General features: G+C 45.1%; 1 protein-coding gene across 2 annotated transcripts; it reads left to right on the top strand.

The window, feature by feature from the left end:
- Positions 1–78693: 78693 nt before the first annotated feature.
- On the top strand, positions 78694–238052 carry ZFHX3 (zinc finger homeobox 3). Of its 2 annotated transcripts, XM_045533186.1 has the most exons (9): positions 78694–81444; positions 86747–87243; positions 139077–139308; positions 194288–194395; positions 211575–211708; positions 211853–212053; positions 221589–221691; positions 223036–228483; positions 232077–238052. In XM_045533186.1, the coding sequence occupies exons 1-9, from the start codon at positions 78729–78731 to the stop codon at positions 233753–233755; spliced, it is 11118 nt and encodes a 3705-aa protein (XP_045389142.1). In that variant the 5' UTR covers positions 78694–78728; the 3' UTR covers positions 233756–238052. The 2 variants fall into 2 exon arrangements, with proteins under 2 accessions (XP_045389142.1, XP_045389143.1); XM_045533187.1 differs by lacking the exon at positions 211853–212053.
- Positions 238053–288358: the final 50306 nt, after the last annotated feature.

Raw genomic sequence — 288358 nt, 5'->3', positions numbered from 1 at the left:
TAAAAATGACTGTAATGTCTAGCATCTCTTATTTCCATGATCTACAATTGGAAGCCCCCTCCAAAAAAAAAAAAAATAGGACGGGGAAAGGAAAGAGGAAAATCTGTCTTTGTAGGCCCCAAAGGCTTTCCTCTAATAGGATGATGGGTTTTAGGTTAAAAAAAATATTATTGTTTTGTTCTTTTAGGTTTAGAAATAATAGGGAGAGAGGGAAAAGCAGTCATTAGGAAGTTCCCTGAGCTGCCTTCCAACTAAGACGGGTGAAAAATGAACCAGCATTGACACTTGGCTCCATGTGAAAGCTCCTGTAACCTCTCCCCCCTTCCGTGGCCCTGGCCTTTTGTTCCTGGAGAACGGAGCTAAGGTACTTTTTCTCCCAGACCAAAGGAAGCAGGCAAGGAGTCCCCTTGTGTGAGCATCGCCTTTAGATGGCCTTCTCATGGTTATTGTCAATGCAGACGCCCCCAAACAATTGCTCCAGGGAGACACAAAAGCAAAAACATTTGTCCTATTTTTTTAACCTCTTTGTTTTAGATTTTTTTTTCATCCATTCTTTAAATTTCACAGTTTCTATTTGTCTGCAGAGAGACAAACGGAACAGCATGAAGCACATTTTACCGTAGGCCTCACTGGCAATTGGAACAGCCTCAATAGAAATCCAAATTCTAAAACACTGGCTCACTCGGAGGATATGTGAAATTTCAGCTCAGGGCTCTGAAGTCAGATTAGCACAGATTTTTTTTTTTTTTTGAACAAAAATTCACTAAAATGAAAAGATAAGAAAATAGGCTTCTAAAAATATTTTGCAGAAAGCATGAGAAGGGTCATCTTTTGTCTATCTTCTTGTGTTGTGTGTCCCATGCTTAGAAGTGGTTGCTTGACAGGGGAGAGTTGCAAACTAAATGAAATTGTTCATTGGGAAAAAAAAATTCGATCCAGGTGGTTGTGCTTCTGATACATCATTTAATTGATTTAACTCACATGTGAAAGAGCTCTTGGTACATGCTATGGAGTTGATACTGTGTTGAGAATTTTTTTAAAAAACACAATGATTTATGTAAACAGGCAATATCCCATCTCCCTTTGCTTTTTCTCTCCTATTTCCTTTTTCCTTTCTTCTCCCTCCAACCTGCTTCCCCTCCAAGAATTTAGTGGTTAGCATCAGATGGAGTGTAAAGGGATGTGTCAGTCGGTGGGGATGGCCCATGAACAAAATAGGAGTCCACCTCTTTTTTTTCTTGGCCCCAAACAAAGCGCCTCTCTCTCCTGCAATGTATGGACCCAGATTGCGATGCTGTCCTTAAGCATCTGTCTGCCTTTTCATCAAAATTCTCAATTTCAAGGTTTAGAAACACAAATGTAAGGATCCCCTTGGGTATAAAAGTCTTGCATGGCAAATTCTCTTTGCCCTTTCAGAAATAATATTTTTGTTTAAAAACAAAAAAAAGAGAGAAGGAGAGGAGAGAGAATGAGTTCCGTACCTAACATGTAAAGCTGTTTTAAGGCAATATCTTTATTTTTGCTTTCTTAAAACTTGGGCTTTGTAAGTTAAAATGAATTTGGAAAAACTCTTTGGCATCTCAGCTTTAAACAAATGGTTACTCATTTGTGTCTTTCTTGTGTGTGTCATCAATAGATTTAGCTTCAGAGCAGGGGAGGGTGGGTCAGTAAACTAGATAATGTTCCGCCTATGATTTGGGGGCAAAAATTAATCTATGGAATCAGCACCGTAGTGATAGAGGTTTCGGCAGAGAAATGTGAATGAAAACATCTGTGTGTAGGCCCTGGCACACCAGCCTCCGGTGGTTACGAAGGTGAGTGTGCACTGTTCTGAGGAAAGCCTGTGTTCTGTCCCGTACCCAGGAGGGCCTGGCCACCCATCGGGTACCAGGCCCTTACATATAACTGCCTTAAAATGATGGGGTGAACTCAGGCCATAGGGTGAAAGCCAGCTCCAAATGTTTCCTTGTTTATTTCAGGAACTTTTTTTTTTTTGTCCTCTTCTGGACTTTTCTTTGCGAAAGCCTCCAGGTTATTTAAGCACTAGTTTTAAAATCAATGTGTATGTATAATTTAATAAAAATGGAAGAATCTGGAAGAGGACGCAAATCCCCTAAACCAAGTTGTGCTGTGAAAAGAGAGCCCAGGTTTCACTAGAAGTCAGAATGCTGACATCCACTGTATCTCAGCTCAGAGATCATATTTACCTTTGCTAAAGTGAAAGGATACAGCATTAGAGAGTAAGCGTGTGTGTGTGTGTGTGTGTGTGTGTGTGTGTGTGTGTGTGTGTGCATGGAGAGAGACAAGCAAGCTTGGCTGGGTGGGATTGTTGTAATTTACCAGCCAGCTAAGCGTTAGGGGGCAGGCCTCTGGCTTGGAGAGTGGGTAAGGGGAGGAGTAGGGAAGGGGTTAGCGTTCCCTGATTTATTTTTAAATATTTATCCTTTTGGCTGTTGCCAATTACGCTTTCCAGATGAGACGAGACTGGGTATGGAGCACTGCAAGGGAAGAATTGCCTTTTCTGAGAGAGGGTTTATTTGTCAACAGTGTTCAGGATGGAGCGATGAGAATGTCAGGCTGTCACTGTTGGGTAGGCCGTGGGTTTAACATCAGGCAGCTGCTCTCCAAAGAGCCGGGCCTCGCAGAGCTGGAGGATGGAATTTGCGACGTGTATTTCAGAGAAACTCTTGATTCCATATGTAAGTGCAAAAGTTGCACGTGCCCTTCTGAAGAGGTGATGTTTTTGTTAATGATGAAAATAAGTTTGAGTCGAGGTAACGCCCCAACTTTTGTGCAGTCCTTTATATTCATAATGTACAGAGGCTGTGAATTACCTCCCTGCCTGGGGGTTACCTGTTAAATTTTTGCCTGGAACAAAGGCAGGCTTGAGTAGGCCTCACTACCTGTGTAGCTGGTGCTAGATTAAGATAAAAGGGACCCAGGGTCACTCTCGGTTCTACTTGTCAGGCCTCTGAGGTGCGGGAGGCCGGTGGCAGTGTCTCCTGTTGGGGATACTGTCAGTAGCAGGGCTGACCCCCTCAGAGCCTTCTGCTGAGCCCCTCTTCATCCTTCCAGATTACTTTATAGCTCGTTCTTTGGGTTTTGTAGATTTTATTTTATTGAAGGTCTTTGTGGCCCCAGCAGCAGGTTCATGATGTCACCAGATGATGAGGTTGTCCCCTGTTAATGAAAGTTAAGACAAAACAGCAAAATTAGATTTCCTGAAAAATATACACGTTTTCTTGTTGTCTTTCATTCATCCGCCAACAGGCTGTGGGGTTGCTTCCAGGTAAGGAATCTTCATTTCCCTGAAGGGATTTCCAGGGGCATCTCTGCCTATCGAGGGCCACATTGCTTACGTTATTGCTAACACATCATCATCTTCATGTATTATTCATGGTCACTTTTTCAATTAAATTATTAATTGCTTTTTTTAAAGGTGTTCTAAACTTATGTGGCTAACATAAATAACTGTGTTTTGAAAACACCACCTGTTCTTGGTCCTGCAGTCAGACGAGCTGGGAACAGTTCTGCAGTGACCATCCCCTGGTTCACAGAGTCATCCTCCACTTTCCTTGTTGGCTCTCCCGCTCCCCGCACCCCGCCTCCCGAGCTCTCACGTGTGACTGAATTTGGCTTGTGCCCTCCTTTGTCCCTAATCGGACATGATTCCCTAGAGGCAGTCTTTTTTCCCAGAGCCCTAGCAGAATTTTTTTTATTCCCCTCCCAGAGTCTCTTTTCTGGACTAAAGTGCAGTGAGGGCTTGTCTGTACCCACCAGTTAGATATTTACATTAATTTGAACCCAAATTATATTGTGCAGAAATGCCTTCTGCATGAGGACATGAATGGATTTCAGCTGCTAAGCATCCCTTTTTCTCCCGGGTTAGTGTGTGCTTAATGCTAATACAATTCCATACATACTGCTCCTCGCCTCGTGAGCTTATTATATTTCTAACACTTGCATGGTTCATTATTGTGCAGTCAGAAAAGACTCTCCAGGCTGTAAGGCCAGCCTGGGTGGGTGGTTTTCGGCAAGGCTAAAAGCAGGTGCCTTTCTGTGCTGAGGGAAGCCGAGTAAATGCAGACTGAGGGTGGGATTCTGACAAGGGAAGGACAGAGGACTTCCGGTGAGATTTCTGTGGCCGCTGCCTTTGCATATCAGAATGGAAAAGGTGAACTTGGGGAGATATAAAAGTGCCCAGCAATTGCTTTGACTAGCTGGGGTGGCCGCATTAAGTCTGACCCTGGAGGTAGGATCTCCCTGTGAAGGGCATGATCTCTGCCGTCTCTGGAACGATGTGGCTTTATAAGGCAGTCTTTAGTTGGAGAGATTGCAGGTTTAATCCCAAACTGCGGCTCCTTTTCTTCTCACTTCTTTTCTTCCTCTCTTTCTAGTGATCTCTGTTTTCTCTTGTCTCAAAAACTGTCCTTAGAGTCTCACTGGAGAGCAGGGAATGTTTTCGTAAGTTTCTGCAACTGAAAAACAGAAGTGCTCTGTAAAGCAGTTAATAGGATGGGTGTGTGTGTTTCACATAAATTCCTGTCCACATTGGCTCATGTCCCCATGCTGGAGTGGCCTGGCTGTGACGTGGACGGGGCCCAGAGAGCGATGGCTCTGGTCTGGAGGCCCCAGGCTCCTTTTTGTGGCTGGAGGGCGCGTCCCTTTCTTCTCGCCTGCTTCTAGGCCGGCCCCTGACCTTTGATGAGCGAGGGGTCAGTGCCTCTGGGAGGGACGGGGCTTTGTTCCCGCGGGCCGGTTCCCGGGCGGCGCAGGCCGAGCGGCAAAGGCTCCTGTCCCCTGGCGGCCCGGCCTGGCCCAGGCCCGTGCCCGGAGCAAGCGCGGCCTCCCGCGGGCCTCGCGCCCCCGGGTGTCCCTGAGTGTCCCCGGTCCCCGCGGGCGGGCGATGCGCCGCCGAGCAGCCCGGCCTGCGCCCGGCACGACTGTAGATGTCAGGCTTTGCCCGGGGAGCCGAACGGCAGGGCTGTGAGTTTCAAATTAACCTTCCGCTTTGTTGCTGTGTAATGTGGATCCCCGAAGGCCCCCCGCCCCGCCCGCCCCCCTTCCCGGGCGGTGCACGCTGCAAACTGCAAGTTGAGCTTCATTTACATAAAGCGATTCGGGCGGGCGGCGGCGAGGAGGAGGAGGAGGAGGAGGAGGCGGCGGCGGCGGCGGCGGCGGCGGCGGCGGGCAGGCCGGCTGGGGACGCGAGCGCCGCGCCCGTGGGTGAATCCCCGCCGCGCCCCGGGGAGGACCTCCCTCCCGGGGACGGGCCAGCCGCCAGCCCAGCCGCCACCATGAGCCCCCCTCCCTTGCCTCCGGCCCCCCTGCTCCTACCCACAGCCACCCCGGAGTCCCTGGGGCAGCGGGAGGTGGGGAGAATGCCGCCCGGGGTGGGTAAGTTCGGGGCTCTGGTGCCGCTGGAATTTCCCATTGTGGCGCTCGGCGGCGCGGCCCCCGGACCTGCGAGTGCCGCCTCCCTCCGGAGGTGCGCGGCGGCTTTGTGTGCCAGGTGAGTGCAGCCTCCCTCCCCGCCGCGCCCGCCGGGCCCGAGCAGCCGGCCTGGAGCTGCAGGCAGGTGCTGCCAGTCCTGGCTGAACTTCCCATTCTCTTGGGGCCTGTGGGGGAAGGGCAGGCTGGATGCACTTGAACTACTAGACTCCAGTTGGAACCTACCTGGGGTGTGAGCGCCTAAATTCTGCTGGGCACACAGTGAAGTCTTTCCTCCTTTTCCTTCCCTTCCCTCTTTCATTCCCTCCCTCTCTCCAATCCGTAGTCTGCGTTTGGATCAGTTCCTGCCTGCTGAATACTTGTGGTACTGGTGTCATTTAGAAGTTTGGGTTTCTCCGCCTGAAAGTGCACCCTTTTCGGCCCCAAAGAAGTTGCTGGTCAGTTGGAAACAATGCGAAGAATGCTCTTATGGTGGAGTGATTAAAGGGAGAACCAGAGTTTTTCAGCTGGAGGGCACCTTTGGAGAGCATCTTGTTCACCCTCTAATTGTAGTTTATTCGCACTCTGAAAAACCCTGCGCTGCATTCATTTCTTTGGGGGTGTGTGAAGGGGAGAGCTAAGATTTTTATCCTGTTAAAGGAGGAGGAATCCCCAAGTTAGGTCAGTAGCAGAGAAAAAAAAAAAACCCAAAGTAATCATTGTAGGGCTTGGAGGGAAATGAACTTTCTGGAAAATGGTCCTTACTGCTTTGGACGTAACCTGTGCTATGATAGGAAAATGCCTCCAGGCCAGAGACCACAGCCCGTGCGTGGTGTGTTCTGAGAGGGAATCGCCTGACACAGTGTTGCACGGTGCGTTGAAGTGGTTTAAATAAATCCCGTGAGCAGGTGAATCCGCGTTGAAGTGGTTTAAATAAATCCCGTGAGCAGGTGAATCCGCGAGGGTCATCCCCGCCCCCACCCTCTGTTTGTGTCATTTAATAGGCCTTGAAGACTCAGTAAACGCCACTGACAGATAACACCGGAGAGGAGAAATGGCCCCACCTGGGCACACAGGGAAGGTCTTTCCTTCAGGCTGGGGCCTGCTTGGAGGAACGCATCAGAGCTCGACAAGGAAAACAAACTTAAGCCTTGAAGGTAGATAGTGAGAAAGTTACACGTCATCTTATTTCATTCCATGCTTTGCGATTTTTGGCGACAAGTCACTAAATAAATAGAGTATAATTTAAAGCTCACCCTAGCCGGGGAAACTTCTCGTTTCTTTGCCATCAGGCAGCAGGTGAGAGTTCGTAGAGTTGGCCCCTCGGGTCCCCTCATTCCTAAATTCAGGAGGTGTCAAACCTCCATGTTCTTTTAATGGCTGTGGTTTCTGGAGAGGTTTCAAGGGAAACCCTAAACATCACGAGTTCCAGTAGGCTGGGCTGCAGAGGGACGCCTGAGTGCTGTGGCGGGGACTGCCTTGGGTAGGAAAACACACACCTTCCAAGGTAACCTGACCCAGAAAGGCTGTGGCAGGGGACGTGGGTCTGTTCCTCGTTATCCGAGCGGTCGCTGGTGGAGGCCTGAGATTCTGAATCTATCCTCTTACCCAAACATGAAGAACAATTAGTGAACAGTGAGGTGTGAGGGAAGTCAGGAGACCTCGGTTCTTAATAATTTAAAGGTTTCAAGAATGGGATCTGTAGAGAGCGGTACCTGCCTGGATGTTTGCACACCTGTATTTGTGTTCATTTATTTCACAGAGACCCTGAAGGCACCATTTCAGAGGGTGTGTAGCTATGAAGGCCACGAGAAAAGTTTCCCCTCTGCCCTTCCTAAATTGCAGGACTAAGGAGATTGTCTGCATTGAGTTTCCAGCGTAGTTTTCAGAAAGCATGTAAAGTGCCTCTCAGAATGGGCCGGGGTCACACTTGGCTCTTTTATTTAATTACACAAAGTGTTATTTAACATCGTGGGGCAGATGCAGAAGCAAGCACTTTCACACTTTAAAAACAGTCCTTTTGGAATCACAAGGAATTAAGTGACTTGGAGACCTTCTGTCTTTATGACATGGGTCACTTCCCTTTCCCAACTCTTTTTTTTTTTTTTTAAATGGCTGCACTGTCTATTGGCTGGAAGCTACTATTTTCCATTTCTCCTGAAAACAGTTTTGATTGACAGGGAGGAGCTATTGAGAAACACTTGCAAACTATTTCAGAATAAAAAAAAAATCCATGCTGCTTCCCCAGCCACCTGAAATTAATTTTGGTTTCTTTCTTTCTGTCCTTTGTTTGCACAAATGAATGCTAAGGAAGGTGGAAAGGGCCCAAATAAAACGGTGCTCTCCGCAGGTCTCTGTTTGGCTCTCCCAACAGGACAGCGATGGGCCTGCCTTCTTGCTGCTGTAGGGTTGGATCTAACTGCTGTGTAAACTCGGTGCCAATTGGACTGCCCAGTGGCAAGGAGCTAAAGTAAGCGCAATTTCAGTTTTCATCATTATGACTTTAAATGATGACTACTAGACACTCCCAGGACTGGCCTGGCTCACCTTGGGTAACCCGAAGGTGGTTAGTTCATTAGAACAAATCCGTGATCGCAGACTGCTAGGAAAATATTATCCGTGGCTGGTGGTGATTTGGCTTAGTTCCTTTAGTTCTGGTCATAGGGCATATGTCCTTATTGTCACTGTATGCTGCTGTTCCTTTTTAGTATATATTTTAGAGGTTGGGGCTTTTTGGCTTCCAAAGTATCAGTGTGAAAACCTGGAAACCCTTGAGGGCCCAAAGCAGACCCATACCTAGGAAATTATTTTTATTGCAGAGTTGTAACAATTTCATCTTAAAAAGTAAATATTTAAGTGACTAAGCAACATTTTATAAAAGTGTAGAGAATTGCTCCAATGACTTGAAGGGAAAGAAGGCAGGCTATCTTTATGAAACCCACCTTTTAGGAGTAACTAGGTTGCTTCTTAACTGGAAAGGATTTAGCCTTAACTAGTAGGGAGGCAGCAATGATTCCGGCCTAAAGAAACTTGTGAAAGCTCAGCCTCACACTTGCCGGTGCTATAGGGATAATGCACCTGACCATGAACATTAGTAACCTCAAGAAGTACAGTAAGTATGTGCTGTGGTTTATACTTTCATTTGTTATTAAAATGGTTGCTTGCTGTTAGCCTGGCCTCTTTCTGCAGTGTTTGGGCCTGTTGGCCTATTCTGGTTCCCAAGGCTGGTGTAATTAACTAGGATGGGGGTGTTACTGTAAAAACACAACAGGAAGGCAGATTCCATTACAGTGAACTTCATAGGGGTATCCAAGTGCTCTGGTATGAGAATTTGGTTGTAATGGTTATTATTAGAAATCACAGCACAGCTCAGAATCACCATCCTCTGCCTGAGTTAAAAACTGCGGTCAGGGAAATGGGAACCCAGTTTTAATAGACTCCAGGCAAGGGAATTCCTTTGTGGGAGCTAGTCTCAGTTGAGCCTTAAAGGGTGCCTGTTCTGTCCCAAGCACAGTGTCCTGTGTCCTTAGGCCACTCAAATTGAGAAACAAATGCACAGAAGCTAAGGTTGCGTCAAACTGCCCCAAGGGAGAGACCCAGGCAGAACAGGCAGAAATCTTGGCTCTTTGGCAAGCCACTTGCAAAATGCAGATTAAGGAGAAGAAACTACAAAATCAACAACTGTCAGATTTCTTTTCTGTATGATTTCAAGTTGGCTGCCAGATTGATCTCCTTGAACATGTGTGAAGTGACAATCAGATGTTGGAAGGCTTTTGGGGGGGGGCTAATACGGTAAATGACTCCTACATGGACAGACACTGGGGAAGGGGGCAAAGCAGGGCTTAGCGCCGATTGACAGCAGCATTGTGCTAAAGCTTCAGAAGCAGGGAAACGACTGGAATGTTTTTTTCTGATTTTCATTCTTTGGGTCAGGAGACAGGAGAGTAGAGGACAAGGCAGTGGTCTGGCAGTGACAGGTGTGTTTCTAGAGAGTTCTTTGCCCAAAGAAGGTGCCCTGGCTTTTTTCTAACATTTAAAGGTGATTTTTTTTTCTTTGATGTTTCTGCAAGAGTAAGGGCACAAATAAAAATGGGGAGACATAGAAAGTTTTTGAGCTGCTAAATTTGGCTCTATTTCAGAGCAAGACTTTTGTTAGTCTTAACCCCAGACGAGGCCTCTTAGCAAAGTGCTGGGGCTTTATTTGCCTTTTGGGCGAGCCCTTCTCCCTGTCCACCAGGGTCACCACAGCAGTCCTGTCAACATGAGGATTAATGCGTAGGGGTTTTGATGTGCACCTTTCCAGAGGGCCTTAGCTGACCTTCTCCGTCCTGGGGAGGTCTTAGGTGGTTCAGCTGCTCCTTCGTTGAACTTTGGTGTTAACACATGTGCTGTCTCTAAGATTTTCCATCCTCTTCCCTCCCTAGAGGCAGGTCTAACGCTTCCAGGGAGGGGAGACATGTGCTACCTTCTGGCTGCTGCTGGTTTGGGACTGAAACCGCTGAAACCCTTTTGCAAAACCATTCACTCCTTGAGAAGATGGGCTGGGCTCCCCTCCGCTCCTGTTGTTTTTTGATTTCTGGGAAGAAGAGGGTCACCTCATGGCCTTAAAGGCTTTCTTAAATTTCTTAAATTGAATGTAATTTTAAGTGGGTCTTTTGGGGTACCAGTTAGGAATTTATGGGGTCTCTTCAGTCCTCTGTAGAGAGACTTGGGCTGGAGCTGGGAAAAACCACCTCACTGGAGTTTATGAACAGATGTTGGCATTTTCATCTGCTGGTTTCACGCACTGTTCCGAAAGCGATTTTGGCCACAAACTTTTGATCTGGAAGCGAGAGCCCTGCCACCATGCTTCTGGGGGCAGGAGTTTAGTGACTGCTCAGACCCCTACTCTTTGTGTATTGGGAGGGTGGGTGTTAATGAGTAGGGCTGGGTATTTTGGGGCCATTTGGTTGGTTAAGCATGATGGGAACTTGCATTCTGAGAGGGGGCAATCTGTAGGCTTTTCAGTGGGTAAGGAGGGTTGAATTACTTAGGGGTCTTTCAGGGAAGGAGGAGGCAAAAGAACAGTTTTGCTTGTTTCTTGGTGATTCCTGACTCCATACTGGAATGTGGCTGGAGAATTCTGAGTCTGTTGGTTGAGAGCTAGGTTTTGGATACACTGTCCCCTGTGCACATCTCTGTCATAGGCTCTGCATTTTAGTATTAAAATTCCAGTTCACAGGCGGTTGGCTGACTGTCTTCTCATTTGAATCTCCTTAGCAGAGAGGCAGGAGGCAGATTAGCTGAGTGCAGAAAAGACCAAGGGGCTTAATTTGATATTTGATTTCAACCCTGCAGCCCGTCCCCCCAAGTCATATAAGTGCCTGTTCACATACGGAAGTCTCCCTTCAGTGTCTAAAAAGCGCTTTTCAAAAGCATTTAAACTCCTATAAATCTATAAAAAGTACATACGCGTAGACATGAACTTATTTGCTGCTCACATGCCCAGTCTCTGGCCTATTTTGGACAGCTTTTATCCACCTGACATCTTTGTCCTCCTGGAAATATGCTAAGGAACACATGTGTGCCTTTTTTCTCCTTCTCAGCAACTTTTCTTTTTTCTTTTTTTAAACAATTTTTTTTAACTGCTCAAGAAACAATGCAAGCATCTTCCACTGTTTCCAACCCGGCTTCCTAAAATGCTCTTTGGCTCGGGGCCTTGGTTCTTAATGTACATTTGGCTGGTTGGGGGAGTGGTTTTTTGCTTTCCTTACAGCGGCCCTGTTATTTCTCTGTGGAGTATCTGCATCCTTGTTAAAGTGTCAAGTCAGCTTTTGGACACGTTAGAAGTAGCCCATGGATGTCAACGTGCGTGTTAAGAGGTTGATGTCACTTCTAAAGTGACTGCTTTTGAATGCCATCTCTGTTCTGCCAGATTTTCGAATGGTGTCACTTGATTCAATATGTATTGCTGAGGGACAGACATTGATGAAGACTTTCAATCTGTGTACCTGACTACATGAGTATGTGTTACCTGGGCCTACGTCACTTACTTTTTCATAAGATAGTACTTTACCCCCCCTTTAAAATGTAGTTGCAGGTAAAGAATGCCAGAAGTGAAAATAGTAGTGCCCTCCCCCTCCCCCAAATCCTTGCATGCCTTTTGGAAAGAGGAACTTGAAAGTGGTTTTTTCCTTCAACAGGTATGAAACAGAGGTATCTTTGGGGAACGAAGAGAACTTGTATGCCTTTTGGGAAAGGGCAGTCAATTTATTTTGCCCTTGTTGGGAAAAATGCAAGAATTGTCCAGACAGTGGAGACATTGGGTGACAGAAGAAACCCTGCTGCAGACTCCCACGTGTCTACCTGGAGGGAGGTGTGGTCTTCCTCATGGGTTGAAGCTATGGAATAATTACAAAATAAAACAGGGCAGGGCCCAGTTCAGGATCAGAGCGCCACTTGTGAATTATCCTTTGCAAAGGGGGCTCTGTTGTTCACACTTAGTTTCGGGGGAGAAGCACAGGTGAATCAAAAGGGCCCAGTCTTGGAAAGGCGGCCTCTGCTCTTGATGTATAGGCCTCACTCTGCCGAGGTCTTCAGGGTGAGGCCCAGCTGTCCTCCCGCCCAAGCTGTGTGACTTTGGACCCATCATTTAACCTCTCTGAGCCTCAGTTCTTTAATCTGTACAATGGGCATAACAGGTATCTTACATTTGTAGTAGGGATGAAATGAACTAGAAAACAGGGCATCCCAGGACTTAGCACATTGAGTAGCCTCTCCATAAATGTTTGTTCCCATTCATATCTCCTTTTTGTTTCTTTTGTTCCTGTTGACGGCCTCTGCTATCTTTCCTTTCCTGCCACCCTGGAAGAAATAAACTAAAAGGTCCAGCATTTCTTCTGCTCCTTTGTAATGGGCTAGAAATAAAGGCAATTCCTTTTGACATCCTGCAACCGTATTCTGGAGTGAAAGAGTCTAAGATAGATACAGTGTGTCCCATCCTCCCCACCCCTCCCTCCGTGTCACCCTCCCCCAAAGCTGGCAGGCAGCCCTGTAAGTGAGCAACCCACTCAATGACCCACCTAGAGGGGCCTTCCCGGGCTGGCTTGTATATGCTAATAGGCCTGACTTGTCCTAGCTTGTTTGTAGTGATTTGTGGAGGCATTTATATGCAAATACTATCAACTTGCAGAGTTAATTATTATGTGCCTCCCCCCCACCCCCCTGCACTGCCTCCCAGCCTGGCTGGGCCATTCTCATTCAGCATTGCTCTTCCAGTCTTTGCTTCCTCTGTCTGTTGCCCTGGGCCCTTCATGTACCTGTAGGCCTGGTCACAGCTCCTTCTCTGTTCCGTTGCCTGTCACTGGAACCTGGGCCTCGCTGTGTGGTCAGGTGTGGCGAACCGGACATGCCAGTGACCCTCTGTGAGAGGCATCCTGTTGCCTGCAGGGGAGCTGATTTATGTCATTCTGAGGTTCAAAGCCCGTTTCTACCTACTAGCTTGAAAATCAGAGCTGCCTGGACATAGCAGCCCTTGACACTCAGTCTGTAGTCTGGTGAGAAAGTGATTGTAGTTTTTTGGTTCTTGTTATCAGTGCTTGTTTCCCCACATTGTTTATGCCACTGAAACTTAGGACCAGTCCTGAGCCTGGAGAGAAGCCATATTGCAAAAGGATATCCCCACCAGCACCTGTCCCTGGAAATTGAGTACTAAAAGTGTGCTTGAGTGGACCTCAGATCTAGTCAATTCCTGGTTGTGTGTTGGCACTGCTGACATTTGGGGATGATTCTTTGTTGGGGAATGTTGGGCCATCTTGTACGTCATAGGATGTTTAGTGTCCCTGGCATCTCGCCAGTAGATGCCAGTAGCACCCTCTCCCCCTAAAAATGTCTGCAGGAACCACCCACTGTCTCCTGTTGGGAACCATTGGGGTAGAGGTTGCACGTATTTCTCCCGGATATCAAGATGGCAGGTTCCCAGCCCCTCCTCCAAGCTAAACACGCTCCCTGCAGTGTGGGAGTCTCCACGTGCCAGTTGAGCAGCCTCAGAGTTTGCTATATGACCTGAGATCAGATGTTGCTATTTGCTTAATTTTATGGTGGTCATTTTAGCATTTAAAACAGGACCTTTCTTTCTAGAGCGTGGTAGTGGGCTAGCATTTGAGGTGGTAACATTTTTGCCATCTATGCTGCTGTCCAACAGAAACAGAATGCAAGCGCCACGTGTAATCCTACATTTTCTAGTAGTTACTGTAATCAAAAGGAAGAAGAAACAGGTGGACTTACGTTTAAAATATTGGGCAACTCGCGATAGCGCCACAGCACGACCATTTCAGCGCTGGGGCCTGGCCACGCTCCCAGTGCGCGGGAGCCAGGTGGGCGGTGGCTGCCATATTGGACAGCTCAGCCCCAGGGTGACACTGGTCCTTTCCAGCTGTGAAGTCAGGTCATTTTCTACAGTTACCGAGGGAGAAAGTTTTTTCTTCTCTTTTTTTAAGAAAAGGAGTCGGGGGGGTGCTTTGTGTTTCTTCTCTGGAAGGTAGGGCCTTGGCTGCACAGCTGCAACCGTGGAGCAGGGGCCCAACAGCCAGCCCGTAATCTCTGGGGAAGCTCCCCCAGCCTCCATGGGGGAGAGCCCCTGGGCGGCACCCTGGGCCTAGCCTGGGAGGAGGGGGGTACTCTGAGGGCTCAGTGTGCTCTCTCACACCGCACAGACTAATGGTTTCGGGTTAATTTTGTGTACAAGGTCCCTTTTGTTGGACAACGGGGTGAAAGTCCACAGCTGTGACCGGAAATAGGGGACGGGCCTACTGGGATGACCTTGTTTTGGAAAGTCTAAATGGAATACTAATGGCAGAGATCTAAGACGGGTGATGTGTGTTTGTGTGTGTGTGTGTGTGTGTGTGTGTGTGTGTGCGCGCGCGCGTGTTTGACTGGGCTTAAAGATAAGATGAAGAGTATTTTAAAAGTTACTTTAGCACAACCTCCCAGATAACCGTATGCCTGGGGCCAGTTACAATTTATGGCAAGCAGGGTAGTCACGGCTGTGTGTTGGCCTCACTTTATCTTTTGAATCCAGGCTCTGTAGCTTAACTGGTGGTGCTCTGTTTGTTTATTTTATCTTTTCTTTGGGGGGGGCGGTGCGTAATGGGGGTTGATCAGGTTTTGCAGTGAAGCATGGCAGTATTTTATAATACACAAAAAGCTGCTCATATTTCTGCTATTGGCTGCTTTAGGGTATGTCACTTCTTACTGTTCCCAGTGATAATGGAGACTGGGGAGTTGCGTTCTAGAGTTTCCAGGAGGCTGGCGTGTGGGCCCAACTCCTGTCCAGCCCTGAGCCTGCCAGAGCTGTGAGCTAGGGAGGAGGTGTGGAGGCCTTAATATAGCTCCAAGCCCCAGGTTTCTTTCATCTCTGAGGTCAGCCTTTTCCTGTTGCCTCTTGACTTATTGAAACTGTCGCCGGCTGGCCAGCACACCCGGCACACTTTCCTGGTAAACAGAACAGCTCTGGTGGTGGGTTCCTAGCTTTTTCTGGACAACACATGAGCAGTGGTATCTTATGTCACCCAGTGGGATCTCTCATCCCTGCCCTGAGCTGTTCCCCATGAGCTGCCTTTCTTATCATTTAAAGAGATCAAAATTTTACAATCACTGTGGAATTTCATGGGTGTGTTTCAGTAGCCACTGGATGCTCCCCGCCTCCCGCCACCCCCCCCCCCCCGCCCAAAATTCCCAAGGAAGAACCAAGAACCTTGCAATGAAAAATACTCCCAAACATCATTCATTGGAAAAAGTATGTTCCTGAGTGTGGACTTTGCTTTTCATAATCAGGTTGTGGCATTTGGGTGTTGCTTAAATCTTGCATCGTTTCTTAATTGTATTTTGACAAGGTCTAGTTTTGGAGGGTCTTTCGCTGGGGCAGCAATAAGGATGAGATGGAAAGTTCTTTGATTTTTGGATTTTACCTACAAAAATAACTTCTTTGTCCATAGATTCCAATAGATTAAAATAGGAGGTTTGCAGGGTTTCTTTGTTGGGGAGGAAGGGTGGGAGATTGGTCTAGGTTCCTTCACACTCTTCACTTTACCTATTCCGTAAGCCCACTGCCATCTGCTTTACAAAATTTATTCTTTCATTTTAAATCCTCAAAGACAAAGGGACCTGGAAGCTCAGACCTGTCCTGCCACATTCCTGAGTAATTTGGTTTTGATTAACCCAAGGAGAAAAGTTGGTTTCTCCTAGCGACCGACCAGGGGATCAAAGCGCCAGGAGGGGCGTCCCCCTAATACACACAGTCCCCCTCCTCCCTCCCTCCCTCCCGCCACTCCCCTCCTCCTCCTTTTCCTCCTCCCTCTGTCCCCACCCCAACCCCCCCTTTAGAAGGCCTAAGCTGGAGTTATTTCCACTTTCTGACTCTCACAGAAGTGGAAGTGTATCATAGAGCTTTGGATGGATGGAGCAGGGAGAAATACACTCCCCCCCCAATTCCTTTCTTCCTAAACTCCTTTCCCCCCACAAAGCTGCAGAGCACATTCCTGTGCTAATCCTGCGGCTGGAGGAATGCAAATGGCTGTAATTGTGTGCCCCAGGATGGGCCTTCCGCATCTGTGCAGCTTTTCTTCTTTGAGGAGGTGGCTAAAAAATTCATTTACATAGAGAAATGAGACTGGCCTTGTGATCCCCGGTGGCAGAATAGGCACTTTCTAATAGAAAAGGGGCCACATCTGTGTTGTCTGTGCCTTCCTCCCCCTTCCCTTCCCGTTTGCAGGGTGCGTGTGTATTGGGGGGGGGGGCTGTCCGTACACCAGGCTCCTGCTGAGCATGTTTTATGGTAGGGCAGTTAGAAGAGAGAACTCTGATAGTAAGAAATCAGGCTGGAGTAGGAGACAGGCCTGGTGGGCAGTCCTCATATTAAACCCCAATAAACAACTTTATTATTATTATGTTTTTTAAAGCACACTTTGAATCTCAGAAGCAATTGATAAAGTTCTGAAAGAGGGGCACCACTCTACTGAGCTTGTGTAGCTTCCGGGTGTACATCTGACCCCACCTTTTCCCCTAATTTATACTTGCATTTTGGTGGTGGGCTATTTGGATACTAGGGTCATTCAGCCCAATTAGAAGTCACACTTAGGAGTCAGTACATTGTAGCTTTAGGGGGACAGTCAGGATCAACAAGAAAAATCTGTCTCAGTCATAGCCAGGAACCCTTATTCCTGTCTGCATCTCAAGTTGAAAGACAGGCGGAGCTTGAAGAACTGGGCCAACCGATAGAAATACAGTGGGAGCCACACAGGTCATTTAAAATTTTTCTATTAGCCACATTAAAAAAATTAAAGAGCAACAGGTAGAATGAATTTGAATATATTTTGTTTAGCCCAGTATATCTGAAATGTTGTCATTTTAACATGTAACATTCCCCCTCCTTTTTTTGTATCAAGTCTTTGAAATGCTGCCTGTATTTTAATACTTAAAGCACATCTTGATCCAGACTAGCCGCATTTCATAGGCTCAGTAGCCACACGCAGCTGGAGGCCACCTAATGGACGGTGCAGGTCTGTAATGAAAGGATGCTGCCCTGGGCTGTCCTGAGACATCTGATAGATCGGGCTGAGTCACCCATCACCCCTGTGACCAGCTGCTTCCATTTACAGGGGTACAGGCTGAGTTTGCTTGCAGCATCTTTGGTCACATATGCCTGGTGTCCCGACATACTATGGGATTGTTAGGAGGCAGAGATGGGACGCTGGTGTGCCGACGTTTTGTAAGCTGCTTCCTCGTGTGCAGGTGGGAGGGAGAGGTGTCCACCCAATTTTGGAAGCTTTTCCAGAGGCAGAATACCATCAGTGGCAGCCTAGAAGGTTTTGTTTTTTTAAGGCTCTTACTGCTTTTCTCTTGTTCACCCAGGAAGTGACTTCTTCTCAAAGCTACATGACTTAAACCTTGCTAACGTTACAGTTCTTGGTAAAACAGCAAGGAGAACCTTCCACTGGCTTCTAGCAGGAGTCACTGTAAAATTCTTCCTACAGAAGTGCGGTGGTTAAGGCCTGGTGTGTCTTCTCACCATTGATCTTAGCATTCCTTAGTCGATGGATGCGATGACAATTTTCCTTAGCCACCGTCGTTCCCAGGGCACCCAGCCAGCCTGCACGGATTTGAGGGTCTCCTCTGGGCCGCCAGTGGGATTTGTGCCCCTGGTAAGCTGAGAAGTGGGTGTAGACTTGGGTTTGTAGGGAGGGAGGTATCGAATTCCTTTAACAGACTGGCCTCCTGGGCAGGCAGGGAAAAAAAAACTCTGAAAGTGTGAGGTGGAAGGGGCCCCAGCGCCGGCCTCTGCTGGGGACAGAGCATCGCAGCTGTCTGACCCCGGGTGAAAAGTTCAAATCTGCATTTAAAAGGAGTGCCAGGACTCCCACCCCCCTCCTTTTTTCCCCAGTCAAGTTGAAACTGTTCTCGTTTTAGAGGATAGGATCAGGCCTTGTGCTGGGACCTGGAACAGCTCCTAGTTCACTTTGGTCTAGACGACGCTGGGGGCTCTTCTAAGATGCAGTTCTTGAATAACAATAGTTGTTGAGGACGAACCGTTGGAGGCGCCTGCAGGGAGGGGGAAGCTTCTTCCTCTGACACTTGGCATTTAACCCTTTTGCCTGCACCTGCTTGGCAAGGCCAGGCCTTTTCTTTTCTGGTCTTCCTCGCTGAGGCCATTGTGGGTTGTGTGGAGGCTCTGGCAGGGCTCCTGGTGGCTGGGGCAAGGTGGTGTCTTGCAGCGAGGTCCCCTCTCCACGGGATGGTGGCTTTCTGGCATGGGGGTGCTGCTCCCCTTTCTTGGGCTTGTGGTTTAGGATGCACTGCTGGCCTGAGCCTGGGGCATCCTGGGCAGGAATCGAGATGGGCCCTTGGGGTCAAGGAGGGCCCAGGCTTGGGTAGACGCTGGGGTGGGCTGGGAAAGACAGCCGGGCCTCCACTTTCCATGCTAAGTGACAGCATCCACCTTCCTCCTTCCCGGTCCCGCTCCAGCCGCCCTGCCCCGAGGGGGGTCTGGCTACAGCCCAGCCCGGAAACCCCTCCACTCAGGCTCTGATTTGTTTACTTGAGCATTAGGTGAATGTAAACAGTTCAACCTCTCCCATTTTATATCCTTAAAGGATCTGAGTGTGAATACAAATGGGTATTAGGCCCCTGCGGTTTCAATGACTTTCCTCCACCCCCTCCTACCCCCTCCCACTGGTAAGTAGCAGGTCTTTAACCTGCCCGGAGGCAGAAGAGAAAGTCCATTGCAAGCTTGAGGACTGGGGATGCCTCCCTTTTCTTTTCCTTCTTTTCTTTTTCTTTTTTCTTTTTTTCTTTTTTTCTTTTTTTTAAATGCAGAGCTTTAAAAAGTGTTGGAAGGCCCCCAATCTGTAGGACTAAAAGTTTAAGAGTGCAAAGCTTCTGCTCCGGGGAAGCCTAGTTATTTTGATCTCCTGTTTGGGAAGGAAGAGAGGTTTTCTAGGTTCCCATTACTTTGTCACATACACTTGTAAAGTCTGACTACTGGGTTAAAGTCATCCTTCAGCACTGGTCAGGTGGGCGGGTGCACCTTTGTTTCGTTCTTTCTGAATCTTTCTTTAAGAGTAATCAGGAACTTAGGCTTTGGGGCCCTTGTCCCTGTGAGAAGTGTGGTCACTAGGAAAGGGTCTGTTTGGCCACTTTAATACATTTTCTTGTTTCCCCTCCACTAGAATAGGACACCTTTTTTTTTTCATTAGGGGATCTCAGGAGCTCATAAAATCTTGAGGGCAACACCAGGCCACTTTCAAAAAGGTTCTAGAATGTGCATTCAGTTAGGGCACTGCATTCCTTGTGAAATCCCAGCACCCTCACACTCCCCCCCCCCACCATTCAGCCCTGCACCCCTGCCCTCCACGTCCGGCAAGGGGCCCCGTCTTTGCAGCCAGGGCCATCGTGACTGCAGAGGAAGAGGAGCATCCCTGCCCCGCACGCTTGCGTTCTGGTTCATGCATTCAAGGCCCAGGCAGTTCTGCGTGCTGTGGTGGCTCTCAGTCCAGTCACGCCATCACGGGGATATTTTAATTAGCAGTGCCTTAGTCATTAGTGAGTTATTGTTTTTGTCTGGAAACACTTAAGTACTGTTTACTCGATGTCTCAACGAAATGCAAAACAGCAATTAAGCAGAAATTTGTTGTATGAGGCAGGGACCAAAATGGATCGTCAAAAGCAGGTTGTGGTTGCTCCCAAACCAAGGAAAATCGCTTTTCCCTTCGGCCTCCAATAACTGGAATGCTCCAGATCCTCTATTTCTTCCCCGACCTGCCCCCTAGAGTTATTGGATAGAAATACTCGGGGACTTCTTTTCTTCCCCTGTCCTTCCTGCCTTGGCGAGAGCGGTTAGGTTCGGTGAAGTGTTAATGTTTGCTTTTCCCCTTGACTTTTTTGTCGGCTACCTGGGATATTTCAAAACCTTTTCAAATGAAGATTAATTATTTGTGAAAACTCTTGCATATCCTCATGTGATGATTGATAGAACTTGAGTATATTTTCTTTAAGCTTGTTGAGACCAAGTACCATCGTTAGTCTGATAGATCCTTGTGACCTCTTGGGAGCATTAGGATGCTGGGATAAATATCCCTTTTACTTAAAAAAAAAAATCTTTTTATGGATTGGTGAAAAACAGGCTAAGCCTAGGGATTCTGGCTGAGGGAGGGTGGAGAGGGAGTCGAAAAGCCACCCCCTCTCCCCCCCTCCAAAAAAAAAAAAACAAAAGAAAAAGGAGAGTGGAGGAGGGAGAGGCAGGTGTGTGGACTGCCTGCAACTTAGACAAGTATCATTTGACCCAAAGAAAGGAATTGCTTCTTGCTAAAAAACAAAACAAACAAACAAAAAACAGCTTTTGCTTTGGTAGGATTCTCCCTCTCCCCAGAATACAAGGTTTATGGAAAATGGAACCACAGGAGAGGCTAAGGGGAGCATCTAAGGAGGGGGCTAACTCTGAGTATTACCATATTGGCTTCCTCTGCAGGAAAGGCGTTGGTGTAAAACCCTTCACACCAAGTTCGTCATTGGAGACCCCAGTTTCTAACAGCTCTGGCTCTCGCCTCACGCTTGCTGTTTCTTCTTCTTCTTTTTTTTTTTTCTCTTTTCCCTTCAAACAATATCTTCTGACTTCCAGATTTCTGATAAATTGATAAGAGGCATTGCGTGAGTCAATAGAGCTGTAGACACTTTGCCAATATAACCCCGGCTCTATTGATCTGCCAGTAAATTAAAGTCTTACTTAGAGGCTGCCGATATTTCTAATCTCCTGCCTCACCAATTACATCCTCCCAGCTACCTGGAAAGAGAGGACTTGAGCCTCTGAACCTTTTTGTTGTGGTGGTGGGGTGGGCTGCTCCCCTTCCACGGGGTTGGGGGCACTTGGCTTTGCCTGTCTGGGTAGGCAAAAGGGGGAGCATGGAGGAAAATTGAGCCGGCTTAACTTCTTGCATGGGATCTGTTTTCATGCTACAAGGTTCATTAGTGTAAAAATTTCTGGAAAACAAATTCCATTGTGATGGTCACATCCATTTTATAGCAAGTCTGCGGGCCACTCTTACCCTTGGATGGGCTCCAAGTTTGGAGGTAGAGGAGGTTGAGAGGAGTTCTGGTCCTGGGACTTATCCTGGCATATTTTATGACTGTCTTTCTCTTAAAAAAAAAAAAAAGAAAAAAAATTGTGGACAGCCTTGCTCTTGCACTGGGAAAGAATGGGAGTTTGGATTAAAAGCCTGGTGGCTGGTGTTTATCACTTAAAAAAGCAAAATATGCTGAGGAGTTTGTGGAAAAGAAGATGACAGAAGAGGAATACCAGGAATTAGGAGGGATTGGCAGTGTGCATGCTGCTTTTTGGGGGGTTTGTTTTGTTTTTACTTTGCATTATTCTCATTGGAGCAGAGCATCGAGGGAGGAAGACTTAATTCTTTGTCCAGGGTAACTTCTGCCCATGGTGTCCCCTCTCTGGCCTCTCTGTCACCAGTTTGAAGTTGAGTGGTAACAAGAACTACCTAAAGGTGTCCGCACAGAAAGAGTGGGGCTCACGAGTTCCCTACCGGGATTCCCACTTTCCGCAACGGCTGTGTGAGCAAATCGTTTGTCCAATAAGCTGCTTTCAAGTCCCGTTTATGTGGTTGGCTTTGGGAAGAAATCTCCAGATAAATGCTGTGTTCTCTCTAATACTCCAGAGCGAAAAATCAATGGGAAGGATAATTCCTTCCCTTGTCCAACACACACTTCTCATGTGTTTCTACCTTTGGTGTCACTCAGAAAGTTTTTTTTTAAATGAAAAATCCAGTCCTGGAGTCATGGCCCTTTCCAGCATTCCAAGGAAGGAGGCACTCGGAGGTGCCTGTGTCCCCTGTAATATAAAGAGCAGCCTGGACCCTGTCACCCAGCGTGTTTCCAGTCGTCCCCTTCTTCTTCCTCTACTTACCTTTCCAGGGGGAGAGGTCGGTGGTGAGCATGGGTCAGGGGACACAGGAAGCTCACCAGTGGGGTCCGTCAGCTGGCTGTGTTGGGGAGGCGATGGAAGGGGCCTGGGGCCCAGGAGCAGGTGTGAGGCCTTGCAGAGCTGTGCCAAGGGTGGCCAAGATGGCCCTGTGGCCAAGGCGAGGAGGAGAACCTGCTTCAGGCTTGCTGAGGTCCCCTCTGCAGCTGGGCCTGAAGACAGCCTCTCCACTCCTTCAAGTTGGCTCCTCTGGGCTGAGTGAGTGAAGAAGATGTTAGACAAGGAGAAACCCCAGGAGGTTGGGATTGACTTTCCCCTTTGTTTGGATTGCATTGTATTGTAGGAGGTGTTTAAATCTTGTTCACACCTGTCGAGGCTGAAGCCTGGCTTTGAGAGCAGTTTGTAACAAGACTTCTGTTGTTGTTGCCGAAAAGGTTTCTCACTCACAACAGAGGAACTTTATTGTAGCAACTTGTTAATGTTCAATTAGGCAAATTCTGGGTGCCCTGGGGCGGTGGAAGGGCCTGCTTGACTTTTCCCAGGATGGCCCACCACCCCTGTTCCCAAGGAGGGTCCCGGGAGGAGCACAGCCTTGTCCACTGTCTGCTGTGGGGGACACAGCTGGGGTCCTCTCCTGAGGGGGACACTACTGGGATCTGGGCCAAGCTTGAGAATCCCTCTGAGGCCTTTGAAGTTAGCAGCGATGGAGTTCTGGTCTTGAGTTGGCACTCACTGGCTCTCCCCGCCCTCGGGTGTGGCGAGGCTGTGCCTGTGGGTTGGGAGGAGGGAGGGACCCACACCGAGCCCAGTGTGTGGCAGCTTCTGCATCATGTTGCCCCGGGGGCGTGGAACCCTGTTATCTTTTGGAATCTGAGCCTGCCTGGCCCCACCTGGGTATGTTCTCTGGCTTTGTTCCTGGTGTGACTCTTCTTGAATGAATGACTGTCCGGCACCTTGATGGATAGTGTTTTCCACCTTCTGCTGGACTGAGGTCTTGAGACCCTGGCAAGGGCAAAACAGGAAGCTCATTTCTGTAAATAGGAGGTCTGACTCCGACATGTGTATGTTTTCCCCCTCAAACATGGTTGGCTGACAGTTGGCTTTTCATGGTAGAAAAAAAAGAAGAGGGAAACTTGGGACTGGAGTTCTGCTTAAAAAAAAAATAATAATCAAAGAAAGCAAGAGGTTCTTGGGGGGGCCATGTCCCATCCCAGCGCCCCTGGACTCACTGTCAAGGTGCGTGTGGGATCGGGCAGCCCCGGAGGAGGCTGGAGGTGGGTGCTCACCTCCCCTGCACGGGGAGGCAGCTGCTGGCAAGGCCTGGCTGTAAAATATTGCCCCCTGTGGCAGCCTCGCTCCGCAGCGCTGAGCGATGGGGAGCACGAGGCGCCCGGCAGTGTATTAAACACTAGTTGAGCACAGGAGGGGCAGTATATCACCGGAGAGAGATAAGCAAAGTTCTCGGATAGTGGATCAATAAAGGTTAGTGACATCATATCTCAAAGTGAGGGAACCTGCTTTCTGCACAGCCATTTATCAGATCCCAGCCTGGAAGGGCATTAACTCCTTTCTGGCCAGATTTCTTCTTACAGAACACAAGACAAAATTCCCTTCTTGGTGCTGGGGTCTCGGGTGGGTGGGGAGGAGAGAAGGTGTCGCTCCCCGAACACTGTGTCTAAGGAGGACTTTTCAGGGGCCGCCGGTTCTGCAGATGCCTTCTGCAGTGAGCGTAGTAAGCCAGCCGTGGCCGGGGCATGTGTCATGTATTACTGGAAAGTTTCTTTAAAATTGGTGCAAAAATTCCCATAAAAAGGCATTGTTTCCCCTGAAGTCTTAACACTGTGCCTGGGTGTTACGGGTGTGCAGCTGTGGTGGTGTTGGATACCTGGGCCTGAGTTTCGTGTTTGGTGTTTGATAGTCAATCAGTTTTGAATGGACTGGAAAGTTAAACTTCGGGGTGATCCAGATATTGAGAAGTCTCCCAGTGGTCTGGGGTGGGCAAACTACGGCCTGTAGGGTCTTCCTGTGGCCTGCTAGCCAAGAATGGTTTTTACATTTTTAGATAGGTGTGGGGAAGTCAAAAGATGAATAATATTTCAGGATACGTGAAAATATGTGAAATTCATATTTGTGTTCATAAATATTTACTGGCAAACAGCCCTGCTTGTTCATTTGTATTTTGTCCATGGCTGTCTGTGTGCTACAGTGCTGCGTGATTGAGTAGCTTGCAAGCAGAGGATACGGCCTGGAATATTTACCTGGTTCTTTCCAGAAGAAGTTTGCTGACCCTGAATCAGGCTCAAATCCTGCTAATAAGCTGTGTGGCCTTTGGTAGGTCACTTAACTTCTTTAGCTCTGTTACATTGGTCTCTGCATTAAAATGTTATGCCCTGCCCATTCCGGGTTGTTGTGCAAGTCAGGTGGTTTTGAAAAACAGCTTGCATTTGCAAAGTGTTTACTATTAAATGAGCAGACCCTCGACTGTGTCAGCCCAGCTGAGACTGCCAGGATATGGGGATTTTCCTTATGGGAATGTCACATCTGGCATGATGGGTTGACCTTTGTGGAGGTTGTGTAACTCATCTCAGTCCTGTGTCACGCTGGGCGAAGTTTGAGTTTCTCTGTCTCTCTGAAAACTTGAAGGCGTGCATCTTCCCAGGGCGAACATCTTTCACTCTGCAAGGGAACATCAATTTTCTTCAGCGACTGCTGAGATTTTTATCCTTAAAGAGTTGGATCACTTTTCTTTCCTTCCCACCGGTGATTTATAGATGGGGAGAGCAGGCCTTTTCCTGTAGGTCTCTGACTGTTTATCTTTTTGCTTGAGCCCTGACACTGCGCTGGCTGGGGTATTCACGTTGGCTGGGGTGTCCGGGGGCCAGATGCCAGTTCCATGGGCCGGGGGGGGGTGGTGGAGGGAGGGGGGAGGCCAGAGATTCCACCCCAAAGCTGACGGGCCGATGTCCAAGTGGAAAGTGTATTTTCATTGAGGAAGTGTAGGCATTAGAGGACCCTGGATTACTGTGTGATTGTGCTGTCAATACTGCCGTATTGAGTTCGTGAGAGCCTGCACAATACGGGGAAACACTTAACTCACTACTGCTGCTTATTGAGAAGCCAATAGCAATTTACTTGCTGACACTTGACATCAAATCCATTCCCAGAGGTGGAGCTCCTGCAAACCACCATGGCGCTCCCCTCCTCTCCCCAGGCCCCCGCTCCTACCTCGGGGGTCCGCCCGAGTGCGTCCTGCGCTGGCCGGTGGCTGCCTCCTGGTCCGGAAGGACTTGGGTCGGTCGGGTGGTCGTGGGGGGACGTTCCTGTTTAACTTTCGTAGCCGACGAGACCCTTTCTTCTCCCAGTCGCTCTCATACTCACCTTCTTTCAACAAGTGCTCAGTGACCCTCTCTTTGTTCCTCCCTGGGGTGTGAGTTTCTGCGTGTGGGAACTTTCTACTCCTCCCTTCATAAAAAAGTCAGTTCCCTCAAATAGCTACATGAGGAAGTCGCACGTAGGGGAGCGCTGAGGAGGCGGGCGGGGCCCCAGGGGGGGTCAAGGCCGGAGGCGGCTGTGCTGGGGAGTGGAGAGCCTCCGTGGCACCCGCACGTGTCGTGCAGGGCCTCCCTGTGTCCACCTTTCAGGGGACGCGTGGCCACGCAGCTGCTGGCACCAGGAAGAGCCGAACCCTCGGGTCCTCCCATGGCTCCTTGCGGAGTGGGGTCTGGCTGCTTGATTCACAGAGTTTTCACATGGCCACGTTGTTTAGATGCCTCTGGACCCTGGATTCTTCTAGAATAATCTCACAAATCAGGGTTACTCGCTTCTGGGAGGAGGAACCTGATGAACACACGCTGGGTTTGGGGGAGCCCAGCCCAAGGCCACTATTGGCTCCTCTGGCCTCCCCGAATGCCCTCCCGGTTTAGTTTTATCCCAGTGTTCCCAGGCCTGGGCACCCTTTTAGTACGTCTCACATGGGCTTGTTTGTAGCCTCCTTGGGGGATTGGGTGGAGGGAGAATCAGGCTTGTGCTGCCAAAGTTGGGGGATCCCAAACCCATTCCCACGGATGGTGCCTGTTGCCCAGGGCTGGGGGAGGATTTGTTTGGGGGGCACAGTGCAGCTCTGCGGAGACTGGACATCAGTTCAGAAGAGTCTGCAAGTTCTTCCCAGCTGGGAGGACGGCTGGCCTCTTTCCTTTCTGCCCTCCCCTTTGCCCACCTTCCCTGCCTGCCTACTTCCTTCTCCTCTGCCAGAAGACGTCAGTTATTTCTTTGCCATTGAGAAAAGCAAAGCTGTTTGAAAATGAGATTAGGGGTCTCTGTGAGTTTTCCTTTTCTCCAGTGACCTTGACTGGACCCAGAACCCAGAGCAAATGCATGGGGCACCCTGCGCCTCTGCTATCGGTTTAGCACTGTGCCGGGTGATGGGTCCCAGAACGTGCGCTGTGTTCGGTTATGATGACTTACATGCTGTGTTTGCAGGACATCTTTCTCTGGGAAGACAGACACTCAGAGGAAGTGCTTCTGCCCAGTTTAAAGATGGGCAGGACCAGCAAGCCTGTCTGGAAATGGAAGTGACTCAGACCTCCTTTGCTCTTTGTTGCAGTCCACTGTAGGTGAGACACGGATACGGTGGCTTTCGACCAACATTGTGGCATGTGTTGTTGCTGTGTCCTTTCTCTTGGTTACTCCAGGCTCAGCAATTGGTGTGGGTGGTGGCAAGATGACATGAAGGATTTGAGGCTGTGCAACTGAGCTCTGATTCCAGCAGTCCTCAAGGTGCTTCCTTTTAACCCTTTGCTAAGCCCTGGTTTTCTTTTAAACAAAGAGACCAACTTGAAGGATGCCTTAAGCATCCTTCCAGCTCCTGAGTCTCTGATCTGCATAAGCAAAGCTGCTGTAGAGGGTCATGGTGGGGAGTCCAGGGGCAATTGGCTCTGCTGGTTTGGGGCAGCAGGACGTGCTGTCTCATGGAACAGTGACAGTGCCCCAACCCCTGGGGGAGGTTGATATGGTCCTGCTGTTCCCAGGCTGGTGGTCTGGGTGGACTGAATGGGGGGGGGCGGGGAAGGTCCACCTGGCGGCCATGCTGATTCCTGGCCAGCGTAGGGACGTGGAGTTCGGGCTCGGTCCAGGACGGGCTTCGGGCTTTAGATCATGTAGGCACAGGCTCATGTGCCTTCTAGAATTGAGTGTGGGGCTTTCTGCATTTATTTTGGTCCTACGGAGACTCTCCAAAGCCTGTGGCTGTTATTGTGGCACCTGTGGCTTACAGGCTGTGTTTTAGTAAAATCTGGAGAGTTCTGCTGTGCCTGTCTTATTTCACCTGAAGTTTCTGGGGTTCAGCCCTTTTTTCATCCTACCCTCACAGGCCTGCTCCAGGCACCAGGGCCCTCGCATCTGAACGACGTCCACAGGTGTCTGATGGCTGTTCATTGTACCCCCTCTGCCCCTCCAGGCAGCCTCTGTGCAGAGGTTGTAAAGTCATAGCCTGTAGGCAAAACCTAGCCTGTAGATGTGTTTTTTTTTTTTTTTTACCAGTGCATACTATATTTTGAAAATTGACACATTTCACATAAAAATCGGGATTGAAACCTTCTCTTGACAACAAGCAAGGGATTTGACAATTTTAGGTCTTCAGGGCAAAAGCCAGCTAGAACTGGACAGTGGCTGCCCCTCTTGGAAGGGACAAGGACCTTTTAGGTGGCCAGGACCCACATCATTCCCCATTATCCTTTCAGTTCTTACCTTGCCACTGCCTGTTACCTGGCCAGCGTTGCTCATGGATGTTACCTGCTTGGCCTGTAGGCAGGTGCTGTCTGTGATCGCCATGTGTACACCGACACTGGACTCAGACTCTGTTTCTGTGGTTCGCAATGGGGGACCATTTTGCTCCCCCTTCCCTGGGGGAAGTTGACAGCCTGGAGACATTTGCGGTAGTGACACCTTGGGGAGGGGGTACTGCAGGCACCCAGTGCGTGGAGGCCAGGGATGCTGCTAAACACCGTATGATGCATAGGACAGTCCCTCCAGCCTCCAACAAAGAAGTACCCAGCCCAAGTGTCAGTGGTGCTGTGGTCAAGAAACCCTGCTCTCTCTTCTTCCTCATTTTCTCCTGGTCTGGGACCCATACTGGCTCCTTTATGCCTGACACATGCAGCCTGCCTGACTCTCAGGCCTGCCCCGGGAGGCAGACTCCTGGTCTGGCTTGCTCGAGAAAGCTCCCAGGATGGGTGCTTTCGTCAGGCTGCCCTCGGCCTTTGGTTTGAGAGCCTCTGTGTGCCAGGCACTGTTCTAGGTGCCGGTGATACCATTGTGGGGGCAATAAAGGAAAAATCCTTGCCTTCGATGGCCTTACCTCCCTGGGTGTCCAGGGAGCAGCAAGGAGCCCGTGTGGCTGGAGCAGGTTGTGTAGGGCCTCCGTGGCCACCTAGAGTATTCTACTGTGCTCTGAGCTAGGTGTATACCCTGGGGGATTCATTGGCCCGGAGCAGCTCCACCTGAGTGGATCCGAGCAGGCCCCCTCTGGAGCTGTGCTGGAGCGAGGGTGGAAGCTTGGAGACCCAGGGGAGATGCCTGCTTTGGTGTGCCTTGACTCAGAGCTCTACCTCGTCTCTGCCTCTGTCTTCACACGGCCTCCTTCTTTGTGTGCATTTGTGTGTGTTCCCTCCTCTCCTGAGGGTACCAGTCATGGATTTCAGGCCCACCCTCATCAAGTATGAGCTCATCTTAATTTAATTATTAATATGCATTATTTCAAAGACTCTTACTTGCATGTAAGGCCACACTCTGAGGTTCTGGGTGGACTTGAGGTTTGGGGAGGAATGCAGTGTTCAGCCCACTACAAATGCCCATCTTCTGTGTATACACGGGCTGTCCCCAAAGTGCCCAGACACGTAACCATTCTTGTTATATTGACAATGGCTGGTTACTTTCAGGACAGCCCTCAGATGTTGAAGGCAGGTGTGGGACAGGAGGGAAATAGAGTGGAGGATGACCGCGTGATTTTTGTCTTGAGTGACTGGAAGGAGGGTATCCTCATGACCTCGGCTGGGCCTGCCGGCCTCTTCAGCAGCCCTGGTGTCCCAGAACCTCAGATCTGGTTTCCTCGACTGTCAGTCTTTGTCGCTCTAGGCCTTTGCAGTCTTCGCTTTTGTGGAGCCTACAGCGTCTGCTCAGTGTCACCACTTGGCCCACCGCGTTAGCCAGTCACCTATTTAACTATTTAATTCCGACTGGAAGGGAAAGGTGCCAAGTGCATTGGAGGAAGATGGGAAAGTAATTTAAGAGGCTTCATTTTTTCAAAGCCCTCCGACCGGTACCCTTTCAGCTAATCTGTGCAGTTGCTCTGTAAGGTATGCGGGGTGGAGACATGGCTCGTTGTCTAGATGGGAAATACTCAGAGGCCAAGCGCCTTAGGGGTTCACCGTGCAGTTGGCTTCAGTCTGAATTTGAGCCCACATGGGCAGGTGGGGCCCTGGCATGGAAGCGTGTTGTTGAGGCGAGATGGGACAGGGTGGATTGTAGGTGTCCAACTCAACATCGGAGGTCCAAACTGATCAGTTCCACTTGATTTCAGTTTCATCAACTTTATTGCTGAGTCAAGGTTGATATGACGGCCTGGCCGGGGCAGCCGGCTGCACCATGATACGTCCCGTGTGTCCTGCATCTTCCGTTTCTGTGTATTTCAGAAGCTGTCCCCATATGGTGAGGCCATTCTTGGCCCTTACGCTCTGTGTGGGGGATGTTTTTCTTTCAGAGTGTGAGACAGAGACCTTTTGTTTGGCTATTTCTAGTAAGAAATCAAAACGATATCTTTATTCTTTGATAGAACAATAGCAACATTGGCCCTCTTTGTGGTTTCCTTGGGCAGTCCTCTGTTGGATCCGATCTCAAATTGGGCCTTGATCGCTAAGAGAGAGTGTTCTGCCAATGTAAAGTTTTCGTACGTGGTTCATTAAATTTATTAAAAAGGAAATCTTTAAATTACCTCTCCTGGTGCCGCTGTAGAGGAATTGGGGAGGTCACTTGTCGGTGCCGCTTGTACTGGTGACAGTGGCCTTTCCCACATTCCTGGTACTTCCTTTCTCTCCCTCTCACATGCTCGGCTCTCAGAGCAAGAATGTGAAGGATCTATGTGAGATGCTGCAGGGTAACGTGGATTTCGTCTTTCAGCAGTGATAAGGCATTGTGATAGTCAATTCCCATGGAATGTGTCCTCGTGGCCTTTTCAGAAGGTTAAAGGGCTCAGCACAGGGCCCAGGCAGAGTTGGAACATACGTTTTTTTAAGAAGTGTTTGTGCCTGGCCAGGAATGTCAGACAGCTCTCTCATTTTTCTTACCAGTGGGCTAAACAAATAAACAGTCCCAGTTGTGGGTAGATGGAAGAAGGGACCTTGAAGAGGCTGTAGAGAAAGGGGGTGGGGTAGGGTGAGTCCCAAGTGTGCCTGATATGAGAGGGGGAGAGACCAGAGAAATCGGTCTAGGAACGAGCTCGAGTTTTGGACTGAGAAGCTGCTTCCTGCGAGTCATGATTACTCACACTTTACAGGTTCATGCGCTTTGGAGCAGGAAGATCTGTGCAAGGAAGAATGGTCATTTGAGGGTGCAAATGCAAACAGTGTGGAGCGGGGTCACCCCGTAGTCAGGGCAGGTTTAGACAGGCAAAGTGCTGTTCCCTCAATGCCACAGTGTGGCTAGGAGTGGGTGGGGGGGGTCCAGGCAGGGGCCTCTGGTGGGCTCGTTTGTTCAGACTCAGTGGAAGGTCTGTACTGGCCTGTAAACCAAGTAGTCCCTGTGCACACAGGCATGGACACACACATGCACATGCACGCACGCATGCACACATACACGCTGATGCTGTTGGAAGGTTTGAAGGCCCCTCCTGGGGCTTAGTGTGGTGCCCGAGGGCCATTTTCCTGAGTGTGTGTGGACTGAGCCAGACATTCACCGGCTGTTGGCAACTTCAGCAGCATTAGGCCACTTTCTGAAATGAACTGGCCACCCGGCCCTTGCCTTGTAGGGATGGCTTTGTAAAGTCACAAGTGGCTTTAATCCCAACTCTTTGACTTGAGGCAGGATAAAAAGGCACCAGATGTTTTGCTTTCTTACTCTTTCATCGACTGCAGCCCTAAGGACTCTTGGAACGATGCATGTAAGGAAATGTGACAACGAGTGTGTGACAGGATGGAGCGCTGGGCCTCTGTGGTGCGTGTTCTCAGAAGTCACCTTAAAGTCTTGTGGAACTGGGAACTTGAGCACCAACACTGGGGTGCAAGCAAAACTGGATAGCGAGTTCTTTTGGGGTTAGGTAGGAGGGAGGGTAACCTTCAAATGGGAAGAATTGTAGGTTTCAGGATAAAAATCACTACCGACTTCTAGCATTTAGAATACGCAGAGTCTGGCTTTAGTCTTTAAGGGAAAGAGAGAGTTCAGATTCTCAAGGTGACGCGAGTATGACAACACACAACCTAGTTCAGAATCTTCCCAAAATGTCACTTAAAGAAAATTCTTGCCATTTATTGTCCAGAGTTAATTTTTAAAATAAGATCAAAACCGTGAAAACATAGGTCTCTGCTCCCTCCCAGAGAAAATCAGAATTTTTCAGCTCTAATGAGGAAATCCTTCTCAGAAGAGAAGAGAGTGGAAGTGGGAATACAGGAGCATCTGAAGAGCTGGGGGAGAGGGCAGGCAGTGGGTGGGGCTCCGTGCAGGCAGCAGGGAGCCCGTTTGGGGCACTGCTTACCCCTAGTCCTAGCCCAAAGGACTGTCCCTAGCACACCGTAGCCACCTTGCTTTTCGAATGCACAGAGGGATAATTCCCTGCACAGCTTCTGACTGGGGGGGGGGGGGTGCTAAGCTAGAAAAGCTGTTTGCAGGGGAGTGTTGTCTAGGTTTCTGGAGTTGGAGAAGCCAGCTGATGGATTATGCTAATGACCAGCAAGGCACGGTTGGGGAAGAGGAGAAGCATTATTTAGCCATGAAGGCAGCCACGGCATTGGTGGGAAGCCCAGGCAAGTGCAGTAGAGAATGGTGTTGGCAAAGCTTTGAGGTTTGGCGGGGGGACCATTGGGATGGGGGCAGGCAGGAAAAAACTTGGAGCACTTTTACCCATTCCTGTCAAGTGTTTCTCCTCCTCTGGCCAACAGAGGATATTTTCTTGGACATCTTCCCATGCTCGCCTCCCTTAATGAAAACAAAAATAAGACCCTGCCCCACTTAATCCAAGTGTATAAGAAAATCCACATTGTATCTTGGGATCACATGCTAATTGCCAACCCAGCCTTTGATATCCCTTTGCCTTTTTTTATAAGTGCATTAAGGCATCAGTAGTAGTCCACTGACTCTCCTGGCATGTGCACCTGAACTTGGGCAAGGTCTCAGGTGAGCTTGTACTGTAGTGGGGAGATTCTGCTCAAGAACTGCCCTGTTCTCCCAGGCTGTGTGAGTCCACATCTATGGGAGGCACAGAGAACATTCTCAGTTCATGCAGAGGTTACAGAGTGGCTGTAAACGGACATTTGGACATTCGTGTAGAAGAGGAGAAAATTACCGCAGTCAATTCTGGTGTAAGGGCTTTAAATGAAGGCCATAAATGAGTTGTACGGTAAGATCTAAGGAAGACAGGTTCTGTTTCTGGGGCTGGTTTATTTTGGGGGGTGGTATCAAAAGAAGCAAGACATAAAGAGAAACCGGTCAGGTAGCCTAAAGACTTTGAATCAGGGCAAACCAGAAGCCTGTTTTGCTAGAATTAGCCTTCTCTTGGATTATCAATATTCAAAGTCATATCTTTCACAAGCAGGAGGCTGAATGAGAAGCGTTTGCGAAAGGTAGTTAATGTGTTTTTAAAAACCACTTCATCTTGTCTCAAGTAGCACCTTGTACATGTGCACTAAAATTGAACGTTTAAATCCTATTTAGTAATCCTAGTTACCCCAACCCTAAAAACCATAACACAATAATTCGTGTTAATTGTTAACATAATACTTCATGTTCATTGTTAACACAATACTTCGTGTTAATTGTTAACATAAAGAAAATGGGCTAGACTAGGAAAGTGTCAACAGACATGTAGGGCTGGGAGAATTGGGAGAATTAAGTAGCATAAGGGCATGGAAAGTTCAGTGGATGGATAGTGTGTGCCTTGTGATGATCACAGGAGAACTGGGATACGCTGGAATAGGAGTGAGATCCTGGAACGGGGGATCCTCCTTTGCATAATGAGTGAGAAGAATATTCTTTGCATAGAGACGGTAAACAAATGGCTCTGTCGCAGGACATCTGTCTGTCTGGCTGGCCTTTGTGTGGGCCATGCCTTGATTTCGTCAACATGGCCTGTACCTGCAAGGTATGTAAAATCCAGTCCTGGAAAGCTGGCTCCTCCCGAGGCGTTGGGCAATTGGGGCCGGCCGGCAGCCAGCTTCTGATGTGGTTGACTGCCTGGCTCGTAGCTCTCAGGTGCTGGAGAGATGGTGCGATCCAGTGGCCCCAGGCTACCACTGAGGTGGGCAGGATGCCACCGCCTTCCGAGCCGCCCTCTTCTCTGTCTTCGGGAGCCCAGTGTGCGTGGGCCGTGGCTTGCCAGTTCTTCAGGCTGGCCCACCTGTGCAATGTGTTGGGCGAGGCTGCCTCGACCTGGCTTCTGTCCGTTCGATAAAAGGAACTATGGATTCTGGGAGTCTTCCTTGTGGGTATTTCTAGCCCAGTATGTCCCGTAAGATAAAATCAAAATGTAGCACATATATGCTGTTTGTTTAACTACTATTTTTCTGTTGTTTCCTTAGTTTATTTGGGGTATTTATGAATCTCAAATGAGTAAGCTTGGATAACAGTTTTCTTCTGGCTGATGGGACGATACAGTGCTAATGCCATGTCCTGTTGCAAGGACCCCTGTGTTATGCAGCCCACCTGGGTGATCTTGGGTACTATCCCCTATTGAATATCCTTAACTTGATCCTGTGTGCAACATCTCTTTCGCCGTGTGAGGTAACATATTTGTAGATTACAAATATTAGGCTATGGCCACCTTGGGGGGTTATTATTCAGCCCACTGCAAGGGACCTGTGGAGGAATTGGTGCAGTTGGCAAAGAAGGAAGCCTCTATACGGACCTGGAGTTAGGTGGGTGGGGTTTTTGGGGGTGGGGGGTGCAAAGCTAAACCAAATATCATAGCCCTACCTGTTCCCACAAAGGATATTTCCTTAGGAATGGGGGAAGAGGCTCTGAGGTGAAATTTGGTAGAACTTCATCCTCCCAAAATCACATGACACTGGTTTGTTAAATTAAATTTCGGTGTAGCCCTAAGAGCAGTACTTGAGAGAGAAAGAGAAGAGAGTGGTTTATAAAGGGTTCCCATGTGAGTTTCTGTAAAGGAAGAATCCAGGCCTCTTGGGAGGAAGAGCAAAGGTTCAGTGGAAATTGACATAGCACTTCAAAGGTCACTGGAAGGACATGAAGGCAGCCTGTGATGATGGTGGCTCCGTCTCTGCCCTCCTTGCACAGTGTCTTGGCCTGGGCACCCTCCCTACCCGTGAGTGGCAGGTCAGTGGCTCCCCATTGCCAGGTGATAACGTCTAGTCGCTGGACCATGGCTTGTAGGCAGCCTGCAGGACCAGGAGTCCAGGGGAAGGCATGTTCATAGAATGGAGATGATGCTTCTAGAACCCTCATGGATGCATTTTCTACTGGAAGTGATGTTCTAAATGGCAGTTGATTCCTTGGCCGGTCTCTGGCAGGATAACTTTGAACCATAAGGAATTGCCATTTTGGGATTTATTTAGAGTTATTAAATAACATCATGGAGGAACATGTTAGGTTCTAGGTAAGGATCTTAAAGGCACAATTTTGGAATAAGTATAGATGGTTGGGTACCTAGATTATGTCATTCATGCCAGGGTCTTGAAACATAAGATAAAAAGTATTTCTATCAAATTCTTATTTTTTATATCGACTTGCCAAGATTAAGAAATAAGTCGTTTCAGCCAAGTTCCAAGGAGGACTTGCAGGATGAAGGCCAGTTGCTGCCACAGCACGTGGCCGCTGCTGGGCGTGGGCCGTGGGCTTGGGGTCCTGTCATAACAGAGGCTATGCAGAGAGGGTCTTGCAGCAGCCGTGGAGTTGCATGGGAGTTATGGGCTGTCCACATACTATTCATTGTGCCTATTCCACAAGGTGTTCTGGTGTTGGAAAACTTGAGATCAAGTTCTCAGTCAGCAGTGGCTTCAAAGCACTGTCGAGAAGACCACCTGTACAGGTGCCTCTATTTTTAAGTGGCTATGACATTGGACTGTAACACTTAACTTGAATGTGCTTTTGTGCTGAGTGAGCTAATGGCATGCCTTCTTCCAAAGATAGCATCTCAGTAGTGGTGGAAAAGCCTTCTTCCTCCTTGGGTGTGGAGGGCAGCTATCAGCTTCTGCTCCTTGATAGAAACTTAGGTGGTGCCCCAGAATTTGCATGAAGCATACAAGGATCACCAAAAAAAGGGCATCCCACCGAACTGAGTGGAGGGAAAGGCATCTTAATTCTACTTGCATTTATTATTCCAGAATTATTTGGGGGTGGGTGTTAGCTTAAATGTTAAAAATCCATCAGGGGACTTGTGATACTAGAACAGTGTTAGCCAGATAGTAGAGCTAGATTTGGGTGGCTCCTTACTTTGAGTAGAGCCTGTGTGCCGGACAGCCTGGCCACGGAGGGGCTGGTTTCCGGAGACAGACACAGCATATCGGGCAGAGTGGAGACTTCTGGCTGCCAGCTCTGTCCTTTTATGAGGTGTCTAGAGTCAGCTCCCCAGAGAGGAGGAGGCCGAGATGAAGTAACCTGGTTCTGCAGGTCAGCAGGGAGGTTCTGCCCTGGGGCTGTGTGCCCAGCCCTCTGATAATGCTGCATTTTCGCTTTAATGCATCTAAAATGTGGATTATACTATTAATTACTGCTGGACAAAAAGGGATTAGTGCAGCTGGCACACTCTCCCCTCTGCACTTTCACACTTCTCATTTGCTAGGGAGTGGCCAAAGGGCCGTAGGTTTCCCTGTCATCTGTCTTTTGTTTTAGCGGGAGAGGTAGGTGGCTGTTAAATGTCCTGTGCTTGTGAATACGGGTGAGCAGGGGACAGTGTGGAGGCTTGGACTCCACTGGGCTCACAGGCGATGGGGGCTGGGCAGGTCCCTTCCTCAGTGCTGGGCGTTCTGTGCCAGGCTCTCAGAGTGTCTAGCGGATGGCTAGTCCCCAGCAGGGAGAGTTGCTGTGTCCTGCAGCCACTTAGCCATCGGGGGTCTTGCTCTGTGGCAGGAGCTGAGTGCATCCTTCCTGTGAGGCGTGCATGCCTCTGGGGGGGTGTGAGTGGAAGCCCCCAGGTGCTGTGTACCTTTATGAGTTTCTTAAATGTTGAGGTAGCCACAAAAGGATGGCCGTTCCTTGTGCTGCTAGAGGGTGGAGGGGTTGGTAGCCAGCAACGAGCTAATGACCTTGTATTTTGAAACATTCTGAATTCCTAAGCTGTGGTGCTACCACCTTATTTTTGCATAAAACGTTATAGATTTTAAGTAATATATGATTATGTTTTCTGTTTTTCCCATATTCAGGCTAGCATACTCATTTTTCATCCATATGGAATGAATTTTTTTTAAATAGATGAAGCATTAAATAACCACATCTCACTAATAATGCTCCCAAGAGTGCATAACTTGGTAGTGTTTGCAATTACATACAGTGTAATCTGTTGTGTGTGCAGGCGTGTGGATTTCTGTTTACTGGCATCCTTCATTATATGGTAACATAATATACAGAATTTCCCAGTTGCAGAAATTAGAAAGTGGGGAAACAGATTTTTTTTCAACATAAATTGGAAAACTGATTTATGGAGTTGAGTTTTTTTCTTTTCTTTTTTTACTTGACAAAGTTTGTGGGAAGGAAGGGAGTTGATATGGCATAATACTGGCAATCACAAGTTAATTCAATTAATTTGGGATTGAAATTCATTTTCAGTGTTAGTGGAGAAGTTTGCAGCTACCAAGATACATGATAAAATGGGAAAGGCTAGGTGAGGTGGAGGAAACTGAGAGTTATACCATCTTCTCAGCTGTATGTTCATGAAGTTCAGGTTTCAGAATGGTAGCCTGGTTGAAACCTGATTAAACTTTTTTTTTTTTTAATGTACTTTCTTTTTCTTGATGCTCTTAATTCTTCTGAACTTGAAGATTACAGAAGAGAGATCATTTTGTTCCCCTCCAACCTTCTCTAGTCACAGATGAAATCATCCTGGGGACAAGTCTTACTCAATGAAACCATCTCTAAATTTCATCAAAGTATGAAATTTGGTTATATACTTAGATAGTGTGTCTGGGATGGATTTATTCCATTTATTGAGAGATGGCTTTGCTGCTTAAATTTTTAAAGAGGCAATATATGCACCTCATAGAATTTTCGGAAGGTACAGAAGAGACTTCCTTTTCCTTCCCCCACCCTGTGCTGCTGATCTGTCAATCTCTCAGTTCCCCAGAACAAGCTGTGGTTATATTCCTTCTAGAAGGGGTATCTGTGGATATGGCCATTACAGCATTATATGAGAAGTTTTTTTTACTGCTTTAAACACTAAGTAGGTTTTCTGTTTAAAAGGGTTTTAAAGGTTTTTTTTTCCTTTGCCAGAGTTTCTCCATCTTCTTTCAGAGATGTTTTCATCCTTCATAGGATACTAAATATTAAATATGTTAATGAAATCCAATTACTTGAAAATTTAAAACTATTCTCCTAAATCACACTTTACAGTTACAGAATCATTAGGAAGTGTTGAGAACTCTGTATATCTAAATATATGGGTTATTACCAAAGTTATACTCAGGGGCACATTCGTAGCTTTAACTCCTTTCATTATTAAATAAAAGAAAATGAAAATAAATGAATTAAGTGTGCAACTCAAACTCAAAATACTAAAACAAACCTAAAGACAGCTGGAGAAAAGAATTATAAAATACAAGTGATATTAATGAATCAGAAAAATGGATAACCATTGAACTGATAAATCTAAGAGCTGTGTATTTGGGGAAAAAAGATTAAAGAAACCACTATCATGTCTAATTGAGAAAAGAGAAAACCGAAATATGTAAAACTAAACCCTGAGTTGATACGCTAGAAAAAGAGTAACAAATAATATTCAAAATGGTTATTTTGTAATATAAAATGTAGTCACTTAAAATACAACCACTTTGAAAACCTCAGTGACGTGGCTGTTACAGGGAAGTGATTCAGAAGTCTGAAACTTTAAACCAGGAACCAGAGAAGAAACCAAACATTTAAAAAAAAAAAAAAAAAACTTCCAAAAAGGGATCTGCATACAAGAAGTTTAATGGATGAGTTATTTTAAACTTCGGGGGATGAAATAATTGCCTGCTAAATAAACAGTTTCAGAGCACAGAAAAAGAGATAAAGCATCACAATTGATTTTATAAAGCTGGCACAACTCTGGGAACCAACACCGTTACAAAGATTTGACAGACAGAATGCTCAGGCATGAGTATGGATGCAAAAATGCCAGATAAATCAGTTGCAGATTGAAGTGAGCAGTATTTTAGAAGAATTATAACCACATAAGGGTTATCCTGGAAGTGTAAGAAGGGCTTAATATCAGAATGTCTTCTCTTGAAATAATCATGTAAGTAGAGCAAGGAAGAAAAACATAACGCAACTGGCCCTTCCATCCATGGGCTAGATTCAAACAATTGCAAATAGAAAATATCTGGGGGAAAAAGTGGCATTCGTGCTGAACATGTACAGACTTTTTTCTTGTCCTTATTTTCTAAAAATACAGTTTAACAAATATTTGTATAGCGTTTACATTGTATTAGGTGTTATAAGTAATCTAGACATGATTTAAAGTATACAGGAGGTTGTGCATATCTTACATGCAAATATTACACCATTTTATATCAGTAACTTGAGCATCCACAGATTTGGGTATCTGTAGCAGGTCCTGGAACCAAACCCCGACAAATAGCAGGGGACAACTTTGTGTGTGTGTGTGTGTGTGTGTGTGTGTGTGTGTGTGTGTGAGTGAGATGCAGTTGATAATTTTCTACCCATATTCTTAGTTTGCTTATTAGAATTTTTAAAAAATCAAGCTGGAAAGATTGCGTTAACTTGATGAAGGAACCAGCAGCCAACAGCTTCCAACTTAATAGTGAGCCGTGAGAGGCAGCATTATGGAATTGGGACAAAACAAAGGCTGCCCGATATACTCCGTTTTTTTCCCTGCCTTATTGACTTGGCCAGGATGTACAAACCAAAGTCAAATAATGGTTAAAAAGAAACAATGAAAATTATTTGCAGATGTTACTGTCTTCCTGGAGCACCCAAGACATATTTAAATTGAATTAAGTAAGGAGTTGAGTTACAAAATAAAATTTAAAAAAATAGCTTTCCCATATATACTAGGGAAAACTGATTAGAACATAGATCACTCAATGGAATGGAATCAAATAGCAATGTGTCTGATAAAGGTAGCATTTCAGGTAAGTGAGAGGAATTAGACATTCCAGATGAGTTGGAAAGGTAAAAGTAAAACTGAAGTCACCAAAAAGCTAGAAGAAAATATATGTTAATATTGATATTAATCTGAATATGGGGCAGGGAGGCGTATTTGGCCTCACCCTTCTAGTGAAGAAATCATAACAGAAAAAGATTGATTTACCAAAAAAATTCTGCATGCTGGTCACTAACAGCAAAATGTAAAGGCATATGATGAACTAGGAAAAGATGTTTACATGCAATTGACAGTTTGTTTTCAGTCTTTAGTATATACTATATAAATAGCTTTAAAATCAATGGATAAAGATAGAAAAATGGGTGAAGAACATGATTGCATAACTCAAATGAAGAATAAATTTAGGTTGTCCATTTGAAGAGTCAAATGATACCTCATTGTTTTTAATTTACTTGAATACTACTAAGGTTGAGTTTTTTTGTGGTTTTCAACCAATATATATATTTTTTAATATAAGACAAATATCTTGTTCTGGTGAGTGGGTAGAAAAATTGGTACACCCTTTTTGGAGGTGCGTGTGTCAAGAAACTTTAAGGTTTATTTAAATTTGTAGCTTGTTCCCCTGCGAATTGTTGACTCCCCTCACTCTGTTCTACCTATTCTTTCTTCTTTCTTGCCCATACCATATATCAGCTAGTAAAGTACCATATAATTTTTAAATTTATCATCCTTGATTGTTTTCCCTGCTAGAATGTAAGTTTCACAAAGGCAGGATCCTTTGTCTTTTTTTTCCTTTGGTTTTTACTAACTTATCTCTAATATCTGGAACATGACTGGTGACCCAGCAACTCCATCTGTAGTAAGGAAACCGTGAGAGTCGTGCAAAAGAAATTTATAAAGATTTTTGTTACAGACATTTATAACAGACATTTATAAAAGTGAAAAATGGAAACAATAAAAAATATCTCACGGGATTGATTTAAACTGTGGTGCATCCATATGGCAGATTCTTATGTGGCTATTTAAAACTCCTGTCTCATGGTTATAAATGTGGGAAAACAGTGATGTAAATTAAGTGGAAGGAGGCTCTGTGGATTTTAGTTTAGTTTTAAAAATATGCATAAAAGAGAGGCTAAAGAATACACATAATGGAGTATTAGCTGAGTGGTTGTTTCCAGCTGGTAGAAGTACAGGCTACTTTTAATACTTAGTTTTCTGAACTCTGAATAGTGAAAAGCTATTACTTTTATAGTAAGAAAAAAATATATGCCCAAAAGTTAGCAAGAATGTAGAATCACTCGAATAGTGCTGGTCTGTGGCTGCATCTGGAAGCTTTTTGGAGATTATTCAATCTTGTGAATTAGCCAGAACCTAATTTTAAAAAAATCGGCAAGAATGCTTCACAAAATGTCCTTAGGCTACTTAGCTTTAATTATTTATATTTACTGTAAGCATCTGTGGCATGTGTTTATAAAATTAATGGATGTCTTAGTGGTGTGCAAGCTAGTAGCACCATCCAGGATATTTGAGGACACCTTTGCTCAGGTTTGCTGTCTTGATGGAGGTATTTGTGCTGTCCTCCTGAGGTGTCATTGGATTTCCAGGTTCCTAGATTACACCTCAACATGAACTGGATGGGGATGTACTGTTGTGAAAATGAAGGTTTTTGTTTTTTTTTATTCTCATGTTAACCGAGGGGCAGGCCGTCTACTTGTGCAGTATCGCTGTGTGGGGATACTTAGGGGGACAGGTGTAGGAGAAGCTGCCAAGTCACAGGAGAAATGTCTGTAAGGAGTAGGCTACCACTGAACGTTGACCTTGGTGTGCCAAAAGAAAAGAAAAGATAAGATCAGAGTTACTGATGGAATTCTCCTGACCAACAACATACAGCCAATATGTTCAGCACGTTTAGGCTGCAGTTTCCCAGCTCCTAAAGATTCACGTGTTGTACTGGCTGGGTTTCGAATTCTATCTCTGCTACTTTGTGACTGTGGGTTTCTGTTTCTTTATCAGTAAAAGAAGGTTAGACTAAGTTCTCTCTTCTTTTGGCTCCAACATTCAAAAGAAATCTGGTGTGTTTTTATTTTAAGGCATGCGTTTTAGGTGTCTGTGTGTCGTCTGTGAGGATGGAGAGGCTCAGTGAGTTTTGTTACTTTTGTAGCTCCATGGGCCCATTTGATGGCCAAAGTCACATGGTGAGGGGAAGGTGCCTGTTAAGGATCAGTCTGGCCTAACTGAGCTCTGCCCCTCACTGGCTAAAATTATATCTTTTCATTTGCAAAATGGAGGGGTGTGTTATTTATTGCTTCATAACAGATTACTCCTAAATTTAGCAGCTTAAAACTGTAAATATTTATTATCTTACAGTTTCTGTGGGTCAGGAATCAGGCTGTGGCTTAGCTAGGTCCTCTGCTGCAAGATCTCATGAGGATGCAATCAAGGTGTTGGCTGGGGCCATGGTCTCATCTGAAGGCTTGAGTGGGGACAAACGCAATTCTAAGCTCACTGACGTGGTTGTTGGTTGACAGGAATCAGTTCCTCAAGGGTTATTTGGATGGAGGGTCTCCTTGTTGATCCTTGTTGGCTGGAGACTGCCTGCCGTTCCTTGCCATAGAGGAGCTTTTACAACATGGCACTTGGCTTCCATGAGGGAGTGGGGGAAAGGTGCAGAAGACAGAAATTATAGTCTCTTGGTAACCTCATCTCAGAAGTGACATCCTATCATGTTTGCCCTGTTCCATGTGTATGCTATTGGTTAGAAGTGAGTCACTGGGTACTGCTCATGCCCAGGTGCAGGAGATTACACAAGGGTGTGAGTGCCAGGAGGTGGGGTCAGAGAGCTGCCTTAGAGACTGCCCACCGGGGGTCATAAGGACTGAGTGGGGTGACGGTTTGTCAGTCAAGACCACCTTAGCTGGTCAGTGTTTAGCTCTTCCTCCCATCCCCACCTTCAGTTTTAAAACTGCTCTGTTTCTGGAGTTGGTGGGGCACAGCAGAGACACCAGGAGTGGGTGGGAATGTGAAGGAGGGTCTCGTCACATGTTGTGATGTCCACCCACCGTCCTCTTCCGGTGAGGCCTGGAAGTGTCTGCCGGCTAGTCTGTGAGGCCCAGGACTCCTCCTCACCCTGTGTCTGCGGGGTGTGGCCTGTCTAGCGTCATTTGAGAGGGAAATGGGCGTTTGGCTGCTGAAAACATCCAGTTTGTGTTTCTGTGGGTTCGGCAGCTATTCAGAGAAACACCCAGGAGCTCTCTGGGAGCCCGTGGGCAGAGACAGAAAAGCTTCCTGAAGTTGTCCCTTTTTTGTGTCTGAATGCCACCACTTATGCAGTCAAGGAGGAGGCCATGCCTGGCACATCCTCTGGTTAAGGGGTACTCCAGCGGGTCGAGCTGGGTGCCAGACATTGCCACAACCCTAGGAAATGAGTAAGGAAAAAAAATGGAAAGCAGAGTCCTCCCCCTAGAACAAGCTGAGCTTTGTGCAGAACAGGCTCCAAATATGAAAAGACCATTGTTCTCAGATGGCTTTTTAATTAATGCTCACCACTCACACCCATCAGCTCGCCAAGAAGAGCCGCCTCCCTCCTTCCTTTCTCTGTGTGCTCTCCGGCCCTCAGTCCTCTCCCCAGTGCCTCGGGGACAGGTCGAGGGACCCTTGGGGGTGGGACGATGCTGAGGAAAGTGCTGACAGATAGTGGTACCTGCCCTTTTCTCCTGCCCGGGGTGCTTTGTTGGGTGAGCCTCCACCTGTTGGAGAGCAACGCTGTGTTTCTAGGTTCGGAAGCCAGCCCTGTCCCCTGTGGGGCTCTGGGAACACAGCCCAGCCTCAGCCTGTTCCAGTCCTTTCCTCCAAAGCTCTGCATGCACCTTCTCTTGCCTACAGCCAAAACAACGAGCCAGAATTGAACAGTTTTCTGTACGTTTCCGTTTCCCCCGGGTTGCCCTGCTCTCAGAGCTGAATCCGGATTTATGAGCCTGCAAAAGTCTTCAGCTTGCCAGCGTTGCTTTCTAGATCAAACCCTGTGCCGCTCTGGGTAGGGTGGATACGAATGCCGAGGAGAGAGAGCGAAGCACCTACTTACAGCATGAAGGAAATGGGCTGATTCAAGAGTTGCCACCAAAATGTATGTGTCTCCTGGGCTCACGTGGGACCCCTGCCCACCCTGGCATCGAAAGCTTGTTCTATCTCTGTCTTGTGGTCTGTTTACTAGAGTTGGGGTCCTGTCAGTGCTCAGGAGGGATGGCCCATCCCTGAGCCAGCCCTGCCCAGATCTGGACTGAGCCGGCAGTGTCTTCCGGTTGACAGTCGCTGTGAACATGCCTCAGAATTTTATCTCCCATGGAAATTTTTCTTCTGTTTATAGTAACCCCCACGCCTGTGGATTTATCCCCTGTCCATCTGTGCCTTAAGATTCTGCAGGCTCAACCTTAGTTATTCTGTGTAATTTCATGTATGTAGTATATACATCGTGTGCGACTGGGGCAGAGATAATTCAGCACGATCTTGAATTGGGTCACGGTTGTAGGCTCTCGTAATCAGGAACACGCCAACATGGAGATGTTTATGTGGCCGTCAGAGTTAACCGGGTGTCATTGTGAAGATGGTGACTTTTCAAGTTACAGGGTTATGAGGATTTCAAGTTAAGAAACCCCAGGGGTCTAGTTTAATGGTGGACAAGCCCTGGAGAGAAGATTGGATGGACCCGATAAGTTGCACACGATTCCTTGAGAATCTGTTAACTCTAAGCCCAGGCAGCTCAGCTTCTTGACATGTCACCAGATATAATTGTTAATGCCGTGGGAAAGAATCTGGAGGAGGGGTAAGTTCTATGAAGTCTGTGAGTGAGAACAACAAGCATGAATTATTACATTGAGGCCAGATTAGAGTTATGTTTTAAGTTCTCATCAGCAGAGGAGCCAGTGTTTCAGATGGTTGCAACACGTGACCCCTGAACACCTGAAATGCGCCTGGGCCGCCCTGAGCTGCACTGTGTTAAACACACACCAGATTTCCCAGGCTTAGTATGAAAACAAAGGGAAACTATCTTAATAAAATCTAGATGGATTACATTTGAAATAATATGTTAGACATATTGGGTTAAATAAGATATATTGCAATGAATTTCACCTGTTTCTCCTCTTCCCCTCCCTCCTTTTTTTTTTTTTTTTAATTGCAGCTACCAGGAAGTTTAAAATTATATATGTGGCTCTCATTTTAGATGAAAGACGGTGAAAGAAGGGAGCCCCCAAAACATGTGGGTTATGGTTCTTGGTCAGTGAACTTTGTGGAAAGTCATGCACGCGGCTCTAGTTGGGAGCTCTGTGAATAATTTCATGGGGGACGGTCTGTATTTGCTTTTCGGATTAATCCACCTTAGACAGAACTTCATCAGATTGTGTCCCTCCGCCTGTGGTCTGACTGTGAAATTGTGAGACAGACGGGCGGCCAGGAGAGTGAGTCGCCCCATGTCCTTGGTGAGGCAGAGGCTGCGGGGCCTTGCTTTGGGAAGCCGTTGACAGCAAGGGCGGTTACTCAAGAGTTAGAGGAGCCCTTCAGGGTAAAGAACTCTGTTGCTCAACTGCGAGACCTTAAGAGAAGACAGCTATTGCTCAAACAGACCTCTGGACCCTCTGACTCCAGTCGTTCAAGGTACACAGCCCAGGGGCAAGACAGCACCATTCTTCAGTGGTATGAAGGCTGCCATGATATGTGAGACAGAGATCTCACCCCCACAGATATGCATGCATGTGATAGGGCAGTTTTGCTTAGAACCTGTTTGTGAAGGTGCAGAATGCTCTTGCAGTGTGACTTCATACAAAGCAAAGTTTGACATTTTTGATTTCCTTTCTCAGGGTTGGTTTGGGAGGGTCTCTTTTGGAGCAGGGCGCAATGGTTCTCCTTCAAGAGCATCAAGATCTTGCCCCCTGCACAGAAGGTGGGTAGCTTCCTTGGCCACGCCAAATGTGCCACCTCGCTCTTGGCTTTTACCAGCTGAGAAGTCAAGGGTTCACCATCCCACTTGTCAGCAGTAATATCTAGAGGGCTAGCAAAACGAGATTGGCCTTAAGCTTCCTTTAAGTTTGTCTTTGTTGTGATCCTGCGTCCAGAGTACTGGTCAAACCAGTCCATACCTGGCTGATGCTTATCAATAAAGTAAACTTAACTCTGTGGCCAGAAACAGTCTCTAGCATCCGGCAGCTTAGGTTTACCAGATGAAACTGCCAGCACTGTGGTTGCATTACACGGAGAGTAGTGTCTCTTCATGTAGAAGCTGGGGCCATGTCCACACAGAGGGGAAACCGAAGCCCTCCACCCCTTCCCACCTTGTAGGCTCACAGCCAGTTATGAATCTTACCTTGTTCCGGGGTTTATCTCTTTTCATAGAGAGTCGATGGATAGTTGTTAGCATATTGTTCTTGAGAATGTCTCCGTAACAACGTGGGTTGTAGATTCTGACCCTTTATCAAGGACCTCCTTGGCGCTCTGGACACACTGGTTTGCAGGAGATGAAAATACGCAGTCTCTGCCCTTAAGGAAGCCACGGCTGGTTGGACCAATAGTTATCCGCACAAATAATTACCTACATCTAGGGGCTTAGGAGAAGTAAAGGAACTTATGAATAAATGTCCATAATTAAGAGGAAAGCCAGGATAGGACAGTGCCTCTTAGGCAGCAAATTGAGAAATTCCAGAGCCTAAGGGCCCCGGGCAGCCAGGATAATGCCAATGTTTATATGTGTTTTCAGTTTGCACTGTACTCATACGTGCTCATTTGACCCTCTTAACAATCTCAGAGGTCGTTTGGCCAGGCCAAGACTTTGCCTGTGTTCGGAGTGAGATGCTGAGGCCCCCGTGACGTCATGTGATTTGCCCACGGTGTTTCGGCTGGGGAGTAGCAGGACCCAGTGTGGGGTTTTGTGGGCTGATCCCCGTGTTGTTGCTGCGCACCGCGCCTCATCCCCGGCTCACAGACTCTGCAGAAGCTTGGAGAGCTCTGACTGACAGCCTTTTGCGTATTTCGTATTAGAGGAATTGGGGGGCTGGCCTTGGGAAGAGGAATAATGACAGCTATGGTTGTGGTTGTGATAGGAGGGACAAAGAAGGTGTCCATCAGAGAAGTCTGTGCCAGCGGTTTAATTTCCTTTATTTCAGGACTGGAAGTTATTTAAATTACTTTATAGACTTCCTGTTTCCTTACAAGAGCTCATTAAGTCCAGGCTGAATTGCTTGCTGCCTGGCCATAGTGCGGCGCCCAGACCTGCAGTTCCCATTCCGTCCTCCAGGGCACCCAGCGTGGACAGATGCATGCTGAGAATGGAGACCTTTTAATAGGCATCAGTTATGACTTCCCATGGGTGGTTTTCCTCCAGGGTAAAGAATTACCTAGTACTCTGGACGCTGCAGACTATTTTTTAAAACTGGTTAATTTCACAATCATGGTAAGGAGAAGTGGCGGGCACGTCTCATCAGGCCATAGGAATTGGGAACACTGTCTAGTCTTTGGTGACGGGAGCACAGCCTTGATGGAATGACAGAGTGTTGGAAGCAGACGTACGTACCATGAAGCCTGAGGATTCTGCTGGTGATCAGGAAAATGCGCTGATATAACCACGGATCGCATTAACTCTCTGTTTTACTTGATGGGAAGGATTCCAGAATTGTGCTACAGCTTTTGAACCCTGCCCAAAGGCAGTTCTTGAAGAGATACGTATTTGATGAGATGATTTACCTTTAAACCTGCCAAGAAAATAACTTTACATGACCAGGAAACACCCCCCCCCTCCACCCCTTGTGCATCTTTAATTGTTCCATCAGGGGAAACCTGAGCCTCAGCTCAGCACTGAGTCTGTTGCAGAGTGCTAATTAGAAATAATAGCAACAACAAACAGGTGTTAGGAGAGAACATAAACGGTGTCAACATCAAGAAGCTATCGATGGCTCCCTGCAGATGTGTGGGCCAGCTGTGAGGCAGGGAAGCCCATGTTGCTTACCTGCCAGCCACCTGGGGAAAGGTAGAGGTGGCAGACACTGGATAGGCCCTGTTAGGACATTCTTTGGCTTGATGACTTGTGTTCCTTGGTTTGAGGTTCTTTTAATGCACCGTTATGTGTGTCCTATTGGTACTCAGTTGCAGCTGGTCCAGACAGTCTTGGGGGAATCCCAGGAACTGCCACACCTGCGGGTTGGGGCGAGGGAGTCATTCTTTCCTAGTAGGCAGACAGGGATCTTTCTAAAGATGGAAGCAACACAGTGACTTAAATATAACCTGAGTCAGACTTGCATGTCTGAGTGAATGCGGAGTCTTAAATATTCATTTACAATGTTAAAGTCTGTAATTTCTTCATAAAGAATTCTAAAATAATAAAGATGACCTGGTAGGCAAAATTCACTTGTATTTTCTAAAAGCTTTTGATAAGGTCCCTCATAAAAGATTAAGAGAGAACAAAACCACAGTGTGGCGCAAAGTCCTTGTTGTGGATTAAAAAGTGATTAAGTGATAGGGAACAGAAGAATTCCGGTGGAGACCCACTGCTTGTAGTGGGGAGAGGTTAATAGAGGGGTGTCTGAGGAGTCTGTCATCGGGGCCAGAGTTATTAAGTATATTAATTGTTTGGAGAAGGAAATGGAGGGTGAATTAGTGCAATCGCTGCTGCTACCCTGGTTTTTGTTAACTGGAGTCAACCCAGAGAGTCTCTGCAGCCTTGAAGGCACTAGGGGATCGGTCAGCGCAGTGGCAGAGGAAACGAAGTCTGAAGGACTCTACAGTGTAATTCAGACTGGCAGAAAGTCTAGTCCATGTGGGAAGGTTGCCATCCCCCCTGAACTTGCTGCTTTTCCTGAGAAAAGAGGTTTGGGAGTTATTATGGGCAACAGCAGTTCACTGAAGGGGCTTTTTTAGTAGGAAGCAGATAAGGGAAATTGGAATAGGGTTGGGCTTGAAAAATAAAAGATTTGCCTAGGAAGGACGAAACAGATGCTGTTGGACGTCTCTCACTGTCCTGTTAGAGTGAGGAGGGACAAGTCTTCAGTCTGACAGTGTTCTCTTTTGTGTAGTTATTTTTAGAGACGTGAGGAGGGCAGCCTGCTATATACAGAAGTGCTCACCCCTTTATTTCTCGGTAGGGACTTTGCATGTTATTGCAAACTATGTAACCTATGTGTAGGCAGCTGGGGTGGGGAAGGTATGGACAGGTCTGGTGGAATTACCAAATCATAGCAGACGACACTACAGATCTCTTAGGGTAGATCACATGGCCTAGCATCTAAAATCTTCTCAGGTGAACAGTGGGGCATCCCAGCTGTTTGGGAGAGGAGTGATTTTGGCTGAGTAGGTGATGTGGGTGTCCCAGGGGAGGGTGTAGGCCAGCTGAGCAGGGGACCTGTCATTGTGTGACCTGCCTTTTTGTGGTTCTTTTCGATGCCTCTCTAAGGCTGCTTGCTGTATTCTTTCTGTGGCTGAAATGAAAGTTTCCAGTGCATGATCATCTACCTTGAGAGCTTGTACCTTCCTGAGTGGGCTCTTCCAGGCAAGCCACAGATTTCTCTCTCAGCCACTCTCCTTTATTTACTAACTTGCTTTTGTAGCTGTCTGTCTCCTTACCAGGGTCCCATTTTAATTAAAACCTGGAAAAGTGCTGGCCTCCCTCAGAAATGTTGCTGAGTCCCTCCTTTTGGCTGTGAGCAGATGCCTGTGTGTGGGTTGGGGTCCCTGACAACCCCCCTCACCCCTCCCCAAGCCCCCAGGGAATTTTTGCAATCTTGGTCCAGCATAGTTAGAAGCTGCAATTACTACTTGGTTGCTAATTACCCCGCCTAGCATTAGATCGGTTTACAGAGGGAGCTTGGAGCCTGTCAGCAAAGGTCAGCCGGAGGTCCTCTCACTAAACAGCCCTCTTGTGATAGCTGTACAAGGGAAAAGGCATTAATAGGGGAAGGCTGGGGAGCCAGCTTGGGGTGGGGGGAGCAGCAGGATCCTGGCTGGGGGGGATGGGAGAGGCAGAAGTGCTATTGATGACTGAAGAGGTCACCCAGGCTCAGAAAGCCTGGAGGAGGGTGGAGAAACCCTTTCATTGGGAGGCTGTGCTTTAGCAAGGAGGGAGATAGATACTTAGAGCAAACCAGGACCTGCCAGTTGGTGACTTTTAATGGTTAACGCTGTTAGAAAAGATCAGTTGAGTGACAGCCCCTGAGAGGGGTAAAGCACTCCCAACTTGACATCATTTTTTGCTCTATGTTGGTACCGCCTGTACTATATTATTTGCTTTGCATTTTTTTTTAATGGGCTCCTCTGTTAAAACCATAAATACCTGCTTTTGCCTCATTGTAAGCAGTTATAGCCGAAGAATCACAGATCTGTGCCAGTTGTATTGGCTCGAATAAACATGAAATAGATAATGATTAGAATTTAAAATATTCACCCACTATCGCCTGGAATCATCTAGCCCGTGGCCAGCGATGTGTGTATGAGCCCCCAGGAAATAACGATGGAAGAGACACTGGGCTGGAGGTCTGAGTGCTCGTTTGCAAGCCCAGCATTGCTGTCTCATGAGGTGTGTGGCCGTGGGCAAGTCTCTGCCGCTCTGAGCCTCAAAAATGAGGATATGGCCTTTGTTGGATTGTTGTGCAAATGAAATGAGAACGTGTTCTTTCTCTCTTTCTCTGTGTGTTTGTGTATTAATATTAATAGCTAACACCTATTAAGCCTCTGCTGTGTTAAATACTTCACTATCTCCTCGGTCCTTATGTGATCCCTGCACCCATTATACGTGATGATGAAGCTGAGGCCCAAGGTAGGTTGAGAACTTACAGCTTTTAGACGGCCTCTGCTGGGGTGCCAGCCCAGAGCGTAGACTCTTAGCCACTACAGGAGTGCCCTCTTATTTCTGGGGGATACATTCCAAGACCCCCAATGGATGTCTGCAACCACGGATAGTACCGAACCTTATGTATACTATGTTTTTTTCCTATATCTGCATAGCTATGATGAAGTTTAACTTATAAATTAGGCATAGTAAGAGATTAACAGTCATAATAAAATAGAACACTTATAAGAGTATACTGGAATAAAAATTATGTGAATATGGTTTCTCTCAAAATATCTTACTGTACTGTACTGCGGGGAACTGGAACCATGGAAAACGAAACTGTCCTCTGCTGTACTAACTGTCCTATACTGTACTGACACTACACTATACATACTGTACTCTATAGAGGACTTGTTTGTTATGGACCTACTTCAAGGTATTAGTTTAGTCCTTCTCTGACGTCTGTCGTTGGGTGCATTATTAAAACAGTTTAAATCAAGAAGAACTGGAAAGAGAAGAGCGTTCAGCTCCTGTCGGGTAGATCTCTTCTAAGAGCCCTGAGCAGCTGGCAGTGACGTCCTGAGTGAACAGTTCCAGTCTTCTGTTTGGCCCATCCCTGGCTGGGACAGGCCTGGACTTCACCATAGCTCTCCCCCCTCCAAATCAGGGCAAGATCAGTATGCAGCTGATGGGGGCCTCGCCGGGTACGATGTGTTATGTTGATAACATTCTTGCAGTCTGAGACATGGGCTTCAGAGCAGTTTCAGAATTGTGTGTTCGATCTCTTTACAGGTACAACTCGTTTCCCCGGCATCAGAGAGGCCAGAACCCAGGGGAACACTACGCCGACCTAAACCTCAGGAATTGCCAAGGGGGACAGCACTGGGAGGTTTAGTGTTTTCCCCTCTGTCACTGGAAGTGGAACTGCGCTGCCCACGCTGATGTGTTAGGGAGTGTGCCCCTCTCTGGACTGCTTAATCTGAAATGAGCCAAGATTTAGCACTTTTTTGATTTGTGTAACAAATGAAGAGAAAGAAAAAGAACCTTGTGCCATTTTGTAAGTTAGGAAAGTTCAGCTAGCAAGGTCCAGTGAATTGGCGTGGAAGCCCTGTTAGGGGAAGATTTGGAGAGAGAGAACTTGGGCCTTTCGGCTCCTGATGCCTCCTCTTCTCCCAAGTCAAAGGAGCCCCAGGCCTGTGCCTGAAACATGCTTTATAAAACCAAATTTTTACTGAACTTCCACCCCCCGGGTGCTGACTAACACCACTTCCCCTCATATAACTTCACGTTCGTGTAATTAACATATAATTTGATACCTGGAAATTCATGCTGGGTGGAACTGGAAAGGATTACTCAGCCTTTGGCAATTCAGACTCTTGGGTTATAGAACTCTCTGTGCTGTATCCTGGTTCTCCTGTTACTGAGGACTTGTTTTGCCAACATCCTTGCTACTTATTTCTTCCTTCTGTCCTATAAAGACGTGTGAAATAGTTATACAGTATGTTTTTATCCTTTAAACAACCGACGCATTGTTGACTTATTCCCTTCGACTTCCCAGTTACCTAGTACGTGTGTTCTTAGCTTGCTTCTCCCGTTGGCAGGTGGAAGTTGATGGTGCTATAGTTTATTTCACTTCCTGCTTCTTCGGCAAGGCAGTGCCATCAGTATTCAAAAATGCAGTAAGTAATTATCAGTGAAGAATAAAGATGAAAAATTATGACGGCTTAGCAATTTAAATTTATGGTGTATGATGATGGTTATAAGTTTTGTTGGAGAAATTATTTATTGTGTTGACACATATATTAATGTGGGGGAATCGTAGTTCTTAATGTATATGATACCTGCCCATTTAAAGATATAAAGGCTGGGTGAACCCTGACCCATTGCTGGGAATCAGTTAGCACAACTGAAAGCCAATCAGAATATCTTGGAAATGAATCTAATGTCCGCATTTTTTTTTTTTTTTTGAAAGAAGACTTTTGAGCAGTGCAGATGTAAAACTGTATATGATGTGAACTCAGAGGAAGGAATAGAGTAACTCCCTTAAACAGTGGGGGCAGATGGGCTACCACTTGCATGCCGACTCTCGATGGTGATGGCTTCCTGATCCAGTGACTTGAGAAGGACCCTGAGTCCGTGTCCCAGCCACGCATGTTCCTTTCGGTCGGCTGCAAGGAAGTGGGGCAGCAGGAGGAGTAGCTCCAGGGCTGTCTGTTCCCTGCCCTAGATTGTGCTTCTGAGCCTTTTAGGGTTTGAGAACTTGACTTTGGAAAGCTTCTAAATTTGTTCCTAGTGGGTTGATTTATTTTGTTGAGGTCAAATTAGAGCTAATGGCCCTAATGGTTTACAATGCTCCTAAATGGTTCTTAGCACTTAGGCAGGCTCTGCTGGCCATTGTGGGCGGGTTTCCAAGTATGGACCATATCATTCTTAGGGTATATTTTTTGTTGAAGTTATTGTTTTAGAGGACAGCTTATATACGGGCATGTGAGGTTAAAAGGTAACAGCAGAATTAGTCGCTCTTAGTACTAAGCTTTCTTTTGGTATCCAATCCAGGAAGGTGTTTGTTAACACGAGCCCCAGGGGCACATGTGAGTGAGTAGGGTGTCCAGCTTGGAATTTGGTAGACAGTGGTTGTTTGTCCTTTGCCGCTTTGCTCAGGAGCATATTGTTCATGACATGCCATAATAGGGAAGCCTCACATTTCCCCTGGCTATTCCTGCTTGCCAAATGGTTCCTGTAAGAGCAGGTAACCGGGTTAAACACATCCCTGGTGCTTCCCTTCCAGCCACGCTGTGGTATCTGTGAGTTCATGGCAAGGTCTTTGGCAAAGGGATTATACTCTACATAAAACTGGCTCCAGTTTTCTGATTTCTGTGTGATTGGGAGTAGGCGGGGCAGAGCCAGCTGTCTACAAAGGAGCTGCGTGTCTCTACGGGTTCACGAAATTGAACCGTGCATGTGTACGCAGGCACACTCTATGGGCAGTGACTTCCCAGGGATGCTGAGTGCAGCCAAAAAGGAAGAGAATCAGGAGGGTAGGGGCTTCCCCACCTAAGCTAAGGTGGTGACGGCACAGTACAGATGGGAACGCTGGGGAATGATTTCTCCATGCTTTGATTGGAGAAAAACAGACAAACAAAAAGCTCCCTCCAAATCATCCTACTTGGGCCCATTCACTCTCAGAGCAGTGTTCCCTAATTTGCAAATGTGATTTTTAAGGCCAGGTTCAGTTGGAGTGTAACCGTACAGTACTGTTGGCTGCCATGGATTGAGCGAAAGCTACTGAGGGTTGAGTGAGAGATGAGGGCTTAGCCTCATCTAATGGAATTGCTGCCGGGTTCTTCTTAAAATGTGAGTTTTTTCCCCGCTTTCACCCTCCAAAAACACACTCTGGTGTCTTTGCAGAGCTTTGCAGTCCTGAGGCTACCATACTTCATCTTACGTCTCAGTGGGTTTTTCCTTGAGCAGTTTGAAGAACATAATTATGCTTCCTGTGAGATGCTTGCTTCTTCCATTGAGAAAAATCTGCACATTCTGGTTCATCTTGAACATGTCATCACACCGTGGGGGCCTGGGATGGTAATCCAGAGATTTGGGTCTCGAGGCAGACAGCTGTGTTTGTGGCCAAGCAGGAGTTAATTTCTGCTGCTAATAAAAACTAAATGGGTGCATTGGACATGATAGAACTTGAGACCTGGGCCTGGTTCAGCAGCCAAAGTCACCATGGTGTCGGCAGAAATACATTGTAGAATCGGCGTTTGACCCTGTTCAGTTAGTTCCATGGCCACCAAGTTCTCCAGAGAAGTTTTAATTACAAACCAAGGTGGTGTGGTTTCTCAAATGTGTTGTAACAAATGGATGTCAGCCCAAGGAGCCCTGAGCAGCCCCCCTCTGTCGATAAAACCCCACAATTATCACATGGCGGGCTCGGAGAGGAAATCTGAACGGCCTGAGTGGCTGTCGGCTGTGCTTCCGTCCTGCCTTTCCTGGAGCTGGGGGCAGGGAGGAGGACAGTGTGTTCCTTGGAGGCTCTGGGAGTGAGGCTCCACCCAGGACAGGCCACAGAGTGCCTGTCCCTGGGAGGAGCATGTCCATGGCCTGGGGGCGCGGTCTGCTGTTTGGTGGTGGGCTGGGGGGTGAGGGTTTGGGAGGGAGGGGCTGGTCAAAATGGAAGACCTTGAAATGGCAAATCTTTATTAGTTTTGTAAACAGCTTTAGGAAGCGCTGGGAGCATCTTGCAGGGACCCTGCAATTATCATAATAAACAGTTTTATCATCTGCTTGGCAATCAATATTGTGGCTTATGCTGCTTTAGTATCTCAGTGGTATTGATTACCTTAACAACTGTGCTGCGGTCAGCTTCCATTAACCCCTGCTCTGCTGGCAGGGCCTGTGCCTTCCACGGCTGGGTGGAAGACTGCTCTGGTCACAGCCTCAGCCAGGGCCTGAATTTGACAGCTGGCCAGTGAGTCAAACTCGAGGGGTTTCAACAGGGGCTCTGGAAGCCAATGCAACTTTTTAAAGGTGCCTTTTTCTGTATAGAGAGTGTCTAAAACAATTATAGCAGTGGGGTTTCAGCTGTGACTCAGGAATTTGAATGTTAAGAGTGAAAATTCAGTTTCTTCCCTGCCTTGGGTCTCTCCATTCCACTGTTTCTCTCAGCTCCAGCTCCACCCTCCCTGGGGGAAAAACTGACATGAGTGGAATTCAATTGAGGACTCCTGCGCCTGTGCCCTTGTGCAACAGACATTCCTGGGACTCTTCTGGCATTTGTTCTGTGATCCGCATTTGACTTTTGGAGAGAAACCACTTATTTGGGCACATCGAGTTCTGGGATTCAGGTTCCCCTGTACCAGTACATGTCTGGAGTTACATAGTTGACCATAAGATGACACAGTGCTGGAGATGATATCGCCCTCCCTGGCTGCCCCGTCTCTGCTCTGGTTCATGTTTACATTCCCCTTTCCTCCCGATGAAATGATGGTGACAAGGACAATTTGCTCTGGGAGAGCAGCTGGAGTCCAGCCCCCAGAACAAGGCGGTAGGCAGACCCTGCCATTTAGGGATTGGGTAGTATTCAGTGACAGCCATCAGAAACTCTGGGACAAGGTCTTGCCGGTGGGATCATGGTGATGGTAGAGGCGGGTGTGTGTTAACTTTCTATGGTATTTCTCTTTTAATTGCTCTATTTTGTTTTGTTTTAAATGAAAGATGTGTGTATATATAGATACATACACATATTTGTGTAAATAGGTATACACATATATACTATATAGGTACATATATACATATGTATATAAATATATAATATGTATAGATATAAATTTTATGTATGTGAATTCTCTTGTGGGCTGGGGGTGGGCTTAGCCCCTTTGGCCCAGGCTTACTGCAGACTGTCACAGGGGTCTTCAGTGTTACAGACCCCACAGCACAGGTGCTGCTCGACCTGAGTGACACTGACCTCTAACAGGAAGCCATCTGCCACACCTCAGGAGTGATTTGTTTTGTTTTGTTTTTGTTTTTGAGAAGGTGGAGGAAAGAAAGAGAGAGTTTACTTTGCCGGCAAAGGAGGAAGAATAGCAGACCTTCTCATCTCAAAATCCATAATTTCCTGAACATTGACAGAAATACAGAATTTTTAAAGGATGGGTTCTCGGCTTCAGGCAATTACTGTTCAACTACAGTTGATCATTCTGATCATGCCATTTCACGATGACAATTTACAATCTCATGATCTCGGCCCAGGATCCCCATTTACCAGGTCATGCTGGGCCATCTCCTGTTGCACAAATCAACCAAAGACTTACCCCACCCCTCCCAACCACTGGCCTGAGGCAGAGATGCAGGCTTTAGAGACAGAAAATATTAGTGCCAAATTTCCCAGGCCATTCTATCTGTTACATATTCCCCGCTCTCAGTATTTCCCTTCCATATCTGTGGGAGGAGGGACAACATAGTCATCAGTCTACTTCCTGCTGATATGGGACGATGTGTCAAATCAAAGGTTTATCCTTATGTATATCATTACTAAGCTTTGATAGTATGTTTTCAACAACAGATTACCACGTGAAAAAAGTTATAGGTAACAACTACAACAGTGAGGATTGACAAGGCAACATGGACTATCACCTCATACACAACGTCTGCTACAGGGATGAGCTAGAAAGAGACACGGGACCTCTGTGTGCAGAGCTATTACTTGCACTCTGCAGGTGATCCGAGATACTGGCTTCTGTAAATTCAGAAATCATACACAGCACTGAACAAGGTTTAGGATGACAAATACAAATAGAGGTCACTAGAAGAGGCAACAGCCCAGAGAGATCCTCACTAAGGAGTTTTCTGTCCATCTTATAGACAGGACAAATAACCAAAGAAAGATTAGCAAAAAATATCAACATTTTCATTTTTTCCTTTCCTTAAACAGTTACTTTATATTGCCTTAAATGCTGGCCCCTCCACTGGGAGCCTAGCAGTGAATTTTTAAAGTTTGTGAACAGAAGTTTCATGTAGTCACTGGGGAATGGAAGAGGAGGAAGCCATGCTTGGACTGGGAGGAGGGTGAGTTGAGGGCAGCTCTCACCTTCCTGCCTGTCTTGCCAGGCTGCGGCCTTTGGCTTCCTGATTCCCCATGGTTGCCCAGGAGGGGCCAGGAGTGAAACTGTGAGATGGGGAGGAAGCCAGCCGGGAGATGAGTAAGGTGAGGGCAGGTATAGGCAAGGGGGTCACAGGTGTCTAGGATTCCTGCCTATGGGATTTAAGCCCCAACTGGTCAAGGGTCCATGCAGGAGAGAGGGCCAGGAAGCCCGGCCATAGGGTCCGGCAGCAAGATGGCAGCCCATATAGACTGTAACTGGTGCAGCCAGAGGAGTAATGGCAAGATTGGAGTTGAGTACCAGACCTTGCTGAGCAGGGCCTCCCTCTACCTCCTGGCAGGGGCCAAGCCCACATAGGGCAGTGAGACAGGCCTGTGCTGGTGAGGGAAGGGCCCCAGGGAAGAATGGTAAGTCTCCTCTATCCCCAGGGGAGCTGGTGGGAATAGTCTTCTACCTGTGGTTGGAGAGTTCACACAGGGGTGTGGCTTATGCAAGCCTTCCCTCTTGACCCCACCTGACATGGTCATTCTCCGTCCTACTGGGATGTCAAAGGATCGGTCACCACTGCCCCTATCCATCTTCTGCCCAGATTACCTTGTTGCTGTAAATTGGAAAGTTTTATTTTGAGCATTAATGCTCTTCCTAAAAGTGTCAGCTCAATTGATTAGCTTCCAACGGTGGTTGGTGGTTAAGTTGCCTAATAAGCCTTATTGTTTTCTGTCATGGTAGTAAACCAGGCTCCGAGGGCTGCCCCATGATGCCAGATGGTAGACCAAAGAGACTGCTCTCAGCGGTGGGATAAATGACATTCATGATGGGAATGAAGACAGTTTCCTTCTTTCTGGTCTCATATAGATATGTGCACGTTTGTGGGGTTGTGATATAGCAGTACTGTGGCCACTGTCACCCTTCACATGACTCCAGTGGTCTCAGCTTGAACTCTGCATAGACACCAGCCCCTCTGAGTGCAGTCTGGTTCATGGGGAGCCCCTGCACGTCAGCACCTGTTACTTGCCTTTACAGACGGCTTCTGAGCCGAGTGGTTGGGCAGTTCTGGTGGTGTTGTCTGCACAGTGAGGGTCTTTAGGAGGAATCTCACTAGCCTACTTGTGCCTCACCCGTTTTTGTGTCCTAAGACCCTTGCCTCAGCATTTGCTGCTTTCCTGGCCCTCCAGTGCTCTGAGCTACATAAAAGTTTACAATTTAATGTCTTCCCATCAGGGTTCTAGTCTGTGTGGAGCAGCTCAATATTTGGTGTTATTGTTGACCCTGTTCTGCTTTTTAGGTGTGACTGGTGAAATACCTTTTCTTTGGCATTTGGTATGCTCATATTTTTTTTCTCTTATTTAGATAAAATGTGTTTTTGAAGGATTTGGAAGCTTGGGCCTCTCTTCACGCATCACGTTGATCTCTGTCTTTATCCTTCCTGTTTCTCTGCAAGTTGGTGACTCTCTTTGAGGAAGTGATGTCTTCACAGAGAAAAAAACCGCTATAGTGGAGGCCTAGAGCCTGGATCCTGATCCTTGTGCCCCTAGCTCGCTGGGGGAGGACCTTGAGAAAGAATGACTCTACAGTCATCCCTGGAATGTTTGAATGTAATTTTTAAAAACCTGTGAAATCTGAAATCTGATTCCCTTTCTGGCTATTTAAAGAGATTGTTGGAGGTCAAATGATAAGAGTGCTCAAAAAGTGTATTAAGCATTGTATGAATGGAACGTGCATTGTTTATTGTTCCTTGGGAGGTTGGTGCTGGGTGGGACTGTGCCTTCGGTCAAATATCGATGCCACTGTGAAAAAGCCCGATGCACAGAGTATTTCTCAGGGGCCCACAGCGTGGTGATGGCCTGTCGAAGTCAGAGGGAGGGTGTGCTGGATGATCGGGGCAGGGGGTGGGGGGGAGGCCCACATGTGGCGACAGGCCTCACTTCCCACTGGGTCATTTACCTACAGATCAGCACCTGAGCAGCAGCCCAGTGGGAAGCAGTCCAGGCTTTACAGAGTAATTAAGGTGGCTTATGAAACATCCATGCTGAGATAAAAGACAGGGTGCCCAAAACAATGGCTGGTAAACATCTCCTTGTTTTGTAAACTCATTGAAAGTGTTACAGATAATTTTTAACTGCATTAAATCAACAGGTGGAGGCTTTTAACTTCTCAAGGCATGCATTTTTTGTTTTCTTAATCAGACTTTGACTCAAAGCTCTAAATCAAGCTGTTGTGTATTCTTAGGCTATTAACTTTTGTAAACAGGCTTATCTTTGCTCGGTAATGATGATAGATACCACTTATAATTGTGTCAGGTACTGTGCCTAGAGCGGGATGCATGCTTTTCCTGTTCTCTTCTGAACATGAGCAGCGTGGTGGGGCTTGGTGTCTTCTAAGGGTAGGAATAGGGGTAGATTCAGCAGATGGTGAGTTTCAAAAGGGGCCTCAGAGATAGTGGGAACTGAGGGAGTTCTCAGGAAGGAGAGCTCTTCCAAAGAAAGGAGAACTCATGTTTCTTTGGGGGAGGTAAAAAAAAAAAAAAAAAAAAAGTCTTGGCTTGTCATGAACATATCAACTCAAGACTGAGTACCTTCATCCTAGTCAATGCTCTTCTTTCTTTCAGAACATGCCCCTGCTAGCTAATGGTCACTTTTAAGGCAGAAAAGTAAAAATAAAGAGACTAATAAGACAAATTTTTCTATAGCTTTATTACCTAGACTTGACAATGAACTTTTTGCCAGATTTGTGTAATCTTTTTTGTGCATTGCTGAAATATTATAAAGTCAAAGATACCATGATGTGTCATCATTTTGTAATGTAAACATAATGCCATTATTCCCTGACAGCACTGACAAATTCTTAACATCATCTAATCCCAAATCTTGATTCACACTTATTTCCTTGTCTCCCAAATAGCTTTTTCTAGTTGGTTGGTTAGAATGGGTATCCAGATGAAGTCTACAAGGTGTGTTTAGTTGTTTGGTTCTTAGGGTCTCTTTTAATCTAGCACCGTCCTCCTCCTCCCCTGGCCTCCATGTGCGCCCCCACCCACCAGCCAGCTCGGGGAGTGAAAAAGATGTTGGAGGACAGACACACGTGGAGGGAAGAACAGTGAGTGTGGTGCGAGGAGACCCAGGTCCTGGTCCGAGCTCCGCCACTGACCAGCCACCTGACCTTTGGCAAACCACTACCATCCTCTGGGGTCATTATTCTTGTCCATCAAAGGAAGAAGTGAGACTAGACGGCTTCATACTCGTGTATGCTCATTATTACCTCCTAAATAGATCGGGGACATGGAGTTGCAGGCCCTGCTTGCTGCCAGTCTTACCCCACTTTAGACAATTGGGAAATCACTGGAACTAAATCATCCTGACCAAGTGGCTTGTTCTTTTCCTCTTGGACATTGTGAACCGTGTAAATAACTAGGTTAGTATGCTTCTGTCTTCTTGATTTTTAGGAAGCTTAGAGTCAACTTTGTGACTCTGTGTAGGTTCTTATTGTACGCATTTTAAGCTTCATTTTTGGCTCAAATTTTCCTCCACTGTTGTTTTTTCTTTCTTCTTTTGCCCTGGCCGCCATCTGTGCTATGAGATGTTGTATATTTTTGTAAACAGCACCAATAAATAACTGTGTGCTGGGGTTTTTCTGCGACTCTCACCTAGTCCGTGAGCTCCTTGAGGCCGGGGTCCATGTCTTACGTGTTCTGTGCTTTGTCGAGGCACAGAGGAGGTACTCAGTAGAAGCGTACTAGTAGATTTTAGTTTGACACATTGTCGTCACTTACTCATTGAAGAATTTCCATTTAAATGATGAGGAGCTGTTTGGAGCAGTATTAATTTTGAGGCTGTGGCCTGTTTCTTCTGTGATGCACATTTTGTATGGCGAAACAGTCAACAGAGGTCTGGTGAGCCACCCAGCTTGTGGTGATTTTTGTAGAACTTGCCATCTTGAGTAGCTCCGCACTGTTTTTTTCCATAGGCCTTCGATAAGTGAAGCAGTATTGGCTGGGCAGACAGCTGGTAAGGGCCTTAACTGCTCAAGCAGTAGCTATTCTGTGCATTCCGAAGAGAAGTTCGCTTGTGATTCCAGCCTTGGACACAGGAGCGCTGTTGTTCAGGTGTTGAGGCAGATGGAGGCAGATGAATCAGAATCTGGCATCTGCTACATCTGGAAAAAAATAAGCTAGTCAATCAGATGTGCTTCATCTTCTCTTAAGTCTCATGTGTGAGCTGCCTTGGGGACTCGCAGCCTGCCTTTGCTGGTGATAGAAGTTGGGGCTGACCCTCAGGCGGGTGTGGGTACCAGGCGTCTCTCCCTGACCTTCCTGGGTGTGCCTCCTGGTCTGTGCAGGAGAAGGAGAGAGAACATTCACCCCAGGGGGTTAGGGGAGGACTGCAGTTCCTTCCTGTCGAGCACCTAGCCCAGTGCGAGTGGTTGGGGGACGTATTTCCAACTGTTGCTTGGCGACCTTCCGTTTTCTTGTTGGGTGCCATTTGGATCCCATAAGCACTAGTGTTGAGGGGCTGGCTATCAGGGAGCCTGTCCTGGGTCCCTGGGAAACTTTTCTGTAATCCCAGAGAAGAGCAGAGGTGCCCTTGTGGGGTCAAGGGGCCCTGCTCTCCCAGGCCAGCAGTGTGGCTGGCACTGGTCCTTCCATGGCTCTTTGGAGGAGAGGGCTTCTGATCACCCTGCTCAGCGTGGACTTCGTCTGGAGGAAGGCTGGACCTCTGGGGGTCCTGGGTGTGGCTAGGAAGTTGAGGCCCATGGCTCGCAAGTTTTCTTCTAATGGAATTTCCCATCACTTACTGCCCTGCTGATTTCTGATCAATGAAAATGAAATTGCATCACCTCCTCAGAGGCTCCACGTATGCCTGCTGCTTCCAGCTGTGTCAGTTCCGGTAAAATAATCTCATCAGGCGTGCGAGAGGGTAATAGGAAATAAAAATAAAAACCCACAATTAGCAAGAGGCCTTGCAGCTGAGTAACACTTTCCATCCCAGAGGCAGAAGGGGCTGGGTAATGAATGCTTAGGAAAGAGGCCCTTTAAAAAAAAAAAAGAAAGAAAGAAAATCCCTGGTCCTTTTCTTTTTCCTTCTTTTTTTCCCTAACTTCCCCTGAATTCCAGCACCCAGCCCCCTCCCCACGTGTGGATGGCTTGAATTGGGCACAGGTTTTGCTGCCCTACTTTTGGGGTCAGTAGAATTTCCATGTGATAAGCACATGCTGGTGTGGCTTTTGGTTTTTTGTTTGTTTGTTTTGTCCTCTCCCGAGTGCCCTGCAGGTAGACACCAAATGCATCCTAGAAATCCCAGCCCCTCCTGTTCACCTGTGTGGAGTGTGGTTTTTTTTCCCCCGACCTGTGGCAGGGAGCTGACGGTTGGGGGCAACTCGAAGCCAAGCAAAGGTTGCTGAATAGACTTCTCAGAGGTGGTTCATTTTAATTCCTAGACTTTATGCTTCAATTATAAGTCCATTAAGAACAAGACTCTGTCCTCTGCACCATTCCCATAACTCTCAGTACGTGTCATGAGCATGACACTCCATAAAAGGACACTGTTTGGTCACATGAAAGCTAGGCCAAGACACCACCTCGTGGAGGGCGGTGAACTTGTTGACACCGCCGACCCCAGCACCTCTTAATAAGACTGCGGGAGGCTGGACGCTGCCTCTGGAACGTTCTGCTGCTTGTGTGTGGGGAGCCTGTAACGTCACAAGGCCCAGCCCAAAGAGGAACCAAGGCCAAAGAAACCAGGATGGGAACACAAAGGGCAGGTGAGGAAGTGGGAAGCCTGTTGGATTGCCTAAGAGGAAAGGAAATCATACCCTTGCTTGTCAACTCAGCAACATCAAAGGAGAAGAAATGCTTGTGTGGAGGCCAGTTGTGTGGTTCTGACAGTTTCTCAGAGGTGTCTGCGGGACAGCGTGCCTTTCATCCTGCAGGGAGAAAACGTTGGGCTGTCAAGAAATGGTCGATCTCAGACATCTCTGCCTTTTCTTTAGCCGGTGGCTCCCATGTGGACTGAGGGCGGAACCTCCTAGGAGGGACGAGAACTTCTAGGGGACCAGGAGAGATGAACCAAAGTCTTGGGGCCTTCGTGGTCCCCAGGCCCGGAGCGTCTCAGGGCAGTTGCTCAACTTGCCAAACCACAGGTTGCAATAGTCAAATCAGATTTTTAAGCATCGTAGAGGTCAGATCACTGTGAGCACACCTGACTAATAGAAGGACAGTTCTGGCATCAGAGCAGGAAGACTCTGGAATGGAGGGAGCAGTAACCCAGATAATTGTGTGATACAGTGGATCCTGGTGGCTGTGTGCAGCGCTGAGTCCGTTTCTATAGGTGCCCTGCTCGGTGTCTTCCAGGTTCTTCCTTTGCATGCCTGGACTTTACTGGGAGCAAGCTAGGACGAGTCTGCATGGATAGGAGGGGTGCTATGTATGTTGTAGGCACTCAATAAATACTTGCTGTGTGAATGAATAAAACTCGTTAGAGCAGCCAGTGAGTTTTTGGGTAAGCATTCTGCATAGGAGTTTAAAACTGAGACCAATAGGGCTAGAACTCCAGTAGCCTTTGTATCATTGAGGCCAAAGACATTGGCCCCATTAACCAGCCAGTTTTGGTTTCCCCTATCTTGCCACGGCTTCAAGTGGGAATCTTTTGGAGCAGCAGGAACAGTTCCCCAAATTTTCTCTTGTTCTGGCACTGCGAGAGGTTAGAACTGCTGGGTGAAAGTTTTGGTGAGGTGAGCAGAGCGCTAGGCACAAAAGGAGAAGAGCACTTTCAGAAAGGAGGGTGAGGTTCTTTATGCGAGCATGCATCTTTCATATGTTTGTGTGTTTGCACAAATACGTTTCTCTTCTCTCTTCCTAGACACTTAGCACAGGGTCTTGATCTACATTGATCACATTTTATGACTTGAACTGGCAATTTCCCCCCTGGGACCAGACCTAACCAGGGTGTTCAGGAAGCCATTAAGGAAAAATATGTAACCACACTCATTCCCAAACTCAATTGTTTGGTCTTAGCAGTGCTCAGATAAGAGACTTTCAAGCATAATTAATCCAAGTACTATTTAACGTGGCCCTGGTGATTCTTCATAGCAGCTGTTGACCCCAAAGCAGCATTTGGAGCAGTGAGAGGAGAAAGACCATCTGTGCCATTTTGGCCTAGTCGGTCAGGGTGTAATTATGAACCGTGGTTACTTGGTTCTTTGGGTGGCTTCTGGAAGTTAATAAGAAAGTGTGAAGTCTTGGATCTTTACACTTTAAGAAGAGATTTTCCTTTGTTGTTTTGCCTAATTACCAAGGTCACTCTTTGAAGTAGGCAATGGTAAATATATCCCAATATGTTTTTCTTGATTAAAAGTAACAGTGCAAATAGTGGGCTTTGTAATTATCATGTGGGATGGAGAAGGGGGTGTGAGGAATGGGACATGTGATTAAGGTTCATTACCCCCCTCCCTGCCCCGTCCACACCCTTCTCCCTCCCATTTGGGTTTGAAGTGTTGGAATTTGGAAGTCTTTCAAAGGCACTCAGAGGGCAAACAGGGTCTGCGCCCCCTTCAGTCTGTCTTAAAGCCCTCACTTCGTCCTGGTGGTGGTTCTGGCCACTGTTGGTGCCTTGCCATCAGGAGGAGAATTGAATTTGGAAATAGATCCCTAGGCCGCTAGGATTTGAGGACTACCCATCATGAAATATGCTTCTCAAATCTTCAGTGTAGCCACATGGGTTATGTAGGAGGGAATCTGCGCTGGCATCACTGTCTGCAGCGTGCCCTTCGAATGGGAAGTTGGGGGCAGCTTGGCACACACAACCGAGGGGTCTTTTGAGGGTGCTCACCCAAGGCGCGCCCTTCCTGGGGGCACGGGGCAGACCATGTGTGCATGTGTGTGGGGGGGGGTTTGCCTTTGCTGGGGCTCAGGGGAGGGTCCTTTCTTCATCTGCTTGCTGATGGTCCCCCTTGCAGCGTCCCTTCCTGCCGTGTTTAGTGGTCCCTTGTGCTCCCACTGTTCAAAAGGCTGCTTGTGCTAAGCGGCCGGGGCCGTCTGAAGGGCTCGCTGTGCCTGTGCCGCCCTGTTAATGAGTCTTCCGAGGGCAGCCCTTGTTTGCTTTGTCACAGTGCCAATTCCGGAGCCTTGTGCCAGAGCGAGCTGCTCGTGGTGAGCCCACCGTGTGGCTTTCTTCCTACCGGGAGGAAAACACACTCCTTTTTACAAAGAGTTGCTCTGGAGATGCCTGCAGGGGAAGACTTTCCTTTGCTCAAAGCCACTTCTCACTGCACCCTTACCCGGCTTCCCCATTGCCCTGCAGATACCAGTTGGCGGAGTTACCTGAGGGGACATATTTCCTCTAAGAAAGTTGGATGAGTTTCCTGGGTGCTGGAAGTAGCTGCCACAGGACCAAAGAAAAGCAGAGTAATATATTACTCATTTTGTTGTCATGTATGTCAGATCTGTATATGGAAACCTTAAAGCCCGTGGCTGCTTCTACCTGCATCCTAGAAACTGTAAGTGCAAACGAAGAATCTTCCCAAGTTCACTTTCTCCTGAGTTTGTGCAACCTTGAACTGTAGCAGTTACTTCTACTATTGAAGTTACTGTTCTGCAGATTAAGAACTACCTAATAAGAACTCAGGAACCGTAGTAGATGCATCTTTTTGTTGAAATAGAGAACATGGCTTTGATAACCCCTTCCAAGCGGCAGAAACCCAGGAGTTCACTTGCATATATACAGTTCATACCTGATTTTTTCCCTCTTCTAAACAGAATTGTATTTAGGGATTAGCTTGGCTTCCTGGATTTCTGTTTCATTGACCAACTATTTAAAATGGCTTAGAAAGAGGGCTGCCTCTGCGGACTTCAGGCCTTCGGTAATTTTGGAATAGGATATAATAAACCTAATGCCATAAACCACAAAACAATGAAATACTCAAGGGTACCTGAGCCTCAGGATTAGGATTATTGGGTCTTTTTGGATCATATATGTATGTGTGTATATAATATACATATATAATGTTGAGATCAACATGCTCCTGCTAAGGTTATTTAAGATGTCTTCTAGAAATATTAAGTGTACAATTAATCAAGTGGTTTTTCCCATACTATATTCTCAGCACTGTGCTAGGAGATAAACAAATACAGGCTGATTTTTGCCCTCAAGCAGCGTATAGTCTAGTTGAAGAGATACAAGCAACCAAAGTCAAACAAGGAGAGATTGCTTTAGTGATGCCATGATGATGATTACTGTAGGAGCACAGAAGAGGAGAGAGATTGTCGTGGGTTTGAATGATAGGAGAGGATTTTTATTGCCTAAGTGAAACTTGAGCTTGTGCTTCTTAAAGAACGTCCCAGGTTTGGATAAATGTTGAGGGAGCAAAAGGATATTCAAAGGGCCTGGGGCTGCAGGAACAGAGGCAATAATGTATAAGGAGGAGGAGATGATGGAGACGAGACCCTCCTCATTGGAGGGAAGTGAAACAGATGATTGCATAGTAGTGTTGGGGGATAGATATTAGAGTTTTGAAACCAGTCTGGTGTTTAAGTTTTCATGTTTTGGTAATTGGTTCTTGGATAGGGATGGACATGACATAGGAAAGGCCAGACTGATCTCTCCTTTCTGTTTTCTGCTAAGATGGTACCACAAGTTCCTTCCAGAGAGACTGGGGCAGTCAGCGAGGGGCAGTTCCCTTCGGATGTGTTGAGCCATTGCTGAGTTTGAGTGATGGGAAGCTAGCCACTTACAGATATCTTGTGGTCTGCTGAAAGTAAGAGATGCATATTCCAGTGCTAAGTCAGGAATGGAAATTTTTGTTGGGGAGTCAACTCATAATTTCAGTAATTGAAACCACAGAAATAGTTAAGGTAGTTGACGAAGAGCAGAGAGCCTAAGGGGAAAAAGTACGATGATACTTGAATACTATAGGAGAACAGAGAGGAAAGATTTCTGTGGGTTGAAATGATAGAGAATTTTATGGAATAAACGGAAAAGTGTATTCATGCAGAGCTGTAGGAATGGGAAGAGGGCAGGCAATGCAGCGATCGGAGAGGTAGGAAAAGCATGTCAGAGAAGCAAAGGGGGCACAGGACTTCAGGAGTGAGAGTCAGCGGTTTTGAGTGCAGGGGAGAGGGAAGAAGATGATGGTAGAAGAGGACAAGCCATTGATCCAGACTAGGAGGACACTGGCGACCTTGGAGAGAGCGCCAGATCTTGGAGACGTATAGTTTTCTAACACACCTGAAGCAGATGCCCAGCCCTCACTTCAGAGAGCCGCTCTTGTATTCTGGGGTGGGGCTGACATCTGTGTGTATTTCCATTAAGTCCCACAGTGGGTTCTGCTACACAGCAAAGCTGGAAAATTATTGGTGCAGTTTAGCACTCTGCAGTCACACAAAGGAGGGAGAACTCATTGGAGTTTAGAAAGACGGATGTTGAGAAAGTGAGGCAGCGGGCAGGGCCCGCTTGTTTGCAGGAGTGGAGATCCGAGGAAGGCCAGAGAACATTGTCCAAACTGGTGATGTGAGTAGGTCAGATTGGCTGGCGTCCAGGAGCCCATGGGACAGTGGACTCTGGCAGGGAGTTGAGTGATCGCCAGCAGAGTCCTAGAAAGCCTTCTCGTTAATCGCAAGGAAAGGACAACATACCCCTGCCATAGAAGTAACAGGCAATTCATGAAAGAAATATAGATTGCCAGTAAATATCTGCAGGTGGGTTCTTACTGGTAAAAAACTTAAATTAAAATGAGATGCCATTTTTTGCCTGCCAAATTGACTTTTTTTTTTTTTTAAACGAAAGTAATGTCTCCTGTTGATGAGGGTGCGGGAAAATTGATGCTCATGTACCAGTGCAAGCAGGAGTTGAAAGGACTTTCATGGAGGACAGTTTGGTACATTCCGTAGGGGTCTTAAATGTTTCTGGCTTTTGAGACAGCAATTCTCCTTCCAGGAATGAGTCCTAAGGAAATAGAGATGGAATGTCACAGTTAAGAGCCTGGGTTTTAGAGTAGTAAGAGAGGCTTACCTGGCTTCAAAGGCTGACTAACCTGTGTGCAGATTATGCAAGGTACTTAGCCCTCTAAGCCTCACTTTCCTCATCTGTAAAATGGGCTGTTGCAAGGATCAAATGAAATAATGTGTTCAAAAAAAACAATGCCTAAAACCATGCCTGGTCCTACCAGGTGCACAGTAGAACTGTTATTTATTTTTATGGTTTGGTTATTATATGTGTACAGAGATTTATGGGCATTTCCTGCAGAATTAGCAAAATATTGGGAATTGTTTAAATGTCTACTAATAGCATTTGGTTTAAATTATGCTAGTCTATAGGATGTAGTATCTATACAGTCATTAGTTCTCACTGAAGACAGTATTTAATGTCATAGGAAAAATTGCATGCTAAATCAAGTTAAAAGGGCACCCCATGTAAGGAGAAATGCGATCAGAGGTTGGTAAAAGAAAATCTGTAACTACAGACAAGCAGAGGGAAAAAAGCCTGAAAAACTGTCCACCTACTATGGTTCTCCAGCTCTCTGGCTGGTGGAATTGCAGGTGATTGTTACTGGAGCTATTGAGTCTTTTGTATGTATTCAGATTTTTTATAATGAACTCACATTCTTTTAATCAGGAGAAGTTATTTAAAATAAATTGAACATCATGAGATGCCAGATTGAAGCTGTAATGGGCCAGATGGCATGTTTTTACATTGCCTTCTAGCTTTTGCTCTGCAGCCCAGGAGTAAGGATGGAAAGCTCAGAAATGGGATCTTCTGTGAGGGACTTTGAGGAAATGGAGAAGAGATGAAAAACTTTTGGATGCTGGCAAAGGAACACGCTGGTTACAGTCAGTGTGGGAAGGTGTCCAGTTTAGCCAGAAGGCACCAGGAGGCGGATGAAGATTGGGACTGTGAGCTGCGTGCTTGCTGCGTGGGAGGGGCGGTTGGCGCGGTTGGGTAAAGCTACTGTGTTGGGTGAAAGGAGGTGCTGGTTCACATCTGGGACGCGGCCTGGGCTTTATGGTGATTAAATTCAGGTGAGGAGCACAGTCAAATCATGACGGGCTAAGGATGCTGGCCTTCTGTCCTCAGGGCACGGCGGAAGGGCCTCCCCATGACCAAGGATGGATGCTTAAATGCCTAAGTGTCGGGATACAATTACTGCATAGCTGGTTCAGTTGCCCCAGATCCTTTTTTAGAACAAGCCAGAGTGTAAGTAATAGCTGGTTTGTCTTGCATTTTATTATTATATTCATGGGTTTGGTAGTTGTTGAATGCTGGGTATATCGAAATATATGTAGTAAAAACCAAAAAATTCTTATTCCTTTAAGTACCAGCTCGTCTCTTCCAGCACACACAGCCCGGGTTCCTGGACCTGGCTCTGCTTTTCCTCTCACAACTCTTTCCTCTCTTCCTCCATGACTGTGTTGCAACCAGAGTATAGCGGTGGTTGTGGATTCCCTGCAGAACGGGCTGAGCTAGCAGTTTTCACTTCCAGGCTGATTTATGTTCACGCTGGAAATAGCACAGATGCACTTATTAGCAAACATGAAGCCCAGGGCCTGGGCGACTCTCTGGGCCTTCCAGGCAACGGACCTCCTGCAGCACGAGGGGCCCGATCAAGCACGTGTGTGTTCTTTGACCTGGCCACGGTGACAGAATAGTTCCTATGGCTGCTGGGACATTGCTACCAAGCGGATGGAGTCTCACCTGTTTATGGTCTAGCACTTACTGACTTAAGCACAGCAGCAACAGACACTGTTGTATAAAGCACAGAGTGGAACTGCATGTGGTTCTTCAGTGGATTCCAAGCTAAACACATGTGGGTATCATTTCTTTGCCCCTTGAAGGAGGTTTCAAGTTGTCTTAGAATCTGGGTTGCCTTTGGTGTTTCGTTTCTCCTCGATGTTTTTGTTTGTGTTTTTGAAGAGGTGGGGTTAGTGAGGGGATAGTTTATTCATTGTTGTGTGTTTTTCTCACTGGTATGTTTTAGTCTGGATTTAACAGTGCTCACGCTCTGTAGTCTGCTGGAATTCTCTTTTGTGGTAGCTACCCTCGTCCTCTGACTTAGATCTGCATTTCCCAAAGGTAGGGAAATCTGCCCAAAGTCAGAATCATGGATATCTTGGGTGAATGGCTCAGTATTGTGTTGTTTAAAATTCTACCCAAGATAGAATGGACATTTATTTGTCTTCTCCAACTCGTGGGTTCTACCTAGAAGCCGCTCGGCTGGAGGAAGGGAAGACCAGTTTTCTCTTCTTGTCTGTTTGTACTGCCCTGTCCAGCCTCGAAGCCTCCTCCCTTCCATGAAGCTGTGTAAGGAATGGATTTCATATGGAGACAAAGATATGCATATCAGGGTGGGTTGACTATTCATACATATTTCTGGAGGTTTTTACTATGTAGAATTTTACTCTGGTCAGTTTCTTTTGACATAATTTCAGGTGTGCAGGACAGTTGTAAGAATAGAAGAAAGAATTCTCATACCCTGTGTTAACAGCATCTCATTAATTCCTGCCATTTCTGTGTCTACATGTATGTGTGTATACACATATGCACACATACGTATACACAATACATATACACACTCTCACACATAATATTCCCTAAGCCATTTGAAAATTGAAGCATCATGCATTTTCATCGCTAAATAAGGGAGGGTGCATTTCTTAAAAACAAAGACATTCTCTTATATAACCCTACTGCAGTCATCAAAATTAGGAAATTAACATTGATATAGTACTGTTGGCCCATGTACAAAGCTTACAGATATTGCCGGTTGTCCCAATTATGTCCTTTGTAGAAAAAGAAAATCCCAGGTGGTGTGTTACGTTCATTTGTCACGTCTCTTTTAATCTGAGACAGTTCTTCAGTCTTTCTGTTTCATGACACTGACATTTGTGAAGATGGTGGGACGTTTTGTGGACTGTCCTCAATTGGGATTTGTCTGATGTCCCCTCACGATGAGATTCAGGTTTTGCATTATTGGAAGGAATACCAGGACAGGGCTGTTGTGTGCTTCCCAGCATAGCCTGTCAGGGGGCACGTGATGTCTGTGACTCGTTGCTGGTGATGTGAGCTTGGATCACTTGAGCAAGGCAGTGTCTGCCAGGTTTCTCCACTGTAAAGTTACTGGTTTTTCTTCCGTAATTAAGGTGCAGCTGTGGGAAGCTACTTTGAGACTGTAAATATTCTACTATTCCAACTTTTACCTGTTTTTTTTTTAAATATCTGTTGATTCTTTCCTGAATGGATTACGATGATGATAATGGTTACCGAACAGTGATCTTCTAACTCTGCAATTCCTTCTACATTTTTTAGTTGGGTTTCTACCCTGTGGAAGAACTTTCCCTTCTTCCACATTTATTCTTTTCTTTTTCAAAGCATGGACTTACGGATTCTTATTTTACATATTGGGTTGTTGTAATTCTTTACTGTCATTTTATTTTCTTGCTCAGTTGTGTCCTTGTGTCCTAGGTGGGGCCAGCAGGAGCCCCTCCAACCTGCCTCTGGCTGGTGGTAGCACATCTGCCTCGTTCTTTGAGCACAAGAAGATGCTCTGGGCTCACCTTGTCCTCTCCCTGCCCCAGCCCGGGAATTGGCCATTTCTTCAAGGAGCCCCAGTTCCATTTAGTGGAGAGTGGTTATGTTAGACATCTTTTAAAGTAAGAGAAAAAGGAAAGGAGTGTGTTCAGGGATCATCTTTTTTCCTCTCTGCAAGTGTTACCATTTCTCCCATCACCTTAATTTCCCCCACTGTTTATGAAGCACCTATTCTGTCTCAGATGTGGAGGACACAGAGATGAATGATGCATGAACCTGATCTCATGCTGCTCACAGCTTAGTGGCAGAGACAGTGAAATCAACAGATAATCCCAGCAGTGTGATAACCCCAGAGTTGCAATGTGTGGCCAGAGCGAAATGCAAAGGAGAAAGTTCAAGCTGGCTGAGTAACCTGATTGATCACCCAGGAATGAGAAGAATCTCCACCTTTCAAAGGCTTCCTGATGGAACCTCCTGGCCACAGCACAACCCCTTCTCCATGCACGGAACCAGGGCAGGCAGGAATGCAGTGCTGCCCAGCATAAACGTTCCATTTGGGAACATCGATAATCTCGAGAAAGATTTTCATTTATATTGACCCCCAATTCTAATTCCTTACAAATTACCCTTATTACTCCCGGTTCAGCCCCAAAGCTAGCTAATCCTCCATGGTTGTGGCAGGCAGGGTTTTGTGTAGTTGCGTGTAGCTGTCCTGCCCTGCAGGAGGTCTTCTGTCTCATGCTCTCCTGAGCTGTTCGCAGTCAGCCATTCTGACTGTGCCCCAGTTTGTTTGCATGTCCCCCTATGAGATTCCCCAGAGTGGCCCGTGACATGCTTCGTGCAGACAGAGAAAGCGATGGGGCTGAGAACCTGCTGAAGTTCCCACAGGTATAGAGTACACCTGTCGCCACCATGTGACCTTTGGTATTCTGAATTTGTAGTCAGCAAAACCCCTAGGTATTTTTATTTTTTTGGCATGAACTGCTAGAACATTAATCCCAGTCTCTTCCATCCTCTTTTGGTTTAGCTGGTTGCCTGAACTTAAATACCGGGTTTCATATTTATCCTTCTAAAATTTTGTCTTGTTAGTTTGGGCCTGTTGTTCCAACTTGGCTAGATGCCCCCCCATCCTGCCCCTCATCCTGATTCCACCACATGCTCTTAGCTTTATGTGCTCTTTGGATGGTTGAGTCTCCTTGGTTTCGTCTCTCAAGTTGTTGATTTCAGTGAATGCAACAGGGAGAAGACAGCATTGTGGCAGTCCTTAGACAAATGGACCTCTGAGTTGACACCTGTGATAATTGTATCAGCAAGCTATACATATAATTGACTGTACTTTATGATCTGAAAGACAACTTGTGATTCTAGATATGGAGAAATGATAAATTTTGGCTGGGGGCAGTGGCTCACACCTATAACCCAGCACTTCGGGAGGCCGAGGCGGGGGATCACTTGAGGCCAAGAGTTCAAGACCAGCCTGAGCAATGCAGCAAGACCCCATCCTTACAAAAAATAATTTTAAAAAATTAGCTGGGCATGGTGGTCCTAGCTACTTTGGAAGATTGAGGCAGGAGGATCACTTGAGCCCAGGAGTTTGAGGTTCCAGTGACCTATTATGCCACTGTAGCCCTAGCCCAGGCAACAGAGTGAGACCCTATCTCAAAAAGGAAAAAAGATAGGTTTTGAGATACCTTATTAAAATCAAAAAGTACCATTAACTGCATTTCTCAGATCAGTGAGTCTCAGTGAGGCTATTCTTCAGTTTGTTTTATTTGAAGTTTTTTATTAGACCTGTAGCTAGTAGCGAATTCTCAGAATCACTCCCCCCCCATACACACCAAATGTGTTTTTCAGCAACTGCTGAGTGTGTTTGAAAACTGTGAACTTGCAGTATATAATGTACAGCATATCCTTTTAACTCTAATATTGTTATTTTATCCAAAATCATGCACACACACCACTCTCCTCTTGCTTAATGTTACTTTTTTTGTTGTTGTTGAGACAAAGTCTTGCGCTCTTGCCCTGGGTTGGGTGCAGTGGCGTCATCATAGCTCACTGCAACCTTAAATCCCTGTGCTCAAGTGATCCTCCTGCCTCAGTCTCCTGCAGGCCCATGCGACTGTGCCTGGCTAATCTTTTTCTGTTTTTAGTAGAGACAAGGTCTCATTCTTGCTCAGGCTAGTCTCGAACTCCTGACCTCAAGCGATCCTCCTGTCTCAGCTTCCCAGAGTGCTAGGATTATAGGCGTGAGCCACCACACCCGGCCATGCTTTATATTGCTTTTCAGTACTTTTTTACCACTTAACATTGTATTTGTTGGTGGTCTGTCTCCCCTACAAGAATGTAAGCCGAGGACTGTCTATCAGGGACTCCCTAGTGACTGATACATAGTGGCTTCTAAATACATATTGAAGGAAGGAATGAATGAGGACATTCATCTATAGTGAAACTGCTTAATAATCAGGATCCTGGATCTACCTTCCGGTTCTTTGCAACAGCTTCTTCTGCCCACTTCTCCCCTTCTCACCTTTTTGAAGAGATCCAAGTGAGGACGTCCACTTTTGGCTGGACACGGTGGTTCACATCTGTAATCGCAGTGTTTTGGGAGGCCATGGCAGGAGGATTGCTTGAGGCCAGGAGTTCGAGACCAGTCTGGACAACATAGCAAGACCCTGTCTCCACAGACAAAAAAAAAGGAGTCCATTTTGAACTCTCCTCCTCCATCACTCCCAAGCAAGGAAAGGGTGTTTGGGTGAGTTGACAGTGTTCTTTTATATTAGCAGTCCCAGTATTCCACAATCCAAGGACAGTCCCTGTGTATGTAAAGATCGAATGTGAACGAATATTGGAGGTAGGGACATTTTGGTGTTCTGTTTGAGAAATAGACGTTACACTCTGTGTGCTTAGAGTGGCTAAGCACATAGACTCCACAGCCAGACTATCTGGTTTTGTCATTCAGGCTGGGTAATCTTGGGGCAGCCTCAGTTTTCCCATCTTTAAAGTAGGGACAAAAACAGCATCCATCTCAGAGTGTGGTGATCAAGATCAAAGGGATGCTGTACCTACAGCCCTAACACAGTGCCGCAGTCAGTAAGTAATGGCTTCCATTATGGAGGTTTTAATTTTAAAGAGCTTTGGGAAATAAAGGCACAACGGAGGAAATGAAGTCACCCATAACCTCATCCCCTAGAAATTACTATATTATAAACTTTTAAATGTAAATCTCTTGGATTTTCATATGCATACCTATGTATTTTGTTCACTTTACCATCTTCATGATCATTTGCCTATGCCTATAAATAGTTTCTTTAAAGAAATTTTTATAACAACGTGTGGAGTTACATGCATTGTTACTTATTTACAGTCCTTTTTTTTATTATTTTCATTTCTTTTTCTTGTTATGTTGCAGTGAATAATCTTTCTATCTCCATGCATCTCTTGGGTGGTTCCCTAAGGATAAATTCCCGGAATGGGGGAATTGCTGAGTCAAAGGGCATGTGTGTTTTTGAGGCTTTTGATACTCGCTGCCTGGTCTGCCGTAGGAAGGCGGGGTTCATTGCCTCTCCTCCGGCAGAGCAGGGGAGCACCCGGAGAAGGAGCCATCCCTGCCTGCGGGCTGACGTCTCTGGTGATGCCGCATGGGTTATTCACAGAGGCAACAGTTTCTCGCTGTCTCTGTTCTCTTTGTTTTCTTTCCTTCCCCTTTGTTTCCCTTCTTGGTTTTCTGCCAAACAGCCTCTTGTGAAAGGACTGCCTAATTAACCCTGTGCTAATTAACAATTTAAAATTACACAGCGCGACTGTTCATGTTTAATTCTCTGGGAGCCGGAGCAACAGCAGAGACCCCCTCCCCTTCCTCATCGCTGCACCACCCCACCCCAGCTTCCCTGCCACTGTTGCATTTTACTCAGTCCTGTCTCCTTACAGGAATAGGCTGACGCTGTCATAAGCACATGTTTTCAGTGTGAAGAGGCTCCCCTTGATTAATGGGGAGCCACAGGCTAATATGGTAGAGTTTCATCATTTTAAACAATCTTTGATAAGTAAGGACTGATGATACTTGTAAGGATACAGAGTGGCTTTATGGGTGATTCCGAGAGAACGATAACTTGGGAGACGAGCCAGGGTGGGGGGTTCTTCATGAAGGTGTTGGAATTTCCCTCTCCAATGGCAAATTTAAGTGCTCAACAGAAAGAGAACGTTAGTGCTAGCTAGATTATTTCTATAACTTTCTTATTGGAGGGATGTGCTCTTTTAAAATCTAACTGAATTCTTAAACAGAAATGCCACGTTGAGCACAATATTGAGGGTCATTGAATAGATCACTTGGACATTTTAATTAAAGGGAATTTAGGGGTTTCAAAAGAACCCCCAAATTCCCTTCAAAGAGAGAGGTGGGCTGCAGGAGGGGTTGAGGGTTGAGCGTGCACGTGTGCTGGCCCTGGAGCCAGTGAAGGGTGGGGAAGGGGTGCAGAGCCGGAGGTGGGGGGACTGAAGAGAGGCAGGCGTGTCCAGCTGGCGGGGCTGCCTGGGAGAGTGCGGGGACCCACTGGGTTCCCAGGCCGCCCTCTGTAACTGAAGATCATTGATTTTACGGGAAACCATGTTTACAGACAGAGTGCTGATCGACCTGCCGAGTTGACTTCTGCCTCCTTAAGTAAGAACTACCTTTTTCTTATTGACTGGCTGATAAACAGAGCGAGAGAGACTGCAGGCTGGGTGAGAGAGTGGTGGATGCCCTGAGGCCCTTGAGCTGTGGGATTGGGAGGTTGCAGAGACTTCTTCACCTCTGTGCACCGGTCCCCTCTTGTCCATCCCCATTCCTGAACATCCCGGGGACTGGTGGGGGAGTCTGAGACCGACCTTCCGTGGTTACCTGGCAATACAGGTACCAGGCGCAAAAATTGTGGCAATCTGGTGATGATGTTGTAAAGCAGAGAGTGGCTTGGGCTTTAATTAGAGTTCCCCGGGGATGGTCTAAAAATGCAGATTCCTATGGGAGGGGCATTGTTAAAAGCCTGCATTTGTCATCCCTGGTGAGGATGATGCCAGTAGTCCATGAACTGCACTTTGCTTGCTTGGCGAGGTTGCAAACGGTTCTGCTTGTCGTGGCCGGCACGCATGGAAAGGAAGCCTGGACCACGCCGTTTGGGTCCTGATGTGGATCCTTCCTTCCCACCTGAGTCCTCATGCTCTTCCTGAGCCTTCGTCCCCTGTGAATGTGTGGGCTCTAGTGTCACCCCCACAGGGTCATCTGTCTTTCAGAGGTGGTTACAATGTCATTCTTTCTTGATGCCTTCTGCTTTAGAGTAGAAAACAAACTAAGAGAGTTTTTAAAAGTCCTAGCTCCTGAGCTGGATAGTTTGTGGAGGAGGAGGAAGAAGAGACAGGAGCAAGAGAAGCCCACCAATTAATTGGTAAACGCTTGCAGGTTTCTTGGGCCCAGCCCAGGCTGGAGAGGAGATTGGCTTTGCTGTCGATAAACAAGTCCCTGGTGCAGCATCAAAGCTGTTCTCCTTTATCAATCGTGGCCTCCCCTTCCCGCATGTTCCTGTGACTTACCAAGCATTTATGACATTGATTTTACAATCGGGCTGTTAACCCTCCCGCCCCTTCAGGTCTGCCAACCTTTTTGGCCTAAGCTGTCAATCAAATGTCATCCAGCCAATCAGGAGCTTCCTTAAGAAGAGCCACCCTGGATTCTCACCTGTATCCCAGCTAAGCCTCTCGAGGAAGTCCCACTGCGTTTGCTGTTTGGTTTGGTTTGGTTTAGTGTAGTCATCTCTGTTGCAAATCAGTATGTCCTTTCCAAGACAGTCACACGGAAGTTTGTTCTCACAAAGGCTGAGGTCATAAACTGAGAGGGGTGTGTGTGTTTTAGATACATGATGTCACAGCCTTCCAAAAAGTTACTTCTCCTGAGACTTCTGGACCCTGCCTTCCCCATCTGTTCCCGAGGGGGAGCTGTTGGCTCATTGTGCAGTCAAGAATCAAGAAATGAAAAAAGTCTGAAAAGATGAGGGTTGGTGGGGAGGAGGGAGATGCAAGCCCAGCTGAAATCGTCACCGCTGTGTATGAATGAGACGGCGGGTGCAGAAGCTGCTGCGTGTTCCCCAGGAGGAGCAGCAGGGGAAGGGTGTCCAGGGAGCCGCAGGCGAAAGATCAGGGCTTTGTGGGATGCTGCGCTGCCTGTAGGAGCGGGGCTGGGATGGAGTAAACACCCCTGCAATGAGTGCGACGTTGACTTTGCCGCAGGAGCCTAGCGGCGTGATCTGATGCCTCCCTCCCCGGGGACACGAGGTCAGGGCAAATTCAGCTCAGTGGCACTTTGGAGTAGGAAACGGAAAAGCCCCAGGGCTAAAGGACAGCTGGTTGGGTAGCGACTAATAACTAAGAGGCAGGTGTGGAACTGGGGCTGGCTGAGCCCAGCTGCCGTCCCGGCTTGCCGCTAAGATCCTTGATCGCAAAACCCACCGAGCACGTGGTGAACAGGCTCCCCCAGACAGGGCGAGACAGACGCTGCTGGAGAGGGAGTGGGCAGACTGAGAGTCCTGTCGGTTCCGGAAACCAAGCTCACGTTTGGCACCTATGTATTTTTAGTCTGAAGCCAGCTAAGTCCCAGGAAGGGAGCTCGGCTCATTGGGGCAGAGATGGGAATTTGGGGACCTGTTTTCTCTTCCCTTTCACAGTGGTCAGAATAAGGATAACATTGGGGCTCTTTTTGGGTTTCACCATGTGGTTTTAGTGCTTATAAAATGGGACCTGGAGAGGATAAATGCAGCCGGGGGCCCTCTTGGGGACATTGCAGAGCACGTGTTGGCCTATACACTTGCCCTTTGACCCTTCCGCACCTTCTTTGAACTCAAACTAGGAACGTGGTCATTTCAAGCAACAGCAGGCTTTCGAGGCTATATCCTTGTTTACCATTCTTTCCTGGGGGCACTAAGCCTTCCTCCTTCTCTTGTCCCTCCCCTGCGTTCCCCTGGCCCACAGACGGCGCGGGCAGCGGGGGTGACTGTGTTGTCATCTATGTGTGGCGGGGCTGGAGAGATGTCCTCATGCACCTCTTCTCCACTGTGGCTTGGCCCCAGCTCCACACTGTGCTGGCAAAGAACAGAAACTCACATCTGCCTCCAGGGGTGGAGCACGACACTCCGATGTCAAAGCAGCCTGCTGCTGGTCCCCTCTGCCCGTGTCCCCCACTCACACCACGGACTGGCTGTGACACGGGGCAATGGCCCAGGCCACCCTGCTGCGCCTCTCTGTGTTGTGGGTGTAGACAGTAGCCACTTAGAGTGCGCCCCGTGTGCGGGACCTTAGCCTCGGCCCTCCTAACCTCTTTCCTTTCTCTCTCTCCTTCCCTTCTCTCCCTCCTCCCCCCTTGCCTCCGCCCTTCAGGTCCGATCCGTACTGGGTGCAATGAAAGCTCCACGCAGGCCTTACCATGGAAGGCTGTGACTCGCCCGTCGTCTCGGGGAAGGACAATGGGTGCGGTCTCCCTCAGCACCAGCAATGGACTGAACTCAACAGCACCCACCTCCCTGACAAAGCCAGTAGCATGGAGCAGTCCACAGGCGAGAGCCACGGGCCCCTGGACGGCCTGAGGGCCCCCTTCAATGAGCGCCTCGCGGAGAGCAGCGCGCCAGCTGGCCCGCCCGCCGAGCCCGCCAGCAAGGAGGTCAGCTGCAACGAGTGCTCGGCCTCCTTCGCCAGCTTGCAGACCTACATGGAGCACCACTGCCCCAGCACGCGCCCCCCGCCGCCCCTGCGCGAGGAGAGCGCCAGCGACACCAGTGAGGAGGGCGAGGAGGAGAGCGACGTGGAGAACCTGGCCGGGGAGATCGTCTACCAGCCGGACGGCTCCGCGTACATCGTGGAGAGCCTGAGCCAGCTGACCCAGGGCGGGGCCGCCTGCGCCAGTGGCAGCGGGCCTCTCCCCCAGCTCTTTCTGAACTCTCTCCCCGGTGCGGGGGGCAAACAGGGGGACCCTTCTTGTGCTGCACCCGTCTACCCGCAGATCATCAACACTTTCCACATAGCCTCATCCTTCGGGAAATGGTTTGAGGGCCCAGACCAGGCTTTCCCGAATACCTCAGCCCTGACGGGGCTCAGCCCCGTCCTGCACAGCTTCCGCGTTTTCGACGTGCGACACAAAAGCAACAAGGATTACCTGAACAGCGACGGTTCTGCCAAAAGCTCCTGCGTATCCAAAGATGTTCCCAACAATGTGGACCTGTCCAAATTCGATGGCTTCGTGCTCTACGGCAAGAGGAAGCCCATCCTGATGTGTTTCTTGTGCAAACTCTCCTTCGGGTACGTCCGTTCGTTTGTGACCCATGCGGTGCACGACCATCGAATGACCCTGAGCGAAGACGAGCGGAAGATTCTTAGCAATAAGAACATCTCCGCTATCATCCAAGGGATCGGCAAAGACAAGGAACCCCTTGTAAGTTTTCTGGAACCAAAAAACAAAAACTTTCAACACCCTTTAGTTTCCACAGCTAACCTCATAGGCCCCGGACACAGTTTTTATGGTAAATTCAGTGGCATTCGAATGGAAGGGGAGGAGGCTCTTCCAGCCGGCTCGGCCGCCGGCCCTGAGCAGCCCCAGGCTGGCATCTTGACCCCCAGCAGCCTGTTGAACCTTGGCGGGCTCACCAGCTCGGTCCTGAAGACCCCCATTACCTCAGTCCCCCTGGGGCCTCTGGCTCCCAGTCCTACCAAATCCTCAGAGGGCAGGGACTCTGGGGCAGCAGGAGGGGAGAAGCAGGAAGCAGGAGATCCGGATTGCTTCTCCGAGAAAGCAGAGCCAGCCGAGGAGGAGGTGGAGGAGGAAGAAGAGGAGGAAGAGGCGGAGGAGGAGGAGGAGGAGGAAGAGGAGGAGGAGGAAGAAGAGGAGGAAGATGAGGGCTGCAAAGGACTCTTTCCAAACGAGCTGGACGACGAGCTGGAGGACAGGCCCCACGGGGAGTCTGGGGCCGCGGCAGGTAGTAGCAGCAAAAAGGACCTTGCTCTCTCAAACCAAAGCATTTCTAACTCCCCCTTAATGCCTAATGTGCTCCAGACCCTGTCGAGGGGCACAGCTTCTACTAGCTCTAATTCTGCTTCTTCCTTTGTTGTCTTTGATGGTGCGAACAGGAGGAATCGTTTAAGCTTTAACAGTGAGGGCATCAGGGCCAATGTGGCAGAGGGCAGCAGGAGGCTGGACTTCGCTGACGAAAGTGCCAATAAAGACAATGCCACAGCACCAGAACCAAATGAAAGCACAGAGGGCGATGATGGGGGCTTCGTTCCCCATCACCAACACGGTGGCTCCCTCTGTGAGCTTGGGGTTGGGGAGTGCCCCTCGGGGAGTGGCGTGGAGTGCCCCAAATGTGACACGGTCCTGGGCTCCTCGCGCTCGCTGGGCGGCCACATGACCATGATGCATTCTCGTAACTCGTGTAAGACGCTGAAGTGCCCCAAGTGCAACTGGCACTATAAGTACCAGCAGACACTGGAGGCACACATGAAGGAGAAGCACCCGGAGCCCGGGGGCTCCTGTGTCTACTGCAAAAGCGGCCAGCCCCACCCCCGGCTGGCACGAGGCGAGAGCTACACGTGTGGTTACAAGCCTTTCCGCTGCGAGGTGTGTAACTACTCCACAACTACCAAAGGCAACCTCAGTATTCATATGCAGTCCGACAAGCATCTCAACAACATGCAGAACCTGCAGAACGGAGGGGGGGAGCAGGTCTTTAGCCACACTGCTGGGGCGGCGGCGGCTGCAGCGGCGGCAGCGGCCGCGGCGGCCAACATCAGTAGCTCCTGCGGGGCCCCCTCACCCACCAAACCAAAAACCAAACCCACGTGGCGGTGTGAGGTGTGCGACTATGAGACCAACGTGGCCAGGAACCTCCGCATCCACATGACCAGCGAGAAGCACATGCACAACATGATGCTGCTGCAGCAGAACATGACCCAGATCCAGCACAACCGCCACCTGGGCCTCGGCAGCCTGCCCTCGCCCGCCGAGGCTGAGCTCTACCAGTACTACCTGGCCCAGAACATGAACCTGCCCAACCTGAAGGTGGACAACGCCGCCTCGGACGCCCAGTTCATGATGAGTGGATTCCAGCTGGACCCCACCGGGCCCATGGCCGCCATGACGCCTGCTCTAGGTGAGGATGACTGCGTGTGTGTGTGTGTTTTCATGAGAGGGGCTTAACTGGGGAAAACGGAGACTAGACGGAGGGAGTCCTTCGGATTCGGGTCACTTTACCTTCTTGAGTTGCTTTGTATAGACCTGAGTGTCTTAAGATCAAGTATTTTTTCTCAAGAATCCCTTGAGCTCTGCGGTGCACGTGGAAGAGAGTTGATGCATTCGGCAGATTGTACTCTGGCTACGTAGGGCCACGATTAAAGTTTAAGTGTTTCCTCTAGTTTTTGGCTTACGGTCACCCTTCCTTTCTGTTCCCTTTCTCTGTCTTTTTCTCAATTTGAAAAATCACTGTAGTCACCCCAAACTTCGGTATTCTCTTAAATATTTATTGAAATGTAGAGAAAACTAGCTGGGACAGTCATCTCAATTAGTGGAACAGGGACAATTATCTCAATGACTTAAATAAGGACAGTCTTCTCAGGAATTCGGAACCAGAATGTACCTCATTCACATAACCAAAGGCTTGCTGAGCTGGGAACCACCCAGATAGATTTTTCTCAGAATTCTCCACTATTTATGAGAATCTGGATGAAAGAGATGTGTTCTTTCTCTTTCTTACTTTGGATGAGTTGGTGGTGGTCAGTATAGTTGGGAATTAAATTGCCCTGGGGTACTGTAAAGGGTGGTGTGAGAGAAACGAATGAGTTGTAAAATTGTCCATCAAGGAAAGCTAAGTTTTAATGTCAGTTACCTCTTGGTTAACTGAGCCTTTGTTGCTGTGAAAAATGACCTATGCATTGGAGAAGTTGAACTGGCTGTGTCCAGACACTAAGTCTTACCAGTAGGCTTACTACATCTAGAATAGGGCTGCCAAGAGTGTAGGATTCGGATGCTGACAACTGTGAGTCTTTATGTAGAAGGAATCATGCCCACTTTGGGGATAGCTGCTATTATTAGGAAATCTATAAGTCAGTTTCCTGAGGACTGGATCACTCCAGCCTCTACCTCTTGTGCCTTGGCCAGGACCCTGCCGCCCTCTGTTCCCTAAGTCTGCTACGTAATCTCTTGGGACCAGTGGCCATGGCCTGGATTAAGCAGTATCACCTTACTGACAAGGGAATAAGTTGTTCTGGGCACCACAGTGTGATCAAGTCCCTTCTTTCTGGGCGGTTTTAGATCAGTGGTCTCCAACCTTTTTGGCACCAGGGACCAGTTTCATAGAAGACAATTTTTCCATGGATGGGGGGCAGGGTTTGTGGGAATGGATGGTTTCAGGATGATTCAAGCCCATTACATTTATTGTGTGCTTTATTTCTAATATTATTACACTGTAATATATATTGAAATAATTACACAGTTCACCATAATGCAAAATCTAATGCCACCAGTGATTTGACAGGAGGCAGAGCTCAGGCTGTGTTGTGAGCGATGGGGAGCAGTTGTAAATACAGACGAAGCTTTGCATGCTTACCTGCCGCTCGCCTCGTGCTGTGTGTGTGGCCCGGTTCCTAACAGGCCATGGATGGATACCAATCCAGGGGTTGGGGACCGCAGGTGTAGATGACTGCCGGGGGCGGGGGCAGACCTTACCAGTATGCCAGTCTTTATGTTTTGTGGCGATTTAGTGCTCATTGTTGCAGATGAGTTATATTTCAAAGCATTCCATTTGTTTTTCTTGCTATGTATTCAAGTTTGAATCCTTGATACTTTAATTTTATTTTCCATTTTGAAACATTTGTCTGTTGATCCTTTATTACCAAGTGACTCGAAGCCGTTTGACCCAACTGGTTGATCACAGCTGTGTAGGGACTGACAGTCTCACCTGTGTGCAGGGTGGACCATGCACGCCAGGGGGTTGGGCTTCAATATCTAGGACATTTTTCAAAAACCAGTAAGAATTGGGGTTTTATAGCCTAGAGACTTAAAATCTTGGGAAGCAGATCTTAGAATAAATCAAACATAATGGAGGTGGAATAAAGACAGAAAATGGATGGGTTCATATTGGGTCAAAGTGCGATCTTTTTAATTACCTTGAAAACAGATAACCAAGGCTTGACTGGAGAAGCAGAGATGTGTTTTGCATCCTCACCAAGTGTCTGTGAGTCTTGGGGCGTCACACATTGTCCCGGGCCATTATGGCAGGTACAGAAGAAACAGAAGAATGAATCCCTGTATTACAGACACACATAAAAGATCCACACTTTATTTCTTAAAGACAATAGAGCTCTTCCTTCCAAGGACTTTATCTAGCTCAGTCAAGAAGGGCCCTTGAATTTCTAGTGTCACCACTTGTCAGCGAGGTGAATGTCTGGAACAACCTGTTCGTTCCTTGGGCCGTGAGAGCTGTTGAGATGGTGCGAGAGCCCCGGATGCTCTATGCCGGAGCTCACGTGGAAGTGTCCAGAGGACTTAGAACTTAAGTTGTATGACTTCCGTAGGAGAAGCCAGCATAAGCAAATGAAAACCATAACTGTCAGCTCTGTCTGAGCTCTGCAGACTTTTCCCATAGGCCGTGTATAAGATGGCTTGTAGGTGTTATCAGACTTGACTGGGTTCTGCAGGGGGAACAAGTTTTTGTGACGTACATTCCTGCTTACAAAGTTACTGTTCTCATACTTCCTTTGACAGAACCTTCTCTTTAGCATTGTCAGACACCCATTCTGGGGATGCGTCCTTTTCGGAGGCTTTTAAGGAAAGGGTTGGGCCTCCTTTGTCTGCTATGGTTGGATTTGCCACTGTTTGTAAACAGCATCTTAGACTCAAGACCATGTGAACATCCTCCCAAACGTTCCTTCTGACTCTAAAGTTTACCACAGCACCGAGAAAGGGGTTGCTCGTGGAGGCACCTGTTTCCCAAGTAGCCAGCTAGCCACCCGCCCCCTGCATGAGGCTTAGTAGCTCTGCTGCTTCAGCCTTTGATTCTAGAAAATGCCTTTTGATCCATGTGCCTCTCTGAGGATGTGCTTATGGGTAGGCTCACATGCCAGGGTGTAAATTCCCAGGGTTAAAGTTAGGGGTATATGGGGAGATGGGGGCTTGCTCCTTTCCAAGACGATATATCCAACATGGCTCAAGATTAAAGACCTGCTAAGTCTTTATTTATGGGGGCTCTCCTCCTAACTGCCTGTGAATTGGGTGAGGATCCTCCATTTCTTGGGGGTTGAATTAGTTCCCTTAGCCTTACGGATTTGCAAGATTCTAAGCCCTGGGTTTGTTTCTCCAAGGTATGGTCCTCGAAGGAAGTTTTCGCTGGCCTGTCATTCTAACTCGTTTTATCACTCTTCTGCTTCTGTCCTTGATTTGCATTTCATTTTAAGAGCTTAGAATGGGAACAGGGAATTCTTTCCTCTGCTTGTTCCAAGGACTTGTAATTTTCACTCAGGCATCCAGCAAGTGACAGCTGAATTTGTCTTTAGAGCAGTATTGATGCGCCGAGGTGAAATCTGAAAAGTGGAGGAGGTTTGATGCTCCAGGTGGTTGGCATCAGAAACAAATATATGTTTGCTCCTTGTCTTCCCCTCCGGGCAGTTACTGCTTTGACTGTGAACACCAAGTACGTTTTGTGGATGTTGCCCAGCCTCCGTCCCCATTCAGGGACGGAGCTTTTAGGCTTTTTTTTTTTTCTTTCTCTTTTTCTGTCTTGTCCTAAAAAGAATGTCATAGTTATGGCTCCTCTCACCAGGGGAGATGGTAAGAGAGACAACAAACAGAAAGCTTCCTAAGCCTTCTGGAATGCATGTGCAAAAGGTTTCTGTGGCTTGCTGGACTGTTCATAGCTTCGAACACAGCTGGTCCGCTTAGTAGAGCCTGTCCTGATCTTTTGACTTGAGGTGTCGCTTGTAAATAAGAAAATCATGTAAAAAAACAAAACAACAAAACAGAAACCTTTTCTTTGATGAGCCACTAACTTGGATTCTAATCAGTCATTTAAAAATAATAACCTTAGCCCAACCACAACTAAAAGGTCAGGTTTAAATATGAATTGGGGGGTGTGGGCAGACCTGATAGCTCAAGTGTGTGTGTGTGTGTGTGTGTGTGTTGTGTGTGTGTGTTCAGGGGAGAGGCAGAAATAGCAGCCGCTGTTCAGCTTTCTGCTTGACTGTCTGCTTCTAGGTAATGGACGGGAGACTGCTCTTTCCAAGCCTTTCTCGGGATATAAATAAGACCTTGCTGTATTAATTCACTGCATTGAGTGTGAGCCCATCCCGGTTTATGCAGGGCAGTGATGGACTGAAAAGGAACAGGGTGGGGACAGAAGGGAGATCTTTCTCACATCCTGACCCTCGCATTTCACTGCCCATCTTGGTCCGCTTCCTGAACGTGTAACATTTTGGCTTTTTTTCACCCTCGTCTGGTACAGCAGACATTTGGGTGTCTTAAGGCTGGGTACTGCAGGGGGTCGGTGAGGATTAGGCAGGACCCCTGCCCCAGAGAGGCGGCGCCCTGATGGGGATACCAGCCATCTGTTTGTGGTTGACTGTGGCTGCAAAGGGAATGTGACAGGTCCTAGAAAGTGCCACATGTCATCTAGTGCAGAGGCTTAGGAAAGGGGAGAGGTCGTCCTTTTGGGAAGATGGGGCAGGGACTGGCGCCATTGACCGGAGGGACGTGGGGAGAAGTACAAAGAACATTTCCCAAGTCTTTGCTTTGGAGCTGCGCTGTCCAATGCAGTCGCCGTTCACCACGTGTGGCCACCTAAATTTAAATAATCAACGTTAAAAATTCAGTTCCTCAGTTGCACTAGCCATATTTCAAATGTTCTTTCATTGCATGTGGCTAGTGACTACTGCTTCAGACAGCGCAGCCATAGAGCGGGCCCGTCATCGCGGAAAGCCGTGTTGGCCAGCGCGGCTTTGGATAAATTCTGGGCCCAATTCTGATTTGCCACGAAGGTTTGGTGTCTTGAGATTGCAGTTCTAAGTCATTTCCAATTTGGGGGTGGGGTTTGGAGTTTTAGATTCTGTTATGTGTACTGGATGATACTTATTTCTATCTTTTCTTGGATCTGAGAGAAGGGATGGGTTGAAATATTCAAGACGTTATAGTCGCTAACTTCTTCTGTGTGTTCTCCTGAAGGAGGAAAACATAATGCCTGCCGCAAATCTCAGAGTGTCCATAGAAAAGATTCAAACACATCACGTTGACTTTTTTGGTGTCTTTGTTTGGTTTCCAGCTTGTAGCACCTTACAATACTTAAAATGTGATCTTTTCTCCTTGGACCCTGGTTGGGGGTGGCGGAGGGCTGGGTTGTACCTCAGCTGTGGCCGTGGCCCTGGCCGTGAGCCTGGCCTCTGACTCTCTTCTTCTCTCCTTCCCGGCAGTGGGCGGTGAGATCCCCCTAGACATGCGGCTCGGGGGCGGGCAGCTGGTGTCGGAGGAGCTGATGAACCTGGGTGAGAGCTTCATCCAGACCAACGACCCGTCGCTGAAGCTCTTCCAGTGCGCCGTCTGCAACAAGTTCACGACGGACAACCTGGACATGCTGGGGCTGCACATGAACGTGGAGCGCAGCCTGTCAGAGGACGAGTGGAAGGCGGTGATGGGGGACTCGTACCAGTGCAAGCTCTGCCGCTACAACACCCAGCTCAAGGCCAACTTCCAGCTGCACTGCAAGACGGATAAGCACGTGCAGAAGTACCAGCTGGTGGCTCACATCAAGGAGGGCGGCAAGGCCAATGAGTGGAGGCTCAAGTGCGTGGCCATCGGCAACCCCGTGCACCTCAAGTGCAACGCCTGCGACTACTACACCAACAGCCTGGAGAAGCTGCGGCTGCACACGGTCAACTCCAGGCACGAGGCCAGCCTGAAGCTATACAAGGTAAGGCCTGGCTCCAGGAGTGGGGTGGGTGCCTGGGAGCTGCGGAGAGGACTGGGGAGGAGACAGACAGTCCCCACCCTGGCCTGGTTGGCTGCTGCATGGTAACCTGGCGCTGGATGGGAAGTCGACATCCGCTTCCTTACAGGGCAGAAATGGGACAGGTTCAGCTGGTAGCTGAAGGTTCTCTTTATCGGGTGCCCTATTTGGGCAAGTTTAGTTTACAGCGGGCCGATGCTGTCATGTCATCCCACTTACGCCGTGACTGCCTTCACGGGTGGCTCTTTCCTTACTCACTGTGGGCTTTTGTGTGCCCTGGTGCTCCTGTATGTCCCCTCTGTCCTTTGGGCATTCTCTTCCCCTTTTCCATCTCTTCGTTCCTTTTCTCCCTATTTCTTCTCTCCTGGATGCCCCTGGGATCTTTCCCCCATGCTGGTCTCTGCCGAGATCCATCCATTCAGCCAGCAGACATGCGCTGGGCACCTGCTGTGTAACAGGCACCGTTTTGGACATGCGCCTACATCAGTGCAGGAAATAGACAAAAACACTCCCTGCCCTCACAGAGCTTCCACTCTCCTGCGGGGAGATGGATGAGAAGTATACTGAATAAATTTTACAGCAGGCTGGAAGCTGGCAAATGCCATGGGGAAAAATAGAGTCCAGTAAGGGGGCTCTTTTGTTCTTTAACTTTTTCCCTTTGTTTCCTGTGTTCTGTGTCCCCTTTCTCTTCCTTATGCTGATGTTTTTCTTCCTTTTTCTGGGCTTCTTCCATCCTCCTCTCCCTCTGTCCTCTCTCCCCTTCCTTCCTTTTTTTCCATTTCTTCTTTCCAAACCCCCCACCCCCGGTCCTATCCACTCTGTGGACAGTTAACAGAGGAGGAGGGGCTCCGGATACTGTAAATAGTCCTTTCACTTGCATGGCAGAATTGCTCCAGACGTTTCTATTGATTTTCACTGGACTTAAAGCCTCACCTTTTTCTCTAATCATCCCATAATGGCTTTAGTATGAACAATCAGGTACAAATCGTCATAAATCTCCCGGCCTCACTCCACACACCTTCCACTCCCTTGCTCTCTCTTTCCGTTGCCCTCACTTGGATTCTCAGTCTCCTCCTCTCTTTTTGAACCATTTCTTGTGTCTTTGGGCCCACAAGTGTTTGGGTTTTGCTGCCCCTGAGCTGGTTTAATCCCTTTTCTACTCAGCGTGATTTTAAATGGAGACCCTGGATGAGGAAGACTCTTGGTCCTCCCCCAGTGCGGTCTCTGCCGAGACCAATGCTGTCATTTGTTTCACAGTCGCTTGTTCTCAGGGGGTGGGAGGCTGATGCAACCTGGATCAGAAACCATTTTGGGGAAAGTGGGAGAAAGCAGGAGTGAGGTAGTGGGGATAGAATGTTCTGGAATGGACTATTGATGGCCAGCTTTGGTGCAGCAGGGAAGGTCTGTACACCATGCAGCCGGTCCCCTTATCCCAAATGAGCAAGAACCTCCCTGGACCAGCTTAGTTTCGTGTCCCGTTGAAAGCAGAGGCTCTTTGCTGTTAGCATAAATTGTTGGTCTGAACTGGCCTCAGGATGGTGCCAATGTGGCCAAGAAAACCCAGTGGAAAAGCCAGTGGAAGAGAGAATTTCCAAAGGACCCAACTGAGTAAAATTTGTACAAAGGACTCGGCGTGGCCATTGAAGGTTGTACGCAACTTTGATGAAGGTTGTTTGGAGGTGGCACGAAGCTGGCCTCTTCCATCCTAGGAAAAAATTGCCCTTTAGATTATGAAATGCGCACAGTGATGATTCTCTCTCCACGCTGCATCCTCCACTGGCCAGAGTCTTGAGCAGGAGTCTGTCAGTCACTTGGCTTTGCTCCTAAAGGGCCTGGAACCTGGAGGATTTGCTGAGAATAGCCCTTTTTGGTTCCCAAACTGCATCCACAGGTCACACCTGGAGAGTCAGGGTGAGGTGTTTTCCAGGGTGGATGTGGGGGGAGCAGTTTATTCGTGTGTTTCTGCACTGCTGGCTCTGGCCACTTATCCTCCTGGGCCTTAATTTTCTTGTAGTTTTGTTTCTTTGGTTTTTTTTATTTTTTATTTTTTTTAATTTTAAGTTTTTCTGAGATAGGGTCTCACTCTATCACCCAGGTTAGAGCATAGTGGCATCATCATAGCTCACTGCAACCTCAAGCTTCTGGGCTGAAGGGATCCTCCTGCCTCAGCCTCCAGAGTCGCTGGGACTACAGATGCACACCACCATGCCTGGCTAATTTTTTAAATATTTTGTAGAGATAGGGACCTTGATATTAACCAGGCTGATCTCAAACTCCTAGCCTCAAGTGATCCTCCCACCTCAGCCTCCCAAAGTGCTGGGATTACAGGCATGAGCCACCGTGCCCAGTTATTTTTTTTTTTAATGGTAGAGGACACTGCTGTTCAAAAAAGGCAGACATATCCTCCTATGTGTTAGGATGCAGGATAGAACGTGGGAACCAACACCTAAAGGAGAGGTGCCAAAATAATGCAGTAGGCTGGCACATCCCTGGGGGTGACCATTCCCTGAGACTCAGGGTGGAATTCCTGCGTCAGACGCTAAAGGTCATTAGTATGGTCTCATTAGTCCTGGGGTAATGAATGTCCCTCTGCTTGCTGAGGCTGCCACGGTGGCTGGGAGCTCTCACGCTGCTCACTCCTGGGTGACACAGACAGGCGTATAATTCCAGTGCTTGTCCTGAGTCTCTTTGTCCCCCAGTGTGACCAAGACAAGCCTCTCTTGCCACGGAGGGGGCCTACCTCTCACAGGGTTTCATCAGTGTACAGATTTGGGGTAGGGACTGGAGGTGGTTTGAGAGTCGCTTTTGCTCTAGGCCCTGGTGTGGCCTGCAGTAAATGGAGATTGATTGCATGTTATTTTTCCTCTTGCTAATGTAATCCATTAGCCCGGCACATGCATAATCAGTTTAGAGCACAGTTAACTGAATGTAATCGAGTTCTTTACTGTCTGCTAGAGAAACCGCTCCAGATGCAGCTGACCCGGGGAGGGCACTGAGCTCCTCCCACACCCCTCCCTGCCCCACCCACCCTGTCCCAGGTCCCCAGCAAGGCATCCATGATTGGTCAGGGCGACTCCCCCAAGCTGCTTTCTGCGGCACCCATTGAGGTGGCCATGACGTGTCCGGTTTTCCAGTGGCTTTTCTTCCTCTTTTCCTTTTTCATATTGGAGGAGACAGAGCCGTGGTCTCGGGAGATGTAGGCAGTGGTGTGGCTTTCGGTTTGTCATTTGACCTCACACTGGTCCAGAGTCAACTGCCCTTGCTGTCACAAATGCTAGTGCATAGGATTCTGTGTTAGGACTGGATTTTCTGAAAACGTGAGATAATTTCTAATCTGGACACGAGAGGGTTGGGCTAATATGTAAAAGCCTGGTGATAATATCTTTGTTGCCTGGCATAGTATAGTTTTGGTTATTGTGTGAATACGGATTTGTAAACTGGGATTAATGTGCAATGTGTTCTTCCTGTGTGCACCTCCTGGAGGTAGAATGGAGTAGGCTGGAGGGCCCAAGGCTCAGAGGGAAGCTCCCTGTCCTTTTCTTTGGGTTCCCAGCTTACTTCTGCAAAGTGCCCACAATCAAATTCCTTGGGTTTTTCATTTTTTTTATTTTTTATTTATTTTTTTTGGGGGGGGTCTTGATCAGTGGCCGACTCTGGTCCAGGCTCTAGTGGTCATGTGTCGATACCCATGCCCATATCCTATCACTCGCCATTGTGGGGTCACCGTGATGGGTTGACACAGCAGGAAGGCCAGAGGCTCCACCGGAGCTTTGCTGCTGGGCTCTTGGTTTGTCCTTAGTGATTCATCTGGAATGGAAGCATGTTGTGGAGAAGGCACTTGTCTCTCACCAGGGCTGAGCTCCAAAACCTTAATTTGGCTTTTTTTTTTTTTTTTTGCTTTCATGTGTAAACATAGTAACACTCCTCTCTTAGAGGACTCAAGCCCTGGCCCCACTCCCCCACCCCCTGCACCCATAGAGATGTGGGGTGCCATTGCTCGTCTTAGTTAGAGGGGGCAGCTGATACTGCCCCATGCCTGCTCCCTGCTATCCTGCAGGGCTGGCTTGGCTTAGCTCCTGAGCCCTAGGTGTGTGGGTTTGGTGCCAGTGCAAGCTCTTCTGTGTTTGCCCTGCCTTCCCGGCCGAGTGGTGTCTCTGAAATTTGCGGTGTTTTCCGTGGGGGAGGAGGGGTGCAGAGAGGGCAGTTAGCAATCAGTGTGCACCTGCCAACTCTCAGAATCTGGCTTTCACTTTGATGTTTTTCTTCACCTGAGAGTCATTGGACTGGAAATCCATCAACTTTAGCAGATAGATTAAGACCCCACCAGAATCTATTACTCAAAGAGTTTCCAGCTGGAGTTCCTTTGATTGGGCCAAGACTGAAGGTTTCATATTAATCTTAAATTATATACAGGGAGGGTTGTCCACCACTGTTCTGTGTCTGGGCCACATGTGAGCCGCTGTGGGCCAGCTAGGCAGACAGGAGATGGGATGCCAATGTCTAAGCAAGCTCCACTTGGATGGCGCCAATTTATTAAAACACATACAGCCAAATTCTCCACCTAGCGGACTTGTACTCACGCCATCCTGTGTGGATTATGCAATGCATCCCTCCATCAGGCTCTGCATTAGAATCCATCTCAGTCCTTCCCTTGATGCATAAGAGACTTGGGGCTCATTCTCCCAGCAGGGCCATAGAAGCTCATATGGTAGTAAACAAATCAGAAGATGTAGAAAAAGTCAGACAATGATTTGTTTTGAAATCTGCTTTCTCCATGCTCCTCTGCGGGTACACCAGAGGAGATGGGGTCTTAGGGAGATAGCCGCACACATCCCACCCATAGGTGGCGACTGGCGGCCATTGCCTTGCCCTGAGAGCAAAACGTATAAGTCCTCTGGGGAATGTCCCCTCCCCGTCCCATCCACCCTGCGTGGCTCTGTGTTTGAAGCCAAGGTGCAGGTGTCATCTGGTTTATATCTCAATTCTGCAACCGATTTCCTCAAACCTTGTTTTCTCATTAGGTAGACTATCTTTTGTTTGTTTGTTTTAAGTACATACTTCTCCCCCTAGCTAGGTGCCTTCAACCAAAAAATGAAAGGAGGGGAATGTTTTCCTGTAGGTGATTTAGAAGGTATGAAAGGAAGGCCAGCTGTTTTGGTACATTTTAGCACTTTGAGCCCTCGTGCCTGCCTTCTCTTGGAGCAGCTGGAGGCCTGAAGTTCATCTCCCTCACTCGGTGGTGGGGGCTGGTGGCATGTGCCTGCTGGGCTGGGAGATGTCACGTGGGCCCGATGAGTCCTGGCTGGAGAGCTCAGGCGGCTCTGGCGGTTCTTCTGGCCACCAGTTAACTTCAAAGGGACTCTAGGAAGATCAAAAAACTAAATCATCTTTGGGGGCAGGGTTCATGCCAGGACCAGGTTAATCCGTCACTGCCGTAGGAACGTGTGGCCAACGCATCGCCAGTGGTGTGCAGTATGAACGGTTGGTACTTTGCTGGGGGGTTCCTTGCGCTTTCCTCTCCTCACCCGAATTCCCCCCCGACCCCCGTGGGCATTATTTCATATGTTCAGCTGATGGCTTTAAGCACAAGCTTTGTCCAGATCACTCTGGTTGTGGAATTGTACACACCCTCACGTCAAGGAAGCAGGATCAGTGTTATCTTTTGGCTCTATGCTTTAGACACCACATAATGGAATTGAAATCTTACTGGATGTGCCTGTTTAAAAAAAAAAAAAAAAAAGAAAGGCCAATACTTAATATGCCACCTGTTGAAAAACCAGTTTGACAACCATCATAGCACTTTTATTTTCTCTTTTTTTCCAAATGCTTTTAAAAGTATTTTTGTTCTCTCTCCCTGAATTCTTTTTGTGGTTAGTAAAGAACTGATCAGACCCTTTTAGAATAGTATTGTATCCTTGATAATTTCTTACAAGGTTAGCATTCCATGTGTACTTTAAGTGTAATCTGATAATATTAATACAATGTCAATTCTCTGTGTTTTATGGTAAAAGTAATACGAGGAGTGCGTGTTCACTATAAAAAAAATGTAGAAAATCCAAGAGTACACAAGGAAAGAATTGTAGCCTAATCTTACCACATGACAACCTATTTTTACTTTCTCCTTTTTGCTTATAACATAGGTATTTTACAGATTTGGAATGATATCATTATACATACAGTATGATACCTGATGCCTTTTTGAAATATGCTTTTCAATAATTTTTAAAATGGAAGTGGTTTGTCTACTACTCCAACTTTGTGCAAGCAAATCATTGTTATATGTAGTTTATATCCTTTGGGGCTCTTTTCTGTGCTTCTACAGATAGAAGTGTGTGTGTATGTCTGTATATACACATACCTACTGCTCACTTAAAAAATACATATAGATACATGCTATGCTTTCAGTTTGCTTTTTTCATGTAACTTTTTATCTTGGAAATCACTTCAGGCCAGTACATAGAGATCTAGGTCACTCTTTTTAATGGCTCCACAGTACTTCATTTATTAACCAGTCCCTTATTGATGGGCGTTGAGGTATTGACAGTGTTTTGGTATCCCAGGTAATGAGGTAGGGAACATAAATCTGTGTATACTTGTGGCATTCCATGAAGTGGGACTGTCGGGTCCCAGGGTGTGATGCCAGCAGATACCGTACTTTCCAATGGCTCTTCGGAGAGAAGGTGACCGTTTCACTCCCCCTGCCATTAGGTAATGCTCAAACTCCCACTTGGTGACCAACGTGACATTATTTTTCCCTTTTCATTGTCAGATTGACAACATTGTTCTGATATGTGTCTCTGTCATGGGTAGATATGGTGAACATGTTTTTCATGTTTTTCTTGGCCATTTGTTCTTCAGGGGCTTTTCTGTGTATTGCCTTTGCCCTTGCCCTTTGTTCTTCTTGTTCTGTTCCTTTTGCTGACTGATGTGCAAGAGTTCTTGGTTTATCTGGGCCAACAACCCTTGTGAGCTGTGGATGTTGCAGTAGTTTCTCCTGGTCTTTGGTTGTCTTTAACTTTGCTCATGGTGCATTCTGACATACAGAAACCTTTCGTTTGTATCATGTCCAATCTGTCGATCTTTTTGTTTATGCTTCCAACTTTTCTCCTTTCCCAGGGAGGCTGTCTCTTCGCTAAGATTACAAAATAATAGAAATAATAACTAACACCTGTATAGCATTTGTTACAAGCCAGGTGCTGTATTCTATCTGCTTTACATATATTAACTGATTTCATCTGTTATTTCATCCATTTTCAAATGAGGATGCCGAGGGATGGGGAGGTTCCAGGGTGCAAGCTAGCGAGTGTCGCTGGAGTAGGTGTTCAAACTCAAGTAGGCTGGCGTGACTTCACTGAAATTTTCTTCATTACTCCCCCCCATTTATGTCTTTAATCCACGAGGAATATATTTTGTGTACAGTGTGTTACAAGACTATTTTTGTGCATGGTGTGATTAAGACTCTCTATTTCCTTTCAGATTGGATGGTTCATTGTGCAACAGTTTCTTCAGTAACCATCCTTTCTTACCTGATGTGAAAAGCCGTGTTTCTCGCTCCTCATTCTCTCACTTTTGCAGAACGTCTCTCGAACACTGCGCAGATTAGAGCAGTCAGAACCTATGTACGGAGTCTTGTTGTTGCAAGCACTGGGTCACAAGAATAAGGGACAAAAGGTCCAGTTCTCTTTTCAAGACCTTTGAAGTCTTGTGGACCACACGTCTTCCTTTCACCTTTTCCTGTTTCTCTCTGGCATATTCCCCAAGAGGGGGGTTTCCTGGGTTCATCGCCTTTATCACACTCTCAGGCTTAAGGGAGAAGCAGGGTGTTGGAAGAGGGGCTGGTCTCCTTAATGGAGACTGTGGCTGTCACCCTTTATCTTTAAAAGGGGATGGAGAACTCATTCTGAAAAATCATAGACTCTCTCTTTTCTGGAGTTTTTATTCAGAGAGCATATAGATGTCACAACTGTGTCTGCACATTTCTAATATAAACTGTTTTCTGGAACTGGTGACAAGTCGCCTTTTGGATTCCAGAGGTGTCCCCCGGCCTTGGACCCAGGCTGAGGAGCCAGGAGCTCTGATAACTACTATGGTGTCAAAATACTCGAAAGCCCTCACATCCTCCAGTTAAAGAGCCCTAGACCATCTTGTGAGAGAACAATCTCAAAACTTTCCATCCCGTCACCCCACCCCCACCCAGAGGAATAAGTAACGCTGTGGAATTCTTTGAGTGAATGACATCTGCTGTCTTAGGGGTGGTCCGTAACCCTTAGGAGGGTTTTGCTGTGAATATTCCATTGCTGCCGCATTCCAGAATAACTCCTTGTGTTGCAGTTGTTCTAGGCAAACCCGATCTGGCAGGGAAGCCAATATGGCAGGTGCCGAGTAATGAGCCAGAGGCGTGAACTCGATTCTGAATCCTTTCAACTTGCTGAGGACTTGGACTAAAAGGGCAAATTTGAATACATATAGTCCCAACAGGTGTTTCTGGTTTTTTGTTTTGAAAGGGAAATTGTAAGGGAACAATTAGGCATTGTCAGGAACACTGTCAGGAAAAGGCAAGAGTTTTTAAATAATTACATAATACACCTGAACCAGATTCTTTATTCTGTTTGAAACATAACTTGAAACTATAAATACTATTTAAGTATAGGGTGGGAAAAGCTGTTACTATGAAAACCATTTTGATAGTACTGAGTAATTTTACACTTTAATATTTAATAAAATTGATTTCTGGCACTTTTTTTTTTTTAAGCAACCAAGATGTGGGATGAAAGTTAAAAAATTTTTAACTACAGAAAATGTGTCACTCATGGAAATGGTGGAGATTGTTGGAATCAGAAACACCAGGGTGATGATTTGGAGTGAAAATGCCACCACGGAGGCCTTGGTGTAGAGTTGACAAAACATAGCAGAGAAAAATATGAAGTGTCCAAAGAAATGTAAATTTCAGATAAGCAACAAATAATTTTTAGTGTAAATATATCCCAGCAGATATGCTTACTTATCTGAAATTCACATTTCACTGGGCATCCTGTGTTTTATTTGGCAACCCTCCCTCTGGATGGTGAGGAAATTCTTGCATAGTGACCTGCTGACAGGCTCTTCAGGAACTTCAAGAGAGCAAAGTGGCTTCCTTGTTTGGAGAACCTCCCCCCCCCCCCCCCCCCCCCGCCCGCCCCGCAATACAGTGGTTCCCAGCAAAGGAAGAAAATTACAAATGCCCCTAATGACAATTTTTAATTTTTGTTATTCATAGAATACTGTCTTACCAGATTTTCACATTTTCAATGTTGAAGAAAATGCTATTCCTGTAATTCAATCGGAAATTTTCTCCAGAGCTGTTTGTTAAAATTTATTTTTCAATAATTTTTTTTTCATCATTTTATTGAAATGCTTCTGCATCATGCAGCAGGGCGGACATCAGGGTGCCTGGTTCGGTCAACCACAGCTTTGCCAGACGCTTAAACTGCCCTTCTCTCCCTGGGCCTCCTCGGGCCTCCTCCTACAGCGGTTATTTATACGTAGGCCATAAAAATTCACAGCATGTGAGTGTCCTTTATTGTCCGTGGAAGACCCCAAATGCCTGGGATATGCAGGTCGCTAATAGGAAACGCGGAAACGTAGGTTTGGACTGGGACTAATCATCACGAATGATTAGGGAACCTTCTCCAGGGCCTACTTCCTCGTCCTCTAAAAGGCAAACCAGTTAGAAGGTTAGAAATGTTTATCTACTGAGAGTGTTTGATTTGTAACCTGTTAATTAGCGGGGCACCTTTGCAGACTCAGAACAAGGCCCCCAAAGCATATCCAGTCTCTGAGGTCAACAGTCGAACCAACGTTTCCTTTGCCGGGATGGCCTGTGTGTTGGAATCACTCAAGGAATTGCCCATCCGCTTGCTGTAGCATGAGACTGGCTTCTGCCTCTCTGCTGTCTCTGGCAACAGGCTCCTCTTTGAGGATTGTTGGACCTTTCTGATGACCTCTGAGCTGACCTCTCAGGACTTTCTGGGTGACACTCATCATACGAGGGAGTCCTTGCCTTCCCGTCCCTAAGAATGAGAGAGAAGATTGGGAACAAGGACCCATGAGCGGTTCTCCGATGGAAGGTGCCTTTGCACCTGCCACCCTGCTTTGTTCTCCTCCTGCGAGTTCAGACCCCAGCCCCAGAGGACCCTAGAGGGCCAGGCCATGGGATTCCCCAGACCATCCGCTTGTGTGGCCTCTGGGAGACAAATAAATGGGAAGGGGACTTCTTCCCCTGGGGCAACGATGTTCATTGACTGCTGCTTTCTTGCCCTGCACTGGAGTAGGATTTTGTACAGACTTGGGCTAATGAATCTGTAGCATTTAAAACCCCGTTTTGTTTTGGGATCTCATTGTCAGCAGCACGTACTGGAGTGTGTTTGTCCGCTGATGTCGTGTGTCCTCTGTGCGTGTCTTCGTCTCTGCTCCTTCTGTCTGGAGCACACCCGTTGGCCGAGCAGGGGGAGGTGGGCAGGTATCCAGCATGGTTCTGAATTAGGAGATGATGATTTTTTCTAAACACTCGGGGCACACACATCATACCTGTGTAAGACTAGAACTCTCTTCCTGCTATACCTTCACTTCCCTTATACCTTGTTTCATCCAAAAAGCTAGACAGGTCACGCAGCCAGCCACAGCATGGTGATACCTGTGGTCCAGTGACAACTGGGGGGACGGAATCTTGCATGACCTCAAGGCTTTTCAGATAGGGTCCCACCCCCGAGGTTGTCAGGGGAACAAGGTATCGCCAGGCCATGGTCAGCTGCATGATCTTGGCGCACACGGATAGGTTACTCAGCTCACTTTTTGTTTTTGCCCAGATGGACGCATCTTAGAGCCTCCGGGACATCAGGAATGATAATGTCTGGGTTTGGCAAACCCCTGACACCCTCGAGAGGGGCATGGGAGGGAGCCTGTGTCACTGTGGTGATCCTGCAGATGAGTGTCGGCACTCCTGAAGACCTGGGAGGAAGGAGCGCTGACTTTGTTTACGGTGGGGCATGTCCTAGCAGAGTGACCCTGTCTGGCTGTAGGATGTATCTTGTTGATTTCTAATAGGGCTCATCTGAAGTGAATGTTTCACGTTCCAGACTCTTCATGAACTATTGCCTGCCATGGACCCGGGGAGGTTCTCTGAGCAGCATCAGATGTTTTTCCTCTCTTGAGGGCACTCTGTGCTTTGGGGGCGGGGGGACTAAAAGGTTACCCCAAAGGCTCACCTCCAGCTCAGGAGCCGCTCGATCCAAGACAGTTTGCACTGGAATCCTCCCACGTCTGCTGGGCCTTCATAGCCTGTTTCCCGTCTCCCACCATCTCCCCTCTCCCACCTCCCCTGTTCTCTAAAATAATTAAAGAGAGAGGAGCGTGGGGAGCATTCTTCGGCTCTTCTACTCAGCCAAGCCAAGTGGCGCTGGTCCCAGGACTGTGATTTCCTCACCGTCCTAGACATTAGTCAGCGAGGGTGACTCTGCAGCCAGCTGTGGTTTAGGAAGCTCTGTGGGGAGTGATTTGGCTGGATGCATCTGTTTGTGCGCATTTGTTCGCTTTCTGGTTCTCGGATTAGGCTCAGGCTATTTTTATTATTATTATTATTATTTTTTGCCCAGACTGGGTTCCTATTAGTGATGGCTGCAGCTGCATGCGTAGGAAGACCAAACAGCTTCTCCCGGGACCAGAGTCCCGACCTTCACCCCGTCTCTGTGTGTCCGGCTTGGAGTCTGCACCCGGCTCTCTTCACCTCCATGATCTCGCTGTCTTGATTCGCACTCTCGGCCCAAAGTGCTTTGAGTTTATCCAGAATTCATAGGGCTCTGCAGGTTTGCTCTGAGGTGGTGAGTTTTTGAGTTGTCGCTGTATTGGTGACTTTTCCTCTCTGATGTTGTAGCTGGGTTTCCAGAGGACCCCAAAAGTTGTCCAGAAACTCCCTCTCTCTTCTCACTGCCTCCTACTAACATAGTCACAGCCTTTCCTCTTGGCCTGGCCTGCTCTGTATTCCTCTCAGAGCATGGTATTTAGAACAAAGTCTCACCTGGGGAGGTTCCAGACAGCAGCGACAAAGCTCAACTCCACCGAGGGGAGACTAATTACACAGCTAATTACTCCAACAGATGTCATTTTAAGTGCTCATTTCTATGTGATTTGGTTGCACGCGTCTCGCATTGCTGAGATAGGCATCGGGCCCAGTTGGAAAATGTCTTTTTTATTAGACTTTAAGAAAGAGCATATTTCCTTTCCATCCTTTATGCTCCAGTGACACATCCTAGGTTTTCCAGAATGTTCTCTGCAGCTGCTGTCCCCACAGACAGTATCTCTGCCCTGAATTTGTGTCACATCATTTGGCACTGAGCTGGGCTCTGTGTCATGGGCTGTGTTGCTTCTCCAACTTGTTTGTAAACTTCTTGAGACTGTGGATTGCTGTCACCATGGTGGGTGTCTCAGGAATGCAGCACCAGTAGACACTGGTGGCTGGTTCCCCGTTTCTCTCCCTTTGCTTTCTCATCTTTACTGAAAGCAAATTCGTTTCTGAGAAACGTAGCTGAGGAGTGTTTGAAAGGTGTTCTTTTGCTAGCAGATGGTTAAGATGTATAGGACACCAGTGATTCTTAGTGAAGCTGAACAACTCACGCATGGGACACAAAAAGGCTCTTGGGGATGGGGAGGTGCGTCAGGAATACACCATTTCCCTCCCTCCCTCTTCAATGCTAGGGATGGAACAGAGAGGATGGAAAGATGCTGTCTTCTGCAGGTGGCCTGAGAGTGGCCGTGGGGCACATGTGTGGCCGGGGACCTGAAGCTGGTAGCCTGTGCTTGCGGAAGTCAACTGGTCCTCAGGAGGGGCAGCAGCACTAACCGACTCCTCCTTGGCTAACAGCCCCTTGCCCTCGATCATACCCATCTTGCGAGTGGACTCACCATGTTCCTTCTCACTTGCTGGATCCAGAAGTGACACATTTCACCACTGATGTGACAGGTCCCCAGTGGTTCCTGTGTTGCCAAATCCATGTTCTACTCCCACGTGAGCTTTCAGCAGCCTTCTCCACCCTTGACCCTTTCTCCATTTCTCTGTTGGCTTCAGCTACTTCATGGTAAATGTTAGGAATCCTCCAGGGTTTGGTCCACGGCCCCTCCATTTTTGTGTCTAGAAATCTCCCTGAGTGTCTCACTCAGTCCAGTGGTATTAAACACCATCTGCCTTCTGATGACACCTGAATGTGTCTCCAGCCCTGGCTTCTCCCTGTACCCAGCTCCCTACTGGACATTGCATTTGAACGTCTGAAAATTGATTCTGGAGACTGAGTGTGGTCTAGAGAGAATTCTTAATGACTTAATGACTTCCAAACTCCTTTCTCTTGTGGGCTTCTCCATCTCAGTCAGGGCCACCTCCAGTCTACATTTGCTTAAACTAAAAAGCTGGGAACTCTGTGTGGGCTTCTCTTTCCCTCACCGCCCTACAGGGAAACCAGCACATTCTGTTGGCACTACCTTCAGATTATGTTGCCATCACCCTCCTGTGCAAACTCCATCATCTCTCCCTGCCTCTGCTCTTGCCCCTTACAACCCACTCTCCGTACAGTGATTTTATGAAGAGGAAACTCATGTCCTATCACCTTCTTGCAAAGACCCAACAATGGCTTTCCATCCACTTAAAGTAAAAGCCTAACTTCTTACCAAGGCTCACAGACCCCTTTGTGATCTGAACTCTACCCACCGTCCTGACCTAACCTTACAACACGCTCCCCTCCACCCACTCCCCTGCGGCCACACTGGTGTTCTTAGTGTCTGTCCTAAGTGCCAAGCTCAAGCCTGCCACAGGGCCTTTGCACTTGCCACTCCACTGCCTGGATTTTGTGTCCCTAAGCACCCAATTCCAAGCAGCTACACCCTCATGTCGTACAGGTTCACTTACCTGCCTTGGCAAGATTAGTTATTTTTCTTGCTCATTTATTTATTTACATGTCTCCCAAGACAGCAGGGGCCTTGGTTGCCCTGTTAATAGTTACATCCCTAGTGCTTCGAATGGTGTCTGACAACAGCCAAATAAATATTTATCAACTGACAAAGTACCAGCAGAACATGCCCACAGTTTTCTCGCTATGCTAGAATCTGGTACAGCAGCCCTTTCTGAATACTTGGCATTTGTAATTCAGACCCTTAAACCATATTCTGAAGTAAACCCGGTGGCCTGTGTGGCCCAGGCCAGTCCAGAGCTGTGCTGCCCCCTAAGGAACAGCCCTGGCGAGACTGTGTGCCTTGTGTCAGTGTACTTTGAAAATTCCCATGTGCAGCTGACCTTGGCACCGTCTCCCCAAATTCTGCTGACCCACATCACAGCCCTTTCCTCTCAGCACCCTCATAGAGATGCCTTGGCCCTTTTAGTTCATATCCCAGTCCACGTTTTCAGTGGTCTTTCTTCTCCACTCAGTTGTGAGATGAACAGTAGGATCTGTTCATTCTCGTCCAGCTTTCTGTCCTTTCTAGTAGACTGTCAGCAAGTGTCACCTGATGAATTGATATCAAGAGATGGAATATTTAAACACAGAAATGTAAAGATGAGGTCCAACCCTGGGAAGCCTACCCCCCCCCCCCGCCCCCGTTTCCTTAGAATCTTCTCTGTTGTGTTCGTTGCCCCTTCCCTGGGCAAGTTTCTGTGTCTGAATGATGCTTGCTTTGTCCCAAATCTGGTTGTTACCCCCTGAGAACCACGTTCTTGGTGGCAGAACTTATTCCCAGTAGGAGAGAAACTCTGAACTGCTTCTGTCCTCCTGTCCCATGCACAAGCCACACATCCTTGAGCTCCTTCCATAAGCAGGATAAGTCACTAGCTTCTTTAGGGCAGTGGCTTTTAAACTTTGTTGACTATGATCCAAAAAGAAATACGTTTTACATTGGTGGCCCAGCACATACATATAGGTAGATATTTTGTATAAATGATTGTAACAAAAGTTGCACAAAATAAGTTTATCTTCCACACAGGTGCTACATTCTAATACTTTCTGTTCCATCCTAGTCTGTTGTGTTTTACAAATGCTGGTTGTACCCACGGCATTGATTTCATAATCCACTGACATCATGATTTCGTGATCCGGTGACTCTCAACCCTTCACAAAAAATGTGCATGCCTGGCCCACCCTCAGAGCTTCTGGTATCATTTTCTGTGGGATTCTGATGCGCAGCTGCAGGTTGAGAACCACTGCACTAATGGCTCACGATCCAGTTTGGAAAACATTGTTCTACGGGATACAAAGAATTGATTGTTCAGTAAGAGCCATCAAATGTGGACACGAGAATCATCCAAGTCCACAGGAAGGTTCAGGGAGGGAGAAATCACACCCAGTTGGTTAGCTCAGAAAGACCTCTGGAAGGAGGGAGAAGCTGGAGTTTGAGCAAGATTTGAAGAGGGAGTTATCACAGAGAAGGGAGACCTGGGCAGAGGACAAAGGCAGATTCATTCTTCTACTTACTGAACCTGTGGCCCTATTACTGAACTGATTTTAATACCCATAACTTCCTTTCATGTACTTGTGGTTACTGTAACTTTTAATAGAAAATCAGTTGTGAGCTAAACATTTCATAATAATAACACAGTGGAGTTTGGGCCTTTTTAGAATTTTGCTAATATGGAGGTCTGCTCAAATGATCTGTGAAAGTAACAAAAATACTAAGAAGAAAACAAACCCATAAATAAATATTAAACTGTAGTTACTGCTAGGCATGCTGAAGTATTTGGGGGAGGCGTAAAGTGTATTGCTGTCTGCACTTTACTTTAGAATGCATCGGAAATGTAAGATGCAGTGATAGCTGGACCAAGAGATGGATAGATACACAGCAACGTATTCATTTTAGCATCCGGGTGCTCGACATAGGTGTCTACTATATGATTTTAGTGCATTTCAATCTCTGTGATTGAACTTTTTCATAATACGATGTGGGGTAAAATACCCAAACTTAATGGTTAGGTGTTCTTTCCCCGGTGCAAGATCTCTCCTCCACTCCTGCCGTCCTCGCTTCCACCTTCCTACTCCACGGGGGAGAGTAATATTGATGATGTGTTGTGTCTCTGAAGACAGGGCTCAGATGAGTTATTTCTATTTTTTCAAACAAGGGCATACATTTGGGGGCAGAAACATGTTCAATTAAGAGCTCTCAAACTACTGCAGGAGAGGCAGTGGGGATCTAACAGGCTCTTGGCCATTCAAGGGGTGTTTGGATGCCCACTACATCCCAGGCACTTGTTTAGGGGTGTGTGTATACAGAATAGAAAACTTCAAGATAGGATGTCCACATGTCTTTAGGGAAACCCAAGTAGCTCTTGGGGCTTTAAGAAGGGAAGAATTCTCTAGTGTCAGGCTGCCAGGGTTTGAATCCCAGCTCCCCTGGGACTTATGTAACTTAATCCCTCTCTGTTTGTTCGTCATCTATAAGATGGACTAACAGAACAACCTGCCTGACCGTACTCTTGTGAAGGAGTTAAATGAGATAATACATGGAATGTATCCATAATATGTAGCACAAAAAAAAGGTGGTACTTTTTAAGAACACCACTTTTCTGCATTAGATTTTTTATTGTCTTATATAGACCACATAACTGAAATTATTTTGTAATTTGGCTTTCATTAGCTTTGAACTTGACATACTGTTGGTTTGGAGGACAGAAAGGCCAGTGGTTTTTGTTATTTATTTATTTTTTTTGAGGGACAGGGTATGGAGGAGGGAGAAGGAATTTCCCGTAAGAGAAATGTGACCAACGTTTAGTGAAATGACTTTGAGAAAATAATTTAACCTTGGCCAGTTTGTAGTGACCCATTTGAAAGATGAGGCTCTTAGAACATCACTAAGTTCCCTTCAAGCACTAAGAGTATGTGTTTGAAGACTTTTTTAAAAAATTTTAGTTTTTTAAATTGATGCATAATAGATGTACGTGCTTTCAGGGTACATGATGTTATTTAATACATTAATATAATTTGTAAAGATCAAATCCATGTACTGGGGATATCCATCACCTTAAATATTTATCTTTACCCTAGCACCATTCGAATTCTTCTCTTCTAGCTATTTTGAAATATACTAGAGATTATTGCAAACTATAGTCATCCTACTGAGCTACCTAACACTAGGTTTTATTTCTTCTATCAAAGTGTGTATTTGCACCCATTAATCAACTTCTCTTCATTCCCCCAAGACTTTTTGAGAAAAGGATACTTTTGTCTCTTATACTAAGTAATGGAACCAGGAGTGATCTAGTGAAGTACTTACGAAAATTAGGAAATAATCCAAATCCATCTTTATTTTGACTACTCTTTGTCAGACCCCCATGTCTGAGAAGTACCTAAGACATTTTCAGTTGTGAGAAGTAATCAGTGAAGTTACTTTTACTGACATAATTTTGTAATATTGTCCCTCATAATCTGGGAGACTTCAGTACTTGATATTTTAAAGAAAACAGGACTTACCCAAAGCGTCAGCACACCCACATTTCCCTTAGGAGACCAAAATCAGATACAAGTGAGAATTTAGGCTTGGAAACTGGCATAGAGTACAGAAGGGAGCTATATTTCTTTATTTAAATTCTCATATATATGTATTTTCTGATTAAAGCTAATGTGTATTCACTCTAAAAAAACCACAAAGCTATAATCCAGAAATGCACAGCATACAGGACAAAGATTGAAAAATGGAAGTTACATTCTAGTTAAACCAGGATGTATCTGTCATTGGTGTCTTTTTATGTTTTGTGTTTGTCTGTTTACGTTTGTAACCTTGGCAATACCACAGCATATGGTAACAGGGGAGCAGCTTCTGGACAAAGTGAATGTTCGCTGGTGCTGCAAAGCTGCCATCCCCACCTTGCATAAGTGAGTTCATTTATATTGAAAGCTACAGTGTCACTGGCATGGATGACTTAGCATTGCCTTAGGAGTCTTCCTTTAATGTTTACATTTGTGTCCTTGTGGCTGTACCATCCCAGTTTCCATTCACTGTAGGGAACACCTGCAGTCAAGTATGCAAAACTGTTTCCATGGCAACCCTTTGTCATCCATTAATTTTAAATATTCCAAAATTTTTCTTCAGCGGAAACTTTTTTCTTTTTTTAACTGCATATCCTTCCTCTTCCCTGTTTGTACACTGGAAGTTAATCTCCTTGGCTACTTAAGTTATGGATGTTTTCTCCCTTAACCCATACCCACCTCTTTTGAAAGCTGCTATCGTGGTTTTTTTTTTTGGTGTTTTTTTTTTTTAATGAAATAAATGGCTAACCCTGGAATCTCTGATTACAGCTGTGAGTCAACAAGTGGGAGGTGCCTCCCTTCTGGATTCTAAGAAGGAAAACTTAATGCGAAACAATCTTTAACATCTGAAACTATGTGCAAAGTATGTGCAACAGCAGAAATCTCACCAAGTTCCTTGCCTGCCTGATGATTATATGCGTGAGCAAATCGGGGAAAGTACACTTGAAACACAGAGCAGCTCTTTGTAACGTGAGCAATGAATTGAATAAGTACTGGAGGACTGAGTTTTGGCAACATAAGTTTCATGCTGGTGTCAAGCCTTGTGTGAGGAACACGTCCTCGGCTTGTGTTTGAAAACACCTATGAAATGAAATGCAAATCAATGGCAATAACATGTTACGGTTGCAAATGTGGACACAAATGAAGAAATGCAAAGGAAAGTTTTGCATAGCAACACTCGTTTCACGTGTGGTAATTATTACTATCAAATATGACATTATAATGGCCAGGATGTGGGGTGTGGCTCAATAATTATTCCTTGTACCACATTTTACATTTTATAACTATCGTATGCAAGTCTTTTGCATTTCTTATGTGTAGGTAATGATTCTGTCACTTATTCTTAGTATAACCGTAATCTTCCTTATAGTGGAAATGTCCAGACATTATTTGTGTTTTCTTCCCTATTAGGTTTTATGAGTATTTCTAAGCATCGTCATTGTGGTTACTGATCTCTTGTTACTCACTGTTGGCAAGCGCTGGTTTTGTCCTGTTGCTGTATAGCTTGGAATTACTATTTTCTTGTTCTTAGCCACTTAGTTTTTGGGGTATTCTTGCTATTCCATGTGCAGCTGATCATTTTGGGTCTTAGGACTCTAGATTCTTTGCACTCACAAAACCCGTCTGCAAGAGGGTCACACAGGACCTATTATCTTCCTCTCCACTCTCCTCTTTTTCCTCAATAAAGCTTACTTTCATTTTTTGTTTTTCCCTCCAGTTCCAAATAGTTTGGCAAAGATGTTCATGTGCGGAAGGATCATAAAGGAGTGTTTTTTATCAGATGCCACTCCTCTCGCTTGGGGTGATACAAAGAATGGGAGGGAAGCTCCATGAGGGGAGTGCGTGTATGAAGTGTGTGTTTTTTTTTTTAAGGTGTTAGGTTCTTCCTCTCTTGTCCCCCTTTTTCATGGTGGGGGTCTGGGAGCTCAGCACTCCCTGCAATTGGAGTTGATTCAGCATAATTGATGCGGTCTCATTTCCCACAGCTGATGAGGATTATATCAGCTTGGTTTAACAGTCTCATTTTCTGCTCCCAGTGCACACTTGTTTTAATGTGTTTCGGTTAATGAGGTAGAAGAGAGAATGAGGTGTTACTGTTTGTATGCAGCCAGCTAGGGCGGAGGGCGATACTGAAGCCCACGTGGACCCTGGAGTCCACGGGGGGCAGGTTCCACCAAGCCAAGCTACCTTTTTGGAACAGGGTTTTTCCTGGCCAGTAGACATGACGGTTATTACCTGTAAGCTTTGCCAAGTAGTCTTATCTATGTCATTTCTGTTTTCTAGAAGTGTCTTTCATATACAATGATAAAAAGATGATAACTTAGTTTGAATCTTGGGGTGCATTCGAGGGAGTTGATCAGACACCTCCTCTCAAAGCTTTTTTCAAACTTTGCATTTCTCTTATCAGCCCCTCTCCCTCACATGGACCCCTCTCCAAGTAAGGGTCAGTTAATTTGAAGTGACACAGGTAAAACCAATATCTAAAATCTAAGAGGAGTCATTCCTCTGTGTGTGGAATATGACAGTCTGAAACAGGCCATAAAAAATCTGTATTTTATGTTCTGTGGGTAAGAACAGGGCTCCTGGTAAGGGAGGTAGAAGAGACTTCCAGGGGTAATTTTATGTGAACAGGGGACTGGTTTGGGTTAGGATGTTGTCCTTGCTCATTTGTGGAGCTCAGGGCTGGAGGTTGGGGGCCCGTGGTAATAACGGTGCAGACACCCCTGCTCCATTCTCAGGCTTCCCTGGTCAGCAAGCTGCTGCCTCAGCACAGCCCGGAAGCCAAGACTGGGTGGGCCTTTTGCATGTATTTAAATCTCCAGCTTCTGGGAGCATGGAAAGAAAAGGGAGTGCCAGGGGTACAACAGCAGGGCCCTTTCCCTCTTTGGAACCAACCCAAGCCATTTTGTCAATTGCACACACGCATTGTAGGAGGGACATGCTCTTGCACCGCCCACGCCTCTCGCTCCATCTTTCCCTTAAGCCCTTTCCTGTTCCTCTTTCCCTCTCTGTCTCTCAATGTGGAGTGCCCTAAATGGTTAAACCTGTTGCCTGGCCTTGGCACGGTGCCAGCCCCACAGGGCGCTGTGCAGGCTGGAGGCCCCCAGCGCATCCCAGCTTCCCGAAGGCGCAGCGGCCGTGGGTTTCAGCAGGAATTAAACAATTACTAAGTCTTAGTCCTCCCCACCTTCCGTGGATTGACTCTATAAATTGTCAGCCTGTTGACATTTTAATGCGAATTATGTCATGTGGTATCCCCTTTGATTTCGACATGCCTCAGTTTGTAAATACATGAGCCACTCAAAGGCTTGTGGTTAGTGTACACTCTGGAGGCCTCGGGGTTTTTGGGGGGGAGAGCACGCTGGAGAGAGCACAGTGCTGGGAGTGTGCCTGGTACGGAAAGCCATTTGCAGTCACCCAGGGCAGCTCCAGAGGAGCGTGGGGCTGTGTGGAGGGCCTGCTGCCAGCCCCAGTGCCATGCTGGCCACCTCCCAGCCCCTCCCTGGGCACTGGGAAGGCCACTGTCTTTGGGTTTAAGTCATGGGATATTTTTATTGGATGTACCCATGGCTGAGTATTTCCCCAGAGCCACTGTGCAGCTCTCTTGCTCTTTTTATAAAGTGTGGGATCACCTGCCCCCATCACCCACACCTGGAAAAGAATTGCCTTATTCTAGATTCCAAGGCAAACCCAGGAGGCCAAGGGTGCGTTACCTGGAGCAGGTGTTTCCCTCAAAAGAGCGTGGCCGTCCCTGTGGGAGAATGAGTGGGGGAGGATTCTTCGGGGGAGCGTCCACGGGGATCGAGAAGTTGAGAAGACAGATGAGGAGTCAGGATTGTTAAGATACAGGGAGGAAGACACAGCATTTGTGTGGGAGAAGAAAAGGAGTGGCGACTTAAAGGTTCTGAATGTTCATATTCTAAAAGTGAAATTTAAGGGAAGAAATATGGAAATGGATCTTAAGAGGCAGTTTTGTAGGAGAACAGCTGAGAAGCCCCCAAAGCTCGGACTCTCCTCCAGCCCACTGACACCCTATTTTCTGCCTCCTGATGTCCCTGTTGGAAACTTGCCTTTAAGTTTCACAGCCCTGGAGGGGCTGGCTTCTTGGCAGTCCTTTGTGTGTAGGATGTCAGTGCCCAGGAAAGTGAGATCTAGCCGTTTCGAGGCTTACTGTGCTGTGTGCCCAGAGGAGGTTGGCCAGGGTAGACCCTGAAGAACTGCTAGACCCTAAGAATGGACAAGAAGGAGGAAAGTTGGTCTCTGCTTTCCATCGGAAGGCCAGGAGCATGTAATCTTCCCTCGTCTGAATACAGCCACTGCGGGGCCTGCTGTCTGTGTTGGAATTTGGCTGACATACAGAAATGTCATGGGATCTTTAATGCCCATGGGTGGTCGGGACTGAGTCATTCCAGTTTCATGTGTGAATAATGCCCACATTAAAACAATTAGAGCTACACCTAATCTGAAAAGGAAGAAGGGACCCAAATTCCTGTTGATCAGAGACACTTCCAGTTCATTTGAGAAAACTCTGGTAACTTCCATGAGGGTTTGAAAAACTTTTTCGACGGATTCTATGATTTACTTCATTTTTAAAGAGTTATAATACAAATAAGCATTTGAGCAGTAGAGTTGCTGCAGATACCTCCTTTTGCCTCTTTCGTGGATTTATCTGGTTTTTATTACTTGGGAGGGGAGGGAAGCAGGAGGGTGGGACGGGATGAGTGAGTGTGTCTGTGAGAGAGAGAAAAACACATATTCCTTAAGAGGTTAAGTTGGTTACTATGGGAAAATATATTCCAACATCTAGTTTGAGTTGTGAAATAAAATAATAAGACATTAGAATAATCATGGCTCAAGAACATCACTTCTTGCTAAATTTTAAAAAATGTTGCAGTTGATAGATGTGTATATTTCCAAATTAAAACAAATAATGACTTCCAACATATAAAGCAAGCTCTGTGCTTTTTAAAAAGATCATAAAATGGTATTTGCAACATGTAAATAGGTCTCAGTTACCTACTTCCTCTTTATTGTTGTGACTGTAAGTTGGCTCTGGGAAACACGCTTTCAGACACAAATTTAGGGCCCTTTTCAAGAAACTGGTGTGTGTTATATAACTTTCTGGGGACAGGGGAGCAGAAGTCTGTGCCTCTTCCCATTTCCTTCACGTCTTCCGAAGGATGTAAAACCTGCGGTCATTGCCCGCCTGCCCGCCCCAGTGTCCATCGCAGCCCCCAGGGGCAATTAGTCAAGGAATGAGCAGACCAGAAGGTGACACTGTGTTTCCCAGCCCTATAAATGAGATGAATTCTGGGTGATTGTAGAGTTAGAGTGGGGGGCAGTATATGGCTTTCGCTCCTTCCTTCTTCGTCACTCATTCTTTCAAAATTAAAGGTAACACAAAGACACAGGAATGGGCCAATAGGTGCAGGTGTGGGCTGCATTTTAGCAAACCTGGGAAAGTCATTATCAAGATCACCTGTTCTTGACCAGGTGGCACATGTATGTGGCCGTGTTGGGGGGGCCCCATGGTTGGGGCCCCATGGTTGGGGGCTGTTTAGTCTGACTTGTGACGTGCTGGTAGCCCCTGAAATATTCTGGCATTCTGGGGGCTCTAGCATTCCCTTGCTCTTTATAGAATTAGGGGCCTCAAGATTCTTTTTACTGGACTTTATTTTTTTAAAAAAAGTATGTGTAATTGGCTAGCTAGGGGATGGAATAACTGACAGGGTAAAAATGCACTTGACTCATTGTAGCCAAGCTGGACGTGAGGCTGTGTTGACCATGGGCAAGGCTTGTTAAAAAGGGAGAAGCCAGTCAGCCCCCAGAGGAAAGGCGAGATGGGCAGGCCCCTAACCTGTTTCTATAGCACAGCCATGGCTTTGTGTGTTAACTCCACATTCCGGCTTGTTCCAGCCCCACGGGTTATTTGCATAGCACACAAAGCACAGATTGTACAATGTATACAGGTATCACCGGCCCTGGCAATTGACCATGAATATGAATGGGACCTGTGTGTCCCCGTGGTGAAAGGTTCCCAAACCACCTCTATCCCTGCCTGGACAGGGTTCATACTCACCAGTGGGGCCGCCTAAGACCCATCTGCGTCCTCAGTTCTCAGGTCTATGGATGCATTTATATAGAGGGTAGGAGGAGATGGCATTAAAATCCCACAGGAAAGAAGTGCCCTGAGGAAGGAAACCCAGGAGGTTGGTTTAATAAGAAGAGAAAAAAGGGGGAAGTTGGAGGGAGGCGGGGGATGAATGAGAGAGTGAATGAGAAGGGCTTCTGACAATTAACTAATTCTCCTTGCTCTAACCCATGACAGAATTAATCACACATTAACACACTGACAGCAAAATTAATGTCATATGCAAATTAATACTGCAGGCTTGGCATTCGACAGCCTGTTGGCTTTTTAGGGCTGGTGTCGTCGTTCTACCCACCCAGCCCTGACCCATGTGCCAGCATGGAAACACCCCGCTCTTATTCTACTGAGAGTATATGGGGCCACTTTGTGACTGTAGTGGCATCCCATCTTGTCCCATCTGCTGGCTTGAAACAAACCATTCCAAAACCCATAACCACGTCATGCCATTTTGCGCAGAGGCAGGAATAGAAGCCTGGGTTAGGAAACTGGTCGGCTCTAACACTGTTTTACCACCACCGTGGTTTTACCATCAGCGAGTGACTGTCCTTGTGAGAAAGCAGGGGCTGTTTTCTCGAGATATCCCAAGAAGCAACTGAAGTGTTGCCCCTGAGACCCCATATGAACAGACGGACGGAGCTGGGTTGGGGGAGCAAGGAGTGGCAATGGCATCGCACGGCCAGATCTGAAGTCACTTTGGTTTTACTTACACGCTGCAAAGTGAATTGTTTTATGTGGCTTCCAAGAAGTTTAACCTATGGAAACCAACTCTAAGAAAACGTGAGCCTCTCCTTGTTGTTAATACATAAATAAACAACAAGAAGAAAGAACAGTATGTTTTATAGCATTCTGGCTGCTGCACTTCAGGGCCCAGGGCAAGTATGGGCTAGTCTGTTACAGCCAGTGACTAACTGCTTGCGAATCCGCCGTCTGTGATAATTACCATTTTGACACGTAAGGCGGGAGGAAGAGCATTGGGAACCAGGCCTGATCCCCAGTGTAAAGATGCTGTCCTGCCCGGGAGCCACGTCACGGCAGCGGTAGGAGGAGGCAGTTCAGAGTAGGACAGAAACAGTTGACTGTCGGTGTTGATCGCGAATGAGTATTGGCATTTTCTTAGTGGTGCTGATTTCCTTAGCTTTTTCATTAGCTCCCACTTCATCTGCTACCAAGGAGAGAGGCTTGAGATTGATGAGGTCACGACAGAGATCTGGGCAGCAACGTTGTCGGCTGTCGAATGGTCTGAATTCCTGGGTGCTCCTGGTGTTTTCTGTACATCGCGTGTATAGAAACAGACTTGGGGACTGAGCGCCTGGCCTAAGTCAGGGCCACAGAAATTGGGACACTGGGAAGTCATTAACCTAAAACTGATTTGACAAATAAAGTGAGAAGTTTGAATGCATCAAGTATAGAAGGCATATATATTCGTATCTTCTATCCTTGTTATAGATAGATGCCAACTACGTAAATGTGTACAGCATATACATAGATACACATATGCCTGTAATACACACACACACGTGTACATATGAGGATGTATATTTGGTGTAATTTTTATGCATATGATAATGCCTTAGTTACTATGCATTTCTTTAGTCCTTACAGCAGCTTTACCATGTATGGATTTAGCGTCCTGCGTAAGGAGCCTGGTGTGGATAGTGTGGGATGCAGGATGGAGGGTTCTGCTCTGTCCCCAGCTATGACAGGTGTCAGCCCCAGACCTGGACAGGTACCTTGATGTCATCTGTAAAATGAAGGTGTGTGCCTCCCAGAGTTGTTAGGATTGGATATCCTGATGGAAGGAAAGGAGTTCTAAAACCTATACAGCATGTAGCAATCTGAAACAGATGTCTTAACCGTTAATATGTGATCACATAAGACAGTTTTATAAGAAGAAAGCCAGGTGCCAGGAGAGCACATGGAGTGTTAGTTCGCTCTTTGAGGCCCTGGATGTGTCTGGCCACACCAAGGCTTACTTGGCACTCATTTTCACTCCAGTCCCTGGCTTGAGGGTGGCAAACAGGTGGATCCCCTCCTGTGGCTCTGAGGCCAGCCTTGATGATGGCCCTTTCCTGTCTGAGCCATAGGTAAGGATGAGTCCTCATCCCAGTTGCCACGCCTCCTGCTTGGCATTCAGCAGCATAGTGGGTTGAGTAGGATGAAGAATGAAATGAACTTAGGCTGATCTTCAAGGACGAAGTGACAGTGGCCAAAGGGAAGGTCATTTGTCAGGGACAGGTGGGCCCCACAGTCCTAATGGGGTAGTTGGGAGAGGATGGGGAGCCAAAGCCCATTTAGCAAAAGTTTATGCCAGATCAGCACAGGCAGGTCGAGGTAACTACAGAGAGAAGGAGCTGTGGGCAGAGAGAACAGTCAGGGAAGAGTGCTTTGGGAGTCACTGCCCGTGATGACAGTTCCCAGAGACACAGTCAGGAGTGCACTTTTTGGTTACGGCGCCCCTGAAATGTGGAAATGTTGTCTGCTGTTTGTACGACTCAGCGGCAAGGTGCAGGTCTGGAGGTGTGTCTGCGAATGCCGCAGGGCTGAGCAGAAGGAAGTGAGACCACCTCCGACACTGGTGTCCCCAAAGGCTTTTCTCTGAAACTCGATTTTGGAGCTGGCTGGCACGGGCGCCTGTGTGCCTCCATGTCCGGCTGGGAGGCAGGCCTGCTTTTGTTTTGCATCCGTGCGTGTGGCCATTTTCATTTTCCCCGGACGGCCTTGCCTGGGATGCTGCCTGCTGCCTGGGAGGGTTGCTAGGAAACCAACCGGCAGAGGCCTCGCTCCTCCTTGCTCAGGACAAGGCCCCAGCCAGCTTCCTGAGCCTGAAACCAGCGTGCGTCATGCTGGGAACCAAGCCACGTGCACGCCCCACCCTTGCTCTTTGCCTGTCCTTTCCCTCAAGACCCCGTGACCCCCTGCCGCACATGCAGTGGCCATTGGCTGCATAGAAGCGTTCATGGGAAGCCAGGACATGTCAGCTGTCTCTGTCATGCCTCTCGTGTTACTATTAAGATGCCTTTATCAGAGAATGAGGGTAGCCCAAAATCCAAATGAAGATGAGAGTCCCTCTAGTTTTTTCCCAGGCTCACTCTTGGATCACACCTGAGAAGACCAAGTCCTCGTTCAGTTCTCTGTCCCTCTGCCTTTACCCGTGCCATCTCCGAGTGCCACCCGGTGCATCTCCTGCTTCCTGAGCCATCAGTGTCTTATGCCTTTTGAAGAAGAGGAAAGCTGGTGCAGTTTTGGCAATGCAGTCACATTTCCTTGAAGAACTTGTCCAAGTTCCCAGAAGCTGCATCTCCTAGAAGCTTCACTGCTAAGGTCACCCCGTTACATTCAGCTCTCTAAGCACGACGCAGGGTAGGCGGGAGAGGGAGAGAGGAGTGTCTGTAATTCACAGTTGCACTCCATAGTTAAGAGGCAAAAAAAACACCTGGATGTTCTGCAAGGACATTTTTTGGTTGGATTTACTTGGAAACCTAAGAAAGTTGTCATCTTCTACTTGAGGAAGCTGCTTTGCAGGCTACACACAGACAGGCGGTTTTTCCTCTAAAGGTTTATTTTAAGTTGATCATATTCTTAATCATAAGGGAATCCAGGGGCTCATGTACCCTCTTGGTGACTGCATGGATTTAATTTTTCTGCCGATGGCTATCAAATCGTCAGGTGGGCTTGTTCTCTGATGAGGCCCTGTGACTTCCGACATGCGTGAGATACTGTTCCGCTAAGTGTGTATTTTTTAGTTGAAAGATGGCCTCAGCATAGTATTAAAATGTTACATATGTAGATTATTCCATTTGTGTAAAACTTTGGCATAGTCTATATATACATTAGAGATGCCAAGATGGATAATGGTCAGAAATGTTCATATTTGTGATTTATGTGTTTTCGTTCCTTCATTTGTTGCTTTTTTAAAAAAAAAAAACAGATACCATTTCTTAAAAACTATTAAAGATACCACCTGACCGAAGGAGTCCCACAACTGGCTGTGTATCAGAATTAGCGGGTGAACCTTTTAAGTACAGATTCTGGGGTTCTACCTGAGAGATTGATCCTGTGAGCCTGGATTGGGGAAATACATAGAATCTGTGTTTTTATCAACCTCCTGATGCACCTGCCCCTTGAAGGGCATTAAGGAAATACTGAAGCCAATGAAGGAATATCTTATGGAAATTCCTCTAAACAGGAGTCATCAGGTTTCTCTGAAAGTTTCCACTTCTTTACACAAACTAGCCCAGGGGCACCTTTAATCGTTAGAAAGTCCTTGCTTTATGTTGGGACTTTGTCTGCTTTCTTACATACCATGGGTAGGGACGATTCTGTCCTGTTCCTCTTCCGTAAGAGTCATCTTCCTCGCAATGTGATTATCTTGCAGTGTTTAAATGAAACTGTACTTTTTCACTGACTTTTTAAAACTCCGCAGTATGTTATTTTTTTTGGATGTCACTAAATATTTTTCTCCAACATAATTTTTAATAGCTATGTAGTGCACCATTGTATGAAGGTGCCATAAATTCCTTACATCACTGCCCCTCCCCTTTCTGTCCTTTGTCCCTATGTATGTCCCCTCTAGATTCTGCTAAATGCCCGTCTCTACCATTTGTAACTCTTCTTCGCATGCAGTGGTTTGCAAACTCCTTACCATCCCTATCCCCTGCCTGTGACATGTTCGCTTGTTGACATGTCCCCTGGGTGATGGTGCTCCTACGGGACATGGTCCTCTTGGTGAGGCCCCGCTGGTCTTGATCACAGGGCCTCGATCCCCTTCCTTATATAGATACCAAGTTATTAACTTTCTAGTCTTTTATTAAGCAGCCATATCAAACCCTTGGCTCCTGTGGCACTTGTGGTCCCCTGAAACGATCAGGGTTTTGTTATTGCTTTTGTGTTCATGGAAGTGACAATTAAACCAGGCCTCCCTGTGCCCTAAACCCGAGGAGGGGACTTGACATTTATTGCTCATTCATTCACTGGGTTAGCTGGCTGCCTTCCCAAATTTATAATATCTGGAAATGGGACAGTAAAGCAATCATCGATTCATATATACACACACACACACACACACACACACACACACACACACACACATATATATAATACATTTATTTTTATTTGTTATTTTTGAGTTCAGAAGTGCTTCATGTTTATTATAAAAAGTCTTTTGGAAATGCAGAGAAACATAAAAAGAAAATCCCTAATCTCACCACCCAAAGATGGTTTTAATGTTAAATGTTTTTGATATATGGCATTTTAGCCTTTTCTGTACAGATGTGATATTAGTATTGTTTAGAATCGAAATGATCCTGTGTATTTTATAACTGGCGTTTTTAAACCTTTACCACGTGTGACCTTTTTTTGGATGTCACTGAACATTTCTACAGCATGATTTTTGACAGCTGCATAGTGCACCGCTGTATAATGGCACCGTGATTTATTTACTTACCCTCCCCCTTGGCAGTCAGCTTGTTTCCAGTTTTGTACTATTATAAACAAAACTTTAATAAATACATGATATAAACAGACTCGCTGAACGAGCTCTTTCTGTACCAAAGATGTTAAACGTGTACGGGCTCCAGGTCATGGCCCCTCCCATAGTCCAGCATCTTCTTTTGCTGTTTATCATATATTTTGCAATGCCAAAGTTTAAAATTTTTATACGGTGAAGGTGAAACCTTTGTATTTTTGTTTCCTTCCCCTTTGTTAAGCTTAGAAATGCCTTTCCCCTGCCAAGAGCATCTTCGCTATCTTCCCTTTTAGTTCTTTCATGGTTTCGTGTTTTGACACTTAGCTCCATAATCCATCTGGAGTTTATTTTGGTGTATGTTGGGAGGCAAGGATCCCTCTGTGTTTACTTTTCCTCAATTAATTATCTGTCGCAGCCCTGTTTGTGACGCAATCCACCCATCTTTTCCTATAATGCTTCAAAATGCCACCATGTCACACAGTAAACTCTCATTGGGGTCTGTCTCTAGATTTTTCTCTTGTTTCATTAATTTGCCTTGACTTGGGCCTGTCTGTACAGAACTGCCTTAATTATTTTAGTTTTGTACTGCCTGGTATTACAGTTATAATAATTCTCATCAGTCATCTTTCAAAAATGATTATGTCACCTGTTTATTCCTCTGTATGACTTTTAGACTAACTTTGTTGGGTTGATGGACATGGTTTCTGTCTCTATTCCGATCTTGTTAGAAATGCTGGATAGGAGAGGTCCAACTAGATCATTATATTTACTGTAGGCGTTTTCTTCCACGTGGACTTTGATTCACCGTCAGCATTCTTTGGGCCAACATTCCTAAGTACAAAGACACTTCGCCATCGTATAATCAGATCTCTCTGTTTCTAGATTGTTCACAGAGATATGAGAGACAAAAGTGAAATGTCATTAACATTTAATAGTCCCCTGATCTGCCAGTTCAGTGTTAGTAACAGCAGTAGTCACCTTATTTGGGGGAAAAGAGCAGGAGATGAACGAGTTACGGGAAAAAAGGAAGTTGGTCTCTTGTTCTGTACTTGGTGAACTTTTATTTCATTCTAGTGATTCACTGCTCTCTTTTCAAAGTGGTTACAAACATCTGCTTAATGATTTTAGATTTTTGCCACATTCAGTATTCCAGTTCATCATTTCAAGCTTCTGATGCCATTAAAAAATCAGAAAATGGCCGGGCGCGGTGGCTCACGCCTGTAATCCTAGCCCTCTGGGAGGCCGAGGCAGGTGGATCGCTTGAGGTCAGGAGTTCGAGACCAGCCTGAGCGAGACCTCGTCTCTACTAAAAATAGAAATAAAAATTATCTGGCTAACTAAAAGTATATATAGAAAAAATTAGCCGGGCATGGTGGCGCATGCCTGTAGTCCCAGCTACTCGGGAGGCTGAGGCAGGAGGATCGCTTGAGCCCAGGAGTTTGAGGTTGCTGTGAGCTAGGGTGACGCCACGGGACTCACTCTAGCCCGGGCAACAAAGTGAGACTCTGTCTCAAAAAAAAAAAAAAGTCAGAAAATGTGCCTGTCTTCCATGCTATTTTGTTTTTTCTGGCTGAGGCGATACACTGAAATATGCGGAAAAGAATACATTGAAATGTTAAATGGTTACCTCTGTTAATTCTTAGAACAGGCCTTAAAACTGTGCCCCGCACACAGTAAGCACTCAAATATTAACCTATCGATAACACTCCTGTGCATTTTATAAAGTGATTATATATGCTTTTAAAATTCGCATTGAGATTCCATCTTGAGAGGAGGCCTTTCTGTTTTTCTCTTGAGTTCTAGGTGGGTGGACGCCTCTGAGCAGAGGCCCACCGTGCTGGTCCAGGACACGTACGCTGAGAGCCTTCTGTTTCTTGTGTTCTGTGATTCTAGATGTTTACGGAAAATCTGCTCTCTACCCACTTGTGGGATGGGATCAATGTGGTGTCAGACAGTTTCTATGATGTGGTTCTTTATCAGTGTCATTTTAAACGCAAATTTTTGCAGTGGAAACAATTGGAGACCAAAGCAAGGCGGTGTTAAATGGAGGAGAAAATAAATGCCAAATATTTGGAGAGGGCAGGGTGGGGCGGGCATCGAGGAAAGGGGCGTTTGTTCCTTCCTGCTCACTCCTTCCTCATCTCTTCTCTGTGGCGGAGGATGCTGGTGAAGATCAGTGCCGGGATTTTGAATAACACAGGCTACTTGGGCGAATGCGGCAGTTCTCACCCAAACATTCCTCATTGCTTTCTTGTTTTTCTAGAAGCAGCTTATTTCCTTGTTTTTCTTTCTTTCTTTCTTTCTTTTTTTTTGACGTCAGAACATCAGACATTTAACAGCTGGGATTAAACAAGCCCCTGTCTAGATATTTCCAGGTTGTAGATCTGGGGCATCAGGGGCCAAGTTTCTCCCCTCTGTCTGGTCATTGATGTCTGTTTTATTATTGCGCCTGCCACAGGGAACCCTCAGAATAGTAGGAAGAGTAAATATCATTGGTGGAGACAGTTCCAGGTTTGTGTGTGTGGCAGAGGGGGATGAGACACGGGCCGTGGACTGTGAGCAGCTGGCGTGTCTGTTCGTGAGGAGTGCCTTGCCCGGCTCAGGTGTCCCGTGTCTCTCGCCACATGACAGAGATGGGGGAGGACTGTCTTCCATTGAAAAATTCCCAGAGCATCTTAGTTTTGTTGGGGCTCCTTAGCATTGACACTCAGAATGCCACTTTTTTTGGGAATGCCACAGTGCTGCTCTATTTTGACTGCCCCGAAATTTCGGAATTGTATATCAAGAAGCCAGGAAAACAGGCAGGTCTGTACACAGCAAAGTCTCTAGAGCTGGGTGTCCTGTGTGCAAATCCTACCTCTGTCCCTTCATAGCTGCGTTACCGTGAGCAAGCGATTTAACCTCTGGGTGCCACGTTTCCCCAGCGGTGATTTGGAGTGGATTGTTGTAATGCTGTGCCGTCTGCTGCCATCAGACTGCTTGAGGATTAAATGAGTTAATATGTTAATATGTGAGAGTTCTGTGGCTCTAGGCATTTCTTCATTTCCATTGTTGAGAACCCAACTGTGCAAAACAAAGACAACAAACTCTGTGACTTTCTGGATAAATGTTTCTGTTAATATTATGATACAATTGTTTGTATAAAGAGGTTACCACCTCTTTTTAAAGATATTTTTATTTTATTTAACAACATAATAACCAGAAGTCAGAGCTTTATTCTCCCCGCCCTTGAGTGTGGGCTAGACTTAGTGACTCACTTTTTAATGAATAAAGTGTGGAAAGGGAAAAATAGTACTTTGCCGGTAGAGAAACTTTGCAGAAGTGCCTTAACTAAGTGATCAAGGTCAACATCACCAGTGCTAAGTCATGTCACCGTCATGTGGCCACTGACATGATAAGATGAGAAGGGTACTTCCCCTCATTGGTGTTCTCTCCAAAAATCCACAACTTCAGTCTCATTGTGAGAACACATCAGGCAAACCCACACTGAGGGGTGCTCTGTAAACACCCGGCCAGCCGTCTTCAGAAGGGTCCAGGTCTAGACGGAGGAACGGTCGCAGATTGGAAGGGACAAAGGAGAGGACACCTCGGTGCTATGTGGGGTCCTGGTTTGGATCCTGGGCCAGAAGACAAACGTGTGGGAAAACAGGTGACAGCCGGGTAAAGTCTGTAGTCTACGAAAGCTTGTAGTCTTGTACCCATGCTGATTGCTTAGTTTTGACCATGTCCCAGATATTGAGATGTTAGCATTGAGGAAGCTGTGTAAAGGGCATTTGGGATCTCTGTGCTGTCCTCGCAGCTCTTCTGTAAATGTAAAATTATTTCAAACTAAAAAGTTAAAAAAAAAATCCATAATGCATGCTTGTTTTAAAAACGCTTAATCAGAAGAACAGGAAGTAAAAAGTGGAAGCCCCTTCCCTGTTGCCATTCTCTCCGGTCACACCTCCCAGAGACAGCAACTAAGTGTTGGTGTTCCTCCCAGACCACTAAGTACATGTAAACATTTTTAGTAAATGTCTTAAAATGCCCCCTTTTTTTTTCACTCCCGTTCTGATTATACGCCTTAGAAGTTTCAAACCTTTCAGCCTTAGTACATTTTCCAAATAAATTTCTTTTTGGGACATAGTTTGGCTCTTCCAAGGGACTTATTTTAAGTGGTGTTTGTTTAGCCAGGGCTTAATTTTATTTTCCACTCATACCTCTAACCCATCCAGGTCCCATTTATATTGCCACTGCCCTTGCCAGTCTTTCTAAAGCCTCCCAAATTAGCATCATCTGAGAATTTAATTAACTTGCTGTTTACTAACCCTCTCCTTTCAAGATAATTAATGAGGATGTTAAGTGACACTGGGCCTGACATTGCTCCCAGCGGCACCTGAGCAGGCACCGACCTGCACGGAGCCTGGCAGGGTCGAGATCTTCCCTTTCTCTGCCCTTCAGCCAGCAGACGCGGCCACCCCGGGCACGGGCAGCCGTGGCAAATGTTTACGGACATCACGTCTTCCTGCCTCGCTTTTTATCCACTCGATTTCTGCTTTGTTAATTAAAAAGCCTCATCTTACTTAGAATGGAATGCTTATTTTTTATGTTATTCCCTAGACAGAGGTGACGTTACTGGGCTTGAAATTAAACTAGCTGAGAGAGTCCGGTGTTACAATTCCCTTTTGTTTCTAAAGTGGCAGCGTAGTGTCCCCTGCATTCCCCCTGCCCCCCTGCCTGCCCCCAGCTTTCTTCTTTATCCAGGTTACCAGACGTTATCATTGATCTAGAATTCAGTGCTGTCTACTAGAACTTTCTGTGCTGATAGAAACCACAGAAAGCGGTTGTCCACATGGTAGCCACCAGTCCCACGTGGCTATGGAGCACTTGAAATGTGGCTAGTGCGATGGGGGCGGGGGAGGGGGGTGGCGGCTGGACTTTTAGTTTTATTTAAAGTCATTTAAATAGTCACATGTGGCTCATGGCTGCTGTACTGGCCAACCGCTGTTCATGATCTCCTTTGTCTGCCTTGGGTGGTCATGGCAGGTCTGAAGCCCCCTAGCAGTTTCCATACCTTCCCCGGCACTGTCTCCTCTGACGGAGAAGGTGAACTGGTTTCTCCATTGCGTGCAGCAAGCTATAATTAGGAAGGTAAGTTTTCTGAAGGAAAAAGATGTTACTTTCTAAATCCAAATGTAAATGACTTGGATTATCCGTGTCACTGAGCGCTTCATTCATGCAGATAATTGAGAATTGACAGTGTCCTTTTCCCTCAATTACTTCCTGATCGTTCCATGTGTTACAATGGGGGAAACATGGAGCTGTTTTTAAATAGCTATGCTAATATCCTCATTAATTTTACCTTTTTTACCAATTAACAAATACTAACTCCTGTGGCAGAATGAAGTTGAAGCCACATACTCCCTTACTGGCAGAGCTTAGCTTTTCGCCTTCTGTTTGCCAGTGTGTGACTCAAGCAGAAGCATGATGCTTTTCAGGGGGACCTTAATGCTGGATTGTTCCCGGGGTGGCATGGCATGGTGTGACAAAAGCTGGACCAGGACTGCACCTCGAGTTGACTTCCATGACCGCCACCTGCAAGCCACGTTCTCTTTTCTGTACGGTGCAATCCAGGGGTTGCAAACCCACATGCCTGCAAGGCCACATGGGTACCACAATACGTGACTGGTGCTGGGCTGGAGGCCGCCTGCCTCATCTTGTCTAGATAATTGTTGACATGAGGGAATGTGGAGCCCGTACAGCCAGATATTCCTTTTTTTATTTTTAAAGAGGCAGGAAATTGTAATTGCATGGGAAATTGGCAGATTTTTAAATGTTCATCATTAATTAAGAATTTTTAAAAACTCCCCCGGGTTATACAACTGGAACCTACTGGCTTCCCTGCCACCGCTAATTTGCTGTCTCTGGATTGACTCTCTCCTCTGTCCATTAAACAGTGAAGAAAATCACACCCCTCCCCCCTACTCCACCCTCCACCCACTGCATGATGTCACACGGTGATTGTGAGAATCAGTTGAACTGTTTAACAGCCAAACCTTTTGAAATCCATACGGGACTATATATATGAAAGATGGTGTTATTGAGAAATTAAATATTTTATTTTCCTAAATCCAGACTTTCTGACCACTCATTCTTGGATGTCAGGATCATTCCCAGCATTCTGCCTTTAAGAGAAACTTAGGAAGTAAGAGCATGGTGTGTCGGGAGATATGCAGGGATGATAGTGACCTAATTTGTCACCTTCTCATTGCTTTTGCTTCCTGGCTATTGAAAATGGGATTGTTTTCAGCTACTAGAAGGCAAAGAATAGAAGGTCGCATTTTTTTTGTTGTTAGTAATTCCACCATTAGGTTAGTTAACAAGTAGAATCAATTGCAGATGTTGTTAACCTCTGAATGAATGTATTGCCTTAACTCTTATTCACATGGCATTACTTACCCTGGTTATAGAACGAGATGCAGAACTTGAGAACCAGTGCCATGTAACTGAGCACAGTTAGGGGAAAGTTCTTATGTTTGAAAGCATGAGAACAAGGGGTGAACTTTAATTGTTCTTAGGTTATTTCACAATTCACAATTAAATGGTTCTTGAATACGTGTTGATCTTCAGTTTGGAACAGCTTATTTTTATATGAAGTTTGCAAGCCTGGCTAACACTGAGTTTTGACAGTTGTAAGAGAGATACTTTGCTTGACAAAGTGTGTGTATGTGAGAGACTCTGTGTGTGAATGAGAGCGTGTGTTTTCTCCCCTCTTCATTGAGAGCAGGCAGGTGATACTCTGCATGGTTGTAAATAAAGTTTTATTGGAACAGAGCCACACCTGTTCTTTTCCATATCCATTACTGCTTTAGTGCTGTGATGGCAGTGTTGAGTAATAGTGACAGAGATGGTATGGCCCTCAAAGCCTATGATATTTACTGTCTGAATATTTACAAAAATAGTTTGCTGACCACTGGTCTAAATGATAGAAATGTGTCTTCTAAGAGGCTGTATTTTTAGGAATTCTGGGGAAAATTGTGGGCTAAGAAGACATTATTCTAGCCAAACCATTCTTAAAAATACAACTGTCGTCAGCTCGGTTGGCTCTGGCTTATTTCTGTGATCTTAAGAATTTGCTTATTAGATGTTGAATGCGATGACCCTGGTTTCATGGTAACTAAACCCACATCAGCTTCTTGCTAATGTACTGCTAGTCATTTTATTCAGTAGACCGAGTCGCTTTCAACGTTTCTATGGGAAGGACACTGCTCATTAGTGGATGTGTTCAGCCTTCAGTTTAGCTAAAATCTGAATGCTTTCTCAACCTGAAACAGTGGGTATTATTCTAAATGTTAAGTAATATAGCTCTCTACAAAGACAAAGTGCTTCCCAGTCATTACGAGCAATGCTCCATCATCATTCCTCATGATAATGCCATGAAATAGGTTCTTAGTGTTGCCATCCAGATTTTAGCACTGAAGCAGGGATGGAAGAGTAACTTGCTGAAGGTCACGTAATAACAAAGCCCGGTGGCAATTTGTGTCATCTCATGAGTCATGTTGGCGCTGGGGAATGCAGCTGGCACCAGCGGGACGTACACCCAGAGGCAAGCCAGTCCTCCTAACAGGTTCTTCCCCAGAAAAACGCGATGATTTCATTAGCGAGGTAAGTGAACGGGCAATCAAGTAATTAATTCGTCTTTGTGCAGTCAGTCCTAGCACCCCGATGAAATCAGGTGGCGGGGGAGGCTTTCTGAGTCTTGAAGTTCCCTTTTCAACCCATTCTCACCACCTGAACAACTATTTGCTTTTAATTTTGCTTTCCCAATTGTGAAGTGCATTCATATTGATCTCCTCATGCAAGCTTCCCGGCCCCCCTGTCTCGTGGTGGTGGTGTTCCTCCTTCTCCAGCTCAGGAGACAGCTTGGTGGCAGAGTCCCCCCCCCTCTGCATGGCTCCTTGGTCCCCTTCCCGGGTTCTTGCTGCAGGATGACCTGGCTCCTGTATGTCAAGCGCCAGGTAGGGCACACCGTTCCTGCCTTCAGGAACCTTCCAGTCTCATTGGGGAGTATGCCACATATACAAAGCCACTAGCTGGTATGCAGGATGGCAGTGCCAAAAGACATGCTGAGAGCTCAGCACCTGGCATTTGGAGGAGAAGGGATGGGAGGTGGGGTGCTTAGAATGGAAGGTAGAATTTGGAGGTGCTGGACTGAGAGTGTGCATGGGAGGGCAAGGCGTGAACCAGCACACGTGCATGTGCACACACCCCCACACCCCCAAATAAAGGTGGGACAGAGTCAGTAGAGCTGGCTGGAGACAAGGGTGGTGTAGGGTACAAGTGGGTGATGAGACCCTATAGCAGAGAACCTTTCTTATGTGCAGAGAATAATGATGATGATTTTTAGAGAAGATTAACAACTTCTCTCATTTTTGCGAGACTAAAGTGCAAGGAAATGAGAAGCAGGAAGATAGATAGACAAACAGGGCATGAGGAACCAGAGCTGGAAGAAAGACCACTGTGAAAATACAGGTGCTGCCGGAAACTGGGAGTGGCATTGCTTCCTCTGGCCTTATGTCATTATATAGTAATCTAGAAAGGTCATTGAAAGATTTAAGACTTAAGTGTTTAAAATACCTATTAATAAAAAGCATCCACAGACCCTATCTATACTCGCAGAGGAGGCTGTTGGATTTGAGATTACAAAAAGGCATCAGCTGCCGATTGGTGTGATGATGAGCCATTGGCTGTATCTTCGCACTGTAGCACCAGGAAGAAGTACAGCCAGGTTTGTGTCCCACGTCACCATGCACCTGTCACATAGGTAGTGTAGCCATGCATAACATGTGCCACAGCATCCTAATGCCTCACAGCTGGCAGGACCTGAGCAGTCCTCTCTCTGGTCCTTCCTTCCTTCCTCTGACCTCCTGTGCTTTTCCCCAATCCCCATCATTTCGCTCAAATAAATTTTTCACAGGTGCTCATTTTTAGATGCAATTTTTTGAAATGTGAATTTACTGCAGAAGATGCCTCATGGTTCTCCAGTAGGTTTTGCAAATCATCGTCTGTCCAAATGTAATTGGTGGTGTATCACACCCCTCCCTGGCAGGTCTCCTCCCGTAACTTCTTCCTGTCTCCTCACTGTTGAGTGGGTCTGCTAGAACAGGAACTTCTTCACTGCAAAGAGAAGATGTTTTGGTCAGTGTGGGCTAGCTGATGAAAAACTTACCTGTATTTCACCACTTGAAAATAAGTTTTAAAAAATTTCACTGACTGGCCTCATAGCCTCATTCCATTGGGAGCTTGAGAGCTTAACCGAGAGGTGGCATCTTTGGACCAGGTTGCTTGGACGTTCTTGGGAAGGGATCTCTTGTAATGCGGGCTGGCCAGCTAGTCAGAAGGCTGGGGACCCCAGAGTTTGGGCATCAGCTGGAAAGGAAAAGAGGCACAGCTGAACATTCAACTTCTGAGCCAATGGGGAGAGGGTCCCTTCCCCATGAGTTCTAGAATTTGAAAATAGATGAAGGTGAGTGACTTAGCCAGATGGACATTTTCTAGGAAATAAGAATTGGGGACCCAGGGCCAGGGATGGTGGCTCACACCTGTAATCCCAGCACTGTGGGAGGCCAAGATGGGAGGGTCACTTGAGGCCAGAAGTTCAAGATCAGCCTGAACAAGAGCAAGACCCTGTCTCTGTAAAAAAAAAATAGAAAAATTAGCTGGGCGTGGTGGTGTGCATTTGTAGTCCTTGCTACTTGAGACACTAAGACAGGAGGACCTCTTGAGCCCAGGAGTTTGAAGCTGCAGTGAGCTATGATGATGCCACTGCCTGGGGGACAGAGCAAGACCCTGTCTCAAAAAAAAAAAGGAGGAGGATGCAGACAACAGCAGTTCTCAGCAGTAGTCAGATAGGAGGACAGGAAATTAGGGAAGAAAATAAAATTATAGATGTGTATGTAAAAACAAAAGAAGAAGATGATGATATCCTCATTCTGGCTCATCAAAGCTGGAAACGTCACACTGTTCATCCTTGTGTTCCAGGAAAACCCACTTGGCCACCTTCATTCATGTGTATGAGCACCTTCACACCACTCTCTCGGCTTCAGTACACATTTTAGGTTTAGAACTAGAATATGGACTCAGTTATTTTTATCTATAAAGGTATATGTGGTGGACACTGGCAGCCACACAGAGCTTTGACAGCTTAAGTTACTCCCCCTGAGAGACATCTGTGGAGCCTGCTCCCTCTCCCTGTCTTTGCTGATTTTTCTCAGTGTTCTAGATGTTTCTCAGTATATCCGAGTCTTGCACCTATTTGCCAGTCTAATAGTAAAAGAACTGGTGATATTAGACCTGTGTTGATAACATAGATATGTAGGGAAGAAGGAGGGATAGAATGAAGATGACCAACGAAGTTGTCCTCTGACTGAGGGACATTTTGGCTGATTTGGAGCAGGAGAGGGGAAGCCCTTTTGTGATCCACACACTAAAAAAATGAAGTCACTAAGTACAGCCATTTATAGTAATTGTCTCCTGTCATTAAATCTTATTTAAACAAGCAGTAAATATTAGCTAACATATTTATTCTCTTCAGTCCCCGACCTCCCATCTCAGTCATCAAGGAGTGGACAGCCCCGTGCAGAAGTCAAGCACAGCACAAAAGAACGATTCATGGTGGGCGCTGGTAGGGACCACCTAGTGCGTTTCGGCTTGGGTAGGAGTTGTTTGGGAGCGTTTCCCAGCAGGAAAAGGCGCTGAGAACAGAAAGAGTCAGTGGGTAAGTTGGGAACTGCCACGAGTCTCAGCTCCTGTGGGGGGTGCAGTGCAGTAGGGGATTGGAATCAAAGATGAGGGAACTCAATGTGGACTAGATTTTGTAGGTCTTGAATGGCAAGCTACAGAGTGATGATGGAGCATTAGAGGACTTTCCTCATTTGTTCTGATTTTTAGCCAGCAATTTTTAAGTACCCGTTCTATGGAGCAGGAGCTGGGATGAGAACTTGAGAACTGAGGATCGGAAGACATGACCTGGTCCCAGCTTGTGAGATGCTGTTGGCGGTGTGGCAGGGGCGCGAGGGTGGTTTGCAACACGGTGTGATCAGTGCGGCATAGAAGCTGCTTCCAGCAGGCCAGGGGCCCAGAGGCGGGCGGGGCTGAGCCTGGGAGTGGGAAGGCTTTGGAGAAGGAGCAGCTAGCGTGCTGGGCCTTTGCATAGTGGAGGAATCTGATCTTCTTGTCTATGTATTTTCTTTTAGTCTGTTGATCACTGCGCCGCCCCCCCCCCCCCCCGCCCAACCTTTAAAAAGACCCAGTTATTCTCATTTTACTTCAGTCACAGTGAGACTGTTAACTTCTGAAATTCAGTAGTGTGATCCAGTGTGTGATCTTTTCCAACTAATAAAATGGAGTTTTCACACGGGCCTCTGTGTTCTTTGGGTTTTATTAACTGCCAGAGGCCTTGTATTCTGGAGCCGATGGGTGGTGGGCTAGAATAAACAGTCACCGCTCTGAGCCAAACCACAGTGAAAATACAGTTTTCTAGATATATCTTGAGCATTGGACTCTTTCTGATCCAGAAAGGACTAGTTGGCCAACTCTCGGTGACAAACTAGAGGGTCACTCCTGCAAGAAGCCTGCCTTGTCTAACTCACCCTGTGAGACAGTGGTGACCAAACAAGCCTGCATCAGAATCACCTGGAGGGCTTTTTGAAACCCAGATTTCTGGGCTCCATCCTCGAGTTTGTATAGATCTGCACGGGGCGCCAAGGTGTGCATGTCACCATGCTGTTTGTCCAGAGGCCCTGCTTTGAGAACCCCTGCTCCCCATCTGGGAGTGGAACTGCTGGATTCTCGGTGGGACCTTCCTTGAGCGTGGCCCTTTCTCAAGGACTTCCACGGTGGGCACCTTTCCCAGCCTACCACAGCAGGCACAGACGGGAAGGCGCACTGTGACCTCGGAGGAAGGGGGGGTGGCTCTGCAGACCCTTGTGAGAAGTCCGATTTCTGCAGTGCCCGTGCAGGCGCTGGGCCATGTGCAGTGCGTGTTCAAGACTCTTGACTTCCCGCCTCTTCATCAGTGAGGGAGCAGCTGTTCTCAGGACCAAGACTTGGTCTCAGAAACTCGGGCAGCTTCGTCAAGGTGGCAGTTCATTCTTGTCCATCTTCAGTCCCTGGCCAGCCTGTGTGGCTGTTGGACTCCAGCTTCAGCTTTGTCCTCCTGTCCTGCTGGAGAGCCCCTTCTGCTGCCCTGTGATCTGGAAATGGCATCGAGGAAATGAGGGTGCTCCCGTTTGGGGACAGCTCGGGGAGGTCAGCAGACACCCAGAGATCCTCTCACTCAAGGGGTGCTGTTGGATGATTAATGGACGTCGTCCACTCTGCAGGACAATTAAGGGAAGCAGGAGAAGGAGGGAAAAGTCTTCAGTTAGACCTAATTTGGCACCATATTGTTTTCTGTTAATCTATTTTGTTTTCTGTCCGTCTGTCCCAAGGGACGGGTGCCTTGCTGCTTGCTGAAGCATGCATAACTAATGTCCTCATTAAGGGCTGATCTGTTTATCAGGGCCATGCAAGGAAGCCAGCCTGCCAAACCTAGGCGCAAGCTGGGGGCTGTTACCTCCCTCTGGGCCTTAGCCCCACCTCATTAAGCTGGTCCGGGCTATTGATTGGGAGCCTGTGTTTGGAAGAGTCTTACTTACTCCATGCATTATCTTGACAGATTGATCAGACCTGATTGAGAACCTCTTAAAGGAACGAACAGCTGTAATGGGAAAGTTGGACTCTGTCATCCGTTAGGATGATTCTGGGAGCAAGAAGAACAAGGCTGACATCTTGGAGCAATTGTATTTACAATTAACATGGTTGGAAACGATTGCCTCTATTGATCCCCCTTCCTGCAATTACAGCCCCATTGTTTACATTCCAGCACTTCAGTTATAAAAAGGAAATTCAATAATTATTGCATTATTTAAAGTTAAAGTGCCACAGAGTTTGCTGGCTGCGCTTGCTGGTTGATTTAACGTTCAGTAAAATCCATGCTGAGCCCTCCATCTTGAGGCCGAACAATATCGGCTTTTAATGAGACTTAAAAAGGGAGGGAAGGAGAGCAAAAGCCAGTGCATGGGGCGTTTGTCTGGGTTATTTATGGGGGAACCGAAAAGCAGAGCAGAGAAAGTAGCCGTGTCATCGTTCGCAAAACTGTGTCCCCCTGGCCACGTGGCTGTCCGCTCCGCACACGGCCGTCTCCTGGTCTCTGGACGCAGACTCAGCTCTGCTTCCTCGAAGAGGCAGTTTTCTCTTTTCACTCCCTTGGTCCCTTCTTCCCCTCCCACGAGTGTAACTGTCTCTTCCAACCCTCAGCAAAACACATGGCATTTAAGGAGAAAGGGTGAAATGTCTGCAGCAGCCCAAAGGTTCGAGGCCAGAGGCATTTGTTTAGAGGGAATTTTTCTGCCCTGGTCTGTCACTTTCCCATTTTCCATTTTAAGGGAAAACCATAAGAAATCAAGCACCTCTCATGACAAAGAGGTGGGTGTCCCATGTCCCCTGCCTGTGTCACGCCGGCTACCCTGTTGTTTTCTCTCATCATGGAGGTGATGAGGGTATTTGTCAGCAAATTGTGGGAGCTCAAGAGAAGGCCCTAGGCTTGAGCCCCAAATTCATGCTCTCAGCCTCAGCAACCAGAAAGTTGAAGAGTGTGGGAGGAATTTTAAAGACTATTTTATTTTTCTTAACTTTGGTTGACGTTCTTCCACGGGCTCGGTTCCAGCAAGACATCTGGGCAGGTGCAGGCAGCAGAGCAGGGGAGGAGAAAATGACGCCTCGTGCTTTGCCACAGAGAGTCGTCACACTTGCAGCGCTGCCGCCCCGGGAAATCTCACAGCGCAGGTGTGAAAGGGGAGAGGAAGATGAATGGAGCCAGTTCTGACTTTTATGAAGTATCTGGAGCAGGCCAGTAGCGGGCAGCTGCTTCCAGGTGACTTTTTCATTAAGGAGGTGAATTCTTGTGTGCAGGCAGTGCATGATTTATCGAGTGCACTTTGCTAAAATCTAAAATACTCATCGGGGAAAGGCAAGTGCAGAGATTTTTAGGTCTTAGAGGTTTTTGTCCCCACAGCAGAACATCTCCATGTATTGTGACTTGGGTCTCTTTTTCATGGCAGCTGCCACCTGAGCCAGAGCAGCAGATCTCAGAGGGGGGCCCCAGACGAGCAGAGTCAGCATCACCTGGGAGATTGTTAGAAATGCAAATTCCTGGGCCACACTCCAGACCTGCTGGATCAGAAACCCTGGGACAGGCCCTGCGACCTGTGGCATGACATGTCCCCTCCAGGTGCTGCTGATGCGCACTCAAGGTAGAGAACCTCTGAGCTGGAACACCGGCTGCATCATCAGCTGCCCAGCTCACGGGGTCATGCCTGCCCGTCACAAGTGACAAAGCAAGATCTACGCTGACAGTAGAGAGACCATAACTGTGTCTAATATTTGGGGAGTCCTTCTGAAGGGTTTTCCTGTGTTTTCTCATATGGTTTTAAACATTGCCCCTGAAGAAGACAGGGCAAGTATAAATATCTCCATTTTACAGATGAGGTCATGCACCTGTTTTGACCACCAGGTAAGTATTTTTTCTGGCCGTGGTGACTGTCATGGAGCTGGAGATACAACTAAGCAAATTCTTCAGAGTGGACTTGGGGAATCCGGAAAGTGTCTACCAACCATGGCAGCTGAGCTGTCCCTTCCCTGGTCCTCGGCTGGGATGTCAGCAGATGTGATAGAGAACATGGTCCTTGATTTTGCTTATATCGGTGCCCTCAGGGGCAGAGAGATTTAGTAAACAGGTGTGATTTTGTGGCAAGGGCACAGGCCTGGGGTTTGGATCCTGACTTTGGCTGCACCAGCGGCGTGACTTTGGCCAAGTGACTTAAAATAAAAATTGAGCACCTGTCATAAGGAAGAAGTTGTTCCTGTGTGTGCTCAACGTCCCTGTCCGTGTCATGAATCCCTGTAGATCACAGTTTCTTTCCTGGCAACCAGGCATTCCTCTTTGGGACCTGGGGAGAGACAGGGTTTGGTTGTTTCCATCCCTAATCCTGAAGGTTAAGTCATTTGAAAAATAATGGTAGTAATAATAATAATGGCCTCATTTATTATGAAGGCTGACTGTGTATCAGGTGCACTGTATTAAGCATTTTATATGAATGATCCCCTTGAATCCTCCCGGCGGTGATATGAAGAGCTTCTATTATTGTCCCAGTGTTGCACAGGAGGAAACTGAGGCCCAATGGTGTGTGTGACTTGCCCGAGGTAGCACAGCTAGTGAGGTTCAGTGCAAGGGTTTTCCACACGTCTGTTTTAATCCAGAGTCCCCTGAAACCATAGAGTTGAATGAGCGCAGCTTGAGTCATGTGTAGGGCGGCCTTTGTTTTTGTATGGGAACTTAAATTTGTGAGAGCTAGAAAGCAGCGCTAAGGAGGAAGTACGTCTTAGGAATGAAGAAAGTTACTGTTGCTAACACACCATCCTAGCAAAGCAGGTAATTTTCAGATCCTGGGAGCTCTAGGTAATTTCTGGCGGGTGGTCAGTTTGAGGTTAGCCTTGGGGGGGACCCACTTTGTTGGTTTCCTTCCCACCATTCTCCCCTCATCTTCTGAGTTCTGTGCACACGCATTCGACCACTGTGGAAACTAACCCTTATTTTGCTTGTGACGTTACACTCTCATGTGCCCCTTCCTCGAGGAGGGACCCCTACGTGCCTGATCAACTTCCTTCCCACGTGGAAACAGTAACTCCTTTCATTAGTTTTCCTGACAGAGGGAAGGGAAATCTATTGTGTGAAGGCATCAACATTCCATGAGGGTCCATATTTGTATTTTTCCAGAAAAGATTAAAAGCCAAGGCAGATACAACCTATAGCTAGTTATAGATTTAGACTGTAATTTTCTTTCTAGAATTTAATTCTCAGGGCCCCTAATATTGAGACTTGTGAATTGGGAAATATCATTCATATAAGGGAAACGATACGGGAATGGGAAGTGTGAATTTTGGCCTTGGAGCTTGGATCCTAAGAGCGATCAGTCGTGGCGTGTTCAGGGCATAAGGAGTTCTGGCCTAGAAAGTGAAAAATAGGTCAGAGCAACCCAAATGGATTGATCTAAGGGAACATTTTTACTTCCTTTCACTTTTTTCTTATAAATCATGGTTGGGGCTTATATCTGATGGTGTCTGCAGGGACCCTACAGTGAAATAGGACTAAATTAGCATGTGTCAAGGACGAGGGCATGAGCAGATGAAAAGCCCACATTAAACAGAATATACATATATATTTAGGCTGACCTTCCAGGTGTCTTCCTAAAAATGTGATACTAAATTGGGAATTATAATCTCACTGATTAGAAAATTAACCATCCCCACCCCTGGTTGCATTGCACCTGAAAAGATTTTTTTTTTATTTTAGGCCTTCAAGGTGGATGCCTGGTGTGTGGGGAGTCAGATGTTTCCAGAACGCCCCTGCGGTCAGCACAGTGTAGTTTGGTGGGTGGGGACTTGGGCTCAAGTCCCAGGTTTCGGTCCTGGTTCTCCCGTGCTCTGTGAGACCTTGGGCGAGTCACATGACCTTTTTGAGCTTTGGGTTCCTGCAAGGATGGGAGCCAAACGCTGCCCACCTCCTGGGCCCGTGATGAGAGAACGAGAAAGTTCGTGTAGGCATGTGGTCAGCCGTGCACCCTGTGCGTGCTGACGGCGGTGAGTGGACACCCACTCTGAGCTGCGTTAGCCCATCTGACGCCATCGGGGAGTTAGCAGACCAACCCTGGACCCCCATCCTCTTCCCGTGCCTTTCCACCAGATGGTTTAGTGAGATTTACAGTCCTCTCCCCGAGGGAGGAGCCGAAGCCCTTGGTGCGCTGTGGTTAGCAGTCTCTCCCTCCCCGGAGACTCTTCCATCGTGGGACCCCCAGCTTTGTGGACTGAAGAGGGTTGCACCTGCTTTGCCTGGGCGCCTTTCAGGGCCCTGACACGTGTCTGGGGCCTTCTGGGACATCCCATCCATGACGTTTCTTCTCTGCTCAGCAGGAGGCATCGGGCATCCCCTGGGGCAGCCCATTTGCTGTCTGGGATTGCACTGGGAACAGAGAGGGTAGGTGTGTTTATGGTAACAGGTGCTGTTCCCCGGGGAAACTTCATTTGTGAATTGTGTGTGAGTGTGTGTGTGTGTCAGAATGTACTTTGTCCATTTCTGCTTTAAAGGGGAGGCTTTGACAAAACCTGATCAATATTTTGCATTCCATGCATGAAGAACCAGATGTTAGAAGTTTCCTATTGTTGGGGAGGAGGAGGGAGCCGGGGCCCCTCCAGATTTATAGCAATCAATGTTCTCTGACAGAAGTTGGTTAGTTTTCCTGGGAAACAAGTAACAGGAACACATTTTTTTGATTTTCACGATGAATTATTTTCTAACAAGAGCCCTCTTTTCTTCTCTTTGACTTTCAGTGTTTGGCCAGGGTGAACGAGCACAACATACTAATGGGGTAGAATCCCACGAAGTAGTGCGGCCCGGCCTCTCTTCCTCCCTTTCTTTTTAAATTATTAATTTGCTTTTTGCACTCAGCTTTCTATGCCCGGCGCTTTCTCCGAGGTGCCTCTTACTGCAGCAAGGGCTTCTCTGAGTTATTCTCCCCGAATCAGACCTCAGAGGGAAGTCACAGAGACAGATTTGGGACATTAGATGTTTCCACATCAGGAGGACAGGAGTATCCTCTTCTAGCTAAATGGAGATGGGGGGAGCATTTTAAGAGGTGAATAGCTGTGACAAGATTAGAAAGAGGTGTGAGAAAAGGTCTCTTTGACCAACATGAGTGAGCCCAGCAGCGTTCCCTGCCAGCAGTAGGCGCTGACTACCTAACATGTGCCAGTCCAAGGCCCTCATTGCTCCAGGTGGGGACAGTCTGTTATCTGCTGCGCATGGTGACTTGGAGGAGTTGGAGATGGTTGGACTTCTGCTTCCATTTAAGCCAAACTGGATACTTATTTCCTTCCTGCAGGTCGTCGTACTTCTCTGAGATTTCAGAAAGTAAATCCTGTTGCCAAGCATGGAAGTTCCTTTCAGTGAAAAGACCGCACCTCAGCGGTTCGTATAACCCAGTCTTTTGCACGTGCTTTTAAAACCAGCCAGTGAGACTGGGGGACGGTCAAGGAAAAGCTTACACAGATTCAAGGTTACGGGGAGAGGCCGGAGCAAGTGAGTTGGGTGGATCTGAGTTGCCGCTCTTCTCTGTTTAGCTGGGCTGATCCTTCTTTCTTGGTTGGTTGGTTGGCCATACTTCCCTTGTTAGTAGTTTGTGGGAAGATACTGATTTTTCTTGAGTGAGCCAAGAGGCCCTGGTGATTTTCAGTGCTATGAGTGGCTTATTCTCAAAAGGGTACTCAGGCCAAAGGGATGCCATCCTCATATCCCCTGAGTCATGGCTGTCACTGCCTGAGTCACCTGCAGGTTCAGCCCCAAAGGTTGGGCATATTCTATGTGTGTGCACATGTGTGTGTGTGTGTGTGTGTGCATAGTGTCTTGCATGTTGTGGACATTTACAATTGAACTGAAACAAAACCCTGCCACGTGGGCTCTCAACGGCCAGTTGTCTTTGGGTCCTGGGGTGGCGTGCGTCATACCACACTAACCCCAGTCGACATTGTTGTTTTGTTTTCTCTTTTAAACCACACTCTTGACCTGACAAAGGAGAACCGTTCGGAATTGGGAGCACAGAGTAAAGCAAAGTGGAGAAAGGAAATCAAAACCTAGGTCCCCCCCTTCACGATAGGAGAGCTCTGTGACAGAGGCGGAGAGGGTTGGGGAATTCAGGATTTGCGTGGGAGAAGAATTTCCTGCCTGGCGAGGAGAGCAAGAACTCTGAAAGAAGGCAGCTCCTTTATTGAGTGCACCACTGGGATTTGTGCCTTGGTGGATTCTTCGTATATTACAGTGAATTTAATTAAATACATTGTGATCCCAATTGAGGGTATTCTAATTAGCTGGGTCAGGAACAAATTATTCTCCCTCCTTCTCCAAATGAAAACATCTCCTCTCTTCTGCAGGGAAAGCATGTTCTTGGCTGGCTGGCTTGCCCTGTGCCACCCTCACTTGCCTCCTTCGCCCCAGTCCCTCCTCCTGCTCCTCATCAGACAGGTTCCAAGGATGGGACTCTGGGCATGTGGCCTGTGCCACCTCGGAGGGAGAGAGAGGATCCAGCAAACAGGGGGTTGACCCACTCAAGGCCTGGGAAATGAGCAGAGGGGGTGGGAAAGGTCACAGAGGCTAGCGACCCTACTGCTAGCTTTGGGTTCCCTGTTTCCTCCAGGTTGGACAGCCTGGGAAATAACAAGAAACTGAGAAAATTTGGTGAGGACAGGATTTATCACGTGCAGGTAGACATGAGTATACCTAGGTACCCAGAAGTTTGGGTTGGGATGTTACCCTTATAAGCAGGTGTTTCCTAGCAACCGAGATTATAGTTTATTGTGGATTTTTATTTTTTATTTTTATTTTTTTTAGTGTCTTGGAGAATGAACTTGGAGTGCAAAGCAAGCTTGGAATTTTGAATTAAACTTTTGTGGAAATCTCTAAAAAAGGACTCTAAAAATGTTCCCTATACCAGGACAGGTGGAAGGGGTTGTGACTCTGTTCTTTCCTTTTCCTTTTATTCTCTTTTGCATGATTTGTGGTGTCTACCCATTTCCTTTCCAAAATGGCTCTCAGATGGCAGGTGGAAGAATTCGTGGTGGTATAAGAGATCATAGTTTACCAACATGAGCTTGAGTGTAGGGTAGTTTTGGAATATCTTCATCATATATTTTGAAAAGTGAGGGTTCCTGGTAGGATGTTTATTTCAATTCAGTATAGCACTGTCACACAAGAGCCCATGAATTTGAGGACAGAAGACATTTGACATCTCAATTTCAGTCCAACTCTTCTTAGCCACATTGTCCTTCTCTTCTGGCTCCTCGATGGAAAACCCCAGCCAATTCCCTCTTCCTTCACATCCATATTAAAATTTTATGTGTAAAATTCAGTGTCTTATTGCAAGGTAAGCCTGTTTCCTGGGGAGGGAGCAGGGGTTTTGAGTAAGGCTTCAGTGATTCTTGCTCTGATGTCGTAGTTTCTTCTACCTCCAAAATCCCTTGGTGGAACTTATTGCTTTGGATTTCATGTTTTTTTTCTCTTGTCTTTTATTCATGCCGTTCTAGTTGAATCTATAATAAATATAATTCTCTTGGTCTTAGTGACCCAAGACAACAGTTTCTGGCTCTTGTACAGGTTTCTTCCTGCTCGGTCCCAGGCCAAACCCTGGTTCCCAGGAATATCCCGGTCTAGTTTTTGGCTTCCGAGGGGCCCCGTGGAGAAGTCTGGGAGAGTGAACCTGGGCAAGCTCGTCTTTTCCTTTGCACCCACCCTCCTTCTCTCCAGGGTTGTAGCGTTCAGAAAGCATCACCTTGGCACATCCCATCCTCCTGAAGTCCTCTGCAGAGACCCCTATGTCACAGAAGGCAGACTGAAGATAAATCATTTTTAAAAATCAGCTCAACTTTAATTGAAGAGTTTTTTATTATCAGTTGTAATTTCTTTAAAAGCTAACATTGAGCTCACTGGTTCTCGCAACTCTTTCTAGGGCAATTACAACTTGTAGGGGTTTTATTTGGTTCCAGAGCTCTGCATTTGAGTGTGTTAAATCACCCATTTTAGAGGACAGAGGGATCGTTCTCAGTTGGGGCCATGAAGCCCTTCATGTTCTCACCTGCCCGGTGGCAAGATTTCCTGGGGGAGCACTTCAGCCAGTTGACGTGATTGACGGCCTCAACCCTCCTCTGGTGAGCAGTCCGTGACACTTAGTCAATGCGTTTGTATTTCTCCTCCCGACAGAGCACAAACATGCTTCTGGATTTTTCACACATGTTCAGGGAACACAGGACGTGTGTGTGCCAGTGCGTGATCCTCGGGGCAGCGTCCTTGATGGCCAGCGCTCCCAGGGCCACTCTGGTGTTCTCGGCATGGTGTGGCTGCAGGGCATCCTAGCTAGTCCTGCCGCTCGGTGTCTGGCATCCTGAGCTGGACGAGGAAGAGATGACCAAGCAGGATCAGAAAGGGTTACCAAGGCACAGACATTAGATGGGGGCACGTGGGTGAGAAGGGGGCTGGCAGCACCGAGCAGGTCCAGGGTGTTTGCTGTGTGCTGGGTGTAGCCGCTTGGGCCAGGCGTGGGTGGCGGGGGTGGCAGGGTGGGGGGTGGGGTGAGGAGGAAGAGAGAAAGACAGGTAATCACATGAGCAATAGAACACCTTCATCATCTCAGTTTCCTCCTGCGAAAGGATGCTGGGTACATGGCGTGGGGGAGAGAAGCCCCGGTTCTAGTTCTCTCGCGCACTAACTAGCTGGGTTGCCTTGCTCAGCCACTTAAGCTTTTCAGGGTTCTTTTCCCTGCTTCATGTGTACCCAGTAGAAAAATTCCCTCTTCCTCTAAAATGTGTCATTTGAAATGAAGAAGAAGGCCTTCCCATACCAGGAGTCTGTCCATTCCCTAACTGGAGTGAACCATAGCTTTTCTCATATCTCAGGAGGCTCGGGAAACATGGTGAGTTTTGTTCTGGCATGATCTTTAAGTCTTCTCCCAGACACAGAAATCTGGGGTCTGTGACTGTCCCCATGGCTCTTGCTGTCCTTCCACCCCACACTTGGATCTTGCGTGTGCCCACTTCCTGCTGGCTCGTGGGCTTCTGTGCTCTGGGACGAGGACCATGTCTGCTGAACAACAGGGAATGTCATTTTGACCATGTGATAGAATGACCAATGATATTGACCAGTGATGAGGCAGTTGACCTTGAGAGATTGACAGGGAACTAGTGCAGAGAAATTTATTTTTCTGTCATTTTTTAATCCAGCAGAAAACCTCATTTTGGTTTTTCCCAATAGACTGTAGTTTTAAATACAAAAACCTGAGTGTTTTTTTCTGTATGAAGAACCCAGGTAGCAGCTTTGGCTCTCTGTTACTCACTTAAGGTGCTTGAACAGGCAGGGTGATCATAGGCTGTCCCTAAAGCAGGGTTGGCTGACTTTCTGTAAAGGACCAGCAGTAATAATTTAGACTTTGTGGACCATGCCATCTCTGCAAGACTGCTCACCTCTCATGTTCTGAAGCAACCGTAGACAGCATGTAAGTCAGTGGACTCGGCTGTGTCTCAACAACACTTTATTTACAAAAACAGGAAGCGGGTTGGATTTGGCCTGTGGGCCGTAGTTTGCCAACCCCTGATCTATCTAAAGCAGGACACTTCGGAGAGTGAAAGGGGAAACCTTTAGTAATCGTGCTAGGAAAACCAGTGTTACACGGGGGCCCCTGGTATCAGCAGTGTTGCCAGCGCTATGGAGGGCCACACGGGAGGAGACGTTCGGGGGAGACTGGGTGGGAGTCAGTGTGCCGCTCGTCTTCAGTGAACTGTTGGAGAAGGTGCATTGGGGAAAACCAAAGCAACCCCACTAAGGAATCTTAAAATGGTAAAACCATCCTCTTTGGCTGTGATGACATGTCCCCCAGTGGCATGCCTCTGGTGGTGACCAGGATGGGGTGGGCTCATGGCATTGGCTGGCTTCGAGCAGCTTATCCAAGGCGTGTCCCTCTCCTGTCCCTTGCAGCACCTGCAGCAGCACGAGAGTGGCGTGGAAGGCGAGAGCTGCTACTACCACTGTGTCCTGTGCAACTACTCCACCAAGGCCAAGCTGAACCTCATCCAGCACGTGCGCTCCATGAAGCACCAGCGGAGCGAGAGCCTGCGCAAGCTGCAGCGGCTGCAGAAGGGCCTTCCGGAGGAGGACGAGGACCTGGGGCAGATCTTCACCATCCGCAGATGCCCCTCCACCGACCCAGGTGAGTCGCCTCACAGGCGTGGGGGGCCCGGGGTGGGCCTGGCCCTGGTGTCTGTTACTGACCTCACAGCTCACCCTTGTGTTCTGGAAGGAACATGCATAGGTTGTTGCTTTTCTTTTTTTTTTTAAGCTTAGCACCACTGTTCTTCAGGTATACACTCAGCCTTAGGGAAGTCACAAGCCATCACCTACGGAGTGACCAACAGAAGAGATTCTGTCCTCTGTCCCAGAGGTCCTCCAGTATATACTCTAGATTCCATTTGTTGGTTCATATTGACGCAGCAAATACTAAAGAGCGTGTCTTGCAGTATTAAAGATAGGCAGTGTGTGGCTTCAAAGCCTGGTCTGTAGAAATGCGCTTCGGAGAGGATCAACGCAAGTGCTTGTTGTACAAATTTCAGTTGTATTGGGGAGCGATTCTGGTTGTTCCTCGGCCCAGTGCTGCGTGCTCCTTCCCAGTGTCACCTTCCAGTGGGAACTTGTCTCGCTTCTACCTCCCATGCCGTCATCCCGTCTGCGGTCACCTTCCTCTCCCTCTCTCCCGTCTGCGCTGTGTGATTCTTACTCCTGCTGGGACCTCATTTGGTAGAATCACCTCCTCTCTTCTACTTTTTCAGTCTTTTCAGTCCCTTTCTGTCAACTTGGAAGTACAAGAAAGTCACTTGTGTCTTTAAGCACAATAAAACAAACGCTTTTCCTTACTCCTCAGTCCCTGCACTCTCTGTATAGCGGAATCTTCAAGATCCTGGAGAGGGCTGCAGGGCTCATCTCTAGTGCACGCCTCGCCCACCGTAGCCTGTTTCCTGCTGTCACCAAACCACCCTTGAGAAGGGCACTCACCTTCCATGTACCCAACCCAGAGGCCCACTGGTCCTTATTCTTTTCTTTCTGTGGTGTTTGAAACTGTTGCCCAGTCCCTCCTGGAAGCTCACGTTCCTCTCTCATCCTCCAGCTTCTCTTAGTCTGTCTCCATGTCTGTGCCTGGCTGCTGGTCCTCAGCCTGTCCCCGGTGCCCGGTCCCTGGTCCTTGGCTTCCAGCCTCTTGAAACTTTGCTCTCCCGGTGTTGCCAAGTGCCCCAAGACAGCTCCCTGGCTGCCTCACTGTGCTCACCTCCTGGACGCTGAGCTCACGACTGTCCCCACTGGACTGCTTTTTCCTTGTGACGGCACCTTTCTGATGGCCTGGCCAGGCCAGAGACACGAGGCCACTCTCATCCTCTGTTTCTTGCAGCACCTTCTCGGCCACTGAGCCATCATGGCTGTGTGGGGATTTAGGCTTGATGTGATCCAGTCACACATTTTTATAGTTTTTAAAGGGAAAATGTTACATAGACCTTATGAAAAGTAGCTGTGGCCCTCCCCCATCCCATTCCCCAGAGGAATGGCTTCCAGCTTTTACATGTTTCTTTCATTGCTTATTTCCAGCATGCTTCTACTGCTGTTTCTTGCTTTTGAGTTTTAGACATTATCTCTTGAATTTCCACTCTGGCAGATGAGGGTTTTGCTAGGATGCCATTGTACAAACCCACCCGCTTGTATGTATTCACACACACTATCCACAAATTCAGACAGACCCACACACACCAATGCCCCCTACCCCATATGTATTCACACACACACACACACACACGCACACACTGTGCCCCATACACACACACACATCACACACACGAGACACCATACCACACACCTCCCATACTCTCTATGCACTTAAACTCCCCAAACACAGACACCACACCCACACACCCCACGCATGTGCCCCCACAAACACCACACTTCACGAACTTCATAACCCCCCCCACGCAAACTCCACACATACACAGGCACTGCACACCCCATGCGCATTTGCACGCAGCTCATACACACGCACGCTGCCCACCCATGCAGACGCTGCTCACGCACCCCTGTCCCTCCTCCACCCCATCCACACCCCCCAGCGCCCCCGCACACTCCACCTGCCCCCTCCATCTTCCAGTATGATTAAATAATAATTTGGGGTTATATTAATATTCAGTGTTTTCATTATTATAACTCTATAAATATTAATCACAGCTGAGCCATGTAGAGTTTTATAATTTCATTTACCTTCTTGTACAACTTTTTGTTTTCCCTGGTTTTCTAGGTACCTATGATTAATTCATGGCTCACCTCGCTCTGCCAGGAGTAGACATCTAATCTCCCAGCGCTCTGCGCTATCAGCTTTTCTGTCAGCTTCATTTCCTCCTGGAGGCGTCCGCCTAAGCCCCTCCAAAGCCCCCTGCCCACCTGCGCCTGTCCCGATCACCCGACTGCTCCTTGCCGCCGCCTCCATATAAATGAAACCGTGACTCCCAAATGACAGCATAGAGCACAGTTTGAAAATCGCTTTCCCTGCCAGAGTAGCTGAGGCTTCGTAGCACAGCGGAAAGGCAAGTTCTCCTGACAGGCAGTACCAATCACTTGTTCAAGAAAGTGCTGTTGGGGACTAGGATAATTTCTGTCACTTCTAGGTCGTCGAGAGATGGTCCCTTCTCGTGTATTTTTCAAATGCCTCTTCCGGTCAAAGTTTAAATGGCCTTAATCTGTGGAGCTTCTGCGTCACCTCTGATCCCGTCCCCATGTGGGATTGCTCTCATGAGTGAGGGAGGGGACGGGCACCCTCAGACTCGCCTCTGTGCCTAGAGGCTGAGGCCTTTCTGCCGTCCTGCCTTGGGGACCCCGTGCCCCAGCAGGTGTCTTGGCCTGTGTCGCCCCTGCTGCTCCTCGTCATTCCATTGCTGGGCCCTCTCATGGGGTGGTTCTTCCTTCTGCCCATTTATTTAGACCTATTTCTTTCAGCGTTTGTGGTTTGTTTTTGTTTTGTTGTGTTTTATTTTTAGCCAGCTCTGCATACGTCATTGTTTTAATCTTCTATTAAAAGCTGTTCCCTTTCACCCCTCAATTCTTTCTTTCACTCTGCTCAGAATTCCTTTTTATTAATGAGGTGCCCCAAACTAAATCGTGTACAGCTGCCATTTCACCCAGGGTCTATGGGCTGGAACAAACAGTTCCCTGTTTCATAATGTAACACTTCTCTTTATGCTGTGCGTGCGGGGATCGCTTTCCTACGCCATTGCCTTCTGGGTTTCTCTCGTTTAATGCGTATTAGGGTTTTTTTTTCCCCTCCCTGAAGTGTGTGAGGAACTTCAGTGGAGTTGAGAGACTTCTCTTCTGTATGTCTGAATCCTTTTGTGTTGTCTTTGGCCTGTAGTCACGTTTTTCTCTGTGGGTGTCCCTCCCTGGGCCGCTCCCTATCCACACACAGCTCCAGTTAGGCCAATGCCCTTGACTGGTGTCAGGGGGACAGATTATCAGGTGACATTCCTGTTCACCTTAACACAAACTTGGTTCTGTTGTGGAAACCCCTCAGAGAAGCATCACCTTAAGGTACATCGTCTCTCCCCCAAAGAGGATATAGTTTGGCTCTTAAAAACGTGAAAGAATATCTTCAAGGAAAGGGATATGATGGACCTGGTAGGATGGAGATATTTAAGATCATCAACTTCAAATTTTATAAACATAGACTTTCTAGAATAGTCTCAGTGCTGTCGTCTTTAACATAAGGATCAGGACATTATTCTTTGGCTAGAAACGGTCACCGTGTGGCATGAGGAAGCATTAGGAAGTCTTGGAGCACCTTATGGGAGCCCTGTCTGTGCCAGCTGGAAGCCGCATGTCGATGGTTGTGCTTTCTAGAGCTGGCAGTTCTGGCTCTTGTCACCCTGTTGAACTACAGCGTTCTTTCTCCTTTCCTTCCTTTCTTTCTTCTCTGTTATCCACATACCACAAAGTTCTGTGTACACACACACACCATCAGAAATAACTTCCTTTCCTTTTTGAGCCCTGGGCCTCATACCCTCGTCTCACATCACCTTCTACAGGTACCAGGATTTCCTTGCTAAGGCTGGGGGAGTGAGCTCTGCAATAGTTTCTCTCCCCACCTAGGCAGTCTTTTATTTTGACCTGGACTTTTGATTATTGGCTTGAGTGTTTTTTCTGCAAGAACAAGTAGTCTGTTGACTTTGTCAGGGTTGGTAGTTTCATTTTAGCCCTACCCACACCCAGGTGGCGGCAGCGTGTCATCGTGGGCCCATGAACTGGGCGGCAGCTCTCAGTTGCTGGCGTCGGCTGTTTGCCTCCCCTTAGTTGACCAGAAGCTCTCGAAAGATGGAGAGCTCTCAGAGGCAGGTCCTGGGTGGGATCAGCTTCCCTGTTTGCTTATTAAAAAGGCATTTCTGGCTCCTGGGTGCAACTGTAGTTAATTTCACAATATCAGTGCCCTGGGCTTCGAGAATACAAGGAGGTCCTTTGTGTTCCTGCTGTTGGCCTTTCTCCTCCTCCTCCTCCTGCTCCTGTTTTCTCTCTCACTTCCCTTGCCTCAACTACTTTTTCTTTCACGTAGACACAGATCTCCAAACTTCGAACATGGGTAATTAAATTTAACAATGGTTTATTGAGGGCCTACTATGTATAAGATGTTTTATGAGCTGGGGGACACAGCGGATGTCTCCTCTTAGCTCTTGGTTTGCATGCACTGGTTAATACACCAGGTCAGGCATTCAGGGTAATTGGACACACTCAGTTCACACAGGGCATGATCATTCAGAGTTTTAGAGACCATTTTGCTTGGAGCAAAAGATGGTGTCCCCCTTTCCTGACACATGTTTGGCATCCGAGGTAGTGAATTCCTGGGGTCAGAGAGGTGGAGACAGCGTTCCCAAGTGACGATGTGGTTTGCGTGGCAGCCTTTACTGAAACACTCGCTGGCTTCATTTGATGGATCAGTTTTTAAAATCAAGTTTTCGGGAGAAGTTCTGTTTTAACTTATACAGGTTAAGAGAACAAGAAAATATACCATTTCCAGTGTTCTCACTTGGTTTTGTTTTTATTTTTCAAAATTGGTGTTAAGGATACCATCTGAATATGAAGTTCATCTTTTTTTGTAAATAGCTAAATTGTATGCAATTTTCAGTGTGATTTTTCTCATAGCACTCAAACATGTGGCCAGTTCTGTAATTTTGAAGGATTGTTTTTTTAAAACCAGCATAACTCTTTTTTCCTTTTTACTGTACATCTTTACAGGGCTTGGGGAAAGTGTAGGGATAAAGTATTTCTAATGAATGCAAAAGTGCATCAGTACATATTGAGGTGACTGAAACTTGAAGCATAGATGGAGGAATGGAGAACATATGACTATCTGTTTAAAGGACATTGCCTGAAGAAGGACTGTTTGGACAAGGATTATAAATTTCAGTGCACTTTTTAGAAGGATGCTTTAGAATGCAAAGATAAAGAGATGTCATTACACATCAACATGAAAAGAGAACATAGTATTTTTAAATTATTGTTAAATAGTAGCGTTATTGTGTTAACAGAATAGCATATAGCTTGATTTTTTTAAAAGTGTTCTTACAGCTTTTGAGATAAGCATCCAAGCAAAGGGTCTGTGAGCATGTATCTGGCTGTTTCATGGGTGGGATCTGTTTATATGGACTCCAACAGTAGAATGTCAGGCACACGGCACAAGAGCTCAAGTATCAGTAGTGCTTGTTGATAGAGATTTTAGCAAAATCGCTAACAAGCTACTAAGAAATACATCTTGGTTGCCTTTTGTTCATGGAAGTAGTTTTCTGTTTGCCAATATTAAGCATACATACTTTGGTTCCTGTCTGATTCTCTTGCATTTTGCATTTACATAGAGAGGACAGGAGTAGTGCTCAGGGTGTATACTGTCTTGTTTTTCTGTTGGAACAGAGTTCTTGATTTGCCTTAATTAGTCCTCTAACAATCTACAAAGGTCAGTGCCAATTGCCTGTTCATTTACATTTGCAATTGTGATGGCTTCTGATTACATATTCCTCCTCTTAGTCCTTCCTAAGTACATGCGAGTGTGTCCTCCCCTCCCTCCCACACCACACACGCACACACACACACATACACACATGCACACACCCCCCAGAGCAGTGTGAAAGCTGAAGATCTGACTCTTCATAGAGGAAACCTTTGTAGTGACAGCCCAGCCTTCGCTGGACCTTCAGCATCTGTTATGGAAAGCCATCTTGGAGAGGCTGTTGCTTCTAAGTTCGGGATATAATGAAGCCAGAGTCAGGGAAATTATGTCGATACCAGGCAAGAAATCTGAGAGCCATTATCTAGGAGCCGTCTTGAACTGGGTAATTAAGGGCAATTAAACTTTTCTGCTTGCTCTCTGCAAAATATGCTAATGATCTGGTCTGTTGGAAGGTGGACACAGGCAGGGTGCTGCTGCGCTGCTGTCAGACGCCAATGGCCTGGCAAGGCCCCTCTAGAGAGGAGGTGACATCACCAGGATGGTCACTTGGGCAGTGGGTCCAGGGTCTGCAGCCTCCCCACCAGCTTCCCGTTTACTCTCTGTCTGCAACAGGAAGTCACACCTCTTTACAAGTTAGCCCAGACCTGGCTGTGTTAGGCCGAGGTGCAGTGACTCTTACTCATTCAGCCTTTCACATTCTACATCCACCGTTCACTAGTTGCGTGCGTTATTTTTATGGGATGATAAAACTATCTGGGTTTTTTTGTGTTGTTTCAGTGTGTGACACTAGAGCACCAGCTATACGTTGCCATTCTGGTTAGCACTGTTCTTGTTTAGGGGCTCCAGGGTGTCTTCCGTGCCACCTCCTTGAGTAGGTAGTAGCATGTGCCCCCATGGCCAGCCAGTGCTGCCCACTTGGAGAGGAAGCACCATTGTGCCCTTTCCCTACTAGGGAGGGTTTCCTTTTGTTACTGCAAAAATAAGAAAGGGGTACCTGCTGGTCGTTACTCGGATTAGGAGAGACAGTGTATAGGGAGGTGTGTGTCTGTTGGGAGTGAGCCTTGAGGGGTCCCCCATTTAAGGATGTGAGCATGTCAGAGACCCCAGTTGGCTAATCATAGCCCAGAGACACAGGAACCCCCAAGGGGGCCATGGAATGTCACGTCATACCAAATGTTATTTCAGTGAGACCTTTATCCCAAAATACCCCAAGTCACCTTTAGAAAGTATATCCAAGGAACATGAAAGTTTGACACTTGACCCTGAAGTGAACGTGCATAGCTAGGCAACGAGTTAGGTGTGTTTGCTGGGTTGGGAGTTGGGGGTACGCCCTGTATTTCACCGGAGAGGAGGGACCTTGTACTGCGGCACCTGTAGCAGGAAGTGGTGGTAGTCCTCTGTGTGCAGGTACCCCTCACGTGGATCCCCGTCCCAGCCTCGACACTTCACACCTTCTCCATTGCCCCAATGTACTTGTCAAGAGAAATAATGATTTGTACTTGTACTGCCCTCAGGAAAGTCCAAAGAATCATTTTTGGGGCTACTTACATCCTATATGAAACTTGTTCCCGACCTTGGTAGGGGGCCAGGGAGGAAATAGAACATGCATCTATCTCTCTGCTTACAGAAATAGCTCAAAGGCTTTTTCTCAGAGTTACAGATGTTAAGGAGCCCCCTTCAGACTGTGACCCAATTATAAGAATTACAGTTCCAAATTACTTTTTTTCTAACACTGACTAGCAGTGGAAAGTTTTGTGGCCTTGTAAATCATTATAAGCACTGTCCATACTTCCCTGGTTTCTGGGCTTTCAAATACCTTGAGAGCCACAAGGAAGCTTCTCTGGATTCTCTGTTAAAGTTAAATAAAATTTTCAGTTCAGTTTCTCCCTCATTCTAGCCAAATTTCAAGTGCTTAATAGTCATATGTAGCTCATGGCTACCTTGGTGGACAGTACTTACTTATTTAATTTTTTTGAGACAAAGTCTTGCCCTGTTGCCCAGGCTGGAGTGCAGTGGCATCAGTGTAGCTCACAGCAGCCTCGAACTCCTGGGTTCAGGCAAGCCTCCTGCCTCAGCCTCCTGAGTAGCTAGGACTACAGGTGTGCATCACCACATCCAGGTAATTTTTTGTTTGTTTTTTGTAGAAATGGGGGTCTCACTATGTTGCTCAGGCTGGTCTTGAACTCCTGGCCTCAAGTGATCCTCCTGCCTCAGCCTCCCAAAGTGCTGGGATTACAGGCATGAGCCACCACCCCCAGCCTGACAGTACAGATTTATAGAACAGTTTAGAATGTTCTGTTGGATAGTGCTGGACTCTTCCCTGGGGTCCCTCCGATTTCCTGTAGGCCCAGGCTAGGTTTGGGCTGCATTCTCCATACTGTTACTCAGCTTGGGGTTTAAAGTCCTGTGGCTCCCGCCACCTGCCTGTACTCTGCCAGCCGGGGTGGGTGTGTACCCTTCCTTGCCCACCCCTCCCTTTCTGCTTCCTTCTCTGTCTTTCTCAGTGTGGGAGAAATGCATTCAAATTGGCATTTAGTTTTGGTTTTTGCCACTTACGTCTCATTCCATTAGCAGTTTTGAGGGACTAGGAAAGGACTTTGTAAAGATGTGTTTGTCAGGGTAGATGTTAAAGGCCTCTTTATCATTTTATACCTCAAGACTGTCTTGAGACCTTTTGTGTACATGTTAATAAAAGGAGCTATTTATTGCTTTTAAAAGATCTTTGACCCCTGTTCTAATTAGAATATTAAAAATCAGACAGTGTGTGATTGTTGTGGAATAAGCCAGTCTTTTGTTTTAACCCAAAATTTTATCTAAAATTGTCATAAGGTCAAAAAAGAACGTGTGCATTTTTCACTTGCTGTTTCCATTGGTTTGAAATTCTGTGCTCATGGCAGAGTTTTTCCTTATGGACTGAATTATTTTGCTAGGGGTCTGCCATAACAAAGACTGGATGGCTTAAACTACAGAAATGTATTAATATTTTCTCACAGTTCTAGAGGCTAGAAGTTTGAGATCAAGGTGTGGGCAGGTTTGGTTTCTCGTGAGGCTTCTCTGGCTTGCAAATGGTGGCCTTGTCTTGGTCTCACATAGCCTTGTCTCTGGGTGTGAGTGCCCTTGGTGTCTCCTTATGTCCTAACTCCTCTTATAAGGACAGCAGACAGACTGGATTCGGGCCCATCCTAAATGCCTCATTTTAACCTAATTACCTCTGCAAGTTTTGTTCCCAAATATAGTCACATGGTGAGGTACCAGATGTTAGGACTTCAGCATTAGGAATTTGAGAGGAACACAGTCCAGTCTCTAACTTGGACTTTCTGGCACGTGAGGCCAGTTTCTTGTTTCTTCTTCTCTGGTCACTTTGGGCACAGCAGGAGGGTGGGATGTGAAGGTGGGCGTAGAGGTGAAGGGTAGAGATGCTGGAAGTAGCCCCCAGCAGAGCTGTCAGTGCCCGCTGGGCCCTCTCCGGCTTCCTGCTCCGAGCACACGGTCATTAGTGCCAGCCTTAGCACGTGAATAAACAGAGTGGCCTCCGTGGAAGGGGACTCCAGACGAAGCCGGAAGTGCTCAGAGAAACTTGTTAGGACAGGAAAGCGGGCCGAGCCCTGTGTCCTTTGAGCCTTTTACCACGAGTCTTTCCTTGTCTGTCCTGACACAGCCCTCACTCAAACCTCCCTGCTGGTCACCCCAGGGGGACTGCCAGCCAGCCACCTGGAGGAAGACTCTTGTGCCTATGAAATTTGACAGTCTTAGCATCAGTCAGTCAGGGAGCTCCACCAGGCTGTCGGAATTAGGCTCGTGTGGGAGGGATTTATAGAAATAGAGACTCCTCTGCTGCTCACTGGTGCTTTTAAGGACTAAGCGGATGTCACTAGATTTGTGCATGGAGTTTGGTGGCCCTGGCCCTGGTTTTTTCCCCCGCTCTGGTTGGGGTAAATGCTCCCCAGAGCCTTCCATATCCTATGACCTATTATGGTATAGAATTATATATGGTGTAAATTGGTTGGGTTTCCATGCAAAGGATTTCAGCTGCTGGAAGTACGTGAAGGACTCATTATTCCTTGGTTTTACGTTACTCTGTAGCAATTACTCCAATGTGGACATTATATAAAGGTCCTAGTGTGTAAGTTTTTACTCTGAATAACTTTCCATTTCGTTCCCACCCCCTACTCGCGTCTACAGGGCAGGCACATCCTCGTTCCCAACACTCTGCTTTCCCACATTCAAGCCTGGGAAGCAGGCATTAAGGCCAGCCCCCACCAGGGCCTTCCCCCACCAGGGCCTTCCCTTCCTTCAAGAGCATGAAGCACAGGTGTGTTCACCCCTTCAGCAACAATCAGGGGTGTCTCAAGTCTGTAGGTTCCTGTGGGTGGTGAGTGGCCGCCATACTGGACAGTGCAAATAGAGGCCGTTTCCTTCACGGCAGAAAGTTCTCGTGGATGGTGCAGCGACAGACAGTGGCAAAGGGGGACTCCGAGCAGAGGCCCAGGGCTCAGGGCCTTGCTGCGGCTGATGAACTCATGCACAGACAAGAAGCACTTTGCCCCAGGGATGGCTTTCTTTATATCTAGAAAACAATAAGATCTGTTGCTAGATTCTCTTCAGGATGAAAATGAAGAAGCTGTAAGACCGAGGTGAGAAAAGGGGTAGCAGTCATTTGTGACTCTGTGAATGTCAGAGTGCAAGCCTTGGTCTTCCCTGAGAATTGGAAATGGTTTGCGTGGTTTCCCTAACACCCAGAGCTCAGTTCCAGAAGCACTGAGAGACCCCATAGAATGGAGAGGGCAGCCCTGTTCTGGTTTGCTTGGGTAGGAGTCTGTACTTGAGTGGTTTCCTGATTGTCACCAGCCCTGGAACCTTGTAAGATGCTTTTGTGATACGGACCTGGCTTGGCCATTGGCTAAGCAGACTTGAGCCCACCCGGGCATTTTAGGTAACACTTGGGATTTTGCAGTAGCTGTTGGCTGGATTTTGGGTTGGTAGGTCTTGAATTACTAAGAAAACAACAGTGGCTGTGTAGGCAGTAAAAGTGGAAGGAAATCAAACTCAGGGGCCAAGATGTTTGGAAAAGGGGAGAGAGAAGGTACAAGGAGAATAGGGAAGTGCTGAAGAGTTCGGAAACAAAGGGTAAAGATAAGTAGGAAGGAGGGAAGGAGGACCATATTTGACTTCTCGTTTCTTTTAGAAAAGAGCCATGGCTGGGGACCATGTGACAGATTTGAGTCCAGAGGCAGAGTTCATTGACCACGTCCTTAGGATGGCCAGGCACCACGCTAGGTTCTGGGGAACCTGCCAGCAGGGAGAAAATTGTGCTTTCCCTCCTAGTTGGGTGGAGACAGACACGAAATAAAGAAATACAGAACGTCAGGTGCACAAAGTGCTATAAAGAGGGAGCTGGGTGGAGCGGGGACAGCCCAAGGAGCTATTTTATAAAATGGGCTCGGCAGGGAGACATTGGTGTTGAGCAGAAAGACCGTGAAGGTGAGTAGTTCCGGCTGAGAGCCCAGCACACACAAATACCTTGGCTAGCTGGAGGAGCAGGAAGGTGGCCTGCAGGGGGCTGGAGAGGAGGGAGCGTGCCAGGGTATATGTGGTCCGAGCGGCCCAGTCCCATGGACCCTGGCAGCATGGGGAATTTGGATTTTGCTCCCTTTCAGATGGAAAGTCATTGTACAGGTCTGAGCAGGGAAGGATGGGTGACAGTGTGACTTAGGCTGTTCAGGTTTCTGATGGAAGCTTAGCTTGCATGTCTACTGGAATTCAGGTGTGAATCGTCTCCTTCACTCCTGGGTAAGGAGCTTTGGCGGGGAGGAGACGGGGTGCCACAGTGCCATCTCTCTAGTGATCTTGAGTGTGGGGACAACTGCAAAGACAAGAGGGCTCGAGTTTACCCTGAACTACTAGGACTCCACACGTGTATTTGTCTAGGATCAGCACAGCTCTTTGGAATTCTCTGTTTTAGCCCGGGGGTCAGTAATTTTTTTTAAAAACCAAAATCCTTTCCTCGTGACTCATTGCCCAAGTGTGAAGCACAAGAAAGACTTTTGTCCCTTTGACTTGAGGATGAGTTGTCTCCACAACGTAAACGCCAGACACGAAGAATGAGAAGCCAGCTCTGGTCAGCGGATGTGCTACGATGACAGAGGCAGGTTAAGAATCTCTCCTACCCTCGACCCTCTGATGATGGATGGTCACATTCCCTGGAACAAGAATTTTGTTTCAGTATTAGATACCGTAATCCAGAAAAAACACAGTGCCTTAACACCTTTGTTCTCTTGGTGTCCCCAGTGGTGCATGTCCAGAGGTCATTATCCCATTCCTGAGGGCCGCTGACCCACTTCTGATTTCCGTGTCTAGCTGGCCTTTGACAGACAGGCCTGATGTAATTCTATAGCCATTTTATTCTCTGTGGACATGTGCCCAGACCCCAGGCGCATCTGAAGACTTCCTTAGAACACATAAGACCAGGGAGATTTGTGCCATACTGTACTGTTTTCTCTGGGCTTTTCTTTAATCAGGAATGTAGACTATTTTTTTTTTGTTGTGGTCGATGGTGTGCAGAAGCAGGGCTTCCAGTCACTTCTGCAAGGCAGTATTACACGGCTAATTGGGAAATAGAGATTCCTTTTCAGTAGCTGTTTTGGAATTACTTCTCCCCCCTCTGGGTCCCTGTCCCCTTAGGATTGTCAAGCTCACACTGAAAGACCCCCGTAGGGAAAGATGTTGGCATATATTATAGATATTTGGAAAGAATGTTTCAACCACACCTGGCTGCCGTGTGTGAGGACAAATTTAATTTATTTTAAAAATCTGGCCACAGGCAGCTTTTTCTGTTTGTTTCTTTAGGGGGGAAAAAAATTGAAAAGCAGCAAGCTATGGTTTGCATTTGTTTTTTTCCAGATTTGACCAGCCAGCAGAAGAGAGATTATCTCTAAAGGATATGAAAGGTTTAATCATTTTAATTTTGTTTTTATTAAAGTTTATCATAACTTTTTTTTTCAACATGCCCTGGTAGAACAGGAGAGAAGAGGAGGTAATATAAATATACACAAACCCCCAAGCATTTGGTTAATAAAATTTTCCAATGGGCGACGCCTTGTGGGCAGGAAGTGGTTGGATGGCTGGGGATGGCGGGCTGACCAGGGCGGGCTGTGACAACACCGAATCATAGCCGGCATCTCACAAGCTTCCTGTCCACCTCCAGCAGACCCTTGTCGTGAGAGCTCAGAGCTTTCATTAAACTGAAAGAGAGGCAGCTCCAACAATTGACTTATTCCACCATGGTTCTCAGGCATGACTGGATCCCCAAGCTGTCTGTAGCTAAAGAAGTCTAAATTTGCAGAGAGCAATACTCCCACCCCTATCATCACAATGAAATATTTGAACCCAGATATGTTAAAATCTTGCTTTACGCCAAAACCTCTGAAGTTGCATGTGCGAATGTGTTTTTTATGAAGCAGCAAAGTTGGGATAAAAATAGTCTTCAATTTTTGGACAGAAAAACTGTCCTATAAATTATGGTAAAACTGAGTAACTAGGAACCATACATCCTAGGATTTGGGGGCTCATTTTCCCTTTAGGAAAGAAAAGTAAGCTTATTTCAAAGTTAATTCAGTTGTCAAAACTCACCTGGGTGTGGACTGGAGTTATCATCACAGGTGTTCAGCCCAGCCTCCCCCTCCACGCTGTAGAACTCGGCAAAGGCGTGACTGTTCAGAACTCCAGGCTTGGGACCACGATGTTGCATCACCAGAGAATGATGAAACTGTCTTCACCACCATGTTCTTACAAAGGCTGGAAATTTGCCTTGCACATTTTAGACATTGTTTTAAGCAGCAGGATTAAAGCATTGTCATCTCGTTAAACCTGACTGAAACTGGCAGTTCAGTTAACCCTAATATATACCAAATTTAAGTCTCTGGCTCCATTAGGGCTTTATAGGACTTTGTGGTCCGTTTTTATGGGCGGACTGGTTTGTTCATCAAGGAGAAGCAGCTTCTGTAGTGACAGCTGCCACTCCAGTTCCTGGAGTCAAGGAGAAACTACACTGAGATTTCAACCTAGCCGCTATGTGAGCAAACCACCTGGCAGGCTGTGTGGACAGGCACAGGCTTCATCAGGATTCCCATGGGGGGCTCCGTGGTCATCTGGGCTGTGCTGCTAGCACGAGGGCTTCCAGGAGGAGCTGTGTTGGAGCCGAGGCCTCCCTGCGGGACTGGGCTCAGAACAAAACCATGTCTCTGCTCTGAGAAAGGGACCCAGAGCCCAGCTGCCACCTCAGTTTGCAGGAATCTGCCAGCCCAGCTGGCTGGGTTCCAGGGGGACAAGTGTGCTGAGCAGCCCCAGTGGCCTGTAACTTTGAGATTGTTTTATGGGAAGTACCTGAGCCAGTGAGGGGCAGTTTTCTCGGTTACCGCTCAGCTGGAACACTGAGAAGGAATAAACACAGGCCTGGATCATTCTCTGTGGGCTTCATGGAGGGAGCTCATCGGCAGTAAGCCAGGCAGCTCTCGGTGAGAGGAAGGGACCCCACGACGCTCCTGTCCAGGGCTTGTCTCAGGCTGGACCGGACGACCACAAGAAATCCTGGCGTGTCATGTGAGGTCTTGGTCCTGTATTTTTGAAGCTCTGTAGATGATGAAGGTAGTAGGAGGAAAGGAAACAAATAAGTATTCTTTTGTTTCCTAGCATTCAGCTGTGAATTACAGAGACACCCCCAGAGTGGCTTAATAAGAGTCAGGGGGGTTCAGTTTTCTCATAGAAGCAGACTTGGGAGAAGGGCAGTCAGGCGCTGAAGTGAAGGGTCCACCAGCTCCGCAGGCCCCCGGTCCCCTTCCATCTTTTCTTGTAGCCCCATGTCATCTCCCCACAGTCTCAAGATGGCTGCTCCATCTGAGCTCTAGGCAGGACGCTGGACGGTGAGAGCGCATGCGCCAGCTGAGTCCACCTCCCTGAAGAGCTTTCCGCAAAGGCCCGCCTACCTGCTTCCTCTTACATCCTATTGGCTGGAACTTGGTCATATGACTGTCCTTAGGCACAACAGATACAATTTTTGGCCTGGGGTATTACGCCCTGAAGAAAGTGAGTGTTCTGTTCAGAAGGAAGAACAATTATTAGGAAGGCAATTAGGAGCCTCAGCCATACATCTTTTTAAAGATGAGGAGGGGATTAAGTAAACTGTGTTATTATGTGGTGGGAATCTGGGTAGCCATTAAGAATAACGTTCTTGATTAATATTTAAGGATATGGAAGAAACCTCCATAGACTGGGAAGATGCAAGACATAAAATCACATATAATTGTCATAGTTTCCTTTAAAGATATATAAATATACTACGATGTTATCACTGATGGTGGGCAACTTTTATTCATGCTTTTTCTATTTTCAGGACTTTTGATAATAGGCACTTAATGCTTTATGATCAGAAAAAAGTTAGCAAACTTTAAGTGTAAGGAGTAGAGAACGTCATAATTACTACCTCGTACATGAAATATACTTGATGGAAAAAATAAAATGAGTAATAAAGGGGAAAATGTATAAACATGCAGTGATAATGGAATGATGGCGCGTACCAGTAGTGCTGTGGATTCATCAGGAACAAATCCCATCATACTAATAAGATAAAATGAAATAATGTATGTGAATTCTCATTGAAAAAAGGAAATTGTACAAATGCAAATTTATATTCTAGAGGCTCTAAATGTACATCAAAAACATTATCCGTTTTCGCCAAGCATCCTTCTGAGGTTACTCAGAGGTCCTTCGTTTCTGCATTGGAAACACTGGGGCACGTTGAGCTTTGCAGCGGTTTATTAAACATCTGTCAGTTGTAAACACTAGTTGCTGTGAGGGAGCATAAAAGAATAGGAGAAATGACCCCAGGCTGTGATCTTTTGGGGGAACGTGAGAGACACAAACACACACACTAAAGGTTACCAGGGTTCAAGGTGATCTGTGATAACTCCCAGATGATATAGCAGGACAATAAATGTCCTGAGCCTTTTCAAGTGTGAGGAATTCTTGGGCTGAATGATGGGGAAGCTACAGGGAGAGGGTTATCCTGTACTTGGAAGGACAGATGGGGAGAAGCAGATAGAGGAAGAAGACCCAGGGGTGTTGAGGCAGTTCAGAAGTTTGATCAGGGACCAGAGAACAGGCTATTCTAGGTATCTTGCACAAGGACCAAAAATTACAGTCCCATCTTCATGCATCTTTTGAAGCTAGTTTCCCCCTCCACGTTTCAAATAGCATTGCAAGTGTGAATATCATAAATTTATTAAAAATGAATACATAAAACTATTTTCCCCATAGTATCCTAAACAAATTTTAGAACCTAGAGAGAAATTTTGTGTTGAAATGCAATGTGTTGAAATCTGACTAAAAGAAAACCTGAAACAATAGGAATACTATATTAATTTCAGGGCTGTTTGTGTTGAAGGGCATTGTAAGTGCTGTTAAGAGCTCTGTTTTTATTTAACATTTTCACTAATACCACGGAAACAATAAATAGTAAATGAAATTTGCGTACTATCTAAAATATTTATTCATAATGTGTATAATTGCAAATACTTAAGGATAGAAAAATTATATAATTGGACTGAAGATGTTAGGAATCTTATTTTAATTGCAATTTGTACTTCTTTTCAAATATTTAAAATTTTGATATAATTTCAGGCTTACAGAAAAGTAATATATTCTATATAGTAAAAAGAATTCTCATATACCTTTACCCAGATTCCCTAAATGTTAGCATTTTACCACGTTTCTTTTCTCAAGTTCTCTTTCCATGTCCTGTCTTGATGCAGAATGTATATATACAAATACACACATTGTTATTTTTTCTAAACCACTTCAGAGTAAGTTACAGACATGGTGTCCTTTGATAGCTAAATAAATGTGTATTTCCTAAGAACAAAGATATTATTTTACATAACCACAGAACAGTTATCAAAATCAAAAGATTAACATCAATACAAAACTGTTAGGTAATCTGTAAATCTTATTCATATTTTCCCAATAATGTCCTTTATATGAAACGAATATTGTGGATCACAGGTTGTATTCAGCAGTCCCGTCTCCTTAATGTTCTTGAATTTGGAATTGTTCCTCAGTCTTTTCTTTGTCTTTTGTGACGTTGACTTATTTGAAGAGTACAGGTCAGTTACTTTTGTAGAGTATACGTCAATTTGGGTTTGTCTCATGTTTCCTTATGATTAGAATCAGGCTGTGTACTTCAGTAGAAATTCTAAAAAACTAATGTGTGTTTCCTAGTGCACGATATCAGGAGGTACATGATATTGATGGCATCAATTTCAGTTGTGTAGTTACAGTGGTTTCTTCTAGGGTTATCCATTGTAAAGTTACTATTTTTCTCTTTGTGATTAATGGAAAGCTAGTGAAAAGATACTTCGAAATGATGTAATAAGGAATTGAATTTTTAAATGAGATTATTTTGGAAACGTAGAAGCTAATTAAAATCAATAGGGAAAAATATTTGGCAAATGAAAGTGGTGGACATTAAGGTTTATTTTTAATTGTACCCCACATCCCAGTTTTCTGGATTATTAGGAAATTCAGCAGGCCAGAATATCAAAAGACTGGGAAGAATTTTCCAAAACGTCACTGATCGCTGATGGTGCAAATGAGAAAGGTGACTTTGGGAATTGGCCAAAGAAACTAACACAGCATAGGAAGGAAGATCAAGTGTCAGCTTGGCCAAAGCCTGAAGTAGCAGGGTCTTAGGAATGTGAAAGTTAGAATTATGATAAACTGTAGTTTATTTCTAACTCCTTTATTGAAGAAAAAAACACCTTTAGTTCTCATTAGCATGTTTCGTTCTAGGTGAGCCTCTGTTTGGGGAAGGCTGTGGCTGGCGGGCCCTTGGTAGGTGCGGATGGGTTGGTAACTGTGCAAGAGCACAGCAGGGAATGTGGGAGCCCTGGGTCCAAGCTTGCTGTTCAGTGATTTTAATTCTATCTCCTTAGTATTTTTGATGTAAGACCTGGCAATAGTATTTGATTAATTTTCCATTTTCTGTGCTAAATCTGATAAAAACTCTAGGTCCTTGTTCCCTTACTTTCCATCTTCTCCCCTGTCTCTGAAGGAAATGAAGGAGAAAGGTAGACCTTTGTCCTGGGATGGCTCAGAAGGTGTAGTCTCATGTTCACCTTTCACCCTGTTCTGTTACTTGGGTTTTGGAAATACAACCTTCCGATTTTTCTTCTTGCATCAAATCACTGTCAGCCTTTTCTCTTGTTCGTTCTTAAAATTCCTGCCAAGCCCCATTCTTAACCTTCTTCCTTTCTGGAGGTGATGACTCGTCCTTTCACGTTCAAGGCTGTGCGTACAATAGGACCATTTCTCCTGATTCCTTAGATGAACAGAGGCCTGTTGAGCCTGGTGCAGTGAGACCTGCTCTGTGCCCGAGGAAGCCTACTGTCTGAAGGTAAAAGATTCCTAAAAAGACCATTGACGTGAAAACTGCTGATATGCCAGTGTGTGAAGGTCACGGGAGTGTAGCTTGTGGCCAAAATAGAGAGTGTGGACAGGTGGAGGGGCCAGAAGTAAGATCTGAGTGGCCCCAAGGACTTTCTTCCCTGGGGAGCCCTGAAATGCTGGGACCTAACAAAATCACATGCCCTCTCCTTGTTTTAGGGGTTAGAATTAACCTCTCCCCCTTCCACCACCCCACGGAAGATGGAAGGGATGGAAGGGAAGCTCATATAAGATGAAAGATAAAGGAGGGTCTGGGTGAGTTGAATGGGGATGGTAAGAATGAGACACTTAGCCCTGATTAGGTGGTTCCTTCTTCGGGAAATGGGGAAAGAGGAGCTAAGGACGGCTGCAGGGTGTGGGTCCGGGCCCCAGATGGTGCTGAGGCTCAAGTGGAAGAGAACGAGACAAGGGGCAGGTGTGGGTGAGAACGGAGGGTGACAAAGGATGTTACCATTGAAGCCACACGGACTACCATCATTCCCCACTTTTCTAAAGGAATATAGCATTTAATTTGTACCACAGTCTTGCACATAATTATAATTACTTACTGTTTGTCTCATAGTATTCCAAAAAGATCTGACAGCCTTGTTTGATTATTTAATATCTGCTTATTATTCATCCCTAAAACTGTGAACCTCTGTGGAGCGGCCATCATGTCTTACGCTACTTCTTTTAGCACCTGGTCCAGAGTCTGTCCCATCGGTTAGTGGCTTAGTCACTGCCATGCTTCCTTGGGTGCCTGCCATCTTGCTGGATTCCTGTTCCTCAGTGGGCCCTGAGCCTGCCGTGTCCCACACATTGACTTTGGTATGTCTCTGTTACTATTGTCATACTCCTTCTACCTCCAGAAACATTCACCCCTTTTCAGTGAGTAGTGAGAACTAGCCAGAAAAACCAACTAAACAGGTTTGTGCTGTAACCAGAGGCATCATCAGTAGAAGAAAACTGTCACCTGAAGAAAAGAGTAGGCCAGGTGGAGTGGTTTATGCCTCTAATGCCAGCGCTCTGGAAGGTCAGGGCAGGAGGACCGCTTGAACTCAGGAATTCGAGACCAGCCTGAGCCAGGAGCGAGACCTCGTCTCTACTAAACATAGAAAAACATTAGCCGGGCATGGTGGTGTGCACCTGTAGTCCCAGCTACTCTGGAGGCTGAGGCAGGAAGATCACTTGAGCCCAGGAGTGAGCTATGATGACGCCACTGCACTCTAGCCCGGGAGACGGAGCAAGACTCTGTCTCAGAGAGGAAAAAAAAAAAGTACCAGGGCACACAGAGTGTCACTTCTTTTTTGTTTTTGGAAAAGACTCTACCGTCTCTGGGTCTGCTACTTTTCACCTTGGCCAGAAATTTGATAGGAAATGACTAAATGAGCAAAAACAGATGATCCAACTAAAATAAATGTGAATTAGATGTTTAAACCGGCGTCAACAATAAATGGAAGAGTTTAACTACGCATCGGCTCCAGAGGGCACTAGCTCATAGGATTACGACATTGCTCTTTGCAGCCTTTGGATTTTGGCATGTTGCATCTTCTGCAAGGGTGTTTCGTGGGTCTTTTCATCCCTCTGATAAAAGACACACACACTTAAGAAATAGTCCCTGTCTTCCCGCTCAGGATTAGACAGAATGTCCTTCTCCATTTCATAAAGTGCACATTTCCAGTGTTCTGTTGTCTGAGTGATGCCGTTCTAGCATGTTCCTTACCCTGCTTAAAAAGTGCTGGTTTTTCTAAATTCCTTTTAATGTCTCAGAGTAATCACATAATACCCTGTACTGCCGGGGTTGAGCGTGTGTGGAGTAGAATTAAAGGTGAGCCTCTCAGTGGGGTCCTGGACCCCAGGTTCCTGATGCACTGGGGGCTGGGGCTGAGTGCGCCCACCAGATGTGCTAGCTTGGTGACACCTGACACGGGACCCACCGGTGCATTTCTGTTCAGCTCGTGGTGGGAGATATTCATGCGAATGAGATGCTTTCCTAATTGCTTTATAAGCAGTTCCCTCTCCAAAATGAGAAAAGCAATGTGTGTTTATTATTTTAAAATTGCACTGTGTCTGTAGGGGGTGGCCCATAAGGATGAGACTTCCCTTTCCCCCCAAAAAACTGACTGTCCAGATTTTGCAGAACTTCCTTCCCAAAAGACTATCCTGTAGGGAATCTGGGTATTTGCTGCTTATCTTGCTGTTCCCAGGTCATTTTCTAGCTTTAGGTAAAGCTGGAACTGCAGATTGGTGGGTTTGTGCCTGTGTGGACAGGGTTGGTCCCATGAAAAGCTGTCATTCCTGTACATGGACTGTGTTCAGAGGTGAAATGGCTTAGAAGAACCTCTGGGCTACAGTGAAAGGGCCCCGTGAGTACGTTCAGATATCCTGCCCCAGCGCCCGTCGCACGTCCTCTGCCGTCTGCTCAGCCCTGCGGTGGTTTTTGTCCTCTCTCGCACAGTGAACGTTAGGAGCTTTTGGATGAGACCTGGTTATGAGAGCTTTTAAAAGTCACATAGGAGTTTACATCCCAGTTTTTCTGAGCTCAGTGACCTCAGTCAAGTTCCGTAATCCAAGGATTCTTGACCTTTTCAGGCGATCTGATGAAACAAAGATCCCTCACCCCAGAAAAATGCACATATATGAAATACTTTGCATGTTTCAGGAACTCATAAACAGCACGCCTCAGTCCTTCTACTTGTAAACGGGGACGCAGATGCACCTTTGGGGGTCTACCTTATAAATCCTCACATGACGGTTAAGTGAGAAACGTACATGTAAGTGTCATCGTACGGACTATGGAGCCTGGCATGGACGGACACATTCTTTCTTTCTGGCCCTCCGTCTCTTGTTCCGGTTCTCATTCTCCCTCTCTGCATCTCTGCCAAGGGAGAAAAATCAGTGCCATTTCATTTTGGATCATTTGTTAGGACAGAGCCCCGCCAGATTTTCATTTCATCTGTCCACGGTGATTTCTTTGTTTCTCTTTTTTTCTCCTTGCACCTTGGGCATCTCACGGCCACATCACATTATCTTTCTGGTCGGCAGCTTCGGGGTACCCGTTTCCTTCCTGTGGGAGGAGTCTGGGTATGCTGAGCTCGGAGAAGCCCTGAGTCTCCGTCTCCCACTTCGGGCTGTCCTGGCGGTGTGCAGAATCTTCAGCGTGGCATTTCCTCCACTCTTGAGAGCAAGGGGAGCCCTGCTCCAGAGTTGATGCATCAAAGGACCATGAGTGGCATAACCATGTCCTTGGCCTGCAGGGCCCATGGCCCCACAGAGGGCTGCCCTGCAGATACTGGGACCTTGGTCGGTGGTAGGATTGGGAGGAGCCAGCCCTGGCTTTGTTGTGGGATGGAGGTGACCCTGAGTACCTCCAGCCTGTAATCTGCCTCCTTGGCTGGTCATGGGTAATGGGAGGTCCCCTCCATAAGCTCAGTAGCAAAAAATCTGCTTTTCCTGTTTCTTACGCCTTCCTCATAGACTGCATGTCTTGACTCCTGGCTTGGGTTGGCATGTTGGGTGGGGACGAGGTCCACATTCATTCTTGTAGCCCCCTAGAGAGTGAGCCAAGTACTGATGTTAACAAAGGGTTGTCACAGCCCAGGCACCTGATGTGGCTCAGCACAGAGCCACCGTAAAGGTGAAGACTCATCTGTAGCACTCACAGGCCACCTTGGGATTAAATGGGCTTGTCTGTACAACAGAGGCTCACCTGGGTTACCGGGGTGGGACTTCGGAGCAATCTTTTTCCCATTGGCCTCGTCCCCTCTGGCCTGCCAGCTTCTCCCCTGGGTCCTCAGTCTTGTCATTGGATTCTAGCTCCACCTGGGCACATGGCAGTCACCCACAAATGCTTGTTGGTAAGATTCCTTCAAGTCGCAGGTTTGTTTCAAGAATGTGAAGGCCTCTCTCTTAGGTTCTTACGCTAATGTTTCATCTTCTATTTGAAATAATTCATTAAGGTGGTTCAGCTGGCTGTCACTAGTCTGAGGGTAGGACAGAGGCAGAATCCACTTTTTAAAATAGTCTCATGGGTAGGCACGTGTTTGCCTCACCTAACACCTGCTCGGGCTCTCCTCACTGGAAATACACCAGCTGCAGCATTTATCTGCAGCCTCCAGGATTCCAGGAGGGTCTGTCATTTTTCAATTACTGATTATCATGCCTCGTAAATTGAACACCACTTCCATTGGCTTGCCGTGGGTTCCATCTTCAAAACTCTAGCATCTGGATGTTTCCAAATAGCCTGCCATGTGGATGATTGACGGCCTTCATTCTTGGCTGGAATTTCAGCTTAGACCACTGCTGTTGGGACTGGAATTGGTGGTCCTGATGTGTACCACCGGTGTGACTCGGTCATGTTGGTGCCGTGCAGCAAGGCCCAGGGCCATGGGCCACCTGAGGTCAGCTGCCTTTCTGCCAGTGCTATTTGGTGCTTCATTCACAGGTTTCTAGAAATATTTCAGAGCTTTATGTGTATGTCTTTTGATACATGATAATCTGTTTTCAAGATACAATGCTTAAAGTGTCTGAGTGGCCTGGGATACTTTTATATCTTCCTAAGCTAGGGGACGAACACCCTCTTAAGACTACATATAAATACGAGGGAGTGCAGTACTTCGAGCTGCTACTGAATGATTGATGTGGTCATGTTTGTACATGTGGCTTTGTGTTTTCTAATATGTATTTAATGAAGCTTCCCATGTGCCAGGCATCTTCAAAGCCCTGGGGACATGGCGGTAACTGTGGGTGGCCAGGCCCCAGCTTTCCTGGAGCTTACATTCTACAGGGGCTTATGGGTGGTAAAGAAAAGAAAAATATGTATTAGGCAATGAATTAAAACCAAATATAAGAATGTAAGATGACTAATGGCTGACTGGGTGCCTGTTGTAGAGGGATAGTCAAGGAAGGAAGTTTAAAATACAACTTTCATGGCTGGGCGCGGTGGCTCACGCCTGTAATCACTTTGGGAGACTGAGGCTGGAGGATTGCTTGAGGCCAGGAATTCAAGACCAACCTGAGCAAGAATAAGAATCCATCTCTACAAAAATTAGAAAAATAAGCCGAGCATGGTGGCACGTGCCAGTAGTCCCAGCTACTGGGAGGCTGAGGCAGGAGAATCACTTGAGTCCAGGGGTTTGAGGTTACAGTGAGCTATGATGACACCACTGGACCCGAGAGACAGAGCAAGACCCTGTCTCAAAAAAACCCTCAAAAACAAACAAACAAACATACAAAAAACCCAATTTTTTGTTGTACAATTTCAAACACATATGTAAGTAAAGAAAATTGGAGAACAGACCCCCTTCACCCTTCACCCCTGCTCAGCAGATAGCAACTCTCAGCCAACCCTGTTCTGTCTATATACCTCCCCACTCCCTGCTTTCTGATCACTGAATTATTTTGCAACACATCCCAGGTTTATCATTTCATCCATAAATATTTGTATCTCTTTTTCAATATGACTACCAGACCCCTAAAACTTATAAATCCATCAAACACTAAGTCAGTGTTTGGAATTCCCTGGCACATGGGTTTTTAAATAGTTGATTTGTTTAAATTCAGATGCAAACATGGCCTTCACATTGCTATGGATCGATATGTCTCTAAAGTATCTGTATGTTTCTCTTCTCACTTTTCCCTTTCCATGCAATGTTTGTTGAAGAAACTGAATCCTGAATCCTGTAGAATTCCCTGCAGTCTGAATTTTCATCACTACATCCCCATGATGTTGTTTAACATGTTCTTCTGTCCCCTGGAACCTGGTAGTCACATCTAGAGAACTTGATCTGATTCAAGGTCAGTTTTACATTTTCTCCGTGGCTGCTTCTGTGGTAACGTGCCTTACCATGAGACATGTAGTCTTGTTGACTCTTTTGTGATGTTAGCAGCCATTAATGATCATTGTCTAAGTCTCCTGTTTCATTTGGAGCTAGCAAAATGCTGATATTCTCAGTCAGTCATCCCTTCATTTATTAGCTGGGCTGCTCCTATCAAGGGAGAATTTTCCTCATTAGCTATTTGGTTACTGTGAATCCTGCAAAGGCAGGTTGAGTGCTTGATCCATGGCCTTTGTTTAAGATGGTGACATTTAGGCTATGACCTGCCTTGACTGTGTGGAGAAGGGAAGGAGCACTGCAGGCTGAGGGCCTGACTCATGCAAAGGCCCTGGGGTAGAAGGAAGGGCCAGTGCAGTTGGCACGTCCCAGGGAGAGGGTCAACATGAGTGGCACTGACTACTAGACCCACCTTTGTCATCAGTGCCCTGAGTTTGGGGTTTCAGTGTTGCAGGAAACCCCTAGAGAGGCTCAGAAGTGGTGACATGATTGGACATACCTTTAGGTTGCGTAGCATACAATATGTCACATGTTCCTCTCCTCACAGAGCTTATAGTCTCAGGGAGTAAAGAACACAGAAATTTAAACAGAAAATTACAATTCCATCTATTATGTGAAATCTTCAAAATATATGTTGGACTTTCTGGTTCTTGCATCTTCTGTATCTTGATGACATCACTTTTTCCAGAAGGATTGTTCTCTGATGTATTTTTCCAGTCCTGGACTCTTGTTTTCAGGGAAACACTTGGCGCTTCTTTGAGGTTGTTATGTTGTTCTCTTGAAAGACTGAAAATTACTGAGGTACAAGGATTAGTTGGTGTATTGACAAATGTACGTGAGTGGGGAAATATTCTCTTTGCCGGACTTTGAGGAGTAACCTGAGCTCCAAGGTAGGGCTTGTCCTTCAGGAGCTGTACCCAAAACGGGGTGGCCTGTCTGCTCTGGGGTACCTGTGTGAGGGATTAGGTTCTCCTTGCCCTGTTACTAACGTGAGAGTTCCCACCAAGTGCTTAGAAGAGGGGTCTCATGCCGCCGTTATCTTTGCTAATATTATCCTTTATATAGAGATTTAAATATGCAGGAGGAGGACATACCATACAACAGTCTGCACCAGGACAGCTCTGTGGCTGCAGGGGACAGGAGGCACCAAGCACTTCCAGAAGGATAATGTAGACACACACAGATGTCTGCCAGCTGGATGGCAGGTTCGTGGGTCATTTGGATGGGAAAGGGAAGGTGCAAGAAGAAACCATTAACGTGACCTGCTGTTGGCCAGGGAAGGGAAGAAGAAGAAGAAGGATGGTGCCAAGTGGTGTTTGTAACTTGGGAAAACCCTGAGAGGCTATAAAGACAACTTAGTGCACACACAACAAATTTATAATTTTTAGTTGTTAGGCAAGGGATGAATTTTCGAGGGATGTCAGAGGAACAGCCAGGCTTTCACAAAGATCCACAAAGGAAGGGATCCTCCTTTCTGGGATTGAAAGTTTAAGCCAAGTTCTGCCCTTAGTGTGATGCGTCCCCTGAGGGAGACGCACAGGGTGGCAGCTCCAAAGGTGACTTAAAAGTTTGTGAATTTCGAAGGAGGCCCGGAGGAGAAGGGAGGGGAGGGGAGTGGGCGATAGTTAATAGTTGTTAAATATACGGATTTGCAACTGTCTGCGGGAAAACGGAGCCATTCACAACAGTACCTGCTAAGACAGGAGGGGGTGTCTGCGCCACCAGCCCAGACCCGCTTCTCCAGGGGCACCTACGGCGACAGGCTCCGTGTTCTGCTGCCTGCCCCAAGCAGAACGTGGATTTTCTAGATGGAAATGTGAATCTGTTAAAAATAACGGGTGACAGGACAAGTGTTGTTTATTTAAGTATGGAACGCTGAGCAGGAGGACCGGGGCTGGGAAAGGGGGAATGAAATGCTTCAGCTGCCAGAGGACGTGGTGCTTCCCAGCTGTGCGGGGAGTCCCGGGCATCTGCCACATGGAGGGGCACAGGGATGAGGACTCACCACCGCTTCGGAAATGCCCAGATTAGATCCTTTGAAATGAGCCTCTTCCGTCCTTGTTGTTTATCATCCATTTCTGTCCACTGGCCTCTTGTGGCCTGGGGGCTTCTGTCATTAACACCACTGGGGTTGAGTCCTCCCCACGTAACTCACCCGACTTCAGGAATATGAGCCAGAAGTGACCGCGGCCACTTTGTCCGAACGGCATTTTGTCCGAACGGTGTCCCGCCCTGTTGTCACCTAGGTGGCAGCTCTGTAGGCTGAGAAACGGTCTCAGTAAAACTCACTCCTGCCCTGACTTTTTCCTGAATTCTAGTGAGGACAGTGAGCTTTGGCCGATGGTTTGTTCTGTTGTAATTTACACGAAGTTAGAGCTGCTTTTCAAATTCCCGAATGTCTCCATCTGCCTCTGTGGGAGACAGAAAAAAGCGGAGCCTTGCAAACGGACGCCCGCGTTTCCAAGTCTGGAATGTCTTCCAGACGTCCAGAGATTTCCACCACGGCTATAAACGAAATTGGGAGAAGGAAGCTGAGGTGGGGTTTTGTTTCTTACCGCCCTGTGGCCTCCCTGTGACGATAATGGTTGTCATAGAAATCCACACCCACAGGCAGCCCTTTGTCCCATTTCCACCCACCAAGAATGGAATCCAGAGAACTTTCCTGCCTCCTGGACACGAAGAGAATGGCTGAGTTGGTGACGGGAAAATAAAGAGGATTGGCCCAACTCTTTGTTTATCTGGGCTGGATGTTTCTGGAGAGAGTAAGTCAGCCTCGTCTTTTTGAGTAGAAATGCCCGTTCTGTGGATTGCTTTAAAAAAAAGAAAAAGAAAAACAACTTGAAGATGAAAGTTCTGATTTCCTTTTGGAAGCACAAAATGATGTTTTCTGGTCGGAGGAGACCAGTCAACGTGGGAAGAGCTTTCCGAGGCACAGACGGGAGCCAGAGGGCAGAGGGTGCAGAGGAGCGAGCCTGGGGACACCCCCGTGGGGGCCGGCCCAGCCCACCGCCAGCTTGGTGACTCAGATCTGAGTGTGAGAAGCAGACGGAAGCTGTAGCTGAGCTGGGCACAGATTTCTAGATGAGCCGTCTGGAGGTGCCATGTTTGGATTGGCCTGAAGCTGAACAGGAGGCCCGGCCGGCTTTCCGGAAGGGAGGCCAGCTCCGCCTCGGCCGCCAGGGCCTGGGGCTCTGCCCTCTGTGTCGCCTGGGTTGCGGCAGCTCGTGCATAAGTGGGGCAGCCAGGTCCCCATCTCTTCTTCCCTGTGCGCAAATTGGAAATGACTAACCTTGCCATATTTAGTGCGGCACTAACGGCTGCTCGCCTCCAAGGGGTGATCACGCAGGCATAAATTCGGAAAGTTGCTAAGCTATGAGCAGTCTTATGAGCATTAAAAGTGTCCTCTTTGCCAGAAAGGTCATTCATAACTTGGCTACCCTGCTGATGTACAGTCAGTGATATTGATTGATTAATGTATAAAAGCACCAGATCCATTTGCTTCTATGAAAGAGAATAAAGTGCAGTCGACTCTCTCTCTATTTTCACCTCATCCTTTTGTTTGGAGGACATTTTTCCCCCTCTTTTTGTTTTGCTGGCTATGTTTAAGGGGGTTACAAAAAGCCAGTTTCTGCCAAGTAATGTGTTCACAAAGGGAACATTGATTCACATCAGTGTCGCTTGAATTACCCTTCAAGGTTTGCCAAGGAGTTGCTCTTATATTAACCTTCTGTTCGTGAAGGAAGAAATAAATAAGTCATAAAGTCAGCTTCGTTGCTTTGGATTTAGTTTGGGGCTTGATCTAAAATAATGTCTTCCGTAGCTAATTGTGGTAAAAAGGGGTTGACCAGAGAGGCCCTTGTTACTTTTGGGGGGAATGAGACTGGCGGGGGCACCGAGGGAAGGAAGGCCACCCCTTGCTGCTAGAGCCCCCCTGGGTGCCAGATGAGGGAACAGAACGCTGAATTTACTTCCAGTGCAGAGATTAGTTCTGATTGGCTACCCTGCTTTGCAGGCCGGGGAGCTGCAGTCCCCTCCCCTGCTCCCCTGCTCAGGCAGCTCACACAATCAGGTGGTGCAAACGGCAAGCAAACCCTCCCTTTGTCTGGGAGATGAAGAATTTTGGTGTGGAGGGCAACTTTGCTTCTCAGCACCAATGGAATGAATTAGTTATACAATTGTCAAAGTCATCCTTAAATTTCCCAGTTTTTTACAGACCTAGCAGGGAAGCAGCCTAAAGTTGGGGAGAAATAACTCCTCTGTTTTTGTTAACTTCAGATTAAGTTTGGTTGAGTTGTTTGTTTTGTTTTGTTTTTTTAAATTATTTTTTCCATTATTTAAGTAGTCTGAGTCTTCTTGTTATTGAGAAAACCCAAATGGGATTGGTGCTCTGTGAAACCTGAAGCATGTTGATGACTCTGTAGTTCGGTGAGCCTTGGGTCTAGTACATACAGACTAGAGCATCTGGACAGCCAGTGAGCTCTGTTTCTGAGGTTGTCTTTCACTGACCTGATCGGAAATGCCTAGGAAGATCGCCCAATGCTAGGTACGTATGAGGCCATCGATTGGTATCAGCTGGCTGGCCATCCTGGACTCCTCGTCATTTGACACATTGGAAGGATTCCAGGCAGGCTGGGAAGCCAGGGGAATGTGGACTCGTGGAACATAAGGCTGCGTTTAGCTCCCGGGGAGGTGCAACCCGAAGCATCATAAGGCTGCGTTTAGCTCCCGGGGAGGTGCAACCCGAAGCATCACCTGTAGGTGTCAGTGTGGAATTCTTCTCATTGACTGCCCCAGGGGCAGAATGGCCTTGCCTTTTTTGGGGGGGGGGGGTGGTCTGTGTACTTTTGATGGGAGCTTTGGAATGAAAACTGGTCAATCTTCCTGTCTGTTTTGTAAGCCAGGCCCCACTCACCTGTTGAAGTCTGTTTTACAGAGGGTCAGGATGGCCCATTTGTGCAACACAGTTGAGCAGAAGGGACAGGAAAGATACCAATTTCACATCAGTTTGCGGGTCTCGAATACGAGAGCTGTGATGGCTGGGAGCCACAGGAGTTTTCCCCGTGCTTAGGAAGATTAGACATCTAAGTCTCCCCCAGGAATCTAAGCCTTTGCATCCACACGTACCTTCTGTCTGACCTGGGCAGCCACCACCTAGGTGGTAGGAAGCAGCAGGTGAAAAAGTAGATTGCTTTTTTTTTTCCCTCCCAGAGGTGGTTTGGGAGTTTGAAGGTATCTAAGCTCCTAGGAAGCCCTGTTAGTTAAAAGAGGTGTGGAGTGTGCGAGCTGCACCTGGCCTGTGCTTTGCTGGAGAAGCAGTCCGTCACTTGGGAGCCCCGGAAGCCCCCCCCCCCGCCCCGTGCAGCCCCCTGCATTTTGCATGACACTTTGAATAATCTCTTCTGTTCAGCCATGAGTAGGACAGTGTTACTGATAGCTCGTGGTCTGACCGCGTATGTGCTAATATCAGTCTCATTCTCCTTTGTCCGAGAACATGGCAGGGGGACGACAGACAAGACAGGTGCAGCATCTGGCTTTATAGCTGCACGTTGCTGTGTCATCAGTTGCTTTTCCTCCATAGCTAGAGCTCTAAATGCTCACTGCAAAGCTAACCCCAAGGCGCTGGTGAAGTGTCGGACCAGACAGGGAGCCAAACTAACTTTATGTAATTGTTTAATTAAAACCTTGGTTTTCTAATTGCAGTCTAAACACAAGCGCCTTTGGTTAATGAAAGGCAACCTCTGCACTCGGTGTTCTCGTGCACAGCTTTTCTCTTCCATTTTTTTTTTCCAACTTGAAAATCAACATTTAAGTTCCCTCCATGGGGAATGTGGCAGGTGGTGTTTCTTGCCACTGGGGGAGTTGTCCCACAATTCCTTTTGTCAGTCCTTGTCTCAGCAACTTATCTAGGCTGCAGTTGCCTTTCTGATTTCACATCGCAATGAATCAAATTTGTGAGCCCCTTCACCTGATGGAATCATCAGAAAGCCAGAGAGAAATTCCCACGTTTCTCCGGCGTAAGCATTATTTTCTGTATTCCTGGTGTGGGCATTGAAACAGATATATTCTCATGTTTGGATTTTAAAGGAGAAGCCTTCCCTTGATTTCCAGATGAATCTTGGAACCTTCCCCCCCCCCCTCCTCCCTCTGCTGAGGTGATAGGAGCTGGCTCAGAGGGCATACTGAGGATGAATCCATTTTCTTTCCTCTGTCTCTGCAGAATAAATTAGAATTTGCCTGATTTAATAAAATGGCTTCGTCTCCCTGCCATCGTTTCCATCTCCAGAGTATTTCTTCCTTAGTGGCCTGCTCTTCTATGATGGATCTCAGTTCCCTATCTCCTCATTACAGGCCGGGGGCTTCGCATGTAGCTCATTCCCTCGCACTCTCGCACCCACGGATTCACACGCGTGCACGCACCACACCGTTGGGGGGTCCTGATGGCTGAAGGTGTGGAAATTTGTCACCAGCTCTCATTTTCCCCATTGTCAGGCAGGATGGTTGTAACTGATGGAGAGGTTGGTGCAATTTGCCATCCGTCTGCCATTAACCCAGCCTCCTGGAGTTGATGTGACCACAATGAAGAATATATTTTGGGGGGGAAGGGGGAGAGGTTGAAGATGCGGAATTGCAGCATAAATCCTCTCAGTCTGCCCCAGACCTTTTCCTGTTTAATTGGAACATATTTATCTCTGTATGGTAGAGTATTTTCTTGTCTCCCCCTTGCCCTCAGATGGACTGATTTGAGTTTGTTGTTTGAATTTGGAATGGTTTTTCCATTTGGACCTCCCCCTACCCCAAATTTGTGTTTTAATTTCTATCTCCTAGGTTGATTTTTTTCTTTTCTCTTTCTCTTTCCATTCTGACACTAATTATGCCAGCTGCATTGGGAGCGCTCACTGCTGGGAGGTACCCAGCTAAGTGTTAAGAATGGTTTTAAAAACAGGCTGAACTCTTTCTTAATGAGGCTCAATCGGGCTCTCCTCCGGGTGGTTTTGTTTTGCTGATCTGTCAGTTTTTCAAGGATTTAATTGCACTTTTTTCATATTAGTCTTTGAAATTGGCCTATACAATCTTGCTGTAAAATACATTTTAAAAAAGGCAAAAAGTTAGTAGTTTTTGTCCGCCTTCCCCCTCCACCCCCACCCCGCCTTATTGTTTGGGAATTTTTCCTTTTCGATTTCGTTCTCTCCAAGACCATCTTCTGTCAGTCATTCCTGGGACCCAGCAACAGTGAAGAGCCCAGAATGGGAGGGGCAGGAGGAGGGGCCTTGGAGAGCCTGGATCTGCAGGTCTCCAAGGCAGTTTGCCCGGTTTTTGAGGCTTCCATTTTTAGGGCTTCAGTAGTGCAGCTTGGCTTATGTCTCCTCTTCCCGCTTTGCTCTTGATCAAGGGCAGGGAGAGACTCTTGCATGACTGAAGTTTCTTTTAGGCTTGGAAGTGACAGATGCCATCAAGTGGTGCCAGCCCAGCTAAACCAGCATCTCAAGTCCTCAGACATGGGAGGCAAAGCGAAAGAGAGTCCAGAAGGCAGAAGTTGTCAGGCAGGGGAGGCAGAGAAGCAAGGCCTTATCCTTTATGCCATTATCTCTATGGCGAAGAAAACATGCTTGGAGCAATCAGCGTAAAATTCTTAATTGCTTCGCTTACTTCTGCTCTCCTCGTGGGACAGATTGTGCAAACGCCGGAGCTGCCAGGACCCTCATGTTAGCGCACTGTCCCTGCTGCACACACTATTTTTAACTAGTGCTTTGTTTTGCAAAGATGCACAAAGCTTTTCCTTTCCTTTCTTTGCCCCTTCCCAAGGATGCTAATAAACAGCAGAGGCAATAAAGAGCTGCTCCAGCCGCCTTGACAGCAGCCACACGTTATTAGGCTGAGCACCTAGCGCTGTCCCCCTGCCGCCCTGCCTTCTGCTTCTCCTTGGTTTTTCTTCATTCCCTCCTCTTCAGCATGAGTTTGGCTTTTTTTTTTATATTTTTATTTTTTGCCTCTGAATTTATCCTGTGAACAAACCAACTTTCCTTTCCCCCTTTCCCCACTCTCCTCCGTCTGATTTGTATCCTTCTACTCCCCTCTCTTGTGATGTGTGTTTTCCTCTTTGAGGTTTCCAGTCCCCTCTCATGAGAACGTAAAATCCAAGAACCAGATCTCGGAGATTTCAAAATAAAATAAAAGTAAACTCTGCTTAAAAAACACTTTAGCAGGAAAGCCAGGCTAATTGTAAATCAATGGGTCTTAAAATGCAGCATCGATCTCCAGTTAGAAGTTTGAAGGGGAAAGCAGTAATTACTGCACCAGAAGGTAGTTTTTCCTCTTAGTAAGTTCTGGGCAGAAAGAAGGCTCATTAGGGCAGCACTTCGGAATCTGAGTAATTAGTTTAAAAAGTACTTTTGTGGTGTTATTCCCTTGGCTGGAAATTATTGGAGTCTTCACAGATTTATAGCTCAATTCTGATAAGATTTGATTTATTATCGTGTTTGGTGTGGAAGAACCTTGATACATAATCACCCAGGTGAAGATTCAGGGAAGCGTGGATCAGAGTCTTGGGAATGAGGAGTCTTTTAAGGGTGGGGGTGGGGCTTGATTCTTTAATGGTTCCTCCCTTGGATAGTACTGAACGTGGCCAACTTAGAGCCCCTGCATGGCAGCCCTGTTAGACCACCCAAGGCCAGCCTGGTCATCCCTCAGGTGAGCAAACAGTCAAAGAGGTGACTGTCTTGTCCAAGTACATGTGGACCTGATGGTTCAGTGACAACGCAGATATAACACAGCCATCTTATGTTATGCAGAGTGGATCTACTGGAGGGTAAGTTCCATGAGGGCAGGAATGTGACCTTCTTGTCCACTTGGATTCACAATGGCTGGAACCTAATAGGCATGAACTCACAGATATGTTTAAGTAATGGCTTAGTGAATAAATTAGACAACTCTTCTGTTCTGGAGAGAGAGCTTCTAAGCTCTTGTCTTTGGGGGAGAAAACCACCGTGGGAACTTTCTGTCTGGTTAGATTATCAAACCAAGGACAACTGCTACTCTGAGCATTTTCGGCATTACAGAGAAAGCAGGCGGCCCTTTTGGGGACTTGATTTTGCTTCCATGGGAAGCCATCAAGAGATCATTCTCTTTCCTCATTTTTTATTGAAAAGAAAATAATACAACATAAAGCAATACTTTCAAGTCAACCACCATTGCACAGCTATCTCCATTTTGATACATTATCTTTCCCTTGACTATGTAGTATTAATAGCTGGTTAAATGTATATGAGAATGTTTTGTGGACTTAGAGATGTGAGGTTTTTAAGTTCTTACTAGAAACTTTAAGTTATCTTTGTTGTTTCTCCAGGGAGACTCTCCAAAGAGTGCACTCCACTTTTAATCTGTGTATCAGGTGGAGCAATGGTTTGTAAAGTTTTATTAGTGGAGCCCTCTTTTCAAAAAAATGAAATATAATTTGAACCCAGTATATAAACAGTGGTTTTTTTGTTTGTTTGTTTTTTTTGTTTTTTTTTTTTGAGACAGAGTCTCACTTTGTTGCCCGGGCTAGAGTGAGTGCCGTGGCATCAGCCTAGCTCACAGCAACCTCAAACTCCTGAGCTTAAGCAATCCTACTGCCTCAGCCTCTCGAGTAGCTGGGACTACAGGCATGTGCCACCATGCCCGGCTAATTTTTTCTATATATATTTTTAGTTGTCCAGATAATTTCTTTCTATTTTTAGTAGAGACGGGGTCTCGCTCAGGCTGGTCTCGAACTCCTGACCTCGAGCGATCCACCCACCTCGGCCTCCCAGAGGGCTAGGATTACAGGCGTGAGCCACCGCGCCCGGCCATAAACAGTATTTTATAAGACTTGATAACTGTAGTTATTTTAGGAGTTCAAATTTGTTAACGGTTACTTCTTAAGTCAAAAAAATGAGAACAAAGCCAAGTTGATCACCATTTTGATCACAAGTAAGAGTTATAGAAAGTAGTTAAATGGTATCAACTAAGCTTCTGTTTTGTTTATGTATTTTGTTTTAGTCCATTATTGTATAAATCCTCATTCTCACAGTAGTTCCAAACAGTACTGGTTTTCAGTAGCAGGCCTCATAATCTCAGAAGAGTCTTCAATTAAGTGGAAATGGCAGGAGTATTATGCCAAAGCCTACACAAAAACGGGTTAACTTGGCCATACAACTAGTTCACCTAGCCTCCAGGGTGTTAGATTTTGGCAGATACCACATTTGAGTGTGCTTTATTATTACAGCATCTGAAATGAAATTGGAATCTGAATTTGCAGAAGCCCTGCAGTGTTTTGGGTTTCCCCAGAGAGCAGTTCAGACACCATTGTCCTTATAGCAGTGGTCTCCAACCTTTTTGGCATCAGGAACCGGTTTCATGGAAGGCAGGTAATGCAAGCGAGCTTCGCCTCCTGTTATGTAGCCCCCCCCTTCCCTACATTTCATGGAAGACAATTTTTCCATCGGGTGGGTGGGGCGGGCAGCTCTGCAGCCCTGTCCCTAACAGGCCACGGACTGGTAAGCCAGGGTTGGAGACCACAATCTTACGGGAATTCTACTTTAGAAGAACACTGGGACTCTTGCCATTGGCAGAACCCAAGACTGCGCTTGCTGGAAAAATCACTGTGGTGTGGAGTGGCTGATGAAGGGCCCTTGTCGGGATATCTCCCTGTCACCTGTATCAAGTGACCCCTGCAGAGAATGTGCCACCTTCTGTTTCATGTAAAGAGTCACTTTGTGAGTTGTGGATGGACGTCTTGGCCTCCCTTTGAGGACTCTTGCCCCTCTTCTTTTTTGGTGTCTGTCAGTCTCTACCCTGAGAGTGTGACACCTGGCTTGGGCATCTCTGTCTGGTCCCTGCTGTGGTCTGTTCGGGACTTTCCTCTCCTCTGTGCTGTGAATATAGAAGTGCAGATGTTCCATGAAGAAAAAAATGTCACTTTCTATTTATAAATGAAAGGAAATATTTCTGCTGTTTATCCTAGAAGCCCCGAGCCGTGCTTTCAGACTCTGAGAATTATGTCCCAGAGCCAGGCCTCAGTCAGGCTCCTGTGCTCTGTCACTGCTTGGCCCAAGGGTGCCTTCTCCCCCCACCCCATCTGCTTCACACCAGTTTCTGTTGCTTGCACCTCCCTCCTTGAGTTAAATGTTGCCACTTGCAAAGTGTATTAATAGCGCAAGCACCACTGAGTGGAGGTAGTGATTTTCTTCGTTTTTTAATTTTACATTTTTGAAACAGTTTTTATCTTTTAGAAACAAATCTGGAATAATATTTCAAGCTGCTCCTGTCTGGGGTAAACTCCAGTTAATCCTTTTACAGTGTGTCTTGAGGGGTGGGCCTTCTCCACGTTCCCTCCCGAAGCTGTGGCCGTAGCAGAGCCTGGCCCTGCTCTGGTGTTCAAGCCCTGGTGATCCCCGGCTGTCAGTCATCCAGCCCTAAATCCGTGTCTGGGGATCCACCTCATATCCCACTTCCCTAAGTCTTTCCTAAAACAACCTGCCTTAGTCAAGTTCCTACCAAGTGGCAAATATGTACTTGTATGCGTACGCGCGCACGCACACACACACACACACACACACATATGTGTGTGTGTGTGTATATATATATACACACATATATATATACATATATATACATATATATATATACATATATATACATATATATATATATATACATATATATAAAACAACCTACCTAAAGACTTGTTGCTGTCCAGAGAAATTTTTTTCCCAACTGTGACTTTACAGTGATGTAAGTGCTGTTGAATTGATTTTGCACGTGTATTTCAGCAAATGTTAGAATGCGCCACTTGTGTGCACAGATTCGCTGGGTGCTTGGTGGTGACAGTGGAGCAGTTGGTTCCTAACGTGACAAATCCGTGTCCATGCTAGAGCTTGGGACTTCAGATGGGCAGGTGGTGTTTCCTCGTGGGCCTGTGGCTGCAGGCACTGGGTGGATGTTGCCAGGTGTGTTCAGCAGGTGTCACTGCGGCTCAGGGAGGCAGGGCACCGGGAGGGCGTCCCCAGGGCAGGCCCAGAGCTGGTGGCTGTGGCTTGTGTTTCAGGCTGGTCCCATCATTGCCTAGAGTATTGTTCCGAGTCCCGTCTGGGGGCCGAACTATTTCCATCAGGGACTAACCTGGAAACATCTGATTTCTCCTGTCCTCTCTGTGCTCTGACTGTCCCCAGACCCCTCCCACCTTCCCTCTAGCTCCCGTACCCTTACATAGTGGAGCACTTTTGTCATCACGAGAGCATGGAAAGTTGACTTCCCCATGGAAGGGTAGGTGTGATTTTTTTTTTCTTTTTGACAGACGAGGCCCGAGTGGCAGAGAGACCACCTGGAAGTCGCTGAGAGCTGGGAACCTCTCAGTAAAGGCATGCTTGACATGTCTCTGTCTTCCACCCCTGGACTACCAGGGAAGCGAATGGCAGCCTCTGGCCAGGAATTGATTGCATTAATTGATATGCCAATAAGAGAGCTTGTTACATCCGCCATTGGTTAGGGGGCCAGCTAACAAGTCCGCTGATCAATGGCACCAATAAAGATTTCATCCATTAATGAGCAACATGGTAATTAATGTTTTCCATAAACCAATTAGCCCGGCTAGCTAACGTGCCGGTGAGTGCCGTGAGTGGCAGTGCCGAAGGTGGGCCGGGCGTGGGGTTGGCCTTCAGGCAGGACAGGGGGCCCCATCTGGCATGGGGTTGGGTCTTGAGGCAGGAGGGTTGATTCCAAACGTAGAAAGTGAAGAGAGGAGCCCTGGCAGAGAGGGAAGGCAGACTGAGCCTGCCGGCCCCATGCTGGGCGGCAGCTGGGCCTTGCTCTTGTCCCCTGTACCTGCTGGGACGAGAACAGGACTCACTTCTCCCTTCCCACTCCTCTGGCTGCATAGCTTTCCCACGCGAGCCTCTCAGGGGCTGTTAGGGGCGTAAATGGAATGACTGAGTCCCTGGGTCACTCCAGTCCCAGCTGGGCACACTCTCCCCAGGGACGCTCCCATCAGTGGCTCACACGCACTGCCCTGCGCTCCTGGAGGGCGGGCCAAGGCCTCTTCTGGGAACCATGAGTGAGTGGTAAAGTCATTAACATCCCCCCACCCCCCGGGTTTCATTAGGAAGAACAATTTTGCTAGAAGAAAGAAAGAAGGAGAAACAGATGATTTGAAGCTGTGCCTTTTTCCTTCCCCCCTGGTTTTTGTAATGACATCAGTGGGTTGTTTGCCAAGCATAACCTGGCAGCCCGGCGGCTCTGCCTGACTGCCTGAGATTTCTGGGGACCGTGCAGCTCGCCAGCTCCAGCCGTGGCAGCGTGCCAAGGTGACGTTCCGTGACTAAGCAGAAACGAGGGAGAGGGAGAGAGGGAGGAAAAAGGTATGTGTGGTTGGGGAGCCGGGGGAGAGAGTGGTCCTGGGCCTGGGCGTGGCGTGGAGGGACGAGGAGGCATGTCTGGGGGCGCCTGAGCACGAGGGCAGGTGTCAGGGGAGGGCACTGGCAGGCCAGGAGGTGTTCCTGTGGCACTGGGGGTGGGGGTGGGGGAGCCACAGGGCAACAGCCACAGATCCAGCCTGAGAGGCGGCCGAAGGGGTCTGACTTAGGAGGGAACCAAATGAGCCAAAGCGAAGGTGACAGCCCAGAGGGCCTGGAACTATTGAGAAGGAGGCTTAGGAAGCTTTTATCAGCATCAGGCCCGATACTCCACAGCGGAGTTTCCTTTGCATTGTTAGGTATTGACCCTCAGAGACCCCTTGTGGATTCCCTAATTGAAAATTAATACTAGATCAATGCCATGGGCAATTTGCATATTGATCATAAACAACTTTGAAGGCACCGAGTGTGCGGCAGATCAATAGGGCTCCTGAATAGGCTGCAGAGGGAGCACCTCCCAGTACAATGCACTGCGAGAAAGGTTAATGATTTGGGAAGTTCCTAACTGCTCGGCACAGGGAACAGCCCCCACCGCTGTGCGGTGTGCACAGCGTCCGCAGGGCAACGACCTCCAGGCCTGCGCTGCCCCCCTCCAAGCCCTCTGTACCCCTCCACGGGCAGAGGGGGGTCGGGGTGCTGGTGTGAGGAAAGGGCTGGCCATGAGTGTTCCTGCAGTTGCCTTTTTTGGTGATGGATGAAGTCTTGGGGCAGTTTATTCTGGGAAGTGTACTGTAAAAGGCAGCAGCCAAGTTCAGGCTCCAGTAATTGTTCTGGCCCCTTCCCCAAAGCACAGTTCTCCCGGTGACTTGAATGGACTGAACTGGAGTGGGGAGCAGTCTCGCTTCCCCCCGCCGCCTCCTCCTCGGGCTTCCGATCAACATGGAAACCCGCGCTGACGTTCACTTTAAGCCGTGATGGGTTTGGCCCGTTCGCTTCCTGCTCCGCTCTGCTCCCTTCTCTGGCTCTGCCCTCCTGCCGTTCACTCACGCTGCCCAGCCTCATGCCTTCTGCTTCCTTCTCTGACTTCAGCCCTCGCCTTTCTGGGTGCCCCTGCTGGATCCATCCCCCAGGGGCCCCTTTACCTGCCACCTCTTCACTGTCTTGTTTTCCTCTGGGCCCCCTGCTCTGTTCTGGCCGAGCTCCAGCTCCTCGTCTCTCCTGGCTGTAGAAAGTGCACGTGGACCAGCTGCCCTGCAGGTGCTCTGAGCTCGCCCGCCCGTTACTGTTCAGCAGCCAAACCCAGAACACTTCAGGGCTTGACCGCTTACCCCGTCTGGGAGCTCCCAGGGTCTGCTGAAATAGCTGGTCCGGAGATCAGGGCCAAGTGCAGCCTGAGGAAGTAGTAGTGCCAGTCTAGCTGAACCTAGCCCCCAGCTGCAGCCCCAAGGCAGTGGAGGGTGGTGGCACCGGTGGCAGAGAGGTGTGTGTGTCACTAGGGGGAGACACCTCTTCTGTGATGGTGAGTTGAGCTGACTTCTTCCCACAACAGCCAATCTGAGAAAAATTAAGCCCCCCACCCCCCACCCCAGATTCACCTTGCACTAGGAAAAGCGAGCATTAAAACAGTCGTGCCGAGGTCACGTAATTTTATTAGCATCATGCTCTAACCAACTTAGCTAACAGGCCACCTTGTCGTGTCATTTTGTATGGCTGTTAAGTTGACAAAGTCCATTGAAATTCCCATATGGAGAGGCAGTATAGTGCCACCAGAAGAGACATGCAAAACGGCCGGCCACCAGTTTCCGGGTCTGCGCAGCTGCCATTCTGAGCCTCGAGTCCTGCAGCCAGTTGTGGTGCCACGCTGCCAGCCTCTCAGGGAGGTGCTGGGGAGCACGGTGACGAGATGGGTGCTTCTGGTTTATGGGTGTCAAGACTGTCCACATGCAAAGGGTGGTCAGTGATCCCCCACCTTTGCATTTCTTTAAATTACAGTCTGCCTCCCCTCCCCCCACTGCTCCCACCCCCATAACTGGGAAGGCTCAGGAGAGTTAGTTTTGCATTTATATATTGCGTAAATGTATTTATAGAAACACAGTAGCCTTTAAACTGGAAACCACATAAAGTTGTGCGGATTGTCCCCCATGCAAGCAGCTCTCGGCTAAGAGGACAGGTTAGGACTACAGTCCATCCCAGACACTGCTTCCCAAGCAGAGTGTGTGTCCCCGGGCCGTATCTGCCCAGGGAAGCAGTGTGGAAGAGGAGCACCTCGTTCGTTCTAACTTCCACGGAAGTCCCTTACTCATTCCCAGGGACTCTCCCCAAGTCTGGTCCGAGTGCATCTCCTACCCTGACCCTTCTCTCCCCACTTGCTGTCCTCTAGCAGACCAGCCCACCTCCCTCCCGGGCCTTTGCACTTGCTGGCCCTCTCTGCTGGGAAGGCCTCCTGGCCTGGCCTCTTGTGGCTCACCTTCACTTCCTTCAGGTCTGTGTTCAGATGTCACTGTCCCTGAGCTGCCCGTGTGAAATTACTCCTCGGAGTCCCTGCATTATTCTTCCCCACAGCACCCGACTTACAGTGTGTTCCCTCGCTCAGCTGCTTGTTGTCTGTCTTACTCTGTCAACTTCTTTCCTGCCCTGCCCCACCCTACAAGAGCCGGGAGTTTTCCTGTTGTGTCCACAGCTGTATTAGTGCCCAGAATAGGTGCTCCATGAATATGTGATGGGTGGGTGGGTGGATGGATGGACAGATAGCACCAGCAGAAGTGTGTATTCTTCTAGAAAGGCCACAATGGTGTTTTAATGGTGGCCATTAAGAGAATGAACCTTGAAAGGAAAATTGCTTAAGCCAGGAGTTTGAAGTTGCAGTGAGCTATGATGACACCACTGCACTGTAGCCCAGGCGACAGAGCAAGACCCTGTCTCAAAAAAAAAAAGAGAGAGTACGAGTCTTGACATCAGCTCTCTAGCTTCCTAGCTATATGACCTTCACCAGTAATTTAACCTCTCTGAGCCTCAGTTTCCTCATTTGTAAGGTGGGAGTAATGATAGCATCTACTTCAATTGAGTGATGATTGTAATAATATCATTATTATTTTTGGTAGACACTTACTAATGACTTAAGTAAATGGAAGCTTTTCTGGACGCATGGTATTGGTTTTCACGATCAGGCTCTTTGTGGTGAAGGACCACGCGGGCAGGAGAAAAGGACAGTCGTCAGCGTTTTGCACTGATCAGTCCCATTTTGTTAGTCCCTTCCCTCTTTCCTTTGCAATCAGGGCATTTGTGATTGGGTCAAAGAAAATGGCAGCTGGAGCTCAGGCTCCTAGGGCAGGTCAGGGGTGACCTGACGTGGGACATGGGAGCACACGGTGTGGGGGAGGAGGAGGTGAGCCCATGTCAGCTTGATTCGGGGCGTGGCGTGGCCACAGCCCTGTCAGCCCAGCGGGCAGGTGCCGGATGTCCCCGTGCATGTGATTACTTCATTATGGAGCTTTTCATTGACTTGGCTGCACTGTGCTGATGAACTGAGACTGGGGACAAGAGCACATAATTGAGGGAAATAAATTCCCATCACAGGCCCGGCTGCAGCCAGGAGTAAGCATACACCTCCTCTAGACGTGGGTGGTGGAGGGAGGGGTTCCAGGTTTTTCCCCAGGTACATCTTCCCTTCCTTCCTTCCCTCCTTCCCTTCCAGACATTCACAAGCACTGGATGCAGGGGTAGGGAGGAGTGAGCAGCATCTTTCCAGTCCTGCCTCTGTGTCCCTGCTTGGAGCTGCTTTTCCAGAAAGTCCTCTTGTGTTTGCATGCTGCCCTCTTTTCATCCACTCTGAGGGACAGGGGCCTGCCGGGGCCTCCCTCATTCCCCTCACACACATGTCCTTTCTCTCATTTGTTGCATTCCCCTTTGTTTGCTCACCTTTATTTCTGTGTGCGCTCTCTGCTTAGATCTCGGTGAAGACAGAGAAGGGGAGCCCCGTTGCTGCCGTTCTTAATTGAAATTGCGTTTCATTCATCTGGGAAATGAGGCAGGGAGGTGGGTGGGGCAGAATTTTCCAGGTCGAGCCACTTGCAGCTGATTCAACACAGAGCCAGGCCTGAAGATGCCAGTGCCATGAACGCGTAGCAAGATCTTAAGAGAAGAATTTAGGAACCAAAGTCATTTGCATAAAACTAAACCAAAAACCACACAACCAGCCACCTGGTTTAACCACCACAAAACAAATGTCCCACTGCAATGCATTTTCTAAAAGCTGGGAAATTAGCAGCTGGGGTCACCAGAGCATCTGAAGTTGGTCATTACTAATCAGTTGTTTAAAGAGATCCCCCTGCCCTCCCCACCCCGTGTTTTCTGGGCCTTAAAAAACATTTCCTGGAATGTGAAGTCAGTGTGTGCTGCGGCTGGTGATGCACATAATGGCTGGGCTGGGGAGGCAGGTTGCCTCCGTTACAAAGGAGCATGGGTGGCGTGAAGGCAGAGTAGAAAAGAAATGGAGAGCCCTCACTTGACACCCCCTGACCTCAGCCGGTGGAACTGAATGCTGGAGAGCCAGGACTGAAATTGCAGTCACTTTAGATTATTTGGAGCGAGGAGAGGCAGGGAAAAAAGGGTCTGTTGACTACAGGAAGCTGAATTCTTCCTCTGCTGAAAAGCTTATTAGTGGAAGGGGAAAAAGCAATTACTTGGCTTTTGCTAGTTCTCTGCGGCTGGGATTCGGGACTGTGACAGCAACCCCGTCACCAACGCCTCGGACCTCACCCTGAAACAGAATACCTAGATGGACACTGCCCCTAAGCCATTTGGGAGCAGTACTTCTGCGATCCTCCCCCCTTCCAGAAAAGAACATGAAAGGGAGGAATATGTGAGTGAGTGTGTGTGTAAGAGAGGGAGAAAGGGAAAACTGTGACTTGTCCTGTCTTTAAATGCAATGCTTTTCTGCTGGGTATCACGTTGCCACTGGGCAGGAAGTGAACAGGGTACTATTTGCCTGGAAACACAGCTATCTGGGGTGTTAGGGGCTGGTTTTGTTTTGTGTGGGGGTTTTCACTTGGTTTGGTTTTGGCAAGCTCACTTTTCATCCTTGCTATGCCTTTTGTCTTAAAATGTAAAGAAAAAACATTGCTTTGAACCACAATGGTACCACTATCACAGTATCACAGCCTCAATATCACAGCTTTAATTGAGAGAGATTCCTGAAGAGCCAGCATCCAGGGAGCGGGACGCAGGCTGCCCGGTTCACACTGCCCGTGGTTCCTTTCTCTGCTCGTTTGACTGTGTGCGCATCACCCTGAGCTCTTCTTGTCTCCACAGCTGTGTCCCTCATCCTCCTCTAGACATGCTCCTTTGGGCTACCTCACTGTGTGGCCTCAGAGCCTTGTGCTTCCCTGATCCCTGATCTGTAAAACTGAGGTGCTTGCTGTCGGCTCCACCAAATCTCTCAGGACAAAGGCAGACCCCTCCAAGGCCGGGTTAACGCAAGCAGCCGTCATTTCTCGTTCTTAAACCTGTCGTACTCATTTTATGCTTTCATACCTTCTCCGCATCTGGACCACTTTGCCTATTGATCCTTTTTATATTTTCCAAAACACCTAAAGGAATTCCTGGTTTCACCACCTTAATTGTATGTAGCTAAATTTTACACAGCTAGATTTTTAGTCCAGTGACTGCTTTTATCTTTTCTTTTATTTCTCTTTAAGGCTCAGTTTTCTGTCTTCGCTTCCTTTCTCCTGGAACATTTCCTATTCTTTCCAGCCTTTTACCAAAGTTCTTTAGTAGTTGAGTCCATGCGTAGGCCAACTCCTTTTAGATAGAAATTGATCTGTTTTCCGTACCATAACATATATTTAATTTTAAGACATAATCTTACCTAGGTTTTTTTTTTTTTGTTTTTAAGTGTTTCATTGGTTACTATCTAAGTCATCTTCCTCCTCCTATTTGAAGATATTGCTTGGTAAGTGGGGAATCGCTTACTTTATTCTTCCTAATGATTTGGGGATCTTCTCTTTAATACTGTGTTGCTCTTTGGCTAGTTCACCTTCACACATCTGGCAGGTTTTACTTCTTGTCTTGCTGTCAATCTTGGCTTTACACAATGAAACAAAACCTTTCACTTGTTTCTAGTTTCCTTTCCTTATTTGCTTTCTGCTTAGGGTTCATGTTACTCTTGGAAAAAGTTGCCCACTTAGGAAAGTTTGGGAAGGATTCTGACCTAAGGATTTCCCTATAAGTGGATTTCTAGTACTTCCTCCAGTTGCAGTGTGCACGCAGAACAATTTAAACATCCAAAATTATTTCATTAAAATGGAATCGTGTGCTACAGATTCTATAGATCCCTTATTCCTTGTCACAAATACCAAGTCTGTCGCTAAACTGCACTTTCTGCCCAGATCCTTGATGACTTTGGCATCTCAAGACAATAACGTTTTCTTTCTTTTGTTTCACATATTTGTTGTTTTCAGATGTTCCCACCATGAAAGAGTGTGGGCATGAGTCTGGAATTTAAATTACTTTTATTGAATTGTTTGCCTTGATGGTCATCACTGTGTGCTTTTGTGTCTTGAAATATATTGCTGTATAAATTTGGGAATACCTAACGCAGTGTGTTGCTTGTCAAGGGTTACCACCTGTTCTTAGGTCTGGGAAACACCTTACAGGAGGAAAAGCTAAATAGATGCACACGGAGTCCTAAAGCTGAGTCGGCAGTACAGTTGGTTGCTCTGGGAGATTTGAGAAGGGCTCTTGTAGCTAAAACCATTGCGAAAGGGATGGTGGCATTTTGTTAAACCCTAGAAAAAGACCATTTCATTGTACAGGATCCAAACTTAGAAATATATAGAGGCTTTGGATTCAACTACTGGCATTACTTCCGAAGTTTCTGAAGAGGAGGAGGAGGATCCAAGAATTTTCTCTCTCCCTTTGGGCACAGAAGAGCTGTATAAGGTGCCTATTAAAAATGACAACAGTTTAACAATTCCATCTGCTTTTTCCTCCACGAATACAGGAAAGCTTTTGCACATAAACCTTTTCTCTGTACCTCAGCTTCCTGCTTCGCTTTCTTTGCAATTTCCTAGGAAATGTCAACTGAAACATGCTGCCTCTGCTGCCTGTTTGTTTCAGACTGAAGCGTGTTTGGGGACTTGATGGTTTTGGAGAGTGGCCCAGTTTTTGACTTTCCATGTGTAGATGCATCCTGAAATATCTCGGGTCTGACCATAAATGCTCCTGGCGGAGTCAGGCTTTTCTCCACTGGCACCAGGCAATGCACAGTAGGCACCTGAGGACTCCCCAGGATGCTTGGAGATGTAAGCGTCTGCTCTCAGCCACCTCCAGGGTTCATAGTGTCTAGCACTGGTGCATTCTTGAATGTGCAGTCTGTAAATACGCAGTGACCTTCGTGTACGCTTGGGTCTGGCCAAGGGAGAGCAGGTTTAGCGGTGTTTTCCTGGGTGCAGCATCGCCTGAAGTTGGCCTGATTTTTGTTCCCCAGATTTGGTTTGGAAAGTATAAGCCTTTGTTTGTGCTTTGTTTTTATGAATCAGCTTGTTTTACCAGCTGTGCATATAAATGGCTTATGATCATGCAAAACGAAGCTCCTTGCCAGTGAGTCCCTCGTCCGCTGATGGGAGTAAACTAATATTTCTGCCTGAATTCCGTGCTTCTCAGAGGTAAAGCTGTTTCATGAATAGGTTAGAGACGCTTCAGACACTGTGGGCTTAAGAGTGAGGCAACAAACAGGCTGAAAATTCAAGTCCCTCATTTGTACCCTCATGTGATCAGATCTCTGGAGTCGTAGCTTTATTTTTCTCAGTTATGTGCAGTTTGTTTCAGTGGTCGGAAACGAACTGTTTACCCCTTTCTCTTTCAGTTTGCCTTTTTGCTTATCTTTACTCTAGATAGTCCATCGTTCCCTTTGGCATTGTCAAATTGTGTCTCCCCAGCCTTGTGAATCCCTTGGTTCTGCACGGCCACCCTCCACCTCTCCTTCCCTTGCTGTCATTCCCGTATAGATTGCATCCATCACCGCCGACGCGCCCGGTACGAGCCATCCCGCAAGGTTTCACTTATACCCATTAGGTTCTAATCTCCATCATTTAATATCGCTTCTGGTACATCCTGTTCATTTCCCATACACCTTCATTTGTATATAGAGGCTTAAAAGTACACTTACGGGCCTTCCTTGACTGTTTTTTCATCCATGTATTTCCAACATTTTCCAATTTAAAAAAGAAATAAATAAGGAAACATACCGTAGAATTGTTTTTTTTTTTTTTTTTGCATTAAGCATGAGATCTCTCTTTGACAAGCCAAGTCAGTTTCAACTCAGAAGGACATACCAGTCTTCTTTAATGGAAACTGCTAAATTTTTTTTTTAATTTACTCTCTTTCTATCACTCATATGTGTTTATCTGTCTTGTCTTCTCCCCTCCGAGCATGGAAGCCTGGCAGTGTTTATTTCAAGCAGGGTGTTATTGAAAGACAGATGCTTGTAGGGACTGCTCAGGCCTCACACCTGGAATGTTAAAAAGCTTTCAGGCAGATCTGTGCTGTTGCAAAATGTCCCCTTCCACAGAGAAAGGGGACAGGTGGGAACTGGTGCCCTATGGGAGAGGCATCCTTTCTTCACTCCCATCCCCACCCCAGGTATGTGGTCATGAACTCCCAATTCTGATCGTACATCCGGACACCCTAGATGCTACTTCCAAATCTGCAAAATGGTTTATTCTGATGAGTAAGCACATGAAGCCCCTTCTTCCTCCTTCAAGACCCTCTTCCTTCTACTAGCACCAGCTTTTTTTTGCCTTTACCTATCTTCTGTCTTGAAGACATTACCATTTCCTCTCTCCCGTCCTCCTCTCTTCCTCAGTGGTGTACTGAGTTAGGATCATTATTTTTCTTGACTACTTCGTTTTCAACAGAAGTTGAGGGGGACACCCTTCTTGGTATCAAGGACCTTGTCTTCTGCATGCCTCTTTCTTCCAGAACATTCCAGTTTGGTGTGAGGTTAAACTGTGCAAAATACTGTTTGAAAGAAAGGAGAAAAAGAGAAAGGAACTTGTCAAAATGCATTTGTTAGATCCCATTTTAAATGAAGTACAATTGAAGGTAGTTTTTGTCCAAAGAAAGGAAAAACCCCTGCAAATCCGCTGAGCTCCCAGAGAGCGCGCCTCCTTTGTCGTCGCCCTGACATTGAAGTGTAATTTTTCATGGTTATTTGGACTGGAAAATGGGGGGGAAAGGGAGAGATGGGCCTGCGATTATTTCCCATAAATGACAACACAATCACATCACGCTCCGCTACGAACATGCTCGGGGAATTTGCCTTTTTCACATTTCATGTGTGAAAGTAACAGCAACAATCATGGCTGTGTAGAAATCCAAGAGAACTAATCCCTGCTGAATTCAGTTTACTTCAGAGTTCTGGTATGTAGCTGGGTTTCTTATTTAGCGTGTATTCCGAGACCCTTTCAGGGTTGGGTTTGTATTTTACAAACTGGAACTCACACCTTTCAGTTATTTAAAAAAAAAAAAAATCTTCCCGTGAATAGCCACCAGGCGAGTCAGTGACATATTTAGTTCCGTTGTGCTTTGTTGCTGCACATTTACTTTTATCCTTTCTGGGTTTCTGCAGGGGGCAACCCAGGTGCTTTTGCTAAGAACACAGATAAATGGAACTTGTTGCAATACCGGCTCTAGGCGTTTCCTCCCTTTTTCTCCTCTCTTGACCCCCACCCACCCCCGTAATTCTAGTGTGGTTTTGACAAACTGTTCAAATGACCAAGTGGCCTTGCCTGGGAGAGGAAAAATGGCAGGACCCGTCCGTCGCCACACAACGGCAGCATTTTTCACTTCTTGCTCTGGCGTTCTGCGCTGTTCCCGCAGGAGGGACAGCTCAGAGAGGGGAAATTTTCTCTGGGAGGCCTTACAGGATGCGGCCACTTTGGACCCATAACACGCTCTCCTGTCCGTGCTCATATTAGCGGTGACGTTAAGGAAAAAAGCACATGGAGTGGCTGCCCCGGGCTTGCTCTCTAGAGGAGCTGGACCGCACCCAGCGGGGGCCGAACACGCAGGCCGCAGCTCAGCCCTCCCTTCCAAGGCTGCCTCTCGACACACAATCCCCATTTTTCTCGTTTCTGTAAACAGTGGTAAGATCTTCAAATATACAAAAGCATAAATGGTCTCTATTCTCCAATTAGTCATTTTTAATAATACCCGGAGTTGCCTTCAGAACGTTGATTCCTACTGCCCGGTGCCAAAAGGCAGGGTTGGCAGCGTGGGGGAGGGCAGGAAAGAAGGCCAGGGTGGGGCCCTGGCGGCTGGCAGCCCTCCGCCACCTTTCAAGCGAGGCCAGAAAGGCCAGGCGCTGCGGCCCCAGGTGTATTTGGTAAATGAGCACCTAGTGGTAAAAAGAATTCTTGTGGGAAAATGATGACTTAAAGGAGCCACGTGAAAAAGAGTTCCTCACTGGAGCGAGGGGAACTTTTGGAGGGCTGAAATATGTTTGTGTAAATGTCATCTTGGAGAAGACAGTTTTGTTTAAAACAAACTAGCAGTTTGGCCACCTTTTTTTTTTTCTTTTTCTTTTTTTAGCAACCAGAGTTGGAAAATTAGCAGTTGGGCCTTTTTTTTTTTTAAAGCCACCAGGGTGGGAAAATTACCTGTAGGAGTGCGAGGCGGGTCCCTGCCCATTCATGCCAGCCAGTAGTCAAGGGTCTTTGGCAAGCCTGGCAGAAAGCTTCAATGGGTGATAAAAAGGAAAATGGTCAAGGCAATGGCGCCCCTTTAGGGACAGACCTACCGCTGCCTTTCCCACACTCTGTCCCTTAGACCCAATGCAAGGGGTCCTACTGAAGAGTCAGATTTTAGAAAGGCCCAGGCCGGTTTGCCCATCATCCACGTGAAGAATGTACTTTTCACCGAATGCCTTGGGCTTTATTAGTGCACTGGAGTTCTCAGTCCATTGGAAAAGATTTCTTATCCCGAAGAGGCAGGAAAATCGTGCACTTCTGATGAATGAACAAACGTTCCAGCTGCAGAGCCCCTGCCTGCTCCACCCTGCCCCCCCCTTCCCGCACACATCCGCATGTACCCTTCAGTCCTTTCAGGTTCCCTGCCTGGGCTACGACAGGTGTAGCTCAAGAAGTCCCACTCATCACTGTTGATTTGGACCCTCTTGTGATTTGGTAATTTCCTTGATAGATCTATAGCCTGTTAAGAGGTAGAAAATGGAATGGGCAAAGTTGGTCAGCAATTATAAAAAATATTCAGATGGGACTTCCGTGTAGATTTGAAAATTCCCTCTTCTGTGTGCATATGTGAGAAGATGTAGTCACCTTTACTAAGATGCTAAGTATAAGGTGTGTCAAGAGAACAATTTGTATTTGTGGTAAGCAGACCCACTTTAAGGAAAAATTTCTGGGGCACTAGGATATTGTTGCCCAGAAAACCTAATTGCTGGAAGCTACCTCTCAAGCAGCTTCAGCCCAGCCAGGCTGTCAGGGCTGGAAAAACTCGATGTATAAAACCAGGGAGTAAACATTTGAGAAGATGTGTTTTGGAATGTTGCAGAGTAGCTTATTATGTTTGGGATCTGGGTGTCACTGTGCAGTAAGCATATAGCCCAGAGCATATGTAAAGTCACCTACTGGTAGGACCTCTGGTCACTATTCATTGAAATTCCATTTGCCAAAATGTCATGGAAGGAGAATGACATAGTGGCCCACTCCGGTGGATGCATCCACAAATGTCACCACCACTAGCCTCTTCCTCTCTGGCTTAGAGAAGACAGAACTAGAAGTAACAAGCTGGGAACTACATGGTTGTCCATCAGCATTGGAGATCGCATCCTGTTACAAATTTCTGTTGTAGCAGAATGTTAATGCACTGGATTTTATTTGAAATAAGTGGTCTAGGCCTTGGTAGTCATCTTTTGTATTGTGGGATTTGATTCGACCTGTATTGGCAAAGTAAAGCATACATATTCTGTAGAGTGTCTGCAGCCAGTGGAGGCGTCCCATTGATAACAAGATGCCAGGAGGATTGGACATACTAGAAAATGTTCTGCCCTCGTTTTCCAGTTGTGCCAGCCAAGGCTTAAAGAGGACAACCGACTGGCCAGAGTCTGGCACCCACGCAGGAGTTAGAGGAACAAGACGATGTGATGCCACTAGTCCTTTCTGCCACCCACCACAGAGACACCAGCCAGCACCACTTGTAGCTACCACCCTCCATGTCACTCCTGCTGGTCAGGGTACCCCGGGGCCTTTCCCGCTTGCTTCAGTGGTGGTCGTCCTTGGGTTAATTAGGTTGAAAATGGAGAAAGGAAAAGCTTTAACCCTATCTTCAAAGTAAGCAGATTGGTTATTTTGTTTTTCAAAGAAGAGGTCCTATATACAATTAAAATTTGTTTCTGGTAAACCTCATTCCAGGAAAGATGAGCTTTTAACAAAAGGCTTTTGACAGCTGCAGGCTATTTCATTTTTTTTAATGCCGAATGAAAAATCAATACATTTTTCTGGGTTATACATATTCAGAACAGGCCTGATATTTCCATTATAATGGAAAGTGGGTGTCTGTGCACATCTCGCCTGTCAGGGCTGCGCCGCCGCGTTTTCCAAGCCACTGCTAAATATTTCAAACCTGATTTGATTGTGGTTCATGACAGCTAATGTTTCTCAGCTCTTGAGCCTGCCGACAGGCAAACGCACTTTATTTCACCCCCACCCTCCAACATCCCTCCCTCCAAAGAAAAAGGAAAGAACAATTTCATTCTTCGGGGATCACAGATTGGTGTATTATTTAAGTAACATGATCATGTGAGAGCCTTGGGTACAGACACCCTGATTCTTAGGAGAATTTCCAAATTTCTATCACATCGAGGCACTGTGGGGGCTTTGTCAGGTTTGGGGAAGGTTTGAATTAATCTGCATTATCCTGTTAAGAGTTAGGAACAGAGGGACTAGTCTTAATCATTGATTGACTCCCCTTTCCTTCAAACCTGTAAGCAATTTGTAAAATACCCCCAATGGACGCGTTGCTAGGCCCCCCATTATTTGGAGGAACAGTACTATTTTTTAACTGGAATGTTTTCTTGGGTGACGTGACACATTCAGGGAGTGTGTGCAGTGGGGTTGAATGCTGACTTCGTGACGATGCCACCTCTATTTTTGGCTTGTGCCTGGTGCTTCTTCCACAAACCAATTTCCAGGTTGTTCATAAAATTGTTACAAATCCCCACGGGTTGCCAGTTGGCACACACACCTCCTTCGGGAGCAGACTTCACCACAGATGGGGGGGTCATGCAGTCACCTTTACCCAGATGCTAAGTATAAGGTGTGTTAAGAGAACAATTTCCATTTGTGGTAAGCAAAACCACCTTGATTGAAGGGAAATTTTCTGACACTGTGATATCATCCCCTTTAAGAATCTAAGCTGTTCTAGGAAACTTTCCCTTTTAGAATACATTTATCTGCTGGAATTCTTACACGTGAGGGCTCTGCCCTTAGCCAGGAGATGTGAGCACTGGGAGAGGTAGGCTGTGTGTGTGTGGCCCAGTGCTAGTAAATCCTGCCTGGGACAAGGAGGTGGTGCTGGAAAAAGTTCTTGAAGGACTTCAGTCAGTGTTTTACTTGGAAGTGAAAGGCAGAGGGACACTAGGAAGACCTCAAAGTCTTCTAAGAATTTGCTTCTATTTTGCTAGCTCTTTAACGTGCAAATACATACAAACAAGAGGGGGTGCCCTAGTTTGAGGGCTGCTGTGGGATGTGGGCTTCTGTGGGGGTTTTAAAGGCACCTCCTCTGGCATCTTGTATAACACAGATCTGTCTGGGCAGCACTGGGCTTGGTACCTCCCACCAGAGCCAGGGCAGGGCTGGGGGAGTGGAGATGACCTCCCCTCCCAGGTCCTGGCCACGCCCTTGGGAAAGCATTCCTGGTGTGCTCAGGCCGGGATCTGAATTATTATTAAATGCTTTAAGGAAAAGATGGTTTTGATTTGTCTATGTTGGCCTTCAAAATGGCATGGTGGCTGTTATGTGCTTTGGTGAAGGAAAGCAGGAAAGCAGCCTCTTCCCGAGTGAAAGACAGGATTTTCCAGATAAAACTGATGGTCATTCCATCAAGTCTTCACTTGTTCCCACCATCTGTCAGTAGCTGATATTACAGGGAAAAAAAAAATCTTCGCCTTCTGTAATGACCCAGCCAGTTGCCCCTAACTCGAGGGGGTGGGGGAAATGCAATCTGTGATCCGTGGGGGGACAAACTCCCCTCCTTTCTCTCAGCACGTGTGTATCAGATATACATTCCTGAAGGGAACAGGGCTAGAGAACAGCCCCAGGAGCTTAACGTTTGGCCGTGGTTCTCCCCTTCAGAGCCGGGTGCCGTCTCCTGCTGCCCACGTGTGTCCAGTGCGGGGAGACCAAGCCCCTCCGTGGGTGCCCGAGGCCTGGCTTTTGGGGAGGGGGCTTGCTTTATGTTTTTGGAACCAACAAAACACACCCTGCCTGCAAAGCATCATGGGCTTGAGCTGTCCAGGCGAATTTGCAGTTTGTATCCCTGTGTTTTAATCATTTCTCTACCTTTATTGGTATTCAGTTTTCTGGTTACCGTCAGCCTGGGCTTTCATCCATTTTAAAGAGCTATTTTTTCTCTTGCTGTTGATGATGATGGTAGAGAGACAGATGGCATAACTGCCTATGAATGTCCTATTTTATTTCTCCAGGACCAGACAGTTCACTTGAAGACATATATTCTTTCCACATGCTCAGGTTAGGTGGCCCAGGCTCCTCTGCCTCCGTCGCCAGCTGCCCTTCCTGGCCTCGCCATGCGGATGGCGACACCTGTAGGTCACACGTGGAACTGCAGGGATGCGCCCGCTCCGCAGAATGGGACCTGGTTTTTAGGTGGGGGTGAGGAGGCTGATCCCCTTGTAAAGGGAGCTGGCTTATCCAGGATTTTCCTAATCATTTCTTCTCCCACCACGCGTATAACAGCCTCTAGCGAATGAGTCACAAATGATAATATTAAACCTAGGAACTCAAGAATTGACTTGATTTGTAAATCTTGAAGGAAAAAAAAAAGGAAGATAAGCAAAATAAGTTCCTGAAATAACCTGTGTCGTTTATCCTCTCATTGGAAATCAGCTGCCTTCATTTTCTGCTTGCAGCAGGGCAGAGAGGGAAGGAAGCAGAGGCCCGGTGGGCTCGTAGAATATCCCAGGAATATTCACAGAGCACCTGTGGTTTCCTTGCTCGTCGCATCCGTGATATGCTTATTCTTACAGTATCTGTCTTCTCAAAACAGGTGTTTGGAAAGGCTCAAAGAACTGGGGTCAGTGCCAGGTGACCGTGAATTTTTAACTCTGCTCCAATAGCTGCAGGCCACATAATGTCCTGGCCTTGGTGGTGGCCTCCCAGCGGGTAAATTCCTTCCCTTCTCTGCCAAGTGGCACCTTCAGACACTGTTCATCATATTACGGTGATCTCTAGTTTGTAGGTGTCAGACTGTCTCCATTTAAGGTGAAAATGTATGTGTGCTAGAGAGGAGGGGCCGCTGAACTACCTCTTTGCCTATTTTAAGAGACCTAGCTAATTTGTGTAGACCCGATTCAATAATATTGGTTGACTGAATGCTGGTATCACCCTTCAAAGATGAATTTTATGATTACAATGTGGAACAATTTTATTAAAAGCCTAAAAATGTGCATGGAACCTCCTACTTGGACATAATTAAGATAGAACACATTACCGTACTGTGTAACTTGGTTGTTATTACTCTACAAACACGTATATATGTTTTCTCTACTAAATGATGTATGGTGTTAATATGGGGCTGTGTGTCTGATTGACTTTAAGCTATGATTGTCTGGTTTTTTTTCCATGTTTGAACTAAGGGTAGGGTGGGGAGACTTGATGTTAACTTTACTATGCAGCGAGACAAAATGGAGACAGCAATTATATATGGAGTCCTTAGTGGGAGATGAAAATAAGCAATACCTTATTTCATTCTTGTTTCCAGTGACCGCATCATAAACCCCCTACTGGGTGGTCATGAAGAAAGAACATTCCCTGACCTGGTTCAGCTTTCTAGTCCTTGGACCTCCATAATCCTTTCTGGAAGAGTTAGGAAAATCCACCTGATCTTAGACGGTTTGTAAAACATTCAAGGAAGAAAGTTATCTATCAGATTTTCCTTTATGCCTTGAATGTTTTGGAAACTGAGATCAGTTTACTTTGCATTGCTTTTACTTCCTTTGTGAGATAAAATTCAGAGGCTATTTTCTGGAGGGTCGGGAAGGGCATGACACTTGGAAATACTGAAAAGTAGAATTGGGGGTTGGAGAGACCTCTGGTGGTGTTAGAGTCCCAGTCCATGGTTCTACATTGGACCCCAGTACCTGGTCCCTGCTGGCGTCTGGTCTAGTGACAGATGTGGGCACCCCTGCTCTCAGCCCTCTGCACCTCTGGGCAGGCATGCTCTCCAGATCTCCTAATAGTTTCATCCTTATGAAAATGACTTTCACCATGGTTTGTCCACTTTATTCATTCATTTAACTTGTTCTTACTGAATGCATGTTTTGAATAATGTTCCAGAGGGCCAAGAGAAAAAGAGACAAGTGTCTTCCTTTCTTCTCCCTCAGCATCTAGAGTATCTTATTCTCTTCTTCCCCACTTGGGCAGATGGCATTTCGCTTCATAATTAACCTAGCGTTGCCAATGCTCATTCTTCTTCCTTCACTATAGCACTGTGTGCTGAGCTGAAGAGATATTTCCTGGGTTAGTTTTAAACCAGTAGTGAGTAAAGAATGGAACTACTTCAAAATGAAAGTGTATGACTCTGTTATAAATTTTTATCCCTTTGTCTGCAAATCTTGCTTCCCACCACTGCCTCCTGGCATGCCCACAAGATGCCATTTGCTTTCTAGAACTCTTTACACTGCTGGAATCATGTCACTGATGTTCTGTGACTCTTCAGAATGTCAATGCAAACGACTCCTGCCACAGTCTGATGCATGCATGGTCACTGCAAACCCTACGAGGGTCAGTGATTGAGGCTGGTCTCGGCCAATGCCAGGACGCTCTGGGGATGGAGCTAGGCAAGAAGTGAACATGTGGCCACTTCTTTGCATTTTCAAATGTGAAGGACTTGCGTGCAACTTTAGGGATGCAGATGGAGCTAATTGCTTCAGCAGGGTTTTTCAGGTAGGAAAGCTCAAGTGAAGCAGTCAGAATCCATCTGGAAATACCTAAGGGCCACACGTCTGGAGCAAGTCACAACCTCACACCAACTGTTTACCCAGAGTTCCCTGCTCCTCACCCAAACTTCGGTATATCCTTAGTGCAGTCAGCCTCTCAGGCCATGGGGAAGAGAGGAGGGACAGAGTCGTTTGGAGTCATTGGTTTCTATGTTTTGTGATTGGTAAGTCTTTGGAATAGGGGCCAAGAGCGCTGTTGCTTTCTATTTTTAATCCCTGACATTTTTGTTTTTCTTCTATTTCAGAAGAAGCCATTGAAGATGTTGAAGGACCCAGTGAAACAGCTGCTGATCCAGAGGAGCTTGCTAAGGACCAAGAGAGTGGAGGCGAGAAAGACCAGAGCAAGTGGACAGGTAGTGTGCGTGGCCGCCCTGAAGCCTTCCGGTATTTCCTCCCCGGAAGGATGAGGCTGACAAGCCAGGGAGCAGATAACTCCTTAATCCACCCAGAAAAACCATGTTGGCTTTGAGCAAGTGGGAGAGGGATTTTGTTTTGCTTTTTTAAGTGGTCACCTTCATTCTCCTTTATTATATCATATTCAAGAATGTTCAAGTTTTTAAGTGACCCAAAAGCCCACTTGTTTATTGAGCATCCGGGTGTCAGGCTCTGTGCTGAGGCATCTGGGTTTTTCAGGTAACATTTCTTTGCTAGCTCCTCAGTGTTGTTCATTCCTTCCTCTCTGGAAGGTCCAGTCCCCTATGCCACCTGCTCCCAAGGCCAGCAGAGGGATTTGTCATCTGGAATTTGATCCGCGTCACCTGTGATTCTCAGCTTCAAGCTACTCCAAGGGAGTCAGCAGTGAAGGGTGGTCTTTGTCCTGCTTTTCAGAACCTGGGCAGGGCCCTGCATATTCTCATGTCCTGCCCCTCTCCCAGGGCGAGCACCCACATGCTGAAATCCACCCAAAGGGGAGACAGGCAGTGCAGCCGGGTAGGAGGCCGTCTTACCAAAAGAAGAAGAAATGGAAGAAGCCAAGACAGGAAATGCTATTAATATTTCTGGAAAAGCTGGTATTGAGCAAAGGAATGGCCATGTCTCAGGACAGTAAGATTTGTGTATTGAGAGGAAGAAGAACTGAGACTAAGAAGAACAGCTTAGGTTTTTTGCAGAGGAGCAAAGTCGCTTCTGAGAAGACTGATGGGGACAGATAAGTCTCCCAGAAACTACCACAATACTAAGAGGAAATGATATGACAGGCAACAAAAGTTATTTTATTTGTTCAACCTAATTCTTACTACCATTATTAATATTATAATACTTTGATATTCTTGAGAAAACATTTACCTTCTGGAGTCTATATTGGTTGTGACTTTGTTACTTTTCCAGGCACAACTGTTCTTAAATCATGCTCAGTGCTGGCCTTCACTGTTTAAACAAGATATAGAATCTTGGAGAAAGGCCAGAGGAGAGCAGTGAAAATGACTGAAGGCTGAGAAATATTGCCTCTGAGAAGAAGAAACTGGGGTTATTCAGGCTAGAAAAGAGAAATTCGAGAGGCAGCATAATGGCTCCCAGAACCAGGAGGGATATAGTACAGTAGGTGATGTACCACAGCTCCGTGTCTCCTGGAAACAGAGATGGGCTGTCACTGCAGCAGAATGAATGGATGGGCACACCAGGTAGACTTTACCATTCATGCTGCTCAGTGTCCCCTTCCAAACTGGCCTCTGTGGTGTGCAGAGGCCTGTACTGCAGATAATACCAAGGGCTAAGGTCAAACACTCCAGGAGGATTTGTAAGATAGGCCCAGGGAATAGAGGCTGGACATCTGTGCTCAGGGGCCCTGAGTGTGGGAGGCAAGTATCCTCTTGCAGTGCCTTGCCTAGACCGAGATCCCAGTTAATGCCTAATAGTACGGTGAGATCTAAACAAACAGTTGGGATGGCTACTAAACATACTGCTGGGTGAGCTGGGGAAAAGGATTTCACAAACTGAGGTTGAAGACCTGGTGACCTTCTAGGCCATCTGTCCTTTGTTGTCATGATTTAGATACTTGATTCCTAATCCTGACTCTGCCATTTATTGTGTGACCTTGCTCCAGGTACCTTAACATTTCTGTGCCTCAGTTTCCTCACATGAGGCGGGGATTAAAAATAGTATCTACTTCTATAGTATTGCGGTGAGGATTATTTGACTATAGGAAGCTCAGAACAGTGCCTGGCATGCAGTAAGCTCTATGTAAGTAGTTCGTTTATTTAATGGTTTAGTTAAATAAGATGAGGAAAACCAGTAGCAGTTTCTTTTTGGGTCCTCCCTTTGGATGTAAGACTGTTGCTAGGCAGCATGTGGCTTCTGGGAATTTGGGGAAGCTGAGCCGGGAGCAACATACAAGGATTTTGTGGGATCATTCAAATAATATTTGATGCATATGTTTCCTGCATTCTGTGTGCTAAGGGCACTATGAAAACAATAAAAAGTAGTCACCGTTTGCAAAGGTCCTACTGTGTGCACTGCCCTGTGCTGGGCACTTGATACGTGCTTCACTAATCCTTACCACCAGCCTAGGGCAGGCTTTGTTGAGGGCAGTTCCGTTAAATCTTATTCAAAGTGTTTATGATTCGGTGGGAATGTGTCTGCATCATGGTAGTGAACATGCTAGGCGAGGACTAAAAGAAGTAAAATGAGCACCATAAAAAAATGATGTCCTTAATAAGGTTCCACTTTTTCATGCATTCATTCAAGCAAGAGGCTTACTTAATCTGTACCTCTAAAAGACAGAAAGAATATGAATGAATAACTCAGAAGTGCACCTTGCCAGTTATGCAGTAGTAAAGAGAGAAGGGAAAATTCTTCCCTGACTCCTGCAAATAATCCTCTTTTGACCCAAAGCATAATTTTGTCTATAGCATCTGAGTGTGTAATGACAGGCTTTATTAAGGTACTTGGGCCGATTTGATCTTGGAATCGATATAGGTGCCAGCAACCTTTTCTGAGCTTTCTTTTAGATCCTTAGTGTTTTATAAAAAGTATCTCTGTTTGTTCCATTTACTCCCTAAATTGAGCTGTTCCTATCTGATTAAATGTGATGGGGAGTGCTTCCTCCTGGCAAATAAATAAATAGTGATTTCACAATTTGCTGTGTTGATTAGTGGCTGTTCATGATGCAGATTAATACTATTTCAAATGGGCCTGGATAATCGGCATTTTCTCAGCTATTGATTATGTAGTTTGGGGGTTTGTGCAGGAATGGATAATCTTTACTAAAAATTTTTAGCTATTTATTTTTATGTCAGAATGGGACTCCTGATTTCGTTTTTAGGTGTCCCTCTTTGGGATTCTTTTATTTAGATATCAGGTCTTTTACCTAGAGTGGCAGCAAGACAAGCAAGATAGTGATCTGAATCATGGAAGGGTCAATTCCCCAAGCAAAGGCTGAGCCCCTGCCCCGTGCAGGGCACCAGGGTAGAGTTCCACTGATGACAAGTTTGATGAGATTATAGGACTTGCCTTCAGGGAGTGTAACACTCTGCTGGGGATTTCAGAAATGCCCATAGTCATAAGAACAATATTTCTATAGATGAGTGCTATCCAATGGAAATTTCTGTATGATAGAAATGTTCTGCATCTGTCTGTACAATACTGTAGCCACTAGCCATATACGACTATTGGGCACTTAAAATATGGCTAGTACCACTGAGGAACTGAACTTTCAATTTGATTTTACTGTAATGAATTTAAATGGAAATAGCTATATGTGTAGCTATGGATACTCAGAAGGAACAGAACTAACTTGGAAAGAATGCATCACAAGTATAGTAACTTTCCAGTTATTATAAAGGCTGCATTAAGCTCTAATTCTGTTGTAGACTCTGTTCTAGAGCTTCACACCTGTCCTTCCCAGCAGGTGTGTCTTCAGTGGCTCACAAGCACTGCTCCCCATGGCCCTTGGTTTGGCCAGTGGGGCTGGGAGGTCACTGATGCCACGGTCAGTTGCAGCTTCATCTGTGTATTCCAATCTGCCATCATATTCTGTGTGTGCCATGATGTGGGAAAAAATGCTGGGCAGCACTGCTCTATATATCAGGTCATTTGATTCTCACTCCCACTCTTTGAAATAGATACTATAAATAACTGCTCTCCCACCCCACCATCTTGCAGATAAGGAAACTGAGCCCTGGAGAGCTCAAGCAAGTTGCCAAAAATTATACAAACAGATTCAGATTTGCAACTTGGCTTTGCCACTTAGTCTAACTTAGGGCAGAGCCCGAGCTCTTACCAGGAAGCTTTACCACCTCTCAGAGAATGAACTTTTTCAGTTTGATCATTTGATCTAGTTTTCATCTCTCCCTAAGTTTTACAGTGATGATAGTAACACAGTAGCCACTTGTGGGTTCAAAATGAATTATCAACCATGAATATACCCTGGAATGAGCCAGTGCTGTGCTCAGTCTGAAAGCTGGCTGGTGACAAGGAAAGAACGCTCTAGCTTTGGAGTCAGGAAGCCCACCAGCTAGGAAACGACCTTGGTGGAAGCACTTGGTCTCTTGAAGCCTCAGGTGCCTCATCTGTGATACATGGACAGGTGATACCACTGGCCTCGGCCACCTGAGGTTTCCAAGGTGGCGAGTGGTAGCACATGTACAGGCCTGTGGTAAACAGGGCGTCACATCTAGTCAAGGCAAGTGTGAAGCACTCTCATGGGCTCACAAAGGGTACACGAAGGTTCTTTGAAGCAAAGCCTCTTCCCTAATGCGTAGCCATTGTTATTGTCCAACTTTGTGGTTTTCTCTTTTGAAAATGTCCCCTTGTTCTCTTTTACCAGAATGGATTTGAATATGTGTCTTCTAGGCTGAAGAGTCCCCACTGTCAGCAACTGAGCAATGATTAATACAATGATTATCCAATTAATCATTAATTGTAATAAATTAAGTTATATACAATTGACATGATGCTTTATCACCAATAATTAGGGGGAAAAATGAACTGCTGGCAAAGAATCATAGGGAGATGATTATTTATATCCTGTAACTACCATGGTTTCCACCCATAGAGCACCAGGCTGAGTCTTGTTAAGGTAATTTGGGACAGGATGGACGGGGGTATTGGTGCTTTTAAAAAATAGTGGGGGGTGGGGGTGGGGGCAGGGACTAAATAGCTCAACTCAAAATGACACCATGAAAATGCTTCAGAAATCCCTAACTGATGTTCATGTTTATATTTTTGGTAAACTTTTGAGTTAGTTAGAATTGTAGTTTGAGTGTTTTCCTTTTTCTAGAGGAATGGCCTGAAGGGATTTTACTTTATTAATTTTTTTAAATCCATGGTGCTCACCTAACACAGAGCAATTAGTGCAGTGGAGCGTCCCTGATTTGAATCTATGGAAGATTGCTATTAAAGGAGGTATTAATGGGCTGGCAAGGTCTGGGCGACTGTTCGGGAAAAGTATGTTTATGGAATATGGTGCTGGCAGGCATGATTTCAATCGGATTTGACATGTTTAACATAAATGTATAGTGCACGGCCCTTGCTGCATATGAATAATTCCTACAAACCTACTGCCTTTCTAATTACTGAGGTTGAAAAAAAGCAGGTTAGGCACATCCTGGTGGAAATCTATTACCAGCCCTCCCCTTATTCTCCCTGTTGTTTACAGCTTTGTATAAATAGAGATGCCTTTGTATGGGGAACTTGGTGCCTGAAATGTAATCTGTGACAGAGAATGGAAAGGGGCTGAAAAAAATACCTTTTTTTTTTTAATTGAGTCTGTAAAGATAAAAGAAAGTATGTGCTGAGAGGAAAAGTTATGTGTTAGAAAAAGCACTGGGCTAGTAGGAATCAGAAGCCCTGGGTTGGAGGCCCCGCCTGCCACTGAGGTGACCAGAATGACTTTAGGTCTCTGGACCTCAGTTAACGAAATCTGTGTAATGGCAGGTTGGCCCAAATGGGTTCTTACAGTCTGGAAACTCCATAAAAATATAATTGGAGGGACAGCTGTAGAATAGCATCTTATAGAATATTAAATACTAAAGTCAGAAAACCAGTAAGTTTTTTTTTTTTTTTTGAGACAGAGTCTCGCTCTGTTGCCCGGCTAGAGTGAGTGCCGTGGTGTCAGCCTAGCTCACAGCAACCTCAAACTCCTGGGCTTAAGCGATCCTCCTGCCTCAGCCTCCTGCGTAGCTGGGACTACAGGCATGAGCCACCATGCCTGGCTAATTTTTGCTATATATATTTTTAGTTGGCCAGATAATTTCTTTCTATTTTTAGTAGAGACGGGGTCTCGTTTTTGCTCAGGCTGGTCTCGAACAACTGACCTCGAGCGATCCACCCGCCTCGGCCTCCCAGAGTGCTAGGATTACAGGTGTGAGCCACCGCGCCCGGCCACACCAGTAAGTTTTAAAGATTTCCCTGGTCTAACTGCTAGTTAATGTAGATTGCATGGATCAGAAGCCAGCATAAAAGGTTCAAAGAGGCTTTCTCCACGAAGATCAGACAGCACCAAGCCCACTTTTCTTGGTCGGGTATCAGAGCACCCCATGCCCTTACCTAGTTCTGCGTTATCAGGGCCAGCGTGATGAGCACATCAGTGGACGAGTCCTTGGAGACTCGCATGGGCACCTCCGAATGGCCACCCACATCCTAGCCCTGTTGCTGGCTGGAGACCAGGCCACTCACCACCACCACACCCCTGCAAAAATCATCTTGACCTAACTCTGTATCCTTTCAGCACTTGGTTCTCTCTCTGCACCTCATCTAAAAGTAAATTTGTCTTTGCAGCAGGGTACATGAGAGGGAACGCTGGGAGCCCAGCTTGCAGGGCCCCGTTGTGGTTTACGTTTCTGCCAGTGAAGCCATTTTTGGTTTTCTGTTTTCACACACAGATGGGAATTGTGTAGCTGTGTCAACTTTTCCAGAGTCCACTCAGTTCCCCTTCTCCTGCTCCCCAGGCCATTTTGAGTATAACTTGGCCGTTTAAAGTCACTGTAGGCAGAATTCTATCTCACAGTTGAAAACAAACCATGAACTATTTTTATGTTGGGAAGTAAAAATAGATATAGGGTGTGGCGTGTATCTGGACTTGTCTGAATTCCAGTAATTCAAAGGTCTTAGCTTTGAAAGTTTATATTGTAAGTCGTAAGAGAGATAGAGACCACATCAATTGAGCAAATATTTTTTGTGTAGATACCTAAGGCAGATACAGGACATGCAAAAAAAGCAACTCACCTTCTAGGAGAGGTGTCATATGTAATCACATAATTATGACACAGTGTAATGAGAATTATCAAGGTATAGATAAAGGGCAGTGAAAATGTATATTAAGGAGCAAATCATTGTTCATCACTATAGAAAATACCTTACAGATTTGCACGTTATTCTTACAGGGTGGCCATGTTAATTTTCCCTGCTTTGTTCCAGTTTTGGCTTTTGTGCTGATGGGAAAGCACCTCTGTTATTAGAATCATAATTTTCGAATTTTGATTTTTGAAAAATACCGTGGTGCCTTTCTCATGGGGATATCAGAGCACTTTTATTAGGCTCTCATATTCTTCCTGGGTCCAATATTATCTTTATTTTTCAGCCTAGAGAACTAAGACCCATAAATTGGGGATTTCTGGGTGCTATAGTTGTGACCAAACCCCAGTTTGCCTTTTGGGGCAAAGATATATTCCCTACATCATAAAGCTAAAGAACATGTAACATTGTCACTTTCACTTATTATATGAAGACTGTAGAACTTGAAAATTCTATGCTTCTCTAGTTGTCCAACAGACTTTTCAGCTGTTTATTGTCAGCTGAAATGAAAAAAATTCATTGATTTTTGTAATCCCCAGCATCTAGCAAGTACTTAATACTGTGTAGGTGTTTCATTAGCAATCAGTTGGTAAAACAGTATGGCAAAAATACTTTCAAGTTCAAGTTACCCTACTTTCTAGTAGGATTGTTTCATCGTGAGGTACAGAAAAGACAGATTCAGAGTGTCTGGTGCTTGTCCTAAAAACCAGGCGTCTCCCCTCGCCATGTGGTTATATGGCCCCACAGGGAGCCATATTATTTCCCAGATAGGCCTAAAAATGAAAACCAACAAACGTCTGAGCTTTCACCACGTGCTGGACTCTGGTAGGTTTCATATGCCTGATCTCTCACTAGCCTAACAGGAACGTAGATACTGTTATCCCATTGACACATGAGGAAACTGAAAGCTCAATGTAGTCAGATACAGTATGTGAGGTCACATAGCCAAGATTGAAACCAGGGTGTGACCAGCACTGCAAACCACTGTGCTTTATTACTCAGCAAGGGGCACTGATGCCTTTGGATAAAGAGAACTTGACCATAGGGAAACAACCTGTGGAAAACATCAGTTCCTGAGGAGTCCCTAAAGGTGCGCTAGAACCACCTGCCCAGCCCCTTACACAGAGCACTCATCCGAGGCCTTTGGAGTGCTGAGCGTGAGATGGGTGTGGGAACTCAGTGGAGACTGAGAGAAGCACTGTTGTCAGTGTTACTCAGTGCAGGGTTTCCCTCACTCTACTGTACAAAATACCAAGAGATACTTCCAGTCTTCTTGGTGCTTTTAAAACTTCAGGGGAAAGTGGAGAATAATTCCCATTTTCCAGGCTTGCAGGGGCCTGAGTGATGTCATCTTTCTTCCCTAAGTACAAATTCTAAAAGGAAACCCTTGATGGATTGTGGGGAGTCAATTCATAAGGATACCGAGAAGTTATGTTCAGCAGTTCTTTGTGTCTGTCACCATGCTGGACACACCCCCAAATTTTAACTATCTGTTTTCACAAGTTCAGTTTCACTTTTAAAACATAGTAAGTATCTTAGGAACATAGATTTGGAATGGAGGAAAAAACTGGAAGAATACTGTTACATTCCAATCTCTTGGCGTCTATACTGTGTTGGGGCTCAGAGATTCTAACTAACCTAATTAATGTTTGATTCACTGGAGACTGAATGAGCCTCTGTTAATTAACTTTGGCCTGGTCCCAGGATGATTCATGTCACCACTGGTTTTGAGCTATGTCTTATACCTCTGGATTTTTTCCTCTGTCCATCTCAGGGTCTCTAAGGTTCCTTTCCATGGTCTTCACAGACCTATAAGAAAGCCAGAGCGAAGCATGATAAATGCAGACCCCAATGTGTCCCTGGACTGTGGCCACCCATCCTCACAAGACAGAATGGCTGAGCTCAGGAGGCTGTGCCTGGGAAGACAGGATATTTTGGGGGAGCTGACAACAAGTCATAGGCAGGCAGGCTGACTTCATACCTCAAAGTCAGAAATCAGGAGTATTTATTATGTCCCTAAATCCTGTGATGAGCCAGGCTCATGGTTGTAGCCCAATGTCTAGAAGTTAGTAAATAGACCGACAGTTGGTGTTGGTCTAAATGTTTTGACCAGTGGTTCATGCACAAACCTGACACAGAGGGAGCAAGGTATCTTGAAACTGAAGTGCAGCATGGCCTTTTGGGAACTGAGATCAGGGTAGTTAAGCAGCCTTATGCATATTTCAACGAGGAATTAGTGCAACAGATAGATGTCTCTGATGTGGGGCTTAGCACTTTTTTCTCCCCACAGACCGAGCAAGCAGCAGCACCCACCACTCAGCCTCCACCTTGAGGCTTCCAATGCCAAAGAGGCTGCATACTGCGAAGGCAGAAGCCCCACAGCGCACCGCCTGAACCCCGTTCCCAGATAGCTAACTTGTGCAAACGGAGGCTACTATGGATCTGTGCATCCTTCTGGAGCCAAAGCAAAGGGGGTCTTAGGCTGGTGCGGCTTACAGGTGCCTCATCCCGGGAAGCCAGCATTAGAAAGATGTTTCTTCTTTCTGCGAGGTGGAAAGAGTCTACAGAGGTTCTCCAGGACATGTAGAAAGAATGGGATTTCCATCAACAAGGCAGTCTGTCATTATTCTGGATTAAACTGCTGACAGTATGTGGAGCTTGTTCCTTCTGAATATCTAGCTTTGAAAATGTGTGTTCATTTGTTTTGGAGTGAGCAGATTCCCTGAGGGACAGCCATATTTAATCTTTCACCTTTGGCCTAGGGGGAAAAACATGTAGGCTTTGAGACCAGGCCTGGCTTTTGTCCCTGAATTGAGACGAGAGTATCATGTCGTCAGAGTCATTAGAAAGTGGACTGGCAGATCTGCCTGTGCTTGCTGGGCCCTCTCATTGAATTCTAGTTGGACATGGCTCCTACCAATTACAGAACACTTTGGCTCTGACAGCTGTTCTCAAAGTGGTCCCTGGACCATCAGCACTACCTGGGAACTTACTGGAAATGCAAATTCTCTCACTCAGACCTACAGAATCATAAATCCCGAGGGGCAGGACCTGCCATCTGTGTTTTAATGATCCTTCCCGGGGATTCTGACACACTATGGAATTTGAGAACCCCAGGGCTGAGATCTCAGTGACAAGTATGAAGTTTTGAGATCTATTTCTTCTTTAACTGGACAGTAAGTCCTGAGCCCCCACTGGGTGAGAGAGGTACCGTGCTTTCCTAAAAGTCAGGGAAGGTGTCTGGAGGAGACACAGGCCCTGAGTCTTGGTAGAGGAGGTCCTGGATAGCAGGATTGGGGTGGGTGGAGGCAGAGTCAAAATGAAGAGTGAGTGAAGAGTTGGAAATCTTTATTATTAATAACACAAAAGAGCTGATGGATTTTCAAAGTGCTGACCTTACCGAGTTCATATTTGAGTTGGAGGAGAAAAATAATTAGCCTTTCCCTGAGTAACTGTTACACTCATCTGCAGCATAACTCAAATTTTCTTTGAAATCCTTTCTTGAAACAGTGTCTGGTAAGTTGATGAGACCTGCATGCTTTGCCATACCTGTGTAGGCACATTCTACTTTTTTGGGTAGGTGGTTGTACTTCTTTAGAATATTTTCTAGAGATGATGGGAGTAACACAGCTTGCTGTTCCTGAGAATAGGACTGTGTTTTGAATAGAAGGTTCTTAACCCCAGTAGGCTGGATGTTGAGACAGATTCGATACCTTAGGGCAGGGAAGAGAGAAGCCCCAACTTCTTTTTTAGCCATGGCATGAAGACTACCCCCCGCTGGGTGTACACATGCATGTTTCTGCTTCACACAAGTACCCCCCACTCCTGATTCCTCTTTGAAACATCTGTAAGTGCTTGGTTGGGAGCAGAAGAGACCATGCATGTTTAAAGACCAAGTTGGCAGCAAAGCAGAGACTCTTTGAAGGAACTGTTGTTCTCTGTATTAAGGGAGGAAGAAAATTTAGCCAGCTCTCTAGCCACTTACCAAGTGCAGTCGCTCCACAGGAGATGCGAGTAAGAAAGCCCAGCCTGGCCTCTGGGGAAGGAATTGCGAGCAGATGCCAAGAGTAGCTCCACTTTCAATGACAGTAAGATCACAACGTCCAGAAGCACAGAGTACCTTCTGGAAACATTGCATTCCTGCCGTCTAGAGGGAGCACGAGGTCTGGGAGAAGCTGAGGGAGAAGGGCTATGGAAAAAGCACATTGCACCTTTCATTTAATTATAATTATTAGCTAAATGACCATTTTCAGATCGGTGAAACACCTATATCTAGTGTGCTGAGGTGGTTAATCCCAACTCAGACACTGAGTATGGAGTTCTGTGAATTTTTTCCCCTTAATCAATGGAGATAGATAAAAAGATTGCTGTAAATTTCTGGGGCAGGTGGCAAGCTGGTTTACGGAACACAAGGCGATGAGAACCTCTGGCTTACGGAAAGTAGCATGAATTAATAATCATTTAATTGGCTCCTCCATTATGTTGCTGGTTTGGGAGATGGAAGTTTAGATGGAGGGGCTGTCAGTGGTACTTTAGCTAAGAGTCTGATGGCAAAGTGGGGTTGGCGGCTGCCTTTGGACTCTCCACAAGGATCAGATGTCAGGTAGCATCCCAGGCCATCAGTGGGCTCACCTCGGGACCCCCGAAAGGAAGAGGATCAGCACTTTGGTGAATACCACCTCCAAGTGCCACTCCACCATGAAGAAATTGAGAAGAAACTTCCCAGCAATGTGGACAGCTCAACACCTGCCCAAGATCTCCCCAAGGGAGGCTTCTGGCCAGAGGAAGCCTGACCTGCAGCACAGAATGTCCACCGTGCCAACAGTTCCACCAGTGTGTTGAGTGATGAGACAATGAATGTTGCTCAGGAAACCCAGAAACTAATTTTATCAGTACTTTGCTTTTCTTGGAGGACAAGTGGATGTCTCGAAAACAGAGTATCTTAAGGTTCCATTGTTTACTTCATTTCCAATTTTTCTTCAGGTTTATTTTTCTTGAGGCAGCAACTCCACACTTCACCTGGCTTCAGAGTTGTACAGCCCATGTCACTAGATGAGAAATGAGGCCTGTGTTGGCATTAAGTCCATTGGTATAGCAAGTAAAACTCTTGGGTTTTCTGTGGCCGTAATTTCAGTGACTCAGATTTGTAATTTGTTAGTGATGTGTGGGATCGTGTGAGAATTTGTTCTAGGAAGAGTAGTTTTATCAGGTAAAGTTATAAGGGACTGTGAATGTTGAAAGGCTGTGTTTCTACCGTACTTGGCCACTTTCTTACCTATTCTTTAAAGTCAGTCACTTCCTACATGAAGTTTTGCTAGCCAGGTGTTAATTATCCTGTATGCTTAGAACATAACAAACTATGTCTTGGCTTGGTGTGATGGCTCATGCCTGCAATCCCAGCACTTTGGGAGGCCAAGGTGGGAGGATCACTTGAGCCCAGGAGTTTAAGACCAGCCTGGGCAACCTAGCAAGTCTCCATCTCTATAAGAAATTTTTAAAATTAGCCAGTGTGGTGATGCACACCAGTACTACCAGCTACTCCAGAGGCTGAGGCAAGAGGATCGCTTGAGCCCAGGAGTTCCAGCCTGGGTGACAGAGTGTGACCATGTCTCAAAAAAAATTAGATAGACAGACAGACAATTTCTTGCAAATTGCACACAAAACTTGCATGAATTCAGATCAGCTTTCTCCTCTTGCCTACTCCCTCTAATTAGCATGAGAAGACAGGTAACTTTGTAAATAACTATTTTTAGAGGTTAAATACTTCCCGAACGAATATGATAAAAATCAAAGGATATGTGGAAGTTGAAGTCTCCATACATAAATGATTTTTTTCCCCCTAAGGAAGCCAGGCATTGACAACTATGTTTCCCTTTGAAATGTTTTTTGTTTTTTTTTTTTTTTTTTTTTTTTTGCCTAGAATGTGGTGGAACCTAAGAGAATAGAGTGGGGGAGAATCAGCAATCAGGTCTGCCTGTCTCAGGAGCTGTGCTTGTCAGTTTCAGTTGGCCAACCCATCACAGTATAAGGGGAAATGGTGGCTCTCAGCCCAGAAAGCCGACTTTGGAATTTTCTGAACTCTGTGACAAGGACATGCCTCCTTCCTGTGCCTCATCAGCAAGTTGGGCTGGGCAACCATAAACTGCTAACAAGTTGAGCAAGCACTTTTTCACTCCTTATAAAGTTTGTGTGGCAAGGGATCCCCAGTTCACATCCTGCTAAGTTTCAGTAGGGGTCTGACCCAGAATTGTGTTGTCACAATATCCCATTTACCTAGCTTTTTAGTGTATGTCATCTGCATAGCACATTCACTCCCATGATTTCCCTGCCACATTTTTATCCCCTTTGAAATGCCAGGAGCCCAGCATGTTGCCTATGGAAGATTCACTGAGATTTTACACATATTTTCATATGACATAACTGCCAAAATGAGAAAAATTGCTTTAACCAGCAAAGTAAAAAATACCACCTGATGTTTTGCACAGTAGGGATCCAAATATCAGCTTTTTCATGGACAGTTGAATTTAAATGCTAAACTTTTTTATTATACTATTAAAAATAATAGAAGTACATGACAAATTTGGAAAATGGGCCATGATGCCATCACTGAAATACAGCAATCCTTGTCTTCTGGTCTTTTTCCTAATTCCTGATTTTTACATAGCTATAACATGGTATAGTGCACATTGTATCCTATTTCTTTTCTGATTGGCATTCCCAACAATTGTTCCATATTGCTTCATAGCTATCATTTTTAATGTCTTCTAATACTCAACAGAATGGCTGTACCATTGTTTACTGATACCATGCCCTATCGTAAGATAGCTAGATGGTTTCCAATTCATTTTGTCATTATTGTAAAAACCACTACAGGTACTAACTCTTCAAGTTGTTTAGTTTTTCTGTTGCCAGAGTAAACCAAAGGTTCCAGGCACCAATTGTTTAAACAATGTCTTGTCTCAGGAGCACATCTATTTCCATTTCACTGATGTGGCATCATAGCAGGATTAGAGTGACCAGTAATTGAATTTTTTTAATGGTTTTCTATCTTGTGACATCTCTCCTAAAGTTCAAGTTTAGAAAAGCCTTCAAAGCAGAAAACTACAATACTTTCTTTCTTGGTATTTGTACACCCTCATTTGCTTATGCCTATAGTGTATGCTAGTGACAAAACTGCAGTAGAAATTGATTTGGAGTCTCTGGCCCTGTTGAAGTTGTACAGAGAGAAGCTCAAGAGAACCTCTGATTGTCCGTGATAAAGCTTCCTCGAGCATGTTGATGGCGAACTTGCACAAGTCTTTGCCCTTCTACAGACATTGTATAAAGACTTTGGGATAATGTCTTGATAGGGATTGACATTTTAATGTCTGAGGTCAAGCAAAGGAAGGACCTGTGTCAGCTGTAGTTAACCTAACTCTTAGGAGCAGTCCCCACATCACCCAGGGAAACACAATGAGATTGTAACTGGGTGTTTATAGAATCTGCTATAAGGATGGTATTGCTTTACCTTGAGAGAGAGAGCTAGTGAGCTGCAGGTGGCTAATGTCCATTTCTAGACAGATTGATCTAATAAAGATGCAGGTTGTCCTGGATAGAAGGAGATGAATCTGAAGTTTGTGCACCAGTGGATGCAGTATTTCATGTTACAGCAGGACTGTTGTGTTACTGGGAAGAAAGAAGAATGAGTGAGCAAGTGCTGATTTTATTTTTTAAAACACTTTATAATGGCTCCTTAGCTCAAGCTCACAAAAGAAGCTTTAGAATTCCAGAGCAGTTTGAGTTTAAAAAAAAAAAAAAAGCATAATAAACGTTCCCCTCTTCATGCAGGGGGAAAGAATAGTGGCTTCTGAAACCAGAATTCTCACCTCTGCAACCTCGCCACAATACATCATGTGTTCAGCATTCAAGGAAGAGGATGGGCTCTTTGGTCCTATGAGGAAACTAATGCCGCACTGGGTTACTGTGTTTGCTTTTCATTTCTGAGAGAGTGAGATGAGTTGGGTGGTCTCGGCCTCGGTGCCCATTCATCCACACTGCTGAGCAACTGCACAGTGGACTCATTCCATAATGGGGTGGTAGGCAGATTGAGGGCATTTACAAGGCACTGTCATAGTCCTTTAAAAGCAGGTGTTGTTTTAGGTCAGACACACTAAGAGAAAGATGGGAATGGGTGTTTGGAATAGCATCTGTATCTTGGTTTGCCTCTCCTGGAAGGAGGAAGCAGAGAGTGGCTCTTTGCTAACTGTTAATATAAACCCTGAGCCTAACCTAATGCCTACCAGCTGGGGGTGAAAATCAAGAAGGTGAGGAGATGGCTGTGATGACAATACTTGAACCATCTAAAGTATTATTTGATGCCTCCATCCACTCCATCTTTAGAATGCATTTGAAGCATTAATATATAGAAGATAACCACTAGGCAAAAATCAAAATGATGGAGAATAAGAAACCTTCCGGGGGCAGAGGGAGCTTAAGTCCCTGAAATGTTAATTATAGACTGCAACCGTGGGAGTGTTCAGGCAGCGGCCCATCACCCTGCAGGGTCTGCAACCTGCAAGGCGCAGTTCTGTAGGATCAGGACTGAGGGGGGCCAGGAGATGGGAAGTGGGCCATGGGGGAACTGGTTTAGAATGTTACAGCACCTAGTTAATCGGCAGCCAGTCCATCACATTAAATATCCAGCCGTCATGTATTACCTTTCAAGTGAAAATGAATAACTCCCATTAAGAGCAAAATGGGTTTGAAGTCGATTCGAGACAGATTAAAGTACTGTTATGAATGTGTGTGTTGGGAGGAGGAGGGGCCTGTGTGTAATATGCTTGTCCTTGTACATTTTAAATAATAGATGTCCTACAAACTTATGTAGACCAGGTTACCAAGATACTGGGGTGAAAGGTCACAAGATGTGCATTCTGGGAAGAGCATCAACTTCCTGGAATATTTCCTGCATTTGGCAATTTCTTTTTTTCAAAATTATATTGTGGCCTTACGATTTTGATGAACAAAATTGATTTTCTAAAATTGTTTATTAAAGTACACATCTATAATGACAGCATCTTGGTGTCCATGTCAGAACAAATTTCAAAGCCAAGCATAAAGTAGAAATACATGCTAGATCCCTAGACAGGGTGAGATGGAAAGCGGTTTTATCAGGGAGTAAAAATTAGGCTTCTAAACTAGTAACTGAAATGTTGAGTCACATTATTTTTTGATGAGGGCAGTGGGTATGTATTTTCTTACTACCATTTTCGTGATTTTTTTAAAATTGCCTTAAGCAAAATTCCAAAAAACGGAATCCCACATCCAAAACAAGTGAAAGGAGCCGACTCTTGGATACTGACGAGGTGTTGGAACAACCAAATTCAGCCAGGTTGGGATTTGTGTTTACACTAGAGGAGCCCTCCTTATCCTGGTTAAGCCCTTAGCCTGGCTGTTTGCTTATCATAATCTTCCAGGTCCCTTCCCTTGCTTTAGAGAACTCCTTCCACCAACACTTCTCTACCCACTGTTTGCTACTCAAGCCATATGTGCCTCTCCTCATTAATTAGCGTTTGGGGTTTTTTGGTGATGTGGGCAAGAGGAGTGTGGAGGCATGGTTTGGGCAAGCAGATAGGAAACTTTCTCTCTTACCACCCACGCTGAATAAACTTTTGTGTCTGAAGCATTGGCTAGATTATAAGTTGGATTCACGCTCTGCCTAGTTCCAGTCAATTATTTCTTCCCCAAAAGCAAACTGCTGAACCCAAACTTGATTTTTTCCCCCACATAGTGGTATGCAGATATCCACGTGAACCTTTCACAGATCACATTTATTGTGTTGCCTGTGATGTGCCATGTTGTGATTCCAAGAGCTGGGATGACAAAGTTGGGAGCACGTAGTTTCTTACGTCTGTGAAGCAGAGTGTGTCTTGTACTCAGTTTGGCAAAGCAGCTGGTGAGACTTCCTTGCCCACCGTCAGCCCTACTGCCCCCGACGAGCCAGCAGCTTGTTTCTAGATTGGGGGAAGTTAGAACAGACTGAATTTAGCTTAATCCATCTCCAGAACCTCTTATTCCATTTCTTTGCCTTCTTTTCCTAATGTTCAGTTGTTAAAGTAGTGACAGAAATTCATGGGGGAAAAAGAAACACTTGCTTCTTTTCCAACATGCTTGATAAGTCAGTCCGGATGTTCATCCTTCTTGAAATTTGGTGTTTTAAGAAAATCCTGTGCTATAAATGAATATTGAGTTTCACCCAACACAAACCCTCTGGGAGCTGGCCTGGTCTGGTTTCTGTATTCCATCTTCTACTTTTTCTTCTAGCTTCGTCCAGCCAAGCAGAGAAGGAGCTAACAGATTCTCCTGCAACCTCCAAACGCATCTCCTTCCCAAGTAGCTCAGAGTCTCCCCTCTCTTCGAAGCGACCAAAAACATCTGAGGAGATCAAGCCGGAACAGGTGAGACTGGAAGGGGCTCTGCTGGTGGCGGGAGTGTTGTAGACATTGGTGGGGAATGAACTTCTGAGTGGGTGGACTTGGGGCAGACACAGTTGCTGGTAGGAACTGAAGATTCAGCCAGAGCGGTGGGTGTGTTCCCCACAGATGTACCAGTGTCCCTACTGCAAGTACAGCAACGCTGACGTCAACCGGCTTCGGGTGCATGCCATGACACAGCACTCGGTGCAGCCCATGCTTCGCTGCCCCCTGTGCCAGGACATGCTCAACAACAAGATCCACCTCCAGCTACACCTCACCCACCTCCACAGCGTGGCACCTGACTGCGTGGAGAAGCTCATTATGACGGTAAGGCAGTCAGCAGCAGGACCCTGTGGTTTTTCTGTTTCCAGGGGTCAAAGGTGACACGATAACAAGGGCAAGATGCTGTCGTTGGACAAGAAAGCCAGTGTAGTGTTGGAAATGTCAGAAAATCGTCCTCGTTCTGTGACCTTTGATGTACTGTACCTGCCTCAGATTTGCCATGACCATGGATGAAGTGCTAAATACATGTTTCTCAACCTTCCTTATCATCCTCTGTCCTTTCAGGAGACAGAGGCATGGATTAGCTAACCATTTATATGAAGAAATCATTGTTCAGATTCTTCAAACCTTTATTGAGCAAGCCATGGTCTAGGTTGCTCTTAATTTCATTTACATCTCATTTCATCCTCATAGCAATCCCTGTTTTGTTGTTGTTGTTGTTGTTTTTAAAACCCTTTTTTAAAAAAAGGTATGACACAGTCCCATTGACAGATAAGGAACCTGAGGCTCAACAGCATTAACTGACTTGATGCCATTTTTAAGTGGCAGAGTTGAGATCTGAACCCACATTTTCCAACTCTAGGTGTAGCCCTGTAATGTTGGAGTTTCCGAAGTGGATACTTTTATTCTCAAAGGAGGAAAATGGTTAGTCTGAGATAATATGTTGATTCGTGAATGTGCGTTTTGCATTTGAACATCATGTTGCTACAACTGCAAGTTTTGAAAGCTTGACTCTAAGTGGTCACTATAAATATGGCCGAAAAGGTTAGCATAAATGTTTACATCTAATTGTAATGTGAAAACTTTTCAAAGTACTACAGGTGGTAGTAATGTCCTACTTTCAGCTATGCTGGGGCTGATATGAAAGCCCTTTCCTGATCACTGGAGGAAAGCCACCAAAGAGAATTATTCTCACCTCTAACTTAGCATTATTTCAACAGTGGAGTAATAAGTTAATTTGATTACCTTTTCATGTGAAGATTCCCAGAGAGGTAGTCTGTTCAAAATTCTGTGTTATAATGTGCAGGTCACAGACATATCACCTCTAGGCATTTCCTGTTCCATCTGGTTATGCAAAATTAATGAATAATGTTGTAAGTGATGTTTAGTCATGAGGAACATATAAATTGATGATGCATCAGGAGAACTTTAGCAGCCAATGGGCGACTCAAAGGTGACAGCATGGGTTGCCTTTCAGAGATCTTTCAAGTAGAAATTCACTTTCCATGAGTTTTTTCAAATAGGCCGGTGAACACTGTGGAAAGATTGTTTGTGGGTGGAAACCTCCTTCTGTGGACAGGTGGGTTTCTCTGTTGCAGGTTTTGGCAGCATTCTCATCAGCCTTGGAGATAACAAGGGGGTTTTCTGGGGCCTCATCTTTCTTCCCAGCTGATGGCCTGGAGCCATGGGAGCCTGAAGGAACAGAAAGAGGTGTGGGGGAGGGAAGCATTTTCAGTACTTACTTATATTTCTTTTGCTCAGGTGATGATTTTTGCTGTTTAACATAAATCCAGTCTAGGAACCGGGGGCCTATAATAATCCACATGACTGCTTTACATTAGACAATAGAAATTTTATTTCTACATCTCTAGGGACTAGAGTATAAATTATATTTCATATATTCACTGTCATATTTTTATAACAGCGATAGTAAGGTACATGGCTGGTGGTCATTCTTCAAGGGCAAGGTAATACTGCTGTGTTTGCTGAGGGTAGCAATCCCTAAATTATTTCTGAAAGTTACCCACTACACGGCACCATTGTAAGCACTGATTCTCAACCTTGATGGAGACTCTGGTGAAAGCTGTACAACAGCCATGCTGGGTTATTCTGTGCACAGTGAAGTTTGATAATCACTGTCACAGACCCTCCAGGTATTCCACAAATACAAAATTATATGTACAATGCCAGAGAGCATAAGGAATATTTTATCTGTGGAACTGGTTAATAACTCTGTTCTAGAACCCCAGGATAACATAATTGTGTAGGAGAAGTACCTTGTATAGAAACCCCTGTGGGCCTCATCTTTCCACAGCAGACAATGGAGATGTTTTCTAGACATTTCTGAGAAGTGTGCAAAGTGTGGGAAATGTATAGGAAGTCGATTTGTTAACAACAAGAGACAGTTAATGGATTCAGAAATGAAATTGAGAGTTGTGGGAAATATATATAGGTTTTTACTCTTTGTTTAAAGGTGTATATGTAAGGATGATTTTGTACTGTCTCCTTCCATGGGAAGATGGAGTTACAGCATGGCTGTCAGTACTGAGTTGGTTTTTCCAATCATGAGGATGGCTTGCATGGAGCCAAATGATGCAATTCTACCTTAATCCTTTAGTTCAGCAAGAAAAAATGAGCAACCAGGCTTAGAGGCAATTTATGGCCATACCTCAGGGTGAGCCCCAAATCCTGTTTGAGGACTGGAATACTGATCTTGGTCTCTGCTCTGATGAATCAAAACAGATGCCAATGTCCTTCCTCTGAAAGTTTGGTGTTAAAATGGAATTTATAATTGTTTTACAACTAAGTGATTGTAATGAACCTGTGGTTAAAGTCATGCCCCTGGAGGGTATTTTACTGTAAATATGAGAAAATTGGCCCCTGAGAAAGTATTAGTTAGGCAGGAAACTGAAAACGGCACAATGAGAAATGCTTCTCAAATCAGAGCTCCATTTTCTAAAACCGTATCATTAAGGAATGGCCAGTTCTACGGTCATTCATCCTGCAAGAGGAGAAAGTTATGTCTGCTTTGTCCCCGAGTGGCTAGGATGAATAGCAGCAAGAGGAGTGAATCTTTGCCCAATGGGTTGACTGAGTTAGCTTCCCATGCCTGTGGAATAGGAAAAGCTGGCAAAATCACCCAAATAGATGATTCCTGGCAGACATGGGGTATGTCCAGAGTATCTACAGCTGTCAATTTTGGTAAATATTTTTTGAAGTCTGGCTCCAAAGTCTGAGGATCTAGCTTGAATTTGGTTTCAGTCCCACTATAAAATTCCACCCTGATAAATAGAAATAGACTACTTTCTACACAATGTCTTTCTGTTCAGTTGTAAATGGAGAGCGTTTTGAGGAGGCTTCATTTAATAATACCTTATCAGACAGCTTTCAGGAACCTGCAGTGTCTAATATGTCTGTTGCTATGGTAACAGCTGCTTGCTTATGCTCTGCATCTCATATCTGTGTCTTCCATGGGCCCCCTTCTTTTTACTGATGAGGGGGCTTGAGAAATATTCTCCACCAGGAATAATTGCAGTGCTGGCCCTCCCTATGGAAACTGCACCCACAGCACTTCATCCTGTCGGGCCTATTGGAAACAGAGCTCCATAGGGTGTCTTTGCACATGTCATACGAAAGAAGGAAATCTATAAAACTTAAGGGATATGAGACAAGTGCCCTTCCATACCTGGTTGGGCAACCTGCCCCCAATGTCAGTTTCACCTAACACAGTCTCACCTATTTACAGAGAAGCTGGAGATTTCAGATGGGTGGCAGGAATATAGGAGCACTTGCTCTACGCCTTATTTTCCTAATCTGTCCAGGAAGGAGGGTTGAGGGTATGTGGCCCATGTTTCTGGCCCCTGCATGAGAATAGGAGAGACCACCTACCATGCATTTCAATACTCTTAAATTATTCTAATTGATCACTATCTTTCTAAGTGACAGGACACACCACTGGGATCCTGCAGCACTAATACGGGGAGATTTTCTTTGTTCCTTAATCACTTAACAAAATATGACCTCAAAGTGAGATGGGGATTGGCTCCAGAGCAGCCTGGGAACACCTTTTTCTCTAGCCTTTTGTCTTTTCTCCATTTGGTAGTTCCTAATTATTCTGTAGGTTTTGTACATGCACAGATTTTCCCTCTATGCTTCTGGCCCTGGACTGCCTGCAGTTCTCTGTCTGTCTGCCTTTTGGGAGCAGTAGTCTGTGATTTTTCAGTCAGTGACTGTGATTCTTCTGTACTCTGTGTATGCCTATGTGTCCGTGAGTCTCTGGGACAGGCTGGTCATCTGGTCCCCCCCAACACTGGGGCTCTCAGGTGGCCAGTGGCCTCAGGGCTGTAGCACCCACCTGGGTATCAGCTCTCTTACTTTGTCTCCATCTCAGAGGAAGGTAATGAAAATAATCGGGCTTCATTAATTCCAAGCCCTGTGAGATGATAGCCATTTGGAGCCTGTTTGCCAATTAGATGGTCTAAATTAGAAGTGACCTTGGTATACTGCCACTGCTTGCCTCTCTGAGTCTAATGAAGCTTTTCTCTCCAATTCATTCTCTTTCTCAGCTCTCTTCTCTCTCTCTGCGCGTGTGTGAGTGTATAACTGTTCATGTGTTTTCTGTTCTCTCATCCACCTTCCTTTTCTTTCTCATTCTCAGTTTTTAAAATCTCATTCTGGGCTACATTTGTTTCTGGCCCACATAAATGTTAACATGGCCCTGCAGTTTTTTCTTATGTGTATTATGTATTAAAAAATGGAATAAACCGTCACGCAGATGTTTTAGAAAGGAAATGAGACAAAGAGGGAAACTAGGCCTTCTAAGGACCCCATGGTTCAGTGCTCTGAGTGGCACAGTTAGAGGGCAGTAAAGGAAAAAAGGCAAAACAAAACACTCAAGCTCCGCTGCCAAGAAGTGCCCTGGTTTGTTGGTTGCAGATGTGCAGAAACTTAGTGGGCCCCAGCGGCTGTCTAGGTATAGGGGAGGAGGTGAGCAATGGACTCTCACTGGAGCAGACTGCTCAGCCCTAAAGCAGTTAGGTTTTAACCTCATGCTTAAATGTTTTGGTCAGAACCAGTACCTCATTCACAAGCATGTGGAGCCTGGCTAGGTCTGTGTCAGGGAGGTCTTTGCCTACGGCCTCCTTTCCTTTTCTCTGTCTGAGATTCTTCATTTTACTGACTTTCACTGCAATGTGAAGGATTTGAGGCTTCCAATGGGAGTGTAGGTCTTGGCAAACTGACACTTTCACTTGGAAAAGCTGGCTTTTCAGAAAGAAGCCCTACTTACTTGAGCAGTGCCAAGACTGTAGGGATAAGAGTCTCAGAGAAAACAGGTTCAACACTTTTTCCAAGAAAGTATCTCTGATTTCTAGCACGTGGAATGTATTGGTTGCATTGATCTAACCCAGGCCAGCCTGTCTGAAGGTATCCTTGAGAGGTGAATTTGCATGCACAGTCCCTTAAGAACTTGGTAAAGTGTAACCTTGGCTGCACAGAGTGTTGCATTTGGCCATTCCACATCTGTGACCTGCAGGGGTGGGTGGTGGGATGGTGTTCCTTGTAATTCCAGCTTCTACCAAGAAAGGATAAATATCAGCCCCTCCCAGATGTTACAGTGGGGACCAGTCCCACATCTCATACTCCAGGCTCTAAAAGGTATGTCCTTGGGGCTTTAGAGTCCACTCGCCTTGTGGAATATTGAAAGGTATTAATGATAATCCAAAGTGATAACTAAGCCAGGAGGAGGTTGGAACTAGGCTTTTATGAAGCTGTGTCACTTCTCTGAGTAGATCAAGGCAGTTGAGTCGAGTCTATGAATTTCCTTCTGGGGAGCCTGTGATTTCATGAAATTATCTGCAATGTACTATCTGCGAAAGTGTTTTTTTAGGAGTCTCAAACTTTCTCCAGATTTTCCAAGGCATTTATGACCTCTGAAAGGTTAATTATTCTGGATCGTTGAGCTTCTTGGGGACAGGGACCTTATCGTGCTGTCTGCATTTCACAGGCATGCAGCATGGGGACCCTGTACAATGTTTGTGAGTCAATGGTGGTCAGATGAATAGATGAACAAAGGTCACTCAGGGCCATTCCTTCTCAACAACTAAGTTGTTTTGGAACTGCTTAAGCCTGAAAATGTTTTGCATCAGTGTAGAACTTTTCTGTTTCTTTTGTTACATATGAGAACTGCTTATATTGGAAGAGATTCAGCATCGGAGTAGAACTCTACTTTTCTCTTATTATATGTGAGACCTGTTTACTTGTTAGAAGACGTGATTGCCACTGTTTGTTTCCAAACTTTCGGTTCCCTAGCTCAGCTGATAGTTTCTTCCTGCGTTTCCATCAACTGTGCATACTCTGGGAGGAAGTAGTTGACTTGGCTCAACAAGGTTCAAGGAAAACGTGGTATCTAGAGCACCATGGAGTGCCCTTCGCATGGCCCAGGTCAATTTTGAAAGACCCAAATGTCAAGGAAGTAATGGTTCTAATCAATTGAATTTTCTTAACCAGAAAAACCTTGTGTTACTTTTTGTTACAAATTTGTTTCAATAGCCTTTTAATTCTTAGGTCCATTAGTGAGGTGTGGGGGACATAATTTATTATATTAGATGTTTACCAGTATACAGATTAAGTAGAAGAATCAATCGACATGGGTGGTACACTCAATGTAGAAGGTGTAGGTGTTTGGGCTGGTTGTGTATTGTCAGCTGATCAGATATGAGAACTTTTTCAGTTTGGATTTTGAGTCCATGGCTGGGGGTATGGATGGCATAGGAAGGTGGGCAGGCGAAAAGAAGAGGAGGGAGAGAGAGCAAGCGAGTGTTTTTGGCTGTATAGGGAAGTTGGTGATGGGACCAGTTATTTGAGGGCCTGTGAAGTTCAGACACACTTGGGACAGCCCTGTCACCAGGTTTTGTTCTCCCCTAACTATGTGTGGATAATCCTAGCAAAAGGGAAGGCCTTCACAGAACTGTGCTCAGTACAGTTCCTGACCTCCTCACTTTCAACTGTGCATTAGAGATTGTGGCTGAGGCGGTCTGAATCCCATGCAGTTTGGTAGTCAGATATGATGGGAAAATAAATGGGGTGCCAAGGCAAGTGTTGAAGAAAATCTGCAATACATCTCCCCAGTGGGCAGAAGGACTCCTTAGTGAGCTCTTTTGGCAGCATTATGTTTATGGCTCTTTAAAGCATGCGAGCTTTGAGTGAAACGCTTTGGAAGCTGGTAGGAGAGGGAGGAATGAGCACAGGCAAGCGAACATGAGCATCTGAGAACTGACGTGGGGCCCCTCCAGTAGCTGTGCAGCAAGGCAGCTTCCACCCTCAACCTCTGTTCAGACATGTGCATATACACCCCACCAGAATTTATAGATCTTTAGGATTCTCTTTAGGGATCTTCCTCTTTGCCTCCTGGGGATTTCTTGCCCGTTAAAATTTCATATACCAAACCATTTTTTTTTCCCCAGGGAGAGGCTGGGAATACTATAGATGAGAAGAGGCAGGTAGATAACAGTAGTTACTTAAACACATATGGGGCAAGACTTACAGGTTTGGAGGCCTAGATTAAGATGCAGAGGAGCATGTGAGGTTGATGATTATATTTCTGGGAGAGTTAATTGATGGAAGGTGAAGGCAGACAAAGAACCGCTGCTTACTGCCTTCTTGAATCCCAATCAGGAATTATGATTAAAGTCGCAGCGAGACAACAGAGGGCTGATGAATTGGTGTCTTTTTTTTTTCTTTTTTGCCGTCATTCACACTTGATTGACTTCAACCTTTCAAGTGCAAAAGTCTCTCTTTTCCATTATTATTCATAGCCATCTGAGTTTTTCTAATTAAAGTGTATGAAAACAATTACTGATCCGTCGTACTGAGTCTGTTAGAGGGGATGCCTGCCTTACTGTAATGTGTATAAAAAGCCCACAGTTTTCTATAATGATGTGCAGCTGAGGTGTTAGATAATTTTATTCTTTTTTACTCTGTAGGGCTTTTTTTTTTATTTCTCATGATTCATTTTTCATAATTCCTAAAGATCCCAGGAAAGGACTGATCCTGCAGCTACAACCGAGAAAGGAGATGGGGGGGGAGTCTTTTTTCCTTTCCCTTTCTCCCCCTCTTACCCCCAACCTTGTGCTCCCCCCCTCGGTTGAAGACTATAAATTAATCGGTGACCTTTCACTTCTTGGATTCCCGCTGGACTCCCCAACCACACTGGTCAGAAATGCTTTCTATTAAAGAGAAAATAGATGGAATGAGTTTGGCAGTCTGCACTCCATTCCTAACGACTCATCAACAGCTAGCCTTAACCAGCTGCCGGTGTGCTGTGTGTGAGGGTGCAGATGGCTGTGGGAGCAAAAATGCCATGTCACACGTTCACCTGCCATGCACCTGCTCTTCGTAAACACGGGGTTTCTCAGAACGCTTCGCTGTAGTGCCTGTTGCTTAATTTTCACAGCCATTGGCATCTGGGTTGCTGCAATGATTCTAATACCCCTAAACGTGAATGGGGAAACACAGCCATGGGGGCATTTGTTTGGGTTTCCTCTAGTTTTGGGGCCTATTGTTGTTGATTCTAGTGGACATGTTAACAGCTACGTTGAGCAAGGCCAGGATCCTAAAATTGTTACAAACAGTAATTTATTAAAAATATTTAATTTTGAATAGAAATCTAGATGTTCCGATCTCTGCAGCAGGATAGTATTGCAGTAAAGTCATGATTGATGGGAAAATAATGTCTCCAAGTGGGGCTGGACACCGTGTAGAAAGGTTGGTAGTGATAGGAGTTTCTGTTCCTGTAACCTCTAGGTTAGTCCATTTCTCAGGCTGTCATCAAATGGGAGACAATTTCTGATTCATTTCAAGATACCACTGCCATCTAGCCTTCCCATCCCATAGCAGGCAGAGGGATTCGGGTTCTTTTTAAATGAAGAACCTTTTGTTCTTACACTGCTTATCACATTAACATAGGGCAAATGATAATGTGTTTGGACAAGCTTCTGGCCACAGGGCAGGGAAGCCTAGAGAGAGGTCTAAGGATCTGACCTAAAAGTGTACCTGTTGGGATCCAGGCTAATTCTGGAATTGCTATACCAGAACATTGGCCGTGGTCAAGGTGGGGCTGCCCTGTTGCAGAATGCTGTGCAGGCCACCCTGTATGGCTGGGGACCCTGGTCAGAGGTGCCCTCTGATGTTGTATACCACAGGGAAAGACTCCAGAAGAAATCCTGGCTTAAGTGAGTCACAAGAAATGCTTGTTTGTGCTTGACGTCAGCTTGTAAAGGGTTACAAAATGTTGTTTCCTGGAATATCTGCCAGTGTGACTGCGTGTCCTTAGCCTTCCCTTTGTTCTCTTCTCTTCTTCTTACCCTTTCCTTCACTCTTCCTCCCCTCGTCTTCTTGCCTGAATACATTTTGAAAACAGTACTACAACGCTCCCTGCTTCAAGATTACAGTGTACTTTACTAGGTATGATTTAATTAGGGCCCTTATTATGTTTTCAGCAGCTTAAGGTGGGCCTTTCAACTTATCTACCTAATTGGTTGCACAAGAAGTTTCACAGCCCATGACAAAACATTGTCAGTGATCAAAGTCAAAATTCTGCATAAAGGAAAAATATTAATAATAAGATTATTCTTCAAGTGTGCACTGCTAATTATGTCCAGAATGTAACCGTAGAAACACTTTTGACTGATGTGAGCTTTGTCTAATAAACATGAATCTTCAGTGAGCTATGAAAAGTGACACCTACAGCTTTACACTGGTGAAGGCTAATTTTGCTTATTAAATAATTTTTAAACATTTCCTATTTTGTGTCTTTCCTCTCCATTTGACTCTCCTTGTTTCCCTGCCTCTCGCTCCTCAGGTGACCACCCCTGAGATGGTGATGCCCAGCAGCATGTTCCTCCCAGCAGCTGTTCCAGACCGAGATGGGAATTCCCACTTGGAAGAGGCAGGAAAGCAGCCTGGTTAGTATCATTGCTTCAGCTCCCCTAGGGAATTGAATCAGGATGAAATCTTGGGCCCAAATTTTTGTAGAACAGGGGTTCCAGGAATTCTTTACAGTACTGCTAAGCTGAATATAACTGATCAGGAGATGAGGGGTGCTGTCGCCAGCTCCTTTATACTCTGGTTCTTGGCATGTATTTGTATGTTATTCTTATGGTTTAAAGTGAGAGAAAAATCTGTATGAGAGCCAATAGAATTTCAGAATGGACCCACAGGTCTGCATAGTGTGTACAATTAGGGCGTGAATACCCAGAGACTCACTCAGTAGGCTCATAAACCCACCATCCTAAGCCATTAAGCACTGCATCTCTGAGGACTTAATCATTAGGGACTTGGGGAGCATGTGGTTGATTTTTAGGGACACTGGATTAGTTGTCTTTTGGGGAGCTGCTTCTGCACAGCGTTCTTCTGAGTCTTCTGAGATTGCCTTAGGCTGGAGCATAGAGGTGCATTTGGAAAGAACATGGTGTTAGACAAGTGTGCTGCAGTTGCTGGTGCCACATAGTGGTTCCTAGCGAGATGGGTCACTGGACCTCTGTGAGGTGTCCTGTATCTTTCACCTCTTACAGGCACCTCAGATTTAAGTTGGGAAGAGTTCTGCCACACTACTGCCTAGCTACCTCCCTTGTGATTTTTCCATAGGAGGCAGTGGACAAATGATCAGAAAAAGGTTCAGGGTATTTATGGGTATGAGGATCTCATTGTAGACAAACAATTGTTAGTGTATTTTAATAATTGGCCACTTGAACGTTAATTGCATGTTGAATATATATGGCAGTCAGGAGTCTTATTACAACAATAAACTAAATGCTTAACATAGATATATTCCATAATTTCTAACAACAGATGACAGTTTTCATAAATTCCCTACAACTTAGGGCAGCATTAATTCATATCCTATACTTCAGATCCACTTTGCTAAATTCTTATTACATAAAAGATGAACATTAAAGGGGAATCCAGTGTAAGATCAGTAACCTTCAAACCAGTTCTTGAGAAATTGAGGATTCTGACTCAAGCAATTAAATACTGTTTGAAAAACTCTTAGATCTGTGATGTGACACAGGTTTATGAATTGAAACTTTTTGTATTTCCTTTTATTGTGCACCCTGTTTATAATATGTACTGTCTCGGGGGAACAAAAGAAAGCAGGAGGCTCTCTACAGAGAGTCTGTCATTCAGGTTGGGCATTTCCCTCATCCTCAGATTCTGTTTGTGAGGTCGAGCTAGGTAGACTATTGTGGGTGCCATCATTGAAACAAAGCCTTCTTTATCTTTGGGTTTGATTTTTTTTTTTTTTACAGAAACTTCAGAGGATCTGGGAAAGAACATCTTGCCATCTGTAAGCACTGAGCACACTGGAGATTTGAAACCCTCTCCTGCTGACCCCAGCTCTGTGAGGGAAGACTCAGGCTTCCTCTGTTGGAAGAAGGGGTGCAACCAGGTTTTCAAAACTTCTGCTGCTCTTCAAACGCATTTCAACGAGGTGCATGCCAAGAGGCCTCAGCTCCCTGTGTCAGACCGCCATGTGTACAAGTACCGCTGCAATCAGTGCAGCCTGGCCTTCAAGACCATTGAAAAGCTGCAGCTTCATTCTCAGTACCACGTGATCAGAGCTGCCACTATGTGCTGTCTTTGTCAGCGCAGTTTCCGAACTTTCCAGGCCCTAAAGAAACACCTCGAGACGAGCCACCTGGAGTTGAGTGAGGCCGACATTCAGCAGCTTTATGGTGGCCTGCTGGCCAATGGAGACCTCCTGGCAATGGGAGACCCCACCTTTGCCGAGGACCACACCATAATTGTTGAGGAAGACAAGGAGGAAGAGAGTGACTTGGAAGATAAACAGAGCCCAACAGGCAGTGACTCTGGGTCAGTACAAGAAGACTCAGGCTCAGAGCCAAAGAGAGCACTACCTTTCAGAAAAGGCCCCAATTTCACCATGGAAAAATTTCTAGACCCTTCTCGCCCTTACAAGTGTACCGTCTGCAAGGAATCATTCACTCAAAAGAATATCCTGCTAGTGCACTATAATTCTGTCTCCCACCTGCATAAGTTAAAGAGAGCCCTTCAAGAATCAGCAACTGGTCAGCCAGAACCCACCAGCAGCCCAGACAACAAACCTTTTAAGTGTAACACTTGTAACGTGGCCTATAGCCAGAGTTCCACTCTGGAGATCCACATGAGGTCTGTGTTGCATCAAACCAAGGCCCGGGCAGCCAAGCTGGAGGCTGCAAGTGGCAGTAGCAATGGGACTGGGAACAGCAGCAGTCTCTCTCTGAGCTCCTCCACACCAAGTCCTGTGAGCACCAGTGGCAGTAACACTTTCACCACCACCAATCCAAGCAGTGCTGGCATCGCTCCGAGCTCCAGCTTACTGAGCCAGGTGCCCACTGAAAGTGTGGGGATGCCACCCCTGGGGAATCCCATCAGTGCCAGCCTTGCTTCTCCTTCAGAGCCCAAGGAGGCCAATCGGAAGAAACTAGCAGATATGATTGCATCTAGGCAACAGCAGCAGCAGCAGCAACAACAGCAGCAGCAGCAAGCACAGACTTTGGCCCAAGCCCAGGCTCAAGTGCAAGCTCACTTGCAGCAGGAGCTGCAGCAGCAGGCGGCACTGATCCAGTCTCAGCTCTTTAACCCGACCCTCCTTCCTCACTTCCCCATGACCACCGAGACCCTGTTGCAGCTGCAGCAGCAACAGCATCTCCTCTTCCCTTTCTACATCCCCAGTGCTGAGTTCCAGCTCAACCCTGAGGTGAGCTTGCCCGTGACCAGTGGGGCACTGACGCTGACTGGGACGGGCCCTGGCCTGCTCGAAGATCTGAAGGCTCAGGTTCAGATCCCACAGCAGAGCCACCAACAGATACTGCAACAGCAGCAGCAGCAGCAAAGCCAGCTCTCTCTATCCCAGAGTCACTCTGCCCTGCTTCAGCCAAGCCAGCACCCTGAAAAGAAAAACAAGTCGGTCATCAAAGAAAAGGAAAAAGAAAGCCAGAGAGAGAGAGATGGTGCTGAGGTGGGAGAGGGCAACCTAGGACCAAAGGAATCACTGCCAGATGCCTTGAAGGCCAAAGAGAAGAAAGAGTTGGCACCAGGGGGTAGTTCTGAGCCTTCCATGCTCCCTCCACGCATCGCCTCGGATGCCCGAGGGAACGCCACCAAGGCCCTCCTGGAGAACTTTGGCTTTGAGCTGGTCATTCAGTATAATGAGAACAAGCAGAAGGTGCAGAAAAAGAATGGGAAGACTGAGCAGGGAGAGAACCTGGAAAAGCTGGAGTGTGACTCCTGTGGCAAGTTGTTTTCCAACATCTTGATTTTAAAGAGTCATCAAGAGCACGTCCATCAGAATTACTTTCCCTTTAAACAGCTCGAGAGGTTTGCCAAACAGTACAGAGAGCACTACGATAAACTGTACCCCCTGAGGGCCCAGACCCCAGAGCCGCCGCCCCCTCCTCCTCCACCCCCACCGCCTGCCCTCCCTGCGGCCCCGCCTCAGCCGGTGTCCACGCCGGCCATTCCTGCCTCAGCCCCACCCATCACTTCCCCGACGATTGCACCGGCCCAGCCATCCGTGCCGCTCACCCAGCTCTCCATGCCCATGGAGCTGCCCATCTTCTCACCGCTAATGATGCAGACCATGCCGCTGCAGACCCTGCCGGCCCAGCTGCCCCCTCAGCTTGGACCTGTGGAGCCTCTGCCTGCGGACCTGGCCCAGCTCTACCAGCATCAGCTCAATCCGACCCTGCTCCAGCAGCAGAACAAGAGGCCTCGCACCAGGATCACAGATGACCAGCTCCGAGTCCTGCGGCAGTATTTTGACATTAACAACTCGCCCAGTGAAGAGCAAATCAAAGAGATGGCAGACAAGTCCGGGTTGCCCCAGAAAGTGATCAAGCACTGGTTCAGGAACACACTCTTCAAAGAGCGGCAGCGTAACAAGGACTCCCCTTACAACTTCAGTAATCCTCCCATCACCAGCCTGGAGGAGCTCAAGATCGACTCCCGGCCCCCTTCGCCGGAACCTCAGAAGCAGGAGTACTGGGGAAGCAAGCGGTCTTCAAGAACGAGGTTTACCGACTACCAGCTGAGGGTCTTGCAGGACTTCTTTGATGCCAATGCTTACCCAAAGGATGATGAATTTGAGCAACTCTCTAATTTACTGAACCTTCCAACCCGAGTCATAGTGGTGTGGTTTCAGAATGCCCGACAGAAGGCCAGGAAAAATTACGAGAATCAGGGCGAGGGCAAAGATGGAGAGCGGCGTGAGCTTACAAATGATAGATACATTCGAACGAGCAACTTGAACTACCAGTGCAAAAAATGCAGCCTGGTCTTTCAGCGCATCTTTGATCTTATCAAGCACCAGAAGAAGCTGTGTTACAAGGATGAGGATGAGGAGGGGCAGGATGACAGCCAAAACGAGGATTCCATGGATGCTATGGAAATCCTGACGCCCACCAGCTCCTCCTGCAGCACCCCGATGCCCTCACAGGCTTACAGCGCCCCAGCACCACCAGCCAATAACACAGCTTCCTCCGCTTTCTTGCAGCTCACGGCGGAGGCTGACGAACTGGCCACCTTCAATTCAAAAATGGAGGCGAGTGATGACAAACCAAAGCTGGCTGACCCTCCCAATGCACAGCCAAACCCAACCCAAGAAAAGCAAGGACAACCAAAGGCAGAGCTGCAGCAGCAAGACCAGCCCGAGCAGAAGACCAGCGCACCCCAGCAGAAGCTCCCACAGCTGGCTTCCCCACCTTCCTTGCCACAGCCTCCTCCACAAGTCCCGCCTCCTCAGTGCCCCTTGCCCCAATCGAGCCCCAGCCCTTCCCAGCTCTCCCACCTGCCCCTCAAGCCCCTCCACACCTCCACTCCTCAGCAGTTGGCAAACCTACCTCCTCAGTTAATCCCCTACCAGTGTGACCAGTGTAAGTTGGCGTTTCCATCGTTTGAACACTGGCAGGAGCATCAGCAGCTCCACTTCCTGAGCGCGCAGAACCAGTTCATCCACCCCCAGTTTCTGGACAGGTCACTGGATATGCCTTTCATGCTGTTCGATCCCAGTAACCCACTCCTGGCCAGCCAGCTGCTCTCTGGAGCCATCCCTCAGATTCCAGCCAGCTCAGCCACTTCTCCCTCAACTCCAACCTCCACGATGAACACCCTCAAGAGGAAGCTGGAGGAAAAGGCCAGCGCGAGCCCTGGCGAAAATGACAGCGGGACGGGAGGAGAAGAGCCTCAGAGAGACAAGCGCTTGAGGACAACTATTACTCCAGAACAACTTGAAATTCTCTACCAAAAGTATCTACTGGACTCCAATCCAACTCGAAAGATGTTGGATCACATCGCGCATGAGGTGGGTTTGAAGAAACGTGTGGTACAAGTCTGGTTTCAGAACACCCGAGCTCGGGAAAGGAAAGGACAGTTCCGGGCTGTGGGTCCGGCGCAGGCCCACAGAAGATGCCCTTTTTGCAGAGCACTCTTCAAAGCCAAGACTGCCCTCGAGGCTCACATCCGGTCCCGTCACTGGCATGAAGCCAAGAGAGCTGGCTACAACCTAACTCTGTCTGCAATGCTCTTAGACTGTGATGGGGGACTCCAGATGAAAGGAGATATTTTTGATGGAACTAGCTTTTCCCACCTACCCCCGAGCGGTAGTGATGGTCAGGGTGTCCCTCTCTCACCTGTGAGTAAAACTATGGAGTTGTCTCCCAGAACTCTGCTAAGCCCTTCCTCCATCAAGGTGGAAGGGATTGAAGACTTTGAAAGCCCCTCCATGTCCTCAGTTAATCTAAACTTTGACCAAACGAAGCTGGACAACGACGACTGTTCCTCCGTCAACACAGCAATCACAGACACCACGACTGGAGATGAGGGCAATGCAGACAATGACAGTGCGACGGGAATAGCAACTGAAACCAAATCCTCTTCTGCGCCCAGCGAAGGGTTGACCAAAGCAGCCATGATGGCGATGTCCGAGTATGAAGATCGGTTGTCATCTGGTCTGGTCAGCCCAGCCCCGAGCTTTTATAGCAAGGAATATGACAATGAAGGTACAGTGGACTACAGTGAAACCTCAAGCCTTGCAGACCCCTGCTCCCCGAGTCCTGGTGCAAGTGGATCTGCAGGCAAATCTGGCGACAGCGGGGATCGGCCTGGGCAGAAACGTTTTCGCACTCAGATGACCAATCTGCAGCTGAAGGTCCTCAAGTCATGCTTTAATGACTACAGGACACCCACTATGCTAGAGTGTGAGGTCCTGGGCAATGACATTGGACTGCCAAAGAGAGTTGTTCAGGTCTGGTTCCAGAATGCCCGAGCAAAAGAAAAGAAGTCCAAGTTAAGCATGGCCAAGCATTTTGGTATAAACCAAACGAGTTATGAGGGACCCAAAACAGAGTGCACTTTGTGTGGCATCAAGTACAGCGCTCGGTTGTCTGTACGTGACCATATCTTTTCCCAACAGCATATCTCCAAAGTTAAAGATACCATTGGAAGCCAGTTGGACAAGGAGAAAGAATACTTTGACCCAGCCACTGTACGTCAGTTGATGGCTCAACAAGAGTTGGACCGGATTAAAAAGGCCAATGAGGTCCTTGGACTGGCAGCTCAGCAGCAAGGGATGTTTGACAGCACCCCTCTTCAGGCCCTTAACCTTCCTACAGCATATCCAGCGCTCCAGGGTATTCCTCCCGTGTTGCTCCCTGGCCTCAACAGCCCCTCTTTGCCAGGCTTTACTCCATCCAACACAGGTGGGTTCTACTCTAGGTGATTCTTTCCAAGGTTAAATAACTGCCCAGCTAGTATTTTGTTACGTGGCTACCATCCAAACCCTGTGAGTGTGGGGCATAGAGGAAGCTTCCCTTTTGTTGAGTCTCCCTAGTGCTGCTGTGTACGTGGTTCTTTGCCTTCCTAGTTCAGGGATGGGACCTCCTGGTTGGAGGAGCCACTCTTCTGGCCTATGTTCAGTAGCACAACCGGGGTGTGTACTGTAATGAAAAACTTCCAGGCCTGGCATGGAAGAAGCACTTAGGTGGTAGATCTGTACTGCGGGGGTTCTCTTCTAGCCAGAACAACAGTGGCTCTGTTGGTTTCTACCAAGACTGCCTTTCCACTTGAAGGCACTGACCAGGAATCTTGTATTAGGCCATGTGTTTCTGTTAGTCCTCCAGGCCAAAATACTAATGCTTATTTTAGTGGTCCTCAGTCACCCCTTCATTTCCTCTTGTCCACCTCCCATTCCTCGCTCCTTCCCATTTAGAATCATACATAGTTGGTACTCTTGTGTTCTCACTTCACAGGGAGTTTTAGCAATTCTTCCTGTGTACCTTTCTCGTTTCTCCTTCTCTGTGGTTGCCCATCTTCTCTGGATCCAGCCATCTTTCCCAAATTGGACCTTAACCTCCAGGGTCCTGTGAGGCTTAGTTAGCAGGTGCCCCCAAGCAGCCTGCAGAAGCAGCTCTGCTGCTTCCCAGAGCAGTCCTAGTTTCCAGTTGAATTAATTCCATGTTTTACAGTTTTCATGGTGGTTTATAGAACATGAGGCTACTGCGTTCCTGATCCCAGTTTCTTATCCAAAGAGAACAAGAAAAAGAAGTGCATTGAGACACAGAAGTTGTTACTTACATGTGTTGACAAGTAATGTCACAAAATGATGCAAAAGCCAGCTAGACATAAGCCAGCAAACATACTATGGCAAGTGGCCAGGCACTCAATTATCCTTGAAGCCCAAGACTTTGCCAGAGGGGCTTGGGAAGGCCCAACATATCATAATAATGTGAAAAAAGTAGAATCAGAATGTCTGATCTATTCCCCTTGTTTTACAGATGAGAAAACTGAGGCCCAGAGAGGTCAAGACCATTCAACAAGCTAGGGTAGGAGCCAGAGCTCCTGCCCAGGCCTCCGGGCTCCCAGTGCTATGTGCTTCTTCCACAGCACCCAATATGAGCCAGTCAGTCAACAGGTATATGTTTAGTGCTACTCAGGTTCTAACCACTTAGAGTGGACTTGAGATAGAAAGGAATGGTCTTAATTATCCGAGGCAGCCAGACATGCCCCAGTTACAATCACCTGACTGTAACCGCAGCTCTCAGGAGCACTGGATCTGGAATGGGAGGGAAGGAACTTGTATTTGTTAAGCATCAATTACATGTCCAGCTCAAGGCTAAGCTCTTTCCATATGGTCTTTCACTGGTATCCTTAAAACCATCTATTGTGGAAAGCCAAGGTTCCAAGAGGTCGATTAATGGGCTCAAGGTCATACACCCCAAGTGTGTCGGCCATAATCCACATAGGGTCAGTTTGACTCCAGAGGTGTGTGATCAAGTCTCAGGAGGATGAAGTACCTTGCTCGATTCTGACCTTACAAATCAGAAATCCAAGGTCACAGAATTATTGTGAGAAGAGTGTATTGAGGTATTCTATCTAGTGTGGCTACTGCAGAGCTTGGTAAATAGCAGTGCTTCAGACGTTTCTTAAAATTTGAATCTCTTATATAGCCCATTAGTTGTAGGTACACAAAGTCACTTTAAGGCCTTCTGACCCGAATCTTTCCCCTAAAAGCCTGCAGCCATGGGATGGGAAAATCACTAGACATTTCTTTCTTGCCCCACTGAGCTTTTGGCTCTGGCTCTAAACTTAAAATGTAGACCAGGCTTGCTGCCTAGTGGCAGGCAGACAGAGCCATGTCCCAAGTTTAGAATCCATCAGCCATGTGTCTCTGCCTTGCCTGTGCCAATTTGACCAACAAGCCCTTACTAAATTTTTCCGAGTACAGTCAGTCACATCTTCTCCTCTGGTTTCTGACGTGCATTGAGGAAACTGGATGATGGGATGCTGAAGGACACGTCTTCCTTGGCTCTCTCTCATTAATGGATGTTTGTCTGGGTGGGGCAACTTGAAGCAATCTTGTTCTTTTCATCTAAAATATGAGGGTTTTAATAGTGAGTGCTGTACCACCATAGCTGGAAAATAAAGTAGTCTTTACCCAGGTCTGGGCTTCAGAGTGTTTTTTTCCCAAGAGGACAGTGTCGTATTATGGAACCCCTAGGCCAGCTTTCTGGCGGCAGGTGGTCCAAATGAAATATTGAAGGGCTGTGAGATTTTTTGATTTTACATTTTGATGTCCTCTGAAGTAAGGTTTTTGGATGTGGTGAATGTAGAGGTGTTCTGAGAGCTGTTGCCTCTGAGTTCTGCCCGACTCCTGCCTTTTCTCGGCATTTCATCATCCAGAACACTCTGTCTACCCACCTCCCGTGCTGTCTCTCTCTACTACCTTGCTAGTCTTACTACGCCTGAAGCTTCACGTACCGTCAGCAGCAACACCCTCTTCCCTTACCCTGGCACAGAAGACTCAAACCAGGAGATAGCTGTGGGTAAAGGAGGATCTTAAGCTCTGGTGAAGGTGAAGGCTTTGCAGGGAGAGGTAGACTGGGCCTGGTGACACAGAGACCTTTGCTGCCCATATGCAGGGGTGCCTGGGGTAGGTGGTAGTGTCTTGGGAATTGACAGTGTCAGCACCTTGAGCTGTTCCATTTGTGATACTGCTTTTCTCCTCTCCGTGTGGCTGGTTTCTCAAGTATTTACAGCCCCACTGCTTTTCCATGTATCATTCAAATAGGGGCAGGAAGAGAAGGTGGTCATTTCTCCAGAAGACTCCAGAGTCCTATTCCTAGATGGTTACGCTATTTAACAAACTTGTTCAAGCAGATCAGCTGGGCCACAGCACTAGGAGCAATTTTCCTGGAAGAGATTGTTTTTATTTCTTCCCAGGCACTTCCTCCACATTTTCCTATTCATCATCTTCTCTCTGCCTTCCTAAAGCATCCATTCAGCTGTAGCAGCAGACGTCAGAGAAGAGGAACACATGCAGAGCCTGTTTTGTTTATTCACGAGGCCTTGCCAGGTTTTTTGTTTTCCTTGTCTTCTGTTGCCTCTCTCTTCCAGACAACTTCTGGGGGTGAAGGGGTCATGGTTGTACTAGTTCTGTGAAGCTTTGATGGGTCCCAGCTGGAAACAGCTAAGTTGGGGTTCTCTAGACGAAGTGCATTGGGTGAATGCTTGGCCCACGTGAACTAGCAGGTGTGGCATGTTGGCAGGAAGGTGTTGGAAGTTGTTTAGCCGAAAGGGGAAGTGTGGAGCTGGCCCAGGACCGGGTCCTTACTAGAATAAGGCTATCCGGCCCTGAGCCTGGCAGAGTTCTGTTGAAAACATTGGTTTTGAGAGGTTCCTTCCGGTTTAAACCTTGACATCTCAAACTTAGAGCCTGTCACACTGATAAGTGTCTTGAGCTTCAGCCTCACCACCCCAGACTGACCCGTGATTTCTCTATCTCCATTCCTTCCAGCTTTAACGTCTCCTAAGCCGAACTTGATGGGTTTGCCCAGCACAACAGTTCCTTCCCCTGGCCTCCCCACATCTGGATTACCAAATAAACCGTCCTCAGCGTCGCTGAGCTCCCCGACCCCAGCACAAGCCACCATGGCGATGGCCCCTCAGCAATCCCCCCAATCCCAGCAGCAGCAGCAGCCACAGGTGCAGCAGCCTCCCCCACCGCCAGCAGCCCAGCCGCCACCCACGCCACAGCTCCTGCCACAGCAGCAACGCAAGGACAAAGACAGTGAGAAAGTAAAGGAGAAGGAAAAGGCGCACAAAGGGAAAGGGGAACCCCTGCCTGTCCCCAAGAAGGAGAAAGGAGAGGCCCCCCCGGCGACTGCAGCCACGATCTCAGCCCCACTGCCGGCCATGGAGTACGCGGTGGACCCTGCTCAGCTGCAGGCCTTGCAGGCAGCCTTGACTTCGGACCCCACAGCGTTGCTCACGAGCCAGTTCCTTCCTTACTTTGTACCAGGCTTTTCTCCTTATTACGCCCCCCAGATCCCTGGCGCCCTGCAGAGTGGGTACCTGCAGCCTATGTATGGCATGGAAGGCCTGTTCCCCTACAGCCCTGCACTGTCGCAGGCCCTGATGGGGCTGTCTCCGGGCTCCCTACTGCAGCAGTACCAGCAATACCAGCAGAGTCTGCAGGAGGCGATCCAGCAGCAGCAGCAGCAGCGGCAACTACAACAGCAGCAGCAGCAAAAAGTACAGCAGCAGCAGCAGCAGCCCAAAGCAAGCCAAACCCCAGTCCCCCAGGGGGCTGCTTCCCCAGACAAAGACCCTGCCAAAGAATCCCCCAAACCAGAAGAGCAGAAAAACGCCCCCCGTGAGGTGTCCCCCCTCCTGCCGAAACCCCCTGAAGAGCCAGAAGCAGAAAGCAAAAGTGCGGACTCCCTCTACGACCCCTTCATTGTTCCAAAGGTGCAGTACAAGTTGGTCTGCCGCAAGTGCCAGGCGGGCTTCGGCGACGAGGAGGCGGCGAGGAGCCACCTGAAGTCCCTCTGCTTCTTCGGCCAGTCTGTGGTGAACCTGCAAGAGATGGTGCTTCACGTCCCCACCGGCGGCGGCAGTGGCGGCGGCGGCAGCAGCGGCGGCGGTGGCGGCTCGTACCACTGCCTGGCGTGCGAGAGCGCGCTCTGTGGGGAGGAAGCTCTGAGTCAACATCTCGAGTCGGCCTTGCACAAACACAGAACAATCACGAGAGCAGCAAGAAACGCCAAAGAGCACCCTAGTTTATTACCTCACTCTGCCTGCTTCCCCGATCCTAGCACCGCATCTACCTCGCAGTCTGCCGCTCACTCAAACGACAGCCCCCCTCCCCCGTCGGCCGCCGCCCCCTCCTCGTCCTCCTCCTCCGCTTCCCCCCACGCCTCCAGGAAGTCTTGGCCGCAAGTGGTCTCCCGGGCTTCGGCCTCGAAGCCCCCTTCTTTTCCTCCTCTCTCCTCATCTTCAACGGTTACCTCAAGTTCATGCAGCACCTCAGGGGTTCAGCCCTCGATGCCAACAGACGACTATTCGGAGGAGTCTGACACGGATCTCAGCCAAAAGTCCGACGGACCGGCGAGCCCGGTGGAGGGTCCCAAAGACCCCAGCTGCCCCAAGGACAGTGGTCTGACCAGTGTAGGAACGGACACCTTCAGATTGTAAGCTTTGAAGATGAACAATACAAACAAATGAATTTAAATACGAAAATTAATAACAAACCAATTTCAAAAATAGACTAACTGCAATTCCAAAGCTTCTAACCAAAAAAAAAAAGGAAAAAAAAAAGAAAAAGCGTGGGTTGTTTTCCCATATACCTATCTATGCCGGTGATTTTACATTCTTGTCTTTTCTTTTTTCTTTTAATATTAAAAAAAAAAATCTACCCCTGTTATATTGTGTCCTTTTGAAGGTACTATTGGTCTGGGAAACAGAAGTCCGCAGGGCCTCCCTAATGTCTTTGGAGCTTAAACCCCTTGTATATTTGCCCCTTTTCAATAAACGCCCCATGTTGATAGCACAGAGGAGCCCGGCATGCACTGTATGGGAAAGCAGTCCACCTTGTTACAGTTTTAAATTTCTTGCTATCTTAGCATTCAGATACCAATGGCTTGCTAAAAGAAAAAAAGAAATGTAATGTCTTTTTATTCTCAGGTCAATCGCTCACACTTTGTTCTGTTTTCAGAATCATTGTTTTATATATATTATTTTTTGGTTTGCTTTTTTTTGTTTTTTTTTTTGTTTGTTCTTTTTTTTTTTTGGTTCCAGAAAAAGATTTTTTGTTTTGTTAACTTAAAAACGGGCAGAAAGTATTCGAGAAAAACAATGTGAACTGCTTTAGCTTTCTGGGGATTTTTAAGGATAGCTTTTCTGCTGAAGCCAATTTCAAGGGGAAAAGTTAAGCACTCCCACTTTCAGAAGAAAAAAAAATAACACACACACACAAAGAGTGTTGAGGACTTGTAGCTTAAAAAAAAATAAGTTTTAAAAACTGACTTTCTGTATTTATGATAGATATGACCATTTTTGGTGTTGAGTAGATTGTTGCATTGGAAATGAACTGAAGCGGTATGGTAGATTTAAAAGGAAAAAAAAAAACTTTTGTGTACATTTAGCTTTTTGTATGGTCCAGCTGACAGCTCCTCATTTGATGTTGTCTTGTTCATTCCTAGCAGATAGATTGCAATCCGTTGATTCGCCTAAGCTTTTCTCCCCTTTGTCCCTGAACTCTACTTTCTCTTTCCTCCTCCCACCCTACAATCTCCCACTTAAGGTAGCTGCCTTCTTTTCTTAGAGGGTAGCTACAGAATTATTTTATAAAACTAAAGAAAGAATTTCAAGGGATTCTAGGGGTCATTAGGATCCTCACAGATTATTTTTGGTTGGGGAGTTGAAACTTTTTAAAGGCATATAATTCTAGTTACCTATGTCTGTTAGCCTTGTGCATTTATTTTTTTACTTATCTTTCTTTTGGCTTGTACTCCTTGTTTGGTAGATGCTTCAAATATTCCTTTCCTATACTAAAGCGTTGGTTTTTCAGTTTGTGTAATTGGCTTTGGCTGTGTGCTTTTCTTTTCTAAAACACTTTTTGGTTAGGGGTTTGGTTTTTGTGTTTGTGTTTGTGTTTCTTCTTTCCTCTCTCAGAAAAAGAAATTTCATGCTTTAAATAAAATCCAAAGACACACCCTTTCACTGCTGATGCAGAAAAGGGAAAGGGTTCTTGTTACTTGAGAATTTGTTTCTGATTTAAACAAACAAGACTTAGTTTAATAAAAGAGTAAAACAAAAGATTCCCAGGTTGTTATGTGCTTCTTCTGCAAGCAGAGAGGCAACTGTTAATGACAATTCCATATACCAAAAGACACATTTTTTACTTCAAAGTTTTGTCCTTGTGTTAGGCAGTCTGAGCGGCGAGTGATCCAGAGCGCAGCCAACAAAGAAGCAGATAGCAATGTACAGAAAGCAAAAAAGAAACTGTATGTGAGGCACTTGTGTTTATGTTAAATATCCATATTCCTGTAACACAACATAACACACACCCTTTCTCATCTTTAAAAAAAAAAAAAAAAAAAAGGTCTGAACTTTGAAAGGCAAACTTTGTGCTGCTAAAACATAGATTTCGGAGACAAATAGATGCTTTGCTGTTTCACTTTCATAGCCAAACATCAACAGAAACAATCTCCCCTTGCCCTGAAAGTGTGAATCCTTCTCCCCTTCATTTTCTTCCTTATGTTTCAAAAGGGAACTTTGAAGACTGTGAATGCAGGTTCCATTGGTCACCTTTCAGGCTTCTTTCCCCAGTGCTGAAGCCACTCAACGACTTTGCAAAAGACTGGAGCATTCCAAGATCTGAAAATGGATTTCTTTTTTCTTTTTTTCTTTTTTAGCCGGGACTATTTTATTTTTATGAATTTGTTTTTAGTTTAATGAAAGAGTAGATCCTGAAATGTTGTACATATTTCTAACTAGGCTGATGCACAGTGCAAATTCCTTTTTTAATTGTTTTTTTTAAGTAGAAAAACTAAAGAATACCATCTAACTATTCATACCAGTATCCAGTTGTAGCATAAGGTGTCAAAAGCAAGTACGCAAAACATTTACTGTTTTAACATGCTATTTCCTTTTAACAAGAATTCTTGTATTTCTCCCTGTGTTTGAGATGAACATTTTTAAATTTTAAAGTTGTACAGTTTTTTGTTTTCCATTATTTTATCTTGTTTGTAACTCTATGAAATATATATATATTTTTTGCCATTTAACTGTTGTATGTTACTCTGTGTCTGTATCATATAGAAAAAAATTGTTTTTGTTTTTGGTTCTCTCTGTGATATCAATTAACAATTTAACACTAGCTTTACCTGTCAAATTCTGCTAGGTCTTCTCTGAAAACTTTGCTTTTAAAAATGATATTGCTTGGTAATAGTGCAATTTCTGTCCCTTTCCCTCCCCCCTCAACCAAGTTCTTTTCTTTGTAATTTTGCCACTCCCCCCCCCCAACCACGGTTTTGGGGTTTCATTGGTTTTTTTTCTTTTTTTCTTTTTTTTTTTTTTTTGAGCTACTATGCCATCCTCCCTGTGTGAGGAAGAGTGACTGTCAGTGTTTTGTTATGCCATGCCTTGACCTGTGGGTGTGTTTGGCAACAATAAGGTGGCTGGGTAGATTAGCTAAGCGCACTTCCACCCACCAGTGTTCCTCAAAGGGATTACGTGATTGTTTCAACCTGGAGTGGGTTGCACACTTAATGCTGTCCTCTACAACTCTACCACCCACATATATGTTCATTCAAAAGAGAAAAAATAATTCTTAGCACTAACCCAGAAGTAGCAAAGCAGTCAGTGATGGTGAAAATTAGAGGTCAAACAGGAGCCAGTTAGATGTTTGTGGGCTGACATCCACTAGGGCTATGACCCGTACCATTCACAAAGCATGAATTCACTACAATGCTCAACTGTTTAGCTTGATCTCACTCGGGGAATTTACTCCTGTCTGCTGCATAGTAGGTAGCTGGGTAGGATTTATCTCAATTCACTTTTTAAATTAGTTCTTCACCTCCATTGACACTTCCATTTTTTGGTTTTCCCAAATACTCCATAGTGTGGGTTGGTGCTGGACACCCGGTCAGTAACAGCACCATACTGACCCACAGAATGGGAGTTAATTCATCCATCCTTCCAAAAAGAAATTTAAAAAGAAAAAAAAAATACACAAGGAAAAGTTTAATACATCTAGGAAGTTTCTTTTTTAATTAAAAGCTATTTAAAGAGATGAATGTGGCCAAAGTTTTACACAATTGAAAATAAAGTAAAACAGACGGCATGCGTTTAAACCTGAGTTTATCAGGCATGGCAGGAAGTTGCAGGAGAGAGAGGCGGTGACCCAAGCCAGTGCACTTGATGTTCATGGACATATATTTTTTTTAAATAATAAATTAAGACATTTTAAATAGAAGCATAAATTGAGTTGGTTGTTGGCGCTGAGATACTGCCCACTGTGAAACAAAGCTTTGACTAGTTTTTTTTGTTTGTTTACTTTCTTCAGGGGGGAGGGGGGCAAGTTTGGGTAGGAAAGAAAGCATAAATGAACGTGACCCTGAGGTGAAGAGGTATATGAACAGCCTTTGCAATGTACAAAAAAACAAAAAACAAAACAAAACAAAAAAAAAAACAAAAAAAAAATAGAGCAAGTGAAACCAAAAATGATGTTCTTGGTGTTTTTCTATAATGTAGTCTTGTTAGCTTTTTTGTTACTGTAACAATGCTGATCTCGAACTGTACCAAAATACATGGAGACTAACAAACAGAACCACATGGAACTTTCAAACTGAAAAAAAAAATTTGTCACAAAAACTTTGTTGTCATAGTTAAGTTGATTGTAGATGGTAATTGAATATACTCCTTTGAAAATATTTCATCAAGTATGTTTCCTGCTCATTGTGATACATTAAAAAAAATATGAGCAAAAGTTCTTGTCTCTGTTAGAGATTTTGTGTACATGCGTATGTGCATGCATGAGAGAAAGGTGGATGGATGGTGAAGTATAAATGTGAACACTATCTTGAGGTTGCACGTGCAGGGAGTACTTAACTCCAGGGTACACAAGGATGTACATAAGCTCTCTGGTGTTACTAAGTACCCTTAAATTTGGGCCATGACGCTGACTAGCTAATTTCATTGAGGGGGTTACCCTGACATGTTGGAGAATACTTGGCCCCAGAGTACCTTAATAGCAACTACATTCTTAATTCAAATGTTTATATGAAAATTTTAGACATTTGGCACAATCACAAGCCAAGAAGTTTTGCTGATGGCCAGGAGAGAGAGGTTCAACTTTTCTGAAATGGGAATTGGATCTAGTGTTTATGACAGAAGGATATGAATGGTAAGCTGAATTAAGTGGATGACTGACTAAATTTACCTGTCTTAGTAATGGAATTTTCTGAACCTATGTTAGAGCAGAATTTGGAAGAGGAAAAGTCTGTACAACAGCAGTAGCAATAGTAATTTCTGCATACGAGAGATTACAGTCCTCTCATCAAAAACTCTTAGAGCAGAAAATACCTGAAATTCATTCATAAGGAGTACATCCAAGATCAGGCCCAAAAGCCTTCCATTCATCTCTAATTTATAGCCACAGCTAGTAAATAATTTACGAAACTCCAGCAGCTGGGCTTGGACAGCAATGCAGGCTATGTCCTTGCAAGGTCTGCCCTCCATCAACAGGCATCTTTTCTTCCCTAGGAGTTAACCTACAAAATCCTCTTCTATTGGCTCAGACAGCCATTGCCAACCAAGTCTTTTTCTTAGTTCCTACAGCAGGAATTCAAGAATCAGCAGTGACCCTATTAACTCTAAATTTCAAAGAATTCTACAACTGGCACAGGCATTACTAACGCTCAGAGAGGAAAGCTGGTTCCCCTGGCCAGCGCTTGAACCTCTGTGCCAAACAAGCAGTGTCACCGTCCCTAATGAAATCTGGATCTTTCCCCAGGCATTGTACCTTTCTTTTGGGTGTTCCTGCAGAAGTAGATGGCTCCTATCTATGTTTTCTTGGCACACAGTTATGTTGCTGATCTCTCTTCCTGACCCATGAAAAGGTACACGTATGATAAAAATTGTTCCGACCCACAGCTTCGTCGTCCACCTTTCTAAGCTATAATTATTTTAAGATCTGGCAGGACTGCATTGAAACATTTTAAATGGAACTAGTTTCGAGGTGAGGTTTTGCTACTTCAGCTCTTTGTAGAAAGGTGACAACAATTGAGATTTTTCTACACATAAATTTTTAACAAGAAAGTAAGACAAAACATTAGTGATGGTTGAGCCCTTTGTATCACAATCTATGAGCACCTAAATTACACTAAGAGAGAGTTGAGTAAGAGACCTGGAGCTCTTTCTGTTACTGAAAAGGCTTTTTGTTGTTGTTGAGGGGAAAAAAAAAAATCTTTCAATCTGGCTTCAATATCATGCTCATGTGGATGAATTAATGGTTTTCTCCTCTGGAAAATGAAATGGCAACATCTTAAAATGGCTGATATGTATTAGGTAGCTGTTTCTAATTTTGCTTTAAAGAAATGTCTGCAGTGCCTAGCCCCTGTTACAGACTAATGACCTTCCAAATCTCACTTTTAACAAGTTTAGACTTTAAGTTATAAGAGAACAAGCAGTTTAAGAGTCAAGTTGAAGGATGAGAAGTTTGCACCTGCAGCTCTGCTCTGCAGCCTTAATTACAGCAGGACACATGTGCTCGCTCAGCCTCTGTACATTACTGCTGGGGATGAGCCAGCCAAGCTTCTGGCAAAACTTGTGAAGAAATTAGTGCTCTCAGGACCATTAAAGTAGAGGCAGTTTTCCATTATTCTTTACTTCATGATAAAGGTGGGTATCTTCTTTCTCTCTTTCCTTTCTTCTTTCTTTCATTCTTTTTTTAAACTAGAGGCATGTTTTAAGATGTCCTAGCCAGTTAGCTTGCGTTTCTCAATCTGTCGTCTTCAGTTTTTAAATGACAGGCATTATAAATAAATTTGGTTTTGATCCTTCATTTATGACTGCTTCACTTCTTATCCTCTGTGGAAGAGATGGACAAAAAGGGTATTTAATCCAAGTTTTAAATCCCTTAACATGGGAATGCAAACTCTCAGATGAACTCTTTTACTCTTGGGACAAGATCCCTTGCCCTGAGAAATGAGTGCGGAGAGGCAGCTCAGAGGAAAGAGCAAGAGAAGCATCACTGGCTAATCCCTAGCTGTTTGTGACGCTCCAAGCTGCTTTCTAATACTCATTCTTCCTTGCCTTCCTACTGTCAATACACTACTCTTCCCCAGGCCCCCTTATGCACTAATGCTGGTTTCTGACACCTCTGTAATGCCTTTTATTTGCATGACACTTGAAAAAATACTTTGTAAAACCACTACTTCTTGCTTCTTCCTCAAAGCATCCATAAGGTAGGCAAAGTGGGTGACATTTATCCCAGTGAGGTAATGAGGGGGGGAGAAGGCACCAACAGTGTTGAGCCTCTGTCTGGTGGTGCCCCTGCCCAGCACACTATTTCCTGAGAGGCTAGACAGAGTGGTTGTGTGTGGGCGGCAGCAGAGTCAGACTGATACAGTTCAAATTCTGGCTCCACCACTGAGTTATTTATTCCCACTGTAAAATAAGGACAGTGGTTCCTACTTCACAGAGTTGTGAAGATTAAATAAATATACATAAAATGCTTAGAATACTGCCTGGTACACACTGAGTGCTAAATATCTGTTGCTGCTATTATTGTCAGTATGAACTCCCCACTTCTTTCTGTAGGTCTCTTGGGACTGCAGCTTTCTAACTCTTACTTTATGTCATTCAAAGAAGGTCTAGGAACTGCAGCTGGATAATTAAGTCCCATGGAGGCTCTGCCATACATTAATCTCTGACACTTTCCTGTCTGTACATATCTCAGAGGGTGCAGAGATCCTTTTGGAGGTTTCTGCTCATGAGTCGGTACAGGGGTACAGTACAGGAGTTTGCATTTCAGTATTTCAGTGCCCAACCTCTAGTGATTAATTTGGTCATGAGGAAGAATGGCTTGTAGTTTACTTTTGTTTGCAAGACCAGATGTATTTCTGCTTCACCATGCCTTCAATGGTGAGCAGCTTAAATATACAGGGTTACAGAATAGAGGACATGGACTAAGTTGTGACAATTTGCCCACTGCCTGTTGTGAGGTGGTTTAGATGTACAAGTTGAGAGGTGTAGCATCTGAGATGGGAGTATGAAAGTGAATGACTTGGAGGTGAAACTAAAATTGAAAGGAGAATCCACACAAAAGAATGCAGCAAGGGGATCTCTCTACCCTTAAACACAGGAAGAGGTTTTTAAAATACTGTTATTCAAGTAAGCTGCAAAGTAAATATTTGGAAGAAGCATGGAAAAGAGTGAGTAAAAAGTAAACTAGCACAGAGAAAAGACTTGAGTGTTTCTATGATAGCCTCTGCATATAAGAACTCATCAATGATACAGGCTTTAAGAGGCTACGGCCCTATCTGTGACCTTGTCTATTTTTATTCAGAAACATTAATGGCCTTAAAAATAAAGTTGCTGCTATAAGTATCAGATGGCTAGTAAAGGCTATGGAGACTGACTGGTGAGTGATTTTTCCTTTTCTCTGAGGATAACAACCCATAAATGTAGCTCTGTCATACTGCCTATAGACAGGATGTCATCAGTGTCTTCATTTGGTTTCTTTGTTACATGGAGCTAAGTTTGACACTGTCTGAATAGTTATCAAAGTGTGATTTGCATTCAGCTGAATTCTGGTTTTTTTCTTTCAATACTTTAAAGATAGTGTTTTACTGGTGCCTTTTTTGCATTATTTCCAATAACAAATCTGTTGTCATCCTTATTTTTTTATGTATATTTTTCTCTAGTTGCTTTTAAGATTTTTCTCTTTATCACTAGTTTTATCACATCACAATTTTATTATGATGAACTTTGGTGTAGTTTTATTCATTTTTCTTGTGCTTGTAGTTTGTTGAGTTCTTGGATATGTGGGGAATTACTTTTCATCAAAGTTGGAAATTTTTCTGCCCCTCGCTTCTCCTCTCCTTCCCCACCCCATGATTCTAGTTATAGGTATTTGGCTACTTGAAGTTAACCCACAGCTTACTGATGCTCTCTCTGGGTTTTTCATTTGTTTTGTGAGGGACTTTTAAAAAAAAAAACCTCTTTTCTCTGTGTGCTGCCTTTTGGATAGTTTCCAACGCCGTGTCTTCAAGTCCACTTATATCTTCTTCTAATCTGCCATTAATCCCATCCAGTGTATACTGTCACCTCAGACATTAGTGTTTACCTCGAGAAGTTTACTCTGGGTCTTTTAAAATATTTTCCACATTTCTGCTTAACTTCTGAATATATGGAAAGCAGTTATAATAATTCTTGTACTGTACCTCTGCTAATTCTACCATCTGTGTAAGTTCTGAGTCAGTTTCAGTTGATTGATTGTTCTCACATGGTTGTGTTTTCCTCCCTCTTTGCATGCCTGGTAATCTTTGATTAGATATTAGACATTATGAATTTTACCTTTTTGAGTGCTGGATATTTTAATATTTCTATAAATTTCCTTAAGCTTTGTTCTGGGATGCACTTAAGTTACTTGGAAATAGTTTGATCCCTTCAGGTCTTGTTTTCAAGTTTTTGGGGGCAGGACCAGAGCACTATGTAGTCTAGGGTTAATTATTCCCCACTCCTGAAGAATGACCCTTCTGAAAACTCTACTCAAACATCCCATGAACTGTTTCCCATCCTGCTTGAGCATCAGGTCCTCTTGTTCCCTCTTATACTTTTGCCTGGTTCTTTCCCAGGCCTAATGTAGTTTCCTTACATGCATGTGTTGATCAGTACTTTTCTGAAAACTGTGAGGGACCCTGTGAAGATCTCCAGAGTTCTCTCTCTTTTCCTGTACTCTGACTTACAAATTCTAGCTGCTTTGGTCTCCCTAGACTCAGCTTTATCTCTTCAACTCAGGGAGTCTGCTGGGCTTCATTTAGGTTCCTCACCCCGTGCTGTGACCTGGAAAGTCTCCCAAGGCAGTAAGATAGGATAATCACAGGGCTCACCTTGTGTGCTTCTCAGGGATCACTATCCTTCACTGTGTGATGTCTAATGCCTTGAAAACCGTTTTTTCATATATTTCGTCATGATTTTCAGTTGTTTCAGCTAGGAGGGTACATCTGGTCTCTATTATTCCATCTCAGCTAGAAGCTGAAGTCAGATTTATTTTTTGGATATATGTGGTAAGAGTCCTGCATACCTTTCCAAAGTGCTGCCAACACTTACAAAACTTCCCAAAAGGTATGAATTAACACGGTAGCCTAACTTTCCCAGCAGATGGTATTAAATTGCTATTTGAAAGGAGTTACTGACTTCTTAAGATTAAAGGTTGCAACTATTTCATACTTTTGCTTATAGTAATCAGAGATGGAAGAAAGGTAGGTAAATGCATGAATTCTTCTAGCCACCTTTTTGTCTTGCCATAATGCTACATACAGTGGGAAAACCATTTCCTAGGCTTTGAAGTTGTAGGCCAGTACATGGAAGCAGAGGTATGACTGACCCTGAAACACTATTTTATCTCTTCTCCTTAACTACAAGGGTTATTGCTATTCATAAAGTTATTCAGGGCTTTTTCTAATAAACCATTTCATTTCAATGTTTTTCTTTACACAGAATTTTACAGGCTAAACGTGGCTCAAGGAAATCCATTGATTTGAAAGTATGGCCCTCACTCTGAGATGAATTCATTGTACTGAGTAATACATGGGAGTAGAAAAAAAAAAATCAGGCCCCAGCAGATACTAGTCATTTTTGCTAAACTTAAATAATGTGTTCTGTTTGCATGTTTGTTTATTTTGGCAAAGCTTACTTTCTACTTAAATTGGACATATAATACATCCATGACAAGTGAAATTCTTGAAGTGTTAACTCATTACCTGATTTCAGAACTCAATATTTGTTCCAGAATACTTTCCCCCGTATACTTATTGTCCCACTAAAACCAGCCTACCTTCCAAACCTACCCTGTACTTTCCCCTGTATCTTTGAAGGTTTATCTAATGTCATGTACTCCATGACATCTCACCACATCTGCCCAGTCCCTTTTCTGACCCCTTACAGTAACATTTGAAGTATCTTGTTTGGCAGCGATTCACATACGGATCTTATCCTCAGATGGCCCGATAACTGGCATTTACATTTAATGTTCAAATGACCAAGTAAATTAATTAAATAATGAATGAAATAAAGGGTATTGACCCTCATTATTTATGTTTTTTATGGGGGGAGAGGTCTTAACTGCATGAGTGGCTATATATGGACTTATATGAAATTGGGATATAACTTTTAAAAATATTTTTAGTCCCAACCCCTCATGAAGTAGAGAGGGACATTTTATAGTAGATAGAGGAGTTAACAGAGAATAGAGATCCATTTAAAAATTAAATTGGATAGATTAAAAACTATGCTAGGCAAACATTTTCTTTTTAAGGGAGAAAATAATTGCAATAAAGAACAGTCTAGGTATTTGGAAGTACCAGATGGAAACCCTTATAGCTGTCCCCAAATTGAAGGGTGGTATTAAATTGCTGTTTCAAAGGAGTTACATAGTTAGATTCTTCTAATTAAAATGGAGCTGTCTGTAGAATATTTGAAAGCTAGGCCTGACCACAAACCTAGGAAGAATACTAGAAAAGAGTTAAATAATTATGAAGTCTGAAGTTTGCCTTCAGTTTTTACTAGCTGGTGGATCATTAGAGAAACAAAGATACATGGAATATTTTTACGATTTTTCAGTTTGTACAATCTCCTAACAATATTTCCATATGTCATCTGTTTAAATGCGATAGTCAAAGAAATTGAGTACAGATGACAGAGATGCAGACTTCTGGAGCTCCATTTAGTAGAGCTATATGATCTACAAAGACACAAGATCTACAAAAAAAGTGATAAACCCCAAAATATTAGAGTAGAAAGGGACAAACTACCAAACTACATGACCTGCATGGTAGTAACAAGTATCTGGGAAGAAGTGTCAGATGAGCTTGAGAATCGGGAAACCCTAAAACAGCAAACAGGTACTTTGTGAGAAACGGCTAAAACTAGGAGAGGTTTTGCACGCTCCCATCGTGGGGCTAGGGAGCTGGGAGGCAAGATGAGATGGTCTCTCACAAGATCTGAAAGGGCAGGAATTAAGTTCTCTTTTAGGACAAAACCCCACAACAAGAAGAAACTACAGGCAAGTGAATTCAAATTGAGCAAGACAGGGATTACAGAGACCAAAGACAAAACTAAGGGAGGGGAACAGACCAAGAATTCTCAAGAGTATGAGGCCATATTCTTGAACATTTCATGAAAACAACATGAAGCTAGAGGGATCACTAGAGCCATGAAGCCAAAAACGTTATCCCAATTCATCCCATTTCTCCCAAAAGTTCAGAAAAACTACTTCCACGTAAAAATGATCAACAGAAAAGGAATGTGGTTGAATTCCACAGAAGGTTATCATAAGAAAAAATGGTAAAGAGCAGAATAATATTTCTACACGTAAGGAAAGAAAAGGCATGCCCATAAAATAGATAAAATTTATATGGACTAATATTTCTAAATGAGCCAAAGGAAAAAAATTTAAAAGAACAGCATGAGAATTAGAAAAATCTACAAAATTATCATTTTCTTGAGTCCATTAGTAGAGGTGATGTTAGATAATAAAGTAACTTACATTATAAAAAGGGGCAAACCTTTCCAAGAAGATGGGGTTCATGACTATCTCACATTTCAGAGCACAGGACAAAGAAAAACATCATGAAACCCTATGCAAAGAAATAAACTACAAATTTAATAAAATATTAATCATCAACTCAAGGCCAGTGCATCAGTTTGGAATACCTGTAGTAGGAGTCAGGAACAGACACAGGTGAGTTTGGCATTCCCTCGCTACTCTTTTCCATAGGCCTCTACGGAAACAGGCATTAATAAGTATCTCCTGCTTCCTGGGACCCTTCTCTCCTACAAAGCAAAAGCATCAAGGAAGAAACAGCTAGCCCTATTGCCCCAGGGACACAGGCAAAAGACACTTTGCGACTAGGGGAGCCAGGAGCAGAAAAAAGTCTTGGGCAAAGGATCCTACGCCAATACCCAAAGATGTCTGCTACCACTGAGGGAAGAGCAGAAGATTCTTACCCAAGATCAACCACCCAGACAAAGTAGAGTTTGCTGCCACGTGGAGGAGGAGCAGGAACACTGAGAATGCCCCTTCTCCAAGATCAACATACACACGACCTAAGACTGAGGTTGGACCTAGACAACAGAGAACCCATCTTACTCCCACCATAAGCCTAACACTGAGTGAGAAAAATCCTGATACTTGAGCCTCCACCCGAAACACAGGACAACAGCAACAGAGTAGGCTGATGTCTATGGTGTACTAAACTTAACTCCTGACTGTATTGACTCAATCGCCTAAGAAAGAAAAGGCATGTCCATCTCTAGGCATAAATACTATCTTATTTTCTACTGTTCTCTATACAATGTCACAGAAAAAGAAGCAACCAAACATGTTACTACATACAGAAGAATATAACATCATTTATGAAGTTACCTGAACAACACAAAAAACTTAACTGATCAAATCTCTAGATGCAACTATCAATTCCCAAGGTGTTAAGGGCTGAACTGTGTCTCCCCCCTCCACACCCCAAATTCATGTGTTTAAGTCCTAATCCCTAGTACCTCAGAATGTGACTATATTTGGAGCTAGGGTATTTAAAGAGGTGAGGTTAAATGAGGTTATTGGGTGGGTCCTAATCCAATATGACCTATCTAAAGAGGAGATAAGGACAGGGACAGAGAGAAGACCATGTGAAAATACCACAAGACAACAGCCATCTACAAGCCACAGAGAGAGGCCCTCAGAAGGGCTAACATCTCGATCTTGGACTTCCAGCCTCCAGAAATGTAAAGAAATAGATTTCTGTTCATTTTCCCAGTCTGTAGTATTTGTTTCTTCAGCCATAGCAAACTAATACAGAACGTATACGGAGAATAAAGGAACACACTACATTATAGCACAGGGATGCAATAAACAAAAAGCAGACTGTGAGAAACTCTCTAAGTTAAACAAATATCTCTTTATCAAATAACGTGCAAGGAGAGTGAAAGAGTTGGAAGAAAAAGTCCTATGTATTAAAAGATAAAAAAAACCCTATTTCTTTTTTAAAAAGGCAATGCAAATATATTTGGACCCTGATCCAAACTATATATTTTCTAAAAAGTTATGACATTTAAGACTATTAGAAACTTGATCATGACTAGCAATTTCATAATATTAAGAAATCATTATTAAGGGAAAGAGGGTGTGAAAATTAAAGTCCAGGGTCCTCTACAAAAGAGAATTCTAACAGGAGATACCCTACACAATAAGCTAAGACCACAAGAGGGTACAACCTTGATGTTGGGGTAAATCCATGGGTGGAACAGACTTCACATAAACTTGACATCTGGGTTCAAATTCACTAGGAATTCCATGGAATGTCAAGCTTTAAATTTGGTTTTCAGGACAAACAGTAGCCATGGTAACCTGACACAGCAAATGTAAAGTTTCTCTAGAAGAAGGTACATTCATCATATACCTAAAATTATCTCTACATATAATTTTCAAATGCAGTATCCAGCTGACAAAGATAACCAAGACACAAGGAAATTAGACTCTGAGTGAGAAGCAGAAACAGAGCCTCAATGACTTAGATACTAAAATGAGCAAATAGAAAGAATAAAATAACTATGCTGACATGTTTGAGAAAAGAAGAGCTTAAGGATATCTTCATTGGATGATAAAGTAACATAAAAATGATAAAAATACAGTAACTGAAATGAAGGACTCAAGTGTTCAATTTAACAGCAAACTGGATATAGCTGATTAATTAGTGAATTAGAAAACAGATTAGAAAAATTTTCCCAAAATGCAGAGTACAGAGTGGAGAGAGAAATAGAAAATACAAATGAAAGAGTAAGAATATAAAGTATATAGTGAGACAATCTGACATATATTAGTATCCCAGAAAAAGAGGAGAAAAAAATTGGTGAGGAGCCAGTATTTGAAGAGATTAATGGCTGAGAATTTTCTAAAAATAATGAAAGACCTATATCCAGAGAATCAAAGTCCAATAGCAAGGAAGGGAAAAGAAAAAAAAAAATTAAAAGACAAAAGAATTATATATATCATAGTAAAAATGCAGAAAACAAAGACCGAAGTAGGCACAGAAAGGACTCATTACCTTCAAAAGAGTAGCCTTTATAACAGATAGTTGATTGATAATGCAACAGAAACAATGGAAGCCAGAAGACAAACGAATGATATCTTCAATCTTCGGAAAGAAAATAACTACCAACAAAGAATCCTTTACCCAAGAAAGTATGATCTTAGAATGAAGGCAAAATAAAGATATTTTTAAATGAACAAAAACAGAGTTTGCTACCTGTAGTCTGATGAAGGAAAATGATCCCAGAGAAAAGATCTGATACAAAAAGACATGTAAATTTTAAAAATATTGAGATTGTATGTAGGCAAATATAAATGATTACTGATAGTATAAAACAATACTAATTGTATAGTTTAAAAAACTACATAGAATTAAGATATACAACATTAACATTTAGGTTAGGAGAGAGTAAATGGAGTTTAAATCTTTTAAAGTTCTTGTATTGTCCAGGAAGCAAGTAGAAGTACTAATTACCATTAGGTTTTATATATAATAATGATGGTTTTTAATCTCTTTAAGTCTTATGCACTTATGCATTTGTATTCAGCACTCAAAATTGCAAGGCAAAGGAAGAGCTGAATGTTCAATCAATTCAATAAATGGCCTATAAATTGAGAAGCATTCTTGTCATAGAGGAGAAATCAGTATTCAAAAAAAGATAAATATATAAGTTTTTAATTTCCAAAAATCCATTAGCAAAATAGAATATATCCACTAGCCAAACCTCAAAATCTATTGCCTTTAACAACAATAACAAAAATCCTTGAGTACTAATATTTTCACTTGCTTTTCTTAAATCTGATTTATGTAAGTATAATCTACATAGAGTTCTATGAGTTTTGACAAATGTATACATTGTATAATCAATAACATCAACATATAAACTATTTCCATTATCACCAAAAACTCCCTCCTTTGCTGTTAATCTGTTTCTAATCCCCATCTAGGCAACCACTGATCTGTTCTCTTTCCCTATAGCTTTGCCTTTTATAGAGTATAATATAAACAGAATTATATAGTATGTAATCTTTTGTGTCTGGCTTTTTTCACTAAGCATAAGATTTTAGAAATTCATCTATGCTGTTACATGCATCAGCAGTTCCTTTTTATTCCAGAATACTGGGGGTGGGGGAGGTGTTTGTTTGGTTTTGTTTGTTTGTTTTAATTGAGACAGGGTCTGTTCTGTTGGCAGGGCTAGCGTGTAGTGGCACGATCATAGCTTACTGCAACCTCAATCTGCTGGGTTCTTCAAGGGATCCTTCTGGCTCAGCCTCTCAAGTAGCTAGGACTAGAGGCACATGTTGCCACGCCCAGCTAATTTTTTTATTTTTTGTAGAGAGAGGGTCTCACTATGCTGCTCCGGCTTGTCTCAAATTCCTGACTTCATCCTCCCATCTTAGCCTCCCAAAGTGCTAGGATTAGAGGCATGGGCTGCCGCATCTGCTGAGAATAGTGTTTCATTGTATGGCTATACCACAGATGGGGAACTTTTTCATGTTGGAAGACCACATTACTTTAGTTGTAATCAAATAAGGCTGCACTCAAGAAACTTCAATTAAATATACTTCAAAATGTACACTATTTTCTAAAAATCTAACTATTTTGTACTTAATAATTTCAAAAAATGAAAACTGTTAATTTTAAAGTTAACTAATCTTTTAAATGACTTTGTTGTGTCTTTTTGTTGGAAAGCATTTGAATATTTGGTTGCAGCATGGATGTCCACAGTTTCAGTTGATCCTCTAAATGGGTATCACTCATTTGTGACCTTAAGGGTGTCTTGATCTGGGTTAGGTAGGAGAATGTAGATCTGCAGCAGTAAGTGACTGAAAAGCAAGAAAACATTTTTCAGGCATGTTGCTGGAGCTGTGGTTATTCTACTGCATCTTCCATATTTCAGTTGAATCTATATTAGCATCAATGACTTTAAAATGTCATCTACTGAGAGCCCCATCAATTCCATCTGTAGTTCTTTAGGTGCCTTGGTGATAACAACTAGGTGAGGCTGAAATACTAATTTGAGTGTGATGTCATGATTCTCAAAGTCAGTGAACATTTTATTGTATTCTTCAATTAATAGGTCTGTGATAGCTGTGTATTCTTCAAATGATTCTCATATATCATCCTGTTCATCAATGACTTTTGCTAACTGGGGAAAAATGTTCATCCAAAATTTCCTCCTGAGGAAGTATTTTGAAAAAAAAACCCAGCTTTTTCCAAAAAGCATTTTTCAAAATGCTTAGATTTTTTGCCACATATATATAGACTTAGTTTTACCTTGCAAAGAAATATTCCAGTCATTTTGATTTGACATATCACACAGAAATGCTGCATTCCTATAGAAATCTTCCTTCAATAATTCACATTGCTCATCCCATTCTTCATAAGATTTAACTATCAGTTCTCGCAGAGATAAAATTTTGGCTCACACCTGTTCCAGCGATAGACTTTAGAATGCTAGGACAAATCCACATTGAATACTTCACTGCTCAACTTTAGCATGTTACAAAACTGATGATGCCATGTTGCATTTGCACCAATGCAGTTAACCATATTTATAACTTATTGTAAAGTGTCACTTAAAATAGTAGCTCTAGCACAGAGATTTTGCTGATGCAAGATACAATGAAAAGAAATGAGCATCTGGATCTGTTAAGACTTTTTTTATATGTGCAATAAACCCTTTATGTTTTCCTGTCATGGAAGGTACACTACCTATACAAACACTAAATAAACCAAATTCAGTCCAACTTCACAATATTTATCTTGAACAGTGTTGAAGATACCTATTCCCCATGTTCTGTTCACAAAAGTGCCCAAAGTGAGTAATTCTTCAAAGCAAAGAAAATCTTGTTATGACCCAAATGAAGTATAAAACCTGCACTGAGTCAGTAGTGTCAGTTGATTCACTGAAAGCAAATGAATAATGTGTATTTTCCTTTTCAAGTATTGCATGAAGTTGTTTTGTTAAGTTGAAGGCCAATTCATGGTGCTGATCAGTTGTGGCTCTCTTTGAAAGTGGCAGTTATTTGTACTTTGAAATGTTATCAGAGTCTAATCATCCTACAAGTTTGACAACGCATTCTTTTGCAATTTCTACATCACTGAATGGCTTCCCTTTTTTTTCCAGTATATAAGCTACTTTATAGGTTGCTTCAACTATTCACAAATTCCCCTTCAAACAGGACACAGTGCAACATTATCGAAAACTGTTAACACACTAGCAGCAATCCCCAACCTTTTTGGCACCTGGGACTGTTTTCATGGAAGACAATTTTTCCACAGACTGGTGAGGAGTGGGGATGGTTTCAGGATGATTGAAGCACATTACATTTATTGTGCACTTTATTTCTACTATTATTACATTGTAATATATAATGAAATAATTATACAACTCACCATAGGTTGGGGACCACTGGACTAGCATACTTGACCCCCATAAACTCTTGCCAACTAGCCTCGTGCGGTAGCGGTGCCAGTTAGGTGGGGGAAGTTAGAACTAAATCATAGGCGTAGCAGCTGTCAATTTAGCTCTTATGGCTTACTAATGTTCTAAATGTGCTGGTCAATGTGGGAGGATTATTTTATTGAAACTTACTTTATTCTTTGGTATTTTAAATACATTCATTTTAAAAATAAAATAAAAATATAATAGATGAACAAGAATGTATTAATAAAAAGAAAAGGATTTGCTCTGTAAAATTTGGATTCATTCAGAAGGCTGTACTTAAGGACCTAGAAGGCCACATGTGGCTGTAAGGCTACAGGTTCCCTACCCCTGGGCTATACAATGATTTAGCTATCCATTCACCAGATGGATATTTGGATTGTTTCCAGTTTTGGGGCAATTTTTAATAAAGCTGCTATAAACATTCATGTAAAGATCTTTGTATGAACATATGTTTTCATTTCTCTTGAATAAATACCTAGGCATGGGATTGCTGGGTCATGTTAAATGTAACACGTAACTTTATAGAGCTGCCTGTGGTGGACAGACTCTCTAAGATAGCCCCAATTATCCCAATCTCCTGGTATTTAGGCCCTGTGTAATACCTTCCGCTAAGTGTGGGTGGAACCAGCACTTGCTTATAACCAATAAAATACAGCGAAGATGATGGGATGTCACTTTCACAATTACATAAGCTTGTAACTTCTCTCTTGCCAACGACTGTATTCTCTTCCTTCTTGACTTTAACGAAGTTAACTGCCATATGGCATGGTCCACTGTCAAGAAACTGAGGGCAACCAGTAGGTAGCAATGAACTGAGGCTTTCAATCTGACAGTTGCAAGGAAGTGAATCCTGCCAACAACCTCATGAGCTTGAAAGAGAATCCTGCCTCATTTGAGTCTTAGGCAGGACCCCAAGTGTAACTGACATCTTGATTGCAGCTTTGTTAGAGATCCCAAAGCAGAGCACCCAGTAAAGCTCTATGATTCCTGACTCAAAGAAACTGTGAAATAATAATTGTGTTAACCTGCTAAATATATGTAATTTATTAAGCAGCAACTGATAACTAATATACTACCTAATTGTTTTCTAAAATGATTATACCATTTTACATTCCCATTAGCAATGCATGTGAGTTCCAGTTGCTTTGCACACCACTAGAGTTTGGTACTGTCAGTTTTTGTCAATTAGAAGAATGCTAAAAGGTTTGTACTGGTATCTGATTATGATTTTAATTTGTTTCCCTTATGACTAATAACAGAGTATTCATGTGCTTATCTATCATCTATCTTTTTATCTTATTCACATCAAATTTGAAGAGAAGCTTTAAATCTTAAGTTCGATTTGTCAATTTTTTTTCTGTGCTAAACAAAAGATCTGTTCTGTGACTTAGCCAAGAAATCTGTGCTAATAACCTAAGGTCACAAAGATTTTCTCCTTCCTTCTCGCGTAGAAGTCTTATAGTTTTAGGCTTTATATTTAGGTCTCTGATTCATTTTGAGGTGATTTTTTTTATTGTTTGTTTTTTTTATATGATGTAAAGCATGAATGGGGTTTTTGGTTTGTTTGGGGTTTCTTTTTTTTGCATATAGATGTCCATTAGTTCTAGCACTATTTGTGGAAAAGATTATATAATAATTCCTCCTTTGAATTACCTTGCCATCTTTATATGTGCTGTACTATTTCTGAACTCTATTCTGTACCATTGATCTCTGTATCTACCCAAACCAATATCGCATTGCCTTGATTACTGTAGCTTTCTAGTGAGTCCTGTGATCAGGTACTGGAAGTCTTCTAACTTTGTTCTTCTTTTTCAAAATTGTCAATTCCTTATAATTTGATGTGTAAGATCCAATATCAAATTAATCAAAATCTCAACAAGCTAATTTTAATATGTACATAGAAACACAAAAAGACTAAGAACCACCATACTACTCTTGAAGAACAAACAAGGTGGCATACAGTATCTTGCTCTATCAGATATTAAGACTAGTTGGAGAGGTACAGTAATTAAAATAGTGTGAAAAGGTGCATACATGGACAAACAGAACAAAGACATAGAATAGAGAGCCCAAAATTAGATCCACACATGTATGGGTACTTAATTTATGACAAAGGTTGCAATTCAGAGCAGTGGGAAAATAACGTTCCATTCAATAAAAGGTGTTGGCAATCTGAAGTATCCATGTGTGAACAAAAATAAAATTGGATCCCTATATAGCATGAATTTTAGGTAGACTATAGACCTGAAGTCACTTTTAGCAAAATAATAAAGTTTTTAGAAGACATTAATATAGAAGAACATTTTCATGACCTTAGGGTAGAGAGAAATTTCTTTTTAAAAAATCATTTATGAGAATGGGAAATGCAGATAAATTTGACTATACTAAGAACTTATTCAACACAACAAAAGACACTAAAAAGAATACCAAATGCGGCCAGGGCGGTGGTTCACGCCTGTAATCCTAGCACTCTGGGAGGCCGAGGAGGGGAAAATTGTTTGAGCTCAGGAGTTCGAGACCAGCCTGAACAAGAGCAAGACCCCGTCTCTACTAAAAATAGAAAGAAATTATATGGACACCTAAAAATATATATACAGAAAAAATTAGCCAGGCATGGTGGTGCATGCCTGTAGTCCCAGCTACTTGGGAGGCTGAGGCAGGAGGATTGCTTGAGCCCAGGAGTTTGAGGTTGCTGTGACCTAGGCTGACACCACGGCACTCATTCTAGCCAGGGCAACAGAGTGAGACTCTGTCTTAAAAAAAGAAAAAAAAATACCAAATGCAAGCCACAGAGTAGGAGAAAGCATTTTCAACATGTATAACTAGCAAAGCATTAGCATTCAGGATATACAAAGAACTCCCATAAGTCGTTAAGAAAACAAAAAATAGATAAATGGGCAAAAAATCTGAACAGGCACCGCACAAAAGAAGAAACTCAAAAGGCCAATTACCATATGAAAAGATGTTCAATGTCATCAGTAACCAAGGAAATACATATTAAAAGCACAATGGGACACTACTACCTATCCACCAGATCAGCTAAAAATCTGACAATATCAAGTGTCGCTATAGATTTGGAGCAGTAAACACGCTCATAAACTAATGGTGGGACTGTAAATTAGACATCCCTTTAGTATTATACAGTAAAGATGGAGATATATATGCCGTTTGATCCAGCAATTCTACTTTTATTTGCATAGCCAGAGAAACTCACCAACAGGTGCACGCAGGCAATACAAAAACATTCTTCCTAGCAGTACTTTTTGTAAAAGCCCCACATTAGAAACTATGTTACTTATAGATCAATACTTACATGCAAAACTTAAAAAAAAAAAAAAGCAACAATGTAATTGCCATAAAAACCAGGATGGTAGTTACCTCTACTCTAAGGGAGAGAAAGATAAGGCAGTATAGTGATCAGAAAGGGGCATGTAGAGAGAAGAAAGGAGCTTCTAGTGTTCTGGAGTCCTTTTTCTTAAACTAGGTGATGGTAAGTATTTTCTTTATACGACTCAGTTAAACTGCATGTTTTAAGTTCTGTTTTCTGTATTTGTGTGTTTTCTACAATAAAATGGATTTTTAAAATGACAACATGCATAACAGGTCGTATAATATCCTAACATTTATATAAAGAAATAAATGACATTTATTTTATATGTACATACAATGTATACATGAGAGAGAGAGAGACAGACAGACACGCGCGCCAGTGAACATATGTTGAGTATCTGATGGATTCAGAAGTTAACAACTGTTGCTTTTGAGGAACTAAAGGCTCAGGGATGGGAAAGAGACTTAATTTTCATTGTATTCCCTATTTACTAGTTGAACTTTATAACAAATATATTATTTTTACAAAATGTGTTTTAAATGTTATTTAAAACAAAACAAAATAAGAATTACATGTCCTCCTAGATGTGCCTAATATTACAGTGGGCCAAGAAAACTGGTCAATCTCAGGTTTATCCCAGTGAAGAAGAGATTTAAGTATAAATGCTACTTCCTGACACCACAGCTTACTCCCTTGAGCTGTTTTGTACCAGGTCATGTCCCTGGTTTTAAATGTTTTGGTACAGCGATGCCACAGTGAAGTTTTACACACTAGTTATGCAAAGTTACTTTGGTTCTGGGCACAACAGAACCCAACAGGTGACTTTACAAGGCTTAAAAGTATGTCACTGACCGACTTTGGGTTTGATATTGATATTTATTGGCTATAAAGGCATTTTTCTCCCCTAAACCTGGACAGTTACTCCCACCCATATCACTTAAACACAATGGCAAAGCGAATCTACTAAAGCAAATGCCCAGAATCATGAGGTGACTCCATACTTGTAGAGCTTAAACAGTAGTAAGATTCCTCTAAAATTTTTCTATTCTTGTTGGATTGCTGGAAATGAATTACTATGGGCTTTTTAAACACTCACAAAAACTTTTCTAGATGGCAGTACTCACAGGAAGAAAGACTGACACAATGAGAAGGAAGCTCCTACTTAGTAACGTGTTTAGTAATTTAGTTAAATGTTAGATATTTTAGTAATGTTTTAATGCTATGAATATGAAAGAAAGAAAATTCTATGTAATAGTTAAAACTGATCCATCTGAGACTACTTCACTTAATCCTCTTTCCTAAAGGCCCATTATGTAAAGCTTTTGTTTCCATCACTAGGTCATCCTATTCTATTCTCTTGCTTTATCCTCAGCTTGCTGTCTCAAATCCTTTTTTGAATGAGGACTACATGTGCACACTCCTCAGCTTGCTTGCTTGCTTGCCTTTCTTTCTCCCTTTCTCTCCCTTCCTCCCTCCTGTGTGTGTGTGTGTGTGTGTTAGTGTGTGGTTTGTGATCCCATTTCCAATGGCTGATTATAAATGCCCTACCTTACAATACACAGAGGGAACCACAGGACATCTTTTCCTCTTCTATGAATTTTCGTAGTCAAAAAGCTCAAGTAGGGTAGTCATGCTGCTCAAGCCTTTTTTTTTTTTTTTTTTAACCTTGCTGAAATGTTCTTTTGGTAAAACACACCATAACATAATGTGATAAAGAAATTTACTGAAGGAAATGAAATATTTTCTGAAACCTCACTTCTTAAATTTCTTTTTAAATAATGATTTATTTCATAGTTTGTCGTTTTGGTTTTTTTCCCCCTTAATTTAAGGTTCCATCAGGTATAAAGACTGGCTATATTAATGTACAAAAAATTGTGATTTCCTACCGAGAATTTACAAATTATTTTCTATATTTTGATATCTAAATATAACCAGTATAGCTAAAATTTATAAAGGTAGGCACTCAAGATCAAATCATACTAATATATTCAATTTTAGGTTTGGACTCAGCACTTTAAAGCCATGCTCTTCTTTATCGGAGGCCATGAAGGAGTCAATCACTGCAGATTCATGGCTGACGTGGTTGTGAATTCCATCAGTGGTCCATCCCCCCTTTAGAGACAAGCAAGATTCAAAGGCCAAGTGTATTTTTGTAAGTAACCACCTTTTGTCTTCTCAACCACAACATTGTGAAATTATGATAGTGTCAATCTAGAATATGGTCTCCTCTGATTGCCCAAGAAGAATAGAATGTTAGTCCTGGCATTAATATGAGGTATTCCAACCTGAAAAGCAATGAGTCTTTCAAGGCTCTAGAAAGACAGCCCAAAGGGATGTCAGCAGGAAAACCAAACTCAGGAAAGTGGTCTGGAAAATCTAAGACATCCACACTAGGTTAATCTAATAAATCTCATAATAGGAGAAAATATTTTAAAAACAAAAACAGGCCAACGTATGTACGAAGAAGAATGAAATATCATGTCTAATTATGTGAGGGTTTTGTTAACACTATCCTGTATCTAATAGCACCCTTTCTTCAGATAAAAGCCCCCTTAATTTTGTGTTTTGTGTTTTGATAGGACACCTTCTAAAGTCTTGCAAGATACCACTGAAAAAGATCTTCCTGGATCCTTATTAACAAATTATTTTAACAGTTGCCAAATACAAACAGGAAATAACTAGCATAGACTATTGCTGCCCTTAATATTTACCTTTTGTTTGTTTGGGGCACTTCTGGAACTTTCCTAGGATTTATCAACTGTTCAGCACCTGACAGTTTGTGCAGAGAAGAGGACCGAAGGAGTGGGAGAGATCCTTATGAGACATATTTGTTTTCTGAGAAGACTGAGTCTCTCCATGTCTACAATTACAGGCAAAGAAGATTTAAATTTGGGTGATTGTAAAGCTTGAAAAAGAATTTGCAATCTGTGCTTTGAGGTTTCCAGAGAAGCCCCTTGGCACATCTGACTATCCTTCAACAAGGACTGCCCTCTGAGATGTGTCTAAAAGAAAAGTGACAGTCCTGCTCAGACTCTTCATGGACTGGCCCTCTCTTTAGGCAACTGCATAATATCATAGATCTTTGATATTGTGACTGAAGACAAAATTTTGTCAGCTGTGCAGGATCCCGGTTATCCTGGAATATAGGGAAATAGATCACGAAACACTTTTTTCTATTTATCAGGCAGAGCAAAATGATACTGCTTCCTTTGAATCTGGGTTGTTTCCCTTTTTTCTTACCTAACCAGCTCTTCAAACTGGGGCTGAAACTGATTGGGACTTTTAAATGCTTTGTTACCATTCATTCTTTTCTCTAATAAGCACAATGGTTTACCCCCTTTTGAGGCAGGGGCCCCGTGTAATGAGTCAATGCTTCTGCTAAACCTAAGAACCCTTAATTATTTCCACCATTTTCTCCATGTGTTTCCTTCGCTGTGTGAATGAGAGGCAGGCTGCTGGTTGTCAGAGACTGGAAAAGTCACTGGCCTTCCTTGTTGGCAGGGAATTGAATTCTGCAGCATCTGTACTCATGGATGGAGTATCCTGTCTCAGAGTTTATGCAGCACCTTCTGTTTTTAGTTTACTGGTGAACGGGGCACATCACAAGAACTTGGAGTGCAGCTAAAGCCAAATCAGACTTGACAGAAAATTATTAGCAGGGTACAGAAGGAAAAAAGATCCCCCTTCCTTTCTGTAATCAGGTTAATATGTGCATGGAATGTTTCACTTAAAAAGGTAGTGTGTTTTGGCAAAGCTGGTTTCTTAAGTAGAATTTCAGTTCCCATTATGCGAGGCTATCCATTGCTGCTCTGGCAGGGCCTTTGATCAGTGAACTCAGTGGGGGAGAAGGGGATAGGCATATTAATAACTTCAACATGTGGCCCTTTGGCCCAGCTGTACCCTTGTCTTGGAAAAAGGCCAACTGGAAAGAGTTTTCTTAACATGACCTGTATATGCATATTTTGGAATGGGGTAAAGGGAAGGTAGGGATTCAAAGAAGGAAATAAAATCTGATTTTATGGTAGTTCTTTCTCTAGTCCCTGTTATCTATTTGGGGCATTCTGCTACTACACATTTGGATGCTATGGACACTGGCTCCATCCTCAACTTTTACTATCTTCATTTCTTGTGCTATAATGTTATGAAGATTAATGCTGCTGGTTTAATTTACGTACCAGCTCAGAACAAGGTTATGGAAAGGCAGGAGGCACTGTAAGAATCTATTGGGATGAGAGATTAATGGAAACCAGGTGCCTGAAATAGGAGCCCAGAGTCCATTTTGCCAGCGTTGTATCTTTTGCCCTTTCCCCCTGCATTGGTATTTTCTGACTGTTTTACTTTAACAATCACAGGCTTTAGGCCTCATTACATTACTGCTGCAAACTAGAACCTAGCCTGCTCTCTTAGTATGTGTTTCCTCGCATTACTATATACCATTCTCCTTCCATTTTAGTCTTCCAAAATGTCCATTTTTCACCTATCCCTGTCAGATCCTGAAGAGGTTCCTAAGTGACTCTACATCACGGTCATGGAATAGGCTTCAGTTTTCATTACAACTGGCTCTGCAATGATGACCTCAGCTGACATTCATCTCTCACTCTCTCCTCCTTATCCTCCTCCTCCTTCAATTTTATAATATTGTTATAATTTTCCTGATCCAAATCTTCCATGCTTCCAATTCCCTAACTGCCAGATACCAACTTGTTACAAAGGATTAGCAGGGAAAGATACCAGAAGGAAGATGGGATACCTAAGAGCATTACATAAGTTAGGATACAGACTTGATTTCTACAACAAAGGGCAAAATAATTATGGCTTCAACAAGATAGCAGCTGATTTCTGTCTCATATGACAGTACAAGCACTGGCAGCACAGATCTGAAAAGGTGACACCATCATTTCAGGTAGCCTGATTCCTTCTATCCTTTTGCTTTCGATTCTCAACACACACCTTCCATTTTATGGTCTAGGGCTGCTTCTCCAGCTCCTATGCCCTCATTCCCATGTGGGGAGGAAAGTCAGGGGAGGACACACTCTTTCCATTTCAAAGGTATTAAGATGTACTTTTTACTTCTCATATTCCATTATTCAGAACCTAATCACTTGGGCACACTTAGGTGCCAGGGAGACTGGAACCATGAATTCTTTAGCTGCTGGTTTTCTTTGCCACAGAAACCCACTTAGCATTTTGTCTCAGACAACAATTAGGGGTATGAAACTGTGAGACAGTTATAAAACTGAACTGTCACAGTTATGTTGTCTTCTTGGAAAAGGTGAGAATTAGAAGAACAGGTAACGATGTGATGATCATGTATTCTTTTTGTTTTAAACTACTGTTTTCTAATCATTTCACTCATTTATTCATTCAACAAACTAAGCATGTCACCCACTACACGAGTCTCTGGGCCTACAAAACCTCCTTCAATATAGACCCTACCTTTATGTGACTGCACCATGCAAAGGAATCAGAGAAGAACACAGACATGGATGTTGAAGAATGGTGATACTTCAGCGGAACTCTATTAAAGAATTTGTACAGCAGGTGAAAGGAAAGAGCTAAGTAGGAATGAGATAATATCAGGATAAGGACATTCAAATTTATTCTGTAACACAGGGATCCCCAATCTATGGTAAGTTGTACAATTATTTCATTATGTATTACAATGCAATAGTAGTAGAAATAAAGTGCACAATAAATGCAATGCGCTTTAATCATCCCAAAACCATCCCCCCTCCCTGGTCCATAGAAAAATTGTCTTCCATGAAAATGGTCCCTGGTACCAAAAAGGTTGGGGACTGCTGCTATAAAAAGCAATAATGAGATACCAAAGATAAATCAGTGGGAAATACATGAATAGATTTCTTTTTTAAGGGTATGAATCCTCTATAAAAGAGGTACTTGATCAATTTGACTATATGAAAATCTTAAAAAATCTGCTGGCACAAACATCATGAACAAAATCAAAAGATGAATGACAAAGTGAGAAAAATATCCACATATATATACGACAAGGGGCTAATTTTCATACAATTGAAAAAAAAACCAAAAACCTAAAGACTAGTAATACAAGAGAAAAGTACCCAAAAGACATGTACAGACCCTTCACATAAAAAAAAAAAAACCTAATGACTTTTAAATATAGGAAATAAGCTCAACCTCACTTTAAAAAATTTAAATGAACACTTGATCTATTACATCCAAAGGCTGCTAATATGCCTTACTGGTGAGTGTCGTGGGAAACAGGCACTCAGGGCAAAAAGGACTATTCCAAAATGAAGAGTGCTTTTTAATAATAATTTTTAAAAAGGTATACCCTACTGTGCTAAACGGCCTGTAAAATAGCCCCCAGTAGCCCTGCTTCCTGGTATTCATGTTCTTATATAGTCTCTTCCCTCTTCTAACCAAAAGAATATAGCAAAAAGGATGAGACATCAGTTCCCAGATTAAGTTACAGAAGCACTCTGGCTTCTGTCTTGCTCACTGTCTCTCTCGCTTTCTCCGCCCCTCACTCGGAGGAATGCCAGCTGGCCCACTGTGAGGTGCTCTGTGGAGAGGCTCACATGGAAAACACTGATGCCTCCAGTCAACAGCCAATGAGGATCTGAGCCTGCCAAGAGCCAGGTGAGTAAGCTTGAAAGTGGATCCTCCCTCAGCTGAGTGAGCCTTAAGGTGACTGTAGCCCGAATCAACACTTTGATTACAGACTTATGAGACTCTGAGCCTGAAAGCCCAGCTGATCCCTGACCCACAGAAACTGAGATAATGTTTTTTGTTTGAAGCCACTAAACTTTGGCACGATCTGTCACACATCCATAGATAGCTAATATAGATTTTGGTACCTGGAAGTGGGATGCTGCCTTGGCTTTGGAACCAAACATGAGCAGAGGCTGGAAGGATTTTGAGGATCATATTAAAGAAAAGCTTAAATTGCCTTGAACATACTATTAGTAGAAATCTTGACTTTGAGGATGCTGCTAATAAGGGCATAAAAGGAAGTAAAGAACATGTTACTAGAAAGAGGCAGAAGAGGGATCCTTGCTATGTAGTGGTAGAAACCTTAACAATACTATTGCTTTCAGTAACATGGAAAACCAGATGTGTACTGAATTAATCAGGGGATCCAGCTGAGACTCTGAAAGTGTTGAAGTTACTAATTTGTTCTTGCTGTTTACAGTAAAATGTGAGAACAAAGGGATAAATTATAGGAAGAATAGTTAAACAAAAAGGAATCAGGACTGAAGAATTCTGGGAAGATGGTGGAGTAGGAAGCACCGGGAATTAGTCTCCCTACCTAGACATTTATCCTGGCAGAAACCATCTGATGTAACTATTTTGGAACTCTGGAGTCAATTCAAAGGCTTGAGACTTCCAGGGAAAGGCTTGGACAGTTAATTAATTCGGGTCAATTTCAGCTCTTCAATTGCTAGCTTATTCACCCTCTAGCCCCATGGCAGGAAGTCCCACATGTGTCACAGCAGCAGCTTACACACGATGTGCAGAGCCAGGGTAGACAATAAAGACCCTAACTTCCAAAGTGCAGAGGTGTAGACATGGGGCGAGAAGCCACTGTCGCAACCCTCACCACCTAACTACCACTGCTGCATGTCCCTCTGGAGCTGATGCAACTTCTAGGAGATTGTGATAGCCAACACCATTTTTCCTCTTCATTTTTCTCTGTTTTCCCTTTTGGGAGCCAGGCATCTAAGACATTCCACAGCAAAAACATAATAGAAGAGAATTTAGAAGTAAGCACACATATTTAGAGAAAGGCACAGGCTCAGTATAGACCTGAAAAGACCTTACATTTATACCTCAGGCTGATCTCAGGCACAGAGACAGACTATATGAAAGAAAAAAAAAGGAGAGAGGAGAGGAGAGGAGGGGAGGGGAGGGAAGAAAAGAGCAAATCCCCAGAAAGAGGGAAAATCTGATTTCTAGACTTGCCACATTATAAGATTCCAATCTCCAGTTTTTAACAACAACAACAAAAAAAAAAAACCCCAAAGGCATAAAAAGAAACAGAAAAGTATGGCCCCTTCAAAGCAAAGGAATAAAGCAACAGAAACTGTCCCTGAGAAAGACCAGATGGTAGACTTATCAAAGATTTTAAAACAACTATCTTAAAAGTTCTCATAAAACTAAAGGAAAATAGAGAATTTTTTTATAAATATGTATGAACAAAGTGGAAATAAAGTGACATAAAACATTTTTTAAAAAACCAAAGAGAAATTCTGCACTAAAAAGTACAATAACTGAAATGAAAAATTCACCGTGGGCACTGAAAAGCTGATTTGAGATGGTAAGACAAAGAAACGGCAAACTTGAAGATAGGATAATTGAAATTAATGAGTCTGAGAAACAGAAAAAAAAGATAGAAGAAAAGTGAACACAGCCTAAGGGACCTACAGGACACCATTAAGCAGACCAACACATGCAGTATGGAAATCCCAGAAGGAAAAGGAGAAAGAAAGGAGAAGAGATTATTTTAAAAAACAACTGAAAACTTCTGAAATCTGATGAAAGGCATGCATACAGACATCCAAGAAGCTCAACTAATTCTAATAGGATGAAATTAAAGAGACCCACACCAAGACACATTAGAATCAAACTGTCAAAAGCCAAAGACAGAGGATCTTCAAAGAAGCAAGAGAGAAGCAACTCATTGCATACAAGAGTTCCTCAATAAAAGTATCAGCAGATTTCTCCTCAGAAACATTGGAGGTCAAAAGGCAGTAGGCTGATACATTCAAAGTACTGAAAGAAAAAACTATCAACAGGAATCCCATATACAGCAAAACTGTCCTTCAAATGTGAGGTGGAGTAAGACATCCCAGATAGACAAAAGCTGAGGAAGTTCATTACCACGAAACCTACCCTTCAAGAAATGGTAAAGGGAATCCCTTCAGGTTGAAATGAAACGACACTAGAGAGTAACATAAAGCCATATAAAGAAATAAAAATCTCAATTAAGGCAAATATGGGCAACTATAAAAACCACTGTTATTTTAACTTTGGTTTGAAACTCCATTTTTCGTTTTCTATATGATATAAGAGACAAGTAATTTTTTAAAAGTTACTAGTCTAAAAGCTATTGAAATTTGGTCTGTAAATCCACTTCTTGGTTTCCACATGATTTAATAAACTAATGCAAAAAACCTAATTATTCATCTATGTTTTGGGACATACTATGCATAAAGATGTAATGCTGTGACGTCAATAACTGAAAGTGAGTGGAGACAAAGCTGTGCAAGAGCAGAGTTTTTATAAGTTATTAAAGTTAAGCTGATATAAATTCAAATCAGAGTGTAATAACTTTAGGATGTTAAATGTATACCCATGGCAAGCACAAAGAAAATGGTTATAGAATATAAATGAAAGGAAATGAAAAGGGAATTAAAACATTTCACTACAAAAAACCAACTAAGCACAAAAGAAGACAGTAATGCAGGAAATGAGGGATAAAATAGCTACAAGGCATATAGAAAACAAATAGAAAAATGACAGAAGTGAGTTCCTCCATATAGATAACTAATTTAAATGTAAATGGACCAAACTCTCCAAACACAAAACAGGGATTGGCAAAATGATTTTTTGAAAAATGATCCAACTATAGGCTGTCTACAAGAGATTCATTTTAGATCCAAAGATGCAAACAGATTAAAAAGTGGAAGCATGGAAAAAGATATTCTACATAAACAGAAACAAAAAGAGAGCAGGGGAACTATAATAATATCAGACAAAACAGACTTTAAATTATAAAAGGTTACAGAGGACAAACAAGGACATTATTAATAAAAGGTTAAATTCATCAAGAAGATATAATTGTAAATGTTTACACATCTAATAACAGACCATCAAAATGTAAGAACAAATTGCAAAAACATTAACAAATCAACAAACCTTTAGCTGGACCGACTAAGAAAAACAGAAGATTCAAATAACTAAAATCAGAAATAAAAGTGGGGCCTTAATACCAATAAAAAAGATTATGTTAATCAGAGCAGTGGCATGTGCCCATAGTCCCAGCTACTCAGGAAGCTGAGGCAGGAGGATTGCTTGAGCACAGGAGTTTGTGTCCAGCCTGGGCAACACAACAATACCCAGACATAAATAAATGGAAAGAGACTCCATGTTCATGGTTTGAAGGATTTAATATTGTTAAAAATGTCAATATTACACAAAGTGGTATGTAGGTTTGATGCAACCCCTATTAAATCCTAGTGACCTTTTCTGTGGAAATAGAAAAATCCATCCTCAAATTTATATGGAATCTTAAGGGATCTCCAAGTAGCCAAAAATGTCTTGAAAAACAAGAACAAAGTTGGAAGATTCACAGTCCCTGATTTCAAAACTTACTATAAAGCTACAGTAATCAAAACAGTGTGGTACAGGCATAAAGACAGATATATAGACCAAATGGAATAGAGAACACAGAAATAAACCCTTGCATACGATTGCTAAGAACTGAATTATATCCCCCACCAAATTCATATGTTGAAGCCCTAGCCTCTCACGTGACTGTATTGAAGATAGGAGCTTTAAGGAGGTGATTAAGGTTAAATGAGGTCATAAGTTGGAGCCCCAATCCAATAAAACAGGTGCCCTTATAAAAAGAGAAAGAGATAACAGAGTTCTTTCTCCGCCATGTGAGGACTCAGCAAGACAACAGCAGGAGCCAGGAAGACAGCTCTCATCAGAACCCAGCTGTGCTAGTACACTGAACTCAGACTTCTAAAAATACATTTCTGTTGTTTTGGTCACCCAGGCTATGGTATTTTGTTATAGCATCCCTGTTTAGGTTCTGCAGGCCACACATTCCACAACTATGAATACTGATCTGGGCCACGTATCACGTAGCATAGGAGGCTGCCATCTTAGAGTGGGGCTGGGAACAGGAAGATACAGGCTGTGGTGCAAGTGGCCCAGCCACTTGAGTCATGCAATCCAGCAGGTCCTACAATGCTATAAGTATCAGTCATGATAAAAAGTACAGTGTTTACAGCAAGCTCTAGAGGAAGAATCGCAATGTAGACCCTGGGGTCCTAGAGCAAGGTTGTGACATCTATAGAATAAAATTAGATGACTTTTAAAAAACAGCTTCTAGTATCATACTGGGACCTGACAGAAATGGAACATGTGACCATGGGACACCTAGTGACCATATGTCCAGAACTGCTGAACTAAGTACATCATAAAGTTACGATGGCTCACCAGTAGTCCACTGTAAGATAGAAATGTTACATACAGGATAATCACGAGCAGGACCAGAGGGCACAAGTCAGCTGCATGAACAGATCCCCATACCACTCACCATAGTTCACCAGAGCCCTTGCCTCAGTTCACACCTATGGCCCTGTATAACCTATAACCTATACAATACATGTGAAGGAGGTGGATAAAGCCTCAATTTTGATAGGTTAGACTCAAGCCAAAAATGGATGGCAGCTACATTACAACCCCATTGAGGGGTGGCCCTGAAAGAGAGTGCAGAGCAAAAATTTTCCCTATGGTCAGAGCTTTAGGCAATGGTCATCCATTTTGTGGGGAAAGAGAAGTGGTTTGTGACAACATATACATGGACTCATGGGCAGGGACACATGGCCTGGGCTACTGGTCGGAATGCTGAAAGGTTCAAAGATGCAGAGACAAGGAATTCTGTGGTAGAGGCATATGGATATGCCTGTGAGAATAGGCATGAAGTGTGAAGATCTTTGTATCACACATTAATGCTCACCAGGAAGCATCTATCATGGAAGGAGCATTAAACAATCAAGTAAACAAATGATCTGGTGAGGTAACAGTAGCTAGTTTTTGTCACTGGCTACCCTAGCATGATGGCCCATGAATGAAGTGACCACGGAGGCATAGATGGAGGCCATACATGAGCTCAGCAGTATGGACTCCCATTCACCAAGGCTCATCTAGCTACTGTTTTCTCTGAATGTGCAAACTGGCCGGCAAGAGATGTCAATGATGAGTCACCAATGTGACAACCAGCCATTAGATGGAAAGTTGATTACACTGAGCTCCTTTCATCCTGGAAGGGCCAGTGGTTTTGTTTTTTCTTTTTCCCTCACAGGAATTGATATCTTTTCCAGATGTAGGTTTGCCTTTCTTTCCCTGAGGGCCTCAGCCAGCACCACTATCCAGACCCTTAAGGAATACCTGATCCATAGGCATGGAATTTGGGCCTGATTTTTTTTTTTTCCTCCTCTCCATTCAACCCAGGCCCCGGTCAGGTAGTTTTGTGATTACCTTTACCCAAATCCTAATACCCCAATTCAGAATGAGGTCAGATAATGGCATGTTAGGATTCCTGTCCCAAGTCACTATTAGCAATAACCCTCATACTGTCACGAAGCTTACAGGCAGCTCAGTTCTATCTGGTTATGAGGATGTATCTTCCTTCAAATGTACCCTGAAGTTTTCTGAAAGTCACAGTCCAGTGGAGTGACCAGAATCTTTTCCCTCCCAGCCTTCTTTCCTAAGAAGATCCCTTACCCCAGCCCCGAGTTTCAAGAGGAAACTGGGATTCACACCCCTTGTTCATATGGAACCCTTTACTCCTTATCTCACAGAAGCTAAACTCCCAGCAAGTACTGCCCTTTTAAAAAAAAAAAAAAGATCCGCAACACAGACCACCACTGACTTCAGCTCCACTCATTGTCTTGGTTTTCTGTTCTGTATTTGGCTCACAGAGATATTTATCTGTTTCTAAGACTACCTGTGTCATTTGGTGTTTTACTATTTTATTGAACATTGCTAAATGTTATAGTGTTTCATACCGTAAACTTATGATCATTGTGATTAGAAATCCCCTGAAGGTGGCACTTAAAATATTATTATTTAAGAAATGTTTTTGGACAACTGAAAGAGCATTTGGAAAAAAATAAAATTGGATCCTTACTTCGTATCACTTACTAAAATAAATTCTCCATAGATTAAAGATTTAAACTTTAAAATAAAGCCACTGAAATATTCGAAAAGAACTTAGGATAGATAAAGGTTTTTTAAACAGGACATAACAGTGCCAAACATAAAGGGAAAAAATTGATAAATCTGACTACATTAAGATTAAGAACTTGTATTCATCAAGAGATACCATTAAGAGAGTAAAACAAGCCACAGACTGGAAGAAGATATTTGCAATACACATATCCAATAAAGAATTCATATACTAAAATATATACTTTTTAAACTGCAGATCAATAAGAAAGATAAAAAACTCTTTTTTTTTTTTTTTTTTTGAGAGACAGGATCTTGTTCTGTCACCCACACTGGAGCGCAGTGGTGGCCAGATCATAGCTCACTGTAACTTTGAATTCCTGGGCTCAAGTAATCCTCCTGCCTCTGCCTCCTGAGTAGCTGGGACTATAGGCACATGCCACCATGTCCAGCTAATATTTTTTTCTTTCTTTTTTTTTTTTTTTTTTTGAGACAGGGTCTTCCTACATTGCCAAGGTGGTCTTGAACTCCTGGCCTCAAATATCATCTCGGCCTCCCAAAGTATGGAATTAAGGGTATGAGCAACTGTGCCCAGTCTTCAAAAACCTCATTTCAAAAAACAGAAAAGAAATTAGAACAGGCACTTCACAAAATATAGTATCTAAGAATCTAGTGAGCATATGAAAAGGTGCTACACATCATTTGTCATCAGATAAATTCAAACTAAAATCACAGTGAGAAACCACCACACACTCAACAGAATGTTGGTGAGGATGTGGAGACACTGGAACTTTAAAAAATTGCTGGTAGGAGTGTAAAATGGAAAAACCACTTAGAAAACTGGAAATATCTACTAAAGATAACTGTAGGTCTATCAAAGGTCCATACAGATTAAGTCATAAGCCCACCTAAAATCACATAAAAAGGAAATGAAAGAAATATTAATAATGTCTATCTGATGTAAAAGTCTTTGTTCTTTACTGCTACTCTGTTCTTCCTATACAACCTAAGTCTTCTATAAACACACCAATGCCTTAAATGGACTTTATGTCTTTTTCTGGTTCAATGTTATTTACATTAGTTTAAAATGGAAGACCTTATCATAGCCTTGCCCTTGGTCCATTGTCATGCTTTAGTGAACCTTAACAGAAGCCTAGAAGTGAAATACTGGGTTATAATTAGAAGAAACATCAAATAAAGTATCAGTGGTCATTCCCCGATTTCAGGTTCAATAAATCTTTCCTGATACTTACCAAAACTAATTTTTTAAACTAGTTAGCCTTGCTACTGCTTCTCTTGGTTGAAATCCTCAGTGTTCAGAATGTTCTCACTTCTTGACTATAATTACTATTTAAGGCCATGGTCTTGTCTAGTACTTATTTTGTTTCTGATGTCATCTGTCTGTCGTCTTAGAACCCTGCCTAACCTCTTGTTTAAGCCTCTACTAAACTTGCCAATATTTGAAGTCGATTACCTAGAATTCACCACAAGTTTTTCGTCTAAAAAGAAAATGCTGCTCAGGGCCAGGCATGGTGGCTCACACCTCTAATCCCAGCACTTTGGGAGGCTAAGGCAAGAGGATTGATTGAGTCCAGGAGTTTGAGGTTGCAGTGAGCTATGACGATACCACTGCACTCCAGCCCAGGCAAGAGGACAAAAGCCTGCCTTAAAAAAAAAAAAAAATCTGTTCATTCCTGTTACTTACCAGGATCCAGTACCTCTGCATCACTACATTAAAATTTATAATCTTTGTGGTCAAGTCTTTTTGAAGAATTTTCAAATCTGTCTTTTGAGCTATGCTAAACTGCTGTTTTCATTGCTAGCACCAAACCTGGACATCTAAATATTTCTGTGATAATCAATATTGCCATATTGATCTGTTAATAGATCTTGCTACTTGCTAATACTATATTGGAGACTAAAGCGCACGCATAGGATGTTTCATTTAAAGAGCGGCAGCTTAGGCCAGGCATGGTGGCTTATGCCTGCAATCTTAGCACTTTGGGAGGCCAAGGCGGGAGGATCGCTTGAGCCCAGGAGTTTCAGACCAGCCTGAGCAACATAGTGAGACAATGTGTCCAAAAAAAAAAAAAAAAAAAAGGCAGCAGCTAAGAAATCATAGAAGTTTAATTTATGTTAAGCTATTTAATAATAGTAATATTCACCCTGGAGGTCCTTCAACTAATTAGAAATTCTTTTTAAAACATCAAAAAATTTTAGATAGTACCTAAGAGAGAGAAAGAAGACTCAAGTTTCAGTAGAAAGCCTGAATATTTCAAACAGTTTGCTGCAACAAAGTGAAACAAAGAAATCTCCCCAGATGTCAACCTTTTCCCCAGAGATCAAGAGGCTTGGGTATGGACAGGAGAAAGGAGGAGTGTATTTCCGAGCTCTGAATCTGCAGGAGAGCTTTTTCTTGATTGATTAAAGCAGCAAAAAAGAGTATGAATTAAAGCAATCTGGCCAAATGAGAGAACAGGTTAGCAATGACTTTTTCGTTCTCAAGAAATTTTATGATGATTCTACACATGTGGGACTATGTAGGCTTCTTCAGCACAATTTTCATTTCTAACTTTGAAACTGGGAAGACTTCTTTCATACGAACAATGAAGACTAACCTTTAAACATAAGTTAATGTTGCATTTGGATAAGTTACAAATAATTTCAAATATTTAATTATGTGCATATTATATGTATATTATGCATATTATGACAGATTGCTTTTTATCAGAGTTTGGTTCAAACTGTGCTATATGCCCTATCGCTCATATTTTTTAGAAAACTATGACTCAGTTTCCTTTGTTCCTCTTGTAATTTTTAAAAGAAATTGACCCAAGGCTCAATTTTCTTGCATTTTTCTGTTTCTGAGACTGCTCTGCCTCACTTGAGGATCCTGCTTTTGTTATTCAAGCCTGGGTGCAAGGGTTCACAACAACAAAATTCTGAGTCTGGCTGCAGAAAGGAACTGACCAGAAGGGTCTGAGTGAAAGAAGTGGCTATCGGATCCTGAGGTAAGATGGCAATAGCCAGGGGTACTCCAGAATCCACCTGTCTCTACTTTTGGCCACTTCGTTGTTTTCATGTAAGTATAAATTAAGAGACAAAGTCTTGCCGTCACCCAGGCTGCAGTGCAGTGGAGTGAACATAGCTCACTGTAGCCTCCAACTCCTCGGCTCAAGTGATCTTCCTGCCTCAGCCTCCCAAGTAGCTGGGACTACAGGCACATACCACCACACCTGGCTTTTTTTTCTTTTTGAGATAGAGTCTTGCTATGTTGCCCAGACTGTTTTCAAACTCCTATGCTCAAATGATCCTCCTCCCTTGGCCTCCCCTCCCAAAGTACTGGGATTATAGGTGTGAGCCACTGTGCCTTCGACCACTTTGGAGAAGAAACTTCCAGGTAGACCATTATTGGTGTTAGTCCTCCTCATTCTTACTGAATAATGGACATTAGATCTGTTTGATCTTAGAAAAGAAAGAAGAGAGGCGGATATGTCTTAGAACTGTCACTGTGCTTATGTTATTCCCATAGTTTTCTTGATCCTCATCACAGTCAGAATTTGTTTCTACTTTCCATACTTAACAAATTTCCTGCAAAAGTTTTCTCATACCTCCCTGGAATTCTATTTGCCCACAAACATAATTTGTTCACTTCTTTTTATAAACAAGTAGAACAATGAATGCCAAAAATTCTTAAGAATCACCAGGATAACTGTTAAAAATACAAAACACTAGTTTCCACCTCTGACCTACTGACTTAGAATCCATGGGAAGGACACAGGAATTTTTACCTGCAAAAGAACCCCAATTGGTAATTTGATTGGGTAACTCTAAGATACATAACACAAGTCATAGTACTTCTGGTTATATATGTGGTGACCACATAGTTTATCATCTAAACAGGACATTTTTGAAGTCACAGCAGGGCTATTAATAATTCATTAGCCCACTTGGCAAAAATTGGGACAATTCTGGGCCATCAGGACACACGGTCATCCTAGTTTTGATCACTATCTTCCTCTCCACCTACATCTTTTATTTTTATAACTTGCAGATAAAATTCTCAAAATTCTCATACCATGCAATTCATCCATTTAAAATGTCCAGTTCAATGCTTTTTAGTATATTCACAGAGTTTTGCAACCATCACCACAATCAATTTTAGAACATTTTCATCATCTCCAAATGAAACCCCAAATCCTTTAGCATCTCTCTCCCCATGTCCTCTTCAAGCCCTAGGTAACCACTCCTATTTTTGGACTCTGTGGATTTATTCTTAAAATTGTCTATAAGTGGGATTATGTAACAAGTGGTCTTTTATCACTGGCTTCTTCCATTCACATAATGTTTTCAAGGTTCATCCATGTTCTATTTATGTGTAAGGTTGGTGGCAGGCACCCTCCCCTCCCCAATGGAAAAAGAAGCAGCCCACGAGACCTGCCAAGAACAATGCCTGCAGGGCCCAGCTAAGTTAAAGGATGACCACACGTGGATGGTTACCCTGAGAAGAGTCACGGTTCCTGGAGTTCACACATACCACCAGCCCCTCCTATTTCTCAATACCTGCTCTAAAACTGCAACAAAGAAATTTCTCACTCTTCGCGCCAAAGAAACCCCATCCCCCAACTCTAAAAAACATATATAAGCCCACTCAAAACTTCTGGGCCATGTGACTTCCCGGGCCTCTCTCAGGGCCCGTGAACCTCACCCGGGAGCAACCCAATAAAGCCTCGCTGCTTACCCCTTTCAACTCTGCTCGTCTTTCTTTCTCCGGCACTGGCCAATCCAAAAAACCTTACATTTGGTGCCGAAACCCAGGAGGAGCGTTTGGCTGTGCCGGCCCGTTCTGGGGCCTTGGCTGCACCATGCCCTTCCACAAACTCTCGAATTTCGGACCAGGACCTCTGCTGACTGCCTTCGAGTCCCTGATTGACGACCTCGCCCCGGATGAGTCACCCTATGTTGTCCCAGCCCAGATCCCCCACCAGGAGCCTTTGTTCTCCGGGAAACTGTCCCCTGTCCGTTAAACCATGGGTCCATGTCGAAGGCTCTCCCATTCCAGGGGCTGAGGCTATTTGGGGACACCTGAATTCCTCTCACCCCTTTCTGTACCGGCACACTAGTCTTGGGCGGAGACATCACCCCAGACTTTTGCTGCCTCCATAGTCAGGATACTGTTCCTGTCTCTTTCCCCATTCGGGTTGAGGCAACATGGGTCGCCAATCTTCCCCACGAGACACCCCTAGGGTGTCTGCTGGCCAATCTGAAGGCCCTGGATTTAGGCATTCGGCCTAAGCGCCTCATTCTTTACTACGATACTGCCTGGCCAATGTATAAATTGGACAATGGCTCCCAGTGGCCTGAGAATGGGACTTTCGATTTCAATGTTCTGCAAGACCTTGATAATTTTTGTCACAGGAGCAGCAAATGGTCGGAGATCCCATACATCCAAGTCTTTTTCTGTCTGCATTCCCGTCCTTCTGTCTGAACTGCCACCCCACCTAAGTCCTCCTTGCGCGGAGTCCCCCACCGCCCTCCGCCTCTTCTCCCTCTAACTCTCCATCGGGCGTCTCCTCAGATGCCCCTTCTGCTTTCTCCGATCCACCTGACTCTCTCAGCTCTCCCCCCACTCGACCTCCACCATACCCACATGCGCCCCCACACCCTTCCTCGCCACACAGCTGCTGGCTGCCGACATCTCCCATCAGCCATCACACTCACTCTCGCATAAACCCCTCGGACTAGTCCCTCCTCTGTCCGTTGTGGGAGATGGCAGGCGCCGAAGGGGTCGTACGTGTATATGTTCGCTTCTCCCTTTCCGACCTCTCCCAGATTAAAAAGTGCCTGGGCTCCTTTTCTAATGATCCTTCTGCATACACCAAAGAGTTCCGCTACCTAACACAGGCATATAATCTTAGCTGGCATGACATTTTTGTCAAACTCTCCTCCACCCTTACCATTAATGAAAAGGAGCACGTCTGGGCGGCAGCTCAGGGACACACTGACCAGGTCCATCTTACAGACTGATCCATGCCAGTGGGGGGCTGAAGCCATTCCCCGTGAGGAGCCTCACTGGGACTACCAACCAGACACCCCCACCAGCAGGGACGACAGACAGCCGAGGGACCCCATGTTACAGGGCATCCTTGCTGGCCTTCAGGCCACCACCCACCGCGCTGTAAAGTATGACAAGCTTAGAGAGATCACCCAAAGGGCAGATGAAAATCCCGCAGCCTTTCTCAGCCGCCTTACAGACGCCCTTATCCAATATACCCACCCTAGATCCTACCTCCCCCATAGGGACTATTGTCCTTACAACCCACTTTATGACTCAGTCCTCCCCTGATATCAGAGAGAAATTCAAAAAGGCAGAGGAGGGCCCTCAGACCCCTATCCGAAACCTGGTGAACATGGCATTTAAAATCTTTAATTCCCAAGATTAACAGGCAGAGGCCCGAAAGGAGGCCTGTGTCCGCCAAAAGGCACACCTACAAGCCCAAGCCTTGGTTGCAGCCCTGCGGCCGGTGGAACCCGCAAAGCCATCAACCTTGTCTAAGGCGACCAGCCACACTCCACCAGGCACCTGCTTCAAGTGCGGTAAGGAAGGCCAGTGGGCCAACTGGTGCCCACGGCCACATCCACCCACCAAGTCTTGCCCGGCATGTGGTCAAGAGGGACACTGGAAAAGTGACTGCCTCTTGGGACAGAAGTCCAGAGAGTCAGTCCTTTCATCCCTAGACCTGCCGATGACAGTTTTGGGTCTGGCTGCCGAATACTGAAGAGGCCCCAACTCGGCAACCCCAATCACCCTTGCCGAGCCCAGGGTAACAATCAAGGTAGCGGGTAAGGCAGTGTCATTTCTGGTTGACATGAGGACTACCTACTTTGTCCTGCCTTCTTTTTCGGGCCCTACTTATCCTTCCTAGGTGTCAGTCATGGGTATTGACGGCAATCCCTCTCAGCCCCCCACCACCAGTCCCCTAACCTGTCTAATAAATGACCGTCCCATACCCATTCCCTTCCTTATCATGCCCTTCTGTCCCGCTCCACTATTGGAAAAGGACCGATAAACCAAATTAGACACCACCCTCCACTTTTCCTCCAGAACTTCCACCCTTCCCCCCCCCCTCTCTCTCTCTCTCTCTCCAGATTCCTCAGCTCCACCCACAGCCTCTCCTGCCTTACCAAGCCCTACATACCCCTTTCCCACCACTGCTTCCTAATCCCGACCAATTCCCCCTACAACACACCCATTCTCCCAGTAAAAAAAGCCAAATGACTCCTACTGGCTAGTCTAGGACCTCAGACTCATTAACGAGACAGTTGTCCCCATTCACCCTGTAGTGCCAAACCCCTATGCTTTACTCTCTCATAGTCCACCCTCCACTACCCACTTTTCTGTCCTGGACCTCAAAGATGCCTTCTTTACCATCCCTTTAGACTCAGCCAGCTATAATCTCTTTGCCTTTATGTGGGAAGATCCTGACACAAACACGTCTCGACAACTCACCTGGACTGTCCTGCCCCAGGGGTTCAGGGACACCCCTCACCTCTTTGGTCAGGCTTTCACCCAAGATCTTCTTCAATGCCGCTTACAGCCAAGTACTGTCCTCCAATATGTGGATGATTTATTACTCTGCAGCCCCTCATAGTCCGAAAGCCACACACACTGCCTCTCTACTTAACTTTCTTGCCTCTAAGGGCTACCGGGTGTCCCCCTCCACAGTTCAGCTGTCTAAGCCTACTGTCATATACCTCAGACTTAGTCTCACCCCCACTTCCCGTCATCTCACTGTTAATCGCCAGCAGGCCCTTCGCGACCTCCAGCCTCCCACCACTGCTGAACAAATTCTATCCTTCCTCAGGTTCATTGGTTTCTTCCGACACTGGATCCTCAACTTTTCTCTCCTTGCCAAACCCCTCTATGAGGCAACACGTAATGCCTCCGCTGGCCCTCAGGCTGTCTGCCACGTGTTCCTAAAACTTTGTGACACTCTTACAAACACCCCCTAAGACTCCCTCATCCTAAAAAACCCTTTTATGTCTACATGGATGAGTGCCAGGGCCTGGCCCTTGGTGTCCTCACCCAACCTCTGGGACCTACTCCCATTTTCACCCCAGTGGCCTACTTATCCAACAGCTGGACACCACGGTCCATGGCTGGCCACCCTGTCTCCATGCCTTAGCCGCGGCCACTACTCTTACCAGGGAGGCCCTTAAACTCTCCCTGGGACAGGACTTACATGTCTTCTCCACCCACCATTTACGGGACCTTCTAACTCACCACACCACTCTTTAGCCCTCCTCACTCCATCTAGACTACAGGAATTCCATCTCTTGTTTATAGAAAATCCCACCATTACTCTATCTCAATCCCCAACTCTAAACCCTGCCACTCTGCTCCCCATTCCCTGCCTAACCCTGTCCTCACACTCCTGCTCAGAAAGAGTTGAAGCCTCCACTACCCCTAGACCTGATCTGTCAGACAAGCCACTTTCTACAGCAGACTTAACTTTCTTTGTCGACGGCAGCTCAGTCGCAGGAATTACCCAGAGTGGCAGTAAATCAGGTGCTTCTTCATCCCTACTCTCCCCTTCCAGTCACCCCTCCACCAGCCGACTCCAGCCCATAGCCCCCACTACGCCCCTCAAAAGCAGAAAGTAGCCAGAAAGACCGCGGCGCCCTATTATCACTAAAAGGCCAGAATGTAAGGCTGGTGGCGCCCCCCCCCCCCCAATGGAAAAAGAAGCAGCCCACGAGACCTGCCAAGAACAATGCCTGCAAGGCCCAGCTAAGTTAAAGGATGACCACACCTGGATGCTTACCCTGATAAGAGTCATGGTTCCTGGAGTCCACACATACCACCAGCCCCTCCTATTTCTCATTACCCGCCCTAAAACTGCAACAAAGAAATTCCTCACTCCTCACACCAAAGAAACCCCATCCCCCGACTCTAAAAAACATATATAAGGCCACTCAAAACTTCTGGGTGATGCGACTTCCCGGGCCTCTCTCTCTCGGCGCCTGTGAACCTCACCCAGGAGCGCCCAAATAAAGTCTCGTTCCTTACCCCTTTCAACTCTGCTCGTCTTTCTTTCTCTGTTGCCAGCCAATCCAAAAAACCTTACATTATGTATTAGTACTTCCTTTTTATTACCAAATAATATTCCATCATAAGGACATATCACATTATATTTATCTATTCATCAGCTGATAGACATTTCAGTTGTTTCCACTTTTTGGCTGTTATGAATAATGCTGCTATGAACATTTGTGTACAAGTTATGTGTGGACATATTCCTCTTGGGTATACACAGCTATGTTCTCTCCCTCCCTTTTTTGTCATCCCCATGCAATGCACTTACCTTGGAAGAATCTCATAAAAAGTTTTCACAAGCCATGTGGAGGAGAAAGAAATCAGGAAGAAGGACCTGAAAGGTAGAAAATTATGTTACATAAAATAATTAACAGAGTAAACACGCCACCTATAGAATGGGAGAAAATATTTGCAAACTATACATCCAACAAAGGACTAATTTCCAGAATCTACAAAGAACTCAAACAAAATAGCGATGAAAAAACAAACCACCCCATCAAAAAGTGGGCAAAGGACATGAAAAAAATTTTTCAAAAGACGGCAGACAAATGGCCAATAGACATATGAAAAAATGTTCAATATTACTAGTTATCAGGGAAACAAAATTAAAATCATAATGGGATACTACCTGACCCCATCAAAATGGCCAGTATTAACAAGTAAAAAAACAACAGATATTATTATGGATACAAAGAAAAAGGTATGCTTATATACTGTTGGGGGCACTGCAAAGTAGTACAACCTCTATGGAAAACAGTATAGGGATTCCTCAGAGAGCTCAAAGTAGACCTACCATTAGATCCAGCAATCAATCCCACTACTGGGTATCTACCCAAAGGAAAACAAATCATTGTATCAAAATGACACCTGCACTGGAATGTTTATCGCAACACAATTCACAATTGCAAAGATACGGAATCAACCTAAGTGCCCATCAATACATGACAGATAAAGAAAATGTGGTATATACATACTATGGAGTACTACTCTGCCACAGAAAGGAATGAAATAATGTCAGTCACAGCAACCTGGATGGAAGTGGAGATGATGAAGTATCTCAGGAATGGATAAACAAACACCACATGCTCTCACTAATAAGTGGTAATGAGTTAAACTGTGGGGGCACATGGGCATAAAAAGATATAAAGGATATTGGAAACTAAGAAGGAGGATAAAAACTTAACTATTGGATACAATGAACACTGTCCTGGTGGTGGGCACACTGAAAGCCCTGACTTCAGCATTATAGAGTATATCCATGTAACAAAAACTTTTGTCCCCCTTAATATTTTGAAAAAACAATTTACAAGTCACATTACAATACAAGATTTGTCAAATCACCAAATGTGCCTGGTTCTTCTAGTAACACAGTCTGAAAAGTAAATCCTTGTTTTAAACTATTCCCTTAATGTTCACGTGGTAATCCATTGTTTTCCATACAATATGTAAAAATTAAACTACTTTCAATTTGGAAAAAAAAAAGAAAATTAGGTTACATGAGATAGCTATTTTTGTTTTTAAAATATATTTATGCCCTTTCTAGCAATGACCCACATACTTGTTCAGAAATTAGAGTGGTTGAGAAAGAAACACAAGTAGGGAAGGAACAAACCTAAAGGATCAATAGAAATCCCTGCTGGGCTACTAAGGGTCCTTACTTCAGAGCTTAAAGTCATTTATCTAATGATAGACTAATACATAGAAGTTAATACAACAGTTGCAAAAAGCTCCTGGGTCTTTGTTCTCCGACCAAATATTTGCATTCTGTGTCTTGAATACAAAGTTTTAATTTCTGGTGTTAATAGTTTACTCGCTGTTGACTTCTTTAACTTGGTCTTCTTCTTTAAAATGTATGACATAGGCAGGCTAAGTTTTCAGGAAGTGTGTTTAACCTTATAAAGATCTACACATAAGTGTGATGGTCTTATGTAAGGAAAGGCATAGTAAAGTTTGTTGTGCTAAAGTAAAATCAATACCTACAGAAGAGAAAATTAGAAGGGAACTGTTGATTTTCCTTCCCTCTTTCTTTTTTTCTTGTCACTAGTCTGTGTAAGTTTGGAGCTCTAGGAATCATTATGTTATAAAAGTCTCCAGGTTTCCATTCTAATGGGTTCCAGGTTTTCCCGCTATGTAGATGAGACTAGCAGAGTTAGTAAATCCTTATTTATTTGTCCCAAAGGCCAGGCAGTACTCTTTCTTCTCTAGTGCTGGTTTCTATTCACTCACTGCCTCTTCTCAGGTTCTTTTGCTGCCCATCATTAATCTTTCAAGCTACAGCTGGGTGGGTTCAGAGCAAAACCATCAGAGGAACTGAAAAATGAAATATTTACCTGCACCAATAGGGAAAAAAGGTCTATCAACCTTATCCTTTCAGTGCAATCACATTTTTATTTTTTTTATTCTACTCAGTTTTTAGATCGAAGACAGGATATATATATACACACACACATATATTCACTGTGTTTTTACATATATGTGTGTGCATATATATATATTTTTTACTATCTATCCTCATTTGTAATGAGGTGTAATATATAGAGCTCAGTTAGTTACCATGGAGACACTGGTCCTCTGTTTCTTATCACAGAGCCACACTATCATCTGGTGTCAGCCAAGGAGGGATGACAAAGGCCTCCCCAAGAGCCTAGTTCTGCAATTACTGAGCAATCAAGCGCCTCTTTTAATAGAGCACATCCAGGTATACAAGGCTCCTCGCTCAGCACTGTCTTCTCTTCTTTCTTTTTAAACTTGTACATAGCAGGATGCAGTTACCAAGTAAAGATAGCTTCCTCTGTTGGATGGCCTGTTTATGTAGGATTTCAATGATATTTTTTGGTTTATATAACAGAGCTCACTAGCTATTATCTTCTTGATTTTTAAAACTCCCATTTTTTTTTAGCAATTATTATTTTCTTATGAGGATACAGTGATCTTTCTTTTACGCATTAATCTGTCTTTATGGTTTGTCATTAACTAATGAAGTGAAGGAATGGATAAAGGAAATCACAGTCTCTCAATTTCCCTAGTCTTGAGCTTCCCTCTTTCTCTAACCAAACTAATAAAGCTATCAACAAAAAATAAAAACCTGAATGACCAGCATTCATTCTTTTTCTTCTGGTGGTGATATGAATGAAATACTGAATGAATCAAATGCATATAATAGAAGAAACAAAAACCCTAATTTTTTTACAAGGATTTTTATGTTATTTGGGGACTGGCTTGACTCTTCCACAGATTTGCCTTGGATGCTCAGACTCAGACGTTCTAAAGTCACTTGGAAATTTTGGATGAAACAGGGTATGGGCCAAGCCATTCAAATTAGCCTCAATCTATTATTGCAGACAGGCTTCTAACAGTAACAGCTGTCTAAGTGTTAGTCCATGTAGTGTCAATAATGTTACAAAATATACAGTTGTGCACACTCAGCTGTCTTTGGTTTAGCTCAAAAAGTTATACAACTTTGCTAACATGCTCTGATCCCCAAGGAAGAAGGAATGTTCAAGTGTTTAAAAAGCAGGATTATGGTTGGGGTGGGGAGAAATGGAAACATATACTAAAAATGTATATGACACAATCACTGCTATGAGTAAACTTAAACTTTACTTGGGGAAACAAGCCTTTAAAGGTGCATACCAGGTTCAGTAATATGAATTAAATAAGCAAAAAGAATACAACACAGGGGGGTGGGGGAAATCAGTCAGGTCCTGAGTGACTAAGATTTAGTGGAAGAGGTGAGATTTGAGATGAGTCTTGAAGAAAGGAAGAAGAGAAGAGGAAAAAGCATTCTAGGCAAGGAAAATAGCAGAAACTAGAATGTAGTAGTGGGGATGGTCATGGTCTTCTCAGAGGAACACAGTAATGTTAGCTTTCTGAAGCAAATCATTCTTGGATTTCAAGAAAACTTCTAGATTCAGTTCAGGTGATGAGGTTAGTTTCCTTCTTTCAGACCAACCCCCAACGTGCATCCCTCTTCCCTTTACTAGGAAGGAAGAGGGGGAAGGGAGGGAAACAAAGAAAGAAAGAAAAAGGGGAGTGACAGAGAAAGAAAGGAGAGGGAGGTAGGGAGAACAATTAGATTCAAAATGACACAATAAAGAAATGAAAAGCAGAGATTGCTTTTTTGCAGGTGGAGAACAAAGTGGGTTTTTACAGGCAGAATGCGGACACATTCTGTGCTCTATGAGCCCTATGTGCCAGGAATGTCATTAATTAGATAAAAACGAATGACTGGAGATTGACCAAATGCAGCTCAGGAGATCAAGGGCTATATACTCAGGCATTTTCACCTACGCTACAGAATCTTTGGTATAGCTACACAGTATGTAAAGGCTTTGTCAGGAGCTTAACAGGAACCTGAGTTAATGGTAGGTTTTTAATAGACCACTGACTCCTGGCATTTTTGTTACCAAAATATGGTCTCATAAATATAAAGTGTCCTTGAGCTGGGCACTGGAAAAAAAGATATTTGATTAGTGACATGAACTGAGGGGAAAGCCGGCATAAAAGTTTATTGGGACTACTCAAATAAGTTTGCAGAAAAGGTTTACTGGGAGGTAACTGAAAACAATGAAGATCTTCATGATAAGGTAACAGTAAGTGCTCCCTAAACATCTACTCCATGAGTTAGCACTGTACTAAACACTTCACATTACCGATCTCACATAATCCTCCAAGATAAATAGTCGCCTCCATTTATTATAAAAGAGGAAACTGAGGCTTAAGAGAGGTTAAGTAACCTGTTCACAATGACCTGAATCTATCACAACAAAGAAAGGCAGCATTTGCTTCAAAATATGTAATTACTGTATTAGCTATTTCCTCAGCGTTTTCGTTTTCTTTGAAAAGCTTATGAAAAGACATGAAAGAAATAATCTGTATTTCCTTTGTAAATTTTGTGAAGAAGGGAAATAGAAATTCGAGAGGGTCTTTCTGAATAAAGAGAAGGCATGGAAGCATCGTTTTTATAAGGAAAGATTTCATAGGACACTAGGAGAAAGCAGCAAAACAGTCAAGATAATGCTATTCTTTAAAATGGTTCATCTTGTCTCTAGTGATGAAGGGACTGATGCAAAAAGAAAAATAAAAATTTACAAATAAACAAAACTTAGTGTTTCTTATCTTCCTTCATTGACTTGCCATTGCATGGCTAGAAGATTACAAATCCCTATGAGCTTTGCTCACTTCGTGACCTGGTCTTTTTGTCATTCCTTGAATACACCAAGCTTCTTCCCTCCACCTGGAATTTATGGCTGACTTCTTTTCAACACTCATGTCTCAGTTCAGAGGTCAGCTCTTCAGATTGATTTTTCCTAGCCTAGCTACATAATACATTTCTCTTTCTTCCCTGCCACAACCCACACCCATCCTCACACCCTACCTAAAAATTCTGCTTTTTTCTTCTTCACGGTACTTAACACTACCTGAAGTTTTCTTATGTTTTATTTTGTGTATTTATGTATAAAATTTTATTCATATGAATACCAAGTTTGATTCATTAATCCATTTCCAGGACTTAAAAGAGTAGTTGGCACATAATAAGCACTTATTAAATATTTACTGAATGAATGAATGACCACCATACCAGCCAACGGGAACAGGGCAAACTTAGAACAGATACATTTAGTAATGCTTTGCAATTTACAAAGTGGTCAAATATACTTCAATACTCAACATCCTACTGGTGGCTACGCTGTATATCAACTCATTATATCAAAACACCTACAAACCATAATTCTATTTGGTAATAAGTGTCTTATTTGCATGAAGCCCTCAGCTCAATTAAAATTCTTCGCATAGCTGTGTGCCCAGTTGCTGTCTAAACTCCATTCAGAGCATTGGTAAGAACTTTCAGTAGAATGCAGAGGAACAACAAAATGTAAGTTGTATCAATGAGTTTTGAAGTTTTTATTACCATTTCCAACAAACAATAAGGTTTCTGCTTTCATTTTCGAGAAATGTCCCAGTAAACACAGGTTTTTATTTATGCTTTTCTGACTAGTACAAGTTATACTGGTCTAAACAGCTAGAAGAGAACACAAGGGTTGACAAACGGAAAACAGCTGGTCAAAACAGGTAACCTTTTTGTTTAAATACAAAGTTTGGAATTTTCTGGGTATCTAAAGAGAAAATGACATTCAAGGTTGAGAATTCAATCTTACATTCTTACATGTTTATATATTTTATTTGCTGATATATCCAAAAATTAGGATAACTTCTTCATAAATTTTATCCCATTCCAGTTTCACTGGCATGGTATTATACTGAATAATTGGCCCCTCCATCTCCCACTATAAAGCTTGGCAAGAATCGACATATTTGGAATTGGTAGAAGACACAGGTGGCAAACTATTCTCTAAGCTGAGAAGTAATTACATTTTTAAAACACTGAATTATTGGCGTCCCCGCTGCCAAATGATTTTTTGTTTTCATTCGCAGAATGAGGCTCAGGTAACAAATATCATTTAGAAAATCCTATGTTGAACTTAATGAAGAGATCCCAGGTCCTTCCAGTATCTCCAGTGGGAGTCTGACATTTTTTGCTTAACTGATGACTGAAGGTTTTTCCTACCGAGTCTTATCTTTTCAACAAGAGGCAGAGAATACAGTTCTCACTGATCTCCATCCAGATATCTGCTGTTAACTCATGGGGGAGTCCTGTCTTATTTTTAGGACATTACACATTGTTTCAAACCTCCTTTCACTATAAGAAGTGAAAACAGATGGCTAGTTCCTTGGACTTATTTGGTAGTAAAGACAGTCCCACTCCTGGTGTAGTCTCCAGTCACAAGAGTCCTTCCTAACTGGCTGCAAATTACTAATCATTCTCTTTTTGTAATGTTATTATTGTGCAAATGTATATTCCATTATGTATTCATCAACTGATAATTTTAAAGATTTATGTCTATAAACAGCATGTTTATCTTAGAAACATTTCCAGCAATTTCACCTTAAAAACTTGCAATGTGGTTCATTTGACTGAAAAAAGGATGTTTTAAGTAAAATACAATGTTCAATTCACATGAAATTCTTTTGCGAAAGGCTTTGGCTTTTCATCACCATGCCAGAGCAGGTGCACGGTGATAAGAGAAAGCTGATCGGATTAGCACATAGGACAGTAGTGAACTGCACATGGGTAAACAATGTAACAAGGAGACCCTTAATAAACTCAATAATGGTATCAGGAAATTGCAACAGAATATAGAAAATGGTAGTGCAAGAATGCATCTCTGAAAAGCTATGCAAAGCCTTTGAGATTACCAAAAAGTGAAAGAAGTCCCCTCCCTTGCTTTAGTAGTACCTAAAGTTAACAAATCCTGGTTTCTGCCCCTTCCTCTCCTTTTTTCATTTTAACAAGCTGTTTTTTTTGTTTTTAAATATGGAATTTAAAAACAAATAGTAACAGAAAATTAGTAAGAAGTGGTGGCATTCAGGAGGCATATGTATCAGCAGGAAACGGTAAGTAAAATGAATAAAAGGCCAAATTACGGCCTTTAATCTTCAAATACATTTTTAATCTCCATTCTGTAAGTATTTAAGGAATTATAATAAATTAATGATTTATTTTTCAGTTTCAAATTATTTCATTAAAAAGATAGTATATACAACATTACCGATGAGTAAATAAGTACACTAACATTTATACGACAAAGTGAATATTTTCCTTTCCATTAATAAGCTGGGGAAAATATACATCTCTTTCACTTATAAATGTACTATATATTTTAATTTTTTTTTTAGTGAATCTCTTTTGGATTGTCTTTATAGTATCAGTTTCAAAAGCCATAGAACAAAATTTGTCTCATTACTTTTTATCTATCTCTTTTTTTATGAAATTGAAAATCCTCACCTTGGTTACTAGACTTATTTCCAAATACCTTTATTATTATTTTTTTAAAGACATGGGGTCTCACTCTGTTGCCCAGGTTGGAGTGTAGTGGCGTGATCATAGCTCACTGTAATCTCAAACTCTTGGGCTCAAGTGATCCTTCTGCCTCAGCCTCCTGAGTAGCTAGGACTACAGGTGCACTCCACCACGCCTGGCTAATTAAAAAAAAAAAAATTTGTAGAGACAGGGGTCTTGCTATGTTGCCCAGGCTGGTCTCAAATTCTTGACCTCAAACAATCTTCCCACCCAAAGTGCTGGGATTATAGGCATGAGTTTACTGAACCCAGCACCAAATAACTTTTGATTGTTTCAAAAACAGAGACCCTCATTTCAAACATTTGAAAGGTTAGTACGTGCATGTCCTAGAGACCCTGCAGTGTCTCTTGCATCCACCCTCCTCTTTTCATTCCCAAAGCCAATGCCCCATACGAGCTGGCATTTCTGCTTCCCAAGATCTCTCTTTTAAGTCTCTCTGATGATCAGTTATGTACAGTACTGCCAGGATCATACTCTCAAGGTATAGCTTCCTATCTTTTCACTATGTTGTTAAAAACCTTCAGAGACTTCCAGTTCAGCAGGGAACATTCTCCATTCTCCCATCTTCTAACACATATGGAGTTTACAATGTGCAGGCATTGTTTTAAATGCATCATATATATTATTCCTCATATCTACACTGTAAGGTACGTACAAATATTATTTCCATTTTAGAGAGGAGAAAACTGAGACACAGAGTTCAAGTCACTTCTCAAAGGACACAATATGTTTCAGCACTGAGTTTAGTACAGGGAGCCTAGCTCCACTGTTCTACCTCCCTGTTTCTTTTGCTACCTCACCTAATATTCACCATTCTCTGACTGAACCATGCACTTTTCTGCTTTTGGGTCTTTGCTTACAATTTTCTCTTTGCCTGCCATTCCCTTCTCCCATATTTTCCTATCCATATCTATATCCATCAAGAAGCAACTGAAATGCTATCTCTTCCATGATGTTCATCCAGATTATCGTGTCTACTCCACTGTATTTCTAATTATTAAATAAATTGTATTTTATACTATATTAATTTGCAGGTACATTTCTAAATTATAACTCTTAGAAGAGTGGAACCATTACTTATTTCTCACTGTCCTCCTTCAGCACTTAGTTGTTGTTACTAACACAGGTAGACTGGTGGGCAACTACTATAACTGAAAGTAAATGAACTACTGATGGTTGAAAGCATGATTTTAAAAAATACATACTGTAGACACTCAATAAATGTTAACTGATATGAAAAGGTAAGTATATTAAAAAGACTGAACCACAGGCTCTGAAGGCAATTCCAGAACTGTTTTGGACACTGAAATAATAAATACATAGCATTCTAAAGAATCACTTTGAAAATGACAACAGATTCAGCTATTATTTATTGAATACCTACTATACACAAAGCATAAAAAACATGAAAATACCAAAATAAAATTTCTAGAGTGTTTAACCAAAAAAGGATCATTCTAGGCCCCTCATACTTTTAAGGGAAGACTAAATGGGAAAGTATGATTGGGAATTCTCTGGTGGTATAAATGCCTCTCAAAAACATACCAACTGGGCATAGGTCTCCTTTCAGCAAGGATAATTAGGAGGAACCCAAAGAAAAAGTCCTAAAAACAATGAGATACAATGCATACACCCCCAGGGAAAGAAAGTCACAAGTTTTATATACTTAACATGTAAAAGCTACTATGCATAGAATTTATGGGAATTTAAGATCCCTGGGCAAAAGATGCCACACTAGCTCAAAGTATGAACAAAGATGATAGTTTTGTCTGTCATCAAAAATGCAGCTTTAAAAGAAAATTAAAAAACAAAAAAAGGGAAAGAAATACAGCTTTAAAATACCTATTAAGGGGTATGTTTGAAGCTGTCCAATTTTATAGTTCTCTATATTGATAACCTAAAAGAGAGTTTAGGTTTTTAATAATTGCAGATTTTTCTTCTTTATTTTCACACATGTCTGCTTCTATTTTGAGCCACTCTTTTTCTTCTTCCATTGAAAGCAATCCAGTCAAAATGTTCCTTTTCCTTCAGTTTTTGTTTATTTAATTAACATGATTTTTCTGCGTGATTGATTATAAAGGCCATAATTATATTATCAAATGCTCTGTCAAAGTAACAACTTAATGTAAAATGTTAACGTTTCACAGTGTTTAAATCTAAAACAATATAAAAGTCCTGTGTGTATGAATAAGGTAAATTTATTCAGGCTATTTATTTCCTCTGGGATGTAAAGGAAAGTTTTGGCTACCCTTATTTATTATTACATACTATTATAAAGAGAAACAGTTTATAAGCCTTTATAAATCGTAGATGGCTATGCCAAATCAAGATATTTTTCTGATGAATTTATAAAGGGCACCAGCTATTATGAAACCAGGAAAGACAATATGACAACAGAAGAACATAGCACAAGCAAGTTACACACTAGCAGGCAACATTTAAAATATTTTGGGATAACGCAATCAGAAAATTGTGTGGGTAGAAAAGATTAGAATTTTCTCTTTCTTTTGGTTGGGAACACATGTACACATTCATTCTAGATAAATTAAGATTATTCTTTGTTTTCAGCCTCTCAGAATTGGAGATTCTATCATCCTCTTTTGTTATCCACGCTGTGTTTATCCTCCATTTAAGTCTATTTCTTTTCTCCTGTCCTGAAGATGGAGAAGTGGCAACCACCCTTTCTGTAGCAAGAGCCTTTCAGTACTGGAATTTAATGTTTAATCACTCATCAGCCTTATTATCTCCAGAATAAAAACAAAACAGAAAGTTTTTTTGTTTCTTTTTTTTTTTTAAGGATGTTAGAGGATGTGATTTAATGTTGACCTACACATAATACTCAAAATCCTTACAAGTAAGTGAAAGAAGAGGAAAGGAATAGTCAAGAATAAAGGTGCAGCAGGCCAGATGGAATAGAAAATAAAGGCTAAAAGGAAAAAATAAAGAAAATAGATTCATGGAGGACTTCAAAAATAGTATTTGAGTGCCTACTATATGCAAGGCACTGTGCAGAGACTTCTACATAGTCATCACCACCATCGTATTAGCTAACACTCACTGAATGCGTACATTGTGTTAGGCACCATTCTAAGTGCTTTTCATGCATGAACTCATAGAATCTTCAGAACATCTGAAGGCAGGACTATAATTATACACACACACACACAGTTATTATGAACCTATCTTTTGGTTCATAATAACTTCATATATTTTGTGCTTTCTATACGGTAGACATCA

This window comes from Lemur catta, chromosome 20 (assembly GCF_020740605.2).
Source record: "Lemur catta isolate mLemCat1 chromosome 20, mLemCat1.pri, whole genome shotgun sequence".
Lineage (NCBI taxonomy): Eukaryota > Metazoa > Chordata > Mammalia > Primates > Lemuridae > Lemur > Lemur catta.
The sequence above is the reverse complement of the archived record's forward strand: the minus strand, read 5'-3'. Positions and strand labels throughout refer to the sequence as shown.

Bases quoted from the DNA above. Each gene is read 5' to 3' on its own strand.
- ZFHX3 (XM_045533186.1), top strand. From the start codon at position 78,729: ATGGAAGGCTGTGACTCGCCCGTCGTCTCGGGGAAGGACAATGGGTGC. The intron at 139,309-194,287 runs GTGAGTCGCCTC...CTTCTATTTCAG, and splicing joins ATGCCCCTCCACCGACCCAG to AAGAAGCCATTGAAGATGTT. The intron at 221,692-223,035 runs GTTAGTATCATT...TTTTTTTTACAG, and splicing joins AGAGGCAGGAAAGCAGCCTG to AAACTTCAGAGGATCTGGGA.